Below are 288,358 nucleotides of genomic sequence, written 5' to 3'. Positions count from 1 at the left end.
CATAAAAAAATAATTAATCATTTTAATTTTTTTTTAATTTCATTTATACCGAGCAATCGATAATAGTTATTGTAATTATAAAACTAATCTATTCAGTAAAATATATACCAGTACGTTGCGACTTGTTGAGTAGACATTCAAATAATATTCGCACCAGCGCATGCAGCCCAAGTAACTCTTTTGCCTCACCGTTCATTATTTCTTCTCATAAAAAATATACATATAGTTATCAAAACTACGAACAAATCCATCGTATAAACAGACACCTATTCATAAATTTCAACAACGACGTATTGTGCGCAAAAACAATGGAATAGATGCGGCGAGACATTATATTTCGACACACATATGGCAGTGGACGAATTACCAACACAAACTAAGATTGGACGTACATTCACACATTCACAGACGTATAAAGTTAGGGGTGGACTACACTCGTCCTTCCTTTTGATTGCAATTAATTCGGAGCGGGGAGGGAGGCGGTAGGGTTGGCCATGCGCGGGCCGAACTTGAAACTCGGGCTGGGTTCGGTTGGTAAGTTCGCTTTGATAGAAGTTTCTATAATAATGAATTGGTTGTTAGTATTGGAATATTTAATATTTTATGCATAATTAATGTTTTTATTTTTTAATTTTGTACGAGAATCGTGTAAATAAATGCAATATGCAATAAATTGTAATGTATTTAATAGAAAATTTAATTAGAAATAATGACTTTCAACGATCAATAAATTCTGATTACTTAATTTATGTATACATTTTTAATTGTCTGTATATCAAAGGTAAGACTGATCTGCATTTTAATTAAATTATTATGTCTGTATTAACAGCTAACATTACGAAAAATATCAATTTTATACGAAGCTTTTATGTCGGCTTAAATGTTTTACTCGGGATTTCTAAGGCTAAGGGATTTTTAAGGATTTTAAAAAAAGGTTGATCTTTTATTAATAGAACATTTTCAATAAAAATCAAATATAAACGACCAATTTTTATTCATAAAATATTTAATTTAAGGTCTTTGTCATCATTTTATGTAAAAATATATTTTTAAAATTAAAGTGAAATCAAAACTAAGTATTATCAAGATAAATAAATCTTCCTAACAAAATACGTCTCTGTTACTCAAACGGTCTCACTCGCTACTCTGAAAAATATCCGGACATTTTTATCCCGTACTTATGACCTGTTAAAGGATCCTCTTTTTGCTATTAGTGGCTCGGAATTGTAGAAGTAAAGACTGCCTTATTCCGTGCTGTTTTATTTCTTTTCTCAACACGATCAGACTTTAAAAAAACTTCTGTAGTTTTCTTTAACGGTTTAAACTATAATTATATTACAAATCCAATCATAATATTAATTTAAACACGCTTTTCAGTGCATTTGGGTTGGTAATGTAGATTCTGTCGATAAGAAGCGATAGCTCACGAATTGCTATTTTGCAGAAATTAATAGGTATGTTAATTAAATATAATTAATTCAAATATCCTACAAGCAATTAAATAAATACGTAATTGTGTTAGTATACGTTAAACTTTCGAGATTTAATCGTATTATTAAATAAAGTAATAGAAATAATATTTAATTTTAATGTAATAACAATAATTGGTAATTTTAATACAATAAATTATCGCTATCGGTGTCGTAGAAAATCATCAATTGAGTAAAAAATTTGAAAAATATTTTTTTTTTAAAATAATGGCTCAATTCCAAAGGGTTTTATAATTATAAAACCCTTTGGAAATCATTTTCAATCCCAAAAACATTTAATTCTTCAGCACTTTAAAAAATACGATTTGTAAATATATTTAATTAAGAAAGCGATATATTCTAGTAAATAATATTGTATTGTGGTTTAATTATTAGATCTGTAGTTTTCTAGGTTACTTTCTGAAGATTTCAACTCCTTTTTTTTAAGTAAACATACATATTAGTATAAAAAGCTTTAGTATATAAAGAGTCGAATGGCATCTGAAATGAAAATCTCTTGGTGCATTTTTTTATAGTATCGGTTTGCGTACGGGCTAATGGGCTATCTGATGGTAAGTAGTCACTACCGCCCATGAGATTGGCGCAAGAAAGTAAGAAAAATTAACCATTACTTATAAAGCCCATGCGCCACTAACATTTCGAGATACACTTAACTACAGGCACAAGGGACATGTCATGGCCAGACAGCCAGTCCAGGAATATACTATCTTGAGCCTGTGGGCTCACTCACACAGTATTACTACTTGGCGGGAGAATATAAGACGTGCGGGTGGTACCTTCTAAGGCGGGTTTGTACAAAGCCCTACCAGCAAGTAAAACGACTACTACGACGCAGTCCACACGTAGAATAAAATTAAACAAATTTTCATCCATGTTAAATAATTTCTTCTCTGTTTTATAAGTCAAAATGTAAAAAATCTTGTAGTTATAAAAAAATACAAACAAACCATATAAAGAAATCGACAAAACATTCAAAATAAAATAATCATATCAAAACTAGTTTATTTGCACTGACAGGTCAAACAGCCATCTCCCTATTACGAACATGTTAGTGATCATTTAAACATACAATACAGCATCCCTTTGACCACCTGACCTGACCTGACATCCGAACGTGACCTTTTCATTGAGATGACCACGATCTGGTTGGACCAGTTTTTAACGTCAAACAGTCAACTCCCTATTACGATCATGTTAGTAATCAATAGAACATACAATACAGCATCCCCTTGTCCACTTGACCTGACGTGACACCTGAACGTGACCTTTTCGTTAAGATGACCACGATCTGATTGGACCAGTTTTTACATTATTAAGTGCTTTTTATTAATATAAAATATTATAAAGGGACCGTTAATGTCAATTTAATGTCAAAGAATTTTTATAATTCTTAATATCTTTATAATGAGACATTGTGAATTATATGCAGTTTTTAAACCTTACATGGTAATATAATACTAATTATGATACTTTTGCATTCGAAACACTTGGAGCTTGAAGTAGTAGTGCAAAAACCGTCATTAAAAATATAACAGGTTGCCTTATTGCCTCCACTGGTGACAGGAGGGCTGGTTCGTTTTAGCCCACAGGACCGGAATTGCGATTCAACGGTTAAATGCTGCTAGCATTCTTGCCACCATTTCACGCGGTAACTATTTTTAATTTTTATTTGTATATAGTAAAGGACTTAATGTTATTAATTCTTATCTCAATAAATTTTATTGTGTAAAAAGTAAATAATATGAATATACATTCCAATTAAAGATAATACCATCGTTAATAATATCAAATATAATTATAAACACAAAGTTAGATTTAGGTTTAAAGAAGTTTATTTCCAAAAAGAACAAAGTTCGCTTACAAAGGAAATTTTAAAATTACAACTACAATTAATATATTACAAATAATAACAGTAGTGATATTAAACAAGATCAGTGAAATCCTCTAATATATGGGTTCTTAATCGTTTTTTAAATATATTTAGAGATTTCGAATTTACAACACTTAGAGGCAAAGAACTATATCAATAGTTTTGCTTCATCCGAATCACAAAATTAATCACAGTAATTATCGCTCAATATCTTATTACAGTTCGAGCCCAGCGTCAGTAACTGAACTACTGCAATCCTTAAGATACCGCTGAAGTAAATTAAGTATACTAAAAAACTTCTAAGTATCCAGGGTCTAACCAGGGTGAAACGTTACCAAAGGTTTCCTTAACCCTCTAAACACCGCTGACCTTATCCCAGCAGTGGGATATTTGCAAGATTAATTGTTATATATTGTTGACATTTTTAATGTTATTCCCCTTCAATACGAAATAAAATAAAACACAATGAAACATAATCAAAGTTTAAGCTCTGCTTTAATAGTTAGCCACATTCAAATCGCAAAATTCCTCATAAATTAATCGCCCAATATCTGTGATAGTTTGTGAAGTAGAGTCCGCGCGGGGCACGCGCCAAAACAAACTTGCGAACATTTGTTACTATTATTGCTTTTAGTTTCGAACGGTTCGCCTTTTATCTCGAACGTGATTCTGATGAACTTTGCACTAATATTTAAGTCTTATTTGCTATTTTTCCTCGTGCTTTTTGATATAGGTACCAACCTTTTTACGTCCTACTTCAGTATTCATGTACCTAAAATTATAGTTACCTAATTTTACCAACTAGAAAAATATTTTTGTTAGTAGTTGAGATTGTATTTTTTCCATTAATAATTATTAAAGGGATAATAAATTAGAAGATTGTTATAAAAAATAAATAAAAAAATAGAGGCGTAAGAATTTTAGCACAGGATAAATATAACCACTGAACCTACCACAATTTATTTTGTTAAAATTTAAGCCACGTAACACATCTAAGCAATTAGTTACAACTATTATAAAATGCATAAACTTTGAACATACTTTTCACTAATAAAACTTAACAATTTAACTGATATTTTAAAAGCTAGTAGGTATGAATAATTAAACAATTATGAAGTTAATACTTAATCATAATTTTTATGTTAAGGTAACGTACCTTTGCAAATTAATTTTAATATAAATAATGTTAAAATAAACTATTATCAATAAAATATACAAAGCATCACAGAAACGTAATATCAAATCTACCTACTGTTAATTTAAAACAGCGATAATAACGTATAAGACAAAATATACAGATAAATATAGTCGTTTATAACCTTTTAAAGCATTAACTTAAATAATAAATCCAGTGGCTCGCTTAGCTCTGTCATGTAATGTTAAATAGAGTTCTAAAATCATCCTTATCGCATTGCACTGTCCACTGCATGTCCCAGACAGTTCCACATAACCGAATGTACTACATAACCCTTCCCTAACCACAATGGTGAGGACACAGCATGAATATGCGCTCTAACCCTTCAGGTCCACGCGGCAATTATTCAAACAGAATAGTTTAACAGAAAGGATTGTGAGCACTACCCCTTAACGTAACCTAAGAGCTTAACACAACGTATCACATAAAGGAAATTAAACTTTATGTTTTGGAGATTAGTTTCAAATTTGATTGTATTTAAATATATCGTTATTAGCAATTATATGAACCGTCGCGATAGGAAATTTCGGTATATTTAGAATATTTATACATTCGTACGGACACAAGTCGGATGAGGCTTGTACATAGGTGATTTACAACTGCGGTTTGCGAATGGCGAAGATTTGCGGAATTAGTGCCTCGTCCGCCATTTTGTTTACGGATACAACCCGTCAAGAATGGTATGAATAATGGATAGCTCAAATTAAATAGTAAAATACGATTTAAAATTTCAAGACTCGTAAATATAAAATATTTATCACTACAAAAATGTGTTGATATAATTTTTTAGCTATTTTAGAACAAATCACCTAGGCCTGGGCCGACCAATAGATGATTTTAATATTACATTAACAAAGTTATTTTTTCGTCAACATATATGATATTGTATAGTGTTCGTATTAAGCGACAAGTAGTGAATACTGACGTATATTTCAGTGAAGTGTAAAAAAAAAAGCCGAGATGGCCCAGTGGTTAGAACGCGTGCATCTTACCCGATGATTTCGGGTTCAAGCCCAGGCAGGCACCACTGAAATTTCATGTGCCTAATTTGTGTTTATAATTCATCTCGTGCTCGGCGGTGAAGGAAAACAAACCTGCATGTGTCTAATTTCAACGAAATTCTGCCACATGTGTATTCCGCCAACCCGCATTGGAGCAGCGTTGTGGAATATGCTCCAAACCTTCTCCTCAAAGGGAGAGGAGGCCTTTATCCCAGCAGTGGGACATTTACGGGCTGCTAATGCTAATGTAGTCTGATATTTGATAAAATAAAACAAAATTCAATTCTACATGTGCATGTATTCTGGGAAAACTTATACGAAACTAGTTACTGAATTCAAATGTACGATTAAAAATAATTAAATATCTTTATAATTATTATGAATCAATAAATTATGATGAATATGAGGATATATTCCATTTAGTAATTAAATTCAAAATTAAAACGGATCTTGAATTTAGATTCTAAACAGATAGATTTTAGTTTTTGATGCGTTTTATAATGTTTTTTTTTTATGTCAGTTTATTTACCGCCAATTTATAATAAACTAATGAATGTTATAACAAAATAATTACATTATTTTATAGTAAAACTATTAATAATTAGAATTATTTCATAATATAACTAAACTATTATTAAAAAAAACACATATATATATATAAGATATTATATAATAGTTTATTTATCGAAATAGAAATAGATCGAAAGCAAATTATTTTTTCTTAATTTTAAGATTAAAAATAAACGACAATCGAGATTTTCTTTTCAATTAACCGAATTATTATTATTAGGTTAAATAATAACTTAGTGAATATTTCATAATTTTTCTTCGAAGTGCATTTATAATTTATTTGACAATAATAGACAACATTTTGCACTCAAAATGTTACTATGTATTAACAATATAATAAAACTTAAACGTCGACACGGTTAAATTTTAACAGAACGAAAGACGAGAAGTAATAAAAGCGTGCGTACAATATGTCCAAGGAATTCTCCACAAAAACAATTACACGAAGCTCCCGTCTGTCGTCGAGGAAAATTATGAGTCGTGGAATGACCATGCGGAATGCGAACCGCCAAAATTCTCGCAGACGGGGTGGTACCACCCTAGTGTGGTATGCCCCCGCCCAGCGAGGTATGTGAACAAATTACGGGCTAGATTTCTGAATACGAGGAACGAGTTTTATTTGTTTTAGTTATTATTTTTTTAGTTAGTTACGGGCTATGAGACGAATGTGACTTTTGAGAAGTGGATGTTTTTACGCTAATTACGATAAGCCTTATTATTTTCACCATGCTCCGGTTATTTTGAAATAGTCTAAAGGCTGTAATGCTATAATTGGGTTTGTTTGAAACCAGTTTCAGAAATTCGTTTAGTTCATGTAAACGCAATTAAATAAAAAAAATTACAAAGTCAAAAGTGTCGATTTTTTCGCAATGATATTCTCGAATTAAAAAATACAGTGACCTGTAAATCAACAATCATGATTACGTATAACACATACTTATTTTTTATTGTACATAATAAGTTACTTAAAGTTGATTTTTTTGGGTAAGGTAGAAGTAACATAAGCTTAACAAATACAATCCTAAGAAAAAAAAGTAAATACAGAAAATACCACGCGGTGACTAAACACATTTCTACCGAACATAACACATCTATATATCACTAATATACGCATATAAAGGGGCGCACATATTAATCATGTACAGGGCCGGATTCCGCGCTCGTTAATCATTGGGCGGACGGAACTCCCGCAATCAGAACTCCTTACACAGGCCGCTTTTTGTTAATTAATCTATAGCTCACTGACTACCAGATTATATATTGTCAGTGCTTAGAATATTAATAATGTTAATCAGTAATGGTCGAAAAATTAGGACCACAGTTTAAAAACAAAGAGATTACGATTGTAATATGCCAGTCTTAACGTTATGTAATCGAAGGTTTCATTTGTACAATAAAAAAAGCGACTACTGTGACTTTTGAGTAAAATCGTATTGAGTAAAAGAAAACTTCAAAAAAAACAAATAGTTCGTATAGAATAAAAATATAGGGCAATATTAAAAATACATCTGTAAATAATTTAAAATCGAATGGAACATATTCGTAATTTGAATGTTTTAGACAAAAGAGAATTACCAAAAGGCTGTACTTGTATTATTATTACATGAATAATATTGTTTTTGTTAAATATATATTATAATATATTTTTATGTTCTGTATAAAATGCATTTATTTGATAAAGCCATGGAATCTGCGCTCATTAATCAATGGCTGGACGGAATGTTCGCAATTAGAACGCCCGTCGGTTATACACAATCCTTTTTCAGTAAAGACCATCGGAAATTTATACAATCTTTTAGAATTCTTCCAAGCATTTTGATCTAACGGTTAACGCGCGCCAAAAAATTATAAGATAAATATTTGAATAATGAAATTGTAATTCTACATATAGTAAAAATGTTTGCTTATATTATGACGTGTTCGAATTATAAGCGATTATCTCGTTCAAGCGATTGAATTGAATTTTCTACATATTTTGACACGCATCTACTTGAAGACTTTTGGAATAATTTATGAAGAGGGTGGGCGCGTATATTATGGGATAGTTAAAAAAAAACGTAGTGGCATAACGACACATAACCTAAGAAAACTTAAAAAAAGTAAACCTAAATTTTTATTATTTATAAATAATAAAATTTTAAAAATATGTTTTAGTTATGTTAAGGTTTTAAGCCGATATATTGAAATATATGCAAGAGTATTTTATACATAAGAAACTTTTGTATCTCAATGTAGCTTTTGATTAATCAAATAAATCGCTTGGTTTCATAATTAAATAATAAAACAATTATATTTTTAAGAAATATTATACCTCACTATGTTCGGTGAGAATGTAAAACATTGAAATTATTTTGATAATGAAAAGGATTTTTAACTTACTAAAACATATTAATTAACTTGCAAGCTTGTTTGTTTAAAGGTCAAAATATATGAGATATTTTAACCTCTAAACAAACACGCACTTCGCAAAATATACTCAGTTTCTTAATAAAATTAAGGGAGCAAGTCCTCAATCACGCTCCGACCCAGCATCCATCATAATACGAACAAAGAGACTCGCGCTCTTGGTCATTATTTACTTATATCACACTTATACCTACTTATACTGTATGTGTATATACTAGCTATCCGTCCCGGTTTCACTCGGGTGCAATAAACTTTATTATATTACGGCTAGGCAAATTGAAATTATCGGATTTTCCGACTATAATATGCACGTATTATACATAAAAAAATAACTTAAATCCCTCTATTTATTGATTAAAACCGCATTACAATCCGCACAGACAGTGGTGAGCGACTTTGTTTTATACTATGTACAGATTAGGTCCACATAGGTACAAACTATAATTTCCATACAATAACTACATATAATACCATTCAATACTAGACTTCCAAAGTAATTTTGTTAATTTTCATTTATTACATATATAATGAAAAACTTAAAAAAAATTCAAGCGATAATGTACAATTGTGTAATTCATTCGACTTTCTAAGCATTCTCTATTTTTTAATTAATCTGTATTTCAACGGCCAGCGTATTTTCTTTTTTTTTAATTTCACTCTTGAGGCTATTTTGTTCGAAATGTTTAGACGGTTAACTGACGACATAAGCTTATGTTTTCGTTATAATTGTATATAAGCACAATTTTTTCGAAGAATTATATTAATAACATTATCAAATAATTATTAAACAGCAACTGAGAGACGGTATTTTTAATTTAAGTCTTAAATAAACATTACCAGCTCAATGATTACAATTATATAGATAAAAATTGGAATTAGAAATTAATTATTCTTATTCGATTATTTATACATTCTTTATCACGCTGCGTAAATATTCCAATAAGAAAATAAATTGAAAGGAATTAAAAACAATGGCAAAAATTAAACAAATAATGTTACAAAAACATCCTATACGATATCGTCTGATAAGACAGATTTATTTAAGCCGTACTTTTCAATCTAGCGATTCATAGAAATTGAAATTTTAATAAGGGCATTACGCACGGCGCCATTTTAATGTCCACCCATTACATACTCGGTACCATTGTTCTTGCACCCACATTCACCCTTCGGACAAAAGCGGCCATTCTATCTACGGGTTTATTTTTAAGAACAATATATAGTCATAAGTACATACAAAAGCTTTGTTTGTAATGCATTATATGGGTTTCAGTTAATGTTTTATATTTTTCACACAATCGTGAACTGTTTTTGGACGATTTGATTTTGGAATACATTCTTTTTTTAAATAGATTTTTTTAATTGGTTGAACTTGTGTTCACATGAACATACGCACTGTATTTTTTAACTTGTTATTTTTTTTAACAATTTCATATTTTTATCTGGTATGCTTAAAAGAAGTGCAGGAAAAGATCTTTTATGAGAATATGATTTTGTACACTGTTTTTGTTTAGTTAAGTTTCCTTGTGTACAATAAAGAGATTTACAACAACACTCTTTCCAGTTTTATTATTTCTTATATATATATATATATATTTTCTTTATTGTTGTAATAAAGATATAAAACATTTAGGCAAAATAAATGGCAATAGCGGTGTTAAATAAAATACTAAATTCTAATATAGAGAGAATATTCTACTGACTACGAAATTAACGTTTGGAACTTATTTCATACACATGAGGCAGATTTTCATCTGACACAATTTGTAAGTTTATCAAGTTCATGAAATGAATCATAAAAATATATTAATATCTAGTGGTTATTGCTCGGGTTTGAACCTATATTCTTCGGTTAAGATTCAAGTGATTTAACTACTAAGTCATCTCGGCTCTTAAAAGTGGCTCTTGAATACAAATTGAAAGCTTCTAAAATACAAAAGCATTCGTTTCCCATGTCCATCTATATAAGACTTCGCGAAATACTTAAAAGAATTCTTACACACGAGGGCGCAGGAATAATGAGGCAACTACTTACAAAGGTATTATTGGAGACGTATCTCATCCCAGGGCAGCGGTTACTTTGATTGGTACAGAATCGTCTAGCCTCATATTTTCTAGTATGCTCTTTGAGGGAATATCTTTATACAAAACTGAGATGGAACATTATTTTTCTTTTACTGAATTAACGCGTTCAAGGGTAATGTATGGGGTATGTTAATTTTTTTCGTATTTTATACTAAAACCTTCCCGGTAAATATATTCACGTTGACAGCTCAAACACAGGATCGGGAACACGGTTAATTTTTTTTTATTAGCATTTCTATTTGGAAGTTGGCACAGTTAATGTAAGTAAAGTTTCTTCGTGCCCTGGAAAACACGTAAAATCATAAGTCCTGTGTCTGAATTCTGTCCAACCGTAGCTGATTGCCGAATCATCTCACAAACATATTATGATTGTACAACTTTTGAGCCTAAGATTAATTATTTGGCAAGATAAACCGTCTAAGACAAAACGCGTCGAAAAAATATTGGCCAACCCTTGGCCCCACAGTTGGCCATTATTTAACTAATTGGCTATGAATGACGTTTCGCGAGTGACAGTGTAGCTGTTACGCACACCAAGATAATCAAATTGGCACGTTAGTTTTAGTTCTTTTATAATGCGACACTAGACTGGACATATAAATAAATAAAAATTGCATTGAAATATTGTATATTTTACGCAGTTGGCTATTCACAGTTGAGAATGGCCAGATGACCACTAAGCCACTAATACAAACGGGTAAGAGGATATCATCAACGTTAATAGTTATATATATCAATAATATAGTCTTATTAGATTTATGGCGTTCTACTAGGTGTAATAGTTTTATTTCATTTTCAATAAGACAACCAACAGTAGATAAAATCAATATATAATGTCACATAAAAAAAAAACATTTAAAAATTATCTTGGCAAATGTTCTATGTACTATTTACAGGTCACCATGTACTATTACCTATTGCACAATAATAAAACCTTAATAAATTATTAGAAATAAGAATTATAATACATTTTTTTTAACTATTGTATAATAAATAATAATAAGTTAGAAATGAGTACAAATAAACATTATACAAACCCTGTCACTCTATAAACTAGAACCCAGTAGCATATTATAATTATGACGTTTAATGATTGAATAGCTTACAAGTCTTATTTAAAACATATAACTGATTATTTTTTATATAAATAGCCATAAAATAAGGCTATAGTGTGATTTCGTTTGTAGAGATAAAACTTGATAATTATCAAATCAAATCAATTTTATTCAAGTAAACTTCGCAACGAGGTGTTTTCCACCTACCTACCGCACCTACACTACCACCGTTTCGGAAAGCAGCCTCCAGCGAGAATAAACGGCAAGAAACTCGCATAGTTGCTCTTTTCAAATAAACAGATTTACAATGCTGTTTTTTTACAATAATTAGTGTCCTGTGATGGAACTCGAGCCTAAATCCAGGCGTTTTTTTTTTTCTAAAAAGTACTCTTTAATAAACTTTTTAAATTTCGTAAATGGTAAATTGGTTACATTTCCCGGTATCTTATTATATATGCGTATACCATTGCCCAAAAACGTTCTCTTTACCGTATGCAAATGTTTTCAAATTCTTGTACTCTGAATTAAAATGTATGATGTGGATACTATTCGTTGTTTAAAAAATCAGACGCAACACACATCTCCGAGACCGTTTCATCAAATAATCTGGTTGATCAATCAGCGAGCCAATCGTTTCTCGGATATGGCCTCGCCGCGCAACGCCGCCTATTTTAACTGCCTATAAACGAGTTTTTGCCAGGAAATGAGCGAATGTCTGGTCTAGGCCACGAGGGTCGCATACATCTACCAAGATACATCGGAAACGTCCAATTAAGAGGGAAAATATTTCAATGTGTGGATAGAAATCTGAATACCCCGATTTTCTAAAGTGGACAATATTTTATTTAAAATAAGTTAATAAACCATATGTCATAGTGATTTTATCATTATTGTTTATGAAATTAACTTAAAGGTGAAGTCAATCTAATCACTTAGCATGAATCAGTAAAAAAAATTAAATTAACATAGAGTAGGAACTCTATGTAACAAAAGAATAATGATAAACACAGCATTAAAAGTAAGTAAGAAAAAAAAAGTGTAAAGATCCTATACATTTTAAAGATGAAAACGAAAAAAATAGGCACCTTAATATTAACAATATACTCTTTTCAGAAAAATATAGACGATTTTTTGCTGAAAATTTAAACAAACATACATAATAATACCAGATGTTTAATTTGTATACGAATCATTACTATCTCACGTTTTATTTGAATCTTAACATATTATATAAACTTACATTTACAGATCACCTGTTCCTACGAAATTTTGTAACATATTTATGTAATTTATGAAAATGTTACCATGACATTCAAAACAAAAGGTATACCAAGTATTATTTTGTTTATTTTAAATAAACATAAGTAACTATAAAGTAACAAAGATTGATTTGAAGTAATGATAATTTACAGTTAAATTTTACCAAATATTAGATTACCTTTATATAATATCTATGTGCGTAGAAGGGAGGTAACTACTGAATCCCTCAACGAATACTTTTCCTACAATCTACATTTCGAACCGGTGGTAGCTTTACATTAAATGTAATCTTGTAAAAAAATTAACAAGTACATGTAAGAGTCTCCGTGAATAAAGTATATGGAATATATATAAGCCACCTGATGTTAAGTGATCACGCCCATAGACATTGGCACTGTGAGAAATATTAACCATCCCTTACATTGCCAATGCGCCACTAACCTTAGGAACTAAGATGTTATGTACCTAGTGCACGTTACACTGGCACACAAAGCCCTGCCATCAAGTAGATTTTGATCTTGATCAATAAGCGTAGTAATAATTATTAGCAGCCTGTAAATTTCCCACTGCTGGGCTAAGGTCTCCTCTCCCTTTGAGCAGAAGGCTTGGAGCATATACCACGCTGCTCCAATGCGGTTTGGTGGATACACATGTGGCAGAATTTCGTTGAAATTAGACACATGCAGGTTTCCTCACGATGATTTCCTTCACCGCCGAGCACGAGATGAATTATAAACACAAATAAAGCACATGAAAACCCGAAATCATCGGTTAAGATGCACGCGTTTTAACCAATGGGCCATTTCGGCTCAGTAATAATTATAATACAATAAAAAAAAAAATCTTTATTCAAGTAGGCTCATAAAATAATTTTTGTATCATGTTACAGCATTGAATTAAATGTAAAGCTGCCATCTTCTCTGAAGCTCTGTACGTAAATCTCTGCCGGTGCTTAAAGTCAATGTATCCTCACTCTTCCTTTCGACCAAGTTCGCTGCATTTTTCACTTCGCCGTCCTCCACCGACTTTCACTTTACAACTTTAAAATAAACTTATAACTTACTTGGATATTAAATAAGTTGAACGTTGTTATAGTTAAGTGAATAAAAAAGGTAACTTGGTAATTGTTTTTGCTGAAAACGATTTGACAATTACTATATATTTAAATATGATTTCTGCTTTATTTAAAACGCAAATTTTATCTTTATTTCATGCAGTAGGAAATCAGATTTTAGAATTAGGTATATAGTTATCATGATATCATATTGAAATCAAAGATTTTTTAGGTATTCATTTATTATTTTTAACATAATGTTTCTAATTCCACGGATGGCATACAACTCTTTCTAATTCTTCCTTTAAATCATTTTAATATATAAATTAAATTCATATTTGGCTGGCTAGCAAAAGTCATTCATAAAACTATTAAAACCGAGAAGTTTTCTTCTGAATATTTATCACTAATTGATTTTTCATAAAAAAAATTCGAATAAGAATTGCGTTATTGTATTATAATTATTTTACAATTAATATTTGTACTAATGTAATGTACATTGTACTAGTGTAATATTTTAATAAGTTTTGTGTTTTTCCTAATTCACTTTTGTAACTGTAACCAAGTTAAAGTACCGCCCTCTTCAAGAGCAACTTTGTTTAGTTACTTGCTACTCGGTCATAGATGGCGCTTTTCACCAACGCTCATAAATCTTATTAGAATTGTTATGCCTTTATATTTTGTTTAATGAGATATTTACACAAACTGTGTTTTATTTTGTGTAGTACGCTATATTTGTGTTGTATAATATATACCTATAAAACACGTTCTAAGTACTTTGATAGCATTTATACTTATTTCAAATAGACAAAACTCAAATGATTAGCTTTTTAAATTATATATTTATATATATCTCAAATACCAAAACCAAACGATTTTTGTAATCTTAAAGAAAGACAAATAGCACAACAGATCTGTTCGGCTTTTAAAACGCAACGATAACATCGGACTCATTTGAAAACATAGCCACATAAATTTTTGGTTTCACCCTCTTCAAGGAATAAACCTATGATTTATGCTACCTCCCTTCATAAGAAAGGAATACCCAACTTTGAAAGCGCCACAAATATCGCGACAGTCAGCAAAATAGCTGAAATAGGTATATGTATCTATTTCGGACCAACCGGACCCGTGTCACGCTGTCACGCGGGCCCTAGAGGCCGGGCGTCAGTGATAAGCGATAGCGGTTTACATATATGTGTTTAAGAAATAATAATATGTTTAATTTGACAATCAATAAGTACCTATATATATATATATATATATATATTTATTATATACGAGGCCAGAAAATCTATTAGGCTGCCTACATGGCAGTACAGTAAAAAGATAAGATAAAGTACAGTATAAAGATACAAGATAAATCTTTTAGGAAGTTAGAAAAGGTTAAACAGGGAATAAGCTGAGTACGAGACATGTATCGCCCAGAGGCCCTGTTATAGTTAATCTGGTCCAGATTGTATACGTATGACAAAATTATACACGTAGTAAAACATTTAAAATATTGAGTTATTTTGATGCTTACTCTGATCTAGTTTTAGCTCGACATGTTGTATAATATACTTATACAATGCTATTAATTATATTTCTTAGTTTATCTGTGCCTCATTGTTATTCTGATTTTAATTTGAAGAAGATCTAATAATATATTGCAGTGGTTACGTCAATCATTAAATGTAATTGAATTGGTCTTATTTTTCAACTTTTATAAATCAACCAACCATGGAGCCTTGCAATGTTACAGCTTAAGATTTGAATCAGAATGAATTATTCTGATTGGAAATCCGTCCAACTAGAACTGTGATTACTAGTTACGAATATTTATAATTAAAATAAATTCAAAGTATTTTTCAGACGACATAAGGACCTTTTAATCTTTAATTCCGTAAATGGTATCTAAAGGAAAAGTCCAATAACGCTGCTGCAATAATTTTAAGCATATTAAGAGAATAAAATAATAACATTACTCAAGGATAAAAAATACACAAAAAGTGAATTCTATACTTTGAATAGATTTTCTCAAGTTAATGATGATTATAATTTAATTTTATTATTAAGCTCTTGTAGCTTGGACGGCACCAAAAATGTAGCTAAGTTTCCACTCATGCGGTACTTCTTAAATTCGTGTCGGCTGCGTGTGTAAACACGTCCTGTCCTGACGGAAAAAACGTTGTATGAAGCAATTTGCGAAACGCTATATGTGCCAACATTTTGACGGCTGTTGGTTCAAGTTACGTCTATTTAAAGAACCAAACGGTTTCTCGTAAACCTTACGTATAAAGGTTTTTATACTTTTCCATGGATACATTTTCATTTCCCGGTATAAAAATCCTATATTATGACTTAACATCACGCCCAGAGTCATTTGGATTTACTGGTTTTTACACCATTATTACGTGCAGAATGTTCTACATTTTGCTTGGTGGTGGTGGTCAGAGCTTTGTGTAAGCCCATCTGGGTAGGAAGGTACTACCGTTCCATCATATATTATATCACTAAACCAAAATACTTAGTATCGTTGTGTTTCGCGATTTGACCAATGTAACTACAGGTCCAAGAGATATAACATCTTAGTTCCCCAGAATTGGTAGTGCAAAGACGTCCTAGCATCGGCATCAGGTGACCTAGTCAGTCCACCTTGTCAAGTACCTAGTTTATATTACGTTTATATTAAATAATTAAATGATATTTAAAAAAAATATAAGAGATTAATAAAACATTTTTTTAAGAATTTTCTGCTCTATGCAGAATTTACCAAGCGCCATATGAAAATAAACTTATGTTACTAAATCTTTTTCCTCCGGGCTGTTTCGAAAATAAATAATTTATCATTTTAATCACAAATATCTGACAAAACAAAAAAAAAAAATATTTGGTGAGTTTCTTCGGTTCTTCTCAGGTCTAAAGTGTTTTTTCGGAACTGGTGGTAGAATTTTGGCAATCAATAAGAAATTGTAATAAGTAGGTACCTACTTCTATGTTGAATAAAGACATTCGAATTTTAATCAATTGTTTGGATTTGTTTATTTTTCAGTGTAGCTTAAATTCATGTTACTTTTTCCATTATTTATAAATAAAATATTGTAGTCATAAAAAAGGTCTTTTTAATCGGATCACTTAAAGCAATAACAAGATTAAATGTTTCTTAAAACTTTATTATATATATATCAGAAATAAAGTATAAAGAGAACTTAGTATAAAAGGTATATACCATAAACATTTTATTTGAAGGAGTTCAAATTTATAATAAATTATCAGACTTAATCATTAATAGCAAGAGTTTTCCTATATTTAAAAAACGTGTAATGGAATATGTGCAAAATAATTTATAAGTTAATGTAACCCCTACCTAAACATGTTTGTGTAATATAACTACCCGCAACATTTTATTTTACTGTATATAATTCATAAGGCAGACTTTTAAATGTACCCCCAAGCAAAATTATTATAATTTCTTATTATAAGTGAACTTTTGTGTTCTTTATGAGAAATAAATGTCTTTAAACCGAAACCGATATAGACATTATCCCCTTAATAAAAATCTTTGTACTCCCAATAAAGATTTTACTCCTAATGTAAATATCATATAATACTAAGAAAAAGCAATTCTCGAAAGAATAGTAGCGACCCGGATATACAATAATTATCCATCTATTTACATTCTTATAATATAAACAACCATGTACTTTATTGTGTAAAGAAAAAAGTATCTATTCTATAAAAGTAAAGGTACTAGGTAATCTGATTTTTTAAAATCTCTCCAAGCAAATATCAAACAGAATGAAATCAAAACTATACAATCGCACTACAATTGTTGAGGGTCGATCCTTCGACCGACCCCCTCCACTGCCCACTCTTGACCCTTCAAGCAATAATGTCCTCTATTATTAAATTATACGGTACATTTTAGAGTGTGCTGGTTAGGTTGTTACAATGTTTTTTGTTGCCCAAGGTTGTTTAGGGGTGTACTGCCCACAGCGAGGGTGGACTGCCCGCAAAGGGTCCGGCCGCTTATGCTTCGTTTGAATTCGTACGATATATTTATACAACGTTATTTTTACTTTACCAAAATGTGGATTTGATGCGATAAACACACAAGCACACAAGCATCAATTATAATTTCAAAACGATGCCTGAAAAATATTAAATTAAGTAAGCTTGATTATTTTTTCACTGATTAAAGTTACATTGTGATTTGTTTGAGGTAAGTGCTATGTCTAATTTTATGCTTTAGCATACTTTTAACTATCGGTCGGTTATTGATTGAAATTCGATCGTAGTTCATTTAAATCCGTCCTCTGAACGCTTAAACCTTTTAAACTTTAATTCAATATTTTTGATAAATTCGACAATAACCAAACTAATACCTCAAAACCTTTTCAATTTTATATCCAAGAATTTGTTAAAAAACCCATTACAAACTTTGACATTTTTTGAGAGACGGACATAAGGTATGGAAGAAAGATTTAGCTTACACTACTCCGTGAGTACAAGGAGCGTGGTGAAATATTATTATTCCTTCAAAATTTAAATTTTACAATCAATAAATAATAATGTATATACAATGTGTTATTTTTTCCACATTGGGCATTTATTTTCTTCTGTTTTAAGTTCTTAAAGAACTGTATGTGTTTAACGTTATAATGTGAATTGTTATAGCTTTTAACTTTATACATATATAAGCAATTGTGAGTAATACATCGATTATGTTCGATCAAATAGTCTGTAAAATAAATGAAAATGAACTAAATATTATTGAATAAAAATATAATTTCCATTATCATACTTTTCTCTATATTTATATCTATAGTAATAAATATATATCTTTACTAATCTAGTCTAATAAATGCGAAAGTAAATCTGTCTGTTCATAATTAAACCGCTTAACCGATTTGGGTGAAATTAAGTGTGGACATAGATTGATTGCTGTGGAAAGACATAGGCTACTTTTTTAATTCATCCCCTCGGTTGCTTTAGGTGAGGTTTTATAAACTTCGCGCGGATAAAGTCGCAGGTTCAGCTAGTATAGGTAACATATATTTATCATTTTACAGACAAATTTTAGATTACGTCAACAAAGAGCGATGTCTCTAATATCAAAGCTCAAATACTTAGTATTTGATGTATATGAGTCTTATTTTGTAGAGAGAAAATAGGAAGATTATCTTACAATGTAAATATCAAGAGTATTCAGATATAGATATAAGTAGGTAAATATCACTGAAATTGTAATTTCTACTTTACACTTTTACTGATTAGGTGTATTTTGTATTGTATATTCGAATAATAATTAATGTGTTAATAACATTATTAATTTCGTATAATGTATAAGTTTAATGGCTTATAGTTTTAACATGAGACAAGGTAAAACAGTCGAGTGCACTCGCTTAACCGGACGAGGCACGGAGGGTATACCCGTTGTGCATACATTAGACGCAGATATCCATAAGCTTTTCGGTAGGATTAAATTAGTCGACCTATTTGAGATGTCGCATTGTTCAATTCGAAATTAAGTATTATTTCATTATAATACCTTAAAATATTTAAGTATTTACACACCTATAGTATATAAGAATAACTATTAGGTACCTACTTAATTAAACATGGTTATTTCACTTAAAGCTAATTAGATATAGTTTTAAATTAATTCACTTTTTATTATAGTATGGCTGTAAAATTAGATGTCATAGACAAGTTTATTTGTAAAAAAATATATCTCTTGCCTGATAACGTTAACTTTAATCAGGAATTCGGTAAAATTGAATGGTTGTATTATAATTTAATAAGAACTAAAAAAAAATGTATGGTAAAGTATACCGACTAAATTTAAAATCTATATTATTGATTATTTTTATATTTATCAATCTACCTTCAGATGAACAATGTTGCCAACATTATCCATTATCCATTAGACTTTTACAAACACTTCTGAATCGTCTTTTTATCGAACTGTAAAGTTACCGCCATTTCGGATGTAGATACTACCGAGAAGAACCGGCAAGAAATTCTGTTGTTACTCTTTTCAATTCAACAAAATACACCTTCGCTAGTTTAACTTTTGCACACGAATAACAGAAACGCGTTGTCCATTCCAAATATTTTAATAAAAACAACATGTTCTGTGAGAAAATGAAAAAGGTCCCGGAGTAAATAACACAGAGGTGGTCGGAACAAAACGTCCTGGCTTTTTATTGCAATTTGAAGGAGCTAGGGTCGCGTAATATAGCAATATTTGTTTCTCAATGCGGACTCGACTCCTGTACAAAATTAAATAGTTTTTTTCCTAAATAATATTCAATAACCGAAACTCAAAACTTAAATAAATCTTTAGAGATTTTAATCAAAAATCTAGATTACATAATTGATTGTACGAAATCAATATAGATGTCTATCTATATTGATTTTGTACACTACCTCATATGTCTAGATGAGGTAGTGTTTCGATATAAAAAGCCTAAAACCCATATAACCTTGGGGTTCAAACTTGATACCAAATTTCCCGGTTCAGTGGTTTGGCCGTGGAAACGAATCAGACAAACAGACAGAGTTACTTTCGATCTTATAATATTAAAGATATGTATCAACTCTATTCGAATAGGCTCTTACAATTGTAATTTTATATTAAATTAAATTTAGTTCTATTATGTTCAAGATTGTAAGAAAATTAAGATGGAACAGAAAATTCGAGGATTTTTTAGCAACATTTTCTCTCAAACAAAGTACTTTAAGTAAATACAATTCATTGTATAAATAGAGCATGAAAATCAACGAATACATAACACTCTTTTATACATTTTCTATGTATACATTTTTGTATACAACGACACGGCGTATCCATAATTATAGTTTAACTTCAATAAATTATTTATTTTAATATACTGTTGTAACATCTGTAAATAAATGTAAATTCAAATAAATTAATTAATTTATTGGTAAATTTATATCATCTTATACGGACGCTTAGAAATTTTTTAACCAGAGCAATTATGGAATAGTCTGATATTCCACAAGCAAAGTTTCCACTGAGCTGAATTTTCAAAACTAAAGATCATAAATACAATACAATACGATAAATAGTTTTAAAAATGACTTATTAAGTATAGTATCAAAACCATTTGGCTCTACATAGACTAATATTGTACGTAATATATTTTTATGTACAACACGAAGGTCCAAACAATGTTTAAGATAAACAAACAATTGCCTTGAGTCTGGACACCGCAATTTATAAGGCCGGGTCGCAAGAAAGGGTTCGTGGAATGGATGCTGTTATTGTATCGGAAGGTGGCTCGGTCTTAACGGGCTTATAAGACAACTACCTAATAATTTTTAGAATTGGCAAAATTACGTTTTTTTTTTGTTGTAGTATGTATCGAGTGTTTCAAGATACAGCCCAAAGTAATTTTAAGAATTAGATTTTATACAATCTCTTTATTTATGACATAATTATAATAATATTAATTGTATTATTATTATAAAAAAAAAATCCATCATATCGAGATTATCATTGTTATAAATATGTCACGATAGCCGCCCGCAATTCAATCCAAAAATAAAGAATTTTATTAAATTTTATGCTTTATTTTATTTTAATTACTTTATTTAAATTGAATATTTAAAAAATGTATTATAACTCTGATCGCATCATTGATTATGTTTAATTTATATTTTTAAAACATATTGTGTAATGTGATAGTGCATGGTGATACTTCCTGTAAATAGTAGAACATTTGCCAAGATAATTTTGAAATGTATTTTTTTTAAAGTGATATTGTATCTACTGAAAATAAAATAAGGGTGAATTATATTTCATAATATTTACTTTATTATTAATTTACAATCGTACGATTGATACCTTAAATAGGTTAAACTTACCTATGTATTACCTACTAGCGACGATTACAATTGTCGCTAGTAGGTAATACATAGGTAAGTTTTAACGAAATTTAAATCACATGATGTATAAAATATTCAAATCGGTATACTTATCTGAGACATTCATAGCTCTACTGAGTCACATTTGCAAATACAACCGTTTCCATAGTGTTAGTGTGTGCTCCCTGTCCCTTACTCACACTAACACAAAAGGGACAAAGGTCACTTGCCACAGCCTTCTTATATTTGTTTAAGACGTGTATTGTACCCGAAAGTCAATTGCTAGTTCCACAGTTTTGTTTACTTATGAATGTAATAATACGTTTTGCCTAATATGAATACCCTTTTATATTTCAAATTTGGAACAAGTTTGTTTGTTTTAAAAATGTTTTTTTTTTTTTTGTTAATTCGAATATATTTTAAATATACCTAGAGCATATTATTTCTGATACGTAAATATTATGTTCATCGATTTAATTAATAAAATCAACATAATATTTTGTCTTAAAACAAATTAAGTGTAGGTACCTACATTTGTTATTTATTATTTACTAGCGAACCGCCCCGGCTTCGCACGCGTGCGATGCTAAACAACGTTTACAGGTTTTTCAGTCAGTTCAGAGCAATATTGATCTATATTAAACTCACAATGTATTTCAAGTACCTAATTGGATAAGGATTAATGCTGTATTGCTTAAAATCGCTTCGAAAATAAGCCATTATTTCTCATAAGAAGTAAAGTTATTGTGGGTTATCCCTAAGAGATAGACATATACCATCGCAGACTTTTTTGTAGACCTTGTATAAGGTGTACAATAATGTAGTACCTTATTTTGATCTATCTCGTAGGGTTCAGGCAGCGTTTGCAAATCACAATAGTAACCTCTCAAATTATCAGTGTTTCTATACTATATTATGCATGTGTTATACATATAAACCGTCCTCTTGAATCACTCTATCTATTAAAAAAAATGCATCAAAAACCGTTTATGATCTAAGCATACATGGGGAGAGACATGCAGCAGGAAGCGACTTTGCTTATACTATGAAGTGATTGTAGCATAAGGTGAAAAAAAAAAGATATACTATATTTAATTTGAGAATTAAAATTATAAATACTCTTTTTGGAAAAAAATATGTATTTATGTTAATAATCTTACAATTTAGTAATATACGTGTGAAAATTAAATCACAGATATCTAAGCGATGCTTGGTTTACCAACATACGATAAATTGGAGATAGTCTTTAAATAATACCTAGGTTTTAATTATATAATCATGATAAAATATGAATCATGATATGATAATCACTTCTAATTATTATATACCTAAAATAACTTCTAATCAAATTAAAATTGACGTACCTTATCGACTTAACTTCGAACTAATATATATATCTCTACTATAAAATGTAACGGATCGAAAAGTGTATTTTACTGAGGCTGTCTCGATAAATAGAGATCTGATTTAATGGGCCCTCCAGAGCCTCTCAAACGTTCAATCAGAATGATAGGTAATTCAGTTAGACAACCGCTGGACGAATACCTAGCGCTCAACTACAGGTGAACAAGAAAGTGACTTAAATGAATATTTATTTGAAAACTGCTCATATAAAATAAAACGACGTTTTTATTTTGAGTTAATTATTATTCTTATTCTTAAATTTAAATTTAGAACACATTTTTTTTATTAAAATTACAATTCGATACGTGTTCTCACTTATATATCATAATAATGGATTTGTAACCATGACTTTATAATAAGTGCATAGTTTCCACATTCAAATGTTATTTATGTAAAATTTATAACCGTTATATTATATTTAATATTGCTTGTACGTTATATTATATTTAATATAATTGAACTTAAAGACATCAAACATTACTATGATAATACTTCATGTAATGTAATTCGGTTGAAATATTTTTCTTGATAGAAAAATAGAAATGGAGGAAGCCACTTTTCTGCCTACATATGCATATCGCAACGGCACCGACCACTACATCCCTCTATTTCCTAATTAATCCAGTATCGCTACAGTCTCCGGAGTTTTGCTCCCTCCGGATGACCCTGCCTAACTCGTTCAGCTCAAACGATGTTTACCTTAACCAAATTACCTCTCCGAGCTCGTTAGTCAAGTGGACTATTGAAATAACTACGAATATCGTTTTTTTTTTTTTTTAATTACTTGGTATAATAAATATTTTTAAGAATTGTTATGTACTCGGTGGTTGGGTTTTGTGCAAGCCCATCTGGGTAGGTACCACTCACTCATCAGATATTCTGCCCCCAAACAGCAATAGGTACCTATTAGGTATTGTTGTGTTCCGGTTTGAAGGGTGAGTGAGCCACTGTATTACAGGCATAAGGGATATAATATCTTAGTTTCCAGGTAACCCAGTATACTACCTCAACCTACCTCATAATATATGAACGAAATATTATTAAGGAACATGAAATTCAGGCTTGTCACGTCAATAATATGAATTCGAAACGAGTGAAACTGCGAAACGGACTTCATTTTTTGGTATTCGTTTTATATATATTTGCTTAGTAGTTAGTTAAGCGATACAAAAAGACATTCATTTCCTCTGATTTTTTTTTTATAAATACGTATATTATTTATTTATTTATACTGGTATTCGTCCAGTGCTCGAAATTAACCGAAATAATTTAAAAAAAAAAGGTAAATATAGAATTCGCAATTTATATCAAAATGTATTTATACATTTTGAAGGCATAAATAAACGAATGGTTTCTGAGCGCAGAGTAAGCAATTAATACTTGAGTATGGCAATCTATTGAAGGAATCCCGGTCTGACCCGTGGGATGACCCTCGCCTAACGAACCCTCAATACCTTGAGGAAAGAGATACCAAGTTTATAATTTCAATTAATATCGAATACCGACCTAACTTGTTCCGCGCAGGTATTAATTTAAATATTTTAGTAAATATATATTTATAAACTCACAGTGAATACGTTTTACGCTATTATGTAATTTGTATGCAATCTTTAATACGAATAAATCTATCTACAATAATTTCAATAATTTTATGTTAGGTTCTTTGTGAAAAGAAAAATAAATAATTTATCCATATTATTCTTTAAAATGAAACCCTAAAGACACATGCCAATTACTTGAATGAGAACAAAAATAAAAGCCCGCGTTTCATTACTCCTTTTCCTAATATATATATTTTTTTATTTTATTAAGGTATATTGTATTTTTAAACACACTGACGCATGAAAGACGTGACTTTTAAATTCAAATTTAGAACACTAGTTTTTTTTCCATTCGATTTAAATTTAAATTTATCAGCTGATGGTTTTTATTTATAATCGTGGGAATTTCTCAATCGGTCATCTCATTTATAAATAATCAAGTACACGTCACAATTCTCGAGGGATGTTGCTTCACAAAAAGCGACAATCTAGCAAAGTTGGTGTAATCGATACGGCCTTAGGGCTTTCGTGAATTAGAACTGCCATCCATCACCGCCCTTTACCCAACAGCTCGTGCTTTATCGGTAGTGAATGGTAGATAGTTTAAGTTTAAGATGAATTTTTGTCTATAATTTATGATTATACTTGGTTTCATCTATATTATAATATATTAACGTCAGCAATAACTAATAAATATACTATAAATATTTTTTATACAAAATTTAATGCATACACTATTGACCGATGAAGATTTCAAGATCAGGAGATAATGTTTAGCAACGTGTATTGTCATCGGAAGTGACGTAACATGTAAAATTTTAACTCCGTAGAAAAAGACAAATTGGTTCTGTTTCCTTAGAAGATTTGACCTGGACAAACTATCATTGCAAATTAAATAAAAGAATTGCATCAGAAACGATTAATTAAAACGTTATAAATATAAAAGTTTTTTCAAGGCAACACAATAATTAAGTATATCACTTCTATTAATTATTAATTCGATAGGCGACTTATTTATCGTTATGCAAACAAACAAGATACTCGCTTATTCTCTCTGCAGAATAATTAAACAATTTTACAAAATTGTATGACGTAGTCAAAATACATATCGAACTTGAACGTCGGATCTCGCATCTCGAAGTCGGTTAAAAACAGCAGATACAACTCTATAAAACACAGGTGTAGCACTTAACTCTACGTGAGGATACATTATAGGGGGATCCTAAAAGCAACATTTTTACATCCCGCTCGACCCGTCACTGCGCATATTTTATTGCGGGTTACTGGAATGACCCTTAGACTACACAGACTTAAGAATACGTAAATATCTATAAGATAATTTCTTAGATTAAGATCAGATACGAACAATCATTAATGTATAAGGATTATTATTAAAGTCAAGGTTATATTACCTGATGGATATCCTGGTTAATATTTAATATTCATAAATAAATCTATACTAATATGGTATATGTGAATGTAACTTTGTTTGTAACTCTTTTGACGACCTCCGTGGTCGAGTAGTGTGTACATCAGTTTTTATAGGTACGCAAATCCGTGGTTCGATTCCCACCCGTGTCGATGTAGAAATAGTTCATTAGTTTTCTATGTCGTCTTGGGTCTGGTTGTCTGTGGTACCGTCGTTACTTCTGTTTTTCTACTTACATTGGAATCAGAGTAAAGTGATGTTGTCCAATATTGATTTATTTATCTAAAAATTTTTATGAATTACTCTTTCACGGCGAAACTACTAAACCAAATTCGATGTAATTTTTGTATGTAGCTTGAACTTTACTACTGAAGACTAACATTTTTATTCCTGACACCTGACAACCAAATCCTAAAACGCGAATGACGCCGCGGGCGATAACTATTTTAATTATAAATAATACAAGTATTCTTATCACCAAATCTCTTAATGATTATACTCTTTCTTCTCAATGGAATCTCCGTTCCGAACACTACTGTTATCTATACATTTTTCTTTTAATTTTCCTAAATATATGCAACATACTGAAACCAACAAGACCATAAACTAAGCCCATCGGCAGCGTTACTCTTGAATTGTTATTTTTTTAATATATTTGATTAACTAAGTAGGATTTAAAAAATTATTTCCTTGTATCCTTAGTACGATGAAGCCAAGACAATCTAGTGCAATAAAGATATTCATCTTAATCTTAACCGAATATCGTGAGTTTATGTCATTTGTGTCAATAATAATCCTTTTTCTGAGCATTTCACAGCATTTGCACAATTATAGGCTTTAAATAACTATCGTATTTGTCGAAGGTGAAACGAATCAGAAGACGATACAAATATTCGTCTCTTATTCCAATTTATGACTTTGTCCCAATTGCAGATGAACAACTTGGACCTTGGAGGAGTAGTGCAAAAACCTTCTTTAAAATTATTTTTAGCCCACAGGATCGGAATTGCGATTCAACGGGGAAATGCTGCTAGCATTCTTGCCACCGTTCCTTGGTCATGATTTGTACAGTAAGTAAAAAAAAAGTTAAAAAAATAAAATCAATATTTGAAAGTATCTACATGTCCTTTCTTGCTCATTCGTATCTCGTGTTCCTGGACCGTCCCGTGGGAGATCTGATGGACAGACATTGCGGTTAACCTAAGCCAATATAAATATTTGACGACGGTGCTTGCTTTGCCTTCACTAGTTCTACGTAATGTTAAAAGTTGGAAATATTTTTAAATTTTATTTGTGTTTATTGCTAATTATTTATTTGCTTTGATTTTACGTGCTTAAATTAAAAAAAAAAATCATTTCACAAACAAGTATTAACATAATTATAAAGCGTATTTTAATCTGTATACAATCTATTTTTTTCATAAATTACATTCATTAGACATAGAATTGTTTTAGGAATAATTAAATATTGATAAGGTCAGTCCATAAATAATTTATAAAATAAACTTTAACATACAGAACATTTGCAATGTAAAAAAACTTGCAAAGTGAAGTATTTGTAGAATGATCTTTTGTAACACGATTTATTTGCTGAATAACTTGTTTTTCATCTAAAGAGTTTCTAAAACGTGAGGGAACTTAGTAATACTTCAGTGCTAAAAAGAACCCAAACAGTTGAATTAGACATGTATTATTATTAAAGAAAATTATTATTATTATATATATATATATATGTTATCTGCTTTGATAATAGCGGATATGAAAGTCAAATCCAGATTATGTCGCATGGGGTTTTGGGTGGAGTTACTAATGTGCTCTCTAGGTAATAAATCGTATGTTAGAAATAGGACTGATATAGCCCAAGGGGTATCGAACGATTTTATCATCGCCAGATACATCAAAATTATGACACAGTTTTCTATCAATTGTGTTCCAAATATCCAATTTAGCACAAGTAACATGGTTCACATGGTTGGTAATTAATGTATAAGGAATATTGTCATACGGTGCCATGTTTACTTGGTGGTAGAGTTTTATGCAAGCATATCTAGATATTTAGCACAGACTTATCTTTGAAGGATATTCGCCCTTCAAACACAAAAAGCAAAGCCAGTGTAATTACGAGTATATCCACAAAACGTCTTAATTCCCAAGGTTGGTGACGCATTTGCGATTATTGTTTATATCTATTAGAGTGCCAATGTCTGTAACAATCCACAAACCATTAGGTAGCCCACTGGCAAGTCTGCCTACCTATTTAAAATAAAGAAAATTAAAGATAATTCGTCAGTAAACATTAGGTGGCCTATTTGTACGTCTATATAAAAAAATAATGGTAGTTACTGGTTGACTAATTGAGGGAATCTAAAGCATAACATTGTTTTACTTCTTTGCAGAATCGAACATTTAGAACGAAGTTCTGTAGTCTTCTTAGGCTTTTACGTGGCAACAACAGATTACTGTAATATTTAGGGGTAGTTATATGGTCTTGTAATGTAGCCACGATTACGAACCCATTGCTACTTATAACATATTATTTTAGAAAAAAGATTTTTATTAAGCCCCATTTAATATTAATAAAATTAAAAGAAGAATTAATTAGAAGTTTTTCTAATAAAAATTAAAAAGAATTTGATTTAACTTTTTGAAGCACTTTATTTATAAGGAAAGTTTGAAACAAATTCGGTTTATTTGACAAACATATAACAGTACGTGAGAATTACCCGCAGTTTTATCCCGGGCTCGGAGCCAGCGTTCCCCTGGGTGGTCGCCGTCCGAAAACTTTACCCTGACCCTCATACGCGATAAATATACAACCTGAATAATAAACTCATGTTGAAAATTTTCTTACTGTTTATCTATGCCGTACCGTCGCTGCATAATCTTGAGTCGTGTTTTTTGTTTTTGTCTCTATATTAAACGACAATGCTCTGTATCGATACAACGACTATTACTTTTGTCTTCTAAATGCCAAATAAAGACCACAGATGCACGAAAGAAAGTGCACAGATTGGCATTTGACAGTTGATCGACGTGGTATATATATTAGCGATGTTCGAATACCCGATTAATGTTCAAATGATCAAAAATCAAGAATTTCAATAATTCTTCACCTATAGTAAAAGTCTTAAAGTAAGTAGGGCTATATTTTATTTTATATTCACAAGCGCGCTTGTGCCTATCTAGGCGGCTGGCTAGCTCTTTCCCTATATAGGTACTATTTGTACGTCATAATACAATTGATGTACATCATCAAAGACACTCGTGTTGTCTTGTAAATATTTACGAGATTCGAGATTACGTTACGTTTTACGTGTTTGTATATCAACTATTTATTATAAGAATTGATAATTTTAAGTGCTTAAATATATATACAAATATGAATTAAAAATAGTTACTGTATACGTGTATATTACGGGTTTTGGTCTTGGGTCGATTTTCGAAAATCATCTTTTGTATAAGAAATTACGACTGCGTCTAGACCATATATACTCAGAAACAAAGAAGGCGTTGCTAAATTAATAACATTAGTTTGAGAGGTGGAACTTGTTTTCCAACTTAACTAGTGCCTTACCCGTTACACATATGTGCAGATCAACGAGGCCCTCGGGACTCCCGGCCTCTTTACGGCCTGTCGATGACTAGTAAATTTAGAACTCGCCCGCCATTGATATAAATGTTTTTTGTTTTCCCAAAACGACCCTTTGAATTGTAATTTAGTGATATGTTTTCGTTAAAAAATGATGCTTTTTTACGTTTCAATAAATTTATGTTTAAAAGCAATATATATTTATTTGGTGAATATATTTAAGTTGAGGTGTTTGTAACTCCAAAATGTGTAAATACATGTTTGTACGCATTTAAGAATTTGTTTATTGTGTGTGTAGATCTGTAATAGAAAACAATTATTTTGTAAATAAATACTATTTTATAAAGCTTTTAAATTGATGTAAATTAAATTACTCGTAGTTCAATATTTGAATAAAGTTCAAAGCATCGATGAAATAAAATTTGTATTATATGTAGAGATAAAATCGTTCGTCACCGTCCCGGTCGAATGCATCGATGGATATTGAGTGCATTCATCTTGATACGATGCGACTATATTAAATTTCTAACAGATTTCCTACGCGTCACGATTTACACACACTTGTAAACACTCTTTACGTGTATACACGTAAAGAGTACCCGTTTACTTGAATTTCTTACGATGACAATGTGTAATGTATTTATTTATGTGTGAGTTTTTGTCGCAATTTTTCTGAAATCAAAAGATATATATATATTTTTTGTTATCTGCATGTAATATATACTAAAACCTTCTATGAAACACACCTCTGCTGGTATACATTTTATGTATATTGGTTTAGTAGCTTTTTTTAAGCTCCTTATTTTTTTATACAAACAAATAAAATACATTTTAACTGCAGTTAACTTAGATCGTTTCAAATTTCGAGTCATTTTAGATCGTGAATCCAATTTGCACCTGGCAAATTTCGTATAGTTTAGCGATGGACCAATAGCAGGCCTGGAACGGGCATTGACCAGTAGGGGAACACTGACCAAAGTGTGACCGGTTTCACCCTCAGCGCGTGTGACCCTTACCCCGTCTCGCCGCCACGCGCGAGACTTGTTTGAAACTTGCTTATAGCGTATAAATGACTATGGACCTCGGATGTTGGTCTTCAACCGAATAAACAGATACTTTTTATTTCGATACAGGTACTTGGTATACAAAAGATGACACGGTTCGTGTGTTTGACCACTCAGTGGCCACAATTTGACAGGGGACTCTTTGAATAGATTTTATCTCCCTAAACGATATTTATTTCATTTGTGGTATTAAGCTTTTTTTTGTCGCGTGCTCGTTACAAAGGTATGATATGATGAATAATGGGATAATATTTATCCCGTATAAAGAGATTTTAAAACCTGTCTACATATCGTATTCTGAATTGTATGTTGAATTTTATAAGCTATCAAAGAATAACTGAGTTTTATTTCATTGTAAACTAGACGGTGATAGCGAATACCACATTTATTATGTGAAACGTACCTATTTTTTAATTTAATAACATACTTACATGTTAATTTGGAATATAAGTAGTATATATTGCAACACACAAAAAAAAGATATTTGATGAGAACAAAATAAGTGTTCTATTTTTAAATATTATAGAAAGATAGGAGGAATGGAATTAGTGTTAACCTTTGTCCTAGGAATGACAATATATGAGTATTCTAGGAATGATAGATCATTTTGCTTTTATAAGATACTATGATATAATTATGTCCTGTTGATTTTGCCACGGTAGCCCAGTGTTTAGAACGCGTGCATCTTAACCGATGATTTCGGGTTCAAACCCAAGCACTGAATTTTCATGTGCTTAATTTGTGTATATAATTCATCTCGTGCTCGGCGGTGAAGGAAAACATCGTGAGGAAATCTGCATGTGTCTAATTTCAACGAAATTCTACCACATGTGTATTCCACCAACCCGCATTGGAGCAGCGTGGTGAAATATGCTCCAAGGGAGAGGAGGCCTTAGCCCAGCAGTGAGAAATTTACAGGCTGCTAATGTAAAATGTAATTGTTGTGAATTGATGGGACGGAAAATCCCTCACGACCTTAAGCAGTATAGGTGTAGAACTTTTCATGCTTTCCGGGCTTAAGTGTAAGGACTATACATTACCAAACTCCAGGCATTGAGAGTTTCTTAAAAAAGATCCAATACTTTTTTATTGCCTCTACTCATGACCCACGGGATCTGCAGCTCAAAACTGTACTATGCAACCCAATACAATAACACAATAATGCCAAGTACACGCTGTAAAATGTTGTTATTTTTAAAAATAACCATTATAACTGTAGATGCGTAAATAAGGACTCATATTTTAATTCATATTATGTTTATCAATTACTTTGACTATAGCAATGTCCCATTTATCACAAAACGACTGATATGCTTCGTCCGAGGCGAGAGTGCAGAGGGCCACAGTCCTCATAATCCCGCCCTAATGCCTTGTCCTCTGCAAGGGACATTTCCATTTATTATTGAGCACTTAATTTATGTGTTTTGTTATGGACCGACAACTGGCGACTTTATTGAACAAATGACGTAAGCACTAGATTAAACGGTGTGTATAAATTGAACCGTATAGTATAAAGCTTAAAGTCTAGATTACTCCAGTAAGGTGATGTAGCTCAAACTATTCAAAATTGGGAAGAAAATCTTGCTCTGTGGGATGTTTTAAACTATAGTGGAACAAACAGTTTTGATCTGTACTCGTTTGAGACAGCGTCGTCTTTAGTTTATCCACTACGTGTCGTTTTACACCGTTTAAAATAAAAAATACAAAATTTTAAAAGAAAAGCTACTCGTATATTTTAGAAATTTAAATTTAAACTAAGGCCGATAGAGTCCAATTTCATATGAACTCTTTGTACTTTAGTCCTTTTTGAACTAACGACGATCACTTAAGAATTGTTTAGACAATGTACGCGGCAATCCGTTCGCTTCAGAGACAGATTTTGTTTAAGAAGGGGTGAAATGACATTTGGAATAATAGTTAATCTCGGGTGTTTGGGGTCATTTTTCAAAATAACTTATCGACTGATCGTATTCAATTCTAATTTAAAAGAACCATTTAGAATATGAAACGGTATTACGTAAATTATTCCCGTCGAGTGCTCTCAAGTAATATTCCATATGTAAAAAAGAGCCCTTCAGACTACGCGCCTACATAAGCTTATGAAAGCATGAAAAAATCAAAAAAAAAAAATTCATGTGAACCAAAACACATGTAGAATAAACAGATGATGTAGGTAGATACTTACAAAAATATGAAATTCACCACAACATTTGCTGGGGACGCAATCGCGTACTGTAGGAAAATAAAGGATATTTTTTTTTTAAATATCTTTTACTCTCATGATACGCAAGTACCTATCTACTATCTACCTACAAGGAAACTTTATTAATTTTTTTTTTTCGTTAAATTATATTATCAATAGATTTTTTTTGTCGAGGTCATAATATGAGTTAAATCACAATAATGCTATAATTATGTATATAGTATTTAAATAAACAATGGCTAAATTTAAATCATACCCGTGAAATACTTCGCTTAAATTTATATATGTTTAATAGCTTCTAGAACCAATTTACTTTTTTTTTTGTTTCTCGTAAAATCTATCCGATTTATTGTGTCAACTGTACCTGCTCGCTCGTCCATAATGCGAGTTGATAGGTAGATGTATTAAAAATAGTATACATTAGACGTGAATACGACATAATATTATACATTTATATTTATACAGGATGATCTACAAAGTGTATCGCTCGGGATTACTCATCATATTTCTGATGTCTTTTTAATAATGAACAATATGAAAATTCTATTACGATAATGTTAAAAGCGACAATGCAATCTTTTGATGTAATATCGGAGCGAGTATTACACATATGATTTAAAAAAAAAAAACATCTACAAATGAGAATAAAAAGGGGCCGGACCGTTTTGACGTTTCAAATCACGTTTAATTTATAATATCCATATAAGAATCATGTGAATTTATTTACTGAAACAATTTATAAATCTAAACTGTATTTATTTTATCCATTTACTACAAAACACAATCCATCAATCGCGTGCAAGGCGGGTCGAACCATTTGTAACGTATTGACACACCGACAGACAGACCGCTGACTTTGTACTGTGTTACCCCACTTTGTATATACATGCATATAATATATTATAATGAAAAGCAATATTAAATAACATTTATTTAATTTAAAAAATCTTAGATTTTTTTTCCAAACAAATCGTATCTTAAACATACTTACAGTAGTAATTAAAATATTATTAGAAATTAAGAATTATACAGAACAATAAATCAAGCTTCATTTTTCATTCAATTTAAGAAGTATTAACTACCTATGTTACATTTCACCCAATAAATGAATTCAATTTGAAAGTTCATAATAAGCAGTGTGGTTCTGTAAGAATTAATTTCGTATCTCACTCGCGAAATTTTTATTTTGTTACGTGTCTTTTTGATTATATAAATTTTATAATTATTATTTTCTGCGATGAGTTTAGACTTTCTTCTTACAGAATATCTCTATTGTCAGAACGTTATTGTGTATCGAATTAAAGAAATATTCCCAATTACCTTTAGTATTTATATTATTTATTTCAATCCCGACGCTTATGTTCTAGACATGCCATTATTAAGAGAGTATTAATAAATAATTTGCACAATGGTACATTAGATAGGAAAAAGATAAGAAACTCACTCATACCTTTGAAATCTTTTAATGCATGATTCATTTTAAGTTTATGGAACACTGCCTAAATGTTGCCCTCGGCTAAGCTCGCGGTTGATGGTTCGAAAATGATTAGGCATAAAAAGTAGTCTATGTCCGTCCTTGGTGTTCAAGTTTGCTTCTTACCAAAATTTTATGAACGTGAAATTCTGCGAAAAAGCAGAAAAAGCAAGAAAGACTTTCACATTTATATTATTAGCATAAATTGTTTTCGCAAATTAATATAACATATATTAACATGTAAAAAACTTTCTACGTTTTTTGTTAAACAATATCTAATTTTTTGTACTAATTGTCTAGTATATGTCACCTTGAACACTGTTAAAATAAAGAAAAAAAACTGCAATGATTATACCGATGACAAATGAAGAAATCATTTGACTTTAAATAGAGCGAGTAGTCGTTTTCGAACCGAAAAGGAGCCTGAAATAAAATAGTCTCACTTTAACAAAGCCAAAAATAAGTAAACGAATACCCGAACCTTCGTAAGTAGACCTCATTTTTCTTAACACCCCATCCTCATATGACAAAACACCATCATAAAGCTACCAGAAAAACTGGACCCCTCTAACTATCAGTAATTTATCTCGTGCTGAAAACGTCTTCAGTTTAACCCAATACAGTCCTAAGTAAACTTTAGGTAAACTTAAGCGGCCGAGTCCCTTTTCGGCCACATTCTAAATAAATAACATCTAATGGGGGACATTCATCAGCGTTTCTACGTTTTTAGGTAGACCTCACTCCCCTGCTGTCTACTGTTTTGGAAAACTTCACAGCGGGCATATTCTAAATATGTTTTTAGAGGAAATTGAGTTTTATTTCGTTGACGTTAAGGGATATATTTTTTTGATAACGCTTAGGACAAATTACGTTCGTAAAATTTGGAGATTAGCATTGGCGAGTGCAGAGATACGGGGGGGGAGTGGGCGGCGGGTGACTCGGACCACCCCACAACGAGTTTTTGTTGCATTTTTTTGCGTGAGCGCGTACCGTGTTTCGTGCATAGGTAAGAATATTTTTCTTTTATTACAAAATATTCCGTTATATTTAAATTCGTTTATAAAATGTATATGCAAATACATAAATAATTGAATATTTAAAATTACTATCTCATTATCTTGTTTAGTATATTTTGAAAATTAGAACGTACCTATTAATTATTATCTTAGTACAGACATATTTTAGAATTGTAGGTACTATCTATATGTTTTTTTCTTTTTTTTTTTATTATCTCTACGAAAGGCAAATACCTTCAGTTACATTTGAACATATCATAGAGGTGGTTTTATATAAATAAAAAGGAGACAAGTAGAAAATGACATCCGACAATACCGTTGTCACAGTCGGAGTCTTCTGATAATAACTTGAAGAGGGTCATTTTCAACCTGAAGTCTAGTAAGCAATCTATACATACATATCATATAATAAAACTTTACGCAACGGTGTTTTATGTTAGCTTTATATACCGAACTGTGATTGTTTTTTGTTTTTTTTTTTTTTTAATTTATTTAAATCTATTACCTATCCTTATTTTTTGACATAATAAAAATTTTATCTTTTTTATGGCAAAGAGGGCAAATAGGGGGCTCCCTGATGGAAATTAACTACGACTGACGTGGACATCTGCAACACAAAAGGCTTGTCGGTGCTTTACTATCAGCTCACATATTACATATACCAGCTCAAAATATAAGGGGTCGAAAAGTACAACGCGACTGAGCGAAATCGTCAGGGTTTACAGACTGTAACTACAGTGACATGGTACTATTACGTAACAAGAAAACAAAAAACATTATTGAAGCTATCTTATTGGATGACGCAGGTTGCACTGGGCATTTCTGCATTTGGTTGCGTTTCATTACACGGCGAATGTGAGTTTATTTAACTTATTCAAACGATCCGCATGAAATTTCGCATATACATATTACGAAAAAGACTTTGGGTTCCTACAACTACACCCCACACGCAGGTAAAGCAATGGACGGAATCTAGTAGGTATCAAATATAGAACAACATTATATAAGTTACGACCCATAATTGCATTTTTGTGTATAGTAGCTTATATTGGATTTCTAGTTCGGCTAAATTTCCAAAAGCATGAAGCTAGAAATTGTAATATTCCGAATTTGTACTGAAACCTACCGGTAACAAGTTGCACTGTATTTTACTAAGTTCTCGATCGGTAGGGTGACATAAATATCAATACATGAATCAGGATAATAATTCAGAATTGTATTTATTTAGTGATAAAACAAGCTATTAATATTATTAAAAGATGAATTAATAGATTTTTACAACTACAGAGGTAAATAGTAAAACGCATATTAATATCAGTATTTATATATATAAGTAATACATATTTACATTGCGACTTTGTTTCCTGCTAGCAGAGAAAGCGAAATGGCCGTAGGTTGTAATTATTTTCTTTATTACGGAACTCTATTACCACCATAGCCCAACGCATATTAGCGTTACGATAGAACACTATACGTTTTGAACGTTTTAGCATTAGCAGCCCGTAAATGTCCCACTGCTGGGATAAAGGCCTCCTCTCCCTTTGAGGAGAAGGTTTGGAGCATATTCCACCACGCTGCTCCAATGCGGGTTGACGGAATACACATGTGGCAGAATTTCGTTGAAATTAGACACATGCAGGTTTCCTCACGATGTTTTCCTTCACCGCCGAGCACGAGATGAATTATAAACACAAATTAAGCACATGAAATTTCAGTGGTGCCTGCCTGGGTTTGAACCCGAAATCATCGGTTAAGATGCACGCGTTCTAGCCACTGGGCCATCTCGTTTTGAACGTGAAATTGTCTAAACTGTTTTTCTTAATTGTAATAATACTAATGTGTAAGTACATTTTATCATTTTCTATACTATCACATATGAAATAACTTGGTGAATGTGATTTCAGTTAAATTATCTTACTGGAAGAATTTTGTTGCAATTTTTTTCTTTTTATAATGTAAATTCCGAACCGATGACAACGCTTGGTGATTTAAATGTACAAGTCTGTTTGAATAAAAATATTTTGTATGTTTGATTAATTTTAAAATTCGAATGAATGAATTTGAATAATGATGCAATAATAATAATTAATGCGACCTTAAGGATTCATGGACACTCTACACAAAGCAGCTGCCAAAGGCTAAAGAGGAAATGGTAACTGAACGGAACTAAATTCCAACGGTTTGAGAGGTCGGTGAGACCATTCTGCAGACTGGACTCGATAGAATGTAGCAAGAGTGTGCATCATCCTTTGTTTATTATTCCTTTGTTAACTGACGACAAAATTAAGCGTCTGTTTTATTTACGTGTTATATTTTAAACAAAAAAAACCGCTAATATACAGCCGCTTTTTGTCAACATGTATAAAAAACATGTACAGCCTGTAAATTTCCCACTATTGGGCTAAAGTGTCCTCTCCCATTTTGAGGAGAAGGTCAGTAGCCTTTTCCACCACTGCTCCAATACGGGTGGCGGATTCACATGTAGCAGAATATCGGTGAAATAATATTTTCCTCACCGCCGAGCACGAGATGAATTATAAACACAAATTAAACACATGAAAAATTCGATCATGTCTCGCAGTATAGGTCTCAGTTAAAGTGGCTGCCAATAAGGCTTCGAAGAAACTTGCACGCCTTATCTCTTCTTTACTCTTTACTATATGTTGAACATACACCACCTTACCTTAAAGAACGCTTTAAATTTCTTGGGTGTGACAACACACTTAACCTGCGTTCTAGTGACGATAACAAGCTTGTAACACCCTGCAGCCGGACACAAACTTACAGTAACTCTTTTACTGTGAAAACCGTCAAACTTTGGAATGCACTACCCAACGATATTAGGCAATCGAAATCCTTGCCCATCTTCAAACATCGTTTGAAAAACTATTATTTGTCCTTATCTCAAGAATATATGCAAGTAGGAATTAATATGTAGTTTATATTTATGTATATATATTTTGATATATTATATTACTATATGTGTATTATTTGGATGTAGTTATGTGTAGTTTATTATACTGTAATGTTAGTGTACATAAATTATATTCATTATCTCCTCATTCTATCTGCACTTACCTGTTCTCGTCTTAAGCTTCTGTCACCAAAGGTTGTCTGTGAGAGATCGCTATAAGCGATAAGACCGCCTTTGCGCACCATTTGTTGTTTCTTTTTTTTTTTTTTAATACCCAATAACTGTCAAGTTATAGTTATAGTGTAATGTGTTGTGCAATAAAGTATTTAAAATAAAAATAAAAAATAAAATAAAATTTCAGTGGTGCTTGTCTGGGTTTGAATCCGCAATCAACGGTTAAGATGTAAGCGTTCTAACCAATGGACCTGTACTGGATTTCGGTTTTTCTCAGGTCAGAATAATTCTTTTTTCAAATTGGTGTTTTTTAATCGTGCTCGTCAAGAGCAATGAGTACATGTAATGTTTCTGTATTGATTAAAGGAATTTTAATAATTTAATTAGATTATTTAGGCTATTATTTTAATTATCTACTAGGTACTTACATTGGATTAGTTAAACTACTGACTTCTTTGTCAGTTTTTATCGGTAGGAACGACATTCCGAATACGAGAAGGTATGTGTGTTAACATTTAGATATACATTCCATTAAAATTTTTTAATCTTTGCGCATAAATATTGTTTCTATCTAATATTGACTAATAAATAACTCTGACTAATATTAAATAACTTACCTACTGTTTTAAGGGACTCCATTTGAGTGGAAATTAAACAAAATTTTTGGAATAAAAATGATTTCTACAACGAGAAACGAGCTTCATAAAATTGTAAATTGTACATAGGTATTATTAATACCAATTTTATCCATAATATTTTAATTGGTTGATGAAAAATGAAATTCCTTATAATATAATTTACGTCATTGGAATTAGGAATTAATTATGGGTAATTTAATTAGCTCTATGAAGCTATTCCACAGACTGAATACTAATTTTCACTTACTATACTTACTATAGTTTAGCTAAACAGAATAGTTAGATTAGTTTTGACAAATTATAATTCGTAGATATTTCGATTCGAGATTACGAAGGTATTCACGTCACGATATATTTTTAACAATTGCCGTTGAATATGAAATAGAAAACTGAAGATTGGTTTTCATTTGCGATTGTTATTTGGGAAAACATAATTAGGTCACGTGGTAGCTAATTTTTGTATGGTTAATAAAGCTTGTCTCTCATATAAAGTAATTTTAACCTTGTTTCGTATTCGTCTTAACTAATGCGAACGCTACCCCAATATCCAAACCGCAGTTGAACTTTATCAAACCGTGCTGAGGCGAAATAAGACACCGTCTTTTGTTTTCATTGTGCGCCTACCAATAACGAGACGAACGCAACAAAAACAAAAGAAAATGGTTCTATTATGTGAAAACAACCCAGAGACTACTACGGTTATTTTCATCCGTGGGCTGAATTTATACGATATATTCAGTGTTTACTAACCCAGATACCTTTGAGCCCTCATATGAAGAATATATTCACCTCGTTCACCTTCCGTAATATGCGATGGGAGTAGCGAAGGAGATCAAGTTATGCCGGTCGCGAGACCATATTTCGAATAACCAAATGTATAAATTCGGTCGGTAAGCTATCGACTTACTTTTTATATTCAACGGAATCGCGGTGTCGGAATGGGCCACTGTTTTGAAGACAAACACGGTTTATGTTGCGAGGTAGAAATATTTTTTAGAGAAACCTCTATCATCACAGATCTAGACACGCGGTAGCGTGTCAGCCAAGTTCTAGTAGCAGAACTGGCGTGCAGCACCGTGTGTAATATTACACGAACCATTTGGAGCCACTTTTGACCTCCTCATAACTCAAAAACTATTTGACATAAACGAGTCAAAATTGGCTCATATATTGAGACTCGCGAGATACATATGTGTTCCTAATTTCATAAACGCATCTCAAACGGTTATTTAGATATTAACGTCTAAAAATCGTCATTTTTATCACTGACTGACCTATAGATCAAAACTATATCCTACTTCCAGGTGACCTAGAAAGTTCAAATTTGGCATGCAGGTAGATAATTAGGCTAATATAAAGGAAAAAATCTGAAACTGGTAATTTTTTATCTTTTATTATAATTTTTCAATTATTGGGTCTATTAGGAACACTTATATACTTAGTTCCTGTAATAACTGTAATAAAAAAAATAATGTAAGAACCAGCAATCAAAACTTATGACAGCCGGTCTTAATGTGGATTTTAAGGTCTTCACGTGAATATATAACAAGTTGAATACCACCCTTAAGTTTTTTAAATCCAAATATTTCCGTTTTAGTACTTATGAGTATAGCCGACTTTCGTATTTATTACGTTTTTAACTAGCATTTAGCGCACATCAATGGTGCAAAATAATTATACTTAAAAAAATAATAATAATAGGCATTTCGGTACATTGGGGACGTCGACAACAGCAATAGCACACGTAAAATAACGATTCAATTTAAACATATTTTAATTTGCGAACTAGAAGTCAAAACTAAGTTACAGATATGAAGTAATGTACATATATGTTCAAAGGAAACAATTCTCTATTTGCTTAGCATATTCTACTACTATACACAAATTACAAGGCCTTCGCTTTGACGGTGCTCTTTTCGACATAGGCTCCTCTATATTAAGTAAAGAGCAGGCTTACGTTGGCCTCTCCAGAGTTAAAACCTTAGATGGAGTACATCTTATCAATTTAGGTCCAAGTCAAATCAAGACACAAGAGAGCTCTATTGTAGAGTACAACCGTCTGCGCACATTATACCACCCCTACTTGGCCAAATTAAGTATAAACAGAAAACGCGTAAAAAAAATCAGAACACTGAATAGGCAATTCACTCGAACATTTCAGAGGTACCTACAAGGAAAATAAAAAAGTATCAAAAAAAAGACAATTATACCCCGTAAACGTAGGAAAATAGAATAGCTTAACAAAAACCATTTGGAAATAATTTTTTTATTAATAAGTACCTACTAATAATTTATATACAAAAAGTAGTGATATCCCATCAAAAACATAAATGTAAAAATGAGAGCCAAGTTAAATAGTCCTTTCTGAAATTTATTTATAACTACATAAAATATCATTTCTTCTTATAACTTGGGATAATATATTGTTGCCTAAAGTCTGACTTGGCTAGTTCTTATATGTTTATAAACACAAATTGTAGTTTGTGTTTAGAATAACAAATTATAACTCAGAACATCTAAGAATAATGGAGGACAGCTCAGTATTGCTTAGTTAGTGTTAACGTACATTAAGAGCTGCGATGGTCCAGTCACTAGGAAACATGAATCTTAACCAGATATTGCGAGTTCATATCTAGACAAGTACCATTGAATATTTGCATGCTTAATTTGTGTTTATAATTCATTTGTAAAGGCTTAGAACTTACGAAGGCTACAATATAATTCGTATATGAGAACTAGCCAAGTCAGACCTTAGGCAACAATATATTATCCCAAGTTATAAGAAGAAATGATATTTTATGTAGTTATAAATAAATTTCAGAAAGGACTATTTAACTTGGCTCTCATTTTTACATTTATGTTTTTGATGGGATACTCTTTATTCGAAAAACATACAATATCGAAAAGAGTTTTCATGTAACATTATTTTAACAATAAAATTTAATACGGTCTTGAAGCCGTAACCGTACAACGATAACTGTAGAGAAAAAACACACCGAGACACACGTAGTTATTACCGAAGGCATATTCGAATTTGGAATATGATCTATAGCCTTCTCATATTTCTTCTTACGTTAGTATACTAAAAACTAATATCTATAAAGATATTTCATTACATAATATCGAACTATAAATTCTAGGCGGTCACAATTTTATCTTACTAAAATGTATATAATATATTTATATAGTCTTCTGTCTACGTTATAACGAGCAACATCAACAAAAGCGGCCTCTAATGCCCGTGTTCCAGGCCTTAATCTTTTTGTGCCTCTAATTAAATTAACAAAACCCAAGCGCGCGGAAACTGGACACGCACACATGCATAACGAAGCCAGCGCAAACATAAGTTAAAAGACGTCTAATAATTACTCGTACTTCAAATGGGATCACGTTCTAAATAAAAGTCTAAGCTACTTTAAAAGATAATTATGAAAATTATTGAAATAGTATTTTACCTTAAATAAACACTTATAGTCAGACTTTGTATTCGGTCGTAAGTTTGCGCCCTCCTTCAAAACTCTGACGCTTACACTCACTAATACATACAAATGGCACTCTGAAGAGAATGCGCGTGTGTGAGTAGGATCGCCGTGCGTGTTGTATGTGTGTGTTTTAGTTAAGGGTCGTCATTTCTCTTGGACCCTCCCCGTAGTGTCCGCAGAAAGGTGAGTTAAGACAGATTAATATAGAGCTGTTGCAACGGTTTCTTCATATTTTGAGTAAGATTAATCTACTTTTTTCGGAAAAACGAATATAAATAAGAAATAAAAGAAATCAATTCCTTAAAAAAACATCAAAACCATTTTTGTTTCTAGAAATTTCGTAACCAATGACCTCAAATTTGAAGTAATTTTGAACGACATTAAAACTGTTTAAAGTAAATTATAAAAGTAAAAATTTATTATTTATACTGTAATTTTATAAGAACTTTATTTATTATTAATTAGTATGAAATTACTAATAAATAATAAATGATGTTACGATGTTTTATTCCAACTACGTAGGTATACGAAAATTTATCTCAATAAGTCGTGTAGGTCAAAAATAAATTCAATCAACATATAGGTACCTAATCCTTATTTTTTTACTCCACAATCACTTTTGCTTACGTAACTATAATGTAAAATTATAACAGTATACTTATGTACATAGTTTTATTTTTCTATAGATTTTTTTACTTGATAAGTGGTAAGTGGTCATCATTGAACATGGCGCTGTAAGACATATTAACCATTCCTTACAACGCCACCAACCTTGTAAACTAACATGATGTTATTCCTGCTGCTTGTTGTTACACTGGCTCACTCGCTCTTCAAACAGGAACACAAAAATTCTGAATACTATTGTTTTGGCGGTAGAATATCTGATGCGTGCGTGGTACCTATCCAGACGGACTTGCAAAAAGCCCTATCACCAAGTAATTAAAGATATAATTCATTCGCTACCAAATATTAAAGTTAATTTTAATTGTTGTATCAGCTCCATAGAGTTACCACAGACAAACAGACATCCCCCAGCATCCTCCCTCGGACTTTAATATTGATCAGTGTCCAGCCGCGGTCAGGTAGTCTCGGCTCGGCCACTACTCGCGCATGCGTCTTGGTCGCGACATTGTTGCATACGTCTATTGTAACTGGGTAACACGCTAAAGCAAATGTATGGGATATTTGAATATGGATTAGAATATAAATATATGTATTATTTAAGTTTTGCACAATGTTTGTTTGGTTATAATGCATTACATTAACTAATCGATTAGATTAAGAAAATTATGATTAAGATTAAAAGTTAAATTTGTAATAAAAATTGAAATGACTATAAATCTGTCATGATGTTCGGTCTTCATAAAGATTTAAATGAAACAGTCTAACGTTCATACAAAGTTTGTCTAAGAATCAAAAAAATTGTATAAATATTAAGTAATAAATAAGGTTATATTTTTAATGATATTTTCAATAATTTCTGGTAGCACTCAGCGCTTTAAGCGCTTTTACTGTTTCTCTTACTTTACAGATTGAGCGCTTAAAGTATTATTTCGAATATTTTATGTGAATCGGATAAAACAGTATGAACGAAACGCTATTTGATTTGTGTTAAATAATATGAAGTGCCGTTAAATTTTAGTAATTAAAACAATGGAAATAGAATAAAATTTTATTACATACTACATTAGCAGCCTGTAAATTTCCCACTGCTGGGCCAAGGTCTCCTCTTCCTTTGAGGAGAAAGTTTGGAGCATATTCCACCACGCTGCTCCAATGCGGGTTGGTGGAATACATATGTGGCAGAATTTCGTTCAGAATTTCGTAGACACATGCAGGTTTCCTCACGATTTTTTCCTTCACAGTCAAGTACGAGATGAGTTATAAAAACAAATTAAGCACATGAAAATTCAGTGGTACCTGCCTGGATTTGAACCCGAAATCATCGGTTAAGATGCACGTGTTCTAACCACTGCGCCATCTCGGCTCTTATTTATTATAAATCAATATAATTTCTCCAATAGTAAGCAATTAGTAAATAAATTCATAATTTATAAAAGAATTAAAACATTATTTATACATATTTATAAAAATGGAAAATTATATTATCATTCCGCAAAAAATCCACGTAACTCACAAACCACTATAATGTTATCTCGTACAATGTTAAGGGAACGGAGATTTCCCCGATTTAATATCAGAAAGAAGTCCCTAAATTCCGTATCATGTAAAAGAACACTTTCAATATTGGAATTGGTATCCCTTTGGCCGTAACAAGGTTTTATTAGATCCCACTAAAGGGCAACCCCGCACAAAGGTAGCGAAAGAAACCCTTTTTTACCTTACTACAAATATATTAACTGCCCAAATAGCATTGCACTCTAGAATTATATTGTAATATATCTTTTTTTATACGTGAATCTGTCAATATTTAATTGTAATAATGTAATTTATTAATTAATATTGACTTAATGTTAATGTTTGCTTGACGAAGTAAATTCATTCATTAGTTTATTGTTTAGTGATGAATAGACAGATTATCACAAGACGCTGTTTTTTTTTTCTTAGTTTATATATTCATTATTTCTCTCTTGTTAAGCATAATACTGTTCAGTTCGCGACTCTATCACTCTTTATTCTGATAAGATTAGCTACGTTGCCATTATAATTTTACATAGTTTTCTAAGCTGATTTAATTTGGAATAAAATGAAACATCATTGCATAAACAAAAAAAAAAAAAAAGTTTGGCGGGAAATCGCATTTCATACGAGAGTAATTCAGTTATATTCTCAGACAGTTATATGTACTCGAATTACTTATGTCAGGGGAAATCATTTCTTATAGACATGGATGTACACTAATACGGCGTTGCCTGGATATAGTTGTGATGGCGACTACTTATCTGCCTATTAGGTATTTATAGACGTATTTATTTAAGCACTCTTCAAATTCCATTCTTGGTAAAGGTGCATATAAATTGTATATATCCTTGCTCTGTGGTAAAAACGTTAGCTGACAAAAAAAATTAACATGGATTAAAATTTATCCGAAAGTTCTCAAGGTTTTCCTTTCAATCGGTAGATGGCGTTAATTACGTCACAAATCTTTACACATTCATAATTATTCTAAAAATGAGTTAGGAATTCTTTTATCTTTTATTAAAATAAATGAATCTATGCTTTAGAGATTTATAATTCAGGTGACGTTATTAATATTAATATTACAAAGCTGAGGAAATTTGTTTGTTTGAACTAAACTCAGGATCTACAAGTCCGGACTGTAAAAAATGCTTTAAGTAGCCTCTTAATTGAAAAGCTATCAGACTGTATTACATCATATAAGACCCTCGGGGACAGTGCAATTACATGTAACGCAGAAGCCCTACCTGCCTGAAGTAAGGCTCTCCTGAGCATTCGAAGGCATAATATACTTTAAGCCCTTTTGAATAATCGATTAGAATTCACGTTTTTCAGACTATAAACATACTTGGTTCTTCAATATGTTTTACAAGAACAACATCCTAGAAACAAAAAAGAAAGCCTACGTATAAATAACTAATTTTATACAAATGCAAGATTTAGATTATTATTATAAATAAACATAGATTAGTATAAACTAACTTAAGACTCGTAACTATTTTAATTTAATTTAATATTAAAAAATTGCATTGCTGTTTGGCGGTAGAATATATAGGTCTGATGAGTGGGTGGTATTTACCCAGATAAGCTTGCACAGAGCTCTACCTAGTTTCTGTGTGGGTCACTTTTGATAAAAGTACGTTTGAAATACCAATGTACAGTTACTTTAGCACATCTGACGATATTATCATTAATTGAATTATTTATTATCAAAAAAAATATTGACCTGAATTTGAATGTAATTTTCATTGAAAACTTTGGGTAGCAATAACAAAGTTGTTGGAAGCAGTTTGAAAACATAGATTCAATTTATAAAAAAATTAAAATCATAAAAATACATACAATATAACATTATGTAAATAAATTCGTACCTTAAATTGTTACTATTAAAATTATTCCTACAACCCGAAAAAAACTGAAAATTTTAAATATACCTACTGCTAGTGATAAATGTTATATAGGGTGTGATTGAATTAATAATGCAGTGTCTCTTTCTTTCTTAAGCCAAATCAATGATGTCAGAAAGGGAACACTCCGTGTATAACTAAACACCAGTAAACTACGTATCTAAGTAATCCGTTGATATATGTATATTAAATAAATTGTCCATTTTTATAACTCTCTTTCATAGCTACTTGAAATATATTAACAGATAAATATAAAAAAGGAATAAACCCTTTCCCTAATAACATAAGGGAAAACATAATACGAAAACCGGCAAAATGCGATGTTAGCAAAAATGAATGCTCGGCCGAACAGCAAACAAGCTAATGGCCTCATAAAATAAGCTCTAACGGCACCGGAATAACTTGGTCTCCCTTACCTTTAGGATTTTTATAAAAATGTATGAATACTTCTCTAGATGATAGGTCCAGATATGATGGATTTTAGGAATGAGGCATCGGCCCATTTACGTTTATTGGTTATTGGACAAGATCAGAATCTGTGCCCTCTAATTGATTATTTCTTTCAATTTACAGATTAATTAATAACCTTGGGGGAAAATTAATTTTAAAAAAAATCTCCGGTATTCGTCTCCAACTCTCCTTCTATGTAATCCCAATAACTAACATCTTATCTGGAACTTCATAATAATATGTACGAATTTGCTAAAGAAAATGTAAGGCTTCGATGTTAGGGAATTTTCGTTTATTATACAATTCTTGTGAAATATGTTTTAGTTTCTTTAATACGGTTTAGCCGGAATTCGCTACAATTATAGCGTCGATTCTCATTGTATTTTCACTTTTTTACATAAATATTATTTTTTAAAAAAGGTATTTCTCGTTTTATATGGATATATACAACGATAAATACTTTTTTGTTGTTGAGTTGTATAAGTTAACATTGAGCGCCAATTGTGCTTATTGATATTTTTAATTGTTTATTGATAATAATTGCATCGTTTTTTTTTAAAACGGAAGACGGAACAAGCATTACATAACTAATAACTTTATTTATAATAGCAAAATCTATTAATAACAAAATAAAATAGAAACCCTGAGCGTGTAGGCGTTTTCCTTTTACTACACCAAATATTCGCCTTGCTCAAATTTACTTTTTATAAACTTGATCGAATATAGTTATTATAATAATTTTATATATAATAATAATTATATATACAAAAAATATTTGTATCATCATATTATATCATATTTAATAAGTTAATAAAGGTATGTTATATGATTATTAAAAAATTAAAACAGTATGAAATGAAATTAAATAATATTTTAACCCTAGTATGCAAGCGCTTTGCGTGTTACTACGACAAATATTCGCCGTGTTTAAAGTTACTTTTTATAAACTTGAACAAAAAGAAACTTCTCAAATACCATGTGAAATACTTTACAAATAGACTTGTAATGCCTTAGACAACTTGTATTTAATTTAAACAAAAGACTGTCGAGATAACTGTATCAATTACATGTCGTACCTTTAGAGGCGAAGCCGGATTTGCTACCACTACACGTTACATTTAAACTTGAACTGAAGTTATACAAAAATAACCTTTTCCAGGCGTGTTGTATAAAATACTTTTCAAATAGAATTGTAATGAAGTAATACTTCTATGTAATTTAAACAAAGATCTGTCGACGTATCTTTTGTAGATATGTCGTGTTATATTAAAAGTAGCGTAAAGTTATACCCACTGATAACATAATATATTACAGTGAAACTCCTTTTAACATTAAAATTATTTGATACTTTCAACATATTCAGAGTTGGTATCATGTACCTATTTTGTTCACAGGGTGTACACTCGGTCCTAGTGGCTAGGGAGGTTGGGGTGGATTGACCGCGACATTTGTTGCCTGTCTCTCCCCCCTTAGGGAAGTTTTGCACACTATTACTGAGCTTTATTGACTGCAAATTGCGAAGTTGCCGTATAGCGTATTGATTTGATCAAATGCTGTCTACATTTTAAAATGTAACTGTGTATGTTTTAAGCACGAAAGCATAAACAGGATTTCTGGTTGTCTGAACATTTGGAACGGTCGTGATAGTATGTTATTATTTTTTTAAAATAAATATCCACATAAAGATTACACTTAGATATGTAGGTAATACATATTTTTAATATATATTATAATTTACAAAAAAGTTTTGGGTCGTTAATTTATTTATCATGCAATTTATCTATTATCGTAAAGTAGTAAGTACTTAAAAAAAATCATTTGAATCTAATAGATAAGATATAAAATTAATTTATATACACAATCTCAAATTAAATTAATTATTAGAAAAAATGTCACAAGTAATCAACTAATAATAATAATTGCAAAAGTTCGCCCTCGTAACAAATGCTAACCCTCCTCCTACCGACGGTTCGCTGGACTAGCGGGAGGCGGTCCGAGGGGCACTGACCACCACCCTCGCCCTATTTACACCGAATTTATTTGCACATTGACATGAATACTGACAAAATGGCGGAGTCACGTACTGCGAAAGGTGGACTTGATGTTATAAAATTTTAACTCATTATAAGTTATTTCATTCATTCCTTTGCTACTGTTACGTATAATTTGCATTCAATATAATAATACTCATTGATTTGTTTTGTATCGTCTGTTAATTTTAACAGTATAATAATTATATTTATTAACAATTTTTGTATCATATTTAATACACTAATAAAAATGTGTTGGATAATTATTAAATAATTAAATTAAATTAAACGTATTGTTAGATAATGTGTCAGTTCACAATTTTGTCGGTCATCCTAAATTACGTTTTCAAAACCTGTGTCTCAGGTTTAGCCGCTCTTTCTACTTCTTCAAATTCATCACATGATTTTTATCAAAATATAGAAGGATAACAAAAAAATGTATAAAACTATAATTACCGCTACGAGTTAGCTCGTATAAATTACAAAGTGACACTGAAATGTCTTCGTTATTTTGGACTATTTAAAAAGATTCTACACGATAAAAATTAGAGATATTTCTTTAGATAACTGGACAAAAAAATTAATTCTATTCTATTCTATTGGTATCTATATGGGTATTGTAAAAAGGAGTAGGCCCACTACGATATCCTCAAAGGGGAGAGGAGGTCTAAGCCCAGCAGTGGGACATTTACAGGCGGTTACCAATTGTAGAAATAATCTAAAACAAAATTTATTATGTATATACAATAATTATATTATTATTATTGTTTATTTATTTAACAAAATACAGTTATTCATTCATTATATTATAGAAGATATTGTAAAATTTAATGAACATATATATTTATATCATAGGCTGAATACATATTTAGATTGTTTTTAGTACATTACAATAAAATAAATTATCTCGAGCATAATCAGCAAAAAAATAAAAATGATATAAAATTCAGAAATAAATAGATTTAATAAAAAGAAAAACAAATATTATATAATATGCAGAGAACATAATATCAATGTTACTTTAGTATCGCTAACGAGCCTTTTATAAACTCAAATAACGTACGCGAATTGAAAACATTCGCATGTTAAAAATAATTGGACCAATCCGAGCGACTCAAGAAAAATATCCACTATCAGAGCGAATATGTTACGTCGATGCGAAGCTATTGTCCTTTGAAAAAAGAATATCACATAACGAAGTTGAGTTCCGACTTTATATCAAATATCACGCATGACGCCACACCCGCCCACCTCCTTAGGGTGGGCAATAAAAAATAATATATTGGAATATGCTGGAAATAACAGCGTATCATCCTTTCCATGGATACCGGGACAGACGTGTTTTGACGCGTCCGGTCTCATTTTATTGTTTCAAACAAACTGCTGACGTACTTAATGTCAAGTTATTCGTATTCTTTGTATGTTGATGTATAACAATATAATCTTTCATTATCATCCTAAATACGTAGTAAACTGTTATTAAATTAACCGATATTTTTAATAATTAATTGATTTAACAAAATAATGATATTTTTTTAAAAATCAATATTATTTAATAATAGTAGTAACTTACCACATAAATAAAACAATCACTCAACACAAACATCACTTCATTAAAATCGATAAATTCAAACTTGTTTAACATTTTAATAAAATCGATAATATCGATCAGATCTGCGCGCACGCACTCGAGACGGTTCGGTAAAGGAATGGATCAGGAAGTGAGACCGACCCCGGGGTCAGGTAGCGCTCTAAGAATTACCGACGCGTTAAAGGGTTAACTGACAAAAGGTATAATTATTATTAAAGGGTTAAGGTACAAAGAAGCTTGAGATGGGTTTTGAGTAACTTTGAGGTCGGTCGCGTGGTTATGTGAGCATGTAGTTATTTAAAGATTCGTTTCAAAATATAAACGGTTTTTTTATTAAGATCCTTATCACTAAAATCAGTCAAGTGATTTATAGTCAGGTTGGAATTTGTTAAGTTACAGTTACCTACCATCTTTGTCTGATCTACATGAAGCTTAAAATGGAAATGGAGTGTAAAATACAACAAACAATGGCAATTAGAGCATGAAATCAAGAAGAAGGGTTAGTTCTCAACAAGTTCAGTCCTGTACTACACATTTGGACTTTGAATAGGTACATGAAAATCTGTAATAATACTCAATCCATTACATCAATATTTTCCTACTGAATCGTATAAATAAAAATATCAAGAGATAAATATTTTTACTAATATTATAAATGCGAAAGTATGTCTGCCTGTCTGTTACGTCTTACACAGCCAAACCAATGAACCGATTTTGATGAAATGTAGTATATAGCAACCTTGAACTCCAAGAAAGGACAGACTATACCTAACACCTGATGCTGATAAAACGCGATCGAAGCTACGGCTAATTTTTATTAATATATATTATACAACCAGTATAATATACCTATATTAATAAAAACGTTAAACATACATACATATAGCCTATTCCAATGGAAATGAAATGGAAGATCTTAGATTTACGTATTTTATGCGATTTGCTAATAACTCAGCTATATTGTGCACTACTAAGAGATTATGATTAATATACCTTTATTTATAATACAATATTATTCCATTTAACTACTTATTTCCACTGTAATTTTACTTTCAAAATTCCGATAATAGTTTCGTCAATGTTTAAAACGGCATTTTTTCGCAAATTCATAGTAAACATCATAGATTAATCAAGCTCTCAACCAATGATATCGCGCCAATTTGCTGTCAAATGTTGTTTATTTGGCTTTTTCCCTGTTATGGTTGGAATAGAGTATAACTGAGGAACAAGGTTGGTGGCGCATTGGTGATATAAGAAATGTTTAATATTTCTTTCAATACCAATGTCTATAGGCAATGGACTACCCACACACAATTGAGGCACACAATTATTTTACAGTCATATTAGATATGATATGAGATAGATGTCAAATGTAGGGTACATTTAATATCTAAGCTTTCTAACGTTATAAAATATTTTAAAACTAAATAGCGAAATTTAGTTAATAGAATATTAGTTAATAAAAGAATTTCTGCTTACCTGTTTATATTATAATTCATAGCATTTTTTAAAGTTTTAAAAATTCATATCAACACCACACTTCATATTTAAAATAAACTTTTACTTTTTAATTCATAACAATATCACATATTCTGACTTCTCATTCGCGTGTGAAATTTTCGACTGTCATTTTTGCACGTAACCCTTGACGTGCTACTCAATGTACCTGAAGCGTCCCAACCCAATAATTCATTATACAACAATGGTAACACTAACTTATGTTCTAGTAATAGTAATAATCAAACCCTTTATCGCGATACCGTTGTCTGAACCCTTGCGAATTTTTTGACACAAATAAAACACCCGTACCGAATACAAATATTTAAAAAAAAAAACTCATTCGCTTTTCAATTTTGTCTTTGGTCATAAATCAGTTTAGAAATAACAAGCCGTTACAGATATACGTTTTATATTTTAACTGAAGCGTGATTGATTCATATTTTAGGTAACATTAATTTTTGTCTTGTTGATTTTTCATTTCATATAACGCAATAGTAATAAAAGAGACAACACATGATGAGTAAAAACTGTATTACACTTATTAAATCAAATTACAACTAAAAGTCAATTCCTTCGTGTTTTTTATTTCAAATTATATCACTTGATCTCCCTTTGCCTTTGTGTTTCCCGGCCTATTCTGAAGTAGCACTCGAACTGATCAGATCTAAGATCTGATAAGACACACGTAATGACTTTGTACTTGCTATGAGCCTAGTACCCACTTGCAAATCATTCACCCAATTTACGTGCATTGTATGCTAATTGTTGATTGGTTGATAAGCGGAGAGGTCCTTCAAACATAGTTTAATAAAAGACTTTAACAAATGGAGTTCAAATTTGTTTGCCTTATGAATAAACATTTGAGTACGGCATAATAATTTTGACAGCATAATTATTTAATGAACGAAAACACATTAAGATTAATAATTAATAAAAAAAAAATATGAATAAATATTGTCGAAAATAATAATGATACGAAAAAGAGACATTCTGCCAAATTTTTCTTTTGTTTTCAATTATCTGAATAATTTAAAAGAGAAAATAATATTACAAAAATTAACTGTATCGTACTTGGTGGTCGATCAAACTTTTTTGATTCTACCTCCCTTTACCATATTCGTTTTAACTCAATATCTATGTACTTAAAACGCATCTGCTTCAAATTCTTTTAAATATCCGCCAAGCATTAAATAGAACCCTCTATGCAAAAATGAATAGAGAAATGGCGAGTGTTCGGTATCCCATTGTAGTAGATCAGGTATACGCAAAATTGCAACATTCAAATTAATAAAATAATAAAACTAGTTCGTGCACATCGTAGGGTTAAATCGCCTTTGTTCGGTATCATAGGGAATTATTAGTATGTATGACTATAAGTATGGAACTAATCTATAACGCGAACAGTGTGCAATATATAATTATATAGATTCGAAATTTGAATTTTATAACAAAGTATATAAAATAATATTTTTTTTTGATAGATTAATTATCAACACACAGCTTAAAGGATAGCTAGTTAGATAGATTTGAAATTCGAATCTCTCATTATATTAAGGGGTCGCTGTACCACCTGTATTAAGCTGAATTCAATCAACCCATTTTAAGTGTAATTATTTTCATCAAACTGAGCCCAATTCGTATGGTCGTGAAGGCGTACGAGATTAAAATGTGCAGCTCGATAACACACTACCTAATACTTTTTTTAGATATTCTCAAGTGTCGAACGGTTGCTCGTTATATAGTATTTAGTTTTTTTTATTCTATAATGATATGGTGTGGTGATGAAAAAATACATATTCAAGATTTCATGATTGTTTTCGAAAAGGTTTATAATAATTAAATCCTTTTATATAATTATACTTGAAACATCATTTAATTCATTCGAAACAAGCATTCATACTTTATGTATCAAGATACCAAACTATGAAAAAAAAGTCAGTTAATTGAGACGATAAAATAAACAAATTATTTAATACAATATATAGGCTACAGACAAAAAAAAAACAAAATAAATCAATTATAGTAAGTTTATTATCTACTTTAGTTATGACAAAAGGTCGGCTAGGGTCATGAGAATTGACGAATTATTTCCAAAAAATTCGCACCGATCGCCTCTTGACACCATAAACATTAATGCCAATTGAGGCAAACAGCACCCAAATGGGGAATCGGGGTTAAAACGACATGTTTTGGCAAAAAAATCGTGATATATTGTACACAATACTAATTATGTTTGTATGGGTTTTTGGAAACGAGGGTGTTTTGTTCGCTTCACGATCTACTTCACTGTGATATGACATTTTTTAGGTAATCGTTTTGACTTTTATAATTGAACAATATTTCATTTTATGAGCTCTGATAAAACTATTCAATTTTTTTAAATTATTGTTTAATTAAAGATTGAGAAAATTAGTAGCAGTAAGTTTATATTTTGGCCGAATATTAATCATACATATTAATAGCAATGCTAGAATTAAACATTCGAGCACCTAATTAAAAGAAGTTTAATACCTAGTAGTTTTGATAAAACCTTATATTCTAAATAATTGTTAACTGGCAACTATAGTTATAAAAAAAAATAAACGTATTACAACTTTAAAAAAAAAATTGCGCATTCAATTGTATTTAGTATTTCGGTAGCTTACACCGCTTCCAACACTGTTAAGCATTTTTTTATGTCACCCGAACTATTGTAACTTTTTGCGAGAGTCAACGAGTGCATTTTTTTACCTTTTTTTTATAAAATCCTATTTCTCGGATTTAAAGGGATTTAGACACTTTGTTGTGGCAACAATGACGATTGTGGAGAATGTTATTTGTTTTGATTTAGTGCAGAACGAAGTTCTGTTTTTCCCACGTTTTGTTTGTACTTAAGAAGTTTTATTGAATTTTTCTTGTTAAAGTGAACTTGTTTCACTTTTAACCAACTACAACGAAACGAGCGATGTTATGTTATGTTATTCAGTTATATTATTACTATGTTTTGTCTAAACTTATTAGTGAATACAGTGCAGTTAAATTATATTAAATATAAAATAAAACAGTTTTTGTTTGAAGAAAACAGGATTAATCGGCGAAATAACTTTGTCTCACGAGATTCACGAGATCACGAGATCTCTGAAATTACAGGTAGACGATCACTAAGAAACGATTTTGGCCAATTTTAATTTTAATGTAACTTCCATGAATTTTACACGTACGAAGTCGGGACGAGGCAGCAGTCATAATATTATACTTGGCCTATTAAAAAATTTAAAGATAATGTCAAGAAAACATTGTTGTATAAGTAATATTACGCATTTACAAACAATGCTAAAAATATAAAAAAGCGAGGACTTCTAGGATAAAAACGCGTGGACTTACTATGTTGAGTTCTAGGTAGGACATAGATATGCCCATGTAAATTTAATTGTACCTAACTGACATACTCTGTAATTAAAATGGGGGAAAATAGTAACTACGGAGTTTCTAGCTGGTCCTTCTAGGTAAAATCTACTTTTCGAACCGGTGATAGCCATACATTTTAATGTGACATGACGATTCAAAGTATTTTTATCAGCCTATTTGAATAAAGAATACTTTGTTTTGTTTTTACATAATCGTTTTTAAATAAGACTAAAATGGAATAATTTTTTTTAACGTTTTCATCGCATTAAATATTAATAGGTAACTTTTGTATAATATATTCCTTTCAATTCCAATAAATTCCGATCACGACAAATAAAGATTATAAATCAAAAGTTCAAAGAATCGGCTCAATCCCATATTGAAGAACTTTCGCGACGATTCAAATCATTCGGCCTCCCCCTAAGCTTCCAATCTCTCGTCCCCAATACTTGGCTTATCAACATTCGGACACCATAACAGGCCTTTTCTGGCCTCATACATATTTTAGGGGCGCACACCCCGTTTGGTCAACTGTCAGTAATGATTTGCTGCCTTACCTCCCCATACGCCCCCGTGTACATCAACCAAATTGCGTTGACCCACAATCGCTCGCGACCTTAGCAAATTTATTGGCGAATTTTATTTAGTGGCGCGAATACGATAGGTCAAATGATACCAGTCGTGTAATAAGACCGGGGGCGTTAGGAAAGTTAGATTATCTATTTTTTTTCGGACGCACGCCGCCGGGGTGGATATCGGTGGAAAATATGGCTTCCTATTCGTATACTTCGGGGTTTTGTAGTTTCTCTATTTGTGCTGTTACGATAGATTGGCATTTTACGACCGCGGTTTATTTGGTGTATATTTGATGTATATGTTATATAGGAAGTCAGGTAATAAAGTTTCGTTTGAATAATAGAGGCATCAAATTATTTTACTTACAATAATATATCTTTGATAAAACACATAGAAACAAACATAATTAAAAATAATATATTTTATTAAAAAAAAAACCGGCAATATATGTATCTAATATTGTTTTTTTTTTTAATAATTCACTCAGTACGACTATTAATTCCATATTTAAATATATATTTTTAAATAGTCTTAGTGAACTGCATATTAAATAACATCAATGCCATATGTTTCGGAACTATTATCCTATCCATTCGAGACGTCGCCAGCAGAAATACGTTTTACGTTCAGCAAACAAGCATTTAGGTTTATTTGGGTAACGTTCGAGCAACGTGACACCGTCACTGGTCCGCGGATTCGAACAGTAAATAGCATTTGTAGCTTCGCAAACAACTTGCTTTGGCTATCGCATTACTTATTATACAACTAATATACTTTAAATATTAAAAGAATGTCAAATTTTAGTCCTTAATGACGTCATTAAGGAGCTAACTAATGTTGTCTTAGATTTTCGCGATTATTACACATTGAAATAAAACTAGTTTTTTAACGGATTTAATCGCGTATATTAATTATTTTATTTTTATTTTAACATCCCGACGTTTCGAGCACTTTGCAGTGTTCGTGGTCACGGGCAGACTAAGGTGACATTTGTCTGTTCGAATTAAAAGATACGCTACTCAAGATACCAATTAAGAAATCGTTGGCGGTAGTTGTAAATAATATTTCTTTTTAATTCGAACAGACAAATGTCACCTTAATCTGCCCGTGACCACGAACACTGCAAAGTGCTCGAAACGTCGGGATGTTAAAATAAAAATAAAATAATTAATATACGCGATTAAATCCGTTAAAAAACTAGTTTTATTTCAAGGAGCTAACTAGTTTTAATACCGAATCAAAATCAAATATAAGCACTAGGACATTGGAGTATAGTTCAAATAAAATTTTAAAGTATAACACCTCGCCTTATTGCCTGAACAGTAACTGGTGAGAGGTGATTAATTTTTTGCCCAGAGTTTCGGAATTGCGATTCAACGGGGTAATGCTGCTAGCATTCTTGCTATCAATACACGCGGTCATGATTTATCGGTATAGTGGTGTGGTATAGTAAATATTTTTATTTTTGATTTGTGTGATTAAGGCATTCATGTAAGTAATAAAATTCTCATGTATAGATTCAATCATATTTATTCGTTTATTTGTACTTAGTAAATATAAATGTTTAATCATATATAATTATATTTTTGTTTCCTATATTAACGAATACTCGCACCAAGATCTTCTGTCAACTATATGAAACTGTAAATAAAACTTTTTGTATTATTAATAATATGAGTTTTGAATTTTGTTATACGTAAATTTAATATATGTTACAGTTATATTATTGAAATATGTGAACCAAATGTAATTGAAAAAATAAGCAACGAAAATTTTTATAATTTATTCTGTGTATTCAATAATGTTTACATTTGAATTTTGTAGAGTAAACTCCAAACGATAGGGACAAAAATACAATGATATCAGGTGTAGAACAGTCGATATATTTTTGTTTGCAAACCTAATTTATCCAATCGAATAAAAATAATATTAACACTTAAAATTATTTTAAGTATAAAAAAAAGTATTTATCAAAGTCAAGTATTTTTAAAACACAATACGTGACTTGAACTTTACACTAAACAAATACAGTTGCATCAACTTAACCCTCATCGCCAAATTCGCTTGCGACTCGTGAGAACGCGGAAGACGCAACCCACCTGGTATCTAAGACCGTAATATAACTGTTCTGACAAACAAAGAGCAAACCCTTTCATATCCGCTATGGGTCGCTGAGACCCACCAGTTAAAGACACCTAATCAAGGGTTAGCATGGCAGGTGACGGCAGATGCTCCGTGATTCGCGTGAAATTATTTTTCTTTCAACATTTTTTTTTATTTGCGTCACTTTTACCATCAAATCTCACGTTGTGTTATGAGGTGTAAAAATTAATAGCCTTTTTTACAAATTCTCAAAGTATAATCAATTATTGTTAAATTTAAGATATTTCCAATGGCGAGACACATTTATATTATTATATTTATTATGACATATTAGGATGACGATATTTAGGATGACATAACTTCAATTTCATTTCAACAATTTAATGATCTGATGTAAGATTACAGCACAAAATAAATATTTTTTTTTTTAAATAGGCATCCCAATATAAAAAATCTGTAAGATTTAAAAAAAACATATTATAAAGTAGTTCGAATTAATATGTATATGTTTTTTCTTAATTAATAGTTACTCAATTATTAAAATAAACGTCTTTACGATTATAAGTTTCGAATCATACCTTAAAGATTGAATAATACAATTTCTGTACACAACCGCCTACGATTCACGTCACCGCACTCGAATATTAAATCCCACTTCAAATAATTAATCCTCATTGAGAACACATCAGTAACCCTCAAAATGTCAAAAGAGGCAGGATATAAACTAACCGCCTTTTCTTTGCGCTTTGTAAAGAAAGAAAAAAAAAACTATAAACGCACCGGTAAAAAAGGGTTATGACAAAAAAAAATGCTAAAGAACTACGTTTGCAATGTTACGCCAATTTTGCTTTCAAGGAAATTAGATATCCTCTTACAATAAAGAAGCCTTTAACCCTTTGTGGACGTGTGGGAAAAACTGCGAATATATCTATAAAGTTAACGGAGCATCACTTAAAAAAAATGACATCTGCTCAATTTAAAAACCACGACCTACTTTGCTCCACATACATAAAATATACCTATGCACATTTACTGTTAATAAAAATACCAAAAGATTATACTATTTTTAATATTGACTGTATAACAATTAATAGATTTATTTTTACGAAAAATACTTAATTAAAAATACGACTGTTCTTCAAATTTGTTCAATAATAATTAATGATTCATTAAATAATATACATTACAATAATAAGTAGAACTATAATAATATAATACGAACATCGTATCATTTCTCTCTGACTGTTAGCGAGCCGACGTCAAGGGTAGTTCTAGTCCTCCACTGAGAGCTGTTGAGCTCGCAGAGGCCCACTCCCTCTGTGCTCAAGACGTCAACATTGTTTGCATTCGTTTGATGTTTCTTGTAGATTTTTCTCTCAAAATTAACTATGAACAAAATATATATTATTGAAAAGCATTGGTTATTTTCGTCTGTTAAATAAATTGATAGAAAAAAAAAAACTTATTAAACACATGATTCCACAGATAATTAAGATGTACAAATAATATATATAAAAACACAACTTTGAATGACCTGCCTTAAAATAGGTAAGAGCAATCTATATAATATTACATAGTTCAAAATATTATGTGCAACGAATAAATTAAAATTATTTGAAATAAGCTGTATAAAACGACATACTCATTTGCAAATTGTAATTACATAATAAATTCCCAACAAAAAGACGCGAGCGAAACGGCATTACTTGTGGAAAACATAGCGTCCGGCGGGCATTAGTCATCCTCGTTGAAAGGTGCCCTGTGGGAAATTACTCACGGGTCGAAGAGACCGCGCCAGTGCCTGTTATATTTCACATGCCAGTATTTTACTGTTATGTTAGTGATATACAATAAGTATATCATCGTTTTTTAGATCAATAACATACAAACTGTGTATTCAGTTTTATTTTTACTTTTCTATATATTATTTATGTAGTATCAAGCTTAATGTCACTGTCTAATTAACCCTTCAAATGGTAGTATATAATAACGTATATTATTTCGCCAGATATGTTAAATTGATATTTTTACAGTAATGTTATATGTAAAAAAATCTTGTTAAGCTTTAGTGTGTTGTATCATTCGAACGTTTGTTATGGACGAACGCTCAGTTATGTTGCAGTGGATCGTTATTGATATTTATTTGTTAAAGTAAAAAGGAAAAATATATACTCAAATATTCAATTGCTACATATTTTTGTATTAAATCTATACAAAAATTTGATTTCAAACTTATAACAAGGAACAAATCAAATGGTATTTTATTGGAGATAACATTGAACGGATTTATAAGATTTCCTCTACCAATTTATTTTTAGCAAGTAAAAAAAAAAATATCTTGCTCAAAAACTATAACGTCAACATTTATCCCCGGATGATGAACAGCCTTCGCACAATGCGAGTTGGCATAATCGAATTACCGATACATAATCGATACATCGAATATTCGAATCGAGTGCTTGGACGTATCTGTATAATGTTATATTGATGATTCCAGTACAGACTGATTAATGGTTCCGCGTTGTAGCATACAATGAAAACCGAGACATACGCATTTTAGGGTTGATATCTTACCGATATATTGTTCCCTTTCGAATACATTGCTGTTTTCGATAATATTATAAAGTTGTTATCTACATATATTATTCAATGAACGTAGTGCAATTGGTATTACGGTGAAGTCGAAATACAGAGTACAGAGGCTGAAAATAGGGTTGTCGCCACGAACGTGACTTGTGATTTCTTATATTAGGTAAAAAATATAACTTAGATCCAATTTTTCCTTATTATTATAGATGCCTTACCAATTTAAAATAGTTTATTAAAATTAACCTAAAGCTTAAGGAGAAAGTTATCATACCACGCTGCTTTAATGCGAAGTGATAGATTTGGAAGAATCATTTTACTTCTTCGTCTAGCACAAGACGAACTACAAAACTAAATTAAATACATACATGATTAAAGCCCGCAATCTTCGGTTAAAATTTTCATATTGTTGACTTTTGATTAAAAATTTATAAAAAAATATATAAAGAATTATTTGTGTGATGACGTTTGTTTACCCTTTCTTCGGATTTGACACGCTCAGTAGGTGTCCATCAATGCCCGCGGTGAGCAAAATTACTGCACTCTGGGTGGTTAGCACTACTCTTAATTGTGGTAATATAAGGCTGACGAAAGTGTCTATGCAAATTTCAAATCCAAAAAGTATTTTCGTCTCTAACAAAAAAATAAAAAATTTAATGTATAATTACGCCCGTATATTATCAACAGCCTGGTTTGTCCCACTGGTGATAGGTGCTCTACTCTGTTTCCAAAACTACCTATTTGTAAATAAAAGACCAATCCTTCTGGAAAAAGTCCAGCTCATCTTGTTAAGGCCATTTTTGTTAAGGCCTGCCGCTATTGTAAAACATTGATATGGATTTATTTTAGTAATATAAATAGTATTTAAAGTAAGAGATTAAAAGAAAAGAAAAGGTTCAAGTATTTATAATATTAAAATTATGTACCTGTTTTACTTATAGTCACTTAGCGTAAAGTGATCTTTATTTTTCCGTTTGACAAATAACGTTAATAATATTAATAATATAATAAGCGTTGAGTTAAAACCAAGCGACTGAGAGACATGCTAAATGTCCTTACGTCATTAACCCATAAAATAAACGAACGTCCCGCGCAAGCTGTCGTATCTAAAATCAATGAGTTTTTTTTTATTATTAATGGTTAACCCTTTGTCGCTGGCACCAATCGATTTCCGAACCCCGCGGCTCAATACAATGCACATTTTAAAATTTAAAATCCGATATCTGTAGTGAACTTTTTTATGCCTCTACGATGCATTTTTAACCCTTCACCGTATGTCTCATTGTATGCAGAGGTTCTCAATATTTCGAATAATATAAAATTTAATCTATATCTATAAATATTCGACATCATCTGTAATTTTGCATGAAATTTTATTTAGACTTGTGTTGATGTAGACATAGCAGATGTTTTAAAAAATTAATGAAAGGAAAACTTTGACTTAAAATTAACCATCCTTTATATTGTTTGTTTTATGTATTTCTCTCTAAGAGTAGGTGCTAAAATAACATTCCAATTTTGCTTTTTAAAATAGAAATTTTCTTCTAACGAGAAAAAGAAGCCATTGCCCACGCGTGGGACATTTACAACTTTTTACTACATTATCAATGTAATAGCTTCACTTATAAGAAAAAAAATATATTATATGGCAATTTTTTATTTTTTTAATATATTGCATGATAATGTTATCTCTTTAAAAAATTACCGACGTCGTTAAAAGCCTTTTATAACAACAATTTAAATTACAATATACAAGTATATGTATATATATGTATTTATTTATATAGAATTAAATTTACTAAAACACCAAAATAACCTCATTAACAAAACGTTGAGAGCCACTGTTAGGGGATTGTATAACCGCGGTGTCTGTACGTGACAATTTAAACAAATTCTGGGCCATTTGGCTTCTGGGGTGGTTCGTTTTTTAAGGACTTATTTTGAATAAAAAAAAATCTCCATTCAGCCGTACTCAGCCGGCGGATCAGATGCGGGACGAGTGTGTGGTGTAATGAGGTAGACCAACGAAAGGTTGTATATGACATGAAGACAAGACACATATTATTAGTATTACAATTAAGCCCATTTTCGTACAAAATGTCATATCTTGACTTTTTTTAACGTTTTTTTTTTTTTTCGAGCAAATAAGTATACCTAAAACTTATCTGTACTGAGATTTATTTAATTTGATATTACTTATTCAAAATATTATTTTATTAAAAATATATAAATGTATGTATCTTACAAACCATTTTCCTTACTAGTATGAGGGAAGCATATCCAAATCGCATAACAAAAGCAACAGAGTTGTCGCACGTATCCATTCCGTTTTGAATATTTAATATTTCCCGCCATACGATCTCTTCAGAGCCCATCAAAGCTCTGCTTCCAATAATCTCCTCGGTTGGATATCCCAGTTCCTTTGTGAGAAGCGGACATTATCTGTGCATCAAATTATGGAGGGAAAATATGTAATCTATAGTCTGTGGTACGGCTTAGTATGCATATTTATCTTTTTAAAATCCTTTTTTAAATATAGAATGAAAGGAATGTCATTATAAACGTAAGTAAAAAAAAAAAAGTTTCCGGGTACAATAAATAGCTATGGAGAAGTTTTATGTTGCAATATTTTCATATATTGGATGAAATTAATTTATTTTAGTTTAAAATCAAAATGAAATGACTTGCATGATGAATTATTTAATTTATAACGTATGCATAACCAATAAGAAATATAACAATGCGAATCCAATCGAATTTAAGCGATACAACGCAATAGTACGTCATCAGTCACTACCGCCCACACCATGTTATTTCCGAAGCACCATTTATTAGAGCGAGACAGAGAGATAGATCAATTTATATAAAACATAAACGGGACGGAAAATAATTGAAAGTAAAAAATCGTCCATTTGGCGCCCAACAAGGGGCGCAATAGGGGACGAAATGGTGATATAATTTTAATATTAAATGATGTATACCATATTGTATGGATTCTAATTTAGTTTTACCCTTGTTATTAATTGTTTAAATATTAAAGTGTTAAGACTCGAGTAGCCTTAATTGAATGATTGATTTGATAGATATAATACTAATGTTCGGCCGTTGACAAGCCAGTTTCCGAAAAGTCCATGATCAAATTGCTGAAGAAAATTTAAAGAGTTTTATTTTTTTAATCTTAAATAAATATGAAGTCAATATTTATATGTACATTAATGCTGTCCATTCATTAATTGTTCATTTTCGTAGTCACAAGTCATCACCAACTGTCAGATGTCAGGAATGCAGTCTCTCAACGGCCTGACTTTAAGTGGAGTACAGTGGAGTAAGTAAAGTTAAGAAAGTTAAGAAGACATCTTAACTTTACTACTTTCTTCTTAAAGTTTAAACAGCTAACAAAATTTCTTTTCTATTCGTAATTGATGTCAAATTGAATATTAAATGACTAAATTATTGTATTATAGAAATCGATTCATTTCTCGACTATAAGCACAACACCCGTAGTTGTGCTTATAGTTTACTCAATTCTGCTTTCAAGAATTCAAAATATAACATTCAAATCAAAATCTAATATTATATTGCCCAAGACAGCTATGTTAACATATATATCAATATATTAATTGGCCAAACAGTTCAGTAACTCCTTCTCTATTGGTCAAACGATATTCTTTTTTTTTGTTTCCATGCAAAATAATACAATATGTTTTGACCAGCGTGGTAGAATAAGCTCCAAACCTTCTTTTCAAAAGGAGAGGATTTAGCCCAACAATGGGACATATGCAGGCTGCTATAGATAGATAGATAGATGGTCTAAATAATAAACATACACCTTCCACTTAAAAATTGTGTATCGAACACCATTTAAAATAAATGCATTTAAATTTGGAAGTGTGCATTTTATTCTCGAAACTCGATTTGTTTTATAATATTCTTTGTAGAATTATAAGAGATATTTATTGTATCATATCATATCATGCTATACCTCGGCCAGTTGGCTCGGCAAAGATCCTATAACCTTTGAACGGTGAATACGATCGAACAGTGTTATGCAGTATGCACACAGTATTATAATGGGAAAATGTCTGTCGGCTAAAACCTATACAACATGATTAACATAAAGTTGCAATTATTATCCGTATTTTTTATAGATTTCGAAGCAATAACGACCCGCAAAAATTAACTTAAATACTTCTAAATTATTTTTATTATAATGTTTTCATAGGATTTCTTTAACCTTTTCGAATGTCTTTATGACGTCACAATTCTAATATGGCGGATGCCACGTAAATTAGAAATATTGTTATAGGTGTTTAAATATTTGTTTGTCTATGAATTTTATTTATAATTATTCGTACTTAATTATCATTATTTTTCATCGGCCTTTCTAGAAACTTTCAAATCATATAAGTCGCTATGCATATTAACAATAATTAACTTTTTATTTAATTTAAATATATTTTTTATATATCGAAAATTTACAGACGTACTATACTAATTTAGATACAGTTAAATTATTATTGAATAATTTATACATTTAATATTACAAAATATTTGCGTTATACCATCCAGAACCACCCTTTCGGACAAGCCGAGTCAGGCCGGTTTATATCTTTGAAAAATCCCATATCCCCTACAAAAATCACACGGTCGTCCGCACAGTCCGTATATATATTTCTAGATAACGATTTACTGGAAGTGATAAAAGAAAAAATAGTAGAAATTTTAAGCATTTATTATATCGTCGATCCAAACGAAATATTTCAATCATTAAATTATAGAAAGACATTTTATGTCAATGTTTTTATTAATTGAAAAATAAAATGAGATATAACATTAATATAATACTTTTTTATTTAAAAAATAAAATAAAATAAATACATTCAACGTGCCCAATTGAACCATTCGATATATGTATTATACAAAAACATTTGTACAAATGTAATGAATAATTATTCTGAACAAAATAATTGTAATATGTGAATCAAATTTCGGACTGCTATTGAGAACACTCCTTCCGGAACCATAAATAACCTCAAAATTTAAAATATACCATTGATTTTATGACAGTATACGTGTGACTACGAATTCAAGTAAGCCATATCTAGTCGAACTATGCTTGCTGCCAACTATATTCACAATACTGCTTTTTTATACATTTTCTGATACATTTCTTCTCCAATGCATCTTCGGGGGAGATATTATTTGTGTGATAGTGTCGGTGAGGCGTTATGAATATAGAGTGTGCTTTAATAAAGTAGTTCGTTGTAGATATTGCTGAGATTTTGATTGCATTTTTTAGTATGTACGATTCTTATCTTCCGCAGCCTAAGCGTTTTTTGTGACGGTCTGACGCCCATAGTGACGCCTGACTATAGTTTTACGTTTTCGCGAATCTTGTTGTATTCTCGAGTTACTCATAATAATTTATCGAGTGATGTCTTATTAAAGTATTTATAAATCGTCGACTTCATCTTTTTTCTTTATACTTGTAATAGTTTTCAAAAGTCGTTTAGCAATAAGTTTTATTAATATTAAGGTTTAGTATAAAAATAAAGAAAACGTAATTCAAACGATACATAATCAAAATATTTTTAGATAACTATGATATTATTTAGTGTTTTTAGTTATTAAATTAGACAGAGATGACCTTATTTCACCACGCAACATGATACATTACATTTACATTACAGAATTATAAACATAAAAAACACACGAAATCAATTACGTCGTTCAAGTCTGGGTCGTTTCGATTCAAGACTTTTTAATGATAGTTTGTAATTAAATAAAACTGTATTTGAATCTTATTAAAAAGAAACGAATGCTACAGTTGTTAGCAATACTGAAGAAACCACTCTTCTAACTACTTATCCCAATCAGTTGCTACTTAGCCTTTATAGACCTCGTCATTCAGTGGATGCATTTCCTTTGATCAAAGAATATTGATTAAAGCGAGCGATGCACAACGAATTCAGTGTTATACAGTAAAATAAAATAACCAGATACAACATTACACTCGTCTTAGATAAAACCCAGGAAGAAAAAAGATAATTTTCTCTTATTTATATTGTATTTTTTACATCTACTATCAAATCTCCACAACTTAAAAAAAACCACATGCGCTCCCATAAATTTGTCTAGCTTGATGTGTCTGCATGTTTTGATTTCAAAGCCGCATCATAATAATAGAAATTAGGATTTACTTACCTTTTAATTACCTTCCTATAATATAGTAATGGTCTCACTGCTGGGCATAAGACTCCCACTCCTCTTGACGAGTTTGGATCTTCATTTCTAAACTAATCATCCTAAACAAAATCAAAATTAATAAATATTGTAAGCTCTACGTTACATTACCCAAATTAACATAAAAAAAACACTTTTTATTACTAAGCAATACAATACAATCAGATAGCTTTCAAATCCAAGCATGGTTTCAAGATACATATAAGATACCATACAGAAACAATGTCATCACTACAGTTAAACGTCAGATCACGTAGAACGTATAGAGCTAAAGCAAACTTAAGCGTCGAGTACTTTATGAGGTGATATTGGGTCGTTTGCGCTCAATGCGTGTTAGACTCGATACACTTTGTACTTCGAATGTTACGTGATCATAGCTAAAGGGCCTGTACAACGGAATAAAGATGATCGTAGTCGTGAAAACGAATTACCAAGAATTTTAGCCTGTGAACAAAATATTCTATTTAATATGAAACATTCGGAAATTTTGGAAAAGTTCCATAAATTTAATCGCAGCGTTAAAACAACTATATATCTTTTTATGCAACACTACAATAATATAGTAAAAGTTTCCTGGGCATAGTAAATATTTTTGCCTTCATTGAGTATATCATACGAAATTTTAATAAAACAATAATAAACAACAGAAATAGTGCTATCACATAAATGGCACAAAGAACGTTCTATTTGATCTAATTTGCACGGTCTGATCCTGCAATCTTTGATTCAGATTCAGGTCTTTTAAACACTGCGCAATCTTGGTTCATGTACCTACTATAATTACCTAAGATGAATATTAAGGCAAATAATAATTATTTTTAGTCACGTAAACCACCATATAAAGACCCGATGTCGGTACCATAAAACAAACGTAAGCTGCAGTACACCGAGCCTCGTAAACTCCTTCCCAATAATCCAACGTCAGCGGAAAAAATAGCCATAGTAAAAACTCCTATCCGTACCTAATAACCCGAGAATATTATCAAAGAGTCGTCGGGTCATAACCCGAAATTGGTTTCGGGGTCCGTAAGTCCCCAGTTTTATATGTCGCATTATGAAGGCCGTCAAACGAATTCACGTAGAAAATCGAATCTATATACGGTGATATTGCCGTCGCCGGTCCTGGCTGGCTTCAGATAATAAAATAATATACCTCTTTTTACGCCATCTTTCATAGATCTCGTCGTAGGCTTGCGGTGACCCGCGCGGAAAATATTGTAATCACCTTTTACGACCTATATTATTTAACTACAGTTTGATGTATTTTTGTTATAATGAACAATTTGTTTTATTTAAATACACGTGCGATCCTAGCGACCCGCCGTGGTATCGCACGGGTGCAACTTACTAATAAATTAAATGAGAAATGCTCGCAACATGAAGATATTTTATTTCATTTTTATTTATTAGTTCATATAAGTATGTCTTAAATGAGATATATGAATAATTAATGTATTTGGCTTATAAATTCAAAGGATAATTTTAACTGTAAAAGTCAAAAGTTTACTGTTAACGCCGTTTCGCAGCGAATGATCTTTTTCGTGCCACATAATTTGGAAGCGATGATATTTAGGCTTAAAGATTATTTATTCTCATAAAGACAATTACATCATATTCTAGAATATTCATTCGAATGTTATAGTTTAAAAGACAATTTTAATCTAAATTAATTATTATTTATTTTAATTTTTAACTTAATTATTTGCTCAAGGTAACTAATGTATTTATCTTAATATGAATTAATTAAAAATAAATTGGAGAAAATATCTTCGCAAATACCATATTTTTTTCTATTTATATAAGATAAATAAAGTTATTCATATAGTACCTTAAGAGTTAGTTAATCAAAACTAAAACTCCAAACGTTAAGAGTTAGACATCTGATATTACGGGCTTTATTTAGCCTTTTTAAAACCTACAATTTATTCTACACATATTTAATGTATCCTCTTAAGGTTTCGGCGGACTATCAAATGTTTGTAAAGGGAAATCAGTATTGCCACTTAAAAATTAAATAACCAACCAAATCCGTTGATAAACTACCAAAATAATGCAAGTGGCTATTTCAAAACCTGGCTCTTTCATGCCACTTCTCCTCTACTAAACAAACAAACCAAATCATTTTTATATATTTGTAAAATTAAGACATTAGCTGCTAGCATTCTTGCCACCATCCCACGCGGTCAAGATTTATACAGTACCTAACTATTTTTAATTCATATTTGTATATATATTTAAGAACTTAATGTTATCTATTCTTATTATAAACAGGTTGTACATATAAAAATTCATTAGTAAATTATTATATTTAAAAAAAAAATATTTTCTTAAACAAACATGTTCTGATTTCTAAACAACAAATAAGTACAATTTTCATACGAAGTGCTTCTAAAATAACAAAATTTAAGAACAAACGTATAAAGTGCCATAAAAGAGCTTCTCTTTGTGGCACAAAAATCTCTTGGATGGGAGTAATCGGGCATTTTACATAAGAAAATAATATATTATTCAAAATCCACACGCGAACACACCGCCCCATATACTTATCGGTAATAATGCCCGCTCTCCACTATGTAGCCCGGCAAAAAGCGATAAGTACAAAACGTTGCATAAAAAGATTTTTATGTTCGGTACTTGAAAACTAATAATATAACTTATACAAAATTGCTTGTTTTAATAAAACATGTGGATTTTAAAGTACAATAATAACGCTGAATGTAAAACTTAGTGAGTTTTACTTTTTTACTTAGTATTTACCATGTTAGTATTTACCGGGATATTTACCATGTTTTTTATTTTTATTTGGTGGAGCTTGATATTTCGACTTTCGTCTTGTTTACGAGACGAGAGTCTTGCTTATTACCATGTTAATTACCATGTTAATAACCATGCTAATAACCATGTTAGTTTAATATCTTAGTGAGTTTTACTCACCATGCTTAAAAAATCTCACTTATAAAACGATTTTTGAATGAACTGCTAATAAATTTGATCATAATTATGTAAATCAAATTTGAAATTTACCATAATAATACTTACTTTTATAATATTTTATAATCATAAGCGTTCCTATCGTTATACGTATTAATAAAAATATACATTTGAGCATTATTATACGTCGAATTAATTAATAAGTATTTCACGAAAATCATCAAACCACCACATTGTAGTATAGTGGTGGGATAGGCTATGAATATTTTCAAGAGATAAGGATTCGTTTGCCCACGAATGGTACATTTGATGGCTTTTACTTAACTCTTTTATTATATTTGAAACAAGCTGTCAGTCATCAACTTCACTGTACATTCAATTAATAAGAGGGAAAAATCAAAGGTATTCAAAATATTAATGCCTTATAACATTCTACGTAGTATGAACTATTCGGATCGCATCGATTGGTTATAGTCTCGTGCCGAAACATTCAGCAGTTATCACGTGATTTCCACACAAACGAAAAAATCATTATTCACGTGTATTATTCGTTCCTCAAAATTTGTTATATTTTTTTGTTATATTTATTAAGTAAAAAATTAAATATATACATGTTACTCTTTTGCATCGTACCCGTTCACCTCGTGGTCTCAACTCTTCGCAAATAAAAATAGAGGTAGAGAGACGAGACTAAATCCGACGCTCAGCTCCCTATTATGATATCTCATGATTCAGAACTGTTACCTAGGATGATGGCCTACAAACGTAAATTATTGTCGATATAAGATACTACCTAATACCTACTTACATACTTTTTATATGAGCATTAAAAGTTATTCAATTTTATTCTTTACTATTGTTTTTCTTTGCTTAGAAGAGGTAGGCAGACTGGCTAATGGACGACCGTATCGTAAGTGGTGACCACCACCCGTAGATGTTGGTACTATTACAATTATTAAACATCCATTAAATCGTCAATGCGAATTATTAGTACACCACTCATAAAGGCGAATAAAGTAAATTAATAATGATATAGGTATAGCCTATTCCAATGGAAGTAGGAATATAGATTACCTTAGATTTACATATTTCATGATTTGCTAATAACTCAGCTGTGTTGTGCACTACTAAGAGTTAATGATACATATTTATTTTTTAATAAAACACAATTGCACTTAATCACTTATTTCCACTTTAATTTTACTTCCAAAATTCCGATAACAGCTTCGTCGACGTTCAAAACGCCATTCGCAAATCCATAGTGAATTTCATAGATTAATCAAGCTCTCAACCAATGATATCGCGTTAATTTGCTGTCAAATGTTGTTTTCTTGCCTTTTTTCCTGTTATGGAATAGAGTATAGGTAGGCGGACGGGCAAATGGGCCACCTGATGGCAAGTGGTCACCATCGCCCATAGACAATTACGCTGTAAAAATATTAAACATTCCTTACATCGCCAATGCGCCACCAACCTCCTGAACCAAGATGTTATGTCCCTTGTGTCTGTAGTGGTAATGTTCTAACAATTGGACTATCTCACTAATTACCACCGGGAATTGACATAAAGATTAATGTAAATTTATCGGCAGTCACAAATACAGAAATATACACGCGAAACATTACAATATGTGTCGTATCCATTTTCGATACTTGATCCGATAGCTTATGACTTCATGAATCTTAAACAACAGTGGCGAATAAAATTGTCGCGTCTGACCCCTCGTGTGAATTATGAAGGAGAATAAATATTTATAAGGCCAATATGTATGGTATGACATAGGTTTTGTATACTATTGGTATAGTAGGAATGTATTTTTTTTGTGTAAAGGTCTGCGCACATCATGTTTATTTTTATGTAGGTACGTTAATTTTATCATTTTGTTTCTTTACGTGTATATATTAACGAAAGTGTTCGATTTTCAAATATGTATATAATCAAATTTTTAATTACCATTTCATACTTTTTTATGTACTACAAAACTATTTCTCGTAATGTTTCCTTTTATACCAAAAGTTCTACCGATTTAACTTAAAGTGAAGTATGTTAGTAAAGAAGTATCACTGCGGAATTAAAGCATCTCCTTTTTAAAAAAGTTTGGAGCTCCATCACGCTGAAGAGTGCCCAGTATTTTTGTGTTTTCATTTGAAGACAGAGTGAGCCAGTGCAACTACAGGCACAGGGGTCATAACATCGCAGTTTCCAAAGTTATTGGCACATTGGCGATGTAAGGAATGACCACTTACTACTTACCATCAGGTAGCCCATATGCTCAACCACCATAAAAAAATCCTTTTGAAAGAAATCAACCTAAACAACCTTTTTTTCTAATGCTGGAAAACATTGCGCCTCAGTCTGTTACTAAAACCCAGACACTGAACTCTATCAGTGAAACAGTTTACATAAAATGAAACTACATCTTACATGAATATACATAAATTCGCCATTTATAACAGACTATATGAATCACGACATCTCAGAAGGCTGCAAATTGTAGGCAATTTGAACGAAATTAAATGGTATTCGTCATACTGGCACATTTCTATGCGACCACGCGGACGTAGACGGTTTACATATCCTCGAGGAAATTGCTATAGTGTTGAACGATATCTGTGTTTACATCTACACGTTACAAATGTGTTACATCACGCCTCTCAAGTACCCGTTACTTATCTTGCCTTACGCGGATCAGGGTTGCTACTTACGCAATCGATAAACGTAAACATAATAATTAGTTTGTTATTGAAACTTAATATAAAAAAAATATATATTAGTATAGTAATTTTTAATGCAATTAGTATTGTTTTTAACATAAATATATTTTCATTCATGCAAAGTTTTAGCAAAACTAAATTAACTTTTAATTAATGATTTTTTAGCAAGTAAACTTAATAATGTATTTATTATATTATAATTTTACACTTTAATGTTTTCGCTAATGAACCATTTTTATTGAACTAAAGTACATTTTCAAATTAGAAAATAACGCTGATAGTTTTTATTTAATGATACCTATATATACGCAAAAAAATATCTGTCACTACTGTTATTACCTGTAATAAAACTATTCGCAAAATTTCAGCACGATCAGCTCGGTCCAGTCTGGTGTCACACAGAGGGGAAGATATAAAAAAAAAGTTTACAACAACTTACCTTATTTTAATACAAAATCATGAAACACAACATAATCTCAACCTGACCTCTGACCCAACATCCCTTGTCCATCAATCTACCGAAATTACCCTAAATGTTAACCTATTGACCTCACAGCATCCCCTGTTACAGTTTTGATCTCATCTATTGAAATAAGACTCGTTTTAAAAATAAACAGGTTACTAACACATTTGGTATACATTTGATCTTAGCAGAAGAAAAGGACAATTGTGTAATTATATACAAATTTTGTGTGTCCATTCAGTGAGGTATTCTATTGATTTGACCTTTAAGCATTTATATTGAAATGATCAAATTCTCTCCCTATTTTTATGTTAAGTATTTATAATAATAAACATCACACGAATAATCACATATTCTAACAACAAATAGCGGTACTTAGTATTGTTGTTTTTGAGATTGAAAGGTGAGTGAGCCAGTGAAACTACTGGCACAAGGGTCATTACATCTTATTTCCTAAGGTTGGTAGCACATTAAAAAGGTAAGAGTTAATATTTTATTTCTTACAGTCTATAGACTGTGGTGACAGAAATCAGTTGGCAAATTAACAAGTCCACCAATTTTAATTAAAAATAATTATTTAATTAACTACATATATTTTAAGACATAAAAAAAAATTAAGCTATTTGTAATATATTTATGAGACATTTTTTTTTAATTTGGAAGGTTATTATAATGCACAGCCCTATTAACAAACATGTTACAGTTAAACACGCAATATGTATATTTCAGACGCTGACCAAACACCGCACGGAGCCCGGACCTCGGATGTAGGACGCTGTACGACATGCGTAGATACGAAATCTTATCATATATTCAAAAAATACAATTAATTATTTACTTGCATTTTATATTAATAAAGAGAAGTATATAATTTAAATGCTGTTACAAATCGGTAATGTAGTTGCTGTTTATAAAAAAAAATAATTTTACAACAATTTTAACTAAGTATTTGCTAAATAATTATTCATACATTTTATAACCAAATCGTACGTTTTTTTTTAAATGATAATAATTAAAGGATGCTTCTAATGAGTTATATTCAATCATATAATTATATAAATGTAATACTTAGATGCTTTTTAGTTTGACGTTTTAAATATAAATAAATGTAGAAAAATAATATGTTTGAATTTCACATGGGAATTGTTAATCTTGGGTAAAAAACGGAAGATAATGGATGACTGTAGAAATAAGTGGTTATTACCTACCTACTTATAAATATTGCAAATTATTATAATTTTTAATTAAGTATTTGTTATTTCCGTTTTCTTGAAGCTGGGTCTTCACTAGATTAAATATAGGTATAGGTACATAGCTAGGTCTTATCTATATTATTGCTAAGTTCTGGTAATTTTAAAATTACTGGTTTAAACTAATTCATTAAGTGACATATTAGAGTTTAAGTTAATACGTTTCAAAAATGTATGTAAGTAGGTAATATATTTGGGATATACATTTATATTAAATAACTTGTTTCAATGTCGACTCCACAGCACTGCTATTCCACGAACATTGTCGTCCGCACATTTAGCACACTGATCCTAAGGCCGGGCGTTTCCGGGGAATAAGTAGCCTAATGCTTACACTGTTTCATTGTTAAGATATTCTATTATTTATCTTTACACTGTTAATTTATTCACTGAACAAACTTGAAAGATTTTATTTATATATTTAATTAAAATGCCCCGACTACACCCACGCAGCTTAAATTAGAAAATTATAGGGACACTAGCCCCTAATTTTTTTTAAATCTTGTGACGTTGTGTAGGTTTGCACTGGACGTAGAGAAATAATTCAACTTCACATTGTCTCTATTTTTAGCATATCAAGTTTAATGAGTAATTGTAGTTAGGTATATATGTTTTTATATGATAATAATAACGCCTATGTAGATACACGCCTACACGTGTACCTACGTGTGTGCGTTAAAGTCGCACTAATAGGTAGATATTTATATGGCTAACTGTATTTTTCCATTATATTTACAATCTGTAAAAATATATTTAAAAAAGTGTTTACTAAAACAAAGTTATTTTTTTATTATTAATACCTACCTATTTCCTAAACTTATTGCTATTTTTTATCGATTAAAAAAACGCACTATTATAAACATCAATATTATATACAAAAAAAAATATAGTTTCCTATGTATATCATCTGTCATTATTATAAGCTACAGTTATTCGCCGCTCTTTTCAATACTACTTAATTAGATAATTATCATTATAGCAATATCATATAGGTACTTATCATTAGGTAAATACTGTACGTACAATACAGTATCCATCTTGGCTATACCCAAGCGAATCCTTACAAATATCAATTTAACCCAGCGTACCCTAAAGTTTTAGGTACAGCCGAGATACTACGTCGAGAGGTATCGATACTCTCGCCAATACTTTGGAAACCTCATAACTTCAAACGTCTTAGATAACACGGACTTAGACAATTCATATGAAGTAATTGCTCATTACTAATTACTTCTACTCATTGCCCCCTTCTTGCCACCATTCAACGCGGTCATGATTTATAGACGAAGTATTTTAAAAATTATTTTTACATTAACATTAACAGCCTGTAAATTTCCCACCGCTGGGCTAAGGCCAGAACGTAACGTGTTCTAGAGTGGAGACCGCGTCTTGACAAACGTAGTGTAGGACGTCCTCAGGCACGGTGGAGTGACGATTTGCGCAAGACGGCTGGCAGGAGCTGGATGCGAGTAGCCGAAGAAAGACCACAGTGGCGTGCATTTGGAGAGGCCTATGTTCAGCAGTGGACGAATACCTACTGATGATGATGATGATGATGATGATGGGCTAAGGCCTCCTCTCCCTTTGAGGAAAAGGTTTGGAGCATATTCCACCACGCTGCTCCAATGCGGGTTGGTGGATACTCATGTGGAAGAATTTCGTTGAAATTAGACACATGCAGGTTTTCTCACGATGTTTTACTTCACCGCCGAGCACGAGATGAATTATAAACACAAATTAAGCACATGAAAATTCAGTGGTGCTTGCCTGGGTTTGAACCCGCAATCATCGGTTTGGATGCACGCGTTCTAACCACTGGGCTATCTCGGCTCTTTAAAAATTTTTTTATAAATAAAATTAATATTATGAATATAATTTGATTAAAGTATTATTAATAACAATAATCTCATAAGTATTTAGAAGATTATTAATGATGGCCACAAGAAAAATTAAGAAGCGGTGTGATAAATTCATAGGCAGTTTTAAGTAACGAGTTAATTTTGTTTAAATTTATTCACGAAGTTGGTATTGGACATACCTATTGACTTACAGTTACGTAATTTAAATGCCTAGTCTAGTGGCTAGTTTGTTTTATAAATAAATAAATATTGGACAACATCACATACATTACTCTGATCCCAATGTAAGTAGCTAAAGCACTTGTGTTATGGAAATCAGAAGTAACGACGGTACCACAGACACCCAGACCCAAGACAACATAGAAAACTAATGAACTTTTTCTACATCGACTCGGCCGGGAATCGAACCCGGGACCTCAGAGTGGCGTACCCATGAAAACCGGTGTACACACTACTCGACCACGGAGGTCGTCAATCAAGTTTGTAAGACTACAGATCCTAAACTCGTTTGAAATTCAAGACCGGACCAGTAAAATATGACACTTCTGTAAATCAATTTGCAATAGCAGCTTAGAGTTAAACAGTCTTCCGTACCTCAAAGAGTATGTACGCAGGCTGATACCTAATGCGCCTGCGCAACCCTTAACATTTTCTATAATTTTTGTAAGGAAAATTTACAATCACTTCAATGAACGTTACATTTATATTATCTACTTTGAAAATACATAACTACATCTTATAATTAAGTCTTCTCATGATTTATATAAAATATAAAAAAATCCAACTAAAAAGTATTCATACTACCTAAGTATATCTTTTAATTCTATAATTAAGTATGTATGCATTTCGTTTAGGTACCTATATATAATAAAATATGTTACGTATACTTGTTAGTTTATTAATTAAATAATATTTCAGAGAATCTTAACATTATAAAGCATCTATTTCTACGTCAGTCCGAACTATCAAACGCTATATAAATATCTACTGAAGATACCGCCCATACGTGCACACAACCCTATCCTACAATAAATAATAATATATCGATGTGTGCGTTACCCCCGGACGGTTATCAACCAATGGTCAAGCGGTCAGCCATTAGAAAGAGATGGGTGTACAAATAACAAATAAACGAACGAGACAGATAGACACTTATATCATGATTCATATTAGACATGCTATATCATGAAGAATTTGTTTTTTCATATTATTTTTTTTTATTTACATCTATAGACGGAAAACTGGCGCTCGATGGTATTCTTATTTCAATTTGCATAAATATTTATTGCAAATAAGGGCTTATAAAAATCTATATATATTTAATTTTCTAAACATTTATTTTCACGAACAATTTTGAGCAGTACTTTCGAATACAGACTAAAAAACTCTTATTTAATTTATTATAACCTTTTTATAAAGCTAACTTTTCACAGTTCAGCACAAGAAGACATCACCTTAAAAACAGAATCGTTTAAAAATACTATGGTGATTTGAACTGTCCTCATAAAGTATCAGGTATTCTGCTAACTGAAGCAACCGGGCTATTTATGATAAGGCTAAAAACTGAAGTAAATACCTACCTAATACAAAACATGTAGAAGTACCTATATGAGTTTAAATTCAAATTAATGTCAAGTTATACAAGTCTACTGTATAAGTTTATTGCAACGCGCTGCTCCAATGTTGGTCGATATGCACTTAAGTATATCTGTGAAAGAATTTTAAAACATACAGGTTTCCTCGCGAAGTTTCTACTACGCACGAAAAATTATGTAAGTATATTAGAGCCTACGTTGCCTAATTTAGCTACGAGATTAGTAATTTAATATATATAAGCAGTACACTAAGTTATACATTGTCAAGAAAAAAAAATCTGCCTTCGATTCGGAAAGAAACACAGACCTGGAACGAACTGGCGAAAGAAACTCACTGGGCCTTTTTCTTAATTTATTTTTAAACTTTTTTATATAAAATTCAATTCTATTCGAACCGGCTAAGGTGGTCGTTACGTTCACAGTAAGTATCATATTTTGAATTTTCCTTTTGACTAATAGCGGTTTGCTCAAATTTGAACCTATCTTCAGTTAAGATTGACATATTTTAACCACTGTGCTATCTCAGCTCGTCTTGTGAATCATGTCGACTAAGTTTTGAACATCAAACTACTGAATCCATTCAACTTCGGCGTTTATTAACATGTTGTAATAATAGTATTATTTGCAGTAAGTTAGGTATTTTTCCGCCGACGGATTACCGTGGAATTACTATTGATTTGGGCACATTGGGAGCACAATGGCCTGGCCGCCTTTCAAATGAGCAGACCGCTTCCATTTCTCTAGAGCTGATACAACTCTGTTTTTATTAAATAAAAATAATATTAAAGAGAATAATACATACTATGTACTTATAGTATCCTTGCCAATACACACTGACTTGATTTGTAAAGGAGCTATTTTTTTTTAATGTCCTTAAGGCCATAATGATAAACATTTATTGATTATTTATTTATTTATAAAACAAAATGTATACATATCATTTTAGGACATGATTGTCCTAATTCGATATTACGGCACGTTTATTAATTTAAAATAAGTCTCTACATTATATAAGATGTATTCATTATACAAATATTTTTATATTATATAAATAATAAATTCTGATAGATTTTTTTTTAAATATTCTTTAGTACTAAGATACTTAACTCAATACTTATTTGAATACCTGAAAACCAAGATTACACTAAGGACGGAATACGTGAAAATACCTACTGTGTTTAAAAGTTGAATTAGCGTTTATAAATCAGATCGTGCGCGGCCTTAAACGAAAACATTAAGAGGAACCTGCGTTGTTTTATTTGATGAAAATTAAAGAGGTCTCACTGAGTGTCATTCGCCGTTGGATCTCAGATCCGAGTTGTAAAGCAACACTTGCAAGTATACTTCCATATTGAATAAAAATATTGACTTTGATTTTGATGCAGTTTTGCTTTACATTTCAATTAAAATAAATGCTTAAACATTACTATGTTTTAGCTCAGTCAGTCAGTCGTTAGTATGAACTAATATACTTATTAGTTCATACTAACGACTGTTCAATGAACACAACGATAACATTTCAAATAAAAAAAAATAAAGGCGGTAAAAACAGCACATGTAAGATACAAAAGAAAGTTAGCAAGACCCAACCTGAATTTATTAAGCTGGACCCTAGAAAGGTTTGCCGTATGGAGATAAGGGATTTATTTAGCGGAAAGGTCCGTCCCAGGGTTAGCTAAAACGCCTTTTGGGTCGGCGATGACCAGGATTGGGACGAAATTTATCGTCGGCTTTCGGCTTTCCCGTTGATTTATTCGGCCTTACTGAATGAAAATGGTCGTATGATAATGTGCTGATTATGCCGATATACAATTATATAAATGTATCGGTGTGTGTGTGTGTGTGTGTGTGTGTGCTATAAATATTAACTGACTGTATATAATACTTATAGGTAACTTCATAAAATTATTTACGCTTATTTACGGTATTGATTTGTTAAATTTAGTTTTAATTGATTACTTTTTAAGTACCTACTTTGAGTTTTGAAAAAGTTTATAGTTATATAATACTTACGATGTATATATGTAGGTAATAGTGGGTTTAATTGTATCTACTTAATCAATTATTAATTATCATAGAATCATTCAGTTAATAACCATATCGATAATTAAACCGATTTGAATTATTGCTTCTTTTTATCGCTTTCATAAAAACTAAAACCTTAAAAACACATTGAGCCAATCATTAATCTTATAATGATTAAAAAACAAAATTAAATATTTATCTGCAGAAAAGAAAAAAAAAGGTAAGTAAAAGTTTAAGTTTAGTTTTTAGTAAAACTTTGCAAGGCACTGAGTGATAATATATTCTACATTATGCAGATCTACTTACATTTAAAGGTAAAAACATTTAAAATATTTCCAAAACTAGACCTTACTGGAGCTAGCTGTTTCCAATATTAAAGTTACGGACAGATATTGGTTTGCAACGGACGTAGGACCGAACGTGTAACGAAGCGGTGGCGGACGGTAAATGGCGCCAATTACGCGCCGGCCCGGACGTGACGCGATTCAAAATGGCCGAACTGGGAACTCGGTTCAGTTGGTATAATGTGGATAAGAGAAAAGTATTACTTTGAGCATTTGATAAATTAAACTTCATTGTAATTTAATCGAATGAGGCATATTACTGTAACTGGTAAAAGTACGTATATTATCTAAAAAAGAAAAAGAAACATTTTTCATCAAGATCCATACTTACACATAGATACACATAAGTAAGTACATCATACACGATATTACGAGGTGCGTTAAACTTAAGTTGATGAATTTTAAAATGGATTACAATTTTGGGTGTATAATTCCCATAACCTTTTTTTATGACATAGGTTGGCGGACAAGCATTTGTGCCAACTGATGGTAAGTGGTCACCATCGACCATAAACAATGGCGCTGTAATAAATATTAACCATTCTTTACATCGCCAATGCGCCACCGATTAAGACCCTTGAGCTTTGAAGATACGAAATTCACTTTTCAAAACTTCCACCATCCTAGGCACCCAAATTCTAATTAGATTTTTTCTTACCAATTTTTACCGCCATCTATTATCGATTGTAAGCAGTATCGAAAAATTATGTTACGAGTACTGCTATGTGGCGATAGATGACACTACTACCATAAACATAGACAATTTTTTAGCTAAATCTAAAACGTAATATCAATAAATAATGTGTTATAAATAAAAAATATACGTCTTTGTATAGTTTTACTTTACTCTGCATTTATCGATTTTTTTTTATTTTAAACGAATAATATATCATTATTCTAAATGCATTTGTTTACATTTGTATAAAATGATACTAACTTGTGCTAATTTAAAGTATGTGTGATAAGAAATTAGATATTAATTCCTTAAAGTTTAGTGGCTCACAATTCGGAGTCCTCAGCGTGTTTCATCGGAATAAAACTGACTTGGCACAGTGGTGGAACATGTAAATAAGTGATGGTAGATGATTTTCTTCATAAAAATATTCGCATCCACATAATCCCAACTATCCAACTCGGACCTAAGCCGAAACTTCGCCCTTTAGTACACATGTATCCCAGCCGAAACACGTGCGTTTTACGACCGCACACTATTGGTTCTCTCGATCGGCCGAGAATAGAGGCCCACAATTTTTTATTCACGGTGAAATATCGCACGGGCCTGTGACCGACGGTCGTTAGCGTGTTTGTTGGGGTTGAGGCGTTTTGTCCGATAATGTATGTCGTGATTGATGGCAGATCGTACATCAGGTCAATTTTCACCTTGTCAATTTGTAAAAATATTTCATATAACTTATACTGTCAATATTGATAATATTGAATGATACCGATTTAAATATAGTAACTTGTAATATTAACATTGGTAAGAGCCTGTAAATGTTTCCCTGCTAGCCTCCTCTCCGTATAAGGAGAAGCCTTGGAGCTTATTCCGCCACGCTGCTTCAGTCCGGATCAGTGGATACACATATGGCAATTTTTTATCTGACACATGTAGCCTGCATGAGAAATTATAAACACATATGTAGCCAAGTTAAAGTACATGAAAGTTCAGTAGTACTTGCATAAATTTAAACCTGCTATTTTTCTGTAAAGATTCAAACTCAAACTCAAACTCAAATTCCTTTATTCAATATAGAAGTATTACACTTACTTATTGATAGTCAAATTAAACACTACCACCGGTTCGGAAAAAGAAAACACCCTGACCTGAGAAGAACCGGCGAAAGAAACTCAGCGGGACTTTTTTTTATACGTCAAATTAATTATATACATAATTGTATATGAGTAGAAACAGCCAGGAGGCGATCGTTTCATTCCCCAGGTGTGCTATCAAACATAAACTCACTAATTGTATAGTAACCTTTCGCACACAAGCGTTCCTTAACAATTTTTTTAAATTTGGCAATAGAAGCATTTTGAACGCTTTCTGGGATCCTGTTGTAGAAGCGTATACATTGCCCCACAAAAGAGTTACTGACTCTATGCAGTCGAGTAACAGGAGTAACAAGATTGTGTTTGTTCCTTGTACCAACGTTATGAGAATCACATTTTCTCATAAAAACATTAATATTTTTCCGTACATATAAAACATTACAGAATGTATATTGAGAAGCAACAGTCAATATCTTAATTTCTTTAAATTTATACCTCAAAGATTCATATGTTCTAGCCACTAGGCAATCTAAGCAATATTAAATTTATCATTTAATGTTAAACACATTCTATGTTTTTAATTAATTTTTTGACATTCATAATCTCATTAGTAAATATATAATATAAAAAGTTAGAGGCCATAGTTTTCTAAGCATGTTTAGCATTTAGAAAGTTTTAATGTACAGATTAAAGATTTAATTCATTTTCCTTTTCGTGAGAAAGAAGGGAACCAAATATCTTAAGGAGTTTAAGCGAGTGAGAAGATTTAACTTGGTGGTAGAGCAATTTTGTGCGGCTTGGTTGGCGTTTGGTTATGCACCACCTACTAATCGTATATGTAGTTCAAATCCGGGTAAGAATCAATGCTTGAAAGTGCTTAACTTGTGCTCAGCGTTAGAAACGTCGGATAAATGTCAAACATTTGTATCAACTGTCTTGTGAATGTATTTGAGAAGCGTGACTGAAAAATTTCGAATCCTTTGAGGAACGAAGGAGGCTGCTACGTTTTTACCGCAAATAATGGCTTGGAAGTATTAATAAAAGATTATTTTTATGTTAAAAAAAATATTTTATTGTAATATCATAATATAAATATATTATACGAATATTTTTAATTAAATGAAATTATCACAAGTTTTCTTATTTAACATAAATCCATAATATATACGATGAAAACATTAACTTTATTTACATAAATATTATATATAAAAATAATAATAAAACATTTTATACAATAGTTTGAAAACGGACTGGCGTAGTGGTTACTGCAGTCGCTACGCGATCGATTCTAGGGTCAATCACATAGTAAATTTCTTAGGCCATATTCTTACACATATTTAGTTGAAAATTTATACAGTATTTTAAATACTTTCAATACTATTTTTACGGAAATAAGCTGTTTGTCTTATATATAAAAATATATGTTGTAATCATCTTTTTGAGATTAATACATTCCAACATATTACATACATACATATATAATTGTCTTTAACTAACATGACTGTATTTTTAGATGTTGAAAAAGAAGCAACTACTGAGTTTCTTGCCGGTTCTTCTCGGTAGAATCTAAATTCCGAACCTGTGGTAGCTTTACTTAATATCGTTTGTTAAATGACGATTCAAAAGTGCTTGTAAAAGCCTACTTGAATAAAGTATGTTTTAGTTTTGACCACAGTTAAAGCGCAAACAATAGTATTCGTTGTTTTTTAATTAGTTGTAGTCTCTGTATCTTTTTAGTTGATAATTTTAATGGCAATTTCGCTTTCGTTTTTCACGTTATTTTATTAAAAATTTGTATTGATGTAATATTGGAAACTATTATTGGTTATGTTTTATTAAGGTCTCTTATTTTATTCAATGCAATAATCCCGTTTATTTTCAAAATAAATAAACGTATAATTTTTTTTTTCTGGCTTTTATTTGTGCCAAAAAGACACAGATTATTTCGCCAATGTCACGTGCGATGGAGAAGACACGATAGAGATTGATCGGTGCGGTCGAGATTACAGGCTCAATTTAATTTTGAAGGCATAATAGTAGTAGACGGAATTAAAAACCCACAACCTAAAACAACACAATAATGCGTATAATTTTAATGGAGTTTTTAGATATCTACTTTGTTGTAACCAACTACTAGATGGCGCTGCAGGATGTGTCACGATAATTAGTTTAATAGTTAATACATATATACAGATGAGACTACGTTTGCCGTGTTTTAGTTATAAACTTAGCCGAGATTGAGAATCGCGAGAATTTTTTATAATTTGATATAAATACGTTTTTATACGTTGTTATTAAAATTTAGAGAAATTATTTTTTTGCAATAAAGATAAAAATATAGTATCAGTAGCAGAGCAATTTTTATACTTATTTGTAAAATAACTTACTAATAATTTTAAATTACTTATATTTCATTAAAATTATTATAATTTATTAATAAATAACAAGTATCATTAAATCATGGTTAACATCATCAGTATAAATTAATTTTATTTAATCTTTAGTTATAATTTGGACAATAGTTTTTATTATTCTATTCCCTTTTTCATAGTGAAGTAAGTTTAATGATGGATCATTTATCTTCTCTTCGAGAAGGTTAATTAGTTCTACTCGTATCGTCTTCAACATTTCAGCAACCTGAAAATAAAAAATAGTTTGAAATACTGTGACTTGGCTGAAAAATTAAGACTGTTGTCAAATGTCGAAATATTGAAAAAAAGTTTTTGGCGCGAAAAGTGGATTTATGGATTTTAATGTAAATTAAAATTATCTACAATATGATTTATGTGTTTTAAATTAAGTATTAAATCATTTTTTATGTATATTTTTAATATTGAGAAAATATTAGGGTTGCAATGATTTCCCTGCTATTCGTCCTACACGTTATACGGGCAATTTTTTTACGTTTATACCTATACATACCTATAAACATATGTTTATAGGTATGTATAGGTATTCGGTCGAATTAAATAAAATTTTAGACCGAATATTGAATTTTCAGTAGCTGCCGAGAGTTAAAATATTGAATGTGATAAACTCTTGTTCCTCGGATCAAAGATAGTTAAAGTAGACATTATTTTATAAGTTTTCATTGATTCCGAAATCACAATTTATTATTAATTACTTGTGTAATGCAAACACAAACAATGAAAAAAAGTAAAGCTCACTTCGTGTTTTTCAACTTGGAACATAATCCATCCATCTTCTAAGGACACAATGAATGTACCATTGTGTAGCTCCACTGCCAGTGTGCATCCTATAAAAGAATAAAATAAAATAGAATTCAAGTTAAGTAAAGAAAAAAGTTAGTTAAGTGCATATACACCAACTTACTGGTGTATAATAGTTGAAAAAGCTTTAAATCTACTCCTCGAATGTACAGGAGATCTTTGCTATTAAATGGTTGTTACTAGACATGTCTTAAATATACATGTGATTTATTTTTAATTTGTAATTTTTCATTATTACAGGCTGATATTAGAATAGCTAATAAAATTATTGTGATGGTTATTACCAAAATATTATTGTCATTTAGTTAATTTGCTTCACTTCCTAATAAATGAACTCGTAATAAAAAAAAAATTGTCATTAGACTTTAGTTTTAATTTTAATAATTTTTTATTAGAATCTAGGAGATAATAAAATTTACTATACTAACCAGAAAATAAAACCAGCGGTAACTGAGGTACCATGGAGCATTCTCGAATGAAAACCCTCGATGTTTTAACTTTCTCCTGGTAAACTAGATACGGGCTAGCATAGTATCCAATGGTCGAATTCACAGAAGAAGGATGCAGGGCTACATATCCATCTGACTTTGTCCTAAATTTTAGCTCGTCTGGGTTTGGTTGACGGGGTATGGCTCCACCAGCTTGCATGTGGAAAGATTTTTCAGGAGTCAGCACCTAGAAAACAATTATAAAATTTTATAATGAGTTGTTATCTGGCAGTTGATATTTTACATTGAATTATATAGGTATATTGACAATATACTTTACTGATGCACGCTATTGAAATTACTGTTAACCATTATTGTAGATGATTATATTAAATGTAAAGCTGATACTTGTTATGTAATATAGATTCTACCGAGAAGAACAAACAAGATACTATAGTTACTATACTATACTATTACATATTATTCATACAGAAAATTATATACTGTTATAGCCGGGAATGCCTTTATATAATATTTGATTTTATATTCGATCTTAATTAAAACTCTATATAATAGCTGTGAAAGATATTAAAATGTTTATGTTATAAGAGAGCCGAGATGGCCCAATTGTTAGAACGCGTGTATCTTAACGAAGATTTTGGATTCCAACCCAGGCAAGCACCACTGAATTTGTGTTTATAATTCATCTCGTGCGGCGATGAAAGGAAACCTGCATGTGTCTAATTTCTGAAACGAAACCGCCACATGTGTATTCCACCAACTCGCATTGGAGCAGCGTGGTGGAATATGCCCTAAACCTCCTCAAAGGGAGAGGAGGCCTTAGCCCAGAAGTGGGAAATTTACAGGCTGTTAATGTATACTATAAAACAGATCCATTACCTTGACAACATTAGGATATAACGCAGCACATAATATAGCTGCCAACAACTTGTCATTATTTCCATTTGTATTGAGCTGAAACAGACATTAATTAAAAGGTTAGTATCATAATTCCTAACAAACAAACACTTTCAAGAGCCGAGATGGCCCAGTGGCTAGAACGCGTGCATCTTAACCTATGATTTCGGGTTCAAACCCAGGCAGGCACCACTGAAATATCATGTGCTTAATTTGTGTTTATAATTCATCTCGTGCTCGGCGGTGAAGGAAAACATCGTGAGGAAACCTGCATGTGTCTAATTTCAACGAAATTCTGCCACATGTGTATTCCGCCAACCCGCATTGGAGCAGCGTGGTGGAATATGCTCCAAACCTTCTCCTCAAAGGGAGAGGAGGCCTTTATCCCAGCAGTGGAACATTTACGGGCTGCTAATGCTAAATGCTAAAAAAAAAACACTTTCAAATGATTTTCATATTGTTGGATTTAAAAACACATACATAAAATGAAACAAATATTTTAATAAAAAAACATGGATACTAGTGTAATGAATATCGTAGATTAATTAAGCTCTCGACCAATTGGAATAGACTATGAATATTCTTTATTAATCATGTTACAGGATTAAATGTTAATATATCTACCTCTAAAAACAGGCCAGAAACTCATTCATTATTCTTTTCCACCATTTACGTCATTAAAGCCACACTTTTATCGTTTTTCTTTTAATCGAATTTTAATTACTTTTAAATTACTGAATGTTTTTTTCAACATGTATACTAATATTATAAATGCTAAAGTAACTCTGTCTGCCTGTCTGTTACGCTTTTACGGCTAAACTACTGAACCGAACTTGATGAAATTTTGTATGAACCAAGCATTATAGGTTTACCCAAGGAAAGACAAAGGTTATTTTTTATATCTAAAACCTATCTAAAACACGTGAGCAGAAACGAAATATATATACATTAATAATACGTCAAGTTAAAAATATCTACGGGGCTGGTGAGACCAGTCAGTAGACTTGACAGACGGAAGTCGGAGATCGGAATCAAAAATCAATTATAAGAATGTTTTTAATACCTCTTCCCCGGTCAGGACAGCGACAGAATCTTTCCTCATTTTCTTCCTCAATGCCGGCATCTCTGGTACGAAGCCGATGGACGCCAGCAGACCCAGGAGTTGGTGCTTGATATCCGCCAGCATCGATAGTGTCTTGTGTGACAGGAAGTGGTCGTTTGCGAAAACTAACGCCGCGTGTGTACTTGATTTAAGTATCTCCTGCCATTTCTGTGAATAGATTTTAAATTTTATTCGATACGATATTTTACGAAACTCGGTGTTACCAGCTTATACATAATTATTTTTTATTTAAGAATAAATAAAAAAGCCGTTACGTGGTTAAGGTTCCCGCGAATCGTACATTATATTTTTATCGACAATTGTATTTTGAATTTACGTATGCATTTATTTATTAAGCTAGGTACGCCTTTTTTATCCTAGAGTCTAGACAAAACGTTTCTATTGAAGGATAAACAAAACTATTTTTTTTATTGAGCCATAATCCTAAGGACCTACGTAGAATAACCAGATTAATGTTTTAGGAACACATAGGATATGACAAAGACTATATTTTTGTATACACAGTTTTAAATCAATCAGTCTAATTTTAATGGCCCTATATAATATCATATGCAAAGCAATTTTAATTAATACTGATTATAAAACGGTACTCACTCTGTAAGCTCGTAAAGTGGTCAACTGGTCACTGTTCGAACAAGCAAATTCTCTCCTTTTCGCATCTGCTTCCGACTATAAATAAAAAATATTATTTGATCTACTTATTATTTTTAGTTTTTATATTATTCACATCTCTTATAATTTGATACGATATCTAAACTACATTATTGATATAAGATTGAAAGTGTTGTTTCCTTTTAATCTCACATAGGAAAGAAATTTTATTTTTTTGGTACAATTTAATTTATTTTAAAAATTGTCGACGCTTTCACATAGACACTAATGATATCGCTCATTATTTGTGCGATACTATCAGAAATCTATAAAAATCGGTATAAGAAAGAATGAGGAAACATTCCAGGTGAGACGCAACGCGTTGGTGCACTAAATAGCTAATATACCATCAGCTCCAGGATTTACGTTGTTTTTTTATTAACATCCCGAAATAGCTGGCAGAATATGTTAATTAGTCAAATTATTATAATTATAGTTAATTAGTCACAATATAATTTAAAAAAAGATAAACCCATATTAATTCAGATTAAACATAAATACAAACCCACCTTTTTTCCAAAAGGAGACAAAAACGGACTCTTATGACTGAGAAATGCTGCCATCGTCAAAGCCGAATCCACACAACAGAATATAGCACCGAATAACATTAACTTGCCAATCCGGACATCGACCGGCAGCTCTGCCAAATGCCTGCCAAGTGCAGTCAGAACATACGACTTGTCTAGCGCACCAACATCTTGAAGGCGTGTGAGAGCTCCATCTATATTGGACTTTAATGGTGGCTCTATCGTTTTCCCTGAAGATAACAGAAATTTAAAATTATATTAATTTATAATATGTTTATGTTTTTTTAATTCTTTATAAAATATTTTGTTAATTAAGGTTAATTAAGGTATTTGTTGTTTTATTACTTTAATAAACTTAACTTTAAAAAAGATTAGTTTATTTTAAGAGTTTTTGGAGAACTTAGCTTTCCCAATCTATCCCAAAATAAGAGGCGACATGACAGAGTATATGATCGACCAATGTATAAATTAGCCTTCTCCAAATCATTCTATCTTGTCTTGACTACCATACTTATATAAAAAAAAATATCTATGAAAATTGTTTTAGAGAATCTTACTGAATACAATTTCAAGATATTACTGCATAAATTTCTAAAAATTTTATCATATTATAATACTGAAAAATTGTTGGAACCTGACTTCATTTAAGAACCTAACTCAAGTAAAAAAAGAAAATTCTTCTTACACACAAACACAAAACGCTGGCGCTTACCCATATACATACAACATTGCCCTATCAATATAATATTATATTCAAATTCTAACTATGGGAGCAGCATGTAAATTTTGCATAGTGTCATACAGTTCACCAAGTATGGAGGGTAATATGTATCGAAGTTGAGTTGCTTAGTTTTATACATTATTTTTAATAACTTAGAGTTACACTTTTCTACTGTATACCTTGTAAATAATTCTTATATGTATTTATTTTAAATATTGTTAAGATAAGTTGTTAATGGGTTAAATAAATAGGCAAACTTACCCAAGACATCATGAACGCTCATAGATTTGAATAGAGGTAATATCTTCAGTTTCAATATCAACTGTTCCAATGGAACCCTGTGTATTTCGGGTACCGGCTGTTCCGCCATGTGGTACTGGTAGCGGTGCGAGGTGAACATATGTATGCAGACGCCGGCCATCACTCGGCCCGCTCGGCCTTTGCGCTGCTTCGCGTTGGCTCGGGACACCCACACGAGATCCAAAGATTCCATGTTACGGTTCGAATCGAATCTAGAGTACAGAAATTTTAATAATTAAAACACAATTCATTTAAAACATTAAAACACCCATAGGCTACTATAGTACATTTTTTTAAATTATATTTTTAGTAGGAAGACAAATTAAATCATACCTTTTTTCCTTCATCCTTCCGCAATCCACGACGAAAACACAATCATCAATGGTGACAGAGGTCTCGGCTATGTTGGTAGAGAGCACAATCTTCCTCGCACCGGGTCTAGGTTTCTTAAACACGAGCGATTGCTCTTCACTCGAAAGGGTCGAGTGGAGAGGAACTAAAATGTATCTACCGGTTCTGTAAGTAATCATATTTATTTATATTTGGTAAGCATTGTAAATTTTTTATAGATATAAATCAATCACACCAAGTAGGTAGTTTTTATATTTACATTACTTATATAAATAAACATAACAAAGCATTGTAATTACGTTTTACAATAACTAAAAAAGATAATTACAAGAAAAGCGCCAATAGATTTATTATTTATGAATGTTTTTAACGATAAATTAAGGGAAATAACGGCGCAACCTCTGCCACCACTAAATCAGTCAGTGAATATATTTATGACCTGTATTAATCAAGAGATACAAGTAATTAAATACACAGTTGTACAAAGCATCAACTCAAAAGCAACGGTGACACAAATATAATAAATTTTAATATTTTCAATAATGCCATTTTGGCGTGGATAATATTAATTACTTAATAAAATTATTGTACATACTATTATCTCAAGTGCATTATTTAAATAAAAAATGGAATTATTATTTCAATGCCTACAGGTTTGCTGTATAGTTACTTACTTTGGACTAAATGTGTGACTTTCGACAAGTTGGTCATACAGAGACATTATTTCCCCTATACCAGGAAGAAATATTAAAATAGCGCCCTCTCTCGGCCAATTGTGATCACCTTCCACGATATAGGTTAGGACATGCTCAATTAAGTCTAAATTAATCTGTAAAAAGAAAACATTTAAATTTCTACCAATTGATATTACATATATAATAATTTTTACAGCAAAGTTACAAGTAAATAATATTTTTCTCAAACCTTTTCAGTGTCCATAAGATATAAGTTTTTACAGGCTATCTTACTACATTTGGGGTATCTTGCAACCATTTGAGATATGGAGAGATTTTCGTCTCGTATCGATGTCTTCGGCGGCTCTGTCGCCTCTGAACGGACGTCACAGGTCTCTAATTCTGTCTCAAAATCGTGTTTCTTATCTCTGTCACCTGAAATTAATAAGGAAAATATTACAGGTTATATTTTAATGAGTTTATAAGTTACATTCCTTTAAAAATATTAGAGAGTTTATTTATATTTTAAAAGTTTTCAAGTTATAAATTCATTTCGTGATCAGCGATTAAGGAAAACATTGTGAATAAATATGATACTATTAGAACGCAATTTATAAAGGCATTAGAATTTAGAAAACTTTAAAGAATGGAAGAAACCAACATATATACTATAATATGAGTAATACCAATTATGTACCTTTTTTAACTTTTCGAGCATAAGTACCATTTTCTTCTAACACATAATTTGTCAAATCCATTATTTCATCTACAAACAATTGCTCCACGGGAAAGGTTCTACCTGAAAGATAAATATTTGTTACAATCCTATTAAACTATGTGAAAATGATAGTCACTTTATGGATCTTGTACCTGGTATTTCCAAAACAGGAACATTGTTAAAGTAATTGGAAAACAAATCAGCATTCAATGTAGCACTCATGAGAATGACTGTCAAATCCTTCCTAACTTTGATCAGGTCCCTTAGAATTAGTAATAGAAAATCACTTTCCTCTGATCTCTCGTGGACTTCGTCCACAATAATATGCGTCACCGATTTTAATTGCGGATCATATTCCAGTCTCCGTAACAGTATACCGGTTGTGCAAAATGTTAATCTTGTTTTAGAAGATATTTTGCTTTCTAACCTTATCTGAAAAAGAAGACAATTTTGAAATTGTATATTGTATAAAATAACAAGTTTTTTGTAACTTTTCTTATTATAAAAAGAAACAATTTGTAACCCAGCCTTTTATTTATTAGAAAGGATAACTATATAAGGGTATTACTGGGTACTATATAATCTTAGTGGCAAAGGATGGGCAGTGCGGATGTGAAGAATGTTCGTATTATGGTCAACATGACCACATACAATCAGTTGCACATTTTTCTGCCTGTTCAAGTGAAATAAAAACAAAAAAACAATATATTCTTATGCAAATCATTACCATGCTTATAGTGTGTAAAACCTTCTTGGGCCTGAACTCTTTCCTATCGTATTTGTCATCCCATCAAATCAAAGAATACAGTACAGTTGTAGTGCACATACTTCTTCATTATTATATAACCTGCACTAGTGATTATAGTAGACAAAAATCCTGATAATATACTAATCTTTTATAATAGCATCATAGCCAAAATCGGCTCGAAGTATATATTGTTATTTGTTGCTGATTATTCTTATATTTGATAGTTATACAAGATAGGGAATTAATTACCTATGATTAGGGAATTATCATAAGGGATAATTAATGACTAATATAATAAGGGATAACTAATGATTAGGGAAACCCACCTGGTAACCAACAACTTGACCAGCCTTTTCTACCCTCTCCTCAGCAACCCTTTCAGCGACACCAATAGCTGATATCCTTCGTGGTTGCGTGCATACGATTTCAACATGTTCTCTTCCATTATTTTTATAATTACTTAACCAATCATCGAGTATGTATTGAGGAACTTGAGTACTTTTACCGCATCCAGTTTCACCACTTATGACTATTACCTGAAAAAATACATTCTATACGTTAATGGTCTTGAAAACCCAGATTTAAGAATACAATCTCTCTTCAATCATGCGAGATTACGATCCTATTGGATTGAGAATTAAAATATAGAGTACTCATATTTGAGTGCAATATCATACATTTCCCGCATAGTTGACTAGTTCTTGTAGGTTGTTCAAAACATTTAATCCTATATTTAATTATATAATTAATTGGATATTTAATTTTGTCATATATATTATCGTAAATGAACAAAAACAATTATAATTGATTATAAAAATAAATTAATTACTTGTGATTTATTCATTGCTTCTAGAATTTCCTTTCTCTTTTGCCATGCAGGTAGTTTTCTTCTATCAGACATCATTCTATTATATCTATTATTCTCTTTTTTTTCTGACCATCGTTTTGCTATTTCACTATTTTCTTTTAAAAGTTCTTCAACATTAATAGTTGATCTATTGTCTCTGGCTTCACCCTTTTTATAATGGGATGGAAGTTGCTTCTCTTCATTATCTGTGTTTTCAATTAACTGTGGAAATAGAGCATCTGATGCTTCAGGAAATTTTCTAGTATCAAATTTTACATAATTAACTATATCATCTTCGTTATTTAATAATTCAACTAATGAATAAATACTCGGTACACCATCTTGTGCTAATATTTTAGCTTCCTCATATAATCTAGCAGTTATTCGTAAACATGTAAGCTCCGGTATTAAATCTGTTTTATGACATAATTTAAAAAATAGTAACGGAGGTTGATAAGGATATAGGGTACCGTCTGTAAATCTTATTTCTAATTCATAAGAAATTTTTTCACTGTCTTTGTTTTCAACTTCATTTGGTTTATTTTCTATAGGATTATTATGTAAGAATTTACATTTAGCACCGAATCTGCATGAACCACGTAGGAAGAGTTTACATGCTTCTTTCTTTTTCGTTTTGAAATTTGTGTTGTGATTTGTAGTTACTTTCCTCTTAACAATGTCAGCATCTTTGTTCTCATATACTTTAGTTAAATAATCCATATTAAGTTTGACTGTCCAAACATTATTGTCTTTCACATTGAAATTACTTTCATAAATAGATTCAAGTACAGCTTTTTCATCCATTCTCATTTCCATCAATTCAGACTGTGATGGAACATTTTCTGGTTTAACTTCTTCACTAACATTGATATATTTATTGTATAGGATTTCTAAGGCTTTTTCAACATTTTCAGCTGCATATTCTAAAGCTTCCGCACAATGTGCTTTGTGAAAACTATATCTGAAACAGTTAAATTGAGATTTACAAAAGTGTTCAATTAAAAATAAATAACAGGAGATATACTACATTTTTTTTAAAATATTACAGACAGATAGGTTGACAATGGTAAGTAGTCACCATGTTTCATCGACTTACATTTTCCATGCACCACTAACTTCAAAAATAAAGTTGCTAGGTGCCTTATGCCTATAGTTACCCTGACTGAGTCTCTTTAAACCAGACCACGACAATACTAATTATTACTGTTTGGCAGTAGAACATAGAAAGTGTTACGTACCCAGACTAGGCTTACACTGAGCTTCACCACCAAGTAAATACAGATATATCTAGCATAATATAATTGTCAAATTTATAAAGATCAGTTTATAAATGAGTTAGAAACACCAAATGACATACTTCTCTAATTTAGTTAATGCAAATTCTCGTAGCCTTGCTTCGGAGGTTTTTATATCTGGTTTTGTAGTAAGTGAATAGTCACAGCCTCCTTGCACTACTAAGTTGCCTCTTTGCATCCAATATCTGTTACTAAGATTTGAACCTTTATCCTGTAAAAATAAGACATATAATATAATTAGAAAATAATACCTAAATTGAGGAAAATTAAAGTATTAAGACATTTATTACAAACATAATTTAGCAAATCTTTAGTTATATTATGTATATAAAATATATAACATTTCTCTCTTTCTGACATTGTTGATTACACATATGTATGAAGAAGATATCATTTTTCAACTAATCGCCCCCTGAACATTATCATCATTTAAACTTTAGTTCACAATCTCTAACGAAAATATTGCACAAGATTTTATAACAGTTTTGGTGATAGTCAATTATCTACAAAAATAAACAATACGAACATTAAGTTTTTTATTACTGTAACCGAGCAAATAACGTACCTTGTATAGACTCGCACTGCCCAATTTAAAATCGGGTCCATGTATATATCTTAATGTATCCAAAATAAGTTTTTGTGAATCCGGATTAAGACGAACTGTTTGCATTTCAACTTTCAAGGTTGGATGAGGATCATCTTCTACTTCTTCTTTAACTTTCCTGCAATTTTTATGTTATTTTTATTTGATATACCAAGGTTTTAAAATATGCTGTAATGCAATTTCAATTAGATTTAAGAAACCTTATTCGTGCGTCAGCTGGTACTCTTAAGAAGTAATCTTCGGCGAGCTGTCTGCTATTGCAATCCATGTTGTAAATATTGTTCCAGAAGTAAATTTATAAGATAGAAAAATATGTTGTTTTAGGAAATATAAGAGAGGACAAGCATGTTCAGTTTTTATAAACGTCATTAACATGGAGTGATAATGTTGCCAACTCTTTTGAAATATTAGCCCTTACGAAACAATTATAAATTATACCTATATATAAAAAATATTATGTAACTCAACCCTAAATCCCTTAATTATACACGTTTTACAAAAAATATATAAAAGAACAAACAATAATTTCAAGTCGTACAAGCTAGTAAAACTGTAAATAATAATCCAAGCTGGGAATTTTACTATTTATTTTTATATTTTAATAAGAAAATCCTGAAGATCATTGGTAAGTATTTGTAATAGAAATTGATATGAAAGCATTCATGCAATATTCTGTGGTTTTTGACGTGTATACTTCGTGAAAAGAGACAGAAGAGGAAGCCGGGGAAGCGCGCTTTTTGATTTAATCTATGTGTATGGTAGGTTTTCAATTGATCACCGGCAAATCTGGCGGATTTGAGAATATTAAACAATCTTATAGTAATTCTATTTCTTACTTAAGCTTAAGTAATTGCCATTATTCTGTTTGTAGGTGACAAATTTACTTCATCAAATAGGTATGAGTAATAATTTCAACAATTGTCTACTATATTGTTCGATTTTTGTTGTGATATATTTTTCGATGCTTATTTCTCATCCCAAAGTTGATTGTCATATTTAAAATATTCTTCGGTAGATTCTACATTTTGATAATGGTCACACTCAAGTCTGACCGCTACTCAGTATTCACTACTCAGTCTCAGTACTAAGACTAAATACTCTGTCAGCCCCAACTTCATATCCAAAGAAATAATTTACATTCATTTTTTAATTTTCAAAGTTTCATTTTTGCATTTTAAAATGACTCACCTCGACTAATTTGATTCATACAATTACCTATATTAAGACAATATGTTTAATGTCATAAATTCATGAGGAAACGTGCCTATTTAGTCTTCAGCGTTAGTTTATTCTCTTATTTTTAAATTTATGCAAAAACCAACACTAAGGTTTTCAACAAATAACGTAGGTTTTTCCATTTGAATATGATTTGAATAGAAAATTTGACCGAATAAAAAGATTCTTGGAACTGTGAATCGTATCTTTGTACTTATATTAGGTTAGGTTAGGCTTAGGTTTGGTTCTCATAATATTTGATTTATAATGTACTTTATTTTTGTAGTTAATTTCATCTTTAAATTATTGAAATAGCCCATTCAAAGCAATTTGGAAATAAAGAAAGTGAATATTGAATTGACGGCTTTTTTTAGTTTTTGTAAATAAAATATGTAAGTGTACCTAGTGATCACCACCCGTAGAAATTAGAGCAGTAAGAAATATTAACCATGCCTTAAATCGCCAATGCCCCACCAATCTTGGTTTCTAAGATATTGTGTAGTGATGAGTTGATAAGTCTTTGTTTCTGTGTTTATCGGTTATGCAAAATGTGCTAATCACCATAAATGTATATTTGTTAAGAAATGTTTTTGTAGAATTAATAAAGAAAACGATTTTAATTTTGTGACATAAAAATTGTATATTAAAACATTTTTTTTTTAATTTGACAGAAGGAGATTTTTTAAATATAAATTGTAAATAAAATAAATAAATGCAATGAACCTTATTTTACAATAATTGAGAAATTAAATAACAATAAAAATAGTTTTAACTAAACAATATTTAAAGACACCTTGTGTTTTTAAATTATATACATGCATATGCAAATTATGTACATATTTTTATTTCGAGGGTTCATCACCCAAAAAAAGAATTATAAAATAAAACTTCGTTGATAGAAAACATCATTATCAGAATCATCTGACAGAATTACAACTGCTTTTGCAAAATTACTTTGGAGAAACTATGCCAACTAACTACCAAGGAAACCATATCAACCATCCCATCGTCATGATACACTGCAGTGCAATATAATGTATGAATATAAATATAAAATAATCGATATTGGCAAGCTGGCACTTAACCCAGAAGTAACCCTTATAAATATTCCACTGGCCACTTCTAAACATCCAGAGATCTTTGTAGGTTATTCAAACACACTGCTCCACACAAGTCGATCGATAACTTTACCGAATAAGTTATGAAATATTATTCACAAGGATTGCAACGAAATATAAATCTTCACGTAAAAATTCATCGCCAATGGATCGTGTCACTCGTCATATCTTATTTGGCCTTATTTTAATGTTTATATTGGTAGAAGCAATAAAAAAGGTTAAGTTTATAGTACATATATACCTTGACGACATCCTGATGTGTAATTAAAGCCAAAATTGAGTCTCGTTTAATAATCTTCATAATCGCATATTAATGACTTTTACAACAAGGCGAAAGTACCTACTATCTAACTTAATACGTTTATTGTGGCTAAATGCCATGTTTAACAATTAAAATGTTTTTAAATGTTTATTAAACAACTTCAACTTGTTTGTAATTTAAAACTTTTTGCGTACACTATAATATGTTGAGCGACAATCTCGGTTTTAAATTATGAATTTATTTTAACATCAAATTTTAAATACTATACTACTTACAATGACAAAACATATGACAATTTATTCATAATTTAAAATAAACAAATAATTTTTATTTGGCTTCTATAAGAGAGCAATTTTCAATGCTGCAGACAGGCACAATGTTCAACTTTACGTATTGTCTATACCTATTAATACCTAATGTCAAAAATGTGTTCTATATTTAATTTCTACAGTCAGATGTATTAAATTACTTTACAAATCGAATGAACCAAAGCTTCTGAAACCGAAGTTCAATAATAAGGGCTAATTATTAATTATATTGTAAAGTACACAATTAATTTAGTCTATCTGATACTTTACTAAATAGATCCAGAACTTAGGTTTTGAGAAATCATCTTATATTTCGTTTTCCAAAGAGCAGCTAAGAAAGCATTTATAATTTCAGACTTACAATATTAATATTATAAATAGATCTTAATATTACCAACATGATTGTAAATTAATTTAAAATGTGCATACATTGAATTGTATTGTATTAAGCGACATTAAAACTGTTATTCATCCTCAAGTTTTAATATAATCGGATATAAATGTTCTCGTAGATTCTGAGGAGGTCGGTATATCTGTTCGGATTCAATGATTTTATATTAAATTATCCTCAACTTCCGTCGAATTAAAATGACAAATTCGTCATTTTCAATACAAATATAGCCTTGAAAAAAATTAGGATTCAAAGGCTATCACGAAGTCATGCCCACGCATTCACCATACGAAAATTGCATTTACAATACTATTTAACAGGACGTGCGGAATTAATTTCAAGTCTCAATAATATTTTATTTGCAAACATATATTTGTACCTATAATAAAAAGTACTATAATTTAATCAATAAAATTAGATTATAGATTTTTCTTGATTGCTTTCTAGTTGAAAAGATAAATACTTTTGGATGTGAGATGAAGAAAATATTTTTTTAATTCAAATTTATATTTTGCTTAGTCGGAGGGCTTTGTGTAAGCCCGTCTGGGTAGGTACCACCCACTCATCATATATTCTACCGCCATACAGTAGTACTTAGTATAGTTGTGTTCCGGTTTTAAGGGTGAGTGAGTCAGTGTAACAACAGACACAAGGGACATAATATCTTAGTTGCCAAGGTTGGTGACGCATTGGCGATAAGAAATATTAACCAGTCCTTAGAATGTTTAATATTTCTTACAGCGCCATTAACTATGATGATTAATGGTGACCACTTATCATCAAGTGGTCCATTTGCTCGTCCGCGTACCTGTATCATAAAATAGAGATAAAATAAATATAGAGAACGTTTTGAGCTTATTCCACCACGCTGCTACAATATGTTTGTAGCTATGCTGAACTATAAACAAAAATTATGCACATGAAAATTCTTTAGTGTTTGCCTGGATTTGAACCCGCAATCGGTTGAGATGCACGCTGTTCCAAGTACTGGGCCTTGTCGGCTATTATTATATTGTGCTGAAAAGAGAATCCTTAGGTTTTAAGCCTTATTTGGTGGAAGTAACGCTGACCTTCAGAGTTGGTATGCGAATAACGTGTCATATAAGAGGCTTTCTCACTAATATCTTAATACCAAGCCACGCTTCAGCAAAGATTAGGATTGGTTTGTAAATATTTGTGACATGTGACGAATGTCTGACGCATTTAAGCGATGTATTAATGTTATTAACTTGAATAATCCCGAGTCGAAAAGCCGTTTTGTTCCTAGGTGAAGTTTTTGCGAACGTTTGAGCATACTTCGTTCAGATATAAACTATTATATAGATAACTATTCGTAACCGGCGACTTCGTTTGCGTTTTAGGGGTCGATCGTCAGGTTTTAGGTATGAAAAGTCTAGGTCCTTCCATGAGATTCAAGCTTGCTACATACAAAATTTCATCAATATCGGTACATTGATTTGGACGTGAAAGTGCAACAGACAGACAGATAGAGTTATTTTCGCATTTATAATATTAGTATAAATTTAATGAATACATACATGTTAAATGTCTTTTGTTTTAGTAACGTTCATGAATATTAACTATGAAAACAAAGTCAAAGAATCTAGCACACTGTCCATTACTAGTAATTTAGATGTCTCCGCTCTATCAATGCACGCTTGATTGTATAAAGTTCACCAATATAAAAAAGTACCGTTGAATATGTTATAATAAGTTAAGTTAAACCAATTATGATTTAAATTTTATCATCGATACTTTATTAAAATGAAAATCGATTTACCTAAAATTTCTTACGAAGTCATACAAACTCAAACTCAAACTCAAATTCCTTTATTCAATATAGAAGTATATTGAATACTTATTGATGGTCAAATTAAACACTACCACCGGTTCGGAAAAGGAAACACCCTGACCTGGGAAGAACCGGTGAAAGAAACTCAGCGGGTCTTTTTTTTACGTCAAATTAATTATATACATAATTGTATTTGAATAGAAACAGCCAGGAGGCGATCGTTTTATTCCCAAGGTGTGCTATCAAACATAAACTCACTAATTGTATAGTAACCTTTCGCACACAAGCGTTCCTTAACAATTTTTTTAAATTTCGCAACAGAAGCATTTTGAACGCTTTCTGAGATCCTATTGTAGAAGCGTATACATTGCCCCACAAAAGAGTTACTGACTCTATGCAGTCGAGTAACAGGAGTAACAAGATTGTGTTTGTACCTTGAACCAATGTTATGAAAATCACATTTTCTCATAAAAACATTAATATTTTTCCGTACATACAAAACATTACAGAATATATATTGAGAAGCAACAGTCAATATCTTAATTTCTTTAAATTTATACCTTAATGATTCCTTGGCTCCTAGCTACATATCTAACGAATCAACGTATCTAGGATGCATAATATTAATTAAATATATTCCAAAGCGCACGATTATAGCAGAAGTTTTGATTAGTAATACAACAGTATTGTTGATCGAATAATTACTCGATTGAAGATATAAATTGTATAAATTGTAAATTGTGTTGCCAGTGTAAAAAAAAAGTTATTTTTTACATGCTTTACTTTATGTTTATTATGTTTTAGTTATGAAATTTGCGAAAAAAAAACATTGTCTAATACACTCCTATAATATAAACAAAATCTCTCACTTTAAGCAAGATAGTCTAATTCAATTAATCATACGCTGGTCCTGTTAAAATCTAAATCACTTTGACTGAATATGTCCAAAAGATAGCAGCGCTTATGGACCTAGACCACTTATAAAAAATAGACTAATCGAAATAGGAATAATATTAGTGCTGTATTTGTACTAGAAGCACTCGGGGCTAGTGCCCGAAACAGCAAAATGAGGAGAAAATAGAAGTTTTTCAAGCTATCAAAAACATTTTTTTGACTTCCGAAAATACGAATGCCTGATAAACCATATGTTCCTACGATAAGTTTTTGGGATGTGCAATTGCCATCAGTCCATATAGCCATCGAGATTACAAACAATGCTTGGCTTGAATTTCCGAGGTCAGTTTTAGTAATGTCGCATTTCGCGTGTTATTTCCTTATAGATTTGGACATGTTTCATAAATATAAAATTTTATGGCTTAATGTACAAAAATGAATGAATTGCTGTAGTCTTGCGTAACGTTTAGTCACTAAACCCATATTCAGTAGAACCTACTTTTTAGTGGTGGTGTGTCAATCATAGGAGGACTAAAGACATCGGTGAAGTTGCTTTTCCGTGCCAATTTTAACCGACATTTTCTAAATTCGGCACCCAGATAACTTGCACACCAATAAAGACACAGAACATTGTTTCATTTAGTAATGATTTAATGTAATATATACATATGTACTTTCAATATTTTCATCTATTGTCATTTATTTTTCTCTCATATTACATACATAATAGATCTATAATTACATGTATTTTATTTATTGCGGCCCTTGCCACATATTTTAAAATTTATCCCTTGCCAAAAGTTGTCTAGATTGCTGTTTTAGCCAAAAGACCGGCAAGTGCATTTTTTTCAAATATCTAATATTTAATTTGGAGTGAATGAATTAATCGACAAACCTTTCACGAACACAATTCCAACTCCAATAAAGAAAAAGCATCACTAACAACACTGTAATGACATCTGAAATCAATGAACGGAATGCGGATGCTATTATTGAGCCTTGACACGATGCCTAATCTTTGCTAATTCGAGATTTTTCGCAATCGCCTTCAGAAATCATTAAATATTCCTCTTCTCTCCTTTATTAGTTTTAAGAAGGCAGAGCAAATGAGCCCCAGGTCACTTTTGCTCTTCGAAATTGACACTACCAGAAGTATGTAACCAATAATGTCTTCTGAGGTTTTATGGCTAAAATTACACTGGCTCACGATTCTTCCACCTATAACAGATCAAATAAAGTATTGACTGTTTGTGGTATCAATTATTCGATAAGTATAACCTTCTCCGACGTGTTTTAAGCCCTATTAATTGCCGTTTCTCTCTCTTCAGGTACCTCAGGCAGTGAAATATTTTACAATCCACATTGTATAAAATTAGTTCACATGTTGAAATTCCTAAATGATGTATCTACATTTTTAATCAATATAGGTACATATCACAGTGAATGTTTCGAAGTCTATGATTTTTATTTAATGTAAATGTAATTATTAATGTACCTTTTTAAATTAATAAATTCCGTACAACTTTAGAATCATACGCAAATTCCTTAGAATTGTTGTATTCTCAAATTAAAATTAATTACATTAAATATTCTTAAAAGATTTACTTTTGATCCATTTAGAATCGATATATCATGTCACTAGCTTGTTTACACGACCCCGTTACACATTTAATATATGCATAGATTGATTAGTATTTATTAAGTTAGAAATACGTCGTTGGTAGTTAAAATATATATGTCCAACTAATGCTTGTTTAAAGAGAACTAATGACTCTATAGCTAGCTAGCTAGTAGGTAAAATTACCTACCTTTTATTATTATAAACATTACTACTGAGTTTTTTGTCGGTTCTCCTCGGTAGAATCTACATTTCGAACCGGTGGTAGCTTCACTTAATATAGTTTGTTAAATGACGATTCAAAAGTGCTTGTAAAACCCTACTTGAATAAAGTATATTTTGATTATGGTTCGATATATATATATATATATATATATATATATATATATATATATATATATATATATAAGGTGGATATTACATCTACCTCTATATACTAAGCCTAAAAAATATAATTAGAGAGCTCTAAGATCGACAAAGCTGTTGTTTTGAATAAAAACGCAGAGCTGCTCACTCATTGTTGTGTTTGTTATTCGCGTGTCTGTAAAATACATTGATAGCGGATATTACGAGGACCTTGACACTCGTTAGCTTACTTTCTTGGAAAACAACGTAGGCGACAATTAAAATTCTTCTAGCCCGCATGCGCTGTCAACCTCTTGTTTTAAAGAGCGAAGAAATATCTTACGTCCTATTTGTTTTTTTTTTAATATTTTGCACAGTTCAGACCTCTATGATACTTAAAATTAGTTCCTTTGTTTTCAGTGAAAACTCATTTATAATATACCTACTTAGTTATTTTTACTGAAAGATAATAGTTGTCATCGATGATGTCGACTTTATTTTTAAGAATATTTAGTAGAAAAAGGATTGATTGATTGATTCCTTGATTTAGTCTTGATTATTTCTGATGTTCAAAAATCTTATAAAAATATTTCCGAAGTTACAAAATGTAAAAAATGTATTTAGTGTCACATAAATAAAATGGCCTAAAGCCAGAATCCGTGGCAAAAATGGCGAACGAATAGCGCAATCTTTTGTTCCTCATTTCAAAATAAAATATTTAATTTTTTTTATAGTTTTGCAATTGCATCACATGAATCTAGAGATAAAAATGGTCATTTGTATGTGAAATTAATTAAATGCTTATAATGCATGATGTACGAAATTTTAAGTATTGAATTCTTATATAGTAAAAACTGAAACTGCTTTATTCCAATAATATCGTAGTTGCTTTTTTAACTATCGACACGCTCGGCTTCGCACGCGTGCAGTTTATTAATAATAAATAAAATAAGAAGTGCGTTGAGCAAGTAAATATTAAGCAAATTACATATTTATTTATTACTTTATAAAATAACCAGTAGGTGTGTCATAAATGGGAAACATGAAGAATATAAATATTGGTTTGTTTCATAATTTTATTGTGAAACACATCAGAATTTTTCACAGCTCATATATTTAAATTTGGGTATTTTTTTTTTGTTATAGCTGGTTACCTGATCGCCCATATCACAGGAAACGATATTTTGGTTGCACATCATTTAGAATTGGTGTTAACTTCTAAAGTTATTCTAAGTATTTTAGAGGATATTGTTTCGAAACAAATTCTTAGACAAATATTGCGATATCTCTGCATTAATGTGTGATATAACTATAATTTATAGCCTATTAATATAGCCTTTAAGACTGTATTTGGTATTTAATTAATGTAAAAATTAATGTAGTTTTCTAGCAAATTTTTGTAGATTAAGAGCATTATCTCTTTATAATAAGAGCCGAGATGGCCCAATGAGCCGAAATGGCCCAGTGGTTAGAACGCGTATCCTATAGATTTAATAATTATTATAGTCAATAAGACGTATAACATTTCGTTGAGATTAGAGTTTCTTGTTACAGGACTAATGATTTGGAAGTCTTATCTCAGCTTACTAATAAGACAATAAACGTCTCTCCTATACTCCTGACATACAAAATTATCAAAACTCATTACATCAAAAAAAAAAAATTACCGTTATGAGAAACTCGTCAGATGTAAAACTTCAAAATGAGCTAATGAATTAATTTATTATGGAAGAAAATTAATAAAACATAAATTAATAGATAGGGTTTCTTTAATAAAAAATACGTTTAATTATTATAATATAGTCGTCACACACACACACACACACACACACACACACACACACACACACACAACATGCGGGAGCACATAGCAGCGGCGGAGAAGGAGTATGACGGCATATGAGAGCGTCATCACGTCATGCCGTCTGCAGTCACAGCGTATAAGTAAATCAATTTTATAACCATAAGCTTCATATAAATTTATTTAAACATTTGATTATAAAAAATGAGAATATTAAACGAAAATTTTGGAACATTTATTTGTAACGTAAAAAAGAGCGTTATATATAATATTTTACAACCTAAGTGTTTATTGAATAATGACTTAAGGTAGATAACAAATAATAAACACACATTTAAACATACATATTCATTTACCTACACATAGACATTCTGTAGATTTAAATTAGGAATGAGAAAACGATAAAAAAGTGCAATGAGTAAGTTAGAAAAAATATGATCGTTTCCAGCGAAGAAAGAAAATTATTTAGACGAGAGTGAGTTCTAAGAATAAGAAACATGATTGGCCTTTCATAGTAAAAATAATACGTAGAAAATATATTACTGAATAAAAGAAGCAATTAGGAAAACATGGGTTGAAAGTTATAATTCAATGGGATTTTTATTTTATCTTATCGGTTGTAAACAATGAGAGATAAAACTATTTATTAGCTGAACTTACTTTTCGTATAAAGGCTTTCTGCAAACGTTTTGCAAATAAAATTTAAAAAAAGCATACGTTTTGTTTAAGCCACACATCCAATAGATACAGGATTTGTTGCACGTCCAATAACGTAACGCAGTTTTTATTGATAAGCGTTTAATAACACACAGAAAAAAAACAGGATCGTTTGTCATTTATTTTTATTACGTTCTAATTAAAAACTCTATATTGTTTAAAAATACAATTAAAAACACAGTGTTAGTTCTAACTAATATTTATTTTCACATCAGAGTTATAAACACTATTTAACGTAAATTATGAATTCCAATCATATCTCCTCTACATCAGTATGTATCTCCCTTAAAGGAACTTCAATTGAAGCCGATGTGTACAAAAGTAATAAAAAAAACTATAATGACGCGCACAGTACCACACCGAATAGAAATGACAGACAAATTATCTACGTTGATGATATTTATAAGTATGATCGTAATAACTGTTCGAACACTTTTAAGTAACGAAACATGACACGAAACATGTCTGCATTTAGGCAGAGTTCAAATTAAATTTTTCCCAAATTTATGTGTCACTAATATTACTTTAAGCTAGCACAATGTGACTATGGGAACTCCAGTTTACGGCCGAGGTTGAGAGGAATCAACCGTAATGATGACTACGTTGCTCTTGAAATACACGAAAAATATACATAAGGGGATTTTTTAGCTTATCAAATAGGTATATGTGACAAAAATAATGAGGAGCTTAAGGAAGTAATCGCGCTCTTATTACGTCAAACGAGGTTAAACTTACTGAGAGAATTCGCTATCACAAAAATGATGTAACGCACCTTACCTAGACGGCCATTATCAGGCACAGAATCCTTTTAATCTTCTGTCGTAAATGGAAATCGCTCGATTTCGCTCGAACGCGTTAGTATTATCATTGCGCTAGTGGTTTTCACCTATACATGTATAATGCTGGCAATAACCTTACCTATTATCCTTTACGACGAGTTAATGCGAGTAGTCGCCAGTCAAACATTTAGAGCTGTTCATATAAAAAAAGGACGTGTTCGCGGCCGGCACGCGATTTGTAGGCGCGCGCGCCGGGAAAATCATTCGATCGCATCGACCGCTTGGGTCGAACGTCGTCCAATCGGAAAGTGTCATCAGAACTTCTTTTTTTAATTTCGCCAACCGACCGATGTTTTAAAAAATTGTTCCGTATGAATGAAGTGACTGTGCAATGAAACGTCATGAAAAATATATTAAGGATCTAGTGTATAATAACTGATAACAAAATGAGAGGGGGCCTTAGAAACTTTTCGCGGACAATCTGAAGATGTTATTTAACATGTGGGAAAGCGTTTTATTATTTAAAAAGACTATACCGACATTCGAAATGCTGTGATTTAAATTGTATAAAATAATCTCATTGGTGTATTTTTTACGCGAGAACTTGGTTCGAAAGATATACAAAAACCAGTCAAGATGATGTCTAAAAAGCAATTAGCGTGTATGCTCGCACTGCACATCGTGTATCTATTAGTCGGTGCCAGCATATTCTATCACATCGAGAGCCCCCTGGAGTTGGCACAGAGAGCAGAAGAAAAACTAGAAAGACTTGAAATCCAAAGTAAGTCCGTTGCCAATATCATTAAAACCTATCGTACAGGAAACTTGACCTTAAAACTGCTTTAGAAATTATATCATATCCTTTTATTTCTAGTCTTCATTCATCAATACATTAATTTTATATGAATTGCGAAATTGGACAGCTTATGTAGAGCAAAATTCAATTTAACTATAATTTATACCATTAAAACGATTTTATTTGAATGGCTTATAATTTAAAAAACATTTCCCACGTATAAATCAATAAGTGTTATTTAATGTCAACAGCTTTAATTTAAATAGCTCCGAAGACACATGCGAATGTTAGTATCAGATACATTAGTCGATGTTGTAACCTTGCAATCAGATAAGTGAATAAATGCAGTTTTCAATACGATGGACACTTCACTAGTGTTTCTACATTTATCGATCCACTTAAAGGATTGTCGTAGTGATGTAACTGAACTCAAGAATGGTGAATGTAGCAATAATGAAAAAATTATAAGTCATTTAATATCTAGGACATTTGAACAGTGATTCTGTAATTGATTTATTGAAATTATTTGTAAATACAATTTAGATACAATAACAAATACGACTAATTAGTAACTCTTTTATCTCTTTCTATATTCGTTTTTTAAATGTTTATGACCATTGAGTAAAATAAAAATGATAAAATGCTTTTTTTTAAATCATTTGCCAACATTTCGTGATGTTGCTATCAACGTCAGCTGTTTAACATACCCTTGTTAACTCTAAAATGACAACCTTACTGCATTCTATGTTTTGTACTTGAGCTGATAACTATTATTGATACAAATTTGTTTCAATTTAATTTTATTTCAATCAATAAGGTGCTGTATATTTTACAAGAAAAGCAAATGAGAACAAATTATTCGGAAAACTGCAATTATAAAAAAAAATTTTTTTTTTTTCTTCTTTTATAGCAATGACTATAATGTATTATTAATTGAGTTGATAGCTTTATTTAAATACAAAATGTCATAACTAAAATTACAACCGCTTTTTAATTTTAATTTAAGTTGACTTTAAATAATCTATCTTTATCTTTACCAGATAAAAAGTCATAATAATTACTGATCGGAAAACAATTACAATCAACTTGCGTAAAGAATTAATAATACAATTTCCTCATAAAAATGTTATTGTGAAACAAATACTAATAATTTTCTAATGAAATAGTTAATTCATTTTATTTTAATAAAACTAATATATTGTAGGTACTTTACAAAATAAGTTGATATATTAACCAGTGGGTACTCAAGAAATACGAACAGCAACATAGTATTATTCTATTTAAAGGGTTAAAAGAGTGATTGAGACAGTGTAATAAAGGACAAGGGACATAATATCTCAGTTGGTAAGGTTCGTGGCAGCGTTGTAGATCCATCGATAGTTTGACTATCGATAGTACAATCGATAGTATCGATAGCTCCTGAGCAATACTATACTATGAGCAATAGTATTAATAGTATTGCAAAAACCATTACTTTTAACCTAAACTATCGATAGTCCAAAACTATAGATACTATCGATCGAGTATCAATAGTATCGCTGCTACCATACAGAGAGCTAGCGATATTGTCGATAGTATCGATAGAATTGCCGTAATCAATAGCTCGTAAGAATAATGCTCACGGAGAGCAGTCGATATCGATAGTATTGATCATGGGGAGCTATCACACGTGACAATACTATCGATAGACTATTGATTCTATCGCTAACACCTTAACTATCGATAGTCTATCGATAGTGGACTTTCGATATGCAACACTAGTTTTTAACACATTGGCGACGTAAGGAATAGTTAATATTTCTTTTTTTGACCAATTACCATCACGTGATCCGTTTGCTCAACGGCTTAAAAATATTTGAAAAAATAAAATAAGTGAAAGCGAAGTTCGTAATCGATTCGATAATTTATTGTAGAACGCATTATATCTAGCCCTCCAGAACTCTCATTTAATATGGTACTTTAAGATTTAATAGATAGCTCAAATGAAATTGATCAATCAAATATCATTTTGTAATAAGGCTAATTTTTAAATCGATTAAGAGAAGTTTTTGTTGAATGATACAATTATTACGACACAACACTGATATGAAAATTATAATAAAGTTTTTTTTTAAGTAAAATTTCTTTGGTAGTATCGATATTATCAATAAAAAATTATAGTTTATGCGTTGAGTGTAGTGATTCTGGTGCATTAAGGTTTGATTCGTTGCAGCATACGCGAACGAAATAAAAAAGTCAAAATACATTGGTCATATAACGAATACATTTAAACAATTGATTTGATTTTACATGTTTTAGAAATTTGTTAAGAAAAATGGCAACATTACCTTTATGTACTAAACGGTTTGTAAAGATCTCCGTAAAGTCCACAGAAAGTTCAGTCATAAAAATGTAAAAAAACAAATCATTTTTGATAAAATTTAAAAAAACGTTATTTATTTGAATTATTCCACATAATATGATAGTATTTTTGGTGCAACAGATCTTATGTAAAAGTTATCTACATAACAGGTGTGCATAGGCATTCATATATATTTGCAACGGTATTAATAGTAAGGTTGATAAAAAAAAATTCACATACGACCTATTAATTTTGAGAAGCGATACTTTACCAAATGATGTTCACTATTGGTATTAATAATACCAAATGTTTTGAAGAGATTAAAGGGTAGAACAAGCCCCTCTTGGTAGGTACCACCCACATATCAGATTTTCTAACGCCAAACAGCAATATTTAGTATCGTTGTGTTCCGGTTTGAAGGATGAGTGAGCCAGTGTAACTACAGGCACAAGAGACATAACATCTTGGCTCCCAAGGTTGGTTGCACATGTAAGGAATACTTAATGTTTCTTTCGGAGCCGATGTCTATCAGCGTTGATGATCATTTACCATCAGGTGGTCCATTATGAGTCTGCCAAATAATTTATCAAAAAAAAAGTATATTTAAAATCGTAATTAAACGAGTAAGGTGAGATAATATAAAAAATATATATTAGTCATGAATGAAATATATCATTAAGTACATAAACGATGTTTAATTAATAATTAAAGTTTGCAGATTTTAAATGTAATTTTTATATATTTAATGCTTAAATTTATAGAACTTTAGATATAGTCAAAAAACGTATAATTTTGTGATTAAAAATGTTTGTTTAGTTTATGAGTAATGAAATATTAAACGCAAATATTATAATTGTACCTATTTCTCGCGAACGGCTGACGTTTTATACAGCTCATATTATCTAAACTGATATAATGCTTAAGAGCAATTGCTTTATATACATGTTTTAGAGATTTTAAAACATCAACATAGTATTTAACTTTACGATAAGACTGTAAATATTTTTATTCTATATATAAAAAAAAGAACTGTAGTTGTAAGCCTGTAATTGTTTCACTGCCGGACTGAGGCCTGTTATCCTTTTTGATAAAAAGTTTGGGAGTTTATTTCACTGCTACGCGAATGTGTATTGGTAAATAAATATTGGCAGGGTTTCATGCGCAACATAATAAAAAAAAAGAACAACAATACCGCCGACAAAAATAATATGAAAATTTAAAGGCCTAGCTGTTAGTCCTAATTACTAGACCGGACTAGGCTCTCGGCTCTTGTCTAATATTAGACTATCATATATGTAAGATTTTAAATTACCATGGTTATTTTTATTACTAACAATATTTAAAACGGGATATTTACCATGTTTTTTATTTTTATTTGGTGGAGCTCGATATTTCGACATTATCTACGAATGTCTTGTTCACGAGACTCAGTGAGAACACTCACGAAATTCAGAGTCTCGTGAACAAGACATTCGTAGATAATGTCGAAGTATTGTTAGTATCATATATGTGTTTAAATTTATAGTAAACTATCGAATCCCTTTTCAATGTTATGCTAACTTATATATACAAACAAATAGACGCGCTTAATATGGTTGCAGTTTAAACCCACTTCACGATACCACCATAAATTATATCGGCCTTATTAATAAATTTATATCGATAAAGTAACGCACGGTTTTTTTTCTCTTTCATTAGTTTGACAGAAGACATTTTTGCATGGTATAAAATAATGTCGCTTCCAGCCGTAAGCTTAGACTTTTAAATTCTGCTGCGGATTTTAATGCGGTTTTATGAATGAATAGAGTGATTTAAGCGGAAGGTGTAAAATACATGCGTGTTATATTACAGATTAGCAGAGAATTTCAACTCTCCTAGCATAACTTTTTTTTTCTTTTTATGTTTATGCTTGAATCTAAAAGTTGTATATAGAACCTCATTGTACCCGTGCGAAGCCGGGACGAGTGGCTTGTTTGTAGATAATATAAGAGTTTCATGTTTCAGTAATTAGTTTACAGTTTTATAAAATTAATAAGTAAATTTATTGAAAAGAAAATGTTAATGTAATTTTAAAACATTTTCATGGATAAGATCCAATTTTGTGATCCAATGTTTCATTGTTAAGCAAGTGGGTGTAGCCATTAATGGATGACGATAAAAGGTAACTCAAAAAGTGAATTACTAGTTACAACATTGCACCAAATAGGAACATTTGTTGTAGGAACATATTTGGCTAAAAAATTAAATATTACTAAAAGTAAAAAATCATAAACCTCGACGGACATAAATAGTTAGATACTTATATACAATATTGTCTACACTTTGTATCCCCAAATAATACGTCATAGTGTAAATAATATTTATTACATTACAAGCTACAAGTATAGAATAACATTTTCTCTAAAAGTTTAATTCCTGTGCAAAATATATAAAATTCGATATAACATTCGTATTTATAATATTATATAAAAGTACAATTAAATAACAAATATAATATAGAACCATTGTATATATATTTAACTTTGTCTATTTAAAAAATATATGCAAAAACTAATATATTAATAAAACTATAATATATTAAGGTATAAATAACAATTCAATATATAGGTGATAAAAATTTTGGAACTTATATTTCTTGATTACAGGATATATCAATTTAGTATAATCAATCGTAGTAGCTGGCTTACCCTCTCGTATCCACAGAGGGAGAGACACAGACCACAGACCACCTCTGTGTAACTTGCCTTATATTTTGGTACATCATTTGTAAGGACACATTCGAACCTAATGTCCCTTAGCTAGGTGAAAACTAGAATTTCGGCGACAACTCTTAGCAAGATCTTTGAAAAGTTGTTACTAAATCAAATGCTAGTACATTTTAACAATAACAAGTTGCTACACAAGAAACAATTTGGATTTACAAGGGGTCGCTCGACAACTGACGCTGGTGTTGAGCTCGTTAAAAATATTTACAGGGCCTGGGAGGAGTCACAGGATGCCTTAGGGATATTTTGTGATTTATCTAAGGCCTTTGATTGTGTGCAACACGAAACTTTGGTCAGGAAGCTACGTCATTATGGAATTAGGGACACTGCACTCAGTCTTCTGATTTCGTATCTGAGCAATCGCATTCAGAGGGTTGATGTAAATGGAAAGAGATCTCCCGGGTCTCCAGTTACTGTGGGGGTCCCTCAAGGATCAATTCTTGGACCATTTCTCTTCCTTGTTTATATAAATGACCTGCCACATCTCCTAGGTGATAAACTCGAGATAGTATTGTTTGCTGATGATACTTCTTTAATTTTTAAAATAAAAAGACGTCTTTCAATATATGACGATGTGAACAATACTCTCTCTGAAATAGTAAATTGGTTTAGTGTTAATAATTTAATGTTAAATAGTAAAAAGACTAAATGTATTAAATTCACTACTCCCAATGTAAGATGTGTCAAAACGAGTGTACGTTTAAACGGGGAAGCATTAGATGTTTTAGAATCAACAGAGTTCCTTGGTATGACAATAGACTCTAAGCTCCAATGGGGCCCCCATATAAATAAATTGGCGAATAGACTTAGCTCTGCAGCCTATGCGGTAAAAAAAATTAGACTTTTGACTGATGTGGATACGGCACGCCTTGTGTACTTCAGTTATTTCCATAGTATAATGTCGTATGGCATCCTACTCTGGGGTAATGCAGCTGACATTAATACTATTTTTGTACTGCAGAAGAGGGCTATTCGTGCAATTTATAACCTGGTCCCAAAAGATTCGTTAAGAGGTAAATTTAAAGAAATTAAAATAATGACTGTCGCTTCTCAATTTGTTTTTGATAATGTTATGTATGTACGCAAAAACATAAATGATTTTCCCAGAAATTGTGACGTACATTCTATTAACACTAGGAACAAGAATAAACTTGTTACTCCAAGTACCCGATTACACAGGGTTAGTAACTCTTTTTTGGGGCAATGTATACGTTTTTACAACAGGATCCCAGAAAACGTTCAAAATTATTCAATTATAAAATTCAAAAGAGTCGTTAAAGAGCGTTTGTGTGCTAAAGGATATTACAACACTAATGACTTTTTAGTTGACTGCACACCTTGGGAATGAAATGATCGCCTCCAGGCTGTTTTAAACAACTAATATATACTTATCATTGTACCTACATGGAAAATGGTTAAAAAAAATGAAAAAAAATATATCCCGCTGAGTTTCTTTCGCCCGTTCTTCTCAGGTCCGAGGTGCTAAATTCCGAACCGGTGGTAGATTTTTGACAATCAATAAGCAAGTGCAAACACTTCTATATTGAATAAAGATTTTTGACTTTTGACTTTGACAGTTCTTCCCTAAAATACGGATAACAAATTATTAAAACACTAGTTACCGCCCGCGGCTTCGCTCGCCTGCTAGAGGTTAGTTGTCAGATGGCTAGACATAAAAAAGTAACCTTATATATCATTTCTCGGAGTTCAACCGTGCTTGTTGATACCAAATTTCATCGATTTTTTTTCAGTGGTGTAGCCGTGAAGGAAGAACAGACAGATAGACAGTAACTTTCTTTCACAATTATAATATTAGTATAAAATGTATTTAACAAATTACTACTATATATATACGAGACATTATTAGCTGATGCTCGTGGGGGCCATGTGACAATTGACGTACAACTGTGCATTACCTTAAAATGACCATTATTCTTTATATACGAGCTCATATTAAAACCGTAATAATTACAAATGTTGTGACAGTCGTCACGTGATTGAAATAATTTAAGACAAAAGAATAATTACAAATAATTACTAGTTGTTATCATGATGGGTCATTCTCTAAAACATATTCGTGCTTCGGATAATATTTTGAAATTTAACCAAACAATGAAATGTGCAAATCTTTGTATTTAAAACAAATAGCGGTATATACGAAATAGTTATGTTTTCCATAACAAAAAAATTAAATAAATGACGATGTTTTATATCATACTAATTGCTGTAGATTTTCTGTTATTTACAATAATAGCTTATTAAACTATGAAATAATTTCCGGTGATAGAACTTTTTGATGGCCCATCCTCCCATTCTAAATATAAATATTTTATACAGCTTTGAAAGGTGAATGAGCCATTATAAATATATGTCGAAAATCTGTAACATATTGGAGCCTGTCGTTGGTCTCCTACGACCATTGACAACTTATGAAGAGCATCTGAGTGTTAGTCGTAGTGCTCTGTCAAAGTGCACGTGCATTATAAATTATAAGCATTACGAGTATATGTTTTTCTAGCCAGTAAATAAATAAATGCAATATATTTGAGTTTTACGAGGCTCACAGCTGGGTGCCGTTAATAATAAAGACTTTATATTAAAAACGTCATTCCAGAATTTATAATAAAAATGACATAATCGAATATTCTAATTTGTGAAGTTTCGCTTACGTCATCATCAAGTTATGTACTTTTTGAGAAAAGTACGCATACGTATGTATTTATCACACTATGGACTTAATACTGGATTTAATTTCATAGGGAAATCACAATCAAAATTGATTAGCTTAGTCAATATTTTACGAATATACGTATCACTGATTATGAACAGTAGCTGTTATTAAGTCGTTCAAGTGTTTTAATCATATTTAATTGAAACGTACAAACACTTAAAAGGTTTGTCTACATCTATAGTGTACTCTCATTTACGTCATTACATATACTAAAAAAAAAATTATGTCCTTGCGTAAAATTTTCATTCATACTAAAAAAAGTCTTTGTCAAATTATTGTTGAGACCGGATTTTTATTGTAAGTAATTTCTGGACTATATGTGTTTGAAGGCGACTTCATTAATACGAGTCAGGCTATTTGTCATTTCCGCCGAGGCTCACACAGTGATTAACTCAAAAAAAATGCAAGGGAATAAAATTAAATCCTAATAAAATGTAAACTTTGTTTGTTTGTACAGACAAAAGTAAGTCGACAGGACAGCCCTGTAACGTCTTGGGAGAAGACCAAATTCAAAGACAAACACAAAAAGACACCCTATTTTATTATGTAATATTATATCCGATTTAAATATCTATTAAATTCTTGGGAACTACGAGTCTAAATATAAAAATGATTAATAATTTAATAATATAAAAATCATTTCAGTTGGTAATCAAATACAATTATACAGGTAGTAATAAATGTGAGTGTGAATTAATACTATGCCTTTTATAATGAAGAGTAATATATATATAGGGCGCGCAAATTCTAATAAAATTAATCATAATAGCCAATTATGTCAGAGATAACACATAATATGGTACTTTTGTATTTTAATTATTTTGAGCCAAGCAGGCGGTAAGCAAGACGTTACGCGTCCGCTCTTTGACCGATAAATATTTTGATATCTACAATTCGCCTAGACCAGTGTTCAATCAGACTAATATCCTCATTATAAAATTTATATGAATAGTATACTGCAGCATTGAGACAACCTTACGGAGAAGATCAGAGCTAATTCGAAACAAATGAAGTCGCAAGACCTAAGGAATAAATATAAAAGGACTTGATCCTGTAATAAGCTAAGTAGCATACCATGTTAAATATCACAATGATCGTTAATGATATATTTTATGGCATTATAAACACCTTAACGATTAGTGAAATAGGCTCGATAACCTTAAGTGCTTGGACGTAAAATTATTAATTTATAAACAATTGTATTTGTTCGAAGATTAAACTATCAAATTTCATTGACTTTGAAAACTTTACATGAAATCTCTTGACATATTTTTTATCCTATCAATATATAATAGGTTGTTTTTTTTAAATATATTCGAAAGTAAAAAAAAAGTATTTACATTTTTATTATATTTTAGTATATTTACTCAAGTAACATTATGGTGGTTGATACTTTCAAAAATATCTTATTTTTTGTTATCTGTGCAAAGGCGCCATTTTACAAAACACGTCCTGTTAATATCATTTATTGATATGTTATTGTGTTTTTATTGCATTTTCTAAATAAACTTTGCGCTGTCACCTTGAATGGTCTGTTTACTAAATGAGACAAATAGTAACTTACTCGAATCTGAAGTAAATTTTCGCATTCGGAGGCCGAAATTGTTTATTTCGAGCCGGATATTTCTAGTGTCCATTAGCATTCTGGCGGTGTACGACATAAGGAAAATCTGGTACAAAGGACATGTCGGAAGAAATAGACGTCCTCCCGCACCGAGTTCGCTGAATCTTTGATTTATGAACGGGAAAAATCACTTTTCCTCATTACTAAACGATAATTTACGATAATAGATCTATAATTGCGGAACAATACGGGATAATTTATTCACTGTCTTTTTTCTCTTTTCAATTACGCAATAAGTACGTGGTAGATGCTTAATGCTTAGACTATCTTTATAATTGCTACTTGAATTATTAACATTATTATATATACTAAATTAATTTTTAATAGGCAATGCCTTAATTAATTGATTAATTATTATCAACTTAAACTGCAAGTCTATACATTAATGATTTTATCATTTAAAGTGAAACTTATATGGAATCGTGATAAAACGAAAATGAGTCACGATAAAGAGACAAACAAAAGAAATAAATTATTAAACTACACCTTTTTTTTTCAAACACTCTTTTTTTCTTAAGAGCTTTGTGACTTTTTCCAAAGCCTTGAGTTGGTACCACTCGCTCATCACATACTCTCCAAACAACAATATTTAGGACCTATTGTAGTGTTCCAGTTTGAAGGGTGACTGAACCAGGGTAACAATAGGTACATAGGATAAAACGTAGTTCCCAAGGTTTGTGACATTGATGATGTAGAGGTTGGTTAATATTTAACTTATGTACATAGCATTGGTGACCTCTAACCATCAGTCTACCAATATAAAATTAAAAACGAAAATTTAATAAAATTTTTCAGAAGTCTCGAAACACGTATTTAAACTTATCAATACATTTAACTCTTTATTATAAGTAGTATTTGTTTTTTTATGTATAATAATATATATTCTAGTTATGTATTGTATAGTTTAAAACAAACAGCTTTTGTTTACAATCGAGCTGTCACCTGATGCAGCTATTTATTTCTATTGAGTTTGTGTAATGATTTGGCAATTAACAATATTACCTATATATTCCCAACGATATATGATATATATGTCACTATACAATATATATACCTATAGTATATATAGTCGCTCCAACCAATTAACAATATGAGGAAATTTTAATGAAAACTAAACATTGTAAACACTGATTTTTTTTGTAAACACGGCTGACGATGATACTTCGTGATTTTAAAATTAGGTCTTTAATTAGAGCTTTACAACTCAACTCACAAGTACTAAAAAAATATAACGAACACATAAATTATAATTGATTTGTTCATGAAAACATGAGGTTTTATTTCTTAAAGGCCGGCAATTATTTCTTATAGGCCGGCAACGCACCTGCAATCCCCCTGGTGTTGCAGATGTCCATGGGCGGTGGTAATCACTTTCCATCAGGTGAGCCTCCTGCTCGTTTGCCCCCTATAACAAAAAAAAAAGTTTCATTCATCATTTAATATGTAACGAAAATAGTTTCAAGTTGATATGAATTTTATTGGTGGTAAGGTTTTGGACAAACCCGTCTGGAAATGTTGCACCCGTTCGTCATATATTTTACCGCCAAACGTGCTTACTTTCGTTCTGTTCGGCTTATAGGGTAAGTGAGCTAGTGTTACACAAGGTACTTAACATATTTTTTGCTAAGGTTGGCTGCATATTGACGATGTATGTATAGATAACGTTAACAATGCCAATGTCTGCAAAATGATTACTAAAAACCTCAGACAGATGACGTATGACGTTACCATCTAAATCAAATTCTCATATCTGCTAATCGAATCTAATTTCAAGGGATTCAGATTTAAATTCCCCAGACGGTAATCTGTTAAGCCAATATCCTACACATCAAAAAGATTTTGTATATTATACCAATATTCCGTAATAAACGTTAATAGGGCAGACATCACGATCTCGCTAAGTGCTAAATACATACGAACTCAAAGGACGGTACAGATATACATATATACTATATTGGCTTTTAATGTGAGAATTTAAAAGATTTTATAATTCTAAGATTAAAGCTAAGCTTTTAATCATCGTGATAATAATCTGGAACGTTGTAGACGTTACGTAATCTAACGGTCACAGTTTTCTTTAAAGTTACTTTCTGTAGATATAATTGGCCCCTATATAATTTCGTCTAATATTAAATGAAAATATATTTACAATTTTCAATAATACCAAACCTGATTTGTTGTCACATAAATATTTCGTGTATTTTTTTTTTATATTTGTACGACAGTACGTAATTACAAATATATGTGATGATTTATATTCGACACTAACTATTAAATGAGTGTTGGAATTAAATGGCGCCCGAGAATGAAAAAGATAAAACACTTCATTGTTATTTGCTGTTTATTTTATAACATATAACTATTTATTAAATATCTATACTTGAACACGACTAAATAATACTGATAAACTCATTACTTGTTTTTTTATTTATTTATACTTTATTAGACAATTTTACATATGGATTTAACAAATGTTGCTTGAATGCAACAGGCGGCCTTATCGCTAAATCAGCAATATCTTCAAAGCAACCTATTTTTTTTCGTATCTTAATTTTTTTTTATATGAATGCAAAGACAATTATTAAGCCTATGTTCTTTTCATGAACTTTCTAGTACTTGTAATTTTTATTTTATTCGAAATTTGAATATCAATACTTTTTTAATTATTTAAATGTAACGAAAAATAGGACCCTAATTCGAAACTTTCTCTCTAGATATATAACGATGACAATCGTTGTATAGAGTTCCTTATAAAAACATTATTATAAAAAAATATAACAATCGGATTACACTATCAGATATTTCTGAAGAATACTATTTCATAACTCTAAATATGCTATAAAGGCTACAGTAATTTAAAACCTTTACATATATTTATACGCTAATAACGATTACAGATAAATACACTGATTATCCAGCGAATAATTCCTGTCCATCTCTTTACTCCTGATCTTGACAGTGACACTGACCTTCACTCGATTGTAGTTGAATTCAAGCTCATTGTAAATCGATTTTATGTCAATCTGATGTTAATCACGACTATAATACGCCGCTCCTCCTTTACAGGCGAACTATAAAATCATTCAATAGAACCTCTTTAGTATGATAAACCACTAATTACTTCCGAAACCGCAGAACGCACGTTCTTGGCTTTAAAGATTGATTCAATAAGAAGTTTTCGTTAAGACAATGGTTATTGTATGATTGTCGTAATAAATTAAATGTAGTATGATTTTATTCGTGTAATAATTTAAAGATATTACACGAAATAACAATATTACTTTGGATGGCATTCGTTTCTATAATATGATTAAACAGTTTATCTTTATTTGTAACTTAAATAGTGGAAAAGAATACCAAACTCCCGATATTCTTGCTAGATTCTTTTTGGAAACATTTGCAGAATCGAAAACCAAACCGAAACGAACCGATCTGACCTGACCTTATCGGTAAATAGACGGACGAGTGGGCCATCTGTCTAAGTGGTCAAGACAGTCCATAGACCATTGCCATCACTGATGCGATCAAGACTGGGAACTAAGATTTGTAGTTACACTGGCTCACTTACCCTGCAAACCAAAACACAGCTATTTGCCGGTATTTACACGAATATAACACATGACTAGTTCGTATCACATGACTAGTTAGTATCGTAACTGCTATTACCGGATAAAAACGTTAATATTTATTCATTTATTTTAATATTTTTATATTGTTAATGACAGTGGAAATTCACAGAATCACTTCTGTGAATTTCCAAATGTCGATAAGATAAAAACCCAGAAATCATCAGTTAGGAGCTAATTTATTATTTGGATAGTTGGATTACCCGCTACACCTTATACATACCTACTAAAGTATTTTAATCGAAAACTTTAATATTTTTTTAAATAATACTATAATTTTTTATGTAGTTGTTTGTTGTACTTACATTCAAATATATTTTGGCATCCAAATAACAGAACTAGAGAGATTCGATAAAATTTTAGAAAATCGCAATCGTCTTACCAAATAACAAAAACCTTATTTCATTAATTTATAAGTATTTTATTTATTTGTTTTATTTTTTAAATTAGTTTGGAATGAAGTGTAAAAAAACAAGCGCTAAAGTTTTTTGAACGTTGCGATCAAAGTTTAGACTTAGTAAAAACTAAAATAATCCGTTTTAAATCTATGCTTGTATAATTGATAGCTTGTTCGATAGCCTTTGACAGCAGGATACGTAATCCTTATAAGGATAAAAGTATGGAGGTAGAGATATATACATATATTTAACTAGCTGAACCTGCGGCTTTACCTGCTCGAAATTTATAAGCCACATATTTCCAACCACACCAACCACCCCGCCCCCCTTTCCCGCTTAGGGGTAGAGTTTCGTAAAATCCGTTCTTAGCGGATGTCTATACCCTATAAGGAACCTACCAAATTTCAAATTTGTAGGTGTTAAAGTTTCTGAGATTTCGTTATTAAGGAGTTAGCGGTATTTCGCTTATATACATACATAGATTCTGTCTGATGTAATACTTTGGCTTGAAGTCCTTTCACAAATGTTTGAGTTATAGAGAATGTTAGTATTATATCTTCTTAGAATAATGGAATTGACTATGTATTTTACTTTGATACAAAATCAATTTCTTATACATGCGATAAAAGTATTTTTAGCTAAAAATAATTGGAGATTTGTAAGTGTTATATTAGTTGTCTTCGTGATGAACCTCAGTCATGGTGGTTATTTTTAACGGAGACTTTTGCCAATTGCAAAGAATATTATAGCACAAGTGTGAGCAGAAACGCAGGTACATTCCGTATTTTCTAAATCTCACAATCAGTTGCGATGCCAAAACGACCGTAGAGGCTTTAGGCGCAGGTCTAATTGTTTTCCCTCCTTTTTCCGTAATGTAATTGCTTCATACTTACTTATTTATTGGCCTAGTTTAGTTTCAATTTATATTCTCGGTATCTGTTTAAGCTAGTTAGATAACTAGAAAATAAAATTCTTAAAATAAGTATGGTTCGTATACCTGTAAACTTAGTGGCCAAACCGATCTTAGGATTTTATTCAGTCAGACCAAAATGTTTATACAGTAGCACCAATAATAATTAATTTAGGCGATACAGTGAAATACACGAAATAAACAAATGGAGAATGTAACAAAGGAATTAAAAAAAAAAATACAAATTGTTTCATTTGTGTTGAGCCGAGCATAAAATTGTCGCCATAAAAACACCTTTAAGTACCCAATTAAGTTCTCATATTAACTTTTTGTCGTGATTCAGCAATTACTCTAATACTTTGTTTAACTAGATCTTTAGTATTCTACTATCACACATTGTAGTTCAATATTGGCTGTCAACGACCTTATTTGTAGCAAATAACAGTTATAAACAAAAAACTAAAACAAAAACTGTTTTAGCTATACCTAATGACATAATTATTAGAATAATAGACTATTTAAGTGTTTCAGAAATCGCTACCAACGACAACCATAATGTTTTTAAAATACATTAGGTAATAATAAAGAAAACACATAAAACATCTACGCGGTAGGAGGTAACAGGAAGTCTGGCATAAATCTTTATTTTAATATAAAAAAATTTACAAGGAGTGATGTTAGTATTTCGAAACACCTGTTCCATATTTCTAGTACTTGGATTTAATATTATTATATAATAGCTATCGGTTCCGGCTTTATACGGGTAATAAAGGTTTACAAAACGTTTATACGTCAAAATTTCTCAATTAATCGGATGATTATTTTGGATCCCATAGAGATCCTATACACAAGTATTCATTTATATTTGTTAAGAAAATCATAATTGTACATTCTTCTATAACATAGGAAATAAACAATAAATTTAATTGCCTGGCTCTGTCAGCTAATTTATCGGACTACGGATGAGAAACATGCCAACTAAAGGTCGTATCCAATGCTTGATCTCTTGATTTTATCTGATCGTAAGACTCCTGTCACATGTATTTTCATGCTTATTAGGAGATCTCAGCACTATGTTTTAATAATATATCCAATATAATTAACGTTATTTTTATATCAGACTGATGGAATAAAAATGCACGACAAAATCTAAAATGTCATATATATATATAATAGAACTCATTTTTATACTTATGTTAGTTATTGATAATTGGAATGTTGTATCAAATTTGTTCTTATTTTTAGTATATACGAATCTCTCTGTCTCTCTGTTAGGTTTTCTAATGTCTAAACAACTGAATCGAGTTTGATTAAATTTAGTAATCCCAAAGAATGGACATAGGTTAATTTTTTCAGGCTAAAACCTACGACCTCCTGAGACGGCTTTCGAAGCCACCTGAAAACTAGGTACATAAAATTTTAACACTTAGAAGTGTGTAATCCTTGTATTAATTCCTTAAGTTAAATATATTGTGATAAACTTAGTTTGGCCAGATTATCAAAAATATTAATGAGAAGATTTACTAATGTCAAATAAAAATCATCAACTAGCCACGTTGCTGTTATCTATTGTATTAAAAACGACGTAGCACTATTCTTATGCTAATAAATTTAAATAAGAAAATATATTTTATTTAACTTCCAAAAGTATTCTCAATTGTGTTGTCGAAAATTCAGATCCATCAATAGTTTTAAAAAATACATTTTTGCTATTTTCAGATCTTCTCTATGAAAATTACATTCCGAATGATCCTGATAAACAAGACAGCATACTACGAAAGTTATCCGAGTACTGCGGGAAGTCCATGTTCAACTATACAACTGAAGATGCTGAACCTCCATTCAAATGGGACTTCTACCATTCTTTCTTCTTCTCTTACACCGTCGTTAGTACTATAGGTGAGTGCTATGCTATTTATATTAAATGGATTTTCTAAGCTTAATTTGAAATACATCCATATCAAAATACCAATATGATTTACAAAGTTTCTAGAATATAAAAGACACGTTAAACAGATTTGCATTCCAGAGACCTCAGGTACGATTAACTAAAAAATATTTTATGAATAAAAAACGTCGGATTTTCGGCCATGAGATAAAGGACTATGAGAGTGAGGAAATAGGAAATGCATCTGTGATAATCTATTCGACATGTCTTAAATCTCTACATATATTAAATAATATATTTTGCAATTGCTAGTTATTGTAATGACAGCCGCGGGTCATCAGGACATAATTATTATTACACCCAGAAATAAACATAAATATATTTACAAACATTTAAATTCTTTTTTTCTGATTACAGGATACGGCAACTTAGCACCAACTACACACCTTTCAAGAATTCTGATGATATTTTATGGTTTGTTCGGGATCCCTATCAATGGTATCCTATTAGCAAACCTTGGTGAATATTTTGGAATGCAGGTAAACTCACGGTCTTTATTTTATTTAGTATTAAGATCTCTGTACTATTAACACACTTGGAGGATTCCATAATTTCGACGATGTATTTTTTCTTTTGTTTTTAAATTTCGTTAAACAGGTGGATTTTAAATAATATCGGAAGAATCAATCATCAGTCAAATAAATAATTAATAATTTAACAGATAAAATTCTATTAAAGTGTGTACATAAAATCTTAAATTGTAAATTTCGTGGTTATAGTAGATTAATCTTAATTTTGTTCATCTTGATTAGAATAAAAGTCATAAATTGTTATCTGCTTGCCACCATTACTAAGAGATATCACCAAAACGAAATCCTATTTCTTGATGGATTTGACTACATCGTCGCTCAAACCTTCGTTTTTGAGAAACACAGATTTTATTGTAATTAAAGCATTATGAGCATATAATAAAAGTAAAATCAAGTAAAGTAAACGCCTGTAAATGTTCTACTGCTGGGTTAAAGCTTTCTCCCTTTGAGATGAAGCTTATTAACACAGATTTGTGTAGTGACAAAATTACATTAAATTAGGTAAAACATGCAGATTTTATCACGATGTTTTTTTTCACCGCCGATCACGAAATTAATTATTAAAAAAGCACATGATAATTTTGTTTGCCTGAGCTTAAACACGAAATCGGTTAAGATGTTTGTCATTGGCCGTTTTTGCTCATGAGTAGGATTAAAATATCATCCTCCTGCCCTTATCCCAATTTTACTCGGGGTCGGCGCAGCATGTCTTCTTCTTCCATAGTTCTCTGTCGGACGTTATGTCACAAGTAACATTCATTCTTACCATATCGTCTTTCACACAATCTTTTGGTCGTCCCCTACCTCTATATCCATCCACATCCATTCTCAAAACCTTTCTCACAACATTGTCCTCATTCCTCCGCATAACATGGCCATACCAAGACAGCCGGTTTCCAGATAGCTTCTCGGTTACCGGTGCTACTTTCAAACTTCCTCAAAAATAAGTAGGATTAAAATAATAATAATTAATTCATAAAATAAAAGAACAAACATACGAACGTATTTAAAATTATATTTTAGGTATTAATAAAATATATTATAATCGTAGAAACCTATTTTTTAAATATAAGTGCATAATTTCCTATTAACAGGACAAATATTTATTCCATCGCTAATAATACATAGGTACAATACATTTTAATATTAAAAACATAGGTGATTGTTTATTGATATTTCAATTATTATTTTCAGCTCATTTCAGTTTATCGAAAATATAAAAGAAAAAATGAGAAACGGGCGGACAAGTTAGACTACTTCTTCCACAACCTCGGTATGCTTGGACAGATCTTCCTCTACCTCGTTCCGGGATTTCTCTTCTTTATTTTCTTGCCGGCGTGTATTTTTGTCGTCTTCGAGGGCTGGGATTACGTCGCTGGGATTTATTACGCCTTTGTAACCTTAACTACTATTGGATTTGGTGATATAGTTGCAGGTATTATTTTGTTTATATTTAAATACTCTAATTAGTTAGTCATTTTGTAATAATAAATTCCAAGTTAACTGCAGAACATGATCATGAAATGTACGAATGTTTTAGAACAATAATTATAACATTTAAAGTAAACATGCATCAAAATAAAAGTTTCGACGTTACACAAATGACTTGCGAAGTTAATTATGATAGAATAGCACAGCTTTCTGTAAGAAGAAACTCAAAACGCAAATAGAATACAAGCGTGAAATGTCAGAATTTGATACACGACATTGACTAAATTATTTACAAAATTTATAAGAAACACGTCTCAAAATAGCATACTACCATAATTCAGTAATCAACAATTCACGAATGAGATTCGAAGTGAAATCTTACAGAATCGCAATGAAAATTGATATTCAAAAGCAAAAATTTATATGAATGAATATATAGTTTTTTTACTGTATTTTTTACCCTTAGTTTATGAATATGATTTTCAGGAACTGTCAACAATGGTTTCAAGTCCGGCTATTACTTGGCATACCACATATTTCTCATCATCTGGATTACATTTGGCCTTGGGTACATTGCAATGCTTCTTGGTTTTATCACGAGCGGGATGAGAAGTGAACGAGTACACAGATTAGAACAAAAATTCGCATATCAATTGAAGTCTACACAAAGCAAAATCTTACAAGGATTTACAAGAGATATAGCCGTTATCAGGAAAATAATTAACGAGGCTAATTTACTAAAAGTAAAGGTTAGTACTCATGAATAATAAAACTTTATTTATTATCGAAAATAGAAACAAAAAACAACAAATTATATAAAATTGAAACCAATTTAAAGTTAATTTCTTATAATTTTAAATATTAAATTTATTTTCTTTCTTTCAGCCTGTATACGTCGAAACTGCTCCACATTTATATAGAAGTGCAAGTTGCCCTATTCTAACATTTGATATTGTACCGAGAGACCCTGTTGTTAAAAGAAAACGTGCTAATTCTGAAAATATTCAACTAACTGCCAAAGACATGCTTCGTATTCAGTCAGATACTGATCTTCTTGGTATTGACAAAGAAAAAACATTTACGGCATCGGCTATTGTTAAGCCTGTTGAATTACTTGCCAGGGTAGTGAATGTTTTAGGTGGATTTGAGGCCCAACGTCAAGGCAGAGGAATCAATATATTTGATGACGAACAAATTTTAGCAAGTGAACAACCACCACTTTTTACTATTGGTAAAGAATATTTATCCAGCGCTCCCATGAGAACCAGGGCTCTAAGTGTAGCGGTACCAAACTATAGAAAAGAATCAGTGTCAAGGTTAGACCATGATTTCACATGGACTAATGGTGATACAGCTGAAAAATATAGAAAAGAAGCTAATATACGAAGTGGAAAGCTATCATTACCTGCTACTGTAGCAACTAACGAAGAAAATCAGCCAAGAAGTTTATTCGCACGATTATTCAGAAAAACAAGTTCAAGTGAAAGTCCTGCTGAATATATTAAAAATACCATGAAAGGCAGAGTCAGCAGTGCTCAAGGCTCTTCAGAAAATGTAAAAGAGAAGTCACGGCGAGGAAGCATTTTTCCTACTTTCGGTATCGGAGAAGAAGAAAAAAGTGATTTAGATTCATATAAAGAAAAAACAAAACGTGGGCGTTACAGCATTTTCCCCACATTCGATTTCTCAGATGATGAAGATAGAGCTGCTGCCATGACAGCTCAACAAAAACCAAAACGACACAGTATATTCCCAACTTTTGATTTTAGTGAAGACGAAGACGTGATTGCTGCTAGAGCATACAGAGAAAAGACAAAATCTGGTAGGCATAGCATATTTCCTACATTTGATTTTAGTGATCCTGACGATGACGCAAATCGTTATAAAGAACGTACAAGAAGAGGTAGGCATAGTATTTTTCCGACATTTGACTTTAGTGATCCAACTAGTAATGACGACGATACTGTAGACGAGGATGAGATACAAAAATACCAACATCGTACTCGAAGAGGTCGGCTTAGCTTACTTCCTACATTTGGCAAAACTAAGAAGAGTGATGACGACACGATGCCGGAAAGTTCGGATGAATTAGTTAACTATAAGGAAAAAACACGTCACGGTCGCAGAAGTCTATTTCCTTCATTTGGTAATAGCAGAAAAATTAGCACGCCAGAACATTGTACTAGTGACCTTGAAAGTAGCATTAAACAATACCAAAAGCAAACGAAAATGGGTCGAAGTAGTTTATTTGCAGGTGACATTAAAAGTTATAGACAAGCTACAGAGGGTGGTCGTGGTAGTCTATTCTCTAATGATTTAGATAATTACAGAAATAGAACTAGTGGTGGTCGGCCTAGTTTATTCGACCCTGATGTTAACATATCAAATCTTCCCGAATCAGAACAAGTAGAAGTATTGGAGAACACAAGTGTTGCAGATTTACTTCGTGCATTGGCGGTTATAGATACAGTTACTGCTCAAAATTCAGAAGAACAAAGTATCGGTGAAAGTAGTACAAGGAGACGTGGATCGCTTAGGCCTGATTTCAATCTACCCCCAGTACCTAGCAGAGGAGATTTTGAAGAATCCACTGGTCCTAGAAGAAGAAGAATTTCAGTTCGAGCCGCGGCTCCTCAATTTACGCCAACTTTAGCTACAGTCGTAGCTGGGGCTGAATTGCAAATAACGGCAGCAGCACAGAGAGAAAATCGAATGACAATGTTGATGCAACCACCTCCTCCGTACTCGGAAAGTGCAAGCGAAGTTCCACCACCAAGAACTAGAAGATATTCGCCAGCACCTGTGGACTCCAACAGATCTGGAACGGCTCCAGTGCCTAGACTTTTTTCGCGAATTAGAAAAGAAAGTAGTTCAAATATGGAAGAAAACTCAAGGCGAAATAGTTTAACGGATATTGTTATTGATAGTAATAAAAATAAATCGTAAACCAGTGCCTTTGATACCATAGTGCAATTAATAGTTGTTAAGTGTTTAATTTATTGATTAATCTAAGAAGCCGTCCAGCGCTTACACTGCGTTCTAGTTGTATTCTATTGTCATTCCTTTTTTAATATTAAATATATATGAATTAATTTACTCTAAGCATTAAAAGTTATACAATATTATAAAAAGAATAAAATATATTATTATAAGACTTATTGTCTGGCAAATGTAGAAACTATTTATGCAATATGTTTTTAAATTTATTTCGCCTTTTTAAAACAGGCAATTCTAATAATAATGAAACAACTATGCAATAATATTTTGCCAGTAATATAGTATTAAATACATTCCATTAGTTAAGTAATATAGTCTATTTTTTTAAAATTTGGAATTTTTGAAGGAGGATTACAAAAACAAAAATATTGTGATATGTTTTAATTAGTATCATCAAATATGTTTAACCTTATACATTTTAACTTAGCAATAAAGTTTTATCTAGTCGTTACACTAATATAGTGTAGTTACAATAATAAAAATAAATATATATTACAAGATGTGTTTATTCCTTGATATCTTAGCATCGAGTTTAATTTTGTTCGAGTCAAACTTACTTTTAATGAAAATTCATTTAATTTCATAACACTTAAACTTGTCTGATTTATAAAACGATATACACAAAAGTTGTATTCCGGTTCCTGTTCCTGTTTTTTTTTTTTTAAATAATAAATAATTTTATTCCTATTTGATAAATCGATCAATACATTTCGTCTTTATTTTTATTTATTTATTTACAAGATACATTCTTTGTGCTGTGATTGAAAAAATAAATTATTAAAAACTACCAAAAATACAATCGTATCGTTATTTCCATTTACTTTTACATACAATACTATATGTACCTTATATATATATAAGTTCAATAAACACATCATAAATAAGATATATAAATACATCAGTATTCTTCTTTCAAAGAGATATAAGTATACTAAACTTGTTCCATAATTATATCTAGTACCAACTTTTAAGTGTTCGATATCTACTTGATCAAAATCAACACACATTTACATCATCATATAAACAGTACAAATAAAGTCATCAACGATCATAACCTACTCTAAGATGAGTATTTTAAACTTATCAATAATACAATAACGGTCTTTACTGCAATCATTATTTACAAAGAATAAATCGTCAATATATACACACGAATCGTCATCTCCATACGAAGTCTGTATGCAGTAACATGACTGCTGATTTCAAAGCCCAAGACACTACAGAGCGATATTCTGTATTGGCAATTCCAAGGCCTCTTTCAAGTGGCTAAAGTGTCTCTTCTAACGTTTTTGTCAAGACTTAAATTGGAATAACACTGATCAATGTTACCGTTGTCATCTTTTATTAGGGATTCGAAGATGGAGATTAGATTGTCCATACCAATGAGGTATCCATCTTCATGGTTACCAACTTTCCAAGCTGAATTGTGATCGATGTTCACGCCTTCAGGCACGGGAACAGTTTTTGCGAAATCTATCATCCAGATAGACGCTTTTCTTTTGTCGTGGACGAAAAGTAATGAGCTGCCGATGAGCTCGTGTGTTCTGAAGAAGTGTGATTCAATCAAAGTTGCCCGAATATTCTTGAGCCTTTCGAGATACTTGGGCTGTAAAAACATAAAAGAAAGAAATCAATTAATATGTTTAATTAACTTTACATTGCATGAAATAAATTGGAAATACTATGAGTAATAATACCAGAACTCATATTTTTATGCATATTTTATTGAACTTATATCCATCTCTCTTAAATAGATACGAACGTAGAAGCAAACAGCATAGATTTAAAAATCAATATTGTTTTTATAAATTTTTTAAACGTACAAATGTGTAATATTCAGGACTAGAGTCTAAATTTGGTTTTTGATTAAATTGACACTTACGACAGCGCTGGGAAATGCTGAAGTGAAATCTTTGAAAGCCTCAAGTATTTGCTCCCTAGTTTTGGTCGTCTTGAAGTCTTTGGAGCTTGTTCCATCAGCTTTCTTGACACCATCTATCCTGAATCCCAATGTCGCTGTCGAACTAATGGTTTCTCGCCATATCATATATCTTGGTTTAGTAACACCTTTGCTCCGGTGTTCCTCTTCTGATGGCGCTTTTGGGTCGATTTGAATCATTTTTTCATACATATCCTGGAAAATGTACATTCGACTTTAATTTTTATTACATAATTTTCAAAAAACATCGTTATAAATATCAGACAAAGATGTAAATACTTATAATTACAAAGTACAATTAATTTTGTTCTCTTTCAATTAAATTAATAAGTAAAACTTTTAAATGAAATTCTAATTAACATTTACTAATTATTATCTTACACATTAATAAGTTGTTATCGTCATTGAAACGAAAACAATAATTACAGTATCATGACGTTATTAAAATATATTAAAATAGTTATTTATAAATAAATTGATAGTTAATGAAGTGTACTATATTAAGAACGGTTTAAAAGATATACGTTATAAAAGGTCAATGTGGTTATTATAAATAACAAATAAATAAGATTATTATGAAGTTGTTAATTTATCATATACTTTATAAATTTAAAACGTGACTGTAAATAAATTTTAAAACTTCCACAGATTTTTTTAGGCAGACCTACAAATGGGCCACCTGATGGTAAGTGGTCAACACCGACCATAGGTAACGGCGCTGTAAGAAATAATAATCATTCCTTATCCAATGCGCCATCGACATTGAATAGTTGGGATAAATTTTGTAGTTTCTACTTAGAAGAACCAGTTAGAAATTCTGTTGGTTAATCTTTTATAATATACTTACTTTTCTTAATTTAGTCTTCTCCTTGGCCTTAGCTAATTCTTCTTCTAGATAAGTTCGGACTCCAACTTTGCAGTCCATAACGCACGGACAGTCGAAATCACTTAGAAGATCTTGTAATTGTAAGTACACTGTACATGTTGTTCGTTAAGGAATCATTGAATAACAATACACAAATATTTAGTAAAAAATCCGTGAAGGACTATTAAAAAAAAGTTATTTAAAATACTATGACGTTGAAGAGATACACAGAATAAACAAACTGAACAACAAAAAAAAAATTAAATTTGAATTTCGAAATTAATTATCATAATTGATATCAGCAAAGGAGCAATGACCTTGTAAATAGGATTGTTTTTTATTTATTTCCGTATTTATAGGATTTAATATAACGTATGACTTTACAAAAGGAAATCTATAACATTATATCAGAATTCGCAATCGATAATATTGAAACTTTTTTTGTAAAAGATCTCTAAAAAAATTTATATTGTATTGTGTAATATGAGTTTGTATTGAAGTAGGGAGAGTCAACATATTCATTATGATACGTATATAACATTAATATGAATTTTAAGCAACAAATTATAAAATAAACGAAATATTAAATTTCTAAACGACGAATTTGAAAGAATATATTTTTATTCTCAATTTGAACGTATGTTAAATACGTTATATAATAAATCGTCGATATTTTTATGTTATAAAAGGATACGTTCTCCGTCTTCACACGTCACTTGTCCCTTGTATTCAGGTACAAAAGGTCGGAGTATGTCTTTCATCAGTAACTGAAACAAAATACAATATAAATTACATATATGACGAGCTATTAATAGAGACTAACACTAAAGTGTTAAGTAGAAGAGTTTGGAGTATACAAGTTAAATACTTATAAGCTTATAGTAATTTAATGACTGAAGTTACAGTATAAGTTTGACGACACCAACCGGCCACGTCTGTTCGGTTCAATGTTTTCAAGTGCACTCGTGAAAGCTATCGCGAAAAGTAAGCGAAACAAAAAATATACGTGACGTCTGACGTTGACGACATTACGTTTGTCCTTCAATATAAACGGACGAGAAGCTAGTAGTAGTAATTAAATAGATTTTAATTAAATGTCATATAAACCAGTAGCTTTGATAAATTGATGAATTAGATTTTCACGAATAAAGTATGAAAAGTAAATATTATTTCAAACTACAATAACGGTAGAGCGTCGACATTGCGTTACGTAAACGAATATCAAATAACATGTACGTTTTTTTTATTATTTAAAACAGGCGTGACGACCGCATAATCCACCTGATAGATAATGGTAGGTAGTGGAGAGATACTATATAAGTTGGTACTGTATATTAAACATGCTTTACGCCATAAATGCGCCCGCTAACCGTAAATATTAGATCCTATTAGCAAACCCCGCAAACGTGACCTGCCCATTTATACTAGTTGTCATGGCGATCAGATGCACGTTATAAAAATTATACAAAAATAAAAATTAAAATCCTTCTCCATGGCAACCTACAATATACATGTGCCTACATTCTTGGTTTAAGAGTGTTGAAATCTATTAATGCTAAATATTTTTTAGTTTGATAAATAGGTACAAGACTTTGTATTGACTGAGGTTTATGCATATAAAAAAGTAAATATTGTTTGCGTTTCAAAACAATTGACGCAATTAGACGTGTCATGGTTTTAAAAAACTTGAAATAGTCATTTTATTATTATCTCATATTTAATTGTCCTATTATGTAATTATTCATCCGCCATGTTGTCTATGTATCTGTTTATATATATAAGGTTGGCACGTTTGCTTTGTTAGTTATCATTGCTTAAATACGAAAGGATTATAAAATGTTTTTAAAAATAAATAGAGCGATTTACGCGTTTATAGGTAGGCAGGTAGTTTCGCAAAATACTGCTTCAGTGCCTATCCCGTGATCCATCCACTAAGGATGACATCGATTCTCATAAATATACAAATATTGCAATAAAAATATCTTAATTTTTACAAAAAGTAAAATAAAAAGGACAGTACAATAAGTAAGGCTGTCATTTGCTTTTTTATTATTGTATCAAATAATTTTATTGAAATATCATATAGTATCGATGTATATCATTTAGTGTGATGTAAAAATATTCGTTTTAATTTCATATTAATTAAGTCTGAATCACACTATCAATACCATTGAACCTATTTAATAATGAAAGTTTTAAGTAAATTTCAAATAAAGTATGACGCATTTTCGTGTATTGAGTAATGAATTAGGTATGTCATCTATTGACGTCAATCGAAACAAGCCAATATTTCAAATAAATGTGTACATTTATTTAGAACTGTACAATTATTCTGTAAGAAGAAACTCGAAACTCACCGCAGGACACGAGCGTGAAATATCAGAGTGTGATATTTACTGTAATTATTAATATATTTAAAATAAACGTATCAGAGTGTCGTATCACCCTAAGTCGTCAACATTTCACGAGTGAGATACGAAATGAAGCAAGAAAACATTGTCTTATTTGAAAAATTATTTATACGCGAATATTTCGATGAAGTAGTTTTCTGTTTTAATTTCAGTTATTTGAATGCAGTTGTCTTTACAATGTCCTCCTTTACGTACTATTAAAGATAATTCGCGTTCGTGCGACGGCACGAGGAAGACCCTTTCTAACCTATTGGCTCTCAATCTAAGTTAATCAACCTAACCATATTTCTGTATTTGTACTGGGAAATTAAATAACAGTGTACTGAAGAATAATAATGCGTATTTATTTCTGATATTCCGCTATTATCACGCCCACCAAGGAAGATAACAGCCAAGAACATTTTAAAGCCCCTACTGATGATCCGACATATATATGTATATAGTGTCACATATATGTATGGATGTAGATATTTCATTAATTGGACAGATCCAATTCGACTGTAAAACTCAATAGGGCTATGTTTTCCATATGATGTGTGTTTTGATCACAAAGACATACGTATTCATTGCTATATAAATAACGAATCGTTTGTATTATTTTGATAACAAAACAGGCAATGTAAACATTCGTCATTGATTAATAACGAATGATGTCAAAGATTGTAAATCGTTACGATTTTCATGAAGGAAAACATTGCAAACGAAAGATTATAGATTAATTTAAATAAAGCGATAAGTTTCTCATAGATATACATACATATTTTATGCAATTTTACTTTTACAAGTCCATCTGAATCACTGAGAAGAAGACTAGAACCAGCTATCTCACTTGTTATTCGTTTCATTATAAACAATTAATTATAATTAATTTACATTAATTTAACTTGAATGACAAATAACAATATTCCATTTTCATTTGTTTCGAAATCACCTTAAAATATTATTACAATAAAATAACATAATTATGAATCAAAAACCAATAAACTTTATTAAATAATGCTTCAACAAATTCATTAAATCGTTGATGGTTAAAATTATCACGTGTCAATTAAAACGTTAATATTAAATTAATTAGGGTATTTTATATGTCATAAATAGTGTTGTACTTTGATCGATAAACGAGGAACACGATCTCGTTGGTCAACTCTATCTGTTGACTTAACGTAATAATATATTTGAAAACAGGTACCTTATCAATCGTCTTAAATAAACATTACATACAATAAATAAAGTGATTTTTCACTGTTATTTCTGGTTTTTATATGATTAGCTTAAATAATTAACTTCCCTAATAATTAATTTCGGTCTTCGTGTTTATTGGTTATCTGTTCTCTGTGGTTTATTTATTTATTTATTATTAATTAATAAGTGTACAAATTCAAATAATCGAAATTGGTTTAAGGATTTAAAACGAGTCCTTTATTTGTAAAAGTATATTTTAGTAAAGATTGATTTCATTGGATAAACTAAATATTACCCTCCAAATACTCTTAGCTGATTGGTTGAAATAAAAGGCAAAGAAATTAAAGTATCCCTATGACTTTTTTTATTCTTGTATATAAAATTCTATCCTTAGATTAAATTACTTAAAGGAAAAACAGTTCCGAATATAGCAACGCTAAGGTTCAAACGTAACAGGAAATATTTACTGCAAAGGCAAAATATTATAATAGTAAAATCCCGAGTTCCTATAATCAGTAATAATTACACAATACTGGTATTCGGAAACGATAAACAGCATCATCACCGAATAGTTAGAAGTAACGCTTACTTGCCATTTAGTTAAGTCATTCTTCTTTCCAGGAATAGTTGTTCCATTAATCCGTTATGTATAATTTTATAACGGTTTGATTTTTATTTATTGTGTTATATTTTAAATCATTTAATACTCAAGTGTTTGACACACGTCAATAGATTAAAAAAACAATCACGATTCTCTGGAATAAACTGATTCGATTAATTAAATTTGTTGCTAAATAATAAGTTTTAACGTTTAAGAAATATATAGTTTGATTGGTCTATTTTTGAATATATCTAAATATTTTATTAGGCTTTGAGAACCGAGATGCACAGCGGTTACAGAAATTAGCACGATTAAGTTTTCGTGCACTACCTACACATTGTCACCAATCTGCATTGGACTAGCTCAACAGGATTATCCCCCAAACCCTCTCCTCAAGCAAGGACATTTGAGTACTAGGACTATACTAGTACTGGAATATTTATAGGTTATTTTACTTTTTACCATTATATACTTTAATATATATCATGGATAATAATATAACATTGTAATTTAAATGCGTTGTAATAACCGTACATCGAATAGTATGATACGAATATAATAAACCACATTTTGCAAATGGAAATTATCGTCAAAGGTTTTATTCAGAAACAATTGACTTTCACTTTGTATTCGAGGTGCTGTTTGAAAATTTTATTAATTATGAGAATTTTGCTGTCACAATTCCTACTCGTTTGTACGCCAATGAGTGAAATCATTTTTATCCCATATATAATTTAATATATATACAATTTATATCTAACGTAATTAAATGTAGTATTAAATTTCATCGCGGTTAACCTTAGTGTGACGTCAGAATGAAAAATGATATAAAGTCTTACACAATAGTGAAGGTTAAAAGAACCTTCACAAATGATAGTAATTATTTATAAATTATATTAAGTTTGTGTGTTTGTATGTTTGTTACAAAAAGACTCAAACTACTATTAGTTTGAGTCTTTTTGTAACATCATTCTATAATGATTTCAATAAATTAATAAATAGAAGTCGAACCAAAAGAAAAACTAAACCAATTTTAAATTACGTCTTACGAAGCAATGTTTGTATGTTTAACAGCTAGCTCATATGTTTTATGACGTACTTAATAAGACTTATTACATAAAATTAATTACAAATAAAAGTATACGCGTATTTAATTATTATAAAGAAATACATTACAAACAAAAGCGTGATCGTACGAAGTAGTATTTTTTCCAAGACGTAATTAAATCTCTATAAAAATGAGCGCAATTATCATTAAGGCTTTTAAATCGACGTAATTACTTTAAAAACTTAATGGCAACAGTCATGCGTAATAGCATAGACACTAAGAACTCCTAAAATTATAAGGTTACAGATAAAGACAAGGTGGGGACACCAAGTCTCCCTTTTTAATCGACTTTAAAAAGAGATAGAGATTTCATATCTATTTTATTGTAATATACCTAAACTTAATCCTCACCTGAAAGCACCTCTCTTCTTGTGGACTCAGCTTCTTCAATATCGTGCCCTGGTCTGGCCCAGCCTTGAAGTTCCCCTGGTGACCAGCCAACTGCACCCAGGGATACCGTTGCTTCTTGTAGGTCTGGAAGAACGGCGTCCACTGCACTATGTTGCGGAGCTTTCGCCATCTCTCCGATTGCTGGAAGAAGAATGAAAAGAATTTTATGATAATTGTTTAAATTATTTATTTTAATGACAATATAGATATATTGTATTTGTCATACGAAAACAGATTATAAGAGATCGTCTCATTTAATTCATCTTGTTAGAATAATAATGTTGACATTAAAGTCTTATTCATAGTTTCGCGTTGTTTTGAATGAATGGTAAAAATATAACGTCATAAGGTTTCGTAAATAACAAAAAAATAATAATGAGAAGGAGGAAAAAGAAAGTTATATTTTTCAAGGAAATATATAAAAATAACTCATTGATAAAATGTTGAGATATATATTAAAAACTTAAAGTTAATACCAAGATAACGATAGCAATGAATATATTGACCGTGAAAATAACGGTGAAGGTTCCTTTTTGCAATGAGGACAAAAAGTGGAAAAGGCAATTGAGCTTATAGACATTGAGGGTAACAGACGTATGTATATTTATTATTAATGACCGATAACATGAACCTCGAAAAGAATATCGTTTCCTTATTTATAAAATAAACATTTAAAAAAAGAACATTTTCGATAGTGATTTTTTTTTTAATTTAAAATATTAACAAACCTTTTTAGGTTTCTGAACGTACACACAGTACACAACATCCATAAAATCTTTGATCCGAAAGCATATGTCACCGGAATACATTTTCACTAACACAATAACACAAACACTTTGGGTAGAAAGAATTACAAAATCACACACTGATTAGTATGTAATGAAGTCACTGACAAACAATTTAATGGCACCGTTAAAAAATTACGAAATTCGAAATTCAAAATTTGGCGGCAATGCAACCACGAGGCTTAATCCGCTGTTATACACTGAGACAAAAAGCGCTACATCGCCAATATAAACGTACGTAATATTATCTGACTCAGTGGCGGTTAGGTGAAACCGCAGCGGGCAGTTATGACGTCAATGTAATGCGACCTATGTAAAATTTTCTTATTGGTGGAATACCGGATTGGCCCGTCTACTGGTTACATTATTCGCAATATCTAAATGGAATTGTTAGAAATAATCAATATAATTCCATATTAATTTATTATATTTATCAATGAATATGTTATTTGTGGGAAACTTCCGGTACAAAGTGTGTCATAGATTTCTAAGGCGTACACAATTATAACCCTAATAGGAGATTAGGCACTGTGAAGCTGGTGAGAAGTGGTGTGGTCCACTGATTTCTATAATTTAGTTTACACATAGTGGAGCAACTTTTGAGTGGACATGAACAACCTATTTTCATGGTCTATGGGTTTAAAAAGGCGACAGAAATTTAGGATTACTTTAATAGGACATGCTATACAAGTTAATAAAGTAACTAAAATATTACGTCATTAATATGAATTCTGTAATTATAAATTCCTTGTACTAGATCATTTTCCCTCTCATAGTAATTTGATAATGCTGACGTACGAACGTCTAAAACTTACAAATGTGTAGTTTTGCAAATGAAATGGAGTAGCAAGAAATAATAGTTTATTTAATACTTGTTGTGCCTTTCGATGTGCTTTAACTCATAATAGTCCTAAGCCCTCTATTTTTCTAACTAATTCAATAAACATGTATAAATAAAAGTATATATCCCTCATCTGTGGTAAGGCCTTTTCTCCGTTGAGAAAATAGCTTGGATTCCACGCTGCTCCAATGTGTGGTAATGGTTACACATATGGCAAATTCTTCATCCTACACAAGCAGGTTTCCTCACAATGTTTTCCTTAATCATCTAGCACGGTGAATTATATATCACATAAATTATGCATCAGAAAAGAGGTGCTTACCCAGGTTTTAGCCCACAATTTTCAGATAAGATTCAAGTGCGCTAACCACTTAACTATCTCGGCTCTAAAATTGTACAAATAATACGAAATAACAATAATATTTTTTGGAACGATTACGTATTATTTTCTATACAAATAAACATATTTATTCCTAAAAACAGTGGCTTAAACAGCGTTATCTATAATCCTTAAAAAAATTAACAACTTTTTTTTCAAGCCAAAAGGATTACAATATGAGTCCATGGTTGGGCTAAGTATATATGTACAAAGCATTAACAATATCTTATATATGTATGATAAGTGGTCATCACCGCCCATAGACAATGGCGCTGTTAAAAATATTAGCCATTCCTTAAATAAGTTACACTGGCTCACTCATCCTTCAAACCGGAATACAAGAATACTGAGTACTGCTGTTTGGCGGTAGAATATCTGATGAGTGCCTACCCAGATGCGCTTGCGCAGATCCCTACCACCAAGTAAAAGCGAACTGGAAGCAAAATACGATATAATAGCCCTAAGAAGGAAGATTTCATCATCAGGACGAGACGAGAACGAGAGAGAGAGTAATTATATATTGCTATTTCTCATATAGAAACTGCACCAAAAGGATTATGTCAAAATATGCAAACAGTATAGTAAAAAGATATAAAAAAGGAATTCAATATTGATTTATACAGCATCTTAGATTTTTTTTAGCTGCTTTTTTTCAGTGTTATTATTTTATAAATATTATTGAAACAATTGGATTCTTGCAGTGATATTAACACAATCATTTACAGTAACTATATTATTATATTTGATTAGAACATTTTTTTTTCATAGATTTATCGATTACAATGATTTAATGCTCTGTGCATATGATCCACAGAAACTAGTATATATATATATATATATATATATATATATATAATACGATATAATAGCCATAAGAATATATATATACTAGTATATATAAACTAGTATATAGTGATATATATATATATGATAATCAGAGTGTTTGAAGGATGAGCTATAATAAGTCAATTTCTATCAGCATATCAAAGCTTGATATGAATCAGATCACGTCAAACGTCAGATATGTGTTTTACCGATGACATTTTACACCAACTGTATGCTATATCATTAAATATACGTCATCGAGTATAAATCCAGATTTGTCATATATCATTTTTATCATATTATAAAATTGGGCAAATCTACGCCCATATTTAATAATGACTCGAGAATGTTAGAGATAAAACGACGATTCACCGTAAGCATAATCAGAAATTAAGTTCCTTTTAAAGTAAATTAAGTGTTAGTCGTGTCGTTTTGCGGAGGAAATAAAGCCGAATGTTTTATATAGGCCCATTGCTCGACAAATAGTTCATATGAAGAAGAAGTTTTGAACTTATAGGTTTTACTTTAGACACCAGTTATATCTTTTTTTTTGTACATGATTGTACAAATAATCGATGTTTGTAAAATAAGAACACACATAAGCATTTACCTGAAAAACATTGAATTATAAAATGTAAGAAACAAATACGCTTCAAAATAAAACTAGATGATGTAATAATTCTAAGAGACCATTTACATGATGATTTTGAGTTCATGATATGGCGATAACACAATCAAATAAGGAAGGAAATATAAAAATATTACGAGAACTCTCGACCGGAAGACAGCAAGTCATTGCAAATATTACGATTGACAGTAAATTGGCAAGCTAGTTTGTAATTTCATTAAAAAATTGCAGCAGTCAGGAAAAAAACCACCATCATGACGTGCGAGATGCCACGCCATGATTACGCATAGTTACTCACTCATATACACTAGATCTATCTCGTGATTTTACGTAGAAATTAATATGTTTTCCCCTAATAATGAACCGGTACAAAATACACCTTTCCACACCTGATGTACACACAGTACACCAGGGAATCTTTACCGAAAATTGTGAATTCAAACTCAGGTAGGCGTGGATGTGTTTAGCTCAATTTGTCTTTTTGATTTACATCATGTTCGGATGCTTTTCTGTCAAATGTATTTCCACCAACCAGATTTGAATGTGGATCAAGCTCCGAACCTATTCCTCGAGAGGAGTCTTGTACATAGTAACGTCACGCAGTAGGTAGTAATGGACAAGCTTCACTAAATTTGGTAAATACACCCCGTAAAAGCCCTTACTAAAATACAAGACGGATACAATAATTGCCATAATAGTGACAATGTTATTTCATGAATAACAGTTAAAAACCAAATAAATTTACTTAGATTGTGCATTTACTTCGTAATGATTAATATCATATATTCCCACATACAGAGCTCAAGGGTTAATTATAAGTAGATATTTAAATATACTACGTCCATATATATTTTATAAGCAATGCTATCGGAAGAGACTGTTGAGCTGGACAATTTGTTACTTGAGTTATTTTGGACACTGCAATTATGCTTTATTTAATATTTTGAATTAAAACATTTATAGAAACATGTAGTATGTGCGTATAGCCAAAAGCATGCAGCATATTGCCGTAATTAGCGAAAAAAATGTATAATGATGAAGTTTTTTTTTTATAGCTTCTTTTACTTGGTAATTGGGCTAACTGTACAATATTTATCGTCTCATACGTCGCCAATCTACCACTACAACCACCTTTGAAACTGAGAAATATAGTGAGTTGTTCTTTATATGGCACTGCTTGTAAAGTTATTTTAATGTAATGATTACGCTATCCAAAACATACAAAATAGCGATCAATATATTTTTTTAAACCTCTTACTGAAACCAATAATTATCCGTAGATATTTCACTGCTAACTAAAAATAAGCTTTCTTCTCGAGGAGTTAGCATTAATTACACCATGCTCTATTGCGGTTTAGTGGATTTATTTACGTATGTGCAAAGAAATTTCAGGTAAATCGTTTAGTCGTGAGTAATACGCTCTTATGCTATATGTTTTCAAGTATAATATTATTCTAAGTTCTACCTCAAAATTATCTATTCATATACGGAGAAACAGAGAAAAATCAGTTCACTATCTTTTTCTTCTTTGTTTATCAATCAATATTAATTTTGGTCGAATATCGACCATAGTGCTAACACACGTTTAAAAAACTACACTCTCTCTAGAGGGATTTACAGTACATAAAAACTTTTATTGCAATTTCTGCAGCCACGTCACACCTGACGCACTTCATAACTGGTTTACTACATAAAAAATATCATAATCGTTAAATATGAATCAATAACGATTATAGAGAATGTTGATCGTGTTTTATCAATAAAAGATAGTGACGTTGTACATTTAAAGCTTTTTTTTTTAAGTGGAACCTCTTTACGCGCGCTGTATGCAATATTTCAAGGTCTGATTTGAGTTAAACAATCGTATACTATGTATATTTCAATGGCACACAGAGTGAAGATAAACAAATCCTATACTTACAATACATGAATATTATACTGCTATATTATGCACTACAAAATGCAGTACTTTAATTATATCCAATTTTGTTTGTATTTTTTACAAACTTATTATGAAAACCATACATTATTTTAGATCATGACCAACTCAAGGTCAAGGCTGTTTAATTATCTTTACTCCTCCTTCCATTGAAATAGACAATATTGTAACGATTTAGGGTTTCAGACGTAGCGTTACACTTCTGTTGCATGTAACACTTTTCTGTCAAGAATATATATTTTTATATTTTTCTTCAGTAGCATTTTACTAATTTAGTGCAAATCTTACAAGTATGTTAAGTTTCATGCAATAAACTTTTACTGCTTTTAATTAATCGAATACTACCAAAGTCCAAGCTACTACTAAAATTTAGCATACGCAATTGTGTGTACTAGTAACAATACATTCAAGAATATATAAAATTTTATTTGTTTTATTCCGTGGATTATAGAACTGGTTTTCTTGGTTGCTTATTTATGCATACTAATAACTACACGCTGCTAATATGTAAAAAACTTCATTACTATATTTCATGCATACATTTATATATTGATGATTTAAAGACTACATTAAATTAATTCACTCCTTACGATACGTAGTCCTAATCATTGTAGGATAGTAACCAAAATTGCAGCAATATCTATTAAACTTTAAACTCATTAAAGATTGATGCGTTTTATCATTATCATCATCATAATCAGCTTGTATTACACATCTGGACATAGGCCTCCTCCAAGGCCTATGTCCAGATCTTAGGCCCTCCTCATTCATTTTCTACCAGCCGCCTTCTGAACATCATCGCTCCACCGTGCTACAGGGCGTCCCACACTACGCTTGTCGATTCGGGGTCTCCACTCTAGAACCTTCTTACACCAACGGCTGTTCTTCGACAGATGTGACCGACCCACTGTTGGTCACATCTTTCATAACATACATTTTATGGGAATCAATAATCACGTTGCTAATATTCGCACTACGCTAAATATATACCGCAGAAAAATATATTGTATACTCACGCAGGCTATGTTATGTAACTTATTATGTTTATGCAAATGTAGTTTTTATTACATTATTATACATTCTATAATGCAATAACAGTATTAAGTTATATGTGTCGCCGTAATGTCAAGACCATTGGTGACGCACGAAGTCTTCTTGAATCTGTAACTGCTAACAAAACAGACCTTCCCTGAAGACTTAAACATGCGTAGACTGAATAAACAATTTATTAATTGTGCTGTTTGTTAAGGAAATTGATCTTAATTAAAATAATTAGTATATTTTTAGTAGCTTTTACGATATGGCTTTAAAGACTGTTTCTGTTTAGAAATACATTACAATGTAATTCTAATTTTGATGTTTAATAAATAATTTAAACTTCGATTTCAGAAACATTACACCGAAATTGTTTGAATCAGTTTTGTAGATTAATCTTGTATTATAATTATACATCTCCGCTCTAAGACAAGCACTATAAATAAAAATAATAAAAATAACAGTGACCTGACAATCAACACTAAAATTTGACTTGTGAATATGACTACACTGACTCACTTTTACTTACAACCAGAACATAGTAAAAGAAAATATTGTTATTTGCCAGTAGACTAGCATAAGATAATCATGTATTAACCCGAATTTAACTTAAATATAAAATTAAAAAAAAAAAAACAACAACATTTAAAACACACTTATATCTACAATGATGTTTATAAAGTCTTTTATATCAATGGTAATATTGTCTTACTTCAATAAACTATTTATCCTCCTGCCTGCCTGACTTTAGGATAAGTTTACTAAATGACTGGACAAGAATATTCGTGGAACAGAGATATTGTGGACTTTGAAACACATCGTTTAACAAATTAAATTCCTCATTAATTAATTGCGGGATTTGCTTGGATTTAAAGAGATACTACGAAAAATTAAATTTATATTACCGTATAACACATACTCAAGTCCATCCTTACAAATTTGTCATCAACGCAATTTCCTAATATGAGGTACAATCTACAATCCCGCCAATTCGTAAAACCGCGAATACGTTTAAAATGACGTCGACGATATTATGTTTACTAGAAACTTGATATTTCAATGTTTAAATGCTAATTTATTTGGCGCCAGCTATCCGAGTGTGGATTTATATATGTTTTTTTTTTATAGATTTGACCCAGTGGATATCATACGAAGATCTCAAGCCAAGGTCATTGGTATCGCAAATACAACAGTTACATGCAGTTCATGCTCATCTAAGCTATATAAATAAAGGAGATGCTCGTTTTGGAACATTGACGATCATTAATGGATTTACCTATCAGTTTAAATATCAGCAAAACTTGTGTGTGTATGTATTTAAATTGTCACGGATATCGGTTGAACGATACAGAAGCAATTTATAACAAAGTTTTTGTATCTGTGCCGCTAATTTGCCTTAATTAGTAAATATTGTTTTTTTTTGTGCATATTAAATGAATATTTATTTAATTCATCACTAACTTATAAAAAAATTGAATTAATATATACTTCCGTTTGCCTATTCTAATTAGTATAATTAATTTTATAAATATTTTATTGTTAAAAAATTATGAAGTCGATTAAGGGTTACGTTCTTAAGCTTAGTCAAATTTGCATTTAAAATAGTAAATACATTCAGCTTTAGCTGTAAAACCATCAAATATAGACTTTGTGTAATTTTATATACACAGTACAACTTATAATTTAAAAAACTATTAGGCAATAATTATGTAAATACACAATTGCAGGTACAATTAAACAGCATACTCATTAATAATCGAAAGTCATCTAAAGCGTCGTATAAATTATTTAATAAATAATCGTTAAATATCGTTAATAATCGATAACAAATTTTCAAATAAATTGAAGTAACGAAAATCGATTCACAATTTTTTTCAATCTACTAGCTATTTTGATTCAATATCAAATTACAAATGCTCTTTTTCAATTATTTTTTTTTTGTGTCCGAGACGTTGATCGTCTAAAATCGATCCGTGAGAACCCTTTAACATGTCAATTAGACGAACGCTCAGGTCAGATTATCTTGTACTCAAGATACCGGACCAGAAATGATTTCAAATGTGATCATATCCGAAGTCCTGTTATTTGCAAAATATAAATAGGAAAACGCGATACAACAATATTTTTCTATACTCAATTCTAAAAGTATAAAAATAATTGTGGGAACATTTTTTTCTGTTCTGTATCCAACATTTACAAGTCAATACAATTACTGGCTGGTGAAAGACACGTAAGAACCCTTTAAATTCAAACCCTTATAATCTAAATTGTCAAACATCTTCAACAATGATAAAGTAAATAATTTCAGAAAACAATCATTAACAGTTCAATATATAATAATGAAAAAGGGATACTGATTGAATTCCATAAACAATTCTTTGTTTATTTCATGTCTTTTGGTAATTCGAAACTCTGGAATGTTCCTTTTACAGCCAAATGAGTCATACGTTGATTAAAATGGATATGCTTGTTAGAAAACGTACTGCGTGGGTTCCAGATACACTTACAGATGTCATTAGTTTTATTGTATGAAATCATCACTTATAATTGTTTCGCGGTCTTGATATTATTCATTTTTAGAGTTGCTAGTAATTCCCAAAAATGTACATCTACGTTTCGGTAAGAGGAAAATAATATTCAATTAAGCTTAAAGCTTATGCTAAGAGTGAGGGACGACCATAGCCCAAGACTTCTTACATCGCTGGGTCCATAAACCATTGGGCTATTGATATTTTAATAGACGCTTAAAAAGAAATAACCTGACTATCAAAATTTTGATCATTCCCTGATTATGGAATATCAGAAGTATCACTACTATCGTCAGAACTGCCAGAGCTTTTTGCCTTAAGTTATTTTTTTATCTTTCTCCTACAAGATAAAAATCAACAGTAATTAAAACATATTATAGTATAAACAAATTTATCGAATGTCATAGTATTAATAAAATGGTAATTTTTATTTATGGATAATCTTTATTTTGTAATATATTGTTTTTCTGATAAGGCTTCACATTACGTAACTAAAAGTAATAAAGTTATCAATGAAAATATTTTACCTAGTCATAATTTTATATAATTTGCTTAAGTAAGTACCAATATTATATAATATTTTATAAGCACCAATATTGTATTGTTGTATTCCGTTTCGAATGTCGAATTAGCCAATAGAACTACAGGCACAAGGAACGATATCTTAGTGCCCAAGGTTTGGTTTTCATGTTTGGAGAGTAGCTATAGATGGTGGTGAGTACCTATCAAGTGGCCCATTTACCAATCCGTCTACATATCATTGATATAAAAATAACAAATGGACTGTACCATAAACAATTCAAATAATGAATTTAAGAATAAAATGCGAATAATTTCTAAGATTTTTCTTTGATAAATCTTTATTAATTTTGTCAAAGGTTTTTCTATTCGATGCCTGACATAGGTCAGACATTATTAATAAGTTTTTCTCATAAAATATTCTAAGTAGTATTATAATTTGTAATATATTTAAAATTTTAAGCTACCATCACTTACAAAAATAGGATTAACGTGGTTATATGAGGATGACAGAATTGTATAAATTATTGGGTTTTTTCGACAAGAAATTAATTAAAGGCAGCCCAAAGTTTTGGGGGCTCACGGGGGTGGGTACACTAAGCAGTGTAACTTGGTATCAACTCGATCTGGTACCTCAATGGTATCCCTTCGGGCCATGAAAGTCAGCGAATACAGGCGCATAATATTATTTCATGCTCAGTTGTCTCTAAAACGGTCATCATTGCCAAAACTCGGTTACGGGGACATTATTATTCAGACTCCATCATTGTTCTGGTGACAAACTCAATGAGCCTGTTGATCCAGAGTTTTGTATGTTTTGAGGCGAGCTAATAGGATAAAGAACTTTTTTATTGTTGATAGAAAAATTACCTATATTGTTATATATTAAGTTTCAAGTAGCGAATTATTCACAGGTAGTAGCTATAAACGGTATATTATTTAAATTTAGAACTGTAAAATAAAGATATATCCTACAAAATCAATGATCTTCATAAAAAAGTTTTTTTATGGAAATCTTTTACATTTATTTTCTACCCGGCTATTGTGGTTGACGGTGGATTTATAATAGTTTCAATTTGACCTTTCGAGCATTCGGGGACGTTGTGACGTCTGAAGGTCACATTGAACGTCCTTGTTGCACTTTTACACGTAATTTTGCTCAGGCGTGACAATTTATAAAAAGGTTATTTTCACTTTTCAACTGATTTTCGTTAAACATAATTAATTTTTTGAACAATGAAGCTGACATCTTGAGAAGGTCTTCGAGTTTATTCTTCTATGCTGTGACTTATTTGTACTCTATGTAAATATTTTTCATATTTCCGAGCATTTACATCAGTTACTATTTTGTGGAAATCAAAGTATCCGAAGGAATAATTTAATCTAATTCCAGTTCGGATTGTAGGACGGGCAGGCCAGGTAATGATAAGTTTTACACTGCACATAGACATTGATGCCATAAAAAAATATTATTCCTTACACCGCCAATACGCCAACCTTGGGAACTGAGATGTTATGTCCTTTGTGCCTGTAGTTTAACTGGCTCACTCACCCTTCAAACCGGAACACAACAGTACTTAGTATCGCAGTTTAACGGTAGATTATATGGTAGCACCCGTACCTAACAAGACGGACTAGAACAATGCTCTGCCACCAATTAAATGAAATTCATTTTAAAATATTTAATACAATTTTAGATAACTATCTAAAACAACACTCTTCCTTATTATTTTTTACTTTACTATGATACTCAAACGCTACAAATTAAGAACATAACATTATTTATAAAAAAAAAGATATTTGTTGGTAGAAACCTCGGTGGAATCTAATCATTCGAAAAAAAATATTGATCTAAATAGCTCGTTTATTGAGAATATAGCCTATAACTGGGCATACGAGTACTAGAAGTAAAAAAGAAAAAGTAAAACAATATTCATAAACATCAGCCACTCTTTCAAACCGGTACATTGTTAAAAAGATACGTTACGCTTTGAACTTACCATTTATATGAAACAATCCTGTCACGTGACCGAGCCGTCCATATGATTAGCATTAAATAAGGACGGGAAATTATAATGTCAGTCATTCCCAAAACGCTGAGTCAGCCTTGAATTTTTGCGCGGACGTTTTAACAAAATGATCGGCAACATTTATGAGGTCGTTGTATACACCTAAAGTTTGATTAACCTCAGGTCTACGACACCAATAGCATTTTCCTCTACGGTGTTCTTGAATTGACCACGTGAACCAAATTCGCAAAATAAAACGTGAGTTGATTAATACTACGTAAAAGCTTTTTTCCGCGACGCCTGTTCAGTTTATCTCTTTCCTATCGATGTGCTCAAATATTATAGTGCGCAAGATGTGCGCAAAAACAATTACTTTTTCTACACCTTCCTTCTTTATCTTCCTTGCCATTGGTAGTCCAATGCGCCGGCAACGGATACGATTAAAAGACCAGCGTAAGACCATTTTTTTTTACATTAACAGCCTGCAAATTTCCCACATACAACTAAAAGACCAGCGTAAGACCATTTTTTTTTAAATAAACAGCCTGTCAATTTCCCAATAATTAATTATATTGACATATTTAAGATTATGCGCATCGTTTCATGAAATTACATTTATTGATTATTTATTTGAAATTAGATTTCATTATTATTTGAATATATGAAATATTTAACTCGTTTTTCCTTTAACACGGTTAGTTGTTACAATATATCGATCAGTATATAAATATGTATTAGAAGATATCCATTAAAGGTTAACGTACTCATTCAGCACCCAAGCCGCAATTTTAATTGATTGTAACAAATGTCAGTTAACAAAAATAAACCACATAAACTTCACGCCAGTTATCAAAGTAATTGTATATCGCACCTACAGCCTCAGAAAAAGCTTTATTCACACTATCAACAAGACGATTTTAAGAATAAAATTTAAAAAAATCACTTTACAACGTTGTTTAGATGATCTGATCTTCCACTCTATAAACGAGTTTATTGATTTAATTTGTGTGTATGTTGTTGTTGTAAATCCCGTTATATTAAAAGAAAATAACAAAAAAATATTACTAACAAAAAAAGCACGTAAAAAAGTCTCATCCCAAATAAAGGACTCGTAATTAAATATTTTGACATTTTACAGTTGCAAATAGGCTACCGTATAGTAAATGGTCACAACTGCTTAAAATGATTTTAAACTAAACTAACCTTTATGATACAGGTATCTGAATTTAAATCAAACTGTAAAATATATTACATGCCAGAATTCGCAATTAAATCTTATTAAATATAAACTCGTTGGACATTTTACGAGCCACTGATAATATTGCAATCCCTATAATTATTCTATTACCAAAGAATGTTTGATACTATTTAGTTCGACAGGTTAGTAAATATAATAGAATATGTTAATAAAGTTATTTATACCATATTATCGTCGTAATGTTTGCACATATGTTTAGAGCGAGTTACGTTAATGATCTGTCGTTGTATATAGTAGACGGTGCCTTGTTAGGAAGTTGATTTCGATGGAGAGATTAGGCATGAGAGATCGATAGATAGCCTATTCAATGCATAAAAAGAATATTAGTTATAAACGAATGCAGGATTAACAAATTTGTTGAATAAAATATTCATTTGGATGAAATACTAGGTACTTACCTACTCTTCTAGTCGCGGCTTCATTTGAAATTTATAGAAAAAACGGTTTTAAAAACAAACATTCATTCAAATGTTGTAAAAAGTAGAAAATAAAATTTGGATCGTTTCAATGGTATAAATGATGGTCGAGAGTTTTTCCTGTCGTTTTTTTTTTTAAATACCAATATTGCGTTTATAACTTTTTTTATCAATAAAAACATAAAATATTAAAAAATGACAATACACATTCGGGTAGTCGCCCGTCTCGTTTTCGTACGGATTGAAGAATTTTATCCCAAGTTAAGTTTTAAGCTAATGAGAGATTACTAAGTCATAAATTAATTAATTTATATTTATTTTTATTCTTAATTTTAAAACTATTTATCATCTCATTTAATACCAGCAATAAAAAGATAATAAAATATAAATTACATATATATATTTAATTAAAAAAAGTTTGGGAATTATTCAAAAAACAGCGTTCCCTTCGTGGTGCAACTATCGCTAAAACCATAGGGGTTCCAATAATTTAAAAACATATTTAAATAAAATCAGTCAAGTTGTTTAGGAGAAGAAAAACGAATACACGCACAGCGATTTTTTATGAAACAAAATAGAGTAGTAAATCAAAAGTAAATTATATAGTTTATTATCTCGTCTTAGAAAGATTGTTACAACGATTAATTTATTTTTTTAAATCGAAAGTAAAAGAAGTCACGTGACCATAATTAAACATCCCAATGGACGTTTTATAATATAGACTAAAGTTACAGATTATAATAATTAGATTTAAGTTTATCGATGAAGAAAACAAAAATATGATTTGGTCAGCCAAAACGTTCTATCATCACGTTCAAAGTACACACGAGGCTGAGAAAGAACTCGTGGACTTTAATAGATAAATAAATATTGACATAATATGATTATGTTTATTTGTAATATATCTTGATTTTATATATGAACTTGTTGTATGTGATGTGATGTGATAATCTGTAATTTACACTATCTATTGTATAAATTATTAATATATATTTAATTACTAATTTTAAATAAAACCAGATTTTAACCGAATATGGCCTAATTTAACGTAAATATACACGTATATATTGCTGCAGAAGGCTGCGATAGTATAATATATCGAAGAGCACTCGTCTGAATGTTTATTGATAATAATACAATGAATCTTTATAAATCAATTGATCAAATTGAATATGACATCATTTTATTGCTGGTATCAAATGAGGTTAATGAATAGTTTTATAACGTTATGTGGACATGACAGCCGTTACAATTGTGGTATTTATATACTTATACTATTGTTATACATGTATAATTATTTTTGTTCAAATTCTTATGTATATGTAAATCTATGTACTAAAGCTATATATATATATTGACCTGATTTCCCGATAAAAAGTTTGTAAGTGTTAAAAAAAATAGTTTTGTTTATGGTTGATATCATTCTTACAGATATTTCAAACATAGGGATTGTGAACGTCTAATAGTCAAAGCAAAGTCAGTAGATATACCAAATTACTGAAACAAAAAAATTAGCATAAAAGTTATACATAAAACTTATACCAAAAGATGCAGTACATTTCGGAGAAGGTTTTAGTAGTATATAAATATTTTGTATCCGTTCCACTCGACTTGAATTGAAACTATTGACGTGACAAACTTGAATTTCGTGCTCTTGTAAACAATATACAAAAAATGTTGCATATTTTATTTCAGTGGTAACGCTAAATATTAGTTGGCGTATTTTAGAAATAACAGTTTTTTGTTCAGAATAAACAAATTGTATTGTTTACCATCATATTTGTTTATATCGCTTTTATTTATTATGTTTACGTTTCAATGGTCGAAGACGTCAAGTAACAATGAAATCTTGTAAACATACTCATAGTTGAAACACGAATTATTTACTAAATAATATACAGGTTCCTTTTTTAAATGTCAACATCCTTGTTTTTGTTTCATTCCATTAGAATCGTACTTCGCGTTGTTGTCGATGTGAGACGAAATTCTTTCATATTGTGTTTGTTGGTTACATTACTTTAAGTAGTAGGAACCAAATGAACTCGCAAAAAGCACTATCATAAGAGGTTTTAAAATAATAAATCTTCATAAAAACATTAATCATAATCATTAAAAAATTGCAAATCGTATTCTAGTTTGATATTAGCAAGACTTTTCTTACGTAAATATCGATGTAATAATTATGGTAATGCCCTGAATTAATCTGGTCAAACTACTTAATTTAAATATTTCGCCTACTCTGGACGGAATTTGTTTTACTCGCCACCTTTTCGGAGTTTTGCGTTTCAATGTAACGAAAAAAATATCTTAAAACCACTTCATATATTTTTATTTACCGTATTTAAGGTTCTAAGTGTGATTTGAATTGGTTGAACATGTTTGTCGTTTATAGTGCGAGGAGTTAAAATGGCAATAGTTCAAGTGATTAACACCTAACGTTCATTTAGTCAGTGACTGTTCCAAGATGCTTATATTTCAAATGATTAATTTATGAAAAATTTACGCAGAAAATATATCCTTTTGCCTGAATTTGGGCACGATAGCCTTAATGATCAATTCATTAAGACTATAAAATATTATGCACTAGTGACTGTGCAAACACTGTTGCATTAAGTAAATCTAATCCGACCCGATCTAACCCGATCGAATCGTCTCTTCTTCACGGGAAAGGACGGTGCCGTTGTCGTGAATTTCCGAACACCTTACATTTTTACATTAACAGCCTGTAAATTTCCCACTGCTGGGCTAAGGCCTCCTCTACCTTTTGAGGAGAAAGTTTTGGAGCATATTCCACCACGCTGCTCCAATGCGGGTTGGTAGAATACACATGTGGCAGAATTTAAATTAGACACATGCAGGTTTCCTCGCGATGTTTTCCTTCACCGCCGAGCACGAGATGAATTATAAACACAAATTAAGCACCCGAAAATTCAGTGGTGCTTGCCTTGGCTTGAACCCGAAAACCTAGTTCTTCTAAATCTTGATCGAAAAATAGTTGAGAGGCCATGACCAATGAGACAATACGTTAATAATATTATAGTAAAACTAGCAGAAGAATAAAGTACTTATAAAGAGATTATAATGAAATAATTATTATATTTGTGAAATTAATTAGTGTATATTTTATATGACTTACCCTCCAGTATCAGTTTGTATTTATAGAGATATAGATCAGTTTTTACCTGAAAAGATTAAAGATTATTAGAAACATAATACATATAGGGGAAAAAAAATATTCACAGTTACTAGCTTCTTCGCACTAACTTTAAAATGTATGTAGCTACCATAAGTACTGTAGTACCAATTCTGAATGGTCATTGCCATTGAGATGACTCAGTCAGCTTCTATAATAATTATAATTTAGTAATCGGTCGAGCTTTTTGTTCGAATACAAAGTCGATTTTAATTACTCTTCGGTTTATAAGCATAAAATTATGGTTTTTGTGGTTTTCGAGCTGCTATCTCTCAAAATAAATATAAAAAAATTATATTTTAGTTTATTAATTTTGTAACTAGTGTTTAAACAAACTAGTGAAAACTAGTGTTTTGCTAGAGTCTAGCTCGTCAATATTAAAAAAAAATTGACAGACGAAAAGAGTGAAAAGGATAATTCAATTAACGCTAGTTAAAGTTATTTAACTACATATGTAAAGGCAAGCTTTGATTTTCATACTGTTCATATTCAGCTACTGTCAAAAACGATTTATTCTGATTAAGTCTTCATAGAGACTATCGACTATTGAATAAAAAAACGTAAGTATCTTAGTATTTTGAAAACATACAGAAACGCCTGTTAATCGCTCGTTTCTCAATTTTATTGGTTACTAATGTACAGTAATGATCCGTTAAATATCGGGACGGGAAATATTTTTATATAAATAATTAGAATACAATAATTAGTGTTAGGATGATTTTTTTTATATTTCAAATAGATAGATTGCTTCGCGAATGAGACACTGTATTGTAACCACTCACTACTGCCCATAAACATTGGGACTGTTAGAAATATTAACCATCCCTTCCATCGTTCATGTACCACCAACCTTTGAAATTAAGATGTTATGCCGCTTTTGCCTGTATAACTACAGGCTTATTACTAGTGACTTCATCACCATTAAAACTAGAAGCAATACTACATAGCTATACTAGGTATTGCTGTTTTGCGGTAGAATACGAGATGAGTGAGTGGTCTGTCCAGAGCTTGCAATATGCCCTACCGCCGTATCCTTTGATACGGCGTAGTGTAGTGTTTGTGTGTCAAATTAAATTTATGTTTTTAGAGCATGTTTAGTAATAAACCAAGTACAGAAATTTTGTAGAAAAACTTTTATGCTTGACTCGATCAAGGTAATTGACGTAAATCGGAAATCAATTGAAAACAACCCATGCCCATCGAGCCATAACCAACAAAAAGGTTGGACCGCGTCAGTCACCGTTGAAGTACGGTTTTTTTTTATCATACCATAAACAAAAACATTTTTTTATAATAACAAATAAATTAACTGAACATATACATAATAATAAACATAATTATGAATATAAATATTATATGAATAAGTTCAATCGTCTGCAAAAACAAGACAAAAATAAATATCTCGATTTGTGCTTAGTGATATTTTATAAGTTTATATACAAATATTTACCAAATTATATTTGCAAATCATGTTTGCACAATACTAAGTAGGCATTAGAGTATTGTAATCTAGGCCGCAAGTGACGTCAATGAGCTCCTTCACCACCAAAGACACGTTCGTGTCGCTTGTAAAAATATTTTTGCTTATTAAATTATATTTATGAAGCTTGAAAGGAATTTCAATCCAATGAATATCAATGATAAAGGCGAAAATGGTACGAGTTACTCTATCATGGAAATTTAATGCAAGGTCATAAAACGAACACATGTCAAATTAATATTTTTTATTTTTGTGTGTGTGTTTTTTTATATCATCGGTACAATTTAGTTTAAATGTTTGTTCTTACTCTACAAAAGACTCGTCTTATATTTTATTAATTTAATGCGCTTAAAATTTTTCTTCGCTTACGTTCTATAAAAAATCAAACGGAATATTCCATGTTATAGAACTCAATATGTACGTCCTACTAATGTGTGAACACATTTATCATCCTTAAATTGTATATAAAATAAAATCGCTTTGTCATGTATGTTTGTATGTTTTCTGTTTTAAAAGTAGATGTCAGCTTTGGATGCAGTTTTCACCATCAATTTGATAAAATATCCGAGAGGCTTTTTAACGTATACCAGTAAACGGATTATAATTATTTTTAAAATTGTACAGATAATGAATTAATTATTTGCAACCAAATAGTACTAGAAAGATAAAGAGTCGTGCTGAAAGAGCAATTGATTTATGAGTGTAGAAAATATAATGAACTACATTAAGTCAAATTAAAAATCTCGCTATTTTCTATAGGGTATAGGTAGGTGGCCCAATGAGCCACCTGGTGGTCAGTGGTCACCAACACCCATAGACATTGGAGCTATAACACCAATCGCCAATGCACCACCAGCCTTGGAAACTAAGATGTTACGTACCTTGTGTCTGTTGGTACACTAACTCAATCATCCTTGAAACAGGAACACAAGAATACAAAGTACTTATTGCTGTTTGGCGGTAGAATATGTGTTGAGTTGGAGGGGGTTACCTACCCAAATTAAATAAAAGGGACTTGCATATAATTTCGCTTTACGAATTGAATTAAATACACAAGTTGAACAGTTATATCGTGATAATTATTTATGATTACACAATTTTATAGAGCCAATAAAGATATTTTATAAATTAATTAACGACTAAATAATTTGTAATTATCATACTCGTGTGATAACTGCCCAATATATACAGATTAACGCATACTTATGTTTTTAGGTTAATAGCTTGCGCCCTTTACGTCAAATATTTTAAACGATTTCCATAAGAGTTATAACGTGAACTAGTTTTTGCCCGTGACTCTGTATCAATAAGGATAACTACTTACATTAAATTGACACTAATCAAATGTTTGAGACGGTTTTATTTCGTGAAAGTTTTATAATATCCAACATAAAATATATATATAAAAATATCATTTAGTATGTATGCATATAAGTATTCTAAGGCATTAAAAATATTATGTTTTATATTATAGTAGCGAAAAGCCAAGAATTTCAACATTCCTAGTTGTAAAAGACAAGATTTTTTCTTCTTATGTTTGGTCTTCAATATAAAAGTTGTACAATACCCTTAATAATAGACCCTAATTAACCCTTGTGAAGCCGGGACGGATAACTAGTAAAATTATAAAAGAGGTTTATTCACTTTTCTATTTAGTTGAAATTAAAATTATACATGCGATTGTACGAATACATATTTAATTTTGCGATGTTGATTATTTTTCTAATATTAAACCGAATAACTGTAAATCATGTCGCCGAGTTAATGATTAAACGTTTATAATTAATTATTTAATATTTCTTATTAATCCCAATCACCACATTATCAATAAAAATAACTCAAACTATGTATATATTTCGTTTCATGTGGTGCCGTCGTTCATGATAAGACTAAATATTATTTTTAAAATTATGAATGGATGATATATCGTCAAATATATTTAATAACAGTATTAATTATAGCCTTGAAATACTCCGAAGACTCCGAACGAAGAAGGTATTCCAGTGTGGATTGAAGGCAGAACATGCGGCCTTAATCGACATGTCCTTTAGGATTATAACCAAAATTTTCCTAACGAAATCTCAATGGTGCTCTCCCGAATTGTATCCCATCTTTGATGAGATAAAACAAATTTCCACCTGTTTTCGTCACTGAGCAATTGGGTAATTTAAATTTCCAAATACCTACTCTGTGTCAGAATTAATTTTGGGAGGTTAATATTTTGTGCGATAGTACCTCCCACTGTATGCTTTATCAATTCAAATATAACGGATGTTTGTTGATAATTTTATTATGTTTAAACGTTTAATCTGTAATAAATAAGTTCAATTTTTAAATAATAATTGATATTTATTATCATTCGTTGCAGTTAAATGCTGATACCCTGCAAATACATTCGAAATAATAACGTTTTGTGGAACGACTAGAAATAAAATATTATAAGTTATGGCATGTAATCTCTCATGTCTTAACGTTAACAAGTTTAATTTACAAATTATTAATGACATATAGAGCTAACTTAACTTAGAGATAAAAAAGACAATAATACCGTTGATGCATTTAAAAATTTATAACAATGGTGACATTTTTAATCTTGGTCAAAACGTATAAAAGCCATATTACGACTGTTATAGAGTCGTGATGGTCCAGTGGTTACAAAACGTAAATCTTAATCAATAATCCCGAGTTCAAACCCGGAACGATCACCTCTGTATTCATGTGCTTTATTTGTATTTATAGTTCATCTAGAGGAAATCTGCACGTGGTGGATTAGAATCTACAACGTGTATCCCCATTGTAGCAGCATGGTGGAGCTCTAAAACCTTCTCCTCAAAAGTCAGAGGAGGCTTTTGTCGAGCTGTGGGACGAATCAAATCAAATCAATTTTATTCAAGTAAACTTCACAACGAAACGTTTTTGAATCGTTAACTGCTACTTTACTTTTAACATTTTTTTCATATTAATAAATTTAAAATAAAACTTCGAATAAGTAGAACAATAATAAGCTGAACAATTACTCCTCGAAAGTGTCAAAGAATAGAGACACAAGAAGTAGGGCGCACGTGTCATGCGTAAGAGCTACTTCGCGCGCACCGCGACCTAACTGGTTTGTATAAATCAATGCCCAAGCAAGCTTGAACCTGCGCAAGTATACTATATGTTTAGCACTGAAGACCATTATTCTTTTGTTTTTCTTCCTCATTTAACTATACCCAACATAACCAACACTTCATGAATTTGTAACGTTACGAGAAGATGATCCCCGTGGTACATTGCATTACGTTTAAAACTACAACTAATTTGTAAAGTAACTAACATTTATAATCGAATCTTGAGTGATTCCTTGCAAACATTGTAACGCTTATATAATTTAGGCACTTACTCACTTCATTCATTAAAAATTGTTTAATCAAAGTAAATTAACTAGACATGTACACTGTTTTACTTTAGAAAGTTGTTTAATGAAAATAAATTATTTAACTCATACAAATGAATACATTGATAAATGAATCTCGTTTGTTACCTCGCAAACATTGTAACGTTTCACTTCATATGCGTAAGTGAACACGTATTACATCAGCACAAAAAAAAACATCCAAGGTTGCCATCGCGTTAACTATACCAAAAGGCTTATCCAATTTCTACAAGTTGACGTAATGTAACTTTTTTTTAGAATGATACCCAGTAGGATCCTTTGCTTTAACTGCATTAGCATGAGCAGCCTGTAAATTTTCCCACTGCTGGGCTAAAGGCCTCCTCTCCCTTTAAGGAGAAGGTTTGGAGCATATCCCTCCACGCTACTCCAATGCGGGTTGGCGGAATACACATGTGGCAGAATTTCGTTGAAATTAGACACATGCAGATTTCCTCACGATGTTTTCCTTCACCGCCCAGCACGAGATGAATTATAAACACAAATTAAGCACATGAAAATTCAGTGGTGCCTGCCTGGGTTTGAACCCGAAATCATCGGTTAAGATGCACGCGTTCTAACTACTGGGCCATCTCGGCTCTGCTTTAACTAGTAAACATGAAAAATAAACCGAGTTAGCACTCGAAACTTGACCATTTCTTTAAACGAGTCGTTATTGTATTTTAAGTTTATACGAAAAAAAGCGTGCTTGATTTGTGGTATAGTTCCATAACGATGAAGGTATATATTATACTGTACACTATTGGTATACCAATCACGGCTCCATGGGTGACGGAATCATCTACTTTATAAAGCTAAGATTTAGAGATATGAATGGAAGATTGGAGATGATTCCACCAAGATGTGTTCTATCAATGAAATACTATGAATAAAATATTTTTTTTAAATATTGGACAACATCACATACATTACTCTGATCCCAATGTAAGTAGCTAAAGCACTTGTGTTATGGAAATCAGAAGTAACGACGGTACCACAGACACCCAGACCCAAGAAAACCGGTGTACACACTACTCGACCACGGAGGTCGTCATGGTCGGAGCTATGACTTCTATCAAAGTTCTTCTATAAAAGTAAGATACACAGTAAAACGTATCGATGTAAAGCGTTAATAATAATATTTATTTTTATTTCTGACCTAGGGCCATGGTATTTGGACAGGATATTATAATAAATTTTAATTTAAAAAAAAACTATGTTAGTAAAAGGTTATAACCAGAAATAAAAAATATGTATTATTTAAAATATTCTTTAGTACAATTTAAGATCATCATCTTTCGTTATCTTTACATCGAAACAGTAAAATAAAGTATAAAATACAAAGTAAAATCCCTTTATCAAATACTAATTGCATTCTAAAGATCTATCGACTATAATATATTAAGGTATTTTATTGATATAGTTCATTTACGTACTAAATTGTTGATGAATTGGTCCGATTGCGGTATTCTAAACGACATAAACGCCTGCGTCAATTAAAACTGCGACTTTTAATTCATTCATCCATTGAGACTATCTCTGACCATCATTAAGCATAATGCCTTCTAATCACTTACTCCATTGTGCGCGGTATGACGTCAGAAGGTTAGGTGTGACGTCTTTTCGGTAAGGTGATCACCCAGTACGAGTTGTGAACCGATGAAATAACGCACGCCGATTCTTAGTCAATACCTACAATTCTACAAGTCGTATTTTATTACATACCCGAGGTTTTATAAAGTTTACGTATGCAGATTTAAAAATAAGGTTTTATCAGGGTCTCGGTTACAAGCTATATTGTAAGTGTGACCTTTGCGTCAATTTTTAGATACTTTTTTTTTTTATTTCTATTTTATATAAAAAAACGGCTTAACGACCATCATTTCTGTGATTGATACGACAAAAAAAATATTCGATAATCATAATTTTAACGTAAGTGTACATACAAAATAAGTGACGTGTAAAAATTAAATAAAAGTTGTTTGAAAAAATAAGAGTACGAAACTTACTTACGAAAAATAAAAGTATAGCATGTAGAATGCGATGGACGTCCTCCCTAACGACAGTTACCATATTATCACGAATTTAAACTCCAATTCTTATCATAATGGACGACGCCTGATAAATAGTAATTTATACGTTATCACGTTTTATGAGGTTTCATTTTAGGTATCTTTTAATTGCTTGCTTTTATAGATATTTAGGGAATAATTTGTTATTTATTTAATCTTCTATATATAGAATTATTCCAAAAAACAAAGATGCTTATTAAGTCGAGTAATTGCCGAAAAGCCTTGAAAACCCAACGTTACGAAATTGACTCTTAAGAATGAAAAAAAAATTAACATTATAATTAAAAAATTAAATTGCTTTGAATAAAAAAAACCCTAATTAATAAAAACATTTGAATAACAAATAAGTTGAAGTAAAAAAAAAAAGAAAAATGCAGTCGTGTAATATCACAGGTTCGTTTAACTACGACTTCGTCCTCACGAATCTTTAGTTACATACAAAAAAACATTTGAGTGTTCATTCGCAATTGTTCACGAAACGCCCACACATTGTGAGTGTAAAATTTAAAATACAAATAGACTTTCGGATGGGTGTGATAAGTACATATTCTTACCGTTTTTCAAGACCGTGTAATTTACCTAAAACCCGTTTAACAAAGATCGCTCACTTTGCTTTAAGGCCGCCTTTTGCACATTACTTTTTATATCTTCTTTTGTATTTTTTGTAATACATTGTATTACTTTTTAATAGTATTGCCGTATGTAATTTATTTTTATTGCAAGTATTAGATATTTTATTGATAAATAATCAGTTGAAAAATTCTCACTCCACACAGTTTCTTTACAAATAAGAAGCGTTGTAGTTAGGGATATACTGTGACTTTGGTGGCGCCATTTGTACATATACAAGTAAATATAGATATGAGATTTACATAAAGTATTAGCGTCTTCTATATATTATATTTATCAATTCTTCGCACCCGACAATCGTTACGTTACAAATACGGACGCCATCTTGGTGGTCGTCAATGATTGCGCGTTTTATTTCTTCAACACCTTAAATTCGCATAATGCTTATTCATTGGAATAATTTTCTTATTATAGCATGCAAATTTATTGTTAACGATGTATTAGAATACTATTAGCAGAAATTCAAAGGGCAATCAAACTTACTTAAAGTTTTAAGTGGCTCTTGGAATTCTAATAATAGACTAAAACGTACCCACATATTTACGAACTTTTAACTTAATACATATTTAAATATATTATTATAACCTACATATTATTTATGTTTTTCGTAAAATATTATTTTTATATATAAAAGTCATTAATTTATATGATGTTTATTAACACGTTTACATAATGTTATGATTACTATATTATTACATATATTTCCTGGTTTCCTGGCAACTGTGTTTGTAGTAAAAGTATGCTCTTAAATAATATTTATTTTGTTTTATTTGCGTACGTCTGTTAGCATTATTAAAACTCCATTAAGTAATTCATTCTTACAGCTCCACGGACCCGATTTAAGGCATAAGGAGCTATAACCTTGGGGCACGTAAAGTTGAGATTTATATATATATAAATAATGCCAACGAATTAACAATTTTAACATACTTATTGTAAATGTAGTAACTTAATAATCAACAAAACTTATGTTTTTTTTTATGATAATTTAATTTGTAACGCAATCAATTATTAATTTGGAAGAAAATTAAGCACCTTCGCTCCTTTGTTGTCCCAGGGCCTCCGGATTTCGAAATCCGGTCCCAGTTTCATGACTTTTTATATACAAGCAAGAGCATGTAATAAAACGTAGATACTCTTCATTTCAATGTGTAATGCTACATATATAATATAAGAATTTTAATTATATCCTGTACAAGTTAGGTTTATCTTTTTGACAGATGTAAATTTTTCTGATCGACATAACTTTGCAATGACGAACATATTATTTTCTTAATTTATGATTTCAAAAATTGTTAAAATATTTAAAATATACATATAACACGAAAGTCGCCCATAGATTCAAGCATTATCCGAATATTTTGAAACTTTTTATTGCTTCAAAGTAAAATTTACATAGAAACACTGAAAATAATAGACGCTTGTACAATGTTATGACATCGGTCGGACGGTAGGGACGCGAATAACAGGCTTAGCTTAGCTGCTACAAATATCGATTACAAAAATCCTTATTAAAGATCATTGTTAAGTTATTGTTACGAAAGGGGCCCTTTCCTTTTGGTTGGGGTCTCTTTGACTAGTGGTTGGGGTCTTTTTAGCTGGTATAAATGTTTTTAGAAAAATAAGTTAAAAATAATTGAATTATAATTTGAATTACACATTTCATCGTTCCATCGACTGTTATATATGTTATGTTATTTTCTGTTTTTGATCACTAACTTAGTATAAAGGATTGCAACAACAATGGCGCGAAAAATGTCAAACCATTTTCTTGACTTTGTGAAATAGTAACTCACACGTCTATTATGTATACTAAATTATACAAAGCAAATCATGCGTATCGAAGTATATTTCTTAGTACGTAATTAAAGGTAATTTTCAATAATAATAACTTACAAGTGAACAAAGTAGATATTTTATACAAAGATTTCTTTAATTTTACGTTTAACTTCTATTACAGTTAAACAAAGCATCATGTTATTACAATATAAACTTTAACCCATTAGGAACAAGGATGAAAAATGTACACTAGGTATCAATGATTTATACAAAGATACCGATTTAAATATTACACTATTCCTCAAGTTTAATAATTACAGAATCGTAAAAATTAATATACCGTATCTTAGACAATTACTCATAATAAGTACACCAGTAGACAGAATATTTATTTGTTACTTGTTTTATTTTATAAATATTACTGTCCTGAAGTTAAAAAACCTAGTAACAAAAATCTTCCTATTCTCATTACATGCGCGACTCATTTTTTTTAATAATCGTTTTGCGCGGGAAAACATTTTGTATTATTTTTTAAAGCCATACGAATGACGTTCTGAAATCGATTACACTTTTATGAAATCGGATGCAATAAAAAAATATGATTTTATTAAATATATAATTTATTATAATATATATGTAACTACATAAATAAGTATTTCTAAACCTCATATAGTTTTGACATAGTGTGCGTATAATTTGTATGTAAATTTTTCAGAAGCTACGCGACAGATTTTTTCTTTACTATTTATATTGGTTGATAAATATACCTATGGTTTTAGACTATAAATACTAAGCTATAATTTATTATTATTTTTAATATATGAAGTCGGTTTATAAATATATGATAAGTGAAAGTACATATGAAAAAGAAAAAATGACAATTATCATATTTGACATTTAACGGTAGACATTAATTAACATACATATCAGATTTCGTGTTAACGGCTTTATATAAAAAGGTTGTATTACGTAATTTTATTTTAAATCTCCGAATCGAACCCATGCACAGTTAAAAATTATAAAAAAAATTCAATGAATTATAATAATTATATAACAGTTGGCTGTAAGGTTTGCGACAAATTAATGAAATAAAAAAAGTCATTTACAAAATTACATGAGATAATGACTTATCATTCGTAATTAAAAAGTCGAAATGAATGTATGAAATATTTATTTAAAGAAAAGAATTGGCTTCAATACACGTATTTATATTAAATAAACACACGTCTTGTTTTACGTTCAGGCAAAAGCAAACACATTATACAGAAGTACTGCCACAAAGTAAAGATAATTATTATGAGAATAACATGTATATTCATAGTATAGGGTCGTTTAAAACATCGACGATTTTATGATACTTGATTAACATACAATAACCTAAATAAATGTATTAATTATTTTAAATGCATTCAACATTCCCCTTTCAAAGCAACTCTTTTTAGCTAGAATAAGAAGAGTCGACTGTCTTTATGTACGTCATTCACAGAATACATTTAAAAATAAATGTTGTTTTGATGAATAAACAGTAGGCATCTTTGACATACGTTACAATAAGAACGCTGTGTCATGTAAGTCGGCATTGAAAAGAGAACACATTCAATATAAACTAACCGAAACGACAGACGAACATAGTATCAGATACGTGCTGCAGAGTTATACTATCATTGGAATATAATTAATTCAAGTATGCTTATAAAATTTGAATATTCGCCACGTCTTTACGTCTTCTTTAGGATCCTAACCAGATGTAGAAAGGATCAACGATCATGTATAAATACTCTTACAAAAGAAGAATTTTCCAAAACGGATCAGGTCTCTTCGAGTATACGGGGCATAAAAAAATCCGACGAATTGAGAACCTCCTCCTTTTTTTTGAGGTCGATTAATGAATCCATATTAGTTCTCAGAATTAAAAAACATGTAATGAAAGCAATGAGAGTTTGATTCGTGTTTTGAAGTCTGTCTTTGCATGTGTGCGTGGCTTTTGTAGTATATTGTTGTTTTACATAGATGTACAATAATCAAATTAAATAATTTACGAGTAGTTAATACATAATTGGCAATAAATTGTATGTAATGTGATTAAATTAACGCAATGAAATTTAATAAGTTATTAGGTACAATGTGATACAAACTTGTGTTTATGGTTTTAAACAAGTAGATTTTATATTATTTTCTCATCAATAACTTCATAAAACATGTACTTAATATGACTTAATATGTATTATGTGAGTTGATAGTGCATCTGTAGCTATGCTGTCGCTTATTTTGATCTGTATTATGTTCTGCGTAAATAGTTCAACAGTATTATTCTATAAGAACTAACTTCGTTTCTCACCCTCGTAATATTGGAACCGATTTACGGTAACACGCTATTTTGTATATTATTCTTAAAATAATCATTAAAGTCAATGTCGCATATCAATCTCTCGCATTTAACGTTCGTGTTCTGCGTTGATTTTTAAATTCACTTGCTCTATTTATTTGAGAGGTGAGTGAGCTACTAATAACAAGTAAGATTACCATTGTTGTACATTGATAGTGACGGCCATTGCTTATGGGAGAGATGATCACTTACAATACGAAGAATCATTTGTCCTCCTTTCTATAGCTGCATTTTTTTCAAAGTCATTAAACTAATAAACGGCAAAAAAACAAAATTTTTAACATCGTTACGAACATTATCGCACGCTGAATGCAGGCATTGTTCGTTTATTTTTGTTAAATGTGAGTCATTGAGTTCGGAACGTTATACTAATCAGTTTTTTTAGCGAAATACCAAAACGTTGATTGGTCGATATATAATCTGAGCGCATTCTGATTGGGTAGATTAAATAACGCAATAAATATTGACCTTTAAAGGTTACTTAGGTGGCAATCGATTAGTTTAAATTGTTAGCCTATTAATTATACGACAGGTTAACAAGATTGCTCCATTGACTTATCATATACACATTCATTTATCATAAGTATTTTAAAGAGCGCATGGAACACTAAGGTAAAGCAACAAAAGCGAATACAAAATTAAAAGCTAATGCAATTTCCCGGAATTCATTTTGTTAATACGTCAGAAGTACTGTCACTTAAATTATTAATTAGTGACGTTTTAACAGATTGTTAATTACTACGCACAATACTGAGAATTTTGATTTTCTATTCGATTTTGTTTCATCGCTAGTTCTGTTTTTTTTTATAATTGGAGTGATATAGTTCCTTTTTCGTGTAATTAATGGAAAGTTTTGTGATAGCATTTCTTTTTAGAACACGTGAAAACCGAGTTGTCATAATATCGTAATATTTACTTCATATCTTATATTCAGCGTTGAAGGAAAAAAACGTTGGGAAATTTGCACGTTTTTGAAATTCTACCACACCAAACAACCCACATTGGAGAAGCGTGGTGGAATAAGTACGTCACACATTACGTTGCGCTACGTGAGCTGTAGATGATATATTTTCATTCGATATTAAGCTCAATATATAATGGTATTGTTTTATTTTTATGATTACCCTGTATATTTTTGAAAACAGACCAGAAAAGTGCGCGCGTGGAAGTAAATGGTAACCCATGGACACTGGATCTTATTAGAGCAAAAGGCAATACAGTATTGATTTTAGAGGCAGAACACATTGTAAATGGATTGGGACCAATCAGAGAAGCGTGCAAAAAAGTCTACCAATGAGTCTGGTTATAGTTGTCTCTGTGGTGTAATTTTAAAGAACATTAATTTCCAATATAATTCACTAATCATCGTCATTTTTTTTAAATTAGATCCTACCGTCATAGACTTAATATCTATCACTTTATATCTAATTTACTATTTAAATGCATGCGATTAAGTTTGTATGATCTTGATACATGTTTACAGCATCACGAAACACTTGATCGAATTTCAAGTTCCAAGAGTTCGGTCATTTGATTAATATGAATTTTGTTACATCTATTATAATTCCATTATAAACTAGCTCATTGGTGTTGTGGCTTATAAGACCAATCTTGAGACTTTGGGATCAAGTCTCTCTTATCAGGCCAATAAAATGTTACCGACTTTTAGTGACGAATAATTATCCGTAATATCAGAATCTCATCCCTGTCCTGGTATAGGCATGTTATACGGAGGAATGAGGACCATATTGTGAAAAAGATTTTGAGAATGGATGTGGATGGATATAGAGGTAGGGGACGACCAAAGAAACGATGGATGAATTGTGTGAAAGACGATATGGTTAGAAAGAATGTTACTTGTGAGATGACGTCCGACAGAGAAATATGGAAGAAGAGGACATGCTGCGCCGACAAGTAAAATTGGGATAAGGACAGGAGGATAATGATCAGAATGTCATCCCATTGAATTATGAAAACGATGGAGTAGTGTCTATAGCATACGCATATATAGTGCAAAAACTATATTTTGTACTCATTTCGCTATTGTCACTTAAGAATGATTATCGCAACTGAAATTGATCAAGAGGGTCATCATCAGATCATAAATTCCACTGCGAACCCGTCAATCAAGATTAGACTGGTGTACTTATTAGACGAATCTATGTTAATCAAAGTCAAACCAATTAAAAGCAACGGACACGATAATGAATACACATTACGGTGTATAGTTTATCCAACTACTATATAGTTATGACTACGGCCTTTTATCTGCAATATGTATTTTCTATGTAAATAGATAAAGACGAAACAGTTCGTTTTAATTCAAACCTTCTCTCCTCTGTTTGTCAAACGACTTTCGTTTATAGTTTTATTTCATCTTGAGTACAAAATAATGTTTAAACCCTCAAATTTTCAATAATAATAATTAGTTGTTATTAAGAAAGAAAAAATCATTTTATTCCGTCTGTATTATTTATATATTTCGAATGTAACCAATGTCACAATACTGGAAACTAAGTTGAACATTATTTTTATTTTATTTTTTTGTTTTTGAGGCTTTTATTTGTGCCAAGAAGGCACAGATTATTTCGCCAATGTCACGTGCGATGATTTTTTCTTAAAGAAAACTTACGAGCTACTTTGCTATCTGATGGTTGTGTATATTATGTCTGCCATTTGTTTTTAACTTATTTTAGGAATTTAGATTAGGACTTTTGCCCTCTTAAAAAAAAAGCCACACGGGATCTATAATTTTTTATTGACCATTCGTTACGTCGCACGAAAAGTATTGCTTTATTGCGATAGAAATTGTTATGTGTGGATGTGTACCCAGGTGCGATCCACAAAGACCTACCAGTGACAGTATAGCAATTATACTATCAATACAATACAGAGCCTATATTAAAGTGAATTAATTAAAGGATGAATTGTTAATACAACACAAACAATGTAGGCCAGATTACGTCATACCTTTACAAAACTACTCGATACGTCACAATAGTATTCGACTAATTTTATTATTATTATGACAATTTAACAATGTTTTAATACGTATGGCCACGCTGCTATGTTAAGCTAAAATTAATCTATATTTTTATCGACTTTTATTTCATTTTTTTTATTAAAGCTATAAAGATATTTAATATATATTTTTTTATGTTTAGTGGATTTGAATCATCATACTAAGATTTAAAAATAATTTCATCGATCTCTCAAAATAATCTGTTTTATTTCAGTAAATGGGACATCCTGTTACATTTTCGTCAAGTTTACAATCGAGATGATCTAAATATGTCTTATTTCAATGGTATAGGGGCGGTAATCGTATGTCTCGTTAATGAACCCAATATGCGCCAGACAGGCGTCGCGGGTTATCTCTGTGTCAATTTGTATTGACGTTACATAATTATCTGACACCAGACATTTAGCCGTGGTCTTACTATTTACTAAGAATACATTAATACGATAATATATTTATGAGATGTATTTCAAATAAACTATCGAACGTTACAAAAAGTCAGCCAATCAGATTATATAGGCATAAGACATAAATTAAGCGAGCGTTTACGGATCAATTACATGTTTTTAAAATTAGTAATAAACATATATCAAGAAACTTTATCTCTATATTGATAATGCATTAAAGTTATTATGAATTATTTGTATTAAATTTCATTAACAACATCTAGTTACTTGGAATTAAATCTTTCCAAGCAAATGAATGTCAATTGTTTTCGTCATAGTCGAGTTAGTTTCATGTGCCAGTTCAAATCATCGTAGCAATGACAAAACTTTTTATAAATTTATAATAAGAACATATTTTTGTGTAAAGTATGTATGAATTTAATCATAAATTCACTTTTTCTGTTTGAATAGATGTTCGACGATCATCCATTAACTCCATTTAAAGTCGGCGCTTTCCTAGTGAAAAAAAGTCATCTTAGTTTTTGCCTCGTAAATAGCTATCCAAATTTCGAAAAAATATTGAAACCAGTTAGAATGTCTATAATAAAATTAATTGTTTGCATCATCCACATTTTAGAATTTTTAAATTTTAAATATAACAAATTTTTTTCATCCGAATATTATTGACATTACTAAATTAGCAAACCCATTTAAATTTCGTCTATTTTTAAATATCAAAGTAATTCTGACTTATCAATAGATTTCGACTGTTTGTGGAGAGTTTAACACTTGATTTGAATTTTGTTTCTGTATTCTGGTTTAAAGGATGATATGCCAATGTAATTAAAAATCATTGGTCCAATGGTTGATGATACAGAGATGATGTAAAAAGATTTATAGCTCATAAAGCGCCCGTGGCTATGAGTATATGATGTTAACCGACAAGTGACCCAATTACTTTTTCATATTTCAAAATAAATACAATTTAATATATTAATCAAAATGACTTTTCAAATATACATGACGAATAGCGTTCTATAAAGATTACTCTGGTTTTGTTAAGACTAAATCAAATTTGTGGTTTTATTCATTTCTTATGTTAAGTTCAAAAATACATTGTATACTAACGTGAGTTTTAGTAACTCCTTCAATTGATACCAAGCTTTGATAAAATATTACTTATTTATATATACACGCATTATATCATCGGGTTCGATGAGATTATATAGATTTTAATCTGATAATTTAAGTCACACAACAAGACTGAACAACCTGTATTTGTGGTCTTGTGCCAGTTTCTTAAGAAAATATTTAAAAATAAAAAAAAATAAGTTGATCGGTTTCCTTCTTTTTTTAAAACATGTTTTTTTTTTTGTTTTCGTCATAATCGTTTCTCGTTAGTGTTTTTATGGTACGAATAGGAGTTACTGTTGCATATTTGTTTTTGTTTTTTCAGAGCACAATGTTTGTGTAGCAGTGAGAGATTTATGTATATGTAAACGGGCGGGCTAAATGAACCGTGGAACTATAAGTCAATGGTAGAAATTGAAAACCTTTTTTTAAAAGTGCTTAAAGCACACCTACCAACAACCAGAGCGCCAATTCTACTACCCAATAGTCACTTTATCGGAATCGAAACGTTATCGTTGCCGTTCTGCCGTTTTCTTATTCCGCTAACACAACGATCTTGTTGCGTTTCGGTCGACGTTGGATCGGAAAACAATAGAGATAATATCATAACCGATCTAAATAAGTAGATTAGACCTCAGTGAGGATTAAAGTGAGTTTAAAGTTGGATCAGAATATAATCAACTACTATGTTACTAGAATTTCCCCCTGCAATGCGATTCTGTAAGAATTCACCTCTTATATCACTCGTGAAATTTTGACAACGGTCTTACAGTGTCATTTTGATACGCGTATCCTTTATATTTTAAAATTATTATAGTCATTGTCACATATCACATTCTGTCATTCCACACTCGTGTTCGGCGGTGAGATTCGAGTTTCTTGTTACAGAATAGCCCTACTGATAGCAAATGAAACAAACATTTTTATTTCATAAATCATTGTAATGTCAAGTCTTTAGATAATAAATTGTTTAATAATAGGTCGTTGCTATATCTCTACATACATTAATCAATACGTCTAAAGAAAGAATATTTTTAATATATTATGCTTTTGTATAAATCTTGAGCATATATAAATTTGCACGTTTTTTCCTACGCAAAAAGTATTACGTACACCTGAATAAATCTCTATTTATAGACACTATCTTAAGAAATATTCAATTCTTGCTATGTATTGAACTATTGTAGGTACCTTTTTTAGTTTGGTTGACGCGCTAATCTCATCAATTACTGGTCCGATTTGAAAATAATAGCTTACCCGAGTCCTTTTATAATATAAAAAAGATGATTCAAGCTTCGTCGTTAAATTTTTCGTTCGCCCACGTGCAAATATATTAATAATATTTACTTAACAATACTTTAACACATCCTAATGCTATACTGAAGAGGCTTGTCAAACATAACATAATAAAAAAAACGTCTTATTTGCTGTAATAAAAGTTTATTGATTTTTAGGTGTCGCTTAACTTATAACTCAACTAATTTAAATAACCACTATACATAGAGATGTGTAAATTAGAATTTTGGTTTATTAACAAATATTTATTTTTCTTTGTGAAACTCCTTCGAACGCTATTTTAGATACAACTAATCAAAAATCAATGTTTACCAATAATAGTTGCGAATTATCGTAAAGGAATCAGGATTATAAATAAAGGCTTTTAAGGTTTAACAGCTAGGCAAAATGGTTTTACGAATTATAATTATTATCTCCAATGTTTTTTTTGGCATTGGACGAGCATATGGGCCACCTGATGGTAAGTGGTCACCACCGCCCATAGACAAAGGCGCTGTAAACAGAACGGAACACAACAATACAGAGTACAGTTATTTGGCGGTAGAATATCTGATGAGTGGGTGTTACCTACCCAGACGGGCATGCACAAAGCCCTACCACCAAGTGGTGTTCTATTGAAGATAATGTGACGAGCCTGCTCTGATATGATGAGCTGTACAATTTCAAATAAAACATACAGATTCTTCACAACATTGCATTTCACCAGCACACGAATAACCTAAGTACAGGTAAAATCCGCGACGATTGTACCCCCGATCTAAGTATCCACTGAACCAGCACATTAGTTATAATCAGACATAATTACGAGTGTCCGAAAACTAAGAATTGTGGTTTGTAATACGTCAAAGTGTCTGAAATGCGTCATTATCAAAATGATGCTTGTAATGATTAACACGAAGCGATGAATAATAAGAATTAATGACTAATATAAGAAAATCATCGCGAATAATTGACTCTAAGATATAAATAGCTAAATAAATATCAATGTATTACAATCTCTAAACCAACAAACCTAAATTCTGCTAGCGGTTTGTATAGATAAAACATTAATTGATCGATTACACGAACTGAAAAGTACACTTGTTATAATTAAAATATTTGATTTGATTTTTATAAATTTCAAGTGTCGAATACGATACTCTTACTTATAAAAGGTTGGCCAATGAGCCACTTGAGTAAAAGGTCACCACTGCCAATACAGGTACAACTGCAAGAAATATTAAGCATCCTTTAAACTGCCAATGCGCCACCAGCCTAGAGAACTAAAATGATATGTCCCTTGTACTTGTAATTCATTGACTTATTCAGTCTTCAAATCGGAACACAAAACTAAAAAGTATTACTGGTGCGCGGTAGAATATGTTACGAGGCCTGTCAAAATTGTACAATTGTTATTATAAAATTCTACTATTATGTACCAGCCAACTCTTATTGGTGCCGCTTGGAAGAATAATCTCATAATCTTCTTTACATGAGAAGAAGAGGCTTATGGTCAGCCGTGAGACATTAGCAATCGGTACTAAGTACAACTCGTAATAAACTGCGTGCTTACAAGAATAATATTTTAAATGCTTATATAAATTCTGTAAGCAGATAAAAAACAGAATCATATTATTCTCACCATATTCTCATCACTAGAAATATATTATAATAATGTTGACGTCACTCTTTTTTAAGATTTTTGTTTCACCAACGAGTCAGTCAGATACAATAATATATTTAGATAAAGTAATCAATATTTAATTTCAGTTTATGTTTTTTCTTTGTTTTACGTTTAAAAGTTAACAATTTAACAATCATCAATTTACAGAGTACAGATTGAAACACGGATAAGAAGACAGGACGGTTTATAAAGTATCGAGATGTATATCGGTTTTTCGGAGTCCGAATGTAACTTTTTTAAACGTATTTACCGGCTTACAATGGCGACATGCAAAGTAAGCACATTGACATATTTTATAGTAAAATTCGAAACCGAAACTCGCCTAATACTTACATATCTATATCTATACGTGTTGCTTACTTTCTTTAAGAATCTGTCGTAAGAAACTGACACATAAAACTTATTGTAGTTTATGGATCTTACAAACATGTCAAGTTGCACGGAGTGCAAATTATAATGTACTAGCTACACAACCCGACTTCACAAGGCACAATAAAATCTATATACAAAAAAAAAAACTTTACCGGCTAGAAAAGTGGATATTCTCCGTTATTCTTTTTACTATAACATGGAAGTATTATACATACATATAAAATTTCCTCTTAAATCATTGCATTTATTAATGAAAATCACATTTAAATCCGTTGCAAAGATTAAAAGATCTAAGCGTAAAAACGATGCGAAGCGACTTTGTTTTATACTATATAGAGATGCTATAGAAAATGTACCTATATATTCAATCGAATCTAATAATAGTTGCTTAAGTATCTATATGCATATTTGTGAGAGTCCCTTTAGTGGAGTAACGTATAATAATTGAAGTGTTTTGAATACATTAAATAAATAAACTTCTCCGCTAGAGTTTTTTTATAGTATCTAGTGCTTAACCACAACACATTCCATCTTTGTACAAGAGGTATTAAAGTTTTATGACGAGATATTTTTCAATAAATAAATATGTAGGGCATCCAAGAGATCTCTACGTTCGTACCAAACCAGCTTACTGTGCTAATGCACAACGCATTTTTTAGTACTGTTCAAACATTTTTTATCTATTTGGAAAATTCTAATCCTAATTATAAAGATTTTATGCTATTTTTATTTATGCGTCGTGCTCAAGTTTTCTTATGTGGTTTTATAATGCGAAAAACACTACTACGACTGAAAAAAAAATACATGATAAAAATGGACTACCAAAAATTTTTCAACCGACTTGGTATAAACTTATGAACTATTTTCAAAGATTTTTATACGTTTTAGTATAGAAAAAGGTCCTATATATCATTTTCCATCGACAAAAATTTAGCATAGAAGGTGCTACTATATCATATAAGTTTGGCATCGTTAATCAGGAATACTTACAGATAACTAAGGAAATTCATTACATTTAATCAATATCTATTGCCAGTAGTTTTTGTATGTACCCGAATGAGAAAAAACTTGCCGCCTTATTTATTCTAAAGATTCACGTTGCCGTGAGAACGCCGTGAACCTCCATATCACAACGGTTACCGCGGAAGTTAGCGATTATGTATGATTGCATACATGTCTACACATACGTATATATTAAACCGCGCGTAATGGACATCGTATAAGCCGATTGTATGCATAACAAGTAGGTATTTTAAATGTAAATACAATCTCAGATAAATATAACAGAACCTTTAAAAGACATCGAGTGAAAATTATAATTATCCGATTCGCATCTCGAAATCACTTTGTCACGACGGAGTTATACCAAAATACTACGATTACCATAAAAGGCACGTTGCTGATTAATATCTATTTATTTAATATATTAATATAATAAATTAATATTTCATATAAAGATCAAAGATATCTTTACCGTTGGTACGGTCTGAGTGGTTACCACACACTCATCAAATATAATCCCGGCAAACAAAGTGAGTGAGCCAGGCATAAGACGTAACTTAGCTCCCATTGTTGGCAGAGTCGGTATTGATGCACGTTTAAAAATCGATAAGCAACAATATCTATGGTCAGAGATGAGTTGGAATTCAATTGATACTTTAGCCTTTTGATAATATAAAAAATGAATCGATAGAGCGCTCTCATTATTATATTTATAAATTCAAGGATAATTTAAGTGAACTGTCGATCGGTATTATTTACTTAATTTGTCAGAAAGAGACAAAACATACCGTTGTTCCGCACTCATAATTTACGTGATTACGCACAAGAAAAATCGAAAGAATTTATTTACTCAAATAATAATCAACATACAGAATATTAGTTTGAAGTTTATTAGGGCAATTAAAAAACGACACACATTCTCAGCTAATGTTACGTATATTGAATCTCTATATACTAAATACCTGATATTTATATTGATTCCTATATACACAGAAGCACTGTGCAAATATAGGTTATTGATTGTTGTAAAAGAACTCTTGCCCAAGAATAAGCAATGAAATCAACATTTTCGTCAGTGACTTAGTATGTTCGCTTCTTAAATATCCAAATCTAAAATTCTAAATCTTAGGCAGCTCTACCTCTGCCTGACTGGAATACCTCAACAAGTACTAAAATTCCAAATAAATAGTATAATCTAGATTCGAAGCCGTGTAAGCTTCGTCGTGTAATACATTATTTATAATGTTAAGTAAAAACAAAGAATTTATAGAATACGTATCTTGTTTTTCGCTCAAATATGTTACCGATTCAATGCGCAAACAGATATAAAACCCACGGAGCACAAGTAGCACACTAATCAGTTTGTTTTTTAAACATTAACGTAATCATTTACCGATATTGTAATCAATTATACCATTATAAAACGTCAATACTTTTAATTGCTAATTTGGTATGAAAGGTGAGTGAGCCAATGTTATTGCATGCACATGTTAGATCCCGTGGTTGACGGTGCATTTACCGTAAAAAGAACAGTTACTACCACTTGCAGTGTCTATCATCTGATCAAGTCGTAAGGCTCATCATCATCAGTTTACTAATATAAATAACCAACAGGCAATCTTTGTAGAAGCTAAATAAAATCGTTTAAATATAAAAAGGTACAAACGAATAGGAATTTTGATGGAATGTCCATATTTTTATCATGAACTAGAGAAGGTAATTATTTACGTGTAAAGATGCGAAAGAACAAAGCAGAGCTGATTCCACACAGACGAATATACTTTTAACGATTACTAGATCAATATTAAGAAAAAAATATCGTTTAATGGATTTGTTGCATGCATGCATGCATGATACATATGTATAAACAAATCGTGTAAATTGACGTACCACTATAATGAACTTCAAAAAGAGACCTATGTCGATATACGATATTGACTGTTATAATAATATAGAGGCGGTTTTAAAAATATAACGATCGAATCGTGTGTTAATTTATTTCTTAAAGCGTTCTCACACTAGTGATTTGTGGACGTATTTCGATTTTCGAACGAGGCGATCGATCAACGCTCCGCTACGTCTGCGCAGCGACTTGTGTCGTGCGATCCACGTTTTAACAGTCAGTCTCAGTAGCGCAATGAATTCTGACATGGAGACACCGCTGTTAATTTTGATACTTTAATACCGCTTACAATGACAGTTTTATCGATCGATTGTTCCATACTCATAGCAAGGCAGAAAACGCGCAAATCGCAAATGTAAAAGTACTGAAAACAGATGTCATTATTGTCAATAATAATGGATGACGTAATCAATTCTTAAGTTAATGAGATGTGTGATGTCTTTGCATTATTTTTCTTAATATTTCCACGTGCGCTCTTAACAATAGCATTTGGTAACCTTAACATATAATGTATTATTAGATTGGTACTTACAATTAAGTCGTTATTTTGTCAATTAAGATTGTAGATGAAGATAACGATAAGCTTATAATAACTATTCTGTTAGATTGAATTTTTTTGTTGTATGCTGACGTAATGGCAGAACAAAAGGTTAGAAGTTTTTCTAACAAAACAAAAAATACTTAAATATTTAATTCAACTTTTCTTCAAACCAGTTCTCAAAGTTCGAATTCGATTGATTTTCACTTCACTAATCAAAAACATTATTAATTTCGATTATTTAATTGAAATATTCGATTTGAACTAGATTAAACGTCAAAATAATTCAATCATGATTCAGAGCAAATAGACAAAACAAAGGTGGTGCGTGAGATGCGTGTGGAAAGAGGTCACTAGCACGAACCTCAGCTGGTAACGGTGAAAACGGTAAACGCAATGCAAGTAGTGAAAGCAACGTTGCGATCGGCTCACAATATCATTTTTATCCTAGCCTTTACACAATACTTAAATCTAAATATTTTAAATGCAAAAGTAACTCTGTCTATCTGTCTGTTGTTCGTTCACGGCCAAACCACAGAACCGAATTTGATGTAATTCGGTATGAAGGAAGCTTGAACACCAAGGAAGGACATAGGCGACATAGCCGAACACACGATGACCAGCCCATAAATACCAGCAAACTGGCGAGCAGCAACTTGTCTCTAATAAATAAGAAACTCTAGTAGTAACAGGCAACACAACAACTTTTAATAGAAATTTGTTTATTATATTAGGAGCGTAACTCAATTGTAACGATCCGTAGAAAAGATAATTAGATCATCTTACTAGGAATATAATTAATAAACTATACAAGTCTGAAAAACTTAGAATAAAATTTTAATAATTGCAAATACAATAAAATTTCTTTATTTGAACAGTTAAAGCTGTGAAGATATAATAATAAGGTACGGGTTTTATTAAACAAAATCGTTTGATAAGTTATTCTGTAAATTTATTTAAAGTTGGTAGTGCTTCGTGTGTCATTCGAATTCGATTCAAAATTGAAAAGGATTGAGAAAAAGGTAAACATAAAAAAGTGTTTATTTAACCTGATTGGAATAGACTTCCGTGTAGTTGCATTTACTGAGCAAAACTGACTTTATCCTAAAGCATTATGCTTTTTTTCTGTGTCATCTTTATTACAAGATATTCTTGTCGTTTAACTCTTGAGCAAATCATTACATATGTATGAACCTAACGACATTTTGCAACTACAAGATTTCTAATAACATTAATATTTATTGTGCAATTTGTTTTCTGTAATAAACGATGTTGGATATTAATAATTTAAATTACGGAGATGTCATAAGCTTTAAATGATAATAAATTACGAATAAATTTACGAAAATGTGTATAATTAAGCAAAAAACAAAAAATAACTTTGTTTAACCAAAAAGTTTGTATGTAAGTCTTAGGAAAAGGATATGTCGTTTGGGCAATTCGAACTATTAAAAAAAATATGAAAGTCAGTTGATAAAATGTCAAAGCATCTACAAAAACATAATTAGCCTATAGAATAGACCAGACTTGACATTGTATTTATGAAAAACGTTAAAAGAATGTACATATTGAGTGCGAAGTTATTCAAAGTCAACTAGTTTGAGGATAACTGCCATTAAAAAAAAACTAGTATTTGATGCCACTGAGACTATTACCATGAATGCATGCGTTAAATTGGATATAGCACCGGTCTTGGCGATTATGCAACACTCATTAGAGTTCTGACAGCAATTAAATATCTATCGAAATAGGACTTTATCTACTCCACTTCATATTCGAATATTAATTGATTAATTTATTTTATAATGTTAAATAATGTGTTCGTATTTGAAAGCTTTTTTTTCGGTTACATGACACTCAATATGAGATCTCGAAATATTGTAAAATTAGCAAATACTTACTCCTCCGGTACTAAATCTTGTAGTGATTTTTGAGATTGCTTTTAAATTTATTTAGAGTGATTATTTCAATAATATTCCTTTTATGTTTATAACAGTTTCGACATTGCATTTTAATAGCGATTATCATTAGCCGGATTATACGCCAATATAATTTATAATGCTATAAGCCAATTCAATCACTCAAACTTACTAGAGCTGGTTTTTAATTCTCATTCCACTTTTTCTTTCCACGACCAATCACTACAAATTAAACTTACCCGTTAAGTTTTTGTTCGACGATACGATACTTTTATTAATAAACACCATTCACTATTAAGAACAAACAAATTAATTCAATTTTCACTTTGTAATTAACAGCACTGTATATTATGACGTAATTCGAAAATTAGTTGGTTACATTTAAAATAATGGAATTTTAATGCGGTTTATTAAAAATCCTCAACTAAATTAACGTTTCAGAATTAGATATTTTTACTATTTTATTATTAAAGTCGCTAAAGCAGAATATTTTGAAGGGTCTTCTTATATTTGCAAGTCTAATTGACATCGAATACTTTTGAAAAACATTATTACTGTTCGTATTCAGACTTAGCAATAAGGAATTTGAAACAATTGCAAAGAAATAATGATTTATTCAATATTTGAATTATTTGTTATGCTAATTACCTTTTGAGTGGGTCGAGGAGGTTCGGGCACGTCGGAATCCCATTCAGAACTGAGATCATCGCTTGACGCTTCTGTGAAATCTTCAGTCCACGGCACTTCTAACAGGGAAGACTTCATTTGATCATAGCCGGGAGACATTGTAGGAGGTCCGTAGCCTGGAGGTAATGGACTGGAAGCTCTACAATCTTCACAATTACACGGTTTTGGCCCAAAAGTCTCTTTACATGGAGACGAACCCTTTAAGTCGGACCTGGAATTCCTCCTCGTATCCCGTCTCCTGGCACTCCTCGGCGATAACCTGTTGTTGCATTGTGGCGGAATGTAATATCGCGTCGGTTCAGACAGTCTTCTGCCACTATCTGGCGTCTCAATCTTCACAGGTGTCAGCAAAGACATCTTCTTCGTCATCGGCTGTTGTCTCTCGGAATTATTAGTCGATCTGTCTTCCGAATCCATGGTGTATCGTATGATAGGTATGGTGAAAGGAAACGAATCGGGACACTCCGGCATTATAGCGGCTACCACTTCACAATGAACAGTCCCCCGTCTGGATTCGGGAGAAGGGTCAACGACATTTTCAAGTCACTGATCGTATTTGCACATCTTTGGTCACGGCACGCGGGTTTTTTTAAAGGGCGCGGGCGTCGGTTATGCGCGCGGCGCACTGACTGCGCGGGAGCGGACTAGCGCGTTGTGTTGTACGCAGAATTATTAACTGTGAACATTTGTACGAGTCAACATTCGAAGCGAGATACGCAAATGATAGCAAAGTTTTGCGTGACTGCAAACGTGCGTGAATGAAAGTCAGAGCGATTATTGTTGTCGGCATACAATGTGTAAACATTGAATAATTCAATCGAGGTATAAATTCTTTACCTTATGTGGGAACACAGTATACGATGCGCTTTTGATGACGTATGTATGTGAATTACTTAATATTAATGTAAATTTTCCTTTAATAGCATCCTCATTAATTATAAATCGTTATTGAATTATGTGTATTTGTTATGCAGTGTAATTAACATACTTAGATAGAGAACATATCTATAACAACAATCGTAAAAAGATTTTTTATTACTAAAAATATTTATTGAATTACTAATTATTTGTACATCACACAAAAAAAATGTTTCATCACCGTAAATAAAATTACTTTTTTAAATCGCACAGAAACGAAGTTACGTTTAACGTAAAACTATATTGTAACTAATATAAATATATAAAAATATAAATAATAATATTTCTATTATCAGTTAGTTTTAAATATATTTACGTATTTTAATGTCATCTGATATGTATAAACAAATCAGAACGCACGTCTTGCATTTGATTGATAAAACATGAAAAATTTAATTTACATAAAATGTCAAATACATTTAATAGTGTTGACAATTTATGGATAAATATGTATAAGGATATGATATAAATTACTAAAAGAATTTATAGGAATACTAGACATTAATAACTTATAACACCAACTGTATTAAGACATTAAAGTCAACATATACGGCGAATTCAACATGTTTCTAATACTATTCAGTTATATAACACACATATACGGAGATGTTCACTTATTTTTTGATAAACCATATGGAAGTGGCTTAATTTATGGCGATATATGCTTAAACTTTAGGCCCCCGTTCATTGGAATTGCATTTGAGTCCATGTAATAATGTAATCATCAGTAGATAAGTGTTTTAATGAGCTAATTAGGCTCGCTAAAAGTAAAAGTAACTGGTGACTGTAACAATAAATGTCCCACGTCTAGACTAAGGCCTCCTCTGCCTTTGAAAAGGTGTGAAATACATTAATTAAACCATGCTGCTCAAACGTGGCTTGTAGAAATGCAGTGGGTTGACATTAGACATGCAATGCATATGCAGGTTTCCCGGGAGAATTATAAACACAAATTAAGCACATGGAAATTCAGCTGGGTTTGAACCCGCAATCATCGATTAACATGTCTGGCTTTTTTCGCTAGAAAAGCCTCAGCCGCAATATATCAGGACGAAATCACAACTATTAAAAATATACAACTGAGAACTAAAGCATTTACAAAAATGTTAGTAAAATATTTTTTTTTAACATTTCCTTATCGATTTAAAATATTTAAAGAACTTTAAATATATATTTATTAAAAAAATTATAACAAGTCGAGCTAAAATATCTTCTTCTTATAATATTTTTTAAGCATCACGCTCTTTTTGATCAGGGATACGTTCTATTTATAGACTCACCCCAGAGAAGCCATGTTTAAAGGCTTATTGTGAAAGAAAAGGTAACGCGGATGAAGGGTGTAAATATTTGGTCATAATTTGTAAGATAACTATTTTTGATTTTGATGCGAATAAACTTATTGAAGTTAAAATAATAATCTAAGTAACAACCACGAACCTTTAAATATTTATTATATTTCCTTGTGACAGTAAATGCAGAACATATGTATTTACATAAATTATATGCAGGTCACTGGGTTTATATGACTTAAAACTGAAGCGTTACTGATAATTTTTATTTATATTCTAAAAAGTAGTAAGCAGATTTATAGGCTAGTAAGATTTTAGTAGATCAACTTTTTCCAAATTTAAATATTATAATTCATATCGTGTCTGTTAACTTTTTATTTACATCAGAGAATAGGGTATTTTCTCGTATAAAAAACCTCACGATATTTTATTGGACATTGACTCACTTAGGACATCTATTTTGCTTTATATAAACTAGTTACCTAAGTCTCCATAGCTATTGTGTCCATTGTAATTTATGCGTGCTGGCTCGCGATGTCACCGCCGAACTGTGACATCGATCTCATCGCGCAAGGAAAAATTAGGCAACTCTTTTCTTCGTCGCACCGTCCAAAAATGAAAATCTCTACCAGCACACGTGTGCCTTCAAACGAGAGATGAACAGGCATCTTGCGAGCCAGCATGGCGAAGGGACTAGTGCAGCTCATTCTTGCTGACTTTTTTTTTTATGGCATTGGTTGGTGGACGAGCATAGCTTAGCATGGGCCTCCTGATGGTAAGTGGTCACCACGGCCCATAGACAAAGGCGCTGTAAGAAATATTAACCATTCCTTACATCACCATGTACTGGTCGTCTTCGCGTTTGCTCTCCACTTCCACTTATCATCAGGTGGAGTGGAGTCCCAGACCCGGATAGTATAAAAATATATATTTAAATAACATTTTCTTTAACATTTAAAAGAAGATTAACGGTAATTGAGTATTTTAAGTAACAAGAGCTACCAACGCCGCCGAATACGATACTGTTCCTACTTAATACTGTTCTTTGAATTAAAGACCAATGGGCCTATTACAAAAAAGTAAATTGGAGTAAAATATACCCTCACTCACTTTATTGGCGATATAGACTTAGAAATAACGTTTTCGATTTCATTATTCGTAGTCAACTTATGCCCTTTGCATCTGATTAGCATCGATAGTGTCCAGGGCATTTCATACATATTAAAACAATCTAATTATAAACGTTAAAATGTATTGACATGACTTAAATTGAATTATAAAAAGCAATTGTATTGATTAATCATGATATTATGTCCTCTTGACCGATTGTGACCACGGCGGCGATTGAAGGGCATTATGAATAGCGCTAACTGAACAAAAGATATAACAGAGCGTATCACAAATAATCTCTATTATCTTACTTTAATAATCTGATGTTATGACAATTCGTCACGACCGAGAAAATTTTGATCCCTTTTGTGTTCAATGAACACCGTCAACTACCAAAGTTTTAAAATTAACAGTATCAGTAAATAGTACTGAAGTAAATCACAATGGCGCAATGTTTTAAGGGCTACCTAGCAATGTAAAAAGTCGCAGAATCGATTCGGACCCCTTGGCCTATTGTCAACCACTCCTAATACAAGTTTTTATCTTAAATAAAGGGCTAAATCGGAGTATTAGTAATTCACTAAAGAGGTTTAAATGTTTAAATTCTTTAAAAAAGAAATTGACATGATTCAGTAACTTTTGTTATTGGCCGACTTGGATTTTGATTCCAGAACCCCGAGTTATACAGTATTTTATACTAGCCACTACACCAACGAGGTACATACATAACATATAATAGACTTATAATTATATATACTTATTATATAATATTCTAAGTTATAAGTTTTTTTTTTATTTGCAATTGTTCCAAATCAATCATTATTTCGGCTTTTTCTATAATTGTGATAAAAAATCTTCTACAGATTTCGAAGGCAACGTAATTAAGTGTGATTGGGAAATTCCGTTCAATACATAGCATTTTTTTTAACCACACACCAGTCGTAAATAATATTTAATATTACGAAACTTATATTTTTTATGCCTAATGACGCACACAAATAGGTATATGAGGGTTTTATAAATGTAATTAAACAGTTTCTGATTTGTAGAGATGAAGGCACCTTATTTTTTTAACATTTAATTATTATATGGAAAACTACATTACGATAAATTGTAAGGATACTATTTTATAATAGAAATAATTAAGTTGTTATTGATTGGTAGATATTATTTTATATTATTTACGTTAAACTAAATAGTAGATTTATTAGTGTAGAGCAATTAATATCGATATTAATTATATGGTTCTAGAAACATTTTCAATTAAAAAATTAAATATTAAATAAGCTAGTGTAGCTACAGGCACAAGAGATATTACATCTTAGTTCCCAAGGTTGGTGGCGCATTGGCGATGTAAGTAATGGTTTTCTTAGAGCTCCAATGTCTATGGGCACTGGTGACCACTCACCAACAGGTGGTCCAATGCCCGTCTGCCTAAATTTTACGTAATATACATATTTGTACATAAAAAAATCTCCAAATTTTCTGAAAGACCATTTCTATTGTTAAAATTTAAAATCGCAGAATAATAATAACTTATATAAAAATATTACGAGATTTCATAAACCAATTTAAAAGTTCACGTGGACGTAATAACTTGTGTACGATTTTACACTAAATCGTTAAAACACGTCGTTAAAAAATCTTCTAGATATGGACATTGCCTTCAACGCCACCATACTTTTTTTTAATTTAAATTAATTTTAAAATATGTTTCACTATATTATTGTTGAACGTTTACATAAAAGTAATTAATTCGATAAACATTTTGGATGTAAAATAATTAAAAAGTTACCTCGGTATTTGTTTATTCGATGTTATAAAAGCAAATCGTTATTATAAATCGAAATAATTAAATAGAATAAAATCAATGTTATATTTATTATAGTACTTCACCTATCTGTCAGTGGGTCTTGATTTTAATATCGTATAAAAATCTCTTAACCACACGCCATACCTTGGTAGGAAAATGCTTTCACAGAAAACGGATTTCTAATTTGACCATCATTTGACATACCAACCTTGGCCTTTAATATTGCCAGTTTTGATATCGATCAATTTATCGGAGCACTATTGCCCAATATGACCGAATTATCAATTACCTTTATTAAAAAAAAAAACTAAAAAATCTATTATTAAAACATATTTCTACCATTAATAAAAAATCTTAATGGACAGTGAGATAAAAAAGACAATTAATTCTGTAAAAAGTATCGATATTTGAGACGTGATAAAGAGTGCAATTGAAGTGTCAAAATTTAACAGTATTAAATACACTGCCATCAATTGAAATAACAAGTAATTCAGTTAACGATTATTACCTTAATTGATCGACATTGGGTTTCCTTTCAAGTTTTAATTTTATTGGCATTTCGTCACCATTTTTTTTTTTGGTGATGCGTCCAATTTTAGATATTAATTCAGCCTTTATAGTTTTCCGGTTTTCATTCCACGTCTCGTATCTTTTACGATAACAATTTATCTGTCAGCAGACGTTGACACGTTTGAACGGCGAATTATTTCTTTGGAATCTTAATTGTTTTTTTTTTTATTTATTTATAAGACAAGACGAGCGAACGGTACATCTGATTGTATCACCTTTGCCTCAACATATTCGAATAGTATGTGAAAACGTATATTAAATTGCGTAAATATAAATTGTTGTATACATTAAAGGGCGATCGTTATCTTACCAAATTGTTTTTTTTTATGTCGATCTTTGCTCTGTTAGCGTGAAATTGTGAAATACTTAACTGTAAATACTATTTAACCTGCATGAGCAATTATGTATCGAAAATATAATTACTAACTTGTTAATTGTTACATATTCATACAATTTATTCGTCATTATGTTAAAAATTCCTTAAAAAATTAATACCAATAAATAATATCTACTGATACTAATATTCGATGCGAAAGTAACTCTGTCTGTCTGACAGACAGTTGCTCTTTTACGGCCAAACCACTGAATTGAATTTTAAGAAATTTTGGGATGCAGCAATCTTGAACTTTGGGAAAAGACATCGGCTACATTTGTATGCCCAACACCTAACAATCAACTTCTAAAACGGAAGCAAAGTCGCCTACAATTTTCCTATAAATTATAATGATATCGTCCCAGGCTTATATGTCCTCCAAGAAACAATACAATAAGGAAAACATGAAGTAGATACAATAAAATTACATTATTACATAAATTGTACATCGTTGAGAAGACGCAGCAATTTGAAAACCTGCCAAAAGAATAGAATCCGCGTGTGATCTTAAAATTAGCCTTGATTCAAAATTATTAATCTGTACACAAATAAAATCTATACTAATATTATAAATGCGAAAATCTGTCTGTCTGTTTCTTCACGCTTAAATATCTCAAACAATTTAGATGAAAATTTGTACGGATATAGTTTGAGTCTCGGGGAACATAGTGTGTAAAGGAAATATTTTTTTAATTTCGTGCATGTAAAGCCGCAGTTTCAGCTAGTTAACAACAAATACAATGTGTTATGCTACTCTTGAAGGATTCACCAGCGATGTCGTTTGTATTTAAATACTATAACATTTTATAAGTGCGAATTGCGCTGGATGTTTTTCGTTTTTTCTTTTTTTTGTGCCCATTTCCGCGTCAGTTACGAGAATGTCCATAGGCTAGAATTGAGCGGAATTCCATTTTTAAAAATATGCATAACAATAATGTAGCATTCCTTAAAGGAATTATTGTTACATTTTTAAAAATATATTAAATTGTTTATACTTAACTTATACGAGTATTTATATAAAGATTTTATTTTCATTAGTTAACACGCTGTATAGGCAATGTAAATATAAGCACTTCACGTCAAAGATTGCCATATATAGGGTATTAAAAATCGATTAAATATTATTATTATTTACTAAAAAATCACGCGATAAAACACTCATGAGTTCCTCGTATGTCGTAAGATTGAAAACCTTTATATTTCAGCATCGTTTGCCACACGAAAGGTAAATATTTTTTGTTATGTTATCATCATTATTTCGACAGGAAAAAATGACATTTCATTTTAATTGCAAGATCTAAACAGTGCGAGGGAAAAACCTTTGCGGTTTCTGTGGTCAAATATAACTTTTAAACTATTCACTATATAATAAACTTAAAGTTCAACATTGGTACAGTTATAAATAGTATTGTTATAATGGTTATGTAGTGATGGGCCGAATTTGGCATTTATCGAATACGATTTTGTATAGATTCAATTAAAAAAGGGATGTGCTATAAGACACCCAGTTGGACTGATGTTGCTTTCGCCATAGATAATGTATTAAATTACATTAACATACAATAACAATAATTATAATTAAAAACAAAGAGTAACATAATATAAGCTTAAATAATATTATATAAAACCGCATAAAATAGAAAGAGACTGAAAGAGAGGGAAAGGTCGCCTGGGAGGAGCGTGACGCTTTTTCCTTCGTGACGATTTCGGCTTACTCTACTGAAAGCCGCTTTGTTCCAATTACAAATTTATTTATGTAGCGAACCTTGCGTAAGCTCACACGTATTTTCTTTCCACTCGAGAATGCCTTTCTCTCATAAACATCTCCAGTTCTAATCGATATGTGGTCCTGGTGAAATTGAACAACATCACATACATTACCTACTCTGATCCCAATTAGAAGTAACGACGACACCACAAACACCCAGACCCAAGACAACATAGAAAACTCATGAACTTTTTCTACATAGACTCGGCCGGGAATCGAACCCGGGACCTCGGAGTGGCGTACCCATGAAAACCGGTGTAAACACTACTCGAGCACGGAGGACTTCTTAAAACCAACGATACTATCTCCGTTCTTGTGGAATGTCACAATCTCTTACGCATATGACTGTAACGCTCTTCCAGGCATATTATTGCGTTATTAATTTGCGGTACATCAATGACACGTTACATGAATAGCCGAAAAACAATGACTGGAGATAAAGTATAAACTGTGGTTTGTTTAGGGATAATTACGAGATGGCACTCGGTAGTTGGCTCAATAAACCTAAATACACATTAAGCTTACATTGAAAGGAAATTACATTTAATATTACCATTCAAAGTTAAAGTAAAAACTACTATCGATAGTTTAAAGTAAAATAAAACAATATCATAACGTGAGAAGAACCGGCGAAAGAAACTGAACAGGTTGTTTTTTTGTCTAATTTTGTAATTGTTTACAATCTGCAATACATGTATGATAATCATAATCGGCTACGCGCTTAAACGATAATTTGTATAATATAATAACTGTATAAAATTTAATGCTATTATTGTACAAAAGATGGAAAAAATCTTTGCCTTAGTAAGGTGGTTTATTGCAAGTAAAACAACTATGGATATCGGACTATTTTTTTTTGTATATCTTTTTGTTATGGCCTTGGTTGGCGATCATGGGCAGATATGGGCCACCTGATGGGAAGTAGTCACCACCGCCCATAGACAAAGGCGCTGTAAGAAATATTATCCATTCCTTACATCACCTATGCGCCACTAACCTTGGAAGCTAAGATGCTATGTCTCTATTGCTTGTGATTACACTGGCTCACTCACACTTCTAACCGGAACACAACAAAACAGAGTACCGTTATTTGGCGGTAGAATATAAACTCATTATTTATTGTATACTAATAACTTCTCATAGCAATATGTATATTTTGTATGATTATCGGTATGAGGTTGGGAATAGGGGCTACCTGATGGATGGTGATCACCATTGGCCATCAACATTGGCGCAGTAAACAATATTAACCATCCATTCATCGCCAATTTACCACTAAGATGTTATATCCTTTACCCTTGTGCCTGTAGTTACACTGGCTTACTCAACCTTCAAACCTGAACACAAGAATACTTAAGTATTGCTGTTTTGCGATAGAATATCTGGTAAGTGTATGATATGTATCCACCAACCCGCATTGCATGGTGGAATATGCTCCAAACCTTCTCCTCAAAGGGAGAAGAGGCCTTAGCCCAGCAGTGGGAAATTTACTGGCTGTCAATGTTGTATGTTGTTGTTGTGTGATATGTGCTGATATTGTGGTACCTACTCAGTCGGTCTTGCACTAGCTCTAACACCGAGTAAACTAATTCAAAATAAATCGTAGAATATACTTCTATTTTACGAATTTTATTAACTCATGATTTGTACCTACTAAATGTTAAATTCGTCAGTCCATTGACTCCTAACACCTGTTGGAAGTAAAGAGAAAGCAATGACGTAGATGTGACGCACGCGCGGCTGGATATTCAAAACGCGTCCGGTGACGTCACCAGGACCACTGTCACAATTTTCATACGGCGACAACTGATTTACAACCCTAAACTTAATAATAATAGATTTTAATATTGTTTGCACCTAGTTATATGCTATATAGTCAAATACGGTAGAAATACGTCAAACAACTGTTCCGTATAGTTGTACATCATTATAAATTTTAATTGCAACTGAATCGTAGTGCGGTCATTGAATTAACAATAAATGGGTTTGACTTCCCACTTTGTGTGTAACGTTGGTTCGTCTATTTAAATTAAATAAACGGGCGACGTTTAAAGTCATTTTATTAGACAATTAAAGAGTTTAACAGAAGGGTACCTCTATAGAATAAAATAGATTTGCTACATCTGTTACAAGACATTTTGATGATCATTGGTCGATTTTATTGCCCAAGGTTGGTGGCTGGTGGCACACTGGTGATGGAAGGAATGATTAAAAAAGGGCAATGGTGGCCATTTACTATCAAGTAGCCCATTTCCAAGTTCGCCAACCAATGTCATAAAATTTAAAAGAAAAGATATAAATATTTTTTAAGCCAATAGTGGCCCAATTATTTCGCCTGATAGGCATAATGTCCATAATGCTAATATAAATGTTAACTGCAAATCGGGTAATATCAAACTATAATAGTACCAGTAAATTTTTATTATCTACTTCATGATGACACGTAATATACCTATTTAGGGTGTAATTCTGTTACGTGTGCCAAGCCAATGACCAGCATGGGAAACGAGAATTTTTGAATAGGGCAATCTCGCTTTCCGTCTTCAAAAAATCTCCAAAATTGTCAAATAATTTCAAGGTTTTTTTTTTGACATTTAATTTTAAATTTAAGACTTATATAACGAAACTAGATTTTTCAAGATAGCTCCTGAACCAAAAGAACCCTTAAAATTTAAAAACACGTAGTTTAACGTAATTTCTTAGTAATAAGAATACGGATATTTGTAGGCTACCTTGGTCCAGCTCTGACAAAATCTAAACTAGTCTCTATTGTCTGTCAACCATAAGTTATTAGGATAGACATTGTGGAAGAAGTTCTAAAAATTCTCCTGCCAAAGAGAGATTTTGACCATTAGTGAAATATTTAATGGCTGTAATAATGTCTACTTTAAATTTGGTTTGCCAACACCAAATTTGAAACACTATGATAACAAGTTCAAAAACAAGAAACATTCAATTCTAAAACAGGACACTGTATTTGAGTAGCAGGTAGAGAGTAGCATAGTTAAATTAATTTGGAGTTAAAATAGGTTAAATGAAACTCGAGTAATAATAATAACATTTGAGATCGTACAGTGCGAAGTAGCAGGCTATTAGGTCACCCGTGACGTAAGGATTGCAAAAGTGGCGTGCGAATTTTAAAATACATGATCTTACCCTGATAAGGTAATATAAAAATCCAGGTCGCTGCTTAAAACATCCCAGGGACACTATCACAACCAGTACATCTCCTGCGAAACAGGAAAGTTGGCAACTCTACCTTTAATTATTAACTACCAAAATCGTTTTATGACGAATATAAAACAGTCCTTACAAATATTAGTAATTAGAATTGAAGTAGGTACATTTCGTATACAAAAAATAGATTTTAAAGTTCTGGAAAATTTTTATTCAATTTTGGGATGTCGTAGTAGGTATGCCTTTTAGGTTTGTCTACTGCTGACGTACGTGACGCAAAACAGGACGCTCCAATGAATTTTACATTACTCTTAGGAAATTATAATCATTCACAACTCATGCTAGATATGTACTCGGCAAAACCAAAGTACTCAATAATTATATTTTTATCAAAAATATGATTACTAAATACAAAGTCATTCTCGAAAAAAAAAAATATATATAAATCTTTTTCAACGGAATGAATTGTCGTTCAAATTAGTACTTCCATTCTTTTTATAGTTTATAGTAGCGCCATCTATGATGTTGTATCAGAATCAGATCGATAAGATGGTTTGAATTACAACTCGTTTTGTAAAGCTTCATACGGTAAGTAAGCTATAGGCAACTAGATGTCGCTACTAGACGAGAAAAAATCAATATCAGAATTTTACACATTATAATCACACTATATAAAAACTACGAACAGTTTTTATAGTATCAAAATTCCAATCAAACAAATATTAGTGATACTGAAGACCGCCTTTTGTATTTTCTTCTCTTTTTTTTTTGTTTATATAATGTTTACTAATATTTCAACAATGACATTTATTGAATGAGTTTTTTTCATTTGGTACATTACATAGGTATCTATATTTATATTCATCACCATATACCTAGTTACTATTATGTACGTATTTTTTGAGCCCTTGTATTGAAATCCGTGAATCCACGGAGTAACAGAATTAAACATGACTAATATTAACACTGTGGAATTAAGTAATTCAATTTCATTACAATTCATTTGTTCAATTCAAAGATTAAATTTAGAAGCATTGTTATATACAAACTTGTAAATCTTACTTAGAATCCAAATAACTAAACGAACGAAAGCGCGCTCTCCACGTTACAATATATAACCAAGTATGTGAAAATGATTAATTTTATTTTTAAATAAGTACATATCGAATTCTACGTCTAAGTGATTAGCACCTGACGCTCTAAATTTCACTTGTCATATTACTAGACATAATCTGATAACTTGTATTTGTACAGACGCTTCATGTTCCACGACAAGTAATTAACAACAATGAATATTCAATTTATTTTATTTATTGACTTACTTGATTATTAATTTGAAGTCTAAATTTAATTATTTACACAGGATATAAAAGATAGTTTATTTCTTCTTTATCACAATATTATGTCCAAGATATTATTGTTACGAATATTTCGATTCTTCGACGCGTCCTTTGGGATTAAAACAGAAAACATCAAATTCATCGAAACTTTAAGAGAAATCATGAATAAATAACGTACGACACCATAGTAAGTAGTACTTAGCCATTTATTAATAATAATTATTCAATATTTAAGAATATTAATAAATAAGTTATATAATAAGTATTGTATACCCATTTATTTCTACTTTTTAATTTTCACATACGACTATATCTATAAATAATTTTAGGGGTAATCAATTATTCCTAAATACTTCGTAAATTTGTCATATTCATATCGTCTATGTTACTAATAAGTTTAAGTAGTCATATTCATAGCGTGACGTCCAAGAAATAAAGTTAACTTATTAATTCGCAATACTTATTTTCGTTTAAGATCACTTATAAGATATTGGATAACGACCTCGCTAAATTCAATACGAGTATATTAATTGTCAATTAAAGCCAGATTATAGGCGAGACGGATCTCAAATCAAAATTACTGTCAATCAATCCATTATCTTTACGTGACCATTTATCGGTACCTCTTTCATTTAAACCAAAAATTAAATTAAGCGCTTCAGGCATTTTTTGCTTTATTGTATCTTAATATAAAAATTTACTGTCCTAAATGGATTATTAAGTGTTTCTGGAGTCATGTAATTCATTATTAAATATGTAACAATAACCCGAAAATGATATGTGATTTTCAGAGTAAAACTAATCGTACTTACCTTTTTGAACGTCTTGTTGGCATCCGGACTGGGCAGGTAGAAGTCCACAATTCCAAGTAAACAGTCGTCGCATCTACACACATCACTAGGCAAGGACGACATCGACCCAAAACTGCTACAACTATCCAACGAGTCGGTACGAACTAACTTCCCCGTACTGAGCGCTTCCATTTTAGCAACTAACAACGATTCCATTAAAGATCTTGGCCGAGCGGGCGATCGGGAGCGACGCGGGAAATCTGGGGATAAAGTCCGATCCAAGAGGTCGGGGGATAGAGGTCGGTGGCGTGAGAAGTTAAGGGATGATAAGTCGGGGGATAGAGCTCGGCGTGATAGATCCGGCGACAGACACGGCACTAGATCGCTCGAACTCGCCCGTGACAATGGCGGGGTCACGCTCCGGCAATGTGACGATGTCATTTTTGTCGCCCGCATTGGTTACACTTCCGCAATAACACTTCACTAGACGCACACTTGGTTTTGTCACACTGTTATTTTTTATTAGGAACTTGATGTGTCACATCTTACAAAATCGATAATTTCACATTTAAATCACCGGATGCGACGATAAAGAGCGGTTAGACGAATCTGTTTGTTAAGAATATTGTTATTAAACCGACATAACATTACGCTAGTGCTTTACTTCAACTAAATCATTATAATTTTCGATTTTATTACAGACTAATGAATACATGTAAAGAACATCATTTATGTCCTTTTTTATACAAAATTACGACAACATTTACGTGATCATTATTCATATTTGGTGTGCGATTATTTTATTTATTCTGTTCACGTACACGATACAGCCTTCGCGAGCCTTCTCGAGCTACACCTGCCTTTATAATCGCAAAAAACGTACGAAGACAACTTCTATTTAATTATAATATCATGTTAATCTGACAAGCTTTGATAGTAACATTAAATTTAATTCAACCTATATACATACATGTATGTTTATAACTATATCTCGTTCATCACGATTCTTTTCCTTTTAAGACTGAAAGGTTAATCGATATTTTAATTTTATATCTATATATGTATATATATATATTTTATGATATCGATAGGCGCACGAGCAAATAGGTCACCTGATGGTAAGTGGTCACCACCGCCCATAGACAATGGCGCTGTAAGAAATATTAACCATTCCCTACATCACCAATGCTCGACCAACTTCGGGAACTAAGATGTTATGTCCCTTGTGCCTGTAGTTACACTGGCTCACTCACCCTTCAAACCGGAACACAACAATAATGAGTACTGCTGTTTGGCGGTAGAATATCTGATGAGATATACTAATATCGTCATGCGGTTTCATGTGTTATAATTGAAATTTCCTGTTCCATATAATATATATTATTGACATGCTTAAGTAGAACGTATATACCGAAATACTTTGTCAGATTCATTGATATTAATCACTATTTTGAGTCTATGCTGAAGGCTTTTTCAATAAAATATCTAACGCAAAAATAAATTATTAAAGAAGTTTATATTAGTGCAGACAACATACACGATAATGTATTATGTATCAGACAATACTACCATTAGGTCAGGTTTAATATAAAACTCAGTTGACTCTGAAAACTAAATTGGTTTTTTTATTTTTCAAAAGGATTTGATCAGGTGCCACTGTTTGCATCTATCTCTACTAACCTTCTTACCCATAAAAGCTTAAATTATTTATTTATTTTTTTAAAAAATATACAAAGATAGACAATGCCTTCTCGGCATTATATTAAGAGGGCTCCCTCTTTAATACAAAGTAAAGAGTGAATAATTATAATATTATATATTATATTATAACAGGAAAAAAGTCAAATAAACAACATTTGACAACAAATTGACGCGATATTATTAGTTGAGAGCTTGATTAATCTATGATATTTACTATGGATTTGCGAAAAAATGGCGTTTTGAATGTCAACGAAACTGTTACCAGAATTTTGGAAGTAAAATTAAAGGGAAAATAAACAGTTAATTGTTATAGTGTTGTATTATAAATTAAGATATATTAATTATAAACTCTTAATAGTGCACAATATAGCTGATTTATTACCAAATCGCATGAAACACGTAAATCAAGGTTAGGTTAGGAATAGGCGTTAGGTATAGATTTCCGTTTTATTCTTCTAAACCACTGAACGGATTTTTATACGATTTTCACGAACACAGAGAGCGATAAACGAGGAACACACAATAATTCACAGTAAAATTATTAATGTTGATCGTGTATGACATACTTCTATAAATTAATAAATAAATAAACATTATAAAAAAAACTGTTCGGTTCACAACGCTAATTGAAAAGCAATACACGATTTTATGGTTGTTTTGTTACATTAAAATGAAACAAAGTTGTGAATTCGGGGAGTTATTAACACGTATGTACTAAACAGAATTACTATATAATTCTCGAAATTCAAAAGTAAATAGTAGTCCGAAGTTAAGGAACGTTACCTTAATTTAATGATTTTTTTTCTTCTAAATTACGTATGCAAACAGATCTACGATATATTACTAATATCGATAATATAAATTGTAGTACCAATGGGCTATCCGTATTGTTAGCTGTAATCAACCGATTTCTATTCGAAAAGCAAATATGTTCTGGGTGGGCCATTGTGTTTTGTGAGCTATTAAATTATAGACGAAATACGCTCAGGTAATCGTTTTATTTTTCCAACGAATGTCAAAGTATATTTAAATTTGGGTGGTCATAGTTTATTTACAACGTCATTTTTTTGACGGAGACAAGGGGTACCACCTAACCTGTTTTTCTAATAGAAATTTTCAATATATTTGACAGAAACCAGCTAAATCTAGATATCATTTACTTATAAGACGTCATCTAGAAATTAATACGTTAATTGGGTCAAAAAACTCGCTTGCTAATATTAAATCTAACAAAATTTTAGCATAGAATAATTTTATTATTATAGTATGTTCTCAGTACCATATTTAACACACGGCGATACACTATTTTGATGCTCGTTTCCTTTTAATTTTATAGCTATAATGGTCAATGTCGCATATCAACTTCTGACATTTTACGACTGTAGTTTTCGGTAAGTACCGTAGATTGACAGGAACCTTCCGGGCGGCCTTCTTGATTGAATTAAACTAGGTCGATAAACATTGGCCTGCCGAAGACGAATAATTTTTTTCATGTAGATGGGAATTCTTGATCATACCAGAAATATTTTTTTGGTTAATAGAATCAATGCTTTAAGCAATTGAATACATATTATAGCATCGCTAACTACACTCTATGCTCAACCACCCTTATATTACATGTTCAAGTACGTAACATAATTTATTTCGCGATTTTCCTCTTATATTTAATTTAAATATAACGTTACGTAAAACGCGTGTCTTAAAACCTGTAATCTCATGCATGATATGATGAATGGTTTGACAAAGCTATAATGATGTGCTTGGAATAGCTTTGGGTAAAAAAATAATGATACGTTAAGGAAGTCTATAATTAAATAACTAAGGATTTTCTGAGATATTGCTGCAAATTGGTTAGATAGTGGGTTGACTATTTATAATATGACTATCTCGTTAATCTTGTCCAATGACGTCATGATAGGGATTCGCAACTTGAAATTTTAAATGGTCTATTTGATTCAGGTCATTGAACTATCTATCGCATTTAATATATTACTTTCAAAAACGGTATACAGTTGATTTTAAATTATTATAATAGCTGTACCTAAAATATGACATTAGCCTTCATCTGTTATTATCAAATGACAGATCGATTTTCGTATTGTGTTGTAAAGTTTGAACGCGTCGTTCTTACTCATAGATAGAGGACATTGAGATCGTCAATGAGCTCTAGTTCAATATTTTGATTATTTATATATCTAAATAGACTGTCAAAGTTGAGACACGTCGGAAAACATAGTAATCAGCAATTGGTCACTAAGTACACGCACACTAGTAAAGTAGTATGACGTTTGACGAGCGCAGCTGTCACGCACACCAGTATAATAAAGTTGGTTTGGTCTTCTCCATCCAACGTGACATTGGTGAAATAATCTGTGCCCTGTCACAACTGAAACTAAGAATTGAATTGAGAGTTGGTTTGTTTTATATCTAGTGTAATGCGACATTCTATGGAGATATATAAATAATCTAAGGTTGAATGGTATTGATGGAACAAGGTGACAAGAGGACTAGTTTACTCGGAGTTCTGAACTTGACTCTCCTATTCGTCACGGATTGGTGTACCATCGAACTGAGAAATTGAGGAAATAGAAACTGCACCTGTGTGTGTGTCCACTCTTATCCACTGTACCTTCTGTACATTTATATAAAACCTCCTGTCTAGATGATCAATTAAAAATTATAAACAAATCAAGATCGATATGTTACAGTGTATTGACAAATGATATAACTAGCATGCAAGTAAAAAAACACTTGGCTATAATATTGCATTCACACTCTTGTCTTGAGTTATTGAAAAATAAATAACTTTTTGTCTCATATTATGGCAATGATTCTTTCTTAAGATGTACCATCCTTGCTCTCCCTAGTACGCAAAGTTCCTCAGTACGGTAGTATCAAATCAGATTCGTAGACATGTTCAAAAAGGAATTTATGGCAAATGTAAAAGAATAACAAATTGGGCTTTGAAGCATTAATTAAAACGCCTAAGCCCTCCACAACATTATACAGGTGTATAGATGTATAAGTTATATTATTCTATATGCTACTGTAAAAGCTCGAACAACGGTAAATCTTAAGATTTTCCAGTAAAATCTAAGATTTACCGATTATGAATGGTAAATGTCCATAAAACTTTGGGATTCGAACTTTTACCATCATTCACTTGGTAAATCTAAGATTTACATGTTAGGTTAGGTTAGCTTGGAATGGTAAAAGTCCGAAAACGTCGTCCCTTTATAATAAATACTTACATTTACCAATTCATGTCGGTAAATCTTAGGTTTTACTGGAAAATCTTAAGATTTACCGTAGTTCGAGCTTTTACAGTAACATATACACATTATTTTAGATAAACGAAAAACATCAAAATACGAGTATATCCTAGAACAATATTCAAGGAAACTATTTTTATACCTAGTCTTTAAGATATATTATATTAATAAGTAATAAGTTTTTTCATTAATATTTTACTAGTTTCCGTTCGCGACTGGTGTTTGGTGGATATACCGAATGTACCTATATGATCGATTGAGTAGTTAAAACATCAAAGCGTAACAAAAAATAAATAAACAAACTCACTTTAAAACATCTAGGGTGATAATCGATAATAAAAGTCGATTGCAAAATCGGATATTCCCAACATGAAAGTCGATGAGTCGAGTCATGATAAAATTGATACATCCTTATTATCATACATTCGATTTTACGGAATCGACTTTGTATTTAAATCTACTCTTTATTTGACGTTTGACATTTCAGATACTTAATTTTATTCGTATAAAAAACCTGAGTGCTATAAAATAGTGGTCATAAGATATTTTTGTTTTGATATTTAGTGTCAATGAATTGTTCTTTTGTTCATAAGGTGACATTTTTGCATTTGGAACGACGTTATATATTTATTTATATTTACATAAAGGTCTTAAATAAATTTACGCTTTGATGAACAGAAACTTCAAAATGATGTAGGGTACGACGATCCATTTTAGTGAAATGACGTAAAATCAAATCACAACACAACAATCCAATGAAATCATTATCAAATATAAAATATTTGATGTTATGGTTTGTGTGTGACGCCCGGGACTATGAGAGGGCCAAGACGAAGCCATCAGCGTCTTCGCCGAGCGGTATCGAACTTTGATCGTTTCCGCTCCGTCGTCTCCTTCTGGTCCATGCCTACGCTACGCCCAATTCCTTGCGGAGCATTACCGACACGATTGCTCGTAAGCAAAGGTCTCGTCCAACTATGTGGACCACTATGTGCCTGTCAGCGTTCCACGCAGAGCAAGGATCGTACGCTGGGTGGTATACCGTGCCGCACAACAATGGTGACGCACCGTCGTCGTCGCTTCGCGTTGTATCTTACACAGCTATTCTCCAAAATCATCTTGACGGGTCATTACCTATATGAGTCGAAATGTTTATTTTAATACCTAGCACGCGATAGCCATACACGCGGACAAAAACTAGTTATATAATAAAATCATTTTGACATTAACTCGTAGTTTACGCGTTGATCAAACTTCAATATATCAACTTTATACACGTTCAATCGTGGAATCATTTGATATCGTAAATCCAGTTCTATAGGGGAAAGAATTAACATATCTTTTTTAGAAACATTTTAATATCTATAATAAAAACTGCGACTACAGCTATTACTGTAAGGCTCATTAGCCTGTATCATGTTCTGATATCATGATAAAATCTGACATCTCACCTTAGTAATTAGCAACATTATACCCTCTGAGAAAATGATTTGGTACCTACTGTCTGACTGCTAACTTAGATACCGCGCGCGTTCATTGGTCAGATCAGATGGCGTGTGCTTCGCTAACTTCCTGTTACACAGTTCCGTCCCTTTTCGCAAAATCACTCCCACACATTACAGGAAAGCAAGGGAAAGATTTAACACATCAAAAAATATCTTACATAGAGATAGAAATGACCTCGTTTCAGTGTATTATAGATATTATGTATAGATTCAAATCTTATTCAAAACTTGCTTGTTATTGAATGTGCTCAGGCTTATCTTGAATAGATTTCAATTGCACAAGAATGAACAATTCAACAATTTGAATATTGTGCTTGCGCACGTAAAATGTTACTTACAATTTTGTCATGGGAAAGGGTTTATGTAAATTATTATGTGGATGTCATTATGCATCAACTGTTCAAGTCAGTAAATCTAAATATTTAAATATATTCGATACGTCAGATTTATGCCAATTTAGACTGCAATGTTTTGAGATAAGATCGGAATTAGCATATCTTGATGTTAACTGATGTTTCCGCTTGAATGGCCGATATAAGAAGAGATTAAATATTCATTACGGTAATGTCAACGGTTTCGCTGTAATATTGATTTCATAAATGTAATATGTAATCGAATTCGATACTGGAATAATTATTTGTTTATTTCTTTCAACGTGCTTTTATCAAAAACACCACTATTTTAAACGGGAAATGCGCTCATGCCCTCTTAAACTATGTGCAAAAACCCTGAGCACCGCACGTTAGGTCTTACCTCGACGATAAGTAGGCCTACATTCAAAAATTTTGACATAGAAACTAATTTTAAATATAATTATATAATATAAGAAAAAAAAGTTTTCTTTTCTTAAGGCACAATGCGGATCGTGAAGAATAGGAAAATCGCAGTATACTTAATACAAAGTATACATCTGTAGACAGACGTAGTTATATGCGCCGTAAACAATATTAACATCGCTTCCATGCCTTGCATCCATTGTAACTTTGGGAGCTAAAATGTTATATCCCATTTACATCGGCTTACTCACCATTCCAACCAGAATACATCAATACTGAGTATTATTGTTTGGTATATCCCTTATATATTTAGGTACCTACCCAGATATATTTCTACATATTCCTTCTAAGTGGCCGAATAAAGATAAAATACGAGCATATTAACTTAATTTCATGAAATCCTTCTTTTATATTTAAAATTATGACTGTTAAGACTTTTCTATGGAATAGCTGGGTTATTTTTTTGGGTAAAGTCGTACACGTGTTTGAACTTTTACTATTGTCTTGTGTGTTTAGATTTTATTCAGACATAGGCAATTAAAACATGTGGGGTACGTCATGTTTATGTTTGGTCTGGCCTCGACACGGGACGCCTGTGAGTAATATTCCACTGTGAAGTTGGGATATATTTTTTTTCATATATATATACACATTTAATTGACTCATATTATATTTAATAGCAGCGTTTCTTGTGCACTTAACTGCAAAACATTAATTGGATGACAAAATCAAAAGATCATTGGTCAGGAGTTTTTCTGGGAACTGAATCGAAAGCCCAAGAAATAACTCGACGAAGAATTGTTGTCTTCAGATTTTTGGTTTTTATTTAGGATTATATACCTATACCGAATTATACCTATATTTATGTCATTTTAAGGTATAGGTAATTAAAACATAACTCCATGAACCAAACGATATTACCTAAAAAATTACGGTGATTGGTAACATATACTACTAGACTAACATACTTAGTACCTAAAATAAAAGACTTATGTACCTAATAATTATACAAGACATATTCAGGTAGGAAATAGCTGATACATTTTCCAATAAAAAAAAAAATATTTTGAGAATTATTTATTTATTTCAATATTGTATATTGGTTAACTTCTAAGAAATAAATTACACCGTAAACGTGTTTATTATCATACGTAATACTTTTAATAAATTATGCGATAACTATAACTTAGTTAAGTCATGATTTATTTAAAGGTATTACATAGGCTTAGCCTAAATACATGAATAAGTCTAACCTAAAAACTTCAGTACATTTCAACTTCATATCGATCTTGTTATCGTGGTCGTGACTAAACTCTATCTAATGGGCAGTACATACCTACAACCCCACCTAAATACACACCCACTGAAAGTAACTCCTCCCCTTACTTACTTGTGTGCGTTGAAATAAAAAGTTCTTTATAGTGTACCTATAGAAGTTGTCAGAAGTTTATTTATCGTTGCATCATAAAGAACCTTACACATGACAGCTGTAACGTTGACTTATGCTATTATCTGTCTTTATGTAAATTGAGGTAAATTATTCTATTAATAATTAAGTATTGATCAAATACTTATAACAAAAATGAGAATATAAAATAGAAGAGGAATCACAGTCGATAAATACACATTACATGCAATCACGATTGTCACATTTAAATATGTCAAAGTACCTTTTAAATATGTAAATGTCAGTAATAGTCCAGTCATTTACTTCTAATTTAGGTATAATAGTCCATTACTTAAGACACGTAAAAAAAAAGTATTAAGACTTTAAACCACCATCAGTCAATACGATGCATTCGCAATTAATTGTCTTACAACTATAAAGAACCTGAAATATTTTACAGCGCAAAAACTTGATTGCAGGAAATACCAGGCATCGTGCGAGTAGCTATATGTTTTATTTAATGCTAAGGCAACTAATACTTGGAAACGCTTCGATTTTCTAGCGAGTATCGTGTTCTGTGGATGAAAAGAAAGAGTACAGCGCCCCGCCCCAAGATCACACAAGTCTATATCAATATCATATTTATATAAAAACTTCCCTCGGTGAGCTGATGAACTCTATTAGGTATACCTACAGAGACTCTAACTAGTAGGTATTCGTTTATTCTTAGTTGTAGATCGTAATTATACTCATCATAGTAAGCTGATATGGAATTGATCTTTTATTTACAAAATGTGCAAATACAAAAATAATATTTAATTTATTTAAATGTTATTTATTACCTTTAACTTCGTATTTCATTGATTTTAAAATTTTCATCAGTTTTTAATCTAAATACAACATAATACGATAAAACGGAGAGTTTTACTGCTCGGCTAAGGAAGCCCGAGCTTATTCCGCCACTGTTCGAATCCGATTTGGTGAATGTACATGTGGCACAATTTGATACGATACAAGTTTTAAACGACGATTTCCTTCGACGCCTTAATTATTCAAATTAATCACATGCAAATGGTATGCACGTGGTATTTGCCCGGATTTAAAACCGCAATATTCAAGATTTGATTTAATTATACGTAAATTATCAATGTAAACGAATAAATATCTTATTCAAATAATAATAACGTTAAATTTAGTAGCGCTTCTTTTATGTCATATACGTAGGACTGGTAAACAGGCCACCTGATGGTAAGTGCCATGTGTCCATAGACATGGGTACTGTAAGATATTAATATTTATTAAATCATTACTCATAACACCAATGCGTCGCGAAACTAAGATGCTATTTCCCTTGAGCCTGTAGCTGTACTGGCTCACTCAACCTATAAACTGGAACACAACAATACTGAGTATTACAGTTTAGCGGTAGAATATATGATGATGGAACATCCTACTGGCAGGGCTTTGTGCAAGACACAAATTAAAGGGTATGTTGGTGCCACCAAGTATAATCGAGACAAACTATATGGTGGTACCGTTGTGTAACATCATTGAACGATTTTTTATTTTATTCTCACATCGGTTTTATCAACAATTAATGTTAACGAGCAATTACTATTACTCGCATTAGGGCTTAAGTATGTAAACCTTTTTGCAAGTAGCTCCAATGCATAGTCTGCATATCATTAACTGACTTCCCGATCCGACTCCGGACGCAAAGACGAGACTAAACGATTTTTTTTTTAAATAATGAGGTCCTCATCATTAATTTAATCGTTTATTGAACGACATATATAGAACAGATGACATTAGAGTAACAGAAAATTATGCGAACAGGCAGTCTTATCACTTAAAGCGATCTCTCACTTATGGTGAAAGAAGTTTAGTAAGTGACCGAGTAAGTGTAGTCAATATGATTATATAATGTCAACGTTCACTTGTCTTTATCCCAGTTGTTTAAATTTAGCAGACTTTTATGGCCAACGTGTCAGGACCTTTCTGAACTTTGATGATCAATTGGTCTATCTGGTATTAAACAATGCACTTATCACATATAAAATATCTGAGTAAACGCGTTGCACACAACTATTCTCTAGATACTTACTTACCTTTAATAATCTTACAAAAAAATCGTTTAATCTGTTGTATTTTTACGCTAATCTGGTATAAAATTTTCAGGGGGAATATTGGTGCAATGTAAGTGGAAAAATTTCTCTCCGATTATTAACATAATAAGCTCTCGAAAATATATATTTGTCTTCAAAAATATATATCATATAGACGTCGTATTGATAAACCTATCCCCGTATACGACCATAATATGAATATATATACCAATCGGATTAGTCCTTTTACCTGAATTCGAAAACAAAATATCCTATACATAAAATAATTAAACTGTAAATTTTATATTCTATATTGAGCGTTTTAAATTTTTCAAATTTTTCTGATATTTTTTTTTACATATACCAACAGCATTTATTGTTACTGATTGCAAAATTTAAGATAAATAATGATTGGTATTACTAGCAATTACTATAATAAAATAATGTAAATACGTAAGTATGTATAGTGCGCAAATACAGACGTAAGTGGACAGGGGGAAATGTTAAGTACTTCACTTATCGGCAACTGTTGCCTGCGGGTCTGTTCTCTTGGTGCCATAACACTAAGTGGAATAAGTACTTAGCAGTGCGTTTACATTTAAATAAAACGTTGGGTTATAAATTAAACATAGATATCACTTGGATTTATAAGGCGTTATTTGTTAGTTTGTTATATTTCATATATTAAAAACACAGTCTGAGATTTTCTTGGCAGATACATTCGATAACTTCAAGTCCCAATCTAGAATACGAAACCGGGACCACCTTGTCTACAGTCGTACAAGAAATTCATTAAATAAGCGAACCAGTCAAATCCAATAAGACAAAATAAAATACAAGTATTTTTAAACAATCACACCGCTTTATTTAAATTAATGATGAACCATTTACGTCAACTACCGACAGAAAAACAATTAAAATTAATTATAATGGCAGCACAATCATACATATCACCTGAGATTTATTAAAGCTACAAAACAGTAACAGCAATGTATCAACCATCAACAAAGTTACAACACAACCATATCGTTTATGACAAATGACCACAGCGAGCCTAATGTTAAAACGAACAACAGACGCAGTATATCACTATAGCGAATAGTATAAATCTATCAGTATAACAATTTATCAATGTTTACCGTCTGTCAACTGTGACCGAGGTACTATTAATCAGATATGATACAAAATATTGTCCCTATTGCGATTGGATAAGAAATTTGTGCTGTTAGAAAATCATTATTTAGTAAACATACTGCGTCATGGCTTACCAATGGCAATTTTTGTCAATGTTACTTCATTGTTATTGCTCATCAATAAGTTATATCTTAAGATAAATGACAGCTCATTTTTTTTTTTAAATCTAAAATAGATTGGAAGTAGGCAAATGGACCTGACACAATGCTGAGGGGCACTGGGCTATTAGCAACGAAATAACTATTTCTTATCACCTTTAATAATGATGAGTTATGCATAAACTAATTTTAATTACCAACTTAATGATTTGTATCATTGAGAAATCGGTTTAAAATTGGAACATTTTCTAATATCAATTATAAATTACAAAACTATTCTATTTTCATTCAACCGTCAGGTATAGATTTAATAATATAAAAGAAGACGTTCTATATTTAAAATGTTGCAAATAGTCGCAAAAGTTATTCTCTTAGGCAAAAATTTTTTCTTTGGGAGTCGATTTGGTACTCATTCGACAAAGCTTTACCAATGCGGATTGGTGAATGTACATTTGGCTGGATTTCATACGATACATCCCGCACCGCCGAGCATGACATTAATTTTACACACAAATTAAGCATATGAAAGATGCATTAATTTGCCCAGGCTCTTAATCGAATCTTGATACACATGTCACCAAAGGGCTTCTAAACTTATACACAACCAGTGGGTCTCCAACAAAACTACGCGTTTATTCAAAATATTTTTTAGGAATATGACAGGAAAACCTATGACAAGTTTTGTTTTTTATTTCATTTCATTGTAAACTGCAAGTCGCTCATCTACATTTGGCGCCAAAATTATGAAACCTTTTTGTAAAGAAATTTTTAATGTCAAGTAGTACACATTACTTCAGTTAAATTGAAGTTTGTCGGACAACAATTTACTTTAATTTTGTTTTCGTTTTTAATTTTTTTTTTTTCTTATACAGCCGTATTACCACTCTTTAACCGGCCAGTAACTTTTTCCGCTCTCTATAATTAATTAAATCGTAACAATTTATTGAATTGCAATTAAGAATCCTCTTTATTTTTCTGGATGGAGCTCTTTAAAATGAGACCCACCGAATTTTTATGTGCAACTATCGTCCCAAGATTTATTATATCGATATAATTTCTAACTGTATTTCTTAAATTGTCTATGTATATCATAAAGACATAAATCTGATATATAAACTATACTTAAAAAAGAAACACATTTTGTTTATAACTAATTCCAACTGACAAATAAATTCGTCTACGCTAATAGCATTATCCGTTCCATTTCTATAATTACACAAATATCCTTTTACTAAATGTATGATTGAACGTGATTCCATGTTTAAACTTGTTCAATAATAAAATAGTAATAATGTTGAATAGATAAGGATAGTTATAAATAAAGATAGAAAGTAGGTCATTAAAGTCTAAATATATTTAGACAAAGATAACACCGTAATAACGGGATCTCTAGAGTATTTACAGGCTTTTTATATAGTCGCCATTGGTATTATTTTTGATACAGACTTACCATTCCAGCGCGCAGTTATCAAATTGCAATAAATTGTCAAGCGGCTGATTATTTTTATTAATGGCCAAAGCTACAAATATTTGAAGAATTTTATTGTTAACGAATTGCTCAAGGAAGGATGAATTGCAAGGAATGATGACAAGGTGTTATAAGTTTTCTTTCAATTCTCGTGTTAAGACAATATTTGTCTTTTGTTTTATTCAGGGTTTCTATCAAAGTAAATAATATGATTCTTCTAATTAATATGAACAACCTGAGTAATCGTAAAGAGACGAGATGGCCCAGTGGTTAGAACACGTGCATCTAAACCGGTGATTTCGGGTTCAAACCCAGGCAGGCACCACTGAATTTTCATGTGCTTAATTTGTGTTTATAATTCATCTCGTGCTCGGCGGTGAAGGAAAACATCGTGAGGAAACCTGCATGTGTCTAATTTCAACGAAATTCTGCCACATGTGTATTCTGCCAACCCGCATTGGAGCAGCGTGGTGGAATATGCTCCAAACCTTCTCCTCAAAGGGAGAGGAGGCCTTTAGCCCAGCAGTGGGAAAATTTACAGGCTGCTAATGAGTAATCGTTATACATTTAAAATCGACGAACTAAGAAATTATAAATAGACTGTGTGAGGTAAGTTCAGTTAATATGATGAATCTAAAACCAAAAATAAAACTGCCAAATTATAAGTTTTCTTTTGATAAAACAAGTCACACCCTGATCATCATCATCAAATTATCCATTAGGTAATTGAGGCAACTGCTTAGAAGCATTGACTCGGCTAAAATTGGGGAAATGTAAAAGACAATTATTTCTCCTACTTGAATAGGATGATGATATTTCTTAGTCATACATATATAAAGTGGCCCCGAGATATGCATCTGACATATTTAATCCGGCCCTGGGCAATGCTTCGAGGCCCATCGTTGCCGGGAACCCTTTTGCCAAGCATGATAAGGAATATGTTCGACATTTATCCCATCGTTTCATCTGGTTTTCACCGTAAACACATAATCAGCAACAATGAAAGAAACTCTATAATTTTATTAGACATATTATCGATATATCGATATATATGAGACATATTATCGAATATATTTCTCTCCGTTTAAATGAATTTCAATAACCAGAAAATTGAAAGAAGTTATAAGTCATCCATTCCAATCGTCCTACAAAATAGACTAGAATTGTTGTTCATTTTAATATTACATGTAATTAAATTTATAAATACATTTTTATCTGATACTCTTTGTATTTATTGATTTTGCGTAATTTCCGATGTAAAAGGACAAACTAAAAAACTGGATTGCGTTTCGATTCGGCTATATTGAACCGGCTTCTTTTGCCAAACAACATCGTACGGGAAATTTAAATTTGCTTAGTATCTGACTATAAAATGTTTTCTTTAATTTTTGTTTCTTTGAAATTTCAAGATTATTATTTTAATTAAAAAAATTCTAATTAAACACATAATTATATTTGGTACCGAATGTAATAATTACATCAAAATTTAACGAACGTATCTTAAAAAATTTAACTTTTTAACTTTCGAATTAAGAGCATAATTATGGAATGACAATGACAAAACTTGATTACTTTAAAGCAGTCCGAATTTTTATTTACTTGTAAAGATATTAAATTAAACACATTATTAAGATAAAAACCATAATTGGTTATCTGGTCTTTCATTAAATTACGCGCAATGAACGAAATATGTAGTTTACATTTGAGAGTTCGTGTAATTATATGCAAACAAATGTTACGTCATTAATCCTTTTTTTTAATTTGAAAATATAAATTAACGCAAAGCCTTTATCCTATACCTCTTATTTAAATCAATAGAGCACGATATTAGGTTTATTTGGCGCTGGACAGATGGTAACAGTGTCAATTTCCAGAGTTCCAGGCTCAGAATTCACAAACAGACACCCCAATAAGTCTTTACCTATCTATAGAACCTTTTAAGCTAGCCACGAGAGCAACGAGACAATAATACAACACAATACTATTGGTTTACACAATTAACGTAACAGTTTAACGGTGGTATAATTTTTTGTATGCTTTCTTAAAGATAAATAAAAAATCATTAATAATTGAATTTATTGTACATTTAATTGTTACTATTAACTGTATATAATTATCCATACAGAAGTATTCTGTAACAAGGAGTTTAATTTTACTTTGATAAATCACTTTCTGACGCATCACGATCGAGTTCTACGTCGAGTGTTTTTACCGAATCTCAACAGTTAATACCTTCGATTAAACAAACATGTGGTACTTGACTGTTTAACTGTAATTTATTGTCTATAAAAAACTGTAATTTCGATAATGATCTGTTGTTGTTGTAATTTGTAATTAATCGACATTTTTCAATAAATTCAAGTTAGTTGCACAATTATTAAGTATCTGCAAACAGCTGTGTGTTATTAAACGACTCATGGAATTTCACGGTACTGTATAATGTACACCTTTTTATACTATGGGTAGGGTAAGTATTATAGACATTGACGCCGTAAGATCACATCGCCAATGTGCCACCAACCTTGGTAACCAAGGCTTGTGGCTGTACCTATACTGACTAATTCACCCTTCCAACAAGAACACAACAATACTAAATATTACTACTTAGCAGTAGAATTCGAGATGATTGGCTAGTAATAACCCCGACAGGCTTGCTAAAAGCCCTACCAAGGATTCATAAAATTGAAAATAAAATTCAAAATGAACTTTATTCCAGTTTAAAATGTAGGTTCTACTGTGAAGAGCCGACAAGATACGCAGTAGTTATTTTTGGATACGGATTAAACATGAGTTAATTAACCCACAAAAATTTAATCCTGCGTGAGAATCAACGAACATTTACACATCCACGGTATTTATAACCTTGCCATATAAAAATACATTATTAAAAAGTTTGTTAAGTCAATTAGTGTGTACAACGTTTTAATATCTAGAAATATTTTACATAAATGTAAAAATAATCTGTTAATAAGTCAATAAATAAAAGAAAAATGTTTTACAGTGTCACAAAAACCATATTATTTTAACTGTTTGTAGCTATTTGATTAATAATTTGTCTTGTATATTAAATAGTAATTATTTATGAGATAAGTTGATTTATAAATTACAACTGCGTTGGCAAGGAATGAACCTAACGTATATCATATAGTTCAGACGTTTTTATCTCAGATGAATTGAAGTTTTTGTATGTTAATTTATATGTTACTTAATTTGTAGTCTAATCGGCTCAATGGAATTTGTCTCAAATATATCTTAATTTATTAAAACATATAGGTAGGTGTCATTAGGTATTTCTTCTTGATAGAAGAACAGATATGTTGCGACCGTTTCTTAGGCTTAATGGCTGGCTATAATGCTTCGAGGGTATGAGTTAAATCAGGTCAGACCAATAAAAAGCTATTGAAAATCACGTAAAATTGCTGTTGAACCGTTCCAGTCATATATGTCGGTTTAACGGAATATGTTAGTGTGCAATAGAGAGTACACTTGCCTTTACAAACACACATGTCTGTGCAGTCGACTATTCTCGATAAATAGCCTCAGCCAAAATGTTCCCAGGGGATACCATTGTCATGTTATGTAAAGAAAATTAATATGATAACAGTAATTAGGTTTGAATGGATTTCGAATGGAAGGAACAGGCCAAATAAAAATATTTACTACTTCTTGCATTCCTGAATGAATATTTTTACAAGAAGGATTTTGCTTAGTGCAATATTTAGTAGCTATCGTAGTGTTACGATTTGAAGGATGAGTGAGCCAATGGAACTAACAAGGGATATAACTTAGCTACCAAAGTTGGGGGCGCACTGGCTATGTGAGGAATGTTTAATATTTCTAACAGCACAAATGTCAACCAGGTCAGGTCAGGATCAGGTGACCCTTTTGTCCGTCAGCCTATTTATCAGTTAATATCATCTTACGGTTTCCGATATATTCAGTTCTGTATCATTCGTGTTCATAATTTTTATTTCTACATTCCTATATAAAATTCTACCAGATCATATTATCTTTGGTACCATTCTAAATATTACGAGGCATGTCCGTGTTTTACAAAATACAAGAAGTACATTATCTTTGGCTGTCTGAATTATCTATTTTATTATTTCATGGTTGTCTTCACTTAAGAAGACCAGTAAGTGACTGAGCGCAATGGCCGATACGAATTTTAAATTTAATTTTTGTCAAGAGCTAAATTAACATATGTTACGTTGTTAGTAAGCACCGATAGCCCAGTGGATAAAACACGTGAATTACAACTGAAGATTGCGAGTTCAAACCTAGCGAGTAACAGAGCCGAGATGGCCCAGTGGCTAGAACGCGTGCATCTTAACCGATGATTTCGGGTTCAAACCCAGGCAGGCACCACTGAATTTTCATGTGCTTGATTTGTGTTTATAATTCATCTCGTGCTCGGCGGTGAAGGAAAACATCGTGAGGAAACCTGCATGTGTCTAATTTCAACGAAATTCTGCCACATGTGTATTCCGCCAACCCGCATTGGACCAGCGTGGTGGAATATGCTCCAAACCTTCTCCTCAAAGGGAGAGGAGGCCTTTATCCCAGCAGTGGGACATTTACGGGCTGCTAATGTAATGTAATAAGTAACACGTAAATTTCATGCTTAATGTTTTGTGATATTTGATGTAAAGCGCAAACGTTGTAAGATCTAATGCATGTGTCGGAAGAATGAGTACAGCGTGGTAGAGTAAGCTTCAGTTCTACCCATTAGCAAAGCAGAGCAGGCTAAGACAGCAGTGTCGACCAGAACTTTTATTTTTCTAATATTAAATTATACCTTTTAGCATTATTATAATTTAACCTTGTGAAATATATTATTTACGTATAAAAAATGTATGTAAAATTAGTAACAATTCAATCAATAAGCTATACCGCACTATATCATCAATGTTAAAGGTTTAAAGCGACTACATTTTATGTTTTAAATCTGTTACATAAAATTTTATAAAAAATGTAACAGTAATTTTCCATGACACAAATCTTTATTATATAACAAAATTTTTAATCTCGTTTCCCGATTTTCTGATCAGACTTAACCTAAAATGTTAACGGCAAATATCCAATCATTTGACATCGGTATTCACTACAATTCATTAATTTACCCGTAACCATTTCTGGCAGGCCATAATTAAGAACTTACGAAATTTATATATTTAAGCGATTTTAACAACTGATTAAATATTTCAATGTAATTTAAATGAAAACCAATATAAATGTGTTGACATTTAAAATGAAACGAATAAAAGATTTAACAGATTAGGGGCGACCAATTAAAAGTTAATCGCGATAAAGGTGTCGACTGTTTATCGATTAATTTAAATCGATTTAAACAAATCTTATATAACTGTTCCTTTAAAAAAACAGATTCGTGTAAATGTGTGTACGCGCGAACTACGGTTTACAGTTATACCTACGCATTTTTAAATATTTAAGGGGAAATATACGATACCTTCTCATACTAAAGACTTTAATAATATAAATTGTATATTTTATGAATTTAAAAAAAAATTAATAAACGCACAATTTTTTTTTTTTTGTTGCTATAATTAATAAGTTTCAAGGCTGAATAAGGCGAGGCCTTTGCCTGTTATGGGAAATTTAGTGATTGTTACTGAATATTACATCGAATTACAAATACATTAATATATATCTTAATGTTTAAAACACTAATTTAAAATCTTTATATTTATTATATCGAAGTGTCCAAAGTGGTTTTCGTTAAGCGAACCGGTTTAATCGCCATATAATCGCGAATAATACGTTCGCTAACATCTCATTTAAAATGTATGTCCAATTATTAGATCAGAAGCGACTATTAATCTTTATACAAAACATACCTTATCTATATCAGTTGCCTTAACGTTTTCAAATAGCGATACTAGCTTCATTAATCGTTATACGTTGAGTATATTATGTTGAGTAAGTGAATAGATATGTACGTGTTTGTTATTGTATTAGTAACTAGCTTTCGGAACTGGCTGCGCCCGCGTGTTAAAGAGTCGTTCCTGTCGTTCCTGCGTGCGTGTTTCATACCAAATTTCAAAATTGATGAGTTTTTTAAGCGTGAAAGAGGAAAAGATAGGCAGATAGAATTCTATCTCGTATTATATATTGATATCGATATATATATTGATATCGTATTCATATCATTATTTTAAAGGCGAAAGTTTATATTGGTGTAGTTTATTTGTGGTCTTAATTTTAGAAGGGTATGGAAATTTAAAATTGTCACAGCCAGAATTCTAGAATTCCCGATTTTAATTGATTTCAAAAAACGAATGTATTTTTGTTTATATCTCTTTTTGTCTGTGACCTCAGAACTCCGTTTTTTATGAATCGATTTCGAAAAAAAATATTTGATTGATAGTTTACTGCGTTTGGTACCATTTAAATTTGAAGAAAAAGTTTTTTTGTTAACATTTATATTATTTGACCTCTTTAAGTCACGCAAACTTAAATAAATTAATGATTTTGTTACTCTTTAAAATAAAACGGTTCGCAGTAAAATGTAAACCAAAAACCATATCTCTTTGCCTGTAAGATTAGGACAGCATTAAAAAAAAAGTTATCTTTCCTACTCAAACTGCCACGGCTATAAGGTTTTACATAACTAATCCTCCTTAGTATGATAATTGATAAGCAAACTCTTTACTATGGAGCACTTTAAATAACCATCAAATATTTCTGAGTGCGGCAGTAAAACATTAATATGAACCTTTTTTATATAACATACAGACGAACAAACTCATAATGACATTATGTCATTTTAAATGTATTTATGTCAGTGTAATCTTTAATTTGATAGTTAAACAAATGTTTTGCCCCGAGCAAATAATACATTACACTTATTACTTGCGCGTATGTTTAGATGAGAGATAAAAGCGCTTTAGACTACCCATCAATGTCATATAACCTGCTGAATCATTTTTGATAGAGTTCAAAGCATTTTGCCAACACGTTACTTCTTTAGGCTGTAAGTATTATCACAGAGCCGATCGTCTCTTGACATAAGATATATGTATACGAATGTCTGTGTAAATTGCTTAGAACGTATTATTTATCAGTCAAGTTCGTTTAATCGTTGATGACGCCCACACAAACGTGCTATAACAATTATTTTCATTTCATCAATTACGTAATTCGACTCCTAAAGGCTTGCCATGCTTGTAATATTGTAACAAACGACATATAATTTTCTGTACCTATCTCCCGGTGCTTTGAGCTACCATGTTCCAGTGGTTAAAATACGCAAGTTATCTGAAAATTACTGGTTCAATTTTTATATGCATAATGTGTGGTTGAAGGAAAATATCGGTAGGAAACCTGCATGTATGGGATGAAAGTCTGGCACATGCGCCGCGTTATAATCATGCATTACAGTAGCTTGGTGGAATGTCGCACAAACATTTTCCTCAAAAAAAGGCCTTCGAGTAGTGAGACAAATACTGATACAATACTTCTCCCGATCTTAAGGGTTTATAGAAAAATCATACATTGAAATGTACAGTAAACAACAAAACATACAGAGATTTTATGTAGATACATAAGCCAGTTAAAATAAATGGAAATAACTACGTAACCTTTCCATTTGGTCGGGTATAACATTCACATCGCATTTTACAAATATTTAAAAATATATCAATTAAGCTTTGTCTCCGCGAATGTACTTTATAAACAACCTAGCCCTGCTTGTTAAGTAGGAATTTTAGCTTAATGAACGATACAAAATTAATTGGTGACTGTGTTTAATTAAAAGGGTCTGACAATTTGTGCTACCGTTATCAGTAATTGATCAAGCGACACCTTGACTTTTAAATGAGCTGTTCACGCGCTTTAATAGTAGTAATTCCAAATTCGAAATATATCACATTTTTTAATTCTATCATCTTAATATAATAACACAAACAGTAGACGGCAAAGACTTTAATTAAAAAATAAAAATTTGTAATTTTTTTTTGTTTCGCTTATAAAAATTTAAATTCTAAAATGAAAAACCAGTTGTGAGAATGTTCAACATCAAATACGAGATAATATTAAGTATTGCATGAAAGTGCTAAATCTTACATATATGTCTATAAAACCATTAAGTACACGCTCCAGTAGATATAAATGTAAATAGCTTAGACATTGAGGCAAGTTACGACCCATACCCAGCATCCTTAATACGTTTCTTGGAATTAATCAATTAAAATATTTTCTATTTAAGGAGAAAAATTTTTCTTTTTTTAAATATTTCATCTTGCCTTTTAATTAAGATGTAAATAAAGAATTTATTGTACGTTTACAAAATTTCGTTCTATGATATTTGACATTTAAAATTTAAATCAAAACAGTAATATGACCACTTACAATAGTCATTAATAAAAAGTAAGGATATATTTTTTTGGCTGTGTATATCACAGATACCTAATACTTTCTACTTAAAAAAAGTTCGTTTTTGAGAAACGAAACAAAATTTACTAACTAAAAATACCAGCCCATTTACCTTCTCTCCTTCGGAGAGTATTCTTAAATTTTATTTAATTACTTAATATATGTACATTTGTCAGATTTTCATCAGACATATTATGAATGTTATCTCTCGATGTTTTCCTTCACCACAGAACACGATAAAATATAAACTTAGTAACTTTAAATTTTCATAATAAATAAGGTTTTATTTAATACTGATTATGAAACTTAATAAGGACATGAAAATTCAGTGTTACCTTTCCGGATTTGAACCCGGAATTTTAAGGTGTGATTCTCTCGCCTCACCACAAGGCTCATGAGATTCTCATCTCGGTTCCATGTCTTATTGGTCTTAATTAATCAATCATAGGATCTTAATAGTAAAAGACCTTCGTTTTGTAATTTAAAGACGCATTAATGATTTTGCGACATTTTGATTTTAAACGGAACGGTAAACTCTCTCGATCACGTTATGAAACTTAATTCGTCTAAGGATGAAATTTAGGATGAAAGTTTGTGAGGAAGTTAGTTTTTTTTTTCAAGTTACAAATATGAAAGTTGATATTTGACCTTCTGTTTATGAGTAAGAAAAATAAGAATGACGAATTACAGTGTTTTTTAATAATACATCACTAGAAGATGAAATTAAGAATAAGAAGAGATTGAGAACTAAACTTACTATACTTTTCTTTGTGTTTGAAAAATATAAATGTGGTGTTTAGTTTTCTATTTACGAGTAAATACAAATGGAACGTTTTTGAAAATTCACCGTTCGCAATTTGATATCACCCCGGGTGCACTCGCTATAGAAAATTATTATTATCGAACAATAATACCCAGAATATCAAGATTAAACACAACCGAACGCCAGACGCCTTTTGCTCATATCTTCATAGAAACTTCTATTAATACTTTCGACAAGTCTAACTAACGGTAGTTTTTGTTACGGAAGATACTCAAAACTATTACGTCATTTCCTTTGACGAGGATTATTATTACGTTACGATAAATACGCTAGTCTTAGACGTTTTTTTAAAATGTACGCGTGATGAATTATGAATGATATTTGGTAAATAATAAATTTAATACTGTTGCAAAAATAGTGTACAAATATTTAAGATATAGAATTCTCATGTCATTTTTTTTTATAGCTATCATAGATTTTATTGACAATCTTACATGAATTTTAAACAAATGTATTTATTTATGTTTCGACTTTAAGGACTTTACATAGACTTTTTTGCCTAACAAGACAACGAGTATTATATATGTAATTATAATTTCAATTTCACGAAATGAACCTATTAAATGGCCTTTATTCGGGTGATTTGACACCTTTTTATTATTTTGTTTAAATTTTAAAAGATTAATCAGAACCATTTGCGCACTTGGAAGAGTATTTGACAATTGAACCTCCAGATCATGCCATGTACGCGAAACGGCTCTACTACTATTCAAACATAAATGCCATCAAAGTATCTCTCAAATAAAGCCAATTTCATGGAAATTAAAAACTTTTCTTTGTTTTATTTCAATTTAAATTTATCTTCTGAAAAACACCCAAACACAACAATTTAAATTTAGTTATTTTAAAGTATACTTTTAAATATAGAACATAAAAAAATACCATCGCACTCCCTTAAAAAAAACTCTACATTATAAATTTATATAATATGAAAATTCCATATGAAATAAATTAATAATCTTGAACAAAACAACCGAGTTGATACCACACCTTGAGAATGAAGCAATCGCCTCCAGGCCTTTTAATATTCAATTGGAAATTACAAACGATCATGACCACTAAGGAAAAAATAATGATCTCGCAGTTTCTTTCGCCGGTTGCTATCGGGTGTGAAATTATTTATCGCTAACCGCTGCCCATGATGTTTTTGTTGTCAATCAAGAAGTTAACTGTTCACATTTCGATATATGTATTTTTTATCACATTTAAATTTCGAATATTTTATGATTTTGATGAGAGATTTACCAAATAACGTCAAAATACGATCAGATCGGTAATAATACACCTTCTGAACTTTTTAATAGACTGTCTTATCCCTATAGATTTAATACCCATGCTCTAAAATTGTTATTTGTTTTTCATAATCAATAATAATACTATATAATCAATGTTTACCGATGAATATCCATAACATACAATTAATATTTGAATTAAAAGTTTTTTTTTTTTGATTAAAGACAATGAATACTTGTTCGCTAAAATAATAACGAGTTTACGAAGTACGAATAGCATAAGCATAAAGATACAAAGTTATATAGCGATACCAATGGAAGTCAAACCCGAATCAACAGCAGCCGCATTCGCTACATCTCTGAATATATGATAAAATCAATCAAAATATACTTAAAATACAAATATTCAAGTAATCTAATACAAGCACTTTTATATCATCAATTTACATGATTTCATGTTAAGATACAAAATGTAGATTCTACCGAGAAGAACCGGCGTAAACATAACATTTGTTTAAATACTATAACATATTTATTAACACTCCAATTAAATAATTAGGCGTGCGAATGACGCATATATTAATGAATGAGAATACGTCACTTATATAGCCTAGTAACCTTGTATTTTTTTATACATTTATTTATTCTAGGTTTGGAAAAAAGGCGAAAATAGTTGCAATATAGTTATAATTTAACATTCTATAAATGTTATACAAAACAATTGATATATAATTCATCTGAGATTACCTAGTTAATATTTTGCTTCGTTCTATAATATGAAATGAGTGCATATCTACGCAGACAGATTTTCTCAAAGATTTACCACAAATAAAATAATAAAACAGTGGTAAACTACACATATAGCCCACAAGAACATTTCTTATATAAAAACGATGAAACAAAAATATTTACTTTACGGCAAGGGCTAAAATAATCCTGATCTTGGTTATGGTTAATCCCACCACACACCTCCATATAATATGTAATTCTACCTACTCCGAAAATAAATAATGCATTTTAATATATAATTACTATGGAAGAATTGTTGAATTAATAATAACATAATTTTGAAATTATTACAAGGCGCATGCCAATTTTAGGCTGAGCATCAATGAAACTAAGCAAAATATACATATATTTCAACATCGTCTCCGCATGGTAGCTCTCTATATTATAACTAAGTGGATGACAGCCTTTACACGTATATTGTATACACGTATATAGATAACTCATATCAGTCCATAGTGGTTCATTCAATTGAAACTTTAAAAAGGGTCTCACGTTTCTAGTTTTAAGTTGTGTATGACAAGCCTTGTAAAGTCTATATTAAACGTTAAACTGCAATCACATTTATTATCACCTTAGATATACAATAATATAAAAAGCACAGACACACTTATACGTAAATATACAATTAGTTCTATTCTTATCGTGTCTAATATTGTTACGTTGTCTAATATTCTTGTTTTTCTTTTATTAAACATAGTGTTGAAAACAAGCGAACTAATAAGAAATTTATATAAAGACAATTGTATGATATAATTTATACCCGATAGCAGAATTCCCACTACCCCTAAATACAAACAAATGTTTACTCTTATGTTATTAGTATAGACATAAATAAAAGCTGATTTGTGTACTTAAGCTTGAATTCTACCTTGAAATTAAGAAAATAACAACAACAAAACAATATAACTCAAAGTATAAAATTTTGATTTTTATATTAAATTCGTGAAGGAGTGAACAAATGTCGGATCTATATTTTATAAAGAATATATTCAAATCTATATATATACATAAGTATAATAAACTTATTGACTATATTTTTAGTCAAAAAGACGTTTATGTATGTGCGACGGTTGGAAATGACAGTGACGCGTTATGCGGTCGAAATGTAGATACATAATTAGACGGTATTATATACTCTATTATATTATAAATGAAAACGTTATTTTTTTCATAATTGTAAAACAAAAATATGACCTACCTAAAAAAATTAAATTTTTCGCTTATCTTATTATTGAAAACATAATTTTTTTTAATCCTATTGAAATCCCGTATGCATAATAATGTTACGTATCAATCTAAATAAAAAACCGGTTTTTTTTCATAATGTTTCCTACCTACAAAAAGAAATTTAAGATAAATAAAACAAGGAACAATTTTACTCGAATAAGGTGGCGTAATATATTACCAAAACAATACATAATTCAAGAGAGAATTACGTTTCAAAATTATTACTTCATCGAAAAACTCGTAGCGACCATTGTGCGTACGAATACGGAGCGATGCGAAAAATGGTATGTAGACCCTAAAACTCGATCCGATTTTATAAATATTCATTGAACATAAGAAATACGAATAATAAAATTTTACCAAGTTTATTTTCGTATAAAGCATTAATTTGACTTACCTTATGCACACCACTTAACATTTTCGATTTAATTTATTTACTGTTATATACGTACCTATTTATAAAAATAATTGAAAAGGTCTTAGGGAGAAATAGTTCTTTTAGTGCAATACTTATTTGGAACGCAGGATAAGCCCTTTTAGAAATATATAGAAATATATATATATATATATCTTTTAGTTCTAATGTCTCTACAGATGCGACATCAAGAAAAACATAGATTTTTTAGTCAATATAGTACCTTTCTTCTTTTAACATTTTATATACTAAAAAGTACATACACCACCAAGCATATATACCCAATAAAGGCGTAAGTGCAATTCTGACTCTGAAAAAATCGCTCTAATTCAACCACGGAGGAGAAACTGAGAACCTTCCTTTTTAATGAAGAACAAATTCCTTTATAAAGTCGGTTAAGAGGGACCATGAAGTCCAATAAAATTTTTATAATATGCTACTATAGTTCATGAAATTTTTAAAACCACTTTAATTCATTTACTTAATTAACTTAATTAGTTAAATGCTTGTAAATATTTTTAATAAAATCTTTATACTAAGAAATTAAATTAAATTGTAATCGTCAACACTAAGTTGTCAATTAGTCTAGATTAGTGACTCGTTCGCCTTTGATGAATTGCACGCTCCAGATGTTTGTCAATTTATATATACCCATGCATCTAAAACCAGTAAATTCTTACGAATATAAATAGCTTAAAAAACATTCCTTTACCGTACGTATATATATATACATATTAATAATTATGTATATTTATTAATTTTTGCCATTTCTATACATCTACAAGTCTATAACAGAGGCGATTTTGATAAAAAAAAAAAAAAAAAATCCTATAGTAACAATGTTTGTTGAGACGATTCAAATCGCTTTTAATTATGCAGTTGATCAACTTAAATCGACTTACACGAACACGGTTTTATGACCGTAACTAAATGTATTGAATTAATGATCATACGATTATAATATTGTTTATTGCTGTGTAATATAATATCATAAGCACGTTCTGACCGTTATAAAAACAGTGGTGAGAAAGCACATAAACTTGTTTTTACCGAAGCGAGAATTCAACCAGTGAGCATCATCTATCTTTATATAATTTATTATTGTCTTAACTTGTTTTCATTATTTATTATTGGCTTATAAGCTACTCTTCTTTTAAGCATAAAGAGTCGAATTACACGCATTATAAAATTTATATAATTATATTAACGTGACTTTGTCCGTGTAGAACACCATAAGTGATGCTCTCATTAGGTATTAGTTCATATTTAACGGAAGATTGCGGGTTCAAACAAGGGCAAGCACCACTGAATTTTCATATTCGACATTTATAGATCGTGACAGAGTATGTAATGGTCATCGCTCTTTATATCAACAATAAATCATCGACCTTGAGAACTAAAATATTATGTGCCTGTAGAACACGGGCACACTTGCCCTCAAAACCAGACCACAAACATTTTTATTATTACTGTTTAACGGTAGAATATATGTGTAATTGGTACCTACCCAGACGGGCTTGCACAAAACCCTACCACCAAGTGTTTTGATATTTTCATTATGTACTGCAAAGAACACATCCAAAATAAATAAAAAAAAAATCTTATTTTTTTCGGTGGTTTTTAATTTCATATTAACGCACGCACGCCATTTACGATTTTATTTATATGTGTAGATTAACGATACTTAAGGTCGAATATGAAACCATTTTTTTGTTATCTTTCAATTTATTTAGCCTCCATTACCATACGAAAATGTCGTAGCTTTTTTATCATTGAAAATTAAGTAGTAATTAAATTGTATTACAAGATATAAAAATTAATTTATTAGTGCCATCAATCCATATAAACGCATTAAGGCTGCCCCACACGTGTACTTAGCCATTATTGTTCGAATTAACTGATAATTATTAATCGCTTACGGTTGAAAGCGCAATTATATTGTTAAAAATCATTAATATTCACTTTAATCAAAATGTCACTCGTCCCTTGTGAACAGTTCGAATGAACATTTTCATTTATGGACATGAGGTGTGTTCCCGGTTTGTTTTTGCATTTGTTTTAGGAAAACAACACGTTTTTATTTTTTATTATTATTCAATACATTTAGGCACCCTGTATAACGGGTTAAGTAAGAATAAGGCACTCACTCATAGACTTCGGCTTTGTAAAAAATATCAACCATCCCTTAAATCGCCAATGCAATATCAACCTTGGGAACTATAATGTTATGTGCCCCTAGTTACACTGGCTCAAAGCCCTTAAAACCGGACCACAAATTTACTTGTTATTGCTGTTTAACGGTAGAATATGAGTTGATACCTACCCCGATACGCTCACAATATACCACCAAATAAAATCATCTTCTTTTACCGTCTGTTCATTTTCCTACCAGATTAATGTATAGTATTATAATCAAGTATACATTTTCCTCACCTCGGAACCGTTACTTAAGTTAAGTTAAGTTTAACAATGGAAGCTACCTTGAGTGAATAAATATCTTAACGTTTAGTGCTGTGAATTATTTTGATATCTGTAAAAATAGTTTGCAAGATAAACAACATGTACTAATTCCACGCTCTTTTTTCGTCTGTATAATCTTGTATAGAGTAATTTATTTATCGATTCGATGATTTTTATTGCTAGCTTTTAATCTACTATATACATTTTATAAAAGCGAAATACCACTCATTGATTAATAACGAAATCTCAGAAACTATAACACCTACAAACTTAAAATTTGGCGGGTAGTTTCTTTATAGGGGTAGACATTCTCTAAGAACAGATTTTAAGAAACACCACCTCTAAGGGGGTAAAACGGGGTTTGGCTGTTTGTGTTTTATTAATTTCGCGCAGGTAAAGCCACAAGTTCAGCTAGTTTATAAATAAAGTAGAGCAAGCTAACGACAATCATTTAAAGTATGTGCAAAGTTATTATTTAATTGAATAAAAATAATTATCTTGGTTATTTCTGGGTATTCTTTTACATTTGAACAAAAGTTATATATATGAAAGAAAAGATCTTATAAGATTTGGAGAGTATTACAACCTGTTCTTTTTGATTAAATTTAGCGTGTAACGATGGGGCCGACATATAGCCTACCAATAAAGGCCTTTTAAAATTACTAGAATAAAAAAATGAAAAAAACCTGCTCTACTGCGGATTGATAACAAATTGTCACGAAGCTTTCCTTCACTGCCGATTACCTTACATTTACCCTTATATATTTTTTAGGTTATGTCTGAATATATTAATAAATAAGGGATCTTATTCCGTATAGGATTATTAAAAAAATCTCTGAGTTTTCCTTGACTTTAATACAGGATATTATTTAGCTTTAATTTATTATGATTTTAAATTCATATACCTACAGGTATATATGTATATATGGACCTATACAGGTTCATATGCATGAATCATACGTAAGTCAATAGTTTTTTTTCTAAGTTTTTTTACTTTCTGTGGCTAATTTGTATTAGCTATTGATGGAATCTTGATTGTTTTCTGTGTATATATAAAATAATTATTGTTTATTAGTATATGTGTTTTTGTAATGTTTAATTTTCGGATTAAAAATTAATTAATAATTGTATGATCGACAAAAAAGATAAAATTCTGGTAATATTCATCTTGCAACATGACGATTCAATAAAAATCTCATACTCTTACTTAAATAAAATATATATTATTGCTAAAATTTTGTTAATAAAATATGACTATCTGTGATAATATGAACTGTAAACATGAATGAGGCGCATGAAAAGACCACTGGTCAACCGCGGCTCTAACAGACATTTCAATGCAATTTCAAAAGTAGACATACCGGTGTTAAGCAAGATTTATTCACAGTATGACATCCCATTAATGAATTCCAATGTAATTGTTGAATCAAGGTTTGCATCGGGTATTTTAAATATTTATTTAATCGTTTTTTTCCCCCGTCCACGTCGCGGGAGATCACTCGTGCTCCGGATAAGAAGTCGCGTGAAAAGCAAATGTATGCACATAAAATAAATAATACATAAACCTCTTACGGTTCCGTAATGCAGTGGCTGTCAACCGTGGTGCGCGAAATTTGGTATTTCGTAAAGCCGCTTTAAATGTTCTGCGTGATCATTGAGAAGTAACACGATTAAAAACGTTTAAAAAACGAATGTTTTAGACAGTTTTAAATTGTTTATTTTATAAAAATAAACGTTACAGTAATCATCTAATTCGTTTTTAAATACAGACGCGGAAATATAATACAAAATTTGACGACGAACTTGTCTACAAACAACTAACTTTTGTTCAATAAATTCTTAAATATAAAAATGTTGACGAGCTCTGCGTTAAAGCTCACCATGTACGAAATATCAATCACCGACTTTAAAAAGGCTTAAAACCACTGCTGTAACGAATAGTAAACATATTTTTTACTATGTACTTTTGGCTATCAACTCTCATGTCTATGAAACGTAGATAAATCGCACTTGTTTTATTGATATGTCGCCTCTAAAAGCTTTTAAGGCTATATTTAAGTACACGTAGCTGAATACGTACGGTGTAGTAGGCAATGTATAAGGATCGAACACACTGAGGGAAGTGAAAGACATTGCGATGTATTTTTGTAAAGCTATAGGCACACTGGCGCAACAAAAGTAAATTTACGGAAAGCTTAGAGAAGATATCATGTTACAAACACTTATGATTTCCAAATGTATATACATTTAGTTTAATTATTGATATTAATCAAGTCACGTTTAATTGACATATAAATTTTACGTCTGTCAAATGTGAATCGATCTAAGCCATACGTATAAAAACATAGCAACAGAAGTGTTTTAAAATTGTATATGAAGTCACGAAAAAAATTATAAAATAATAAATGTTGTTGATTAATACAAAATTATTACATCATCGCAAAAAGCTATAATGAATTTATTTTATTTATTATTATTTCAAAACATATACATGAACTGACTCACTACAGCAAACGGAGCAAATTTAAAAAAAATAATGTGTCATGCTTGCTTCGATTATTTGTTTCATTTCATTTTTGTGTTCTAGTTAATGCAATTGCAAATTCTGAATGCAATGCGTGACGTGACACAATAAATAATAAATAAGTATAAAATATTTTATAGATCTCTCTCACTACGGCGTTAAAATAATTAACTTTTAATATAATATACTTAACAAATATAATCTCATTTGTATTTTTCGCCGTCTACACACACAAGACATCTTGTAAGCACGAACTGCACTCACACACACACGTCGGTAGTCATATTTATCGAGGAGGCGCGCGTCTTCGTAAGTGAAGATCAATATGCATCTATATTCACAATTAAAGCGCGGTTCAGAGTTAAGTAACTTTACTGTAGTATCACCTGTTTAGCACACGACTGCTACCATTGCTTACCAAATCTATTTTTTTGTTTTCTTTATCTTTATTGTATTTTTTTTTTTAAATAAGTAGTGTATGCTTTGTTTTATTTGTTATATTTTTTGTCTGTTTTATTTATACATTTTTTTTTTTTTAATTGTGCTGTGCCCTACATTAACTTTCTTTCTATACTCGTGTTTATAAATTGTACATTCGTTTAGTTGGCTAGTTAGCTTCTATATATTACTAAATATGTTTAACGATGTCATCTCAAAAACTACAATCACATTGATGTGGAACTTTTACATTATGATGAGATTTGAGATTTGTAAATAAAGAGAAAGCAAAAGGATCAAGCCAAACGGCTCAAAAATTTGTATCTAATAATTAGCAAAATACTTTATATATATTTTTATATAATTCAAAGTAACAAAACGTAATGTAAAACTTGTATATAATTTAGCCGTATCAAGTCGGAACGTGTAGCTTATGTACTCGTATGTATAAAGTATACAGAAAAGATCACTACAATTGCAAATCTACTCTTCAAAACGTCAGCAAAATAAAAGTCACAAATTGATAAAATAAACACATCCAACGTAAGCAAAACAATGACATTGGAATCTATACAAATATGAGATAAACAGTTTTTTTGTTTGAACGCACAAATCTCAGGACTACAAACTAAATTAATCTTTACCGAATATGTAGGTGGGTAGACTTTATCACACCATGCAAGTAAGTAACGTTTCAAGCGATTTAAATTAGACGAAGTAACTAGTATACATAATTATAATCAATAATATATATATATATATATATATTTAAAGAAATTTTGTTCGGACTTTGATTATTCCATGCGAATGAACATGTATGAAGTATTTATTATTGAACGAGACAAGTAATCACATTGTATATTAAATGAGCCTTCTGAACTCTTGTATGTGTATTTACTTCGTGCATTTCAAAAACGGCTTCAACCGTTTGGACCAAATTTTTTTGGATTTTTTTATGACAAAATATAAAGCACTTTGAATACATCTTTGACTATTTATTATGTATTAGTGAAACATGATAATTATATTTGTTTGTTAACGTTAATAATTATTTTCTTGAGTAATTTGAGCTGTTCTTGCATTTCTGTATTAATATTACAAACCAAAGGACTTTTTTCAACTATTTTAGTTAATATAAATTAAAAAAATTCTTATCTCTTTCAAATCGGACTGACAAATATATTTTTAACCGACTTTATAACAGAAGGAGTAAATCGATTTGGCTGTATTTATTCTTTTACGTTTGTTACCATAAAAATCCGTCAGTGAGCAAAAATATTTTTTGTTATAATATGGATATTCCTCTCGTTCGGTCTTATTTTCTCAGTTTTGTTTGAAGTCGAGCTATTTTTAAAGATAGCCTAATAATTAGGGAAGACTATTTACTATAATATCACATTACGTCCTACGGGCAGAGCCGTAGTCCTTATCGCGTGCGAAACCACGCGGAACAGCTTGAAATATTTTAAAACATCCTTCAAACTAAAAAGAAACATAAATTAAATAATAAAAATTGTTTTATCAATTTTGATTGTCGTTTAATGAGAAAAATAGTCAACATAATAGTTTTTGATCTCGTTAACTAAAAAAAACGCTCTTCGGTTTATTCAAATCGACCATATATTTAATAGTGATATTTCCGCTTATCTTGTCACGTCAGTTTCACATTATAATTCTTTAACACACAGACGATGTGTTCTCTATTCACAAAATGTATATCATTCTGATTAGAATAACCTCTATAATGAACCAACTGACAAGTGTTATTTTGTTAGTGTTAACTTTACGTCAAGCCTTTTAAAAGTGGACGTTGATGTTATGTGGTAATAGTTTGGAGGCAACAGTATTTTTTTATATCATAGATAAGCGACCTGTCAAATGGACCATCTGATACTAGGTCCCGACTATGTATAGACTAGTGGTACTGCAAGAAATATTAATAATACCATGAATGCGCCACCAACCTTGGGAACTAAGATCTTATGTCCTTCGTACCTGTCGTTACTAGCTCACACCAGATCAAACCGGACCACAAGAATACTAAGTACTGCAGTTTGGTAGTATATGGGCAGTGGATGGTACCTACCCAGTCAGACTTGCACGAGTACTTTGTAATGAAATCAAATAAAATTTTATATTCATTATATATAAACGTGAAGCTATTATACAATGATTTTCATACAGGTTAATTTTCATTCAAAAATAGCTTTAAATTCAATTTAATATTGTAAGTAATAACCTAAATCTTTTACTCAATTCAAGTACTTAAATAAAGTATCAATCATAATTGATTGACAGATTGTTATTAAAAATACTGCTCTGGCCATTACAGACTTTATTATTGTTCATAAACTTTTCTTGGCGTTATATATATGTATTTAAAAAACAATAGTCAGATGAAATGAGATATGTATAATGTAAAAAAAATGTTAAATTTATTCATAGATGATAGTCCAATATATATATATATATATATATATATATATATATATATATATATATATATATATATATATTATATTTTATATACATATATTTATATAATGAGTCTAAATAGAAAATAATGGAAAATAATTTAAATATTTTTAATCGAATAAGCCGTTGTTGAGTTATCAGTATACTTAATAATTAAACTTTAAAATACTATATCGTTTTTTTTTATCAAATAAGATTATATTTTAATATTTCACTTCCAAAAATAATTGAAAAAATTATAGCTCTTTAAACTTACAATTTTTTTTATTATAAAAACTATTATTTTGTATAGAAGAATTTATGATTATCAGATAACTCAGATAAACATTATTTCAGTGTATGTGATAAGCTTAACTTAGTAATTACTTTAACTAAGTAAATTAACAAGTTAAACAATTGATAAGTTTCATAGCTTAGCGCATTCCTCTTACAAGCATTAAAAACATAAAATATATACAAAAATATATATATGTATTTAAAAATGGTAATCTTAAACTGTTATTATGTTATTATAAACTAATTCACTTTATTTTCACATCAATAACGTTATCATCATAATAAAGGTTTATCGAGCTTCATATTAAGAGACATTAAGAATTGATAAGACTTTTTTTTTTAAATTAAATTTTAATTTGAATGCAGGACAAAAAATCCGCTTTAAATATCTGAGATTTAATATTTTCATAGGCTCTTAACACTGTCTTAAAATAAATAAAATATTCTATTGCATTCGAACGAACGCCCCCCTCTTATTAAATATCATTCGAAATTTAAATTTATTAAAAAAAGCTACTTAATCGCTGAATTATTCCAATAAAACAAAACATTATATTTAAACGATTACGTAATTAAAATTGTATGTATCTTTCAAGCGTTAAATCTTTTCGAACAATCGTGAATCAAAAGTCGTGTCATTCGCCTTCAGAACTGTAACATTTACGTAAGTACTTGTACATAAAGAGAGTTCAAAGAATATTTCTGAACTTAATTCAAACAATGATTAATAGTTATTGCAGCTCATCTGGCTATTATATGCGCGAAACTTTAAAAGTTCATACATGACACATGTGTTGAGCAGGTTTACTATAATGTATATTTTTTAATCAAAATTCCTGTACACTGTAGAGAGTTATGGCTGTAAAAAAACTCTAACGACGCAGTTTAGCGTAAAAACACATTCCTAATAATAATAACTTATGTTTCTGAATGTAAAATTAACTCCTGATATGATATCTTGATAATTTATAACTTTGAATATTATTTACACAAACAGACACTTAAATGTAATTTTTTTTTAATTTTATCTTGTTTAAATTATACATACGACAAAAATGGCATATTTTTTATAACGTTTAAAAGTTCGTGCGTTATTCATAGCGGAAGTATCACAATCGATTTGAAATTAAGATAACAAAAAACATAATCGTTACAAACATATTTACAAATAATTTAAACTCACATAATTAAACTATTGTTAAGTCATCGTCGAAAATTCAAACATGGTCAAAATAAAACGCATCTAATAACCTCTGTATGTTTTAGACGTAATAAGTTTGCTGTATCGTATCGAGCAATCGAGATTTTAAATCGATAAAGTATTTCGGCAATTAGCGTCATTGCAACGTGGAGATCGACTCACAGATAACTTCCATCAAACGAAATAACTCGCGAAATCCGACACGCATTGCCTCTGATAATTATAATCGATGTACGAAATCGATAAACAAGCTTATTTATTTTTCTAAAGGTCAACGTACTCTTAACATACAGATTCGTTTATTTACCGTATTGTTATGAAAAGTTACATGTTTATATAGAAACAGGTGATGCTTGGATCCGTACACTTACACATGACTCGTTAACCTCTGTATTGATGGAATTCAGTGCAAACGCATAACTATAAACCCGTATTGTTTATCCGCACACTGACAGACTTTGAAATATAACGACACTTGTCACTTAAAAAATCGAAACACTGCTGTTGTCTATCGATACATCGAATTGAATTGCGTCGCGTCACTATGAGACGGTTTCATTTTCGAAAATTCCGAATCGATTAGAGCGTCTCGCGTTGCGTTCACAAATCGAATGCGTGCAGGCCGCTCACGAGTTGTTTCACTACTAAGTAGGTACGGTGTAAGTCGATTCGTTCAGTCAATCCCGTCGCTGCAGACCGTCTAGCTGAGGCTGCGAACGTATTAATTCATGATTTAAGATAACTAAGTGCAAACATGGAACAAACCGTCGTGGGATCGAGACATCGAGTTTTTTCGCGCCATTAGGACACGCGCGTCGCAGTTGTCATAAAGTTGCGACGCAATTCCTTCTTGTTCTCGATTACGCTTATGACGTATTTTCGGACATGACGTAACCTTGACCTAAATGTTTTCTGAAATCTGGATAGTCGTAACGGTTTCAAGGATTCGGAAATTTTCATAGAATAAATTGGTATTTATAATTTTAGGTTTGTATGTTGTCATTCGGTATAAATTATTTCAATGATGCTTTATTAAAAGAGTGTGTGGCTTTTTTTTAAATTTAAATTTCTATTAGTTGTGTATGAAATTACTTTATAATTAATTATCATTATAAAATATTACACTCATGAAAACTAAGTAAACCGGGTTTGAGAAATCTATTAGTTAAAAAGATTAATTGCCGTGAACCTAAATTATTTATAACCTATAATTTTCGAAATTATCAACTCGTGTATGAAATATTTAAACAAGATGAATTGTCAATTTACATTTAATTAAAAACACATGAAATACTGCCACAGATTTTTTTTATTCAAACGGCTCATAAAAACACTTTTGAATCGTCATATAATAATATTGAATTAAGTTTATTAAGCAAATACCGGTTCGAATTTTTTTTGTTTTTATGGCGTTGATTGGCGGACGAGCATATGGGCCACCTGATGGTAAGCGGTCACCACCGCCCATAGACAAAGGCGCTGTAAGAAATATTAACCATTCCTTACATCACCGCCACCAACCTTGGGTACTAAGATGTTATGTCCCTTGTGCCTGTGATTACACCGGCTAACTCAACCTTCTAACCGGAACACAACAATAAAGAGTACTGTATTGTTGAGTATTTGGCGTTAGAATATCTGATGTAGTAGTAGGTGGTACCTACGCAGACGGGCTTGCACAAAGCCCTAGCACCAAGTAAGTAAGTTCTAGTGAGAAGTTTCAGCAACAGAAATTTACATCCTCTGTAAAAAATTCAAGTGTTTAACTATTACGATTCATGAGTGTATCGCTGATGACAGACGGACAGACGGACGGACAACGGAGCCTTATTACTAAGTAATAGGGTGAAAATATGTCGACCACGAGAAATGTTTATTATGAAATGTCAATTATCCGTACGATGCCGGGTCTGGTAGCTAGTATACAATATAAGATATAATTATTAGTCTCGCCTTATCTTAATCAAAACAATGCCTTGCAAAAAGAAAAACCTTGTCTTATAGAATAAAATATCATTATTATCTTTAATCTTATATACTGATATATAAAACTAAAGGGCTGATGGTCTAAAAGCGGATATAAAGATCTCTTTTTCAAATAAAAAAATACAACACTTCATATAAAGGTAATACAGTAGGTATAGCCGCGAAACCGCGAAGAATAGCTAGTCAGTTCGTAATTAAAAATATATGTGTTAACAAACTATAAGGATTTCATTGTTACAGCATTATTATAAATCAATGTGGAGAAGTCAAAAGGTCATATGTTTTAAAGGGCAAACATTTGTATCTTCTCCGTGTTTAATTTATACGACTATTTGACATTTTCTAACACGCTGTACATCACTTTAAGTTGTATGATGTAACTACAGTAGTTCATATCTTCGTTAACAAATCTAAGTCGGCAAATTTAACCTAGTTACCTATATTTTACTAATATTACTGTTATTTAATAAATAAGTAAGTGGACTGCCAATTGGACCGGGTGGTCCATTTGGACATTTGATTTGATTTGACCGTTACCATCAAGTGATGGTTAGTGGTCACCACTGCCCATAGACATAGCATCGAAAGAAATTTAAACCATTCCTTACTTCGCCCATTCACCATTAACTTCGGGAAGTGATATTATTTCCCTTTTTCACTTAACTGATGTTATTTTCCATGCTCATTTATCTTTCAAACCGCAACAAAATAATACTAAGTATTGCTGCTTGGCGGTAAAATAATTTGATGAGTGGGAAGTACTAGACCATTAAGTAGTATGTTTCGTATTCTTTGAAACTTTTCAAATGTACTCATATCCAATTTGATATGGTGTTAGAGTAACGAGGTGATAATAGGGTTCTTCAAAAGATATTGATAAAGTTCTTGATTTTCAAACTGGCAGAAGGCAGCATACAAACCCTAAGATATGAATTTTTTACTAATATTATTTTATACATTGGGGATGGATTTATTATTACAACAACTTAAAACCAAATTAACTTAAGAAGAATTACAGGAAGCGCATTAGGATATCGCACGACTCCAATGAATTTTCAATCGATAGGAATAATTTTCAAAGCGGTGCGCTTTGAAAGACTTATAAATATCAACATTCGCTGATTATCATAATATTGGCGAAACTCCGGCTTAAAGCTATCTCGGTCGACTTCTCACTGGTTACGTTTATTTTATGTTAATTCTCCCCTTTAAGGGCTACGCTATCAAGCTAACGATCTTTATGATTCGATCGTGAACGTCCATATGTCTTGTGAGTAGAGTGAGTTCATAAACCTGCGGAAAGAGTAGTGATTGCAAAATAAAATATACGAGTATATGTGAGAACGCTGTCTATAATTTCTCATTAAATAATAAAAAAGTAATAATCATTTCGTTGTAAAATTGAGACATTTGATTACAAACCAAATCGAATCTGTATTCCAAAAAAACGTTCAAATTGTTTCGGAATTAAAATTTAAAAAAAAATTAGGAAACTAATTACTTCTTAGATGATTATTACCTTGGGAATTAAACGATCACCTCCGTTTCAAATAGAGATGTAAATGAAAAATGACACTGTAAATACATTTGTTAAAAAAAAGTAAAGTCCCGCTAAGTATCTTTCACCGGTTCTTCTGTATCAGGTCTGTATTTTTTTTTCCTTGACGATCAATAAGTAGATAAACTTAATATTAAAGTTACAAAATATTATTAAAGATTTCTTTAAAGGAATTCTCAGCAGCCGCTCGAAGTTTAAATGTTAGTGCTTGTCAGTCAATGTTATCACTCGTAAGGACGTAAAGATAGCGATCCTACGCATGAACTCTCTTCCAGCGTGAGGGATTGCCGGCTCAAAATTTTGACAAAAAGCTGCTAGAATGGCCGCATTGTCATTGTTACTTTATTCAAATATAGAATACTTGTACTAGAAATTAATTAATCGGTCGTAAAGAAAATATTTAAAAATCCGGGGACACCCCTTAGAAAAGTCATGTAAATTTTAATTGAAATTCAAACCGTCCAGCACCATTGAATTTTCTCGAGCATAGTTTGTTTGTAATTTATCTAATGCAAAACATCGTGTAGAAATCTGCAAGAATCAGATAAAATCCGCCACATATGTACGTACTCACCAATATTGAAAGTTGGAAAAGCTAGAAATAAACTCCAGAAGAGGACATTTGATGTGATGGGACATCAACAGACCAATATGGTACTTAAAGAAAATTCTACTCTATTACAATTTCTACATAGTATTAAACGAATCCCTTCTCGAGATCTGTACACGTATATAAAATTATATACATATATATTGATTTGGGAGTGTAGTGTTTAGTTTTGTTGTTTTAAATGTATGTAGTAGAGCGTACTCCTTCCTGAAAGGCCGGCAACGCACCTGCAAGCCGGTGTTGCAGATGTCCATGGGCGGTGGTAGTCACTTACCATCAGGTGAGCCTCCTGCTCGTTTGCCACCTCTAACATAAAAAAAGTAAGCGCCTGTAGTGGTGTATCACACTTTACAAGACCTTGTTTCCTACTTTAGTCAATAATTTGTGACTATACCGAAGGTGTTTCGTAAATCTAAAAAAAATATGCAATTGGATTACCAGCTTTATGGTAGTACGGAACATTAAGATCTTTGTCGACGGTGCATGTTCTGACTTAAAATTCAACAATTCTGGTGTTCCACAAGGCTACGTTCTATCACACACTCTGTTTCTTCTGCATATCGATGACTTGTTACAAATCAGGAACATTCACTCCTATGTAGACGACAGTACCGTAGGAATCTTATACACTGGCTGTGCTAATATTTCTTGGGTTAACGTCGACGAAAACCGGAACAAACTTGTGCCGGAAATAGAGTCTTTGTTAAACAAAGTCTCGTACCGGGGCCCACTAAACCTAATCCACTTCAACTCCAAAAAGACGCAAGTTTGCACGTTAACCGCAAAAAAATCACCATTTGTCGTATCTCCACGATTTAAAAATATTCCAATAGCCGCCACAACTAGTATTGGAATACTTGGCGTTGATGTTTCAAGACTCGTTCAGTTCCGCGGTCAATTCAATTCGGAAGGTAAAGTCAAATTGCCAATAAAACGCTCGGTGTGCTCAGCAAGGCTAGACAGTGGTTTACGTCGGCCCATCGCCTAAAACTATACAAGGCGCAAATTCGGCCTCACATGGAATTCTGCTCTCACCTCTCGGCGGGTGTATATATATACCCTTCTTATACACGTATGAAGCATGGATGGGTAGGTAGTATTATATAAAAAAGTGTTATCACTTTTTTAAAATTCGTTTTAATTAAAAAGTGATAATAGTCGTGTAAGTGATTAATCAAAATTATGCACCATCAATCGCTAACTACACTATTGAAACATTTGAAAATGAATTAAAAAGAATTCATTTTATTTATTTTCTCGGATAAAAAGTACCAATTTCGACGTTATAAGTTTCTTCATTGTATTCATTCCTCCGTCTAGTTGTTAGCTCTTTTGAAATCGGTCACCACAGTTGCATGAGACGACTTCTCTTATTTCCTTACAATATTATATACAACGTAATAGTATCCTGTGGTAGAAATACCGCAAAGAATATTATTAAATTACTTCACGTCGAAAAACTATAAATTCTTATAATTTATATTAATATATATTTGACACGAAGAATTGAGAAAGGTTATGACGATAAAAACAAAAGAAACGTTTATTTCATTCAATAAATATATTCATACTTTCGATTGTAATAAAATGGTGCGTTCATTTTAAGCCGATTTCAGAAAACGTGGTCTCTGGATTCCCCTTTGTATGTTTCTATATTTGCGATTTTACAAATTACAGCTTCCTTTATTTTGGGGTTCCGTTTCCAAAGGTTAAAATTGTCCGTCTGTCATCAGGCTGTATCTAAAGAACCGACGTATATCTGTTGCAGCTATAACAAAAAATACTAAAAAACAGACGTTTAAAGAGATTGCTGTTTATGAGCATTCTTATGGCATGCTTTTAAAATGTACATAGACTCCAAGCCTATATTTATATTATGTTTCGATAAATCGATTCCATCCAATTGTCCACTTGACATTTCTATATCGAGAATTTATTAACTACAAATTTCTTGATCGTACAAATGGCGTTGCTCGTTCCTCGATATATAATATATATATATTTTTCACACATAAACTTAAGAAAGGAAATTACAACTCACAGTAACACTTAACACTGACTATAATATAAATAAAACGGCAAATATCTTTCCCAGGCAACCCCATAAAAAGAAGCGCGCAAAAAATTGTTTTATATTTAATAAATATATAAGAAATAACTATTTATTACGCACAATCGATATTCATCCACTTCGGGCAACAGTTGAATAAATTTTTTTGGTGCCTTCTTCGGAAACATTCGAATTAAAATGAAAAAAAAATACGAATATTTTTGACATCTAATATAGATAAATACAATCAAATGAATAAATTTTTACTTACGCCCTATCTTGACCCAACTATACATATATATATCAGATTTAAATGACCAAAACGAAAACCTCTTAGAATGTACCAAAAACCTTACAAGTAAGACATCCTTCGTTTCATCTTCGTCGATAATTCAATCACAAGAAGTGAGGGACGATCAAAGAATTTCAATATACGCAAAGGTATAAATCCGAAACAATAGGGTTTAAAACCAACTTGAATACATTCTCAACATTGAAGTATATAAAAGGAACTTTTGATAAGTTAAAATACTACATTCCATTTGTCCGCAGAAACAACGGAGGCTTAAGATTGAGCAAAAATTTGGTATGCTTTAGTTCGGACCATTTAAAAGAACATTGCAATGCCTTTTTAGGATTAACTAACATTCTGCGTTGATTTCCAATTAAGGCTAAAGCTTTTACAAGGATAATCAAGGGTCAAGAACTCGGACCTTTGTACTAATTAACGAATCAACAGATTTATAATTTAATTAATTATACATTTATTAATCGTCTCCGATTTTATATTTGAATTTAAAGAAATATATCTTAATGCAAAAACGAATGTAGTTATATTTGTTTTAGATAAATAGACTTGGATATTGATTCACCATACATTTTGAAATTTCGCACATTGATATTTTTTTTAATTGTGTGCTTTTTTTAACATCCACCTCACTATTAGTCACTTCACTCGTCGTCAAATTGACATTGCAGTACATAAACTTCAATACTTTTCAGTCCATCGCCATGTTTGTTGTTATATTTATATACACATACAGGACAACGTCTAAGGTAGTATAGGTATATATTTACTATATTATTATATAAATAATTGTAAAGGCACTGGGATTTTTATTTTTTTTACAATAGTTTAACGCCTTTGTAAGTATATAATAAGTTAAAATTTAATGTAGATTTATTCAATGCAATTATTATTCACATTTTTTATAGATTAAACGTATTAAATAAACATAGATAGGAAATAAAAATAAAACACTATCAATCAAACATAATAAATAAAATTGTTTAAAGACAGGTTGGCAACGTAACCAAATCAAAGTCTACTTGAATACACTTTATTTAAGTAAGCTTTTACAATTGCTATTGAATTGTCACTTTCTGCTCCGTATTATTCAAATAGGCAATTAAGGTTTAACGGACGGGCCACGAGCATATAGACTCTCTAGAGCAGTCCGTGATAAAAAAATCTAAGTAATATAAATAATTTTAATTTGCTATGTTACATTTTTATTTATTACAAAAATCTGGTTTTTTTTTCTCCTTACTTATTTTAGCTTATTAAATTTCTTGAAGACTCTCGAATCGAGGACTCTGTCTAAGTCCCTGAAACTACACCATTTAGAGGACTCTGACTCTGACGTGACTTAAAACGATTCTAGTAATTTTACTAACTTATGTTAATATACGGTGAAACTGAAAAAAAATCTGAATGGAATAACAAACATTTAGAAATACATACATATGTTCACACCTTAACTATTTCTCTCAAATGAAATTAACTATATTCGAAAAACGAACTTATCAAGAAACAACTTCTCAGTCCCTATAAAATACCAACTTAGTACACAAATTCTCATTTAATCTATAGGCTGTCCATCTCTCTCGACGCTATAGAGATATATATTAAACTTTCCGTCAAATAAATATCACCATTGCCTTATTTTACGTACTACAAATTTAAATACACAGCTATAAAGCAGTCAGGAACAAATTACTAGTCAAGATTTTAACGATACGATTTGTCTCTACAAATTACTGGCGATTTATTTTCAAAGCAACAAACGTGATTACTTATTAAACGTACATACATTTGTAAACTGCGTTTTTTTAATATTTATTTTTGTCAAATTATTCAAAGAATAAATTAAAAAGGTATGATAAGGATTAGACAAGGCATCCCAGTCGAACCAAATACATAAAATTGTCTTAATTAATCAAAAAACTCAGTTACCTACTTGGTAATAATGTCCTAAGTCTAACTATTTACCAATTTATCAAAACAATATAGCCTACAAGTAAATGATAACCTTATTAAGGATGACTCAATATTATCGTCTTTCAAAAGTACTGTTGATGACACCGAAGAATCCAAATGATATTATTGCATTTATTACAAATTTTGATACAGCTCCATATAATTATAATTTATCAAATAAAATTTCAGAAATGAATGGATAAAAAAAAAATCAACTACATTAAAATAATACGCTGCGCATACACTCAAACACGAATTGTATTTCATTGAATTGTTACTAAGGCTCTATGCACATATAATACAGGGTATCGTAGTCGCATCGGCGCCGAATCGAAACTGACTTTGTGTAATACGTACAGTCAGGGTAAGAAAACCTTCGTCAGTTTTCAAATTCATTCCTTTATCAAGTCATAAACTCTTAGTACATTTTGAAACTAAAGCATTAAACACAAAACTGCACATAAATTTAACTCACATAGTATGATAACTAGGTTCAAAATAGTGTACATTGTGATATGCTATGATATGATATACAATATGTCATACTCAATCGGTAAAGCTGATTATATTGCATACTGAGCACACGAAAATAGACCTTAAGGTGACGAACCTTTTCTTATCCCGACTGTACGTACAATGTATGCATATACAACAACCGCACCGAGCCGCACCGTCACCGCGCGTATTTGCTTCGCGTTTTTATAGTAAACAAACGATCAGTGTAGATGCCCCACTAATATAATATCAGTGTCTAATTTTAACAAACAAAAGTAAACATAATTGTCTACATTATTTCAACACTACAGCTAAGTAGATAAATTGTCTTATAACGTTGACAAAAGAGACTAAAGCTACGGCACGTACGTAGTTTTTATTTAAAAATAATCTAATCTTGCAGTTAGGCGTAATTGGGGCTGCATAACCATGTGCCTACCAAGCTTAGGTACAGTACAGCAATACAACATTTATATATATAGAAGAGGCTCGGTAATTTACATACAAGACTGCATATTTTTGAAATAACTAAACAATTCAATGGCGCAATCTATAATTAATCTACCGCCTACCTCGATAATAGTTGATTATCAAGGTAGGCGGTCTGACAACCGATATTGGGCCACCTGATGGTAAGTGGTCACCGCATCCCATAGACATTGGTGCTGCAAAAAATATTATTCATAGCACCAATACGCCGCCAATCTTGGGAAATAAGTTTCTTTTGTGCCAGTAGTTACTGGCTCACTCACTCTTCAAACCGGAACACAAAAATGCAATGGATGGTTGTTTGGCGGTAGAATATATGTTAAGTGGGTGGTACCTATCCAGACAGGCTTGCATAGATCCCTACCACCTATTACATATATTTGATCTTTTTTTCTACTTATAAAATAACATCCTGACTAGCTGATTCATCATCGCCGGACGTAAACTATTAAAGTTAGGACCATGAATTTTGGTGAGTAGGATCATTTTATTAATTAGACACCAACTAAGGAAGGAATTTTGGAAATTCTTTCCCTAAGGGGCTGAAATAGGGGTTGAAAGATTGTAAGCAAGTCCGTTATTTTTTAAGTTTGAAACATGAAACTTTATTTTTGGGGTACTGATTAAAAATGAGTAAATAGGTAATTTAAGCGTTTTTGGATTTTCTACCCTAAGTGGTGAAATAAACACCAATGTGGCAAAGAGGTCTTAAATTAACGTTATATTTTAAGTTAATCTGTAAATATATCGCGGGCAATACCTAATTTCATATATTGACTTTTACACTCGTTAATAATTCATATTAAATTAGTACAATGTAATCTATGTATCTTCAGATACGCAGTGGAATCCTACTAGTTATCACATCCTGTAATTGGTGTCGCCTGCGCCCACGCACCGTGTAATCACGTAATGAGCGTCATCTCGTGAGCAATCTATTGCAATTATGACAGGACTGCTGGTGTTTAACTCAATTCACTTTTCTTAATTTTTATATAAGGTATATACAACACGTACATATAGTAACCTTTGTTCTTTAAAGTAATTCAATAAGCGAATTATTAAGTCGGTAGTGTTTGTTTGTTCTTGCACTCCTATGAGAAAGCAAATAAACCGCGCTGCGACTGCACGATATCTCTTCTCCGTCATGTTGAACAGCCAAACTATATTATTTGTATTGACAATTATCTTTCTAAAATAAATTAAATGAAATTCTATCAAATATAATAGGAACCGGATTATGTGTATCTGTTATTAAAATTTTCTGTATTTTTTCTTATATAGATACATTAAGACATGCTGCGATCACGTTTTGAAAGAAAATTTTTAAGGTCGACTCCTTGGCACGCCAAAGGAACCCTCGATAGTGAACCTCCATTTCCCCAATGGCAGGTGAAACACTATATCTGGCATTAGTATGGAATTTGCTACAATACTGTAAGTCTGCGGAACACTGGTTCTTAGACTAATCTGCGTATAATCATTACATCTATTTTAATAAAATTCCAATTTATTTCACATATTAGTAACAGAATATGCTTAGTATGCTTTTGCCTTATTTTGTAATAATAACATAAAATTATATTTAAAAGAATATGTGACAGTTAATTAATACAAATAATTTTAATAAAAAAAAATCTCACCGATTTAAAATTTAAAATTATGCAGAAAATGTTCATGTGGTTGAAAACACAAAACTGGACGCCAATTCAATTAACCAATTGACAATTTATCGCAATCAAACCGAAACTTCATCGGTGACGATCAGCTGTTTTCCTATTTCTACTAACACAATAATCCAGTCACGGTTCGGTCAAAGTTCGATCGAAATACAATCGGGATGATATCGTAACTAGATAAATATAACAACTGGCAAGTTTCATTGTTTTATACCTTTTTTTCTATAAGTTCTTTAAGATCTATTTACAGTGCTGAATAAGATAAACAAAAAGCTTGGAATCAGTACAAATTTTCGATTCTCTGAGCAAAACATAACTAAATCTTCTTTTTAATATTTGAAAAACGATTAACTATTCAAATAATTCTTCTGGTCTTATAGGTAGCTGGAGTGGAGATTCTCAATTTAATGCAACGAATAGATGAGAACGATCACATATACACGAAATCTTCATTCAACTTAATTTGGATTATTACTGAGTATTTTTTACACAGAAAATATATACACGTACGATATAAGCAGCTCGAACTACAAACCCATTACTTATTTAGGCGTTTCGACATTACGAATTCAATAAGAATTATAAATTACTTCGACGAACTGACAAAATAAGCAAAAAAAGCTCAAGCTGTGTATTACAAATAAATCAAATTGTCATAACACGGGACATGCATTATGTATTATAGAAAATATTTCCATTGGAATTCGGTATCAGAACCACCGGCTCGGAGATGTCCATGTTACTAAACATCTAAATTAATTGCACTCTCAAACAGAAGTACAAAATAGCTTGTAACTGTTTTCTATAATATAGAAACAGCATCTGGTTCTGCAAACGGTAGAACATTATGGAAATCGATTTTAACGAATAATATTTTATACTGTTAAAAAGAGTTTTTTTTTTTTATTACATACTTTTTTTTTTGTATTCCTTTTATTACAGACATGTTAAGTTCAGAATTGAGATCTAGACCGCATCAATTAATCTTTTTCGTGTAAAGTGCAATGTGTCTGGTATTAAATCTGAGAGTTCGGCTTTTTCAGGTGAATGATAAAAACAAAATGATTCAGTATCTGTGACCAATATTTGCTAAAATCTTATATAAATCTGTTTCTTTATAAAAAGATTAGTTGTTTATTCATAAGTTGTTTTATCCTTATTCTATATATTTTGGTCCACTTGCGTGTTATGATTTTAGTTAAATTACTTTTAGTTCAATTGGCACAGCTAAAGTATATTTAAAAAAAAAATACACTATTCACAGATTTCGATGTCGAATCTAAAGTTAAGCCTTGAGCTTGAAGTTGATCGACGAGCGGTCTGTGTACATATTTATATAAAAATAAAAAATTAAAAACTAGCATCAATATTAAAACAATCACATTGTTCATTATTTAGTAAATAATCATAATAAAATCAAAACGTACAAAAAATTGAAATCTGTCTCCATACGCTGTTAGCTCAACTCAGGCGCAGCTGCTTTGGAAGCGCGTAAATAAATCACGCAATGACACACCATATATCTTTCGCCACCAATATTGTATATATATCGCCTTATTTAATTCTCTTGCACCCGCGCAGCCCGCATCGGCTTGATATTCTTACAAATTCCAAATATAATACTGATACGAACACATCTTATATAAACAAAATAAATATATAAACAGTATAAAAACCATATTAATACAAATAAATATGAAAACTACTTCAGTAGGTTTTATAGTTCTTGAACGGTTAAATGTAAGAAATAAATTCTTACCACCAGTTAGCCAGTTAGCCTTTGTGAAACAAAATTAATAATATATCTACTATAAATAAAATAACGTTGATGTTTTTAATAATTTATATAGAACAGATGCAGAACAGTCGCATTCCATACCAGCCAATTTTGCAAATGCAAGAAAAAACACAAATTATAAAACCAAATGTTTACTAATAAATCTGCTATAATATGCAATAAAAAGAGTTTTCGGTTAAAATATATTTATAAAACTACACTACTTTACTACTTAAATCTATTTAAATATTACTTCCAAAGTTCCGATATCAACTTTGCTATTGAATTCCATAGATTTAAGATCTCGCCTATTGATTTACGTAAATTCAATGACAAAATTGTTCATTCATCTTTGATTGGAATGTGACTGGAATAAACTATAAGCTTATATATTTTTTCATTGTTTTTTTTCACTAAATTCCAATGCAAGCGACGTCGGGTGACGTGGGCTATCGTATAAATGAATACTAGATATGTAGGTTTGATTGCCATCGTAAGTCTATAAGAGCCAAGCTTTCATGTAATTGAAATTGTCTATCAATAGAACAGATAACATCGGTTTTTCTATACAAGCTTATCTTTGACAAATTGCTGATTCGCGACATGCTCTGAAATGTTATATGTGACTTGTTTTCATAATTTGTACCTTGAGATAACGTTCGACAGCTTATAGGTATTAATGAACAAACATATATAGATATAGGTTAAGGTAAATTTCTTTGATCTTTTTTTTTTTTTGAAAAAAAAAATAATGTATCATTAGGCACAGTGACTGCTGTTTCTTTTTCTATAAATGCCATCTGTTATATGATGGTTGTTGCTTTATATTTATTATAATTCTGTTAAATGTTAATTCAAAAACACAGGTAATTAAAGCAGGTAAAAATATATTGATTTTAACACTAAAAAGCAACTAAAACATTTACGTGTTCCTTTAACAGTAGGAATCGCATTTAAAATTATTGCAGATTAACCAACAAAATTTGTCGAAAAACATTATTGCTTATTAAATAGTAGACTGATTGTTAAGTAAAAGCTATGGTCTATTTTTACAAGTAAGTATGTATCAAAAATACGAAAAAGACCTATTGAATTGTTCGTTATTGTTGAGATATTTGTAATTAAAAAATAAGGATGCAAAACTAATAGATTACTGTTGGTATAACATTCATTTATATATTTATTAGCCAGTATTCCTGTAGGATTGTAATAATCTTCTTTGGTATTTTTAGTCATCATTTTTAAGCAACTGCTTATAATATTGTTTACTGAGCGCCTACATGAATAGAAAAGCAATAACGCTCGGCATATTCTTGCTATTAATAAACTGTGCTTCATCAGTTTTGCTACATAAATTACTTAACTATTAAATAAACAGAACTATATGAACAATTTTAAATATTTTTTGAGGAAAATATATAACTATATGATTTAAAACGAGTTTTATGTATGTTAAATTAAGGTAAATATGTAATGTATAAATTAATATTTAATTACATATCACAATATCAATTATCACTTAACTTAATTGATAATTTCGTTAAAACACAATTATTACATCATTTTAATTGATTGGAATTATACTTTATTAACAGGTAGACATACGTCATTGGCCTTGCCTTGAATTATTAGAAAACAGAGGGGTTGGGATTTGAACGTATCGTTTACGTTGTGATCATTTAAATTTCTATTACTTCTATTATTATTTTTTTAAATGAAGGTATTACAAATGGTTTATATAAGATTAGATTTTTATATATGTATTCGTTTATAGTCGATAACTATTACCAAGAAAAAAGGGTTTAATGTAAAATTATTACGTTTTTACGGTTACGTTTTAAAGGATGTGTGAGTCTATGTAACTACACAAGGAACATAGCATCTTAATTCCCAAGGATTGCACATTGGCGATGTAAGGGTAAATAATTCTTACACCACCTATGTCTATGTGCAGTTACGATCACTTACTGTCGATCGACTTGTAACAAAAAAACTGATCAACAGTCAATAAACTTTATTTATATATCATACAGTGTCAATAAAATAAAATAATTTATAACTAAGTAATACATTGGTATAATTATATCATATTGAATGTTTCAAAAATAATACGAACTAAAATCGTTATTGTAATTATATTAATAATTATTATTATTATACATATATAGATCTATAAATATATAGCAGATGAAAATTAATATCTTATCAAAAATCATAATTTAAAGACACACGAGTATATATAATATTATGAGTAATAACGTAAATAAGAAATTTGTATAATATATAGAAGTTTTATTAGTTTAAAATTAACTTCAAAGATTCGCCAAACATTCTATTGGTACTGTTACTTCGACCTTTGCTTTTAAATGTTACATATTAAAGTGATAAGAAATTTTAAAAAGTATACATAAACCTATTTATATATTTTTTTTATATAAGATACAGAAAGTTGAAATAATTATCGTATAAGAAAAATATTTATTAAATAACAACCTTCCATATTAAACTGTTTTCATTTACATTTAAATTTAATAAATTACATTTACTATAAGGCAAGAAATAATTTTGGTACATTTAATATTGCCACAATTACGAGAATAATAAAAATAAACTTATATTTATATTCATAATATATTTTTACAAAATTAATGATATGTTATTATTCCATTATTCTTGATTGTTATTATTAATTCTAAATGCAGAAATATTTATAACGATATAAGGAATGTAATACTTTAATGGTATTATAAAAATCTATAATATTAATTTAATTTAAAATGAAACGCTGAAAATAATTATGTAATTATCATTAATAATGAGAATCAAATTTTCAAATAAATTATATGTATATTAATTGTATATTAATTAATATTCATAATTAAACTCTAAATAAAACTATATATGATATTCATTATTCAAATATGGATATTATAAAATGTATTGCAAATATTTAAACGCTTTGGTAATAATACCAGAATCGTATTCACGATTCTTTAAATGTAAGTAATCATTTGGGCTCAGATTATACATCAAAATGCGGATGGAACTTTAAAGTGTAACATCACTTTGAACGTATTTATAAAAAGACGCATCGCTTCGCACTACCGAGATTTTGCATTTGCTTTTTACATTGTATTTGCTTTTGTTGCTACACTATGATGTTCCTTGCGCTCCATCTGCCTTTTACAATCTTAGTCATTTAGGTATAACAATGTTTTATGTAGTGGTTGTTTTAAAAACACACTAAACACACACAAATATATAATAAAGACATAAGTAGAACTGGAATAATTAATAATAGGATTAGTAACACGCTTCATTTGACGGTTACTATATTCATGAAACTCATCGTTTTGCTTACGAATGGTATTCGATTCGTAATTCAGAAGATACCATTGTTTTGTAACTTACGGATCAAAGTTCTACGAGTAACGGATAGTATTATAAGTAGTATAAAGACGATGGATACTGTCGTCTATGCCAACCACAAGAGGACAAAAGCTAAACAAACAAGATTTGACATTGAATTGTCGCGATATAATTGGTCGAGAGGAAAGACCTTGAAGAAACTATGATATTCACTATGGATTTTTGAAAAAAAAAAACGTTTTGAACGTCGACGAAACTGTTTTCGGAACTTTGGAGGTAAAAGTAAAATGGATGTACGTTGTTTATCGGAAGAATTTAATAAGTAGCGCACAATACAGCCAAGCTATATTGTGCACTAATTATTACAATTAACAAGCAAATAAATTAGCAAATCGCATGAAAGATTAGTAAATTCACGCTTCGTTTGCCTTTATCCCTTCTTCGATTGGAATAGACTATAGCATTTTAATAGAAAATATAAACGTCGAGACATTAAGCAAAACGAATCGTTTTTTTTTTTTGTTGTATAAAAAACCCTTATTGTTACATTGTATTCTTATTGTTATTCAATCTGATTTCATATTATAATTTTATACCTAAAGTCGTAAACGTATTCCGCTTGTATTATAATTGGCTTAATCATGAATATCGTAACTGCCATTACTAACGATTTACGTCAATCGCATTTTTTATATTGTAATATCTAATTAAAAAATCAACGCCTATCTAGAAACGGACTGTTAATTGGTAATTTAAATTTATTTAAAAAAACATTGATGTAGGTAATCACTTTCATTGAAGTCATAACATATATTATACATACTAATAAATATCTTGTATATAATCTGAGTTGTTATATTGTTATATAATTTTGATTGAAAAAGAGAAATTATTGTTTTAAATAAACCATTATAAAAGATATATATTACATTACATACATTAGCAGCCTGTAAATTTCCCACTGCTGGGCTAAGGCCTCTTCTCCCTTTGAGGAGAAGGTTTGGAGCATATTCCACCACACTCCTCCAATGCGAGTTGGTGTGTGTGTATTTACACACGTGGCAGAATTTCGTTGAAATCAGACACATGTAGGTTTCCACACGAGATGAATTATAAACACAAATTAAGCACATGAAAATTCAGTGGTACCTGCCTGGGTTTGAACCCGAAATCATCGGTTAAGATGCACGCGTTCTAACCACTGGGCCATCTCGGCTCTATTATCTAAGATATATTTGTATATTTTTAAATTAATTAATTACTTCGTTCATGTTGTGGAACTTTTTGAAAAAAAAATAATATTGTTATACCTAGTTTAACAATAACAATACAGATAGGCATACATCATACATAGACGTTCATCTAAAAATATACTTTTATTTTTATTTCTATGCATTTTGATTATTATTTAATATGTAAATTATATATGTATACAAAATTATGTGATATGCTAAGTTAATTTCGGGTGTACAATATAATGAATCACAACCGCGAATTCACTGTCAACGAAACGTCGTATAATAAAATAATCTTGTATTATTAAATCAATTATATAACCACAGGAACGAATCAAAATCAAATTATAATTATATATATTTAAATCATTATGCATACGTAATATATATAATTATGACGTTATTATACAATATCCTCGTATATGCATCGGGTTCCGTGTAAATTAATTCTGAGTCACAAGGAATTTATAACATCCGTCTATATAACAGTAAGAGGAAATATTACATTTTTCGTAAGCCATATTAGGGTTCGTTCTCACGATGGGTAAGATATTTCTACGAACAAGAGCCTTCAACATTGTGCTCACATTCAGAAACTTGATATAAAACCTAGCCATTTTATCGATATCCATTTTTTAATGAGTACATTTATTACATTGGTCAAATAGGACTTCTGTGTTATGGTTACACGTTAAAAAGTCAGTCCCCAAAGATCCTAGACACAATATTTTAGTTTGGTACCCTTATACGAGCATAATATATAAACATGCTATGTTACATTTGCCTAAATTAATCATAAAACGTTTGTCATTACTTTAAAAATATCCATTAAGTATATCATTTATTTTTTGGATTAAATCAACCGTTTTTATACTTATAATAAATATCAATACATTTAAAAACCGAATGAGAAAATTATGCTTTGCAATAATGTTGCCATTTTTTAATTTACAAGTAACAATGACGACTATTAGTCTATCTTGCAATTAAATAAAAATATATATTTAGATACTTCATAATATTAATATTTCGCAACCGTTTTTATTGATTGGATATTTATTCTATTTAAAATACAACAAAACAATAGTGTTCATTTAAAAAGTCAGAAATACTGATACTACGTTGGAAGAAAGTGCATTAAATAAAAAAGAGAGAATATAATTATAGATAATAACGCGTTACATTTCTTTTTTTTAATTTCACCTAAATAGCACAAGGCAATAGAAAATACAATCTAAAAAGAAGTCCAAGATAATCCATGGTTAGACGATCCCAGAGTTCCAGGAGCCGAAGGTCGCTCAGGAGTCAACGCCCTCAATCAGCGTTTAGCATCTGGAACAAGCAATTTAACTTTTTAATTTTTGTAAAAATACAGAGTTGAGTCCTGAGCGACCTGTACGAAAAACCGCAGAATCGATCTATGACATTAGTCATTTAAGATTTAAAAAAAACAAAATAGAATATTTAGTTTCTTCGAATTTCTCCCATTTCTTGATTGACTTCGGTTTTTCGATACAACGTCGCAAAAAAACTAATAAATAAAACACAACAAAAAAAAAATATATGTAAACATTTAATGAAATCATTAACATATCTTACATATATAAGTGTGTTTAAAATGTAGTTCACACGATAAAATAATTAACCGTTATTTTGGATATTATCTAATACTAGAAAGCTTTTAATTCGATTCGATTTAAAATTATTTCAAACTGACATGACGTCGAATCAATGACGTCTAAATCTATACATTTATTTAATACTTCAAGTGTATATTTATAGGTTTTTTACATTATAAATATAGCAACATAGTCTCATACATACATATGGTTCGAATATTATCAATCGTATATTATTGTTTAAATATATTATTTCGTTTTTAGAACTCTGCGAGACGGTCCTCTAAACAAAAGAATTAAAACCTCGTAATATTTTAACAAAGCAACTTGAAAGCTAATCGTCTTATTGATTTATCAAAATTTAACTGACAATTTATTTTTAGATTTATTAGTTTATTTATTTAATCTGGTATACGGTTCTAAATTGCGAAACGATATGATGATGTTCGTTCTGACCGGTTTCGGCTACACAAATCCAGAAGGCTAATATCTATCTGCGCAGGAAACATAGTTCTATTCTTTATTTTTTATAATCAAATAGTATAGCAAATCTGATACGACTGGAAATAATTTAGACGGAGGACCGACGACTTCTCACTCAGAAGTAAAATGCCAGCTTCCAGAGGCCCGACCACTACTAAGAAATTCTCGACTAAAACACTCTATAACCTGATCTTGTAGCTATATTTGAACCTTGAACCTCGAAATCTGCGAGACCAATGAGGAATGTTATATATAATACATATACTTATATTATAAAGTGGTCAATTTTATTTGTTTGTATGTATGTTGTTATAAGAAAGATAGATAAACCCGAGCGCTGCATGGTATAAATTGAATTATATAATATAGTTTTCTTTATTGATAAATCGCTGCGAAGCCGAGGCGCTTCGCTAGTAAAACATAAAACATGACTGTACCCCAGTCAGTACATAAAGGAAATAAAATAAGAATGACGTATTCATGTTGCAGTCTCGCCGTAAAATTTTGTCATTTCACTAAATGTCTTTACAGTACCTTTGCATCTCAGTGAAGTACTGTATTTAATTTGTACTTATAATTATTAGGTCTATGTTAACAAATCAGTTATATAATTTTAACTTATAACAGCAAAAATTAAGTAACAGCCCGTTAATGTCGCCCTGCTGGGCTAAGGCTGCCTCTTCCCCTGAGGAGAAGGTTTCAGGTGTCAGGTGTTAGGCCCAAAAAGTATATCCTAGTAAGCTTGCTTCTTGGAAAATATCATTAAAGGCAGACAGACAGACAGAAAGAGAAGTATCTCTTGTAAATGGGAAAGTATTCCCATTTATAATATTAGAATAGACTAAATTATATGTAACAAACATTTTGGAGGCGCAACAGTAAACAAACTAGAGTTCGCCCAGTTGCTGTAATTCGATCATAGTAATTATTGGTTTGAAGAAAACATATGAATTTGCATAATTCGAAATTTTATTTTTCTATTCTTATTTGCATTTTTTGTTTTTTGAATAATTATGCTCGTCTATATCTTCTAAACCTAAACTGTTTTGTCTCTATATTTATGTTATATGTGCATAATTATAGTATTTCAAAAGTTTTGGGCATATAAATGAACATAATACTAACTAATAAATATTTACATCAGTTTACACACGTATCTGTCATAAATATGTCAAATAAAAATACTACAACATTTTTTTTTTCATAAGCTTTCGCAATTACGTCAATATGAACATAAATAATATTTTTAAAGTTTCTGGCAGTTAAGAATAAAATATAAAAATTAATTAAATATTTGAATATGGAATTTATTATACCGCGTTTAAATAATGAATCTTCAAACGAATTCATTCGTTTGTAAGCAAAGCAATTAACGTTTATCGAGATGAATTCCAATTGTTAATAAAAATAAATAATTTAAGAAAAAAAGGCAAAACAGAGGGAGACAACCCGATCAACTGGAAATTGGAATCAATTTTATGTAGTTGATCTCCATCCTGTTTTACAACTAACTGCAACACGCTTCTACCAAGTGATTTGACACTTGCTCAATCCTCACTAGGGCTGTTACAAAATTATTTTGCATCAAATTGAAAAATTCTTAAAATTCTTGTAATTAAGAATTTTCTTTTAATAGTTATTTAGACTAAAACTATCAGACCTATACTTATACGAATATTTTTAAAACAAATAATGTTAAAAGAAAAAAAAATCAATTTTTTATTTTAACAATATTTGTCAATAAAAACATTTTTTGATAAAATAGTTTATGCGACATAATACGTAATTGATATTTGCTGTTTAATTAAATGTATCTTTCGTTCAAATCTATACCAACGTACGATAAAGTTAATATTATTACCTCAGTACATACATAGAAAAATATCTTATATTTGTATGTCCAATAAACGCACGAACAAAACTATAAGTATAGTTGTACTTAACAAACGTATCAATCAAATTTACCGACATTATTGTTAGGGTTATACTTAGATCTAATAATTTAAAATAATGATAGTTATTTAGGCATAATAATGACAATGTTCAACAATAAAAAAAACAATGTTCGACAAATTAACATTCAGGAACATAACATTATATTTATTATATACAAGAAAAAATAAACACAACACGCGGCCTGAGCACAAAGTAAACTATTTATGTTAAACGTATAAGAATTTTTTAATACGTACTTGGAAAAATACCTCAAATATTATAGTAATTTCCCATTAATGTTCCTAGGTTTGTATGGCCTACCAATCTTTTTAATATTATAAAATTGCTTTGAGATGTCATTACATTATTAGATTAACAGAAAGCAGGACTTCATCAATATAATACTTGAACAAACTCATTTTATTTCAAAATAGAATTAATTCATGTAACTAAGGTCGCATTCAAGATACATTAGAATCATCATTTTAAAAAAGATATCGTAAAGCGATTCGAAATGCAAGCTCTACCGAAATAAACAAAACACAGATACTCTATGCTCATTTGTTCAAAAATGACACACACATTACTCTACTATACATCTGACTACTAAATACTTAACAAGTTACACGTGTAACGTGAACATCAATCAAAATTATATTTAGAACACAATAAGTACCATAATAAATAATTATCCTCATTTGCTAAAATAAACAATAATAAGTACGATTAAAGAGTTATGCAAGCCCTGCGACCCTGCACACACATGACACGACTACACAATAATCAAACCGGTCGATTGACGTCAATGGTGGGTGGGACGACTATAAAAAATAAAACTATCAGTTTACTATGGCCGCGAACAAGGCAATCCCATGACAAGCTATTGTCTCCTTTTTTACTTACACATTTTACGATTCATTTACGAGACTCTTCTGTGAGTCGTGTTGTGGACGATTTGAAGCGCTCTGCGTTTTATAATCAATACTGAATATATTTATTTCGTTCCACGACATGCACTTATTATTAAGATTGTAATAATACTATTATTATGGATTATTATTTTTGGTAGAAAACAGTAGTCTAGAATTACTAAATTTATACTATTTTATCAAAATGTCTGTAATATATTTTTACCTCTGTTTCTGTCTTCCACTTGACGGTTGCCCGGAAGAGATTGCTGTTTTAGAGATATATCTTATGCATCTTTCTTGAATGTGACTTATGTGTGTGTTTATTGGTGTACAATAAAGAGTATTTTGATTCGATTTGATATCATTTAAAATTCAATAATTATATATCACTATTAATTATTGTTTTATGTTTTTTTTTTTTATAAAATGGCGATTTGATTTGCTTTCATCTTAAGTAATTATTTGCTTAAAAACATAATTATGTATACGTTGATTATGTTATAATTGTAATTGAAGGAAAATGTGTTTCGCTAGAAATCTGTGACTTGTAAGGGGTAAAATACTTTGTGGTTTTAATCAGGGTTTTTCTTATCTTTACAAGCATGTATAGATAGCAAAATTTTATTTATTTTACATGGAATGTAAGCCGAGATTGCCCAGTGGTAAGAACGCGTGTATGATTACGGGTGCAACGGGTGTTTAATGAAATTCTATCACATGTGCATCAAAGGAGCGTGGTGGAGTAAGCTCCAACCTTCTTAACGGGATAGGCCTTAGCTCAGAAGTGGGGTATTAGGGGCCAGTTACTTTACTTTTTTTTAAAATGGAAAATGCATACGAACGAAATTTATAATTAGAATATATTAATATTAGTGTTTTAAACATTATTTCTGTATAAAAAATAACATTAACCTTTATTATATCAAATTCCGATTAATATTTATTTAAAATAAAAATATATTAAATCACTATGCAAATAAATTTTTAGAATTTCCTTAAATATTTATAAAATGAAAAAAAATTACAATATAAAAAGTGATATTTGAAATTGTATCACATATACTTTTACATAATTATATATTTTTATAATATACGTAGGACGGACGAATGGGCCACTTGATGGGAAGTGGTCACCACAATCCTTCAAACCCATAAACAATAATAATAGTATTGCTGTTTGGCGGTAGAGTGTCTGATGAATTAATACCCAACCAGACTAGCTCGCATAAATCCCCACCGCCAAGTTCGTTTCATTAGTATAAATTTATTTCCTTTTTGTTATTAAATACACATGTATCGTATAATTTGGTAATCGAAGTGTTATTAGTTACTTATAATTCTTTTATGATGTCCAAAAAAAATAATAATAAGTCTACAGTGATCATTTATTTTTATGAGGCGTGGCAGTCGCTTAATGTGGGTAAAATATTTACCCAATGTTACATAAAAAACGTAAAACTTAGTGAAACAAGCTAAAAAGTTGAAACATTCATTTAATGTAAATAAAAAAGTATCAACGCCAAAACGTACATAATTAACTACCTATAAATAATTGAGTTTTTGTATTTTAAATATTGTAAGAATGCGACCTTTTACAATGTATGACAAAAGTCTGAATCGAATATGTTTGCATAAAACGAGTTTGCACAATTAAGCACGTGCGTGGATGATTTATCTTAATATGCACAAATTCAAAAATTGTGTGATGTTTGTATTTTAATTAATAATAAAGACCTTTTTGCCGGAATTCGACTCTCGACATTCTAAAAGACAAGACGTCCTTGGAGGAGTAAGTATATTGCACATGTTAGCGCTAAGCGCAAACACAGGCACTCTATTCTGTCATTCACACAGTCCGATTAAACAGCAATAAACAAACGGATAGACATCAGTTGTTATTTGTATATACATGTTACACTGGCATACTAAGGAATAATACCACTAAACATACATACCTAATTCATTTATTTTACAAGATCATTTGCAAGTACCGTTTTGCTACCGTACGGTGTTCTACTCATATCTTTATGCAGCGCGTGACTGCGCAAACTGAATAATATTTTTGCATAACTTTAAGAATAACAGTGACTACTAATCGGGCCACGTATGACATTATTTCATTTTTTAATGAAGCTTTTTAAAGAATTAAAAATAAATGTTAAAACATTTAATGAATAATCTGGGATTGTTTTATTTACATTAATAAAATACAGAAAATGTTGCCATACTAGTCTCAATTTACTTGTTTTTTGTTCTCAATTTAAAAAAAAATATATTCCGTATTATTTTCAAATGAAACAAGACATTTTATTATGTTTCGTTACTTATTTTCCAAGTTAGTCAACTGATTTTTTACAACTATGTGACGCCAGTAACTATTACGAGATAGGTTCGTGTTTTCAGATATAAAAGACTATATTTGCATTTGAATAGGTAGTTTCAAGATTTGTATTACTATGTTATTTGAATTACAATTAGTGGTGACAGTTTTCAATTTTAGTGACATGACTGAGTAGCAGCTATCATTATCTCGTTGGCGAAGTTTGTGAAATGTGAATAGTCCGTGGTTTTACCTTTAATTTTTATTATAACATGAAAAAGTAAAAGTATACCCTATTAAAGTCCAATTACTTAAAGTAACTTCTACTTGTTTTGAAGTTTAATCCGGACTAACGAACACGTAAAGAATATAACTGTTAGCTTGTTTTAAAAAGGCAGTCATTTTGAAAACTTAACTTTCGTGCGTAAATATATAAAAAACCATAGCATAAAATATGCATTTTTTTTAATGAAACCTGGTAATGTTTTCTTTTCTGTTTTCATAAATAAAAAATAACTAAGAAGCTATTCTATTTGTGGCTGTATGTGATCACCGCAAGAAGTGCAGCTCTATCCTATCAACGTTCCGCCCTAAGTATGGTTTGAACTTCTGCAATGCCATCGTCTTTTTTTTATGGCATTTGTTGGCGGACGAGCATATGGACCACCTGATGGTAAGTGGTCACCACCGCCCATAGACAAAGGCGCTGTAAGAAATATTAACCATTCCTTACATGACCTATGCGCCACCAACCTTGGGAACTAAGATGTTATGTCCCTTGTGCCTGTGATTACACTGGCTCACTCACCCTTCTAACCGGAACACAACAATACAGAGTATTGTTATTTGGCGGTAGAATATCTGATGAGTGGGTGGTACCTACCCAGGCGGGCTTGCACAAAGCCCTACCACCAAGTAAATGTATGTCTATATGTAAAGGTAACCAGTTAACACCGGGAGGTCGATTTGCTTCTTGTTTTGTATCAGTATATATGTTGAATTTATTTTTAACAATCGTCCCAAAGAATTCTATGAAATGTATGAACGTCACTCAAGCCTATGAAGGATGGAAAAAGGAGGAAAAATATGCTATACTTGGTGGTCAAGCTTTATGTAAGACAGTTTGGGGGGGGGGGGGTAATATCCACTCGTTATATTCTACCGCCAAACAGCGTTTTTGTTATTGTATTCCGTTTCAGAGATGTGAGTCAGCCCGTGTAAACACAGACACAGAAGACACAACATTTTAGTTTGAAAATTATAGCGTATCAACGTATGTCGTGTGTACAGAATACCACTGTTACTTCCCTTTATTTACGTCCGATATATGAAATAATAATCACGCCAAATTCAGTAAAGACAATAGAAGTAAATAATTTCTTTACGATAAACGTGTCACTTAAAATTTGTACACAAAATCAATCAAGAAATATTAAAATCATCACACCCTAAAAAGATTTCACACTAAAAACTCTTGCACTTGGTAACGTATGTGACTCATATTATCTTCCCTGAAATAACATTCATCGCTTCGGATTTTAACGTAACGTATATTCGACATTCATAAAAATTCCACAACAATATTCGATTCGATAAAAGGTTGTCACACTTGAATTATCGTTTATAATCCTGCAATATTTATAACACTTGTTTTGTTCTCTGAACGGATGCCAGCATCCGTCATATACGTCAATGTTATCCGTAATGTTAAATAGAGCGTAATATGAATGACTGCTATAAAAAAAACGATAATGACCTGTGGATTGAGTAAGCGGATCGTAATCGAAAATAGTTGGTTCAAATAAAAGCGCCAATGGTTCTTTCAGTGGCTTGTTAATATAATTAATCTTCAACTTCTCCTTAAGAGAAGAGGTGTATGCAAATTATTGTGAAATACAATAAATTAAAACTTCATATAAATTGTTTTTTTTTTTTAAATTATCAGTTTAAGTATATTTTTATATTGTTGTTTAGCATACAGCATATTAGCTTTTAACATAATTTCGGCAACGGCAAGTATTCTTAAATCAACGAAGTCAACTGCAAAGACTTAGTTGTAGGCTATTATTTAGTATTAGGTATTATCTCAGATAGAAAACGAATAACTTTAAAATACAATTAGCTACTTTTTTTAAGTATAACATTACATTACATTAGCAGCCTTAAATTTCCCAATTTGCTGGGCTAAGGCCTCCTCTCCCTTTGAGAAGGTTTGGAGCATTTTCCACCACGAGTTGGTTGTTGGATATTAGCACTATCTAAAAACTACATTATAATAAAAAAAATATCGGTTTCTGTTACGAATAGTATTTTTTTTTATTTTAGTTTTGGTTACGGTTACGGAGCTCCATAACATATCTGATACAAATAAAGATGTCATTATAATACTGCGTATTAATTGTATAATAAATGTATCAACATGTAAACAAGATGGCAAATACTTAAATAGACCATGTTTGTCTTATAGATACTGACTTAAGGCACTTTTATACACCATTTTTGAATTGACATGCAATAAAATCAGAAAACTAACCGTTTATATACCTTAATTATATATATATATAGCCTATCAATTTCTATCAACCTTTAGAGCATGTACTGCTACAAACCATTCAACCGATTGCAATAACAATTTTTTTGAACACAGCCAGGACAACATTGACCGGGTTCTGCTAGTATTATATAAATGAGAAAGTGAGTTTGATTAATTACCATCTTGCTTCAATGCTTCAACGGTCAACCATCATGACAATTATATCACGGAGGAAAAAGTAACACGCCGCTCTAAATTAAGTTATTTAAAGAATTATTTAGATCTTGCGTCAATAATGAATGGAAATGGTGTGACTTTTAATCAAATCTATTCTATTTTACATAGCCCGTTTATTGAGAAACATGTTGACTATATAAAATTACTCTATGACCCACGTGGACGGAGCAGTAACGTCCGAAGCAGCTAGACTCGTAATAAAAAACAGTCGATTATAAATAACTGAATTCGTGCTATAGTAATAAATTATAATGAGCCTATAAAAAATTCTTTCCTAACAAAACAGTTTGATTAAAATCGAATAAAACAATATTCGACATTTAAAAATGCTTACAAGTTAAATGTCAAATGTTTATATTTAGCGACATTAACCGCTTTCCGACTCCGTGCGTCATTCGGCTAATTTACATTGAGAAAATACTGTATAAAAAGATATAAAACGATTTTGCATTGTCCACGTGCAGATTATTAATCTTTAATTATAAATATTATGAGTCATGTCGATTTTGCTTGTAAATTAATATAAAACTATTTCAATTTAAATCAGCAAAGGGCATCACTAGTTGAGTGTAATGATTAAAACGTAAAAAAATGTATTCTGCAAAAACGAGCTGAAGGTTCCCCTCGTATTTATTATGTTACATAATATCTCAATGTAAATAAAAAGAAATATGATAGATAGCTGAAAAAAAAGGTAATGAAAACAAATTCAGAAGGTACTCCGCATATTTATTTCCTTGGGTTAGATTTAGTTTAGGTTTAGGTTTTAGTCATGGAAACTAAATAAATTTAACTGAGTTATTTATAATTTCTGCTTAGTATAATTTCTTAGTCCGTTATGTTTACTATATTATACTAGTCCTACATATAATATAGCAAGATTTTTAATCCACTTAATTTAGTAAGGTATAATGCTTTCATACAATTAAATAAAAACTAATGATGGTTCATATTACGCATATATATATACAAACCGATACATACTTTTTTTTTAATATAGGTTGGCGGACTTGACTGTAAGTGGTAACCCCCGCACGACATTGACGCTGTAAGGAATATTAACCATTCATTACACTGCCAATGCGCCACCAACCTAGCGAGCTAATATATTAATTCTCTTCTTTTTACACTGACTCACTTGCAATTTAAACTGGAACACAACAATACGAAGTTGGTAGCCGAATATCTTATATCTACCCAAACGGCTTGCACAAAACTATTCTTCTATTATTTTTTTTTAATTTATTAATAAAAGTAAATTCACTTTCAAAACTTTCTTAATTGAACTCTAGGTTTTATACGAAACGTACGTACTGCGTACGCCCGTTTCGACCGTTTTATCTAAGCTTTTACTAAGGCATCTCGAATGTGTGTCAAGGAAATCAAGTGAGCTGTGTATGTATGTGCAAACTTCGCAGAAAAATAACTTCCTTTCTTTTTACCTTTGACATGGATACATGTTATTCTTAATATTAAAACTCGTTTCGAATGTTATTTTAATGACGTCATATTACATACCTACTATTTAGTAAAGGAGTACTTTGTATATCAACATTTTTTTACCGACATAACAAAACTTTTTTTGTAATTATGGCAGCTGTTTTTTAATATTTTTCTATCGTTCGTTCAACCGCTTTGGTATTTAGAATCGCTATTGAGCGAATTATTTACTACGCATTACGTGCTAATGAATCACCAAAAGGGAAATAGTACAAATTTAATGTTATTAATTTTGATCGCTAAATAAATAAACTTACTAAAACTTAATTGATTTAATTTAAATCAAAATGGTTGGTGTCATAACTGTCATTAATATATAAGTGAATTTCATTTAAACTATTGTGTCGACTACGCGCCGTACAAATAAATAAAATACCGCATATAGTGCCGGCATATAATCAATTTAGTTCAGTTATTTTAAAACCATTAAATATTGATTATATTTCAGATATCAATATTGGTCGAGACGTCGACGTAAAATCCAACGTCATGATTTTACGCATTTAAAACAATATCGTCAACACCGACACCTAATTATGTAGCATTCTCGTTTGTATTTTAATTGTTATTTAAATAATCAAGTATATTTTTAAATTGATTGTGTAATTATACGCTATGCTACTAAATCAATAACAAACGACTTACCTTTTTCGGCAGCGTTGGAGACTCAAACTCCTCGTCATCGCGACTCGAAAGTGTGGAACATGACGAGCATGCTGAATCCGCTGACAGCGACCTCGACCTCAACCAGTCCACTTCTTCTTCAGTCGCACCGACGGCCACACCATCGGAATAATCACTAACAACGACGCTTGGAGTTCTCACACATCTTCCTCTCGTCTCGCACCCTTCGCTTCCCCGTCGCCCCAGTTCCACGACGTGAGCTTCAATTAGAGTCCGCTCTCGTCTGGGGGACATCGCATCCGGCGGGGGGGTGATATCGCGAGGGTGCGAGTGCCGTCTTCGTGGTTCCAGTTCCACGGCGGAGTCGTCGCTCAAATCGCGGCTACGCCGTCTGACGGCTGCTCTGTCATCATCATCCGATGAACTGATATCCTCTGAAGGGCTGGAAGCGCGTGGGATGCGCAAATATTGCATAGGGGCTGGCTCGAAACGTCGCAGTAGCTCGGAGACGCGCGGCTGCGCGTGTCGAGAGACGCGCGCGATCGATGGCGCGCGCATGCCCGTACTGTCGCTCGCTCGTCGTGATATCTGCAGCGGTGCCGACTCCCGCGCTTGCCCAGGCGATACTCCGGCGCCGAGTTTCAGGTAGAATAAACTGTGGCTCAAGGCTTTTTCGCGGAGTACCCGGCGAAAGTCCTCAGGAGGTGGTTGCTCTAGACGGGGCATTTTTTCTGCAATTAATGAAATACATTTTATTTTTAATAAATTAGACAACAAACTACTGCCTACTGCAAGTTTCAGTAACAATAAACTCAAAACTAACAAACCTCTACTATATTACTTAGTATCTCCTATGTTGACGTAACATTGTAACCGCGAATTATTTATTCGTATAGAGAACGAGGATGGAATGTTTACATCCAGGCCAGACAAACATTATGCATGCCACTGCGCAACAAACTAAACATATTTTCGCTATTCTCAATTTGCGTCATGAAACAAACGTAGTTGTTTGTAAATAAAAGGAAAACAATAAATTATTTCCCAATGCCACTAACCTGCAATACGTTATGTCACTGGTGGAGTAGATCAGTTGAAGAACGCCATACGATCTGAAACAAACGAACATCAAATCAGTGGAAAAATTGGTTGTTTTGTTATGATAATAAGAAATTACGCTACATCGATATTATAAGGTATCGTTTTGAGTATAAGGTTATAGAAGGAACTATTTTTTTAATGTTTACAACGAAATTAACAATAAACGAATATAAATTTATATTTGTCACCGTAACGTTAAATTCATAGACGTCATTATTTTAATTACTAAAATGATCGTAACATAGCTGTACTGATTTATTATTATTATTTACTACGTTTGTAAATACTTACTTACATTTAATAATGAACACACCAACCACTACATGATTTACAATATGCTTAAAATACAAATTAAAAAACAAGTGAAAAAAACTAACGAAAATATTAAATTTGATATCATAAATAATAAATTCAATTAAAATTAATTCAATTAAAGAATCATTAAGGTATAATTTTAAAGAAATCAAGATATTAACTGTTGCTTCTCAATATATATTCTGGAATGTTATGTATGTACGGAAAAATATTAATAATTTTATGATAAAATGTGTTACTCATAGCATTGGTACAAGGAACAAACAGAAACTTGTTACTCCTGTTACTCGACTGCATAGAGTCAGTAGCTCTTTTGTGGGGCAATGTAATACGGTTCTACAACAGGATCCCAGAAAGCGTTCTAAATGCTTCTGTTGCCAAATTAAAAAAAAATATTTAAGGAACGCTTGTGTGCGAAAGGTTATTATACAATTAATGAGTTTATGATTGATAGAATCACCTTCTATCAATCAATAATAACCCGCTGAGTTTCAGGGGACTTTGAGTTTGAGTATGAGTTTGAATAAATGATTATTTCGAATTTAGCCAAACAAAGGTACCTACTGCTGTTGTTTCGTTTATGTAAATAATATGCTTTTAATGTTGTTAAATGCTTTTTATTTAAAAAACTGATATGAAACACAAAAATATTATTATATATAATTTATCTATTATTAATTATTGAAAATGTAAAATAAGAAACCAATAGAAATATATTGTAGAATATTTATAACTTAATTTGGTAAGTTATATAAACAAATAAATAAAGTGTTCATACCAGTGGGTAAGGTTCATACCAGCGTAGCTAGGTGGGTAAGGTCCCCGGTGCATAGAAAAAGAATCGGGCCCTCGCCCCCTCTTTAACGTATATTGGCATTCAAAATTATAGATAATAATAAGAATGGGATACAGGATACAGTGAGTTGAACATATCATTAGTAAGTTAAATCCATACGTCATCTTTATTCAAAGCTCTTTTCATAGCTTAGGTTAGAGGGCCCCCAGAGCTCAGGGGCCCTGGTGCACTGCACCACCTGGCCCTACGATAGCTACGCCACTGGTTCATATCAAACAAATACAACTTTCATGACCATAGACCAGTAATACACTTCTACTTCTAATAGTTGACAGGGTAAAATAATTATCATCACGTAAACAAAACCGTGTTTATAGTTTAAACTACAGTTTAAACATTATACGTGATGAAAACAGCATGCTCTTCGCTTCGAGTTTGAAAGCTATAGATTCTCTGAAAGATATATTTGTTTAATCAAGAAGTTAAGGTTGTAATTCAGCTTATAATTCAATTTCAGTGCAGTACTTTACCGTTTAGTCAATACATGGAATGTAACTATGAATATAAAAATAATACTACCTGGACGACTTGAAATGTGTTTATTGTAAAATTTATAATTATTTTAGAATATTTCATAGTCTGTTATAGTTACGTATATTTCATTTGTGATTGTTATTTGGTGGATAAATATTTGTGTTGAAGTATACTACTACAACACCTACTTGGATTTCTTTGAATATGTCTTTTATTCTGTACTGAAAACATAGATAGTCAGCAATACGAATGCCATTTGTGATACATAAATATATCGAAGGGGTTAGGCATCAACTCATTATCAGACATGATGATATTCGAAATTTAAGTCTATTCGTTTACGTTTTCTCTACGTCATACTGACGTTGCCAGCATGTACGATAAAAAAATATCCTAATAATACTTTTTGATGCTTCGACAAATATTAATTTATTCTGAGAAAACAAAAAAATCACCGAATATCATCTGTCACGTTAAATCTATATCCTTTTTTTAAAGAATAAAATATCAGTCGTCAGTGCGCTGCCGACCACGGAATGAAAGATTTTATTTGCCGCCTGTATCACTCACTCTGTCAACATCTTTTCAGTATCTATACCAGCATAACTGAGTAATTATATTTATCGGTATATAGTATCGTTACTTAATATCAGGTTATATTAACATGAAAACTCAAAAACGGTATTAAACTTGAAAATATTATAATTGTTAAATAAAATTTAATGCTTATTGTAATATCCTCTGACCGAATTTTGGCCACGGTGGCTAACCTTAAAGACTAGCAAACACAGGAAATAAACTATAGTTGACTTATCACCAGGCCCGTCTTAACTGAGGGTGTAAAAAACCCTAAGACCACGCTTTGGGTAATATACTTTGCTGATAATGGTCAAGTCCAATACAATCACTAGGCGCCCTAAAAGGTCTCTTAATTATTTTTTGAGAGGAAATCGTCCCTACACTGCTTGGACATTATACGGGGCTGCCCATCACTGATAATTCGATGCGACTAAAATTCGATACCTAAATTAGACAAACTTTACGCGCTTACCAAGAAACGGTAAAGTGTGCTATAAAAATGCTTTTCGGCTCCTATAAAAACTATAGACCGAAAAACCAGATTACTTTGACCCAAGTTTGAAATCAAATCCTCAACTACAACCATGCAGAAAGAATATGCTTTATAAGTACACTATTTGATTAAAAAATCAACGATAAACAGCGGCTTTATCGCTAGACCGATCTCTTCCAACTTTGGAAAAATAATTGAAAGAGCGGCAAGAAAATGAACAGTTGAAAAAAGTAACACAAAGAGTCTGCTTAGAATATAGTACTGACTGTAGATATCCGAGTCTAGATCCACATCAATTCAATTCTTATTATTTGATTCGTAATGCAGTATTTCGTTACAGTTGACGAACAATTACTATCGTTGAGCTTAAACTTTTTATTGTTTGTATTAATACGTTTTAAAGATTTTCTTATGACAGAATTAACCTTTTTTATTTATTATGTAAGGTGTACTTTAAAGGTTATCGTAAAGTATTTAGTACATACTATAAGGATGTTTAATGTACAAGTACAACTCCTAACATAGGTAATAGTAATTCCATAATTGCTAACGATTTGTTTTTATCGCTTATCTTAAAATCTAATCGACTATAAATCTTATTAATATATTTATATATAATAGAATAAGCATCAGGTAGCTAATATACCAGTTTGCCTAGCTATTTTAAATATAAGAAAAGTCAAAAGGGCAAGGACGCAAACGTCTATAAAAATTAATAAATAAAAATAAACAATTGTAATATTCGTATTAGCTTTCCGTATGAAAATGAAACTTTTAAATGAGTACTTTATTTTTCGATCCAGTTTTATAAAGTACTAGTTGTCGCCCGCGGCTTCGCTCGCGTTTTAGGGATTGGTTGTCGTGTGTGAGACAAAAAAATAGCCTGTCTTTCCTTGGAATTCAAGTTTGCTTCATATCATATTTCGACAAATTCGGTTCACTGATTTGACAGTGAAAGAGCGACAGACAGACAGACAGACAGACAGAGTTACTTTCACATTTATAATATTACTATAGAAGTATAGATAGTATAGATTAAATAATTTAATTTGACTATATTTATAAGGTTATTTAGGAATTTAGATTCTACCGAAAAGAACCGGCCAGAAAAACAGTTTGTCCAAGTGCGTCTGAGATCGTCTGCCAAAAAGAATTACTTAGTATAGTTTATTATATTTAAAGGATGAGCCATCTTAAGTTCCCAAGGTTGGTGGCGCATTGTTGATATGTGGAATGATTAATATTTCTAACAACACCGATGTCTATGGCCAGTGGAACTATCACCATCAGGCCTGTTTGCCAGTCCACCTACCTATATTAAAATGAAACCACCTTGGAACAGAATGACGTTAACGCAGAAAGCATTAAACTAGATTCATAAACAGTTCTAATCAAGAACCTTCTTTTCTAAAGTCGGTCAAAGTCTAAGTCAAAGTCAAAAATCTTTATTCAATATGGAAGTGATTACACTTGCTTATTGATAGTCAAGAATCTACCAATGGTTCAGAAATTAATACCTCAGACCTGAGAAAACTCAGCTTAAAAAGAATAATAATAATAATTTTGATATGCTGCGTAGTATAAAGGACGTCTATCAACTATAATTCAAAAGCATTGTTAATTATGACGGCTATTTGAATCGCTCATGAGACAATACGGTTTTCCGTTTATTTATTCAAGAAAATTTAGTAAGAGATTTATTAAAAATAATATAATGAAACAAAAAGGTTATAACAAAAAAATCCCCACTTTATTTTGATTTTGGTTGTACACACAGAATAAAATAAAATATTAACCTTCGTTTTTTATGACATAGATATGCTCACATGCAATAGGCCAGGATGGTAAGTGGTCAACTCTACCATATACTACGATTTTTTTTTATGATGTAGGTAATCGGACGAGCACACCGGCGAGCCACCTGATGTTAAGTGGCCCATAGACAATGGCGCTGTAAGAAATATTAACCATTCCTTACATTGCCGTTCAGATGTCTTTCGTCTCTTTCGCACGGACCTTAAATCGTGACTAAAACATTAAACCACAGATCACATTTCAAAGTATCATATTCATCATTATTTATCTCACGTACAATATACGTTAAAAATTATGGTAATAAACTGCTTAACAATTGTATATGATGTTCTAATATATAGCTGATTTTATGCGTGACAAGAATTGAAAATGAACAATAAGTTTTCAGTAATTTTCCTTTGTTTGTATTTTTTTTTTGCTTAAACGAAATAAGATTTTAATGAGAATATAAAACGAATTGTATTCATTTTATTCCGTTAAATATATTGTATCATTTTTCTTTACAGCGACACATCGCACTATACAGAATTGTAAGGAATTTTGACATATGTACCAACCTACCAGCACAAAAGGACTGACTTTATCGTCTCAGTAATGTCAAATACTTAATAAAAAAAATGACTAAATTTATTTCTCGTCCTTTACATTTCATGCATTTTCAGTTATATTATACTCTATTTCAATCATAAAAGTAAAAAAGGCAAACATACAACATTTGACAGCAAATTAACGCGATATTATTGGTCGAGAGCTTGATTAATCTATGATATTCACTATGGATTTGCGAAAAAATGGCGTTTTAAACGTCGACGAAACTGTTAACGGAATTTTGGAAGTAAAATTAAAGTAAAAATAAATAGTTAAATGTAATAATGTTGTATTATAAATAAAGATATATTAATAATAAACTCTTAGTAGTGTACAAGATAGCTGATTAATTAGCAAATCGCATGAAATACGTAAATCAAAGGTTTTTTTATATTTTTTCCTACTTCCATTGAAATGAGTTATACATACAGATATTCTCTCTGAAATCTACTAAAAATATATTGTATTTGTATTATTTAGCATTGTAAATAGTTGATAACCCTGAACCAAATCAATGATGAAAGAAAGAGAAGAAAACAGTATTTCAAATCAAATCAAATGAAATATATTTTATTTAAGTAAACTATATATGTATTTCTAATCTACCAAAGTTTGGAAAGCAACCTCCGGCGAGATGAAGCGGCAAACAACCCGTAATGTTGCTCTTTCAAAGTAAACCAGTTTAAATAACCACCCTCTTGACACCGTTTATTATAAGAGCGTTTTTATTTATATGCCACAACGCTTATCGCTATCAGCACCAGCCTCAAGAGGCTAAAAGTATTAAGTCCAGAAAATTTATATGGAAAAAAAATATCCGCTAGTTGATATTAAAACAGTTTAATTGTCATTTCAAACTTTATAAATATCCTCAATAATATATAATTATAAATATCAATCTTTAGATAATTGTGTTTATATAATATAAATAAATAAATAAATAAATTATATAATAATATAGAAATGTGTGAAGGACAATATGGTTAGAAAGAATGTTACTTGTGAGATGACGTCTGACAGAGAAGTATGGAAGAAGAAGACATGCTGCGCCGACCCCAAGTAAAATTGGGATAAGGGCAGGAGGATGATGAATAATATAAAAATGGGCAAACTCTTATGTATGATGCTGATGTCGTCCTGACCAAATTCGGCGGCCATTCTCAAGGAACATCAGCCAAATACGCAGGACATATACAAGTATGTGCGCAAACACAGTTGCCCCGACTATTTCCTCACTTTCATAATCCGACGGGACGGCAAATCTTCGGCTTCGTGCTTTGAAAAACCTAATAACTTTTTATCGGACCGATCTGGGGCTTGAATTATTATTAAAATACGACCTCAGGATCTAGTCCCTAGACCAACGAGGAAGTCAATTAATATATTTATAACATAAAGTAAGAAAAACCGCAAAAAGAATGTTAGAATCAGCTCTGAATGTTCCTCTTAATTTTAGTGATAGGAATATTTTATTTCGTAAATTAAAAGAGAAATATTCAACGCACTATTTAGAGATTTGTCATAAAAATTATGAATACGAATACAATTGAATTTAAGAGGCTTTCGAGATATAATAATTAAAAGAATGAGTTCCGCTTTATACGTTAAGAAAGAGAGCCTTTTGGCCAATTTTACATATTACTCCATACATCTCATTAAGGTATTAAGGTAAAATTATATTAAAATTTATTAAATATTATAATTAATTCAGACTTCCTCACATTTTTCTTATCAAGAAATGTCACAATTGCTAATTGAAGTGCTATCGTCAGAGATATCTAATCTTTTATTTATTTTGCATACGCAAAGACTGCGTTGACGTTGATTGTTATCTCAATAAAACTATCTTCACAATATCTAATAGAACCTCACGCTCTAGAAAATTTTAATGTTTAAGAAAACAGACTCAGAAGAGAGGAATGATCTTAACGTCTATATAGAATAATCGTAAAGTTTTGAAGTTACCGTATATTATGTTGATAATAAGAGAATTAAACTTACATCACTCAAAAGATTTTTAAAATCAATATTAACACAAAATGCTCTAATGTTGACCAAAAAATTTCCAATCACGTGATACAACATTTAAAAATCATCAAACGACAAATCCTTCAAAAGCTTTAGTGAAGATGCTACAATCACATTCTTGGCTTGTACAATTGTTGTTTCGTGATCGTATCTGGCATAATAATGGCATCGAGTATTATTAAAATAAACCATAGTACCCAGCAATATAATCACCAAATGGTAGCGTAAATCGTAAAGGGCAAACTCACAAAATTAAAGCCAATGCGGCTTTGCGGAGGATATTAGCTAGGTCTTAATGTTTAAGGTTATAATATTGGCATACATATTGGCACATAATTTTTTTTTAAATATATAATATACTTGTCTCAATAAAAAGTAACGAAAGAAAGTTATTTAATAAGTTCTTAAAATCTTTTTTTTTTAATAGTTAGAATGGTAAATTGGGGGCGTGATAGTAAGAGGTTATCACCCCCCCATATACACTGGCACTGTAAGAAATTCACAACTATCGCTTTTGTGCCACCAACCTTTGAGAACTAAGATTTTATGCGTCCATTTACACTGGATCTCTGACCCTTCAATACCTACTTATATATTGTTGTTTGGTAGTAGAGTATGGGTATGATAAGTGGGTGGTACCTACCCAGACAAGTTTACACGTAGCCCTACTATCAAGTAAACTATTATAAAAGGTTTTTTTCTGACGTTCGTTCTTTTTTATATAAATATTCTTTCTGTAGAATCAAAGGCACTTAAGCTGTTGACAAGACAAATTAAATATCCTTATTTATTCAGAAAATATTTGCCTCATAAGCCTGTTTTGATTGTACTAAACGTCATTCGATCTTTACCAAATACTTGTCTTTGAATACATTTAGAGTCGTTACTGAGATTATTTTGATTTTAGAACAGATACGTTCCAAATAATTTATATGCAAATGTTACATAATTTTGTTACTCCACGACAATAAAAAAAATATTTTTATTTTTCTTAAATTTATACAACTTACTTGTATAAAAAATATTCATACAAGTAAGTTGTATTGCCTATGAATTATTAAAAAATATAATATCACGGATACAATCAAACAAAAGCAGGCTTAATATTTAGATCGTCAGTCTAATTTCGATGTTGACATATAAATTATAAACTATTTATCGTCTGTGCCGTGCGTGTAAATTACTAACAAAAATATTAACATGGAACCCCTGTACAGTTCACGACACACGTGTACATTTTAATTTACAACAAGCTCATAAAATACAATAAGCTTTATCATTCTTAATGCCTTTAGGCAGGCCTTTATTATTTTTTTCTCTTAAATGATAATACAAAAAGCTATTTGCTTCTAGAATAAAGTATATTTTGTTATACTATTTAAAATTAAACACGTCATAAATTATATAATATTAGTTTTATATTATTTTATTGTAACTGGAGATATAACTAGAGATATTGACGCTCATAATAATATGAATATGTGTAACTACAGGCACAAGGGACCCAACATCTTAGTTCCCAAGGTTGGAGCCGCATTGGTGATGTCAGGAATGGTTAATATATATATATGCCTTTGTTCTGCCTTTGGTTCTCTTGATACAAAAGTTACAAATTACTGTATAATGTAGTCTTTTCAATATTACCTACATCTTTGACGTAAAAATTTGCAATTTCGGGACATAAATGGGCATATCAGAGTGAAGACCAGGAAGATTATCACCATTAAAACTCCATGACCTTCGTTCGACATCCTACATCTAAAACGTTAACAAAATAGTTTAGACTTTATTTCCTAACATTAAGGTTTATTTCTGTCTACATAGACCACTGTAAACCTTAATATGAATTTTAAAATGTAATTTGAAGCTTTTACAAATATCGATAAGGTTCATTTTGAATTGTATATATTTGCTTCAATGTATGTCCTCAGGCGAGTGACGTCAAAGGCAGCCTTGCTGCGACGTAAGGGCACCGAACACTAATACTGCTTAAATTAGACATTTCTATAATAAATTACGGAATTTATTTAACAATGTCATGATTCAAATCGTTTTATTACTACGAAAATTGTAAACGATTTTTTTTTCAGTTTTTTATTACGAATAGTCATTCATTTTTATCTAAAAAAAATCCACGATTAACTGTATTAAATATTTTATAATATATTTTGGTTGTTTATTGTTACGTACTGTACAAATATTTCAGTTACAAAAAAAATCGTTCGTACCAGCAGTTATAATTTCAAAATTATAAAACACAACAATCCTTTTAAAATTAATCACTCCAAGCAATTTGCTCACAAGCTGATTACGATCTTATGAATATTTTCAGTATTAAGGTGCATTTATAATAAAGTATAGTATTAATTTGGCCAATAAAATTGTATTTTTTATAAATACGGAGATTTTTAAACGTATTTTAATTAGCCCGAATATATTCGTGTATTACATTCGTGTGCTATTTTTAAATACGGTTTTTACAGCTATGATATAATTGCAATATCTCATATGTCTTAATAGAACACTATGTCAATTATGTGGGTGTATTCCTTCCGACGTTTTGATAGCCACTTCTACTAAATTGTAACTTTGGGTGGGTGATACCTATACCACTCATAGGTAGGTATTACAGGCACGCGGGATATTACGCCTTAGTGCCTAAGGAGCATTGGCGATAAAAAAAATGGTCAATATTTCTTACAGTTCTAATGTCTACGAACTGTGGTGACCACTTACCATCAGATGTCTGATTTTCCCCTTTGGCCTATGGAGAAAAAAAATCCTACCATTGTCTGGAGAATAAAATTAATAAAAAGGTTCTCGAATTATTAGGAAAATCAATCCGTACGAACTTACCCAATTGCCGATCTTTCACAAACGCCGTATATAATTTTTTTTATTTTTAAATCAGTATAATACTGGTGCCATGCTTACGAAAATAAAACTTATTTTTTTTAATGTGTATATTTAATAAAGGGACATGCATATATGTTATTTTACTGATATTTGTATCAAGTAATTTGTCGGCCATATTGTCAGCAACTGTCAAACTCAGGATTTTTTTCTAGGTTAAAAAGAGATAGCAGATTTGACAATTGACTGACAGGTTTTATTTGAAATATAAATAAAATGTCACCTTTAATATTTTAATGTTGCAAGCATTAAACAACAAATATGTCCTATCATTTTGACCTTAATAATTATTTACATTATTTATTCCAAGGATGTTATAGTTATGTTATAGTTTTTCTTTTTCGTTAACGAGAAGGATATCATCAACAATTGCTTTATAAACTTGAAAATAAGGCTTATAAAATTTTCTTAGTATAGCTACACCCGACAAGAGTTAAACTACATCAGAACCCTTTATACTGAAACTTTATATTTAGATATATGTAGTAACATTATAGTAAAACTCGACTAAGAACTTTTAAGGCGAGGTCCGTATGAGATATAAGGAGAAATTCAATTAGATCACATATTATATGTTTTTATTTTTGTTTTCTTTGTTATTTTGGTGTAAGCATGTAAAACTTATTGACTAAAATATAATGTTTAATAAATATTGTGCACGATAATATATTTTTAAATGATTTTTTCTATCACGTATCGATTCTAAATAATATTTTAACAAGAAACCCGAAGATACACAGTATGTTTCTGTGTCATAAAACGTATAAAATATTCTAAAAAGGTAATTAAGTGAGGTAGTTAATGTAAGTTTTGGCGGACGCGATCGATACTTCACCTTCAATCTTTCAATTCAAACCTTCGATCAAACCTTCAATCTAAACCGTATTCTTACACGAGGATGAATTATATTATGTGAATCATGGAATATTTTCTTATACATACATACACGTACCAAGTGGACCATATTAAAAAATATAATGAAACATTAAAGTAATTACGGTATATAATATTATACCGTATTGTATGTTTTATAGTCTGTACAAAAACAGAGCTCAGCTAAATACCTGTCGGCCTAGATACGACAGATAAGAGAATTAGCGATAACACCAACCATGACGGAATGGGGGCATGGTTTGCAAACAGTTTGTACCAGCTACCTAGGATGCTTACATTTGCTCGTACAATATACATATATATATCTGCTGTGTATATGTTACTAATATGATTTTTTCATTTCATAGAGAGAGTTATATAAAGATTTATGTTACAGAATAGGGTTTAGAGTACGTGCTATAATTGCATATACGAGAATATTTATACCCTGAGATTAGAATAATCATCATTGTTCAGCAATTAGAATATATCTTTGCCACGCGTACAAAATGAGGGTAGTAAAAAAATCATATTCAAAGTTTGATTGTTTGTGTTTTATAAAATTAAAAATTTTTGTATTACAAAAGATTGTTTTCATTGTGGATCTTAATCATCTGTAGGCATTAAAATACTCAAAATATATTATCCGTTCCGTGCAATTTTGCCAGTTCGCAGTCAACCGTGAAATCTAAACTGACATTCCGACTTCTTGTCAAGATATGCACCGCTTGACAAGAAATTGTTGAGTGAATTGAACTCTGGCGCAGACACAGTATCTCAATCAACATTTACATTACAACCTTTTTACTCGAAGGCTCCGTGCCATCTGGGTAAGTATCAATCATGAAATACTTATATATATAGTATAGTTGTATTCCGTATTATTTTTACAATTTTTCTCTGTCTGACTATCTGTTTGTTCCGGGTAATCTCTGGAACGGCTGGACCGAATTTGACGGGACTTTCACTGGCAGATAGCTGATGTAAAAAGGTGTAACTAAGGCTTTTATTTAGAATTATATATAATAATAATAAAGTCACACTGTAATATCCAAATATTGCCCAGCTCCGCGCGCAGCCTTCGCGCATACCGCCATTCGCCGTCACGTCGGGTGCCTCCCACCAACGACTTTATATCACAAAAGCTGACTAATACGGAATTAATAAGTTATAGTAAAATCATTCAACTGACTATAAGTTTTTCTGTTTAATTCAAACTCGCACGAAGTCGAGGGCACAACTTATATAATACATATTAATACGACATAAGTTTGTGTTCTACGTACATGGAAAGGGATTTCCCTACACTTCCCACAAAGAATGAAGTACATTTAAATTATAAGCAAATGCGTTTCCTTAGTACGGTATATAATGTATGATGAATCAAATTATTTATTATGCTGTTGAATTAAATAAATCAATAAAAAATTATAATTAGATATTTAATAAAATAATTTCTTCATAAATATAATTATAATTATTTCCGACAAAAACATCGAAACGGAAATCATATCGAAATATTTGATGAAATCGGACACAGATAAGATCGAACTCGTGAACAATTTGAGCAATAACGGAACACGTACAATCAAAGATAGTTTTTTGTTATAAAAAGCGGTCAAGTACGCGCACAAAATGTTTTTATGAGGTACGAACAAAACATGATTATATATCCGTAAAAAATAGTTTTTTATAGTTGGTAAATGTTTTCCTACGTCTCACAAATCAATCAACTCTAATTAAACAATGGAATCTTTTCAAATACATATATGCATACGTAGATATACTTCCACAGATAGGAGCTGAGATGGTTACATACATTTAACAGCATGTAAATTTCCCACTGCTGGGCTAAGGCCTCTTCTCCCTTTGAGGAGAAGGTTTGGAGCATATTCCACCACACTCCTCCAATGCGAGTTGGTGTGTGTGTATTTACACACGTGGCAGAATTTCGTTGAAATCAAACACATGTAGGTTTCCTCGCGATGTTTTCCTTCACCGCCGAGCACGAGATGGTTTATACACAAATTAATCACATGAAAATTCAGTGGTGCTTGCCTGGGTTTGAACCCGAAATCATCGGTTAAGATGCACGCGTTCTAACCACTGGGCCATCTCGGCTCAGCTCAACTGAGATGGTTAGTACACGTATATCTTAACTAATGGTGACGGGTTCAAACCCAAGCAGACAAAAATAAATTTTCCTATTTACGTGTGTATTTAACAAATATATTGTGATTACTTTCAAACTAATGTGAGTATACAAAAAAACCCTTTACTAGTATTAATGTTATTTAATTTTGAATGACATTTTTGTATGCTCTACGTAACTTTAAGATCTTTAAATAAAAGATAACAGTTTATATCAAGTTAACGTGTTAACAATGAATGCGTAGGTAGTTTACGACCATGTCTGATAACTATATTTTACGGCTTTTACGTTAATAGAGCACAGAAAAACCTGGAAAATATTTATTTATGTAATCGAGCTGATTTAAAACTATTCCATATGAATAATGTTATTAGTACCTTATACGCCTGTAAAAGTCATCGATTAATTTTATCTATCTAGGAATAAATTTGGGTAAAGTAACCAAAAAACGATCAAACAATTTAAATAGAAATATTTATATCTGATGGTAAGTACACTGGCACTGTAAGAAACATTAATCGTCCCTTACATCTCCAATGCGCTCCAGTCCTTGGGAACTAAAATTTTGTAACTTTGTGCCAGTAGTTACACTTGGGTCTGACTAATCCTCACAAAAATAAAACACAGTTTAATCATAAATGAGAGCCAATTCAATTTATTTATATCACTTACGATACCGCAATCGGCTCGTTGTTTTCGGAAAACGGTTGAACACCAAACGATAAAATTTCGATATGATTTCGACTTAGTGAAAATTTGTTAGTAGAATCGGCGTCCTGGTTAACTCACTATTTGCTGTAAAACATGTAATGAGTATCGTCTCAAAGTGCTATCAACAAGTGTTACAATACCCTTATTGTTTGACAGTGAGATAGTTCAAAGAATGCATATCTAATAGACTTACATTAACAAAGTAATAAAGTTAAATTAAATGTTTTCCAGTAATCCATACTTAAAGGTCAATTCTTTCTGCTCTTTTATTCATCATCTGAAACATTACAGTCGGAATGGAATCTATTGTTTTGAAATTATAATTTGGCGATTCGTATGTAGGACACTGGACTTAGCTGCGACACGTAACTGTATGATTTCTTTCAGAACGAATACATTGAAGAATATTTACTTCAAAGTTCACAAAAGTCAATTGATTTATATAAATAATGATATAAAATTAACGTTGTTAAATATAGTTTTGCTTCTCTCTTTATCAACGGGTTTTTTTAAGGTACATGCAACTTCCTGCATGAAGTTGTCAAATTAAAAATTCTTAATGACTACGGTTGATATTCGTCCAGTGTGCGAACACTAGTAGTTAATAAAACGTGGAATCGTTTAATCAAATTGTTTACTCTGTATATGTTTATTGAATATAAAAGGTTGTAGTTGTAGATAAGCAAACTCTAGGGACACGTGCGAAGAGATATAAACTCTCGCGTATGCCTGAGTTTTCGCGAATGATCGTGAAGAATCACACACACTTCGTAACGTGTGTATATTGCCATAAGAAACAATGATTAGAAGCTATTGTTTGCATTAGAAGTGTTTCAGCTAAACGTTACAAATAAAAACGTTGCACTCAAATTACAGTATCAAAAAACTTTTACTTCAATAATTTAATCTTAGCATTTGCCTAGACGTGTTGTACCAAATGCAAAAAATATAATAAAATATGCTTATGTACAAATTACATAATTGATTATTATTTAAATTCTAGAAATTAACTCTGAGTTTTAATGGCAGAAAGTATGATTTTTTTAATTCAATTTAAATGGTGTCATGATATATTGAAATAAGTGAAAAACTGTTATGTAATCGAATATCGTAAAAAGAAACTAAATTTACAATAGCAGGAAAATTATTGTAATATTTGGTTGTTTATCGATTTATGATTCTACTTCTTAACTTCGTACAAAATGATTAAGTCAACTCTCTTATCAAAGATCTTCTCTTAGGAATAGGAATCTTTAAGGCAAGACTAAGTGCTTTAAATATCGTTTAATCTAAAGCAAGGAAAGCAAGAAAAAAAAATAGCATTAGAAAATACTGCAGACCAATTACACTACTAAACAATTAAATAAAACGTTATTCAAAAAGAAAAAAAAAAGAAAAATAATTATCAAATAAAAACGCCTTTAATAATTAATAAGTCAAATTAAAACAAAATATCAATCTTTATTCAAGTAGGACAACAAAATAATGTAGCTTACGTTAGTATATATGTATCATCCCAAGAAGACATCTTCTGGTGGTCTTTATACAAGCCCTTCTGGTGGTCCACCATTCATCAGATATTCTACCACCAAACAGCAGTACTTATTACAAGCCAGTGTAATTACAGGCACAAGCTACAATCTTAAATTCATTCATTAATATCTTAGTTCCCAAGGTTGGTGGCCCATTGGTGATTTAAGGAATGGTTAATATTTCTTACAATGCCATTGTAAAAAAAAGACTACATGATAAAATATAAAATTCAATTAAAATTAAGGAATGAAATGTATAGCCAATTATAATTATATTACGCAGTGATGTTGGATGTTTACATTTTCAGGGTCGAAAGCTAAACATTTGCGTACGTTCGCCTATGATACGTACGTACCTACATACGTAGGAAAACTACGTGCAAAATTAATAAAGTCAAAATTATTCAAAAATTAAAAAAGTGAACGCATTTAGCGCGTTTTATTATTCAAACACAATCGCAATAGTACGTTCCGGTTTCTAATTCTTTTAATTTCCATTGTAAAAAAACTATAAGATCTTATCCGTGAGCCGCCATGTGTTGAAGAAAGTAGATTTCACTGAAACGTGCATTTAATATAATTATATATCAGATGACATGGATTAATCGCTTGATTCTGATTAAATAACGAGCTTAGTAACGTAAAATATTTTTTATTTTTACCTTTAGCCACTTCCAACAATATATCCAGTTTCAATTTACTAGTACTTCCAAAGTTTCGATAACGCCTTCGCCGACGTTGAACACGAATTTTTCGAATTTTCGAATAAAGAATACTTAGATTTTTTGATTTAGATATTGTTTACTTGGCTTTTGTCCTCTTGTGATTGTAATAGACTATAGATTTAACCTAGCATCTATTCCAAACATAAAAGGAAAAAAGCCAAATAAACTTTATTTGACAGCAAATTGACGTGATATTATTAGTGAGTTATCTGTGATATTCACTATGAATTTGCGAAAAAATGGCGTTTTGAACGTCGACCAATCAGTTTTCGGAATTTCGGAAGTGGATATAAGTAGTTAAGTATAGTGTGTTGTATTATAAATAAAGATATATTAATCATAATCTCTCAGTAGTGCACAATATAGCTGAGTTATTAGCAAATGGCATGAAATACGTAAACATAAGGTTTGTTTATCTTAATTCCATACTACGATTGGAATAGGCTATAGACCAACGTAGATGGCTTTTATGCACTTATTAAATTAGTTTAATGTCAAAAGAAAGTCTTGTCATGAAACTCCACTGATTACAGGAGAGCTGGTTTCCATTCACATAGTTACTAATTTGGAAAATGAGACCTTCTTGGGGCATTATGTCTAATATAATATAGCAAAAATATACGCACTTATTGCATATAACATTTTAACATACAAATATTGTATTAGCTTAATATAATATTTCTACTGAAATGTCGACATGCTTTTTTTGTATTATGATATAAAAGTAGCTAATTGGTGCAAGATAAAAAATCGCTCTTCGTAGAAAATTACAGCGTGTTTTGAGATAACGAATCGTTATATTGTACTCTTTGTCACACAAAGGACGTATACGTAAGTAAAATTGAAAATACTGCGTGGAAATCTACCGGTATCATTAATCCTATGATTTATGATGAAGGATTTACTCAGTGTTAGCTGATTAAAGTGATTTAGCGAAAGTACACGTAAATGTTATTGAGCCAATCTGTCCTGTTTAATAAATAAAAATATATTATAGAAATTGAATCCTTTCAATCGTCACGTTAGTAAAGTAGGCGAAAGTCATCCCGTGACTCCTCTCAGAGACAGAGAGTAAGATAGTTTTAGTATTCTGGAACTTGTATATTGAGTCCAAAATACAACTTGTGCGTGCTTGTTATGTAGGCGCCAACCAGTCAAGACTATGTTAATCTACCGTCAAATAGTCATCGGGATGTTTGACAACCCGCATATGATAACATCACCATAATAAAAAACGACTATACCCACTGCTACTAAGAATTTCTTAAAAGAAGCGCCAAAAAGTATTATGTATATTGTACATTCAGGAAGAAATTAAATTACCGAATGGGTAATATTTTACAGGACGTTGATAACTGAAGCCCGTAAAACCGTTATCATCGTATCGTATTGCGCAACCGATAATATGCGAAATGAAATGTCTTGCGCCATGTTTACGACCTGCGCGCTATAAGGCTGTTGTTTGATGTTGAATGACGAATGTTGTTTACAACGACATCTGTGGAACATTAATGGAACTTTACCGAAATGCCATAGACAACATTAATCGAGAATCATGGAAACTTTTATTAATAGCCACTGATATTGTATCACAACCAACGCAGCTTCAAACTCGATTTTTTTAATGAAGTTCTTTTACGCGGCTGTCACTTGAATGAACTGTCAAAATCACGTAAGGTTTATTCAATTTTTTCATTGCCATTTGATTATTTTTAAACGTTGTTAATTTATTCCACTGTGCATGTTATTTAATACATAATACACGACACCACTGTTACTCTTTTTTCTCTAGTTCCCTAATTATGATGTTTATATGCCCTTATCCATATCCCAAGTCTCTTCTATGTTAGATTTAATTACGATTAGTTGTTTATATTATCGATCGCATTTATTGACTAATTTAACCAATTTTATTAATCTTTGCTATTTATTTTTAAACAGGCGATATAGATTTTAGACAATTATGAAACTGACCACCGATAATGTTTCTTTCTATACTGACGAAGACTTAGATCGTTGACGTTTGAACGATAAATATAATTAATCTTATTCGTTATTTCTTATTGTTCTTTTTTATATTCATTTAAATTTTTAAAATAGTTACAAATCCATGGCGCGTATGTATTATATTAATTCATACTAAAACATTGAAGCGATTTTTAAATTAAATCAGTTCCAAGAAACAGAAAGAGAATAGATATCTCAAATGCCGCATTGACAATTCTCCTAATTCTGCAAATGACAATAATTGCGGATATTACTCAGTGGCCGCCTTTTGATATCAAAACATAAAAAACGAACTAGCAATCAATTTTTTTTTTGTTATTCCGACTGTCCATTTATTGCAAAAAATTATAAATGAATGAATTCACGCTATGAATCTAGGGAGTCGAACTAACGCTTTTCATCCTGTCACCTGTCATCAACGTCTACAGATCCGAAAAAAGGTTACAATTACAAATGAGAATTACTAGACGTATTTAAAACGGGATATTTATCTACGAGAGTCTCGTGAACAAGACATTCGTAAATAATGTCGAAATATCGAGCTCCACCAAATAAAAATAAAAAACATGGTAAACATCCCATGTCAATTTGAAATCTTATAAATGAGAATTTATATATTAACGCGGATGAAACTGAAGGTAAAAACTACTGTCTACAATCTAAATAATATTAATGTCCTCTAATTATTTAAATTCAATAGTGCACCTTTAGTTACGTTAATATACCGATCCACAGCAAAGCATAACAATAATATGTTTATATTAATAAATATGTATTCGTTATGTATAATATCATAAACTTTTTATTATATATGATACTATTTTAACTATTATAATATATTAACCTCCACTGGTGACAGGAGAACTGATACATTTTTTGCCAGGAGGATCGGAATTGCGATTCAACAAGGAAAAGCTGCCAGTATTCTTGCTATCTTCCACGCGGTCATGATTTATACAGTAACTATTTTTAATTCTTATTTGTATAAAACAGATATTTTTTTTTAAATATTCGTTAAAATTTTAAACTTAATTAGTATTTTTTTGTTCTATGAGATTGAAAAAATCCTATTGTATTACAAAGCCCATTCATTGGTATTGTTTAATTTAACAATCAATAAGTCAGTGTAAGTTCTTTTATATTGAATGAATAAATTTGATTCGATTATTATTTACGTTTACGCGATTAAAAAAGTGCAAGAAAATAGTTTTTAATCAAAATCAATCCCTATGAATATTATTTTCTATACAAGAGCCAATAACACAATAATAGGTTATAATGAGAGCCAAGATGGCCCAGTGGTTAGAACGCGTGCATCTTAACAGATGATTTCGGATTAAAACCCAGGCACCACTGAATTTTCATTTTTCATGTGCTTAATTTGTGTTTATAATTCATCTCGTGCTCGACGTTGAAAGAAAACATCGTGAGGGAACCTGCATGTGCATAATTTCAACGAAATTCTGCCACATGTGTATTCCACCAACCCACATTGGAGCAGCGTGGTGGAATAAACTCTAAACCTTCTCCTCAACGGGAGAGAGGACCTTAGCCCAGCAGTGGAAAATTTAGAGGCTGCTAACGTAAAAAAAAAAGGTTATAATGTGTGTATGTCTATATGGGCATCGTTATATAGAAATAATTTATCATGGAAACTTTCACAATTACCAAGACATAAATACCGTATTATGTTTCAAATCGAAATAATAAAAATACATTATTTATATTCAGTCAAGATCTACGTAATACATTGTATGCTTGGACTCTGGATGTTAATATAAAGATAAATTGTATAATAAATAGTGTCGCCATGCAATGACTAATATAATTATTATAATAGGTACTTAATAAAAAGATCCCAGTAATGACAAACCAGTGGGGAGTACAACTCATAACGATTGCCACGTAACTGGGTTTTCTCGCTATTGTTATATACGCATCCCATGTTATAAAGTGCCATCATTAATTATATAATAGAAAGTCATTATTATATTTAAGGTAAGGTGTTATAAGAGTCTCATACAATTAAAGTTATATAAAGTGTGTTTGTTATTATTTAAGAAACGTATGAAAAATAAAATACTTTCGTTGATTCATTCTTTGATGATACGGAAATGAAACTCAGATGTCACTCTCTTTTTATGTCAGAAGTGTTTCATTTTGAATCGTGATTGTAACGTTTGTAACAACAGCAGTCTGTAAATTGCCCACTGCTGGGCTAAGGCCTTTTCTCCCTTTGAGGAGAAGTTTAGCGTATTCCACCACGCTGCTACAATTCGGGTTAATGGATTCACATGTGGAAGAATTTCGTTGAAATTAGACACATGCAGGTTTCCTTACGATGTTTTTCTTCACTACCAAGTAAAGTTAAGTGGCCTTATTGCCCGTCCGTCTATACTATAAAAAATACATGCCGAATACTATTATCATACTATTAAAAGTAAAGATCTAAGCTCTGAAATATCTGAATAATGGCATTACCAACACGTAATCAGCCTCACCATTAAGTGATCTGAGAAATAAATACACAATTTAATCTAAAATACACAAGTGGTTTGGATCACATGATGTTGGTATTAATAGTCTGATTACAGTTTAAGGATTTCTCTTACTAATCCGTATACTTAAAAGATTTGATATTTTTAAACGGATTGCTCTGAGCGATCAACATTAAAACATTACATTAACAGTCTGTAAATTTCTCACTGTTGGGCTTAGGCCTTTTGAGGAGAAGGTTTGGAGCATATTAAACCACGCTGCTCCAATGCGGGTTCATGGATACACATGTGGCAGAATTTCGTTGAAATAAGACACATGCAGGTTTCCTCACGATGTTTTCCTTTATCGCCGAGCACGAGATTAATTATAAACACAAATTAAGCACATACAAATTCAGTGGTGCTTGCTTGTTCTAACCAGTGGGCCATCTCGGCATCACGATTACGCAACCACGCAAGCGATCACGCAAATCAAACTTTTTTTGTATGTAGAGTAATACCTTGTTAACGTCGCACTGCTGGGCTAATGTAAGGCCCACTCTTCAATTTAAGTTAGGGTTTGGAGTTAAAGTACATGTTAACATGATGTTAGAATCCAAAATTGTCAAGGTAAATGTCGTGATATTTGCAAATTTTGTCCTGTAGAACTTATCTTTCAGATTTATGTTATCGTTAAAAAGATATATTTTTAAAAAATGGTAAATTCAGATAAGTAAATATTCAATATATTTACTTTTATTTAATAATAACTTTAAATATAGAACGTTCTTTATCATTAGACTGTGTAGTTGAGTAGGAAGAAACTCAATCGAATACAATAAAAAAAAAGTATGATATTCTTCTTTTCAATTTTATCAGGGTTTGACAATTCGAATGTAATGGATTAAACTGTATGCACTTAACGCGATACTAAGAACCTCAAGTGTTTGCTATCGTATTATGAGCATGGATTCTATAACCTACTATTATCTTTCTAATTTCTAGTAAGTATTTCTAATCTCATACTACCTTAAGGTGGTAAAATTGTAAGTAATTTGTTCTTTATTGTTATCTATAATTTGATTTCAATATAATAACGTGTAGATTTAGGAATTAAGTACATTCGGAAATATATTCTTGATAATTATCTAATTAATTACGAATTGGATTTAGTTTTACCATATTTGACTTGAAGTTTGATCTGACTTATATTAGGTATTAAATAGAATTAATTCTTGTATAAAAATGAAGTATTATTTATAATTTATTAGTGCAATGATTATATAAAATGTATAACAGCCGTCAGCCAATGAGACGGGGAAAGAAGAACGAGAAATTCGAGTTATTAATACTAATAGCCTTATTTATAAACATTGTTAAGCGTGTGTTACTTAATACAATGATATTTATACTTACAGACAACTTAATTTTTATATTTTAGGCAGGTCAACTGGCAAACGACCAACTGATGGTTAGTGATGTTGTAGTTTACACAACAATAGTAACTGACGGTACAATATTTAAAAGGTGGGAGGTACCTTCCAATAAGTAAATGGATATTGATGTTAATTTGATATTCCAAAGACATAGCAATGTCAAAAAAGTCACCACTAAATATCATTTATGTTTACATAGGTTTAGCCACTATATAAGTACAATAAAAAAACTCCGCCCAATTTTTTGATTCTAGAAAGTTCTTGTACAAGTGTCCTTTTTTTAACGACCAAACCGACTGTCACCTTCAGTTAGAAGTGGATTTATTTTAGGGATTTTTTGGACGAAAATGAAACGGTGTTGCTTTATTGAATGATTATATCTAAACATAGATTGCTTTTCTTTATCGTATAATAGGTACTAAGTACTCCTACTAAAATTAAAAATTAAAGGTTTGAATGTTTGTAACTCAAAAACGGCTGGACGGATTTGCATGAAATTTCCCAATTTCGTAATAATAAACTATCCATATAATACGAAAAGTCTGTACAGAATTTTAGTTGTAACAACATTCATTGCTTTCAATGCACGGGCTCACTGACCCACCAGACTGGTTCTTGGCATCACAAATAGCGTACTGTACGGATGCAATGATGACGGATTCCAGTGCAAAAATTACTTAACTATTCTTAACTCTTTCTGCATTGGAATTTACAACGAGTATTTCATATACTTTTTACGATAGATAATATTTCGACACCTTAATAATAAACCTCCATAATACACTGCATATCTTCTGTGCCAATAATTATAATTAAAAAAAAAAATACAAAATTGAACGGACCTTCTCTAACTCTTTTAATGTTCTTAATTAGTTCTGAATTTTCAATAAAACAAAAGCTAATTTCGCTAAGTTACGAAGCTAAGTCTATCTTTGACTCAGATGTTATATTCATATACAGGCATAAGCTGCATGGAATAACGTGTCTCACGTTAAACCGCCTAACATTCTGGTCGCCTGGATCTGACTAGTTCAGCAATTGCCACTAACTCAGTGAGATGATCCAATTGGCGCTAACAATCTCAACGAGACAAGGAAATTGTACTGTCTCTTGACATAAAAAAACTTCCTCGATACGATCACGAATCTAAAGATTTAAGTAACAAAGTGGGTCAATTTGATCCAATGAATGAAGATGCGTCGCGTTGCTCAGTTTTATTTTTAACATCAGTGACCAGTCACGGTATGGTTGTTGTGTGCATAAAAATGGAACTCCGGGTGGTGTGACCATGTAAATGAAACGCAACAATGAAAAAAGATTTTGTTTAATTATGAATTAATCCTAAATACGTATTGTTTATTATATTAAATAAACGAATGTAATGTTTATTTTTTTTATAATGACTACCTAAATATGTGAATTAAAAATTTATAATTGTATCATTAATTATGAAGATTACCATTTATAAACAAACAGATGTTACCTGTTTATAATATTGGTATAGTTTAGTACATTTAATTATTGGGAATAATTGAAAATTATTTTTGCGTGCGTCACACATCATTCCATAAATAATAGAGCTTAAAAAAAGAGTAAATTCGAAAAACCAAAAAAAGATTCTTTCCTTTAATAATTCTACAGTTTTTTTTTGTCAATGAAGGAAATATAATTATATGTAACAGATTAACAAATTCACTTTCGTATTCGGAAGGCGATTTCGTCAAATGTAGTCACATTTCCGCGCGCGGAGTCACGCAACCCAGCTGTTCACAATAACGTAAAATAATTCGCATCGCTTCCGTACGTGTCCGTTATCTAGTTGCACCGATCAATTAATATTCGAAAGCGTAGTAAAAAGTATTACCGTTTTTCTAGAGCTTTTGCAATTAAAATGACAACATGCGTTAGCTAGGTTATTCACCTGTAAAATACATTGATATAATAAATAGATAAACAGTGATACGGCTTCCTTTGGCATATGTGTACCTGGTATAAATGTTAGGATTATATCAAATCTTTAAAAAGTAGTAAAGTTATGTAAGTCTATGTTTAAATATCGCTTTGATTAGTTGAATGGGTTTGTGTGTGTTTCGCGTTTCAATTTACAAAATTAGAATTTTTATATATATTTTTCTATAAATGTGTAGCCCTTGTATTCCGTTTGTTAAAAAATTTTCTTTAGGCTCAGTGCTATCAGTTTTATTTCATATAATATATTTTAAATAGTTTTTTTTAAATGAAGGGTTTTTTTTGTTTTTCTCAGAAATATGAGAATTTTACTCATATACCTCCGTGAGTAGGTCAACTGTGACTGTGAGTCTGTAAAAAAATTTACCTGTACGGTCCAGCAGATTCGACGAAAATAAACTGTGACCGACAGACAGACAGACATGAGAAATCCTGTAAGCGTTTCGTTTTTCATCGGACATACGAAACCTTAAATCTATCTACCTATGTATGTATATATGAACGAAATGTCATTGACTCATCGCGATATATCTAAAACTACAAAGCCTTTTATTGATTGCCTTTAAATTTTGCATTACAGTACTAATACAAAGTCTTTGGATTTTTATAATTCAAGGGATGGATGGAATATTGTCAGTGGAAACTAACTGATTTGTCTATTATTGTGTATTTTTTTATAGTATAGTAAATCTCTTTGCACGTTTGCTTTAAAAGATAACTTTTTATGAATTATAACCGTACGAAGTCGGGACTAGTTAGTATAAGACAAAACCTGTATAATATACTTATTATGATATTTATTTTAACTTAAAGTAAACAAACATTGTTCTGAAAAAATATTAAAATATTATAGAAATAATGGTGAACTTAATGGAGCCTAAACCGTCTTCATTCAAGATACTTACTACACTGCGAAGCTATATATATACTTAGGTATATATAAAATAAAAAGTAAGAAGAACTTTATTGCTTGCCAAAAAAAAAAATAAAGAAAAAATTTAAAGGCGCGCAGATTTCTATAGATATCTGCGGTACAGTTTTTACCAGCGACACCTAAATAAAAAGTTAACATTTAGATTTAGTGGTCTTTATAGTTTTTACAGCGCTTCAAGCGATTATGTAAAGAAATATTGTCGCTGGTATAAATTGCATAGATTTCAAATTGAGCTGAATAGTTTTACGATATTGTTATAAAGCTACATTTCTATTAACATTTGGCATTGAAGAACATTTACGAAATAGTTTATTTCAACCGAGAATGGCTGAATTGATTAATTAAATCCAAGTAACTTCATAGCATGATCTACTTCATATGTTTTCATCATATATACACAATCGTTCAGTCTTGAAGTTCAAATCATGGAAAGCGATGAGAAATAGATGACCGCGCGGATACCGCGCTATTATGCCGTATCCACGCGGTCATCTCAAACCGTAAACAGACTTCATCAGTATTTTATATATTTACAAAGAAATAATATTCTGAGTCCTAAACCATTACATATATTAATTTCTTTTAGATAAAGATTAATCTGGTTTACCTCTTCAGCCCTCTCCTTTTAAGCTTTTAAGCTTTTTCTAAAGTGGGTTGGTTGACACATATTTAGCGGCTTTTCATTGATATGCAGGTTATGCAGGTTATATTATGCACTATATTCATTAAAAAACACAAATTAAGCACATCGAATTCAATGCGTACCCAGATTTGAACTTGCAACCTTCTCTGAAGATTAACATTTTGTTATTACTAAGCCATCTTGGTCAAACCTAATTGTAATTTACTATCGCATATATAAAAGTGCCATTGAGAATAAGATTGACTGAATGGTAATTGACATAGATTTTAATACAGAACCGTAAATTACGTTAAGGATAAAAAAATAATAGAAAAATGAATTACAAGCAGTGGCGCGAATATTGTTGAGATATGAAAAACTTAACTTCCATACGTCATATGTCATAGAAACAATCCTTACGACTGGTAAATAAATGTATAATTACATAATAAAATAATTACCATATATTTTGAGATATATTAAAATTATGCAAATTATAATTCTCAATTAATATTTAACTGTTTTAATTATGCATCGCACACAATGACGCGATGATTTTGAAATGTGTTCAACTTTTTTCTAAACGTACCAACGTGGGAGGTAAATTAAAAAATAAAATTTGGAAATTAATGAGTATAAAGTACAGACAATAATTCTAACAATACAATCACTTATCGTCTCAGATATTGTTAGTAACGAGTTACCTTTGTAATTGTACCACAAGTGACCCAACAACACGTTTTAGACAATACAAACTCAAAACAAAACCGTAAAAGGGTTAATGCACATCGAACAATACTGACCTCAAACGGCGGCCGATGTGTTCCGCTTGCGTTATACCGTTACACTATACATTCACAACAAACAATTATAGTTATAACTCGAATCAGCACTAAAAAAAACAAAAGAAATCCAAGATCGTGGTACGTCCGGCGACCACTGGTTGCGAACAGCGACTACAACTAACATCACATCGGCGGTACTCAGATAAGTGAATCAAGATAATGCTAGGTACAGAGTAAAAGCAAGTGCTATAAAGTCGTGCGCACATTACACACGGCGAAAGCGTTGTGTTACTGTATACGCGTGTAATTCAAATAACGAGCCAATCTTTGCTTAGCTACGTGTGATTAAGATTATTATATTATAATATACATACTGTCTGTTAAGATGTTTTGTAATTTATTGCATCATTCACTTTTTATTTGTGATTATAGATAGATCAGATTGTGGTTAAATAATAAGGTAATTATTTTTATATGACGTAAAACATATTTAAATCTGAAACAGCTAACACAATCTTATAAATAATATATATAGACATATATTTATTATAGACAGACGTTTATTTCTCGGGAGCCACATCATTATATTGTACTTTAAAGTATTTTCGAATATTTTTAATTTATTTTAATACTGTAACTTTTCAAAAACAACGATATTTCTTATTTAATAACAAAAATCAAAGGAAAATCCGAAAAGAGTCGCGCTCTATTTCAAACATCCCTAGTACCAATAAATCACAAAAAGTTTTTAATAGATTTTATCAAAAAATACCTAGGCTATAATTGCATTTAAATAAAGTCCATAAAACACAGTACAGAAGTAATACTCCTTTTACATCAAAAATGTTGCATTGACGGTAATTATTAAAAATTAACGAAGTCATTAATTAATGTAGTTATTTCCTTATTGCACGGAATAAAAAGTATTATAAATGTACACTATGCACAATTTAGGCTAAAACTGCACTACAGTATTAGAATGTCACGGAATATTTTCTCTGTGCAACGCTGAGCGCGGTCGATGACTTGTTTGCCAGCCGTGAAAAATGTTCTCAACTATTTTACCGACTTTACAAACAATTTTGTATTTAATCTTATTTCTGTCATCATAATGTTAAAATGCTAATAACATAAATTATTATAAATCAAGGAATTATACTCATGAATATGTAAAGTGTCAGCTTCGTTTCATCTCATCTCATCTCATCTCTCAGTCGAAGGACGTCCACTGCTGGACATAGGCCCCAAAGATCGCCACAACGACCGACATCTTATGCAGCCCGTTACCAGCGACTTATTAGAGTTCAATTATGTATTTTCGCTGGTATTCTTGATACAATTTTCTTTTTTTGATTTTGATACGATTTTCATTTTAGCATTTTTTATGCGGCTAAATAAATTAGTACAGGATACTGTTAAGCCTCTATAAGTTACTTTATTTTTATATATTTATATGTATATTGGTTTACATGTTTGGTGCATCCCGTTTATAATGTTTATAAAAATATTATGATGATAAGGAAAGTGTGATTTGTTTGTTTGTTTTTCGATTGAAATGTAGATTATTATTTCAATAATATTTACTTACATATATCTGATTTTTTAAATAAAAATATCACGAGGTAAAACCTAAAATGATGCTTATATGTATTATGAAACATTTTACGAAACCAAAAATCGTTGTACAATTTTTAAAAAAATATCGAGAAACGCTTGCCTACGTTTAGTTTATTTGGGAAGGTAACTTAATCAACGCATAATATGAGGAAATGACGAACATTAGAATGTATATAATTAAATTTTGTCGCCAAAAAACGTCTTGGTCATTAAATACACGAGTGGCCGGAGCTACCGGCCGTTGATAAATTACCCAAATTTGATTAATATTTCAAGTGGCTTTAATTATAATTTGAATATATTTTTGTCTAAGTTTTCATTTCATAATGTTGATTATTTTTTATAGTTTTTTTTTGTATATTTCTTAACAAATATAGTCATAATGTCAAAAACAAAAAAATGCGGCCATTTTTACTCCTTGGGCTACCCATAAATGCAAAAGTAAACGGTCTGTCTGTCTGTTTGCCTGTTACGCTTTCATGGCTACACCACTAAACCGAATTTGATGGAGCTTAGTATGATTTAAGTTTGAACACCAAGGATATACTTTTTATAACTAAAACCCACAACCAAATTCGCAAGCAGGAAGATAACTAGTTATATATTATTTAAAAAGGCTTATACGCCTAATATAATTTCAGACAATAAGTGGTAGTATTAACTTAAAAGTACAGAAGTGGTAATAATTTAAAGTCGCAATAAATTAACGAATCGTTACGCTTTATTATAACACCGCGTAATTAGATCTAATCTTAACTACTTTTACTAGAAAGTTGATAAAGTATAAGAAAGTACGATTAATTACTTAACCGTATCAACTGTAACAATAAAATTGTTTGTTATTAACATAACCTCATACCAGGACCTACTTAATACTAACAAATATACTAATAAGTATTATAATACTAGTGTGTCTCTCGCGAAAATTGGCGTTTATTCAAAATATTTTTTAGGAATATCGAAACCTATGACAGGTTTTGTTTTGATTTCATTTTAAACTGCAAGTCATCTACATTTGGCGCCAAAATGATGAAACCTCTTTAAATATTTTTTTTTAATATCAAGCAAACTACATTATTTCAATTAGTATTGGAGTTTATCGAAAACAATTTACTTTAATTTTACTGTTTTTGTTAATATGTAACAATATAGTAAAATGCCATCAAAAATCCTCTTTAATTTTCTGCACATCTACGAGCTCTTCAAAATGGGTTAATATATTTTGTTAATTTGACACGCAGTACATATCCAATCTTTATCAAAATACAATTTTATTATAAGTACTCACATTAACTTTAAACCTTTTCTGTAACACGAACTAGAATACTAGTAACTACAAATGCTCACCAATGCAAATAGACATTGACACCGTAAGAATTTTTAAACATTCCTTACATCACCTATGCGCCACCAAACACGAGCACACGTGACACGTAATCGTCGGGAAGTCACGAGTCAAGGTCACCGTCTCACCCCTGAGGAAAATTCGGTTGAACCATGAAAAGAGCAAGGCAAGAGACGGGCGGCA

At 31.0% G+C, this 288,358-nt stretch overlaps 3 protein-coding genes across 7 annotated transcripts; 1 reads left to right on the top strand and 2 right to left on the bottom strand.

The window, feature by feature from the left end:
• Window positions 1-84,715: 84,715 nt before the first annotated feature.
• LOC125068806 (putative ATP-dependent RNA helicase DHX57) lies at window positions 84,716-95,765 on the bottom strand. The gene is made up of 18 exons (XM_047678123.1): window positions 95,588-95,765; window positions 95,349-95,505; window positions 94,846-94,994; window positions 93,471-94,449; window positions 92,968-93,177; window positions 92,046-92,325; window positions 91,873-91,974; window positions 91,426-91,610; window positions 91,176-91,330; window positions 90,484-90,666; window positions 90,112-90,362; window positions 89,112-89,359; window positions 88,546-88,620; window positions 87,892-88,098; window positions 86,811-86,885; window positions 85,911-86,157; window positions 85,420-85,508; window positions 84,716-84,889 (listed from the first exon to the last, which is right to left on the bottom strand). Exons 1-18 carry the CDS (start codon window positions 95,653-95,655, stop codon window positions 84,746-84,748), a joined length of 3,804 nt encoding a protein of 1,267 aa, XP_047534079.1. The 5' UTR covers window positions 95,656-95,765; the 3' UTR covers window positions 84,716-84,745.
• An 11,088-nt stretch (window positions 95,766-106,853) lies between these two features.
• On the top strand, window positions 106,854-128,823 carry LOC125068890. Its single transcript, XM_047678250.1, has 6 exons — window positions 106,854-107,408; window positions 123,538-123,717; window positions 124,124-124,245; window positions 125,491-125,731; window positions 126,214-126,476; window positions 126,613-128,823. Exons 1-6 carry the CDS (start codon window positions 107,264-107,266, stop codon window positions 128,671-128,673), a joined length of 3,012 nt encoding a protein of 1,003 aa, XP_047534206.1. The 5' UTR covers window positions 106,854-107,263; the 3' UTR covers window positions 128,674-128,823.
• Window positions 128,824-129,093: 270 nt separating this feature from the next.
• LOC125068833 (inositol-trisphosphate 3-kinase B) lies at window positions 129,094-285,478 on the bottom strand. 5 transcript variants are annotated; one of them, XM_047678159.1, is made up of 8 exons: window positions 285,232-285,478; window positions 258,888-258,941; window positions 257,851-258,560; window positions 137,182-137,361; window positions 132,223-132,295; window positions 131,511-131,638; window positions 130,607-130,858; window positions 129,094-130,330 (listed from the first exon to the last, which is right to left on the bottom strand). In XM_047678159.1, exons 3-8 carry the CDS (start codon window positions 258,553-258,555, stop codon window positions 129,983-129,985), a joined length of 1,686 nt encoding a protein of 561 aa, XP_047534115.1. In that variant the 5' UTR covers window positions 258,556-258,560; window positions 258,888-258,941; window positions 285,232-285,478; the 3' UTR covers window positions 129,094-129,982. The 5 variants fall into 5 exon arrangements, with proteins under 5 accessions (XP_047534115.1, XP_047534117.1, XP_047534116.1 ...); XM_047678161.1 differs by lacking the exon at window positions 258,888-258,941 and having other exon boundaries at window positions 257,851-258,559; XM_047678160.1 differs by lacking the exons at window positions 258,888-258,941; window positions 285,232-285,478 and adding an exon at window positions 258,657-258,775.
• Window positions 285,479-288,358: the final 2,880 nt, after the last annotated feature.

The sequence above is a fragment of the Vanessa atalanta genome, chromosome 14 (genome assembly GCF_905147765.1).
Source record: "Vanessa atalanta chromosome 14, ilVanAtal1.2, whole genome shotgun sequence".
NCBI lineage: Eukaryota > Metazoa > Arthropoda > Insecta > Lepidoptera > Nymphalidae > Vanessa > Vanessa atalanta.
Note: the sequence above shows the minus strand (reverse complement) of the source record. Positions and strands in the feature narration are given on the sequence as shown.

Coding starts and splice junctions, on each gene's coding strand:
- LOC125068890 (XM_047678250.1), top strand. CDS start 107,264: ATGATGTCTAAAAAGCAATTAGCGTGTATGCTCGCACTGCACATCGTG. Junction 107,409..123,537: donor AGAAAGACTTGAAATCCAAA/GTAAGTCCGTTG, acceptor TGCTATTTTCAG/ATCTTCTCTATGAAAATTAC. Junction 126,477..126,612: donor CTAATTTACTAAAAGTAAAG/GTTAGTACTCAT, acceptor TCTTTCTTTCAG/CCTGTATACGTCGAAACTGC.
- LOC125068833 (XM_047678159.1), bottom strand. CDS start 258,555: ATGCCCCGTCTAGAGCAACCACCTCCTGAGGACTTTCGCCGGGTACTC. Junction 137,362..257,850: donor CTCCAACGCTGCCGAAAAAG/GTAAGTCGTTTG, acceptor TTCTTCTTCCAG/CAATCGGAGAGATGGCGAAA. Junction 130,331..130,606: donor CAGCATTTCCCAGCGCTGTC/GTAAGTGTCAAT, acceptor ATGTTTTTACAG/CCCAAGTATCTCGAAAGGCT.
- LOC125068806 (XM_047678123.1), bottom strand. CDS start 95,655: ATGGATTGCAATAGCAGACAGCTCGCCGAAGATTACTTCTTAAGAGTA. Junction 93,178..93,470: donor AAGCAATGAATAAATCACAA/GTAATTAATTTA, acceptor GTATTTTTTCAG/GTAATAGTCATAAGTGGTGA. Junction 89,360..90,111: donor GAGCGTTCATGATGTCTTGG/GTAAGTTTGCCT, acceptor TGTTATCTTCAG/GGAAAACGATAGAGCCACCA.